A 288358-nucleotide genomic window follows, 5' to 3' on the forward strand; every position below is an offset into this window, starting at 1 on the left:
GTTAGCAGTGTAAATGGAAAAAAGTTTCATTTTATTCCAAAAGAGAAAGTAAGCCATTGAAGGGTTTCAGAGGGACACCACATACAGAGGGAGACTCACCTTGTCGAAGTGTCCCCAGTACTGTAGGAAAGTGGATTGTCAGAAAGCACCAGCCAATCAGAGTGAACAATAAACAGGTCTCAGTGGGTGTGAGAACTGGAGGTGATTGGATTGGGTGAATTCTAGAAATATCTTGTAGGTTTAACTGATAAGACTTGATGATGAACTTGAGGGAGGAAGTAAAAGAAAGAGATGGATGGAGACGCATGGAAGAAGGGCAAGGAAACTAGGAGAAGCTTCATTCAGGGCTTGCTAAATCTGGGGATGCTTCTAATTCATGTGGGTAGGCACTTGTATAAATAAATCTGGAGCCTGGTAGAAGAATATAAGCTAATGAAATCCATTTGGAATTTAGTGTTTAGTATCCTAGATATGGAGAGACACAGCTGCCGAAGCCAGTCAGACTAAGAACTGCTAGATTTAGAGACTGAGTCATGGGGAGGGGGGGTGAGCCCTCAAAGTAGGCTAAGAAGGAGTTGTGGGGGAGAAGGCAGAAAAACCAGGAGGGAGATGACTTGTGCATGCCAAGAATCAGAGTGTTACAGGGAGGTGTCAATAGGCTGAGTAAAGTTTGTCCTGGCAGTGGCGGCGTGAGGCTAGAGGTGGTTTTGATGTTGTTACTGTTTCTCCCTGTCATACCTTCTTTCCCGAAACAGTCCCTAGCCTTCTTCTAGCTGCATTTCTGGAAACACCCTATGCTTTCTTCCCTCAAGGGAAGAAACCAATGCTGGTTTCAAGGCTGTAAGTGTGTGAAGTGATATAACACAGCAGTGAGGATCACTGTCGGGAGATAACTTGGCCACACTCGAATTCTGGCTCTTGCCTGTTTATGTGATCTTACACATGTCCCTTTTCTCTGCCCTATTCCCTCATTTGGGAAATGGGAACATTAAGTGCACCTTCCCTCACAGAAATCCCCGAAGAAGGGGTCATACTCATAAGAATGGGAATTACAGCAATGCAGGAGTGTTCCCTTTTCCCCATACCCTCGCCAGCATAAGTTGTCATCAGTGTTTTTGATCTTGGCCATTCTTACAGGTGTAAGATGGAATCTCAGAGTTGTTTTGATTTGCACTTCTCTGATGACTAAGGATGTTGAGCATTTCCTTAAGTATCTTTCAGCCATTTTAGATTCTTCTGTTGAGAGTTCTCTGTTTAGGTCTGTATTCCATTTTTTTTATTGGATTATTTGTTCTTTTGATGACCAGTTGAGTTCTTTGTATATTTTAGAGATAAGACTCTGTCTGATGTGGCTTGGTGAAGACCTTTGCCCATTCTGTAGGCTGTCCTTTTGTCTTGTTGGCCGTATCCTTTGCTTTACAGAAGCTTGTCAGTTTCAGGAGGTCCCATCTATTAATTATTTCTCTCATCGTCTGTGCAAGCTATTACAGTCCCTTTAGATATCAGTGTGGCAATCTCTCAGAATATTAAGAAGCAACCTTCCTCAATACCCAGCAATACCACTTTTGGGTATATACCCAAAGGATGCTCAATTGTGCCACAAGGACGTGTGCTCAACTATGTTCAAAGCATCATTGTTTGTCATAGCCAGAACCTGGAAACAACTTAAATTGCCCCTTGATCAAAGAATGGATAAGGAAAATGTGGCACATTTACACAATAGAGTACTACACAGCAGAAAAAAATAACGATATCTTGAAATTTGCAGGCAAATGGATGAAGCTAGAAAACATCATTTTTGAGTGAGATAATCCAGACCCAGAAAGACAATTATCATATGTACTCACTCATAAGTGATTTTTAAACATAAAACAAAGAAAACCAGCCTACTAATCACAATCCCAGAGAACCTAGACAACAATGAGAACTCTAAGAGAGACATATATGAATGTAATCTACACGGGAAGCAGAAAAATATAAGATCTCCTGAGTAAATTGGGAGCATGGGGACCTTGGGAGAGGGTTGAAGGGGAGGGGAGAGACAGGGAGGGGAGCAGAGAAAAATGTAGAGTTCAATATATATATATATATATATATATATATATAGAGAGAGAGAGAGAGAGAGAGAGAGAGAGAGAAAGAGAGAGAGAGAGAGAGAGAGAGAGAGAGAGAGAGAGAGAGAATACAATGGGAATTACAGGATACCAGAAAATAATAATTGACAGTACAGAATACAAAGGAGGATTTATGGATAATCCAGGATTTATAAGGCGTGTTATATTGTTTTGCAATACTAATTTGGTTTGAAATAACAAATAATAATTTTAGTGTATTGATTTCATCTCCCCAATTAAATTCTAGACAAAGCAAAGAAGACTTAGTTATGATTACAGGTCCAAATATGAATGCCATTTTTATGGACTGAATGTTTGTGTTCCCCTCAAATTCACATATGGAAAATTTAAATCAAAATGTGGTGGTGTTTGGAGGTGGAGCTTCCCGGAAACAATTAGCTCATGAGGGTGGAGTCTTCACGAATGTGAGTGTTGCCTTTACTGAATACTCCCTGCCCTCTGGAGACACAAACATCTGTACATTACAGTTTGGAAAAATACCCTCCTTAAGAGAAGACCATATGGCAGTGAGATCTCAAAACTCCCAGGTTTCAGAATTGTGAGAAGGAAATTCCTCTTGTTTGTCATCCAGTCTTTTGTCATAGCAGCCTGAACTAAGATGGAAATCAGTCTTGATTCCCCAGAAGTTCAAGTTTAGATTATCGATGGTATGATGGCGAATAAAACTGATGTCAATACAAGCTCATCACCATTCTTATCCAACAAAATAAGGAATGAAAACGTGACGTTGTGTTCTGATCCTGTCCTCCAAGTTTCATATGTTGGAGACATAAGCTCTTTGTCATGGAACATACTTTTAATCTCAACACTCTAGAGGCAGGGACAAGTGGATCTCCGTGAGTTTGAGGCCAGTCTGGTCTACAGAGTGAGTTTCAGACTAGCCAGGGTTATATAATGATATTCTGTCTCAACAAAGCAAGAAAAAGAACAGAAATGTAGTCCCTAACACAGCAATTTGGAAGGCAGAGCCCTTTGAAGGTACTTAGATGATGTAGGTTCTACCTTAATGAATAGTTAATGCCACTCTTAAGGGCTGATGGGAGTGGGTTGCCTGTCTTTTGTACCTCAGTCTTCCTCTCTGGAGAATGCACCAAGACACAGACCTTGAGCCTCAGGTTAACTCAATAGTACATCCATCCTTGGTTTCTCAGTCTCCAGAACTGTGAGAAATGAAAGTTTGTTTCGTATAAATCATCCAACATGTGGCATTCTGTTGCAGCAACATAAAATGAACTGGGCAGGATGTAGAAATCTAGCATCCATCAAGTAGATATGCAAGTCATGGAAGAAAACTTCAACTTTAGTAAACAGGAAGGAGACTGATAAATTGTACTGGAAAACTAACAATGAGAATTTAGTCTTGCGAAGATGAAGTGGGAGGTGGGACAAAGGTGCCTCTAAGAGTGGCACCCAAGAGTATGTTGCAGAACTGGTCCAGAAAAAAACTCCTGGTGCTGTCTTCTGAGCACTAGAGGAAAGGGTTTCTGCTTCCCAACTGATTATTCTTCTGTGCCAGGACCACATCTGACCACACGAGGCAATTTCTCCACCCACTTTCACCCACATACCTGCTCAAATGCAGCTCACAGTAGCCTGGTCCTTCCCTTCATGTTATCACCTATTGATGAGATTTGAGTAGGTGAATCTGATTGCCAGAAACTAGGTCACATAACTATATTGTGGTTGCAAGGAAAGTGAGACTTGGAGTGTACCACTCATATTGGCAAAGAATTACTGATGGCATTAGTTTCTTTCCCAAATATGCTATTAAAATGTGACAAGTGCTTGTACATTGTTAGAAAAATATTGAGAACATAAAATTATAAAATGATTTAAAGACAAACATTATATGCTGTGGGGTAATGCTCTTGTACATGGTAAAGATGTGTCACTCATATTTGTTTAATAAAATGCTGATTCTCCAGTAGCCAGGCAGGAAGTGTAGGTGGGACAACTAGACTAGGAGAATTCTGGGAAGAGAAAAGGCAGAGAGTCAGTCACCACCCAGACTCAGAGGAAACAAGATGAGAATGCCTTACTGAGAAAAGGTACCAAACCATGTGGCTAAACATAGACAAGATTTTTGGGATAATTTAAGTTGTAAGAGCTAGTTAACAATAAGTCTAAGCAATAGGCCAAACAGTTTAAAATTAATATAAGCCTCTGTGAGTTTCTTTGGAACTGAATGGCTTCGGGATCAGGCGGGACAGAAACTTCCTTCTGCAAAATATTACTTACTGCTACCATTTTCTTAATATCTTGAGTTCAATTCATCAGAATTTTTCTTGTCTTTTGACCTCCCTTCACAGATGGTTGTTGCGTTTTGCTGCCTGCACATTGCCTCTTCATTTGCTCTTTGGCTTCCTTCTTTCTTCTTCCAGGTTGATCATCTCTGTAGTAAGCCATTCTATTGGTGTTACCCTTTTTGCATAACCAAGCATCTCCTTTAAAGCCTCCTGTATAGCTCTTTTGATTTTATCCCATTTGCTTTCTATATTTGTAAAGGGTTGTTTAATGGTTTCTTTCGTCTTTTTTTTCAGAGGTTCTCTTATACTCTCTCCACAAAGCTCGGTTCATCAGTTGTTTACAATTGATCTTATGGTTCATCTTGCCTGGCGTGCCTCTCCTAAGTTTCAGTTGGATGTTGGCCATAAGTTGGTGTTCTGACCCTAAGTCAGCACTAGGAAACAATTGGCTGTCTTGAATGCTAGGTAAAAGTTTCCTGTTGACCAGAATGCAGTTAATTTGGTTGTATGTGCATTTGTCAGCAAATTCCCACATGCAGCATCTTGATAGCTTGGCTTGCTTGAATTTTGTGTTGGATATGTACAAATCACGTGCATAGCAGAAATCAAGCTGTCATTCTTCTCTATTGTTTCTTTGTCTGAATCCATATTCAGACATTCCCGTGATACTATAGTTCATTCTTCCTCCAGATCCCACTCTTGCATTGAAATCACCCATAACAATGAGTATACCATTCATATGCACCCTGCTGACCTCGTTCTGTAGATCTGTGATGAAACTGTTGATGACATCCTCTTCTGTTTCTGCTGTTGGCATGTATACTTGTATGATAGTTACTGGATGTGTCATTGTTTGAAATCTAGCTGATATAATTCTGTCATTTATAGGTCTGTATCCAACTATGCATTTTTGAGTCAAACTGGATAGCACTAAAGCTCTGCCTTCTGTGTGTTTTCCCTTTCTACCTGACTTTATAATCTAGCATCCATTTACTAAGTTGCATTCCTGTCCAATGTGTTTCTGCCAATCCAATGACATCCCACCTAAAGTGACTGAGCTCATGCATGAACAAGCTGGTCCCCCTGACTGTGTTTAGTGTTCTCACATTTCAGTCCCTTTTGGGGTGACTGTCTTTGGCATGAGGAAATGCTTTCCTGCTCATTTCTATCAACCCCCCTCCCCACTTTTCCTTTAAGAGAGAAGCATCATCTGTCCTGTGCTTAGGACATGGAGGTACTGGGGCACTGTCAGATTCTGGGACTTTTACCCAAGTCTTTCTGTTGAACTTGTTCACATTGGTCTTCTGGTTACTGTCCCCTTGATAACAAGACTTGAAACTATCAGCTAGGTGCTCTGGAAACTTGGGGAAATAGTATGTTGGTGGGAAGAAGTCCAGATGGTCAACTAAAGGGTCACATACAAAGAGGAAGAGACCTGGTCAATCGTCCTCATCAACTCAGACCCACCTATTGTAGTTATCCCTAAATTATGTCAATAGCTTCCTGGGGCTGCATTGCCCCACTATAGCCCACCTATCGAAGTTATCCTTAAATTACAGCAATAGCTTCCCAGGTGATCTTGCTGCTTAATTCATTGTCCAAGTAGCAGAAGAGTTAAACTCAACAGCTAGAGTGCCTCTCAAGCTGTAGGAAAAATCCTGTCATGTCTCCATGCAGAACCAGGCCTACACCTCACAGATGACTCAGAATAAAGCTGAAGGCCTTCCAAGAGTCTTACTGATCTACTATCACTCTGCTCTGTGACCTCATTTTTTCCTTCTCCTCCTCTTATCCATTGTTCTTCCTGTGGCCTCTTGTTTATCATATACGGGCATCAGATTCCTAAACTCCTGTGTTCATTCCTTAGCAGTAGTTGATTGTCTTGGAGAATACACACTTTCCCCAAGTGCCTGCATAGCCAACTCTATCATATCTTCAAGACTCCTTGCTCTACACTTCTATGCCCAATATTACCTACTTTGTATTTTCCTATGGTTCTAATCATCATATAACTGCTATATGTAGGATTATAGATAATTCACTTAATTATGCTGTCTATTTTATCTTAACTGAGATAAAAGTTTTGGCTATCATTAGAACTCAGTAGGGGAACTGGAGAGATGATTTAGCAGTTAAGAGTACTGTCTGCTCTTCCAGAGGACTCAGGTTCAGTTCCTAACCCCAACATGGTGGCTCACAACTGTCTGTAACTCTAGTTCCAGGAGACCCAACACCCTTCCACAGGCAAAACAGAACACCAATGCACATTAAAAATAAATAATTAACTAAAAAAGAACTCAGTGACAGCAGAGTGTTTGCTAAGCATGCTTGAAGGCCTGTACTTGACCCTCACAACTACAAAGTAGGGGCAGTGCTTTTATGCCTTTTGTTAGTTGATATATGTGGCTATGTAGAAAAGCCTGGAATGGGAAAATAAACAGTTATTGACTGTGTGGCTGGATGCATAAAGTATTGATATAAAAATATTTAGAGAGCATAGATTAGAGTTATTTTACCTAGATCTTTGCTTATTGAAAAAGATGGCAAATAGAACTTACAATTGATCAAGAATTACCATCTGATTCTTCCAGAAAGACTGAAACCAGAAGCATCTAAAAATGGCTATCTCTGTAAAATGGGGATGAAAAAGAAGAGGGACAGATGATGGTCAGCTTTCATTTTAAGTGTGTGTGTGTGTGTGTGTGTGTGTGTGTGTGTGTGTGAGAGAGAGAGAGAGAGAGAGAGAGAGAGAGAGAGAGAGAGAGAGATTTGGTTATCTATTTCCTATTGTTATTGGTAGGAAGTTGAATTTGTAATGAAAACTGGAAATCATGAATGATCATAATAATAGAATTAAAATAGTATTAATATGGTTGAGCAAAATTTCTTATTAACTTTATTTTACAATGATAAATCGACTGAAGAGTAGGCGTCAATGAGCAAACCTCTTAGCTTTACCACGTTTCCACATTGCACTAGTTTTTAGGTCGCTAGCCTTTTGACTGATGTGCTTTGTAAACACAGACTTAGCTGAACCAGGGGATAAGGGTTTTGCTTTTGCAGTATCGGCAGATGACTCTACAGTTTCTTAAAATCCATGAGCACGCTGCTAGACATTACACACAGAATAATATAGAATTCAAAAAGGTAAAATAAGATCAGAATGGCATCCCCACACATTTTTTTCGGTAATAAAGCATATGAGTTGGTCTCCTGGGTCCTGGGAAGACCAGCTAGCCCTGTTGCAGTGCTGAGGAGTTCTACCCAGAGAGGTGAGTGGGTGCTCGCCTGGGCAGCCGGCCTGTCCGGGAAGAGAGCACAGCCCCTCCCCCCTCAGCTTCTGTGGCAGGGTCTTCGGTGGTCCACGGGACCCTTCCCTACCTCCACTGCTGCCACCCTTTTGTCTCCTGGGTCCTGGGAAGACCAGCTAGCCCTGTTGCAGTGCTGAGGAGTTCTACCCAGAGAGTGCTGAGAAGTCCTACCCAGAGAGTGTTGAGGAGTTCTATCCAGAAAGTGCTGAGGAGTTTCATCCAAAGAGGAGGAGATGGGCAGGCGCCAATGCAAGAATTCCTCCAACAACCTGAAAGGCAACATGACATCTCCAGAATACAGGGAGCACGAAACTAGAAGAATTGAACACCCTACTCCAGAAGAAATAGAAGAAATCAACTCTAAGCGGATCTTTATGAAAATAATAGAGGAACTTAAACAGGAGGTGAAAACCTGCCATAAAGAAATGGAAGATAAGTATAACAAAAAGATTGAGGAAATGAGTAAAGACATGGAAGAGAACTATACCAAAAAGTTTGAAGAAATGAGTAAATCTGTAAATGAAATTCTGGGAAACCAAGAAAAAACAATCAAAGAGGTAATGGAAACAGTTCAAGATTTGAAAACTGAAATGGAGTCAATGAAGAAATCACAAACCGAGGGCCGTCTGGCTATGGAAAATCTAGGTAAACAAACTGAGACTTCAGAAACAAGCATAACCAACAGAATACAAGAGATAGAAGTAAGAATCTCAGACTCTGAGGACACCATAGAGAAATTAAACGCTCTGACCAAAGAAAACAGCAAATCCAACAAATTCTCATCACAAAACATTCAGGAACTGTGGGACACAATAAAAAAAACCAAATCTAAGTATAATAGGAATTGAAGAAGGAGAAGAATTTCAGATTAAGGGTCCAGAAAACATATTCAACAAAATTATAGAAGAAAACTTCCCCAACCTAAAGAACGATATCCCTATGAAGGTTCAAGAAGCATACAGAACTCCGAATAGACTGGATCAAAAAAAAAAAAAAACATCACCTCACCATATAATAATCAAAACACAAAACAGTCAAATTAAAGAAAGAATATTAAGAGCTGCAAAGGATAAAGATCAAGTAACTTATAAAGGTAAACCTATCAGACTTACACTAGACTTCTCTATGAAAACCATGAAAGCCAGAAGGTCCTGGATAGAGGTACTGCAGAAACTAAGAGACCATGGATGCAAGCCCAGACTACTATACCCAGCCAAGCTATCGTTCACTATCAATGGAGAAAACAAAATATTCCAGGATTAAAACAAATTTAAGCAATACGTAGCTACAAATCCAGCCTTACAGAAAGTATTAGAAGGCAAATCACAACCCAAGGAATCCAACATTCCCAACACTGCCTACAATAACTCAGACATCTAGCGACCCTTCACAAGCAAAACTCAAAGAAGGGAAACAAACACACTCTACTACCCCACCCCCCAAAAAAGAAAGAAAATAACCGGAGTCAACAACCACTGGTCATTATTATCACTTAATATCAATGGACTCAATTCACCTATAAAAAGGCATAGACTTAGAGATTGGATACGAAAACAGGATCCAACATTCTGTTGTTTACAAGAAACACACCTCAACCACAAAGACAGACATCTGCTCAGAGTAAAGGATTGGGAAAAGGTTTTCCAAGCAAACGGTCCTAAGAAACAAGCGGGTGTGGCCATTCTAATATCTAACAAAATTGACTTCAAACTAAATTCAATCAGAAGAGATGGAGATGGACATTTCATGCTCGTGAACAATTCATCAGGAAGGAGTCTTAATCCTGAATATCTATGCCCCTAATATAAAGGCACCCACATATGTAAAAGAAAAACTTCTAGAACTCAAGGCAGTCATCAAACCACACACACTAACAGTAGGAGACTTCAACACATCTCTCTCACCAATGGACAGGGCAATCAGACAGAAACCTAACACAGAAATACGAGAATTATTGGAGGTATTGAATCAAATGGACTTAACAGACATCTATAGAACACTCCACCCAAATAGGAAAGAATATACCTTCTTCTCTACAGCTCATGGAACCTCGAAAATTGGTCACATACTCGGTAACAAAGCAAACTTCCACAGATACAAAAAAATATTAGTAACCACCTGTATCTTGTCAGACCACCATGGATTAAAGTTAGAATTCAACAACAATGCTACCCCCAGGAAGCCAACAACCTCATGGAAGTTGAACAGTCAACTACTAAATCATCCCTGGGTCAAGGAAGAAATAAAGAAAGAAATTAAAGTCTTCCTGGAATTTAATGAAAATAAAGACACAACATACTCAAACCTATGGGACACTATGAAAGCAGTGTTAAGAGGAAAGTTCATAGCACTAAGTGCCCAAATAAAGAAAAAGGAGAAAGCACACATTGGAGACTTAACAGCACACTTGAAAGCTCTCGAAAAAAAAGAAGCTGATTCACCCAGGAGGAGTAGAAGACTGGAAATAATCAAACTGAGGGCTGAAATCAACAAAATAGAAACACAGAAAACAATCCAAAGAATCAATGAAACAAAAAGCTGGTTCTTGGAGAAAATCAACAAGATCGACAAACCCCTATCCAAATTAATCAAAAGGCAGAGAGAGAACAGGCAAATTAATAAGATCAGAAATGAAAAGGGGGACATAACCACAGTCACAGAGGAAATTCAGAGAATCATCAGATCTTACTACGAAAGCTTATATGCCACAAAGTTGGAAAATGTAAAAGAAATGGACATTTTTTTTAGATAAGTACCATATACCAAAGTTGAACCAAGAACAGGTGAACAATCTAAATAGACCTGTTAGTCGTGAAGAATTAGAAGCTGTTATCAAAAATCTCCCTACCAAAAAAAGCCCAGGACCAGACGGTTTCAATGCAGAATTCTACCAGAACTTCCAGGAAGAGCTAATACCTATACTCCTTAATGTATTCCACAATATAGAAACAGAAGAGTCATTGCCAAAATCCTTTTATGAAGCTACAGTTACCCTGATACCAAAACCACACAAAGACACAACCAAGAAAGAGAATTACAGGCCAATCTCACTCATGAACATCGACGCAATAATTCTCAATAAAATACTGGCAAACCGAATCCAAGACCACATTAGAAAAATTATCCATTATGATCAAGTAGGCTTCATCCCAGAGATGCAGGGCTGGTTCAACATATGCAAATCTATCAATGTAATCCATCATATAAATAAACTGAAAGAAAAAAACCATATGATCATTTCATTGAATGCTGAAAATGCATTTGACAAAATTCAACACCCATTTATGATAAAGGTGTTGGAGAGACTGGGGATACAAGGATCATACCTAAATATAATAAAAGCAATATACAGCAAGCCGACAGCTAACATCAAATTGAATGGAGAGAAACTCAAAGCCTTTCCACTAAAATCAGGAACACAACAAGGCTGTCCACTCTCTCCATACCTCTTCAATATAGTGCTTGAAGTTCTAGCAGTAGCAATAAGACAACATAAGGAGATCAAGGGGATTCGAATTGGAAAGGATGACAATAAACTTTCGTTATTTGCTGACGATATGATAGTGTACATAAGCGACCCCAAAAACTCTACCAAAGAACTCCTACAGCTGATAAACACCTTTAGTAATGTGACAGGATACAAGATCAACTCCAAAAAATCAGTGGCCCTCCTATACACAAAGGATAAAGAAGCAGAGAGGGAAATCAGAGAAACATCACCTTTCACGATAGCCACAAATAGCATAAAATATCTTGGGGTTACTCTAACCAAGGATGTGAAAGACCTATTTGACAAGAACTTTAAGTCTTTGAAGAAAGAAATTGAGGAGGATACCAGAAAATAGAAAGACCTCCCCTGCTCTTGGATTGGGAGAATCAACATAGTAAAAATGGCAATTCTACCAAAAGCAATCTTTACATTCAATGCAATCCCCATCAAAATCCCATCAAACTTCTTCACAGACCTCGAGAGAACAATAATCAAGTTTATATGGCAAAACAAAAAACCCAGGATAGCCAAAACAATCTTATACAATAAAGGAACTTCTGGAGGCATTACCATCCCTGACTTCAAACTCTATTACAGAGCTACAGTATTGAAAACAGCTTGGTATTGGCATAACAACAGAGAAGTCGACCTATGGAATCGAATAGAAGACCCGGATATTAAACCTATGAACACCTAATTTTCGACAAGGGAGCTAAAGGTATACAATGGAAGAAGGAAAGCATCTTTAACAAATGGTGCTGGCATAACTGGATGTCAACCTGTAGAAGAATGAAAGTAGATCCATATCTATCACCATGCACAAAACTCAAGTCCAAATGGATTAAAGACATCAATATTAATCTGTCCACTTTGCACCTGATAGAAGAGAAAGTGGGAAGTAGTCTACAAGATATAGGCACAGGAGGCCACTTCCTAAGTAGAACCCCAGTAGCACAGACAATAAGAGAAACAATGAATAAATGGGACCTACTGAAACTGAGAAGCTTCTGTAAAGCAAAGGACACTGTCAGTAAGACAAAAAGGCTACCTTCGGACTGGGAAAAGATCTTCACAAACCCCTCATCAGACAAAGGTCTGATCTCCAAAATATACAAAGAACTCAAGAAACTAGACACTAAAACTCTAATTAACCCAATTAAAAAATGGGGGGTACTGAACTGAACAGAGAATTCACAAGAGATGAACTTCGAATGGCCAGAAGACACTTAAGGACATGCTCAACCTCCTTAGCGATCAGGGAAATGCGAATCAAAACCACTTTGAGATACCATCTTACACCTGTCAGAATAGCTAAACTCAAAAACACCAATGATAGCCTATGCTGGAGAGGATGTGGAGTGAGGGGGAACACTCATCCATTGTTGGTGGGAATGCAATCTTGCACAGCCGCTGTGGAAATCAGTGTGGCGGTTTCTCAGGAAACTGGGAGTCAACCTCCCCCAGGATCCAGCAATTCCACTCTTGGGTATATACCCAAGAGATGCCCTATCATACTACAAAAGTATTTGTTCAACTATGTTCATAGCTGCACTATTTGTAATAGCCAGAACATGGAAACAACCTAGGTGCCCCTCAATAGAAGAATGGCTAAAAAAGGTGTGGAACATATATACATTAGAGTTCTACTCAGCGGTAAAAAACAATGACATCTTGAATTTTGCATGCAAATGGATGGAAATAGAAAACGCTTTACTGAGTGAGGTAACCCAGACCCAAAAAGAGGAATATGGTATGTACTCACTCATAAGTGGATTCTAGCCATAGTTAAAGGTGTGTGAGTCTATAATTTGTGATCCTAGAGAAGCTAAAAAAGTAGGTGAACCTGAAGAAAATCATATAGTTATCCTCCTGGATATTAGAACTAGGCAAGATTGCCAGGCAAACTCGGGTGCATGGGGGGTGGGGGGTGGAAGTAGGGGAAGATGGTTAGGGAGAGGGGAGAGGGGGAGGATTGGGGATGGCTTGGGGAAATGGGAGGGAGGAGGGAGGAAGGATGGTTCTGGGAGCAGGGAAATTTATATCTCAACTAAGGGAGCCATTTTAGGGTTTGCAAGAGACTTGATTCTGGAGGGGTTCCCAGGCCCAAGGAGAGGTCCCCAGATTGTACTCTGGGCAGCAGAGGAGAGGGTGCCTGAACTAGCCTTGGCCCATAACCATACTGACGAATATTTTGCATGTCACCACAGAACCTTCATATGGCGATGGATGGAGATAGAGACAGAGACACATATTGGAACACTGGACTTAACTCCCTAGGTCCAAATGAGAAGCAGAGGGAGGGAGATCGTGAGCAAAGAAAGCAAAATCAGAGGGGGCCTTCATCCGACGATGGGTGGAGATAGAGACGGAGACCCACATTGGAGCATTGGAAGTCAGGACCGCGAAGGATGCGTTCACCCACTGATACAAGGGGACTGATCGAATGAGAGCTCACCAAGGCCAGCTGGACTGGGACTGAACGAGCATTTGATCAAACCGGATTCTCTGAATGTGGCTGACATGGGGGCTGACTGAGCCCACGAGGTCCAAATGAAGACTGAGAAGCAATTGACAATGGCACTGGGTCTTGTTTCGTCTGCATGGACTGGCTTTTGGGACCCTGCCTGTTTGGATGCTCACCTTCCTGGACCCGGAGGGAGGGGGGAGGAACTTGGATTCCCCACAGGACAGGAAACCCTGACTGCTCTTGGGAATGGTGAGGGAGGAGGAGAGGTAGTGGGGGGAGCGGGAGGGTATTGGGAGGAGGGGAGGAAGTGGAAAGAGTGTTTTCGGATACTTGAATAAACAAAACAAAACAAAACAAAAGCATATGAGTTAATTATAATTTTCCAGCACCTGAAACATATGTATGGAGCGTATGACATTTATAGCTATGGAAGAATAAGTTCTGAACATTACTCCGTGAAGATGTTAATATTTTCATGTGTAAGTGAAACCCGATTTATGACTCCAGGACCTATTTGTTAGGAATCTAAAGGTACTTTGAGGAATAGATCTCAGTTGTTTCCTTCACATTTTGCAAGCTCATCTAGTCTATGATGTAGAATGCCATTTCGGCTATAAATGTGTACTAATGGTATTTCCACTCTGCCATCCTGAAGCACGTTGCTCCAAATTACTCTCTGATGACTTGTAAAGCTTGTCTCTGACCAGGTTATAATCTGTGACTCAGTGACAAGGGTGAACGCCAGATGACTGGCTTGTGGATCACCTTTGAAGATGTGCTGTTTCCCCAGTTAATGAACTGTAATACCACCTGCCTCATGGGAGCCAGTGTGATCAGCTCTCCTAGCCCTCATGATGCTGTCAGGGGGATGAATGTATTTAGGGCAAAGAAACCTGCATTAGTTTAAAACAGAAAGGATCACAGCCAGTTTTGACAAGAACTAAACCGGCAGTTGCAACCTTGACCATTTTGACTAATTCTAATTCTCAAAACCATGAAAAGGAAAACCTTACTAGGTTAACTACTTATGTATTGTATTTTCTAGTATATGCTCTTAGCGAGGCTGTGTGGTTTTCAAGGTGTCAGTCAAACACAGAATTTACATGAACATAAAAAGCATGCACTATTCATAGTAGGCCCTAGACTCTGGGAATTAATATTTTTGGCTTCAAATTTTATTAAAGTTATATAAGAACAAACAATTTTCTAGAAAATGAAGATGCTAATCTTCTTTTGAAGGGATGCTTAATTCTTAGTAAATAGGTTAACATGACCCTTAAACGTTTTTTCTATTTTTATTTTATTTAAAGAAAAACAAAACAAACTATCTTTTTTCATTTTACATACTAATCTCAGTCCCCACTCCCTCCCCTCCTTCCATTCCCCTCACCTTCCCACTCCTCCCTATCCACTCCTCAGAGAGGGTAAGGCTTGCCATGGCATGTCAGCAAAGTCAAGCACATTGCTTTGAGGAAGGATCAAGGCCCTCCCTACTTTATCTAGGCTGAACAAGGTGTCCATCCAAAGAGAATCAGTTTGAAAAAGCCAGTACAAGCACTAGGGATAAATGCTAGTCCATCTGCTAGTGGCCCTGCAGTCTGCACCAGCCATACAACTGTCACCCACATCCGAGAGCCTAGTTTTGTCCTATGCTGGTTCCTTCACTGTCTAGTCAAAGTTGGTGAGCTACCATTAGCTCAGTTAAGCTGTTTCAGTGGGTGTCCCCATCATGGGCTGGACTTCTTTGCCTGTATTCTCACTCCTCCCATTTTTTGACTGGACTTTGGGAGCTCAGCCCAATGCTCCCCTGTGGCTCTCTGCTTCTAATTAGACCAGTTACTAGATGAAGGTTCTATGGTGACATTTTAGATAGTCATTAATCTGACTATAGAGCAAGGTCAGTTCGGGTGCACTCTCCACTGTTGCTTAGGTCTAGTACCAGGTTTCTGGCTAGCCCCATAGTGGCTCCCTCAAACAAGACATCTCTTTCCTTGTTCTCTGTCTCTGTCCTTCCCCCATCTTGACTCTCCCATTCCCTTAAGTTCTCCTCTGCCTTCTTCTTCTTCCCTCCTCCTCCTCTTCTGCCCTCCCTTCTTCCCCCACCACCATGTTCCCAATTTTTCTCAGAAGATCTTGTCTATTTTCCCCTTCCCAGGGTGATTTATACATGTTATTCTTAGGGTTCTCCTATTTACTTAGCTTCTCCAAGGTTGTGGACTATAAGCTCCTTATCCTTTGCTTTATAGCTAGTATCCACTTATGAGTGAGTACATACCATGTTCTTCTTTCTGGGTCTGAGTTACCTCACTCGGGAAGTTTTTTCTAGTTCCATTCATTTGCATGCAAATTTCAAGATGTCATTGTTTGTTACTGCTGAGTAGTACTCCATTGTGTAAATGCACCACATTTTCTTCAGCCATTCTTCAGTTGAGGGGCATCTAGGTTGTTTCCAAGTTCTGGCTATTACAAATAATGCTGCTATGAACATAGTTGAACAAATGTCCTTGTAGTATAATTGAGCTTGCTTTGGGTATATGCTCAAGAGTGGTATTGTTGTGTCCTGAGGTAATTTGATTTCTAATTTTTGGAGAAATGTTCATACTAATTTCCAAAGTGCCTGTATAAGTTTGCATTCCCACCAGCAATGAATGAGTGTCCCTCTCATTCCTCATCTTCTCCAGCAGATGCTATCACTGGTGTTTTTGATCTTCGCCATTCTGACAGGTATAAGAAAATATCTCAAAGTTGTTTTCTTCTGCATTTCCTTGAGGGTTAAGGATGTTGAACATTTCCTTAAGTGTCTTTTGGCCATTCGAGATTCTTCTATTGAGAATTCTCTGTTTAGATCTGGACCCCATTTTTAAATTGGATTATTTGGTATTTTAATGTCTAATTTCTTGAGTTCTTCATGTATTTTGGAGATCAGTCCTCTATCTGATGTGGGGTTGGTAAAGATCTTTTCTCATTCAGTAGGCTCTCTTTTTGTTTTATTAACTGTGTCCTTTGCTTTACAAAAGCTTCTCAGTTTCAGGAGGTCCTATTTATTTATTTATTGTTTTTCTCAGTGTCTGTGCTACTGGTGTTATATTTTGGAAGTGGTCTACTGTGGCAATGCTTTGAAGGCTACTTTCCACTTTCTCTTCTATCAGGTTCAGTTTGATCGAATTTATATTGAGTTCTTTAATCAATTTGTACTTGAGTTATGTGCATGGGGATAGATATGAATCTTTTTGCATTCTTCTGTATGTTCACATCCAGTTATGCCAGCACTATTTGTTGAAGATACTTTCGTTTTTCCATTGTATAATTTTAGCTTCTTTGTAAAAAATCAGGAGTTTATAGGTGTGCGGATTAATATCTGGGTCTTTAATTTGATTCCATTGGTCAACTTCTCTGTTTTTATGACAATACCAGGCTGTTTTCATTACTGTAACTCTATAATAGAGCTTGATGTCAGGGATGGTGATACCTCCAAACGTTCCTTTATTGTACATGACTGTTTTGACTATCCTGAAATTTTGTTTTTCCATATGTAGTTGAGCATTGTTCTTTCAAGGTCTGTGAAGAATTGTGCTGGGGATTGCATTGAATCTATGGATTGTTTTTGGTAGAATTGCCATTTTTATTATCTTGAGCCTACCTATCCAAGAGCATGGGAGATCTTTCCATTTTCTGGTATCTTCTTCAATTTCTTTCTTCAAAGACTTAAAGTTCTTGTTGAACAGGTCTTTCGCTTCTTTGGTTAGTGTTACCCCAAGATATTTTATGTTATTTGTGGTTATTGTGAAAGTTGATGTTTCTCTGATTTCTCTCTCAGCTTCTTTATTATTTGTATATAGGAGGGCTACTGGTTTTTTTGAGTTGATCTTGTACATTGTCACATTACTGAAGGTATTTACCAGTTTTAGGAGTTCTCTGGTAGAGTTATGGGGTCACTTATATATACTATCACATCATCTGCAAATAGCGAAAGTTTGATTTCTTCCTTTCCAATTTGTATCCCCTTGATTTCCTTTTGTTGTCTTATTGCTCTAGAACTATATTGAATAGCTATGGAAAGAGTGGACAACCTTGTCTTGTTCCTGATTTTAGTGGAATTGCTCAGTGTTTCTCTCCATTTAATTTGATGTTGACTGTTAACTGCTTTTATTATGTTTAGATATGTTCCTTGTATCCCTGACTTCTCCAAGATCTTTATCATGAAAAGATGTTGAATTTTGTCAAATTCTTTTGCAGCATCTAATGAGATGATCATAAGAATTTTTTCTTTCAGTTTATTTATATGGTGAATTATATTGATAAAATTTCATATGTTGAACCATCACTGCATCTCTGGGATGAAGCCGACTTGAAGATGATGGATATTTTTGATGTGTTCCTGGATTCAGTTTGCCAGTATTTGAGTATTTTTGCAACAATGTCCATGAGGGAGATTGGTCTGTTTCTCTTTCTAATTCTCTTTCTTGGTTGAGTCTTTGTGTGGTATGAGTATCAGGGTAACTGTAGCCTCATAAAAAGAGTTTGACAATGTTTTTTTTTTCTGTTTCTATTATATGGAACAATTTGAAGAGTATAGATGTTAACTCTTCTCTGAAGTTCTGATTGAATTCTGTGCTTAAACAAACTGGCCCTGGGCTTTTTTAAGTTGGCAAGCTTTTGATGACTGTTTCTATTTCCTTGCAGGTTATAGGTCTATTTAAATTGTTCACCTGATCTTGATTTAATTTTGGTATTTCATAACTATCCAGAAAATTGTTCATTTCTTTTATATTTTCCAATTTTGTCGAGTACAGGTTTTTGTAGTATGACCCAATTATTCTCTGAGTTTCTTCCTTGTCTGTTGTAATGTCTCCCTTTTCTTTTCTGATTTTGTTAATCTTATTGTTCTCTTTCTGTCTTTTGATTAGTTTCGACAAGGGTTCGTCTATCTTGTTGATTTTCTCAAAAAACCAGCTCTTTGTTTCATTCTTTGCATTGTTTTCTTTGTTTCCACTTTATTGATTTCAGCCCTCAATCTGATTGTTTCCTACTATCTACTCCTCCTGGGTGAGTTTGCATCTTTTTTTTCTAGAGCTTTCATGTGTGCTGTTAAGTCACTAGTGTGAGATTTCTTTACTTTGTTATGTAGGCACGTAGTTCTATGAACTTCCCTCTTAGTACTGTTTTCATAGTGTCCCATAGGTTTGGGTACGTTGTGGCTTCATTTTTGTTGGTTTCTAGTATAAGTTTAATTTCTTTATTTCTTCCTTGACCCAGTGTGATTCAATTGAGCATTGTTCAATTTCCATGAGTTTCTAGGCTTTCTGCAATTTCTGTTGAATTCTAACTTTAAACCATGGTGATCCGATAAAATACAGGGGGTTATTCCATTTTGTGTGTGTGTGTGTGTGTGTGTGTGTGTGTGTGTGTGTGTGTATTGAGGTTTGCTTTGTTACCGAGTATGTGGTCAATTTCAGAGACATTCCATGAGGTGTGTTTGGGTGAAATGTTCTGTAGACATCTGTTAAGTCCATTTGAATCATGACATTTGTTAATTTTCTTATTTCTCTGTTTAGTATCTGTCTAGTTGACCTATCCATTTTTGAGAGTGGGATGTTGAAGTCTCCTACTATTACTGGGTGGGGTTTGATGTGCAATTTAAGCTTTAGTAATGTTTCTTTTACATATGTGGGTGCTCTTGTATTTGTAGTATAGGTGTTCAGGATTGAGACTTCATCTTGATGGATTTTACTGTGATGAGTATGAAGTGTTCTCCATCTCTTCTGTTGGTTTTAGTTTGAAGTCTCTCTTGTTAGATATTAGTATAACTATACCCACTTGTTTCTTAAATTCATTTGATAGGAAAATCTTTTCCCAACTCTTTACTGTGAGGTAATGTCTGTCTTTGAAGTTGAGGTGTGTTTCTTATATACAGCAGAAAAGTGGATCTTGCTTTTATGTCTTTTTATAGGCGAATTGAGTCCATTGATATTAGGAGATTATAATGATCAGTGATTGTTAATTCCTGTTTGTTTCGGTGGTAATGGCTGTGTGTTTCCCTTCTTTGGGGTTTGTTCATTGCCTGTGGTTTTTGTGGGTGTAGTTAGCTTCCTTGGGTTGGAGTTTTCTTTCTAGTACTTGCTGTAGGGTTCGATTTGCTGATAGGTATAGTTTAAATCTGGTTTTGTCATGGAATATCTTGTTTTCTCTATCGATGTGACTGAAATCTTTGTTGGGTATAGTAATCTTAGTTTGTATCCATGGTCTCTTAGTGTGTTCAACACATCTGTCCAGGATGTTATGGCTCTCATAGTTTTCGTTGAGAAGTTGGGTGTAATCCTGATAGGTCTGCCTTTATATGTTACTTGGCCTTTCCCTTTGCAGTTCTTAATATTTTTTCTTTATTCTGTATGTTTTGCATTTTGATTATTCTATAGTGGAGGGGACTTTTTTTGGCCCAGTCTATTTGGTGTTCTGTAAGCTTCTTGTACCTTCATAGGGATATCCTTCTTTAGGTTGGGAAAGTTTTGTTATTTGATTTTGTTGAATATGTTTTCTTTGAGCCGGAGTTCCTTTTTTTCTTCAATCTCTTTTATTCTTAGGTTTGGTCTTTTCATGGTGTCCCAGATTTCCTGAATGTTTTGTGGTAAGAATTTTTTGAATTTTACATTCTTTTTGACCGATGAATATAATTACTCTGTACTATCTTCAACACTTGAGGTCTTCTCTTCCATCTCTTGGATTCTGTTGGTGATGCTTATATCTGTAGCTCCCGTTCATTTACCCAGATTTTCCATTTCCAAAATTCCCTTGGTTTGTGTCTTCTCTATTGCCTCTATTTCAATTTTCATGACTTGAACTGTTTGAATTGCTTGCTTCACCTGTTTGATTGCTTTTTCTTGGGTTTCTTTAAAAGATTTATTGATTTCTTCCCATTTTTGTTTGTCTTTCTCTCTATTTCTTTAAGATAATTTGTCATTTCCTCTTTAAAGGTCTCCATCATCCTCATAATGTTATGTTTAAAATTGATTCCTTTTGCTTCTTCTGGATTAGGATGTTCAAGTCTTCCTGTCATGTGACCACTTGGGGACACACATCACCAGGGGCTGCAGAACTTGCAGCAAGGACTTTGACACATTGAAAGGCCCCAATATTTTGATCCACCTTTGGCATGAACTGAATGGGATATATTGTCTCTGGCTGTGGGGTAAAATACAAAATGCTTATCTCAGTAACCACTTTTAGAAGTTTCTCGTGCTAGGTTTTTGTTAGTTTACTGAGGCGCTTGTCTCACACTGAGAGAAAGAAAGAAAGAAAGAAAGAAAGAAAGAAAGAAAGAAAGAAAGAAAGAAAGAAAGAAAGAAAGGAAAGGAAAGGAAAGGAAACACCTGCTGGAGTGCTCCCACCAGCATTGGTCTCGTGGCATGAAAGCTGATTCTGCAGTTTAAGATGGACTTCCTTGCTTCTCAGGGTTAGTGGGATCATTCTAAAAGATGAACTGCCATTAGAGGAAAATGGTCCTGTTGGTGGGCTTTTCCTCCCTTCATTCAGATTTGCTAAATATAGGCTTGCGATATGTCAAAAATGCTAATTTCCATGATTTGGTTATTCCTTGATGCATGCACATATTAAAACATCACACTTACTTCACTATACATACTGTTATTACTTCTTAATTTAAATTGAAAATACTGAGTTGTTTTGATTAATTCTTTGATCAACTGAACTGGTAGATGAAGTCTTTGGATTTTTTTGTTTGTTTGTTGCTATTGTTCTCTGAAGTCTTCTATTAGGAATTACTAGAATTTGATACTCTGTCTAAAGTCATTGCGGTGGCTGTTTTAAACACTGTACTACAGCCGGGAAGTTTTCTTGAATTTTTGATGTCTGTCTAATTTTAAAAGTAGAAAACAATAAGGTGGCAATGTTGTGTTGATATTTATTTGGTCGATAACATTTGAAAGCATGTTACAAAAAGGTAGATCTTATATACACTCTGTTCATTTTGTGGAAAGTCTGTCTGTGTGGGGAAATACAAAACATACATGGGGGGACATTGTGTGCCATTCATCAGTGCATGTGCCTGGATACTTTGTAATAAGCAGGGAATATTTCATAATCATTTATTAGATGAATAAATTTAAATCAGGACAAAACATACTCAGGTATCTAAAATCTCAGATCACTTAGAATAGCTCACCAGTTCCTAGGTGAGCTCCAAGGTGGTGTGCTGCACACAACATAGCAGAAAAGATTTCCAACTGTTTCAGTTCATCTTGGGTTTAGCATCTTAGTAATTTTTAATAGAAGCCGTCAGAAATCAATAACAACAAACAAAGTAAGAACTTCATCCTCTAGTTCATTTCATCAAGTAATTAGATCTGAGCAACTAAGTGTTCGAATTTTAAACTCATAAACAATAATTATGACTGTAATGATGTAAATGTGGTATTTTCATACATGTCTATATGGTGGAATGATCAACAGGATAATTACCACATTATCGCCTTCACACATATATTTTAGCAATTTATTTTAGCAATGAGTTATTATCAATGATAGTTAACATGCTGGGCAGTAGATCAGCAGAATTTGTTTCTTTAAAGAAACTTTGTAACCTTTGACCAACATCTTTCTCTTTAGGAGTTTTTATCTGTGAGTTCATCCAAATTTCTCATTCCGAATGGCATGGATCAGGTTTGTGTCCATTAACATAGTGCCCTCCGGCTTTATCCACACTTTTACAGATAGAAGGACTCCATTCCCCTTTAAGGCAAATAATTCACCGAAAAAAAAATCCATGTTTTGTTACATTCCATAGTGGACAGGCGCTTAGCCTCATGTTGTCATGCTTTGTCTGCTGAGAGCAGTATCACATGAAACAAATAACTTCTCCACTATCTAATGGTGCTGGAAAGCTACCTAGAATCAGGATTGCTAGGTCGTATGGTAGTTCTATTTTCAGTTTTATTTCTTTCTTTTGAAGTTCAAGGACAATTTTATTAGAGTTTCAGAGAAAACTTCTGACAGGCAAGCTGTGTGCCATAGCACCTACCAGGAGGAGTATGGAGAGGGAAACTAAGCCAGGTTGTTTAAATCAAGCTAGCATGGGGGCCAGCCACATGGTGACAGGCAGCTTCGTGGTGGGGAGCAGAGGATGAGGGAAAGAGTTTAGAACAAACAAGAAAATAAAACGGAAACATGTGCACTTTTCTGGGTAATTCAGAGAAGTAGGCTGATTTGTAAAATTGCATACCTATGGCCCTGTGAGCTACTTGGGTAAGGATCAAAAATTCTGGGAAATAAAAGAACATTATTGTTGTAGAATATAAATTGAAGATGTGTTGCATTCGTTTATGCTGTGGAACATTTGTTTAATGATGCATAGATGCATTGCATTCTTTTATGTTGCCTTTGATCAATTCTGTGAAGCTGTGATTTCTTTTTTTTAATGCCTACCTAAAACACCTGATTGGCCTAATAAAGAACCGAATGGCCAATATCTAGACAGAAGAAATGATAGGCAGGGCTGTCAGACAGACAGAATAAATAGGTGGAGAAATCTGGGAGGAGAATTTCGAGGAACGAGAGAAGGAGAAGGAGAGGAGACTATCAAAAGCCAGCTACCCAGTCACAGGGTAAACAGTAAAGAAAGGCAAATAGAGTAGATAAAAATAAAAATTTAGAGGTAAAAGGTAGACAGGATATTTTAAGTTAAGAAAAGCTGGCTAGAAACAAGCCAAGCTAAGTCCAGGCATTCATAAATAAGAATAAGTGTCTGTATCTTTATTTAGGAGCTGGATAGCAAAGAGCCAAAAGGGAAAAACAACCATTATTGCATTGAAGAGATAATTATCCTGTCCATCTCCTTCGCATGGCTTAAAGTGACCTCATTTTCTTAGGGGTGGTCCTGCTTTCTTGAGCGGTGGTCCCTTATTCAAGTCATTGACCCTGCCCTATCAGAGTGTGCAATCCTGCTCAGAGTGTGCAATCCTGCTCAGAGTGTGCAATCCTGCTCAGGAATTCTATTCTCTTGACCAGAAAGAGCTAGTTTTCCCTTAGTGGGCTTTTCCTATCATGTCATTTTTCTCTATAAAGAGGTAGCCCTAAAATAATTGATGAGATGGGCTGAAAGATATATTTATAGTGTATTTGTTATTATTATGTATTATATTCATATATTATAAATTCATAAATATTTCCTATATTTATCTATGAAATTATAAATAAATAAATATCCCATTTCCACCCAATTTAGAGATCATTTCCGTCAGAAGGCATCAGGGACCGGAGCTCTAGTTTCTCCCTTCACTTACAACCTTTAGATGATGTATTCAATGAGTTCCCTTTCGGCATTGCTGTCCAGGGAGCCAAGAATGTTTCTAGAATTGCTGTTGGGGGGGGGCGGTCCCTGCCCTGAGCTACCAGAAAATATTTCCACTTCCTGTTCTCATCATTCTCCCTTAGAGGATGTAACCCAAACCAACAGTAGAGAACTGGGGCGTTGACCTTTCTGGCTTTTTTCAGGCCAAATGAGCTGTCAGATGTGGCAGTTGGGGTTATGCCTTCAGGTGATCTATCCAAAAAATACAAAGTTGCATCTGTGGTTTATTCCCATAGCTCACATGGAGGAAGGAAATGATGTGCCTGATAAAAGATGTGAGGGAGTAAAGGCAAGGGTTATCAGCATTATGCATCGTGTTTTCTTTCTTTTTGAAAGCTTAAGACCATTTTCCGAAAGATTGCATTATATGCATTCCTGATAATCGTACACATAGACACCCTTTTCAACATCCCTCACCAACACTTATGGGGTTTCACGTTTTAGATTTTAAAGTTAATTTATTCTAATGTCAGGTAATAATTTCAATTGCAATTTGCATTTGCCTGTTAGTAGTAACCTTTTTTTTATATCTATGAGATAACAACATAACACAGCTCAACAGTTTAAAAGTGTGTGTGTTTGTGTGTGTGTGTATGTTATTTGTGCGTGCGTTTGTTTGTGTATGTGTACAATTTGTAAAAAACAAGATTTTGTTGTTTTTAAAACTCAGTGAGGCAATTCTTTCTTTTTTTAAAAAAACGTTTTATATATTACTCTTTCACTTTTTGAGATTATAATTACAATTACATTATTTCCTCCTTACTGTTCCTTTCTTCAATCTACCCATAAACCTTGCTCTTTTTTAAATTCATGACCTTTTTTCATTCATTGCTGCTGCATAGGTGAATATGAATATATATTCATATATATTTTCTTACCTACTCAAGTACAACCTACTCAGTCTGTAAAATGTTACTGTGTGTGTGTTTTCAGAGCGGATCAGCTGGTATCAGAAAACCAGCTAGTGTGCTTTTCCCTGGAGAAGACAATTTCTCTCACTCTTGGCATTCCTCAATTGCTTGTAGTTTTTTGTTCTTGTTTGTCTCATGTTTGTGTGGTCATGTTGGTGATACTTTATGGGTATAGCTTCCTGGGAGTAAGTTTCACAGCCAACTCCCAATTCATTTGGCTACTACACGCTTTCCTCCTCCTCTTCTCCAGTGATTCCTGAGGCTTAGGCGCAGGGATTGTGTTGTAGGTGTATCAGTTGGACTGGGATCCATAACTCTTTATTTTGATTAGTTGTGGGTTTAGTGTGGTAATTCTATCTGTTGCAAAGAGAAGTTTCCTTGAAGAGGGGTGAGGACTAGTTATTTGTGGGTTTAAAGACAAATATTTATACTGTAGTTAGGAACTGTGCTGCTTTAGCAAAGTGGAAGTTATAGGTTCTCATCCAAGGTTCATCACTTCACCAGCCATAAGTAGTTGACTGTTTCCAGTACCAGGAATGTTTTCCCTTTTGTTGAACAGATCTAAAGTCAATTACACAGCTGCTATTTATTGTCACTAACTATATGTGCCACTATTACCACCCTTACAGATATTGTGCCTTAAGGTCGCTGTTGTGGTTCATTGGCATCATAGCTGGGTAGGATTGTAATTTGGTTCTCTCCTTTGGAAATTTTCATGGTAACTTGTGGTATCATAAAAGCTAGTCCCCAGGGAGGGGCATTCAGGTCAATTCCATATTGGTGTAGGAGGTCCTTCTGTATTTGTATTACTTTCATTGGTTAGTCAATAAAGAAACTGCCTGGTCTGCTAGGGCAGAACTTAGATAGGCGGAGAAGACAGAACTGTATTCTGGGAGGAAGAAGGCAGCAGATAGAGCCAAGCCGCCATGAAGCTGCCAGGTCAGACATGCTGAATCTTTCCCGGAAAGCCATGATCTCGTGGTGACATACAGATTATTAGAAATGGGTTAAATCAAGATGTGAAAGTTACCAATAAGAGGCTAGAGATTATGGGCCAAGCAGTAATTTAATAAATATAATTTCTGTGTGGTTATTTTGGGGGTTAAGCTAGCCTGCTCCTCCACGCTACACCATATTAGAAGCCTCTGGCCCTGTGTCTGAAGTTCTTGGTATTCTCAACATAAAGACTTACTTTCTACCTTTGAAAGTCAACTAAGGCCAATGACAATAGCCTGTCATGTTTTGGTTGTCTCTTAGACATCCCTGACCAACTGTCCAAAATAGAGTTTCTCACGCCTGGTTTTGTTAGATGGTCTTTGATTCTTGGAGGCAACATCATCAGCCTAGATATGGTTCTATGTCATTGATTTGGGAATCTTCTCCCGCATCCATGGCCATAATTAGAAGCTTTAGTCATGTCATGGTGTTTCTACATTTCCTGTATGTTCCTTTCAGTGATTTAAAATTTCTTCCATAATCCTCCACAAGATGATGCTTTTTTGTGAAATGTGGTCCAAAATTCAAACCAGTATAGCAAGCAAGTTTGAGAAAGATGACTTTTCTTTGTTTAGCCCTAAAGTAGGTGGCAACTGTGTCTCAACCCATTGGCAGGACCTCAGATTCACAATCTGGTGAGGTTGACTCATCCTCACAAAGGGGAAGCTAAGAGTTCAGGAAGTATGAGTGTTTGCTCATAAACTACTTTTAACAGAAAGAAAGAAAAACTCCCTTTAATAGCAAATTCTTTCCATAATTCCTGCCTTTTTATTATACATTTTTTCAATCTTAGCCAACATGTATTAATTGTGAAATCTCAATTAACAGCAAATTATTGCTATGATAAGTAATGGCTGAAGTTTGATTAAGTTCACCTTTTTAGCAGTGGTTCTTTGACCAAGCAAGGGACCTGATCTAACCGTAATGTGATGGCTACATCCTGACCAAAAGTTCTATTCTCCTGGTCAGAAGAGTTTTGTTCTAAGAGGCCTTAAGAGGTACATTATTATTCTCTGCTCTGAAATGGTAACCCTAGAAAGATTTGGAAATCAGATCAGAGATCTTTCCTGCCCCCAAACACTTTTGGCATGCTTGGTCTTTAGCAAGGATGAGGCTGCCAAGAAGCCCAGGGACATATTTTGGCTTTTATACAAGAAATAAAATAAGATATTTTCTCTGAATAGCTCTGGCTGTCTTGGAACTCTCATTCTGTAGATCAGGTGTCCTTGAACTCAGAGATCCATCTCCCTTTGCCTCCCGAGTTCTGAGATGAAAGACCTGGGCCACCACTGCCTAGCTTTGCTTCCCCCTCCCTTTAGGATTATTTAACCCTGAGCTGCCTCGCCAATTTCTTCCTCCTGTTCTTAATACCCTCCTTCCCCTCTGAATATGAAACATTATCTACCTTTATGGGACTGGAGTGACAGCTGATCTGGCTTTTCCTACTGGATGGGCTCATCAGGCCCCACAGTCAATCACCCCTCCAGTGGGCCTGTGTAAAAGATGCCAACAGTGCATCAGCAGTTTAATTTGCATAACAGCCAGGTATATGGAGAAAGGAAATCCTTGACTGGTGTCTAGAAAGTGATGATATGAGGAAGAAGTAAAGGCATAGACATTGTTAGCATCTGGTAGAAGTGTAAGACCATAAAGATGGTCAAAATTAATCAACCAACCAACCTTCCTTCCTTCCTTCCTTCCTTCCTTCCTTCCTTCCTTTCTTCCTTCTCATTTGGAGCTGTGTGAACATTTAGAACTCTCTCTGGCTGTGGGTCTCTGCATCTGTTCCCTGCATCTGTGGGTCTGCTGCAGGAGGAAGATTCTCTCATGATGATGACTAAATGAGACTCTGGTCTGGGAGTATAACTGAGTATCATTAGGAGCTATTTTATTGATATTTTTTAGACCAGTACTGTTGGGTTTTACCCCAGGTCTCTGGGCTACCCAGTATCTGGTTCTTGGTTACACAAACAGTGTTGAGTGTGTGTTCCTTCTCATGGAGTGATCCTTAAGTCAAATCAGACATTCGTTGGCTACTCCAACAAGTTCTGTGTCACCATGGCCCTAACATACATATCTTTCAGGGAGGACAGATTGAAGGTTTTGTGGCTGAGTTGGTGTTTACACTTCTATTCCAGTAGCCTCTTGAGTACCTTCCTGCACCAAAGATGCTAGAATGTAGGGATGAAGGCCCCATGGAGGCACAAGCTCAGATTCTTCATGTTCAATGAGCTGTGTGGGTGTTGTCATCATCAAAGGAGTCCCATTGCCAATTTACAGAGAACAACCCATTGTCTTAGTAACAGTGTGGGTTGTTTGAAGATTTCCATAGGATCTGCTTTGCCAACAACTCAATTGAATGCCATGCAGTCCTGGCACTGGAAGCTTTGGTGACAAAAGATGGCCAGTTGGGACATCATCTCCCTGATTATTAGTAGACCTTATTTGAATTGCCTTCATGCATTTTAGGGAGTTTTCTCTGCACTAGGTTTTCATACCATCCCTCGAATGTACCTCAATTCCAGCTGTCTTTCCTTGTATTCCCTTCTCCAACCTTATCTCTCCTCCCCCTCCCTACCTGACCCTCCCAGTTATGCCCTCATTTACAACCTCCATTTGTCCCCAGTCCACTCACAAAATCTATTCTATTTCCCTCTTTTAGGGAGATTCATGTGTCCCTCCCAAGTCCCTTCTTCAATACCTAACCTCTCTAGGTCTATAGATTGTAGCTTGATTATCATTTATTTGATGGCTAATATTGACATATAAGTATATATTTATTTCCCCAGATCTGAGTTCCCTCACTCAAGATTTTTTTTCTAGTTCATTCATTTGCGTGACTATTTCACAATGTCATTTTTTTTATCAACTGGGTAATATTCCATTGTGTAAATGTACCAAATTTTCTTTACCCACTCTTCTATGAGGGGCATCTAGGTTGTTTCCAATGTCTGGATATTATGAATGGAGCAGCAATGAGTTTGGTTGAACAAGTATCCTTGTGGTTAGATGAAACATTTTTTGCATATATGCCCAAGAGTGATATAGCTGGATGTTGAGTTAGATTAATTACCAGCTCTCTGAGGAAATGGCATCTTCATTTTCACAGTGGCTGTACAAGTTTTCACTCCCACAGCAATGGAGGAGTGACCCTCTTGCTCCACATGCTCACCAGCATGAGTTCTTACTTATGTTGTTGATCTTAGCCTTTCTGACAGGTGTAAGATGGAATCTCCAAGTAATTTTCAGACTCTGATGGATATCCATTGCTCTGGAGCAGTCCCCAGCAACTGGCCAACAGGTGAGAGACCTGAGGACAGACTGCACCAACATCCCCCTCAACACCCACTGGACTCTATAAAACCTCTGTGACCTACTCCACCACCCAAACCCGCCAACCCCATCACACAAGAGCTGACAAAAGAAAAAGTGGGAAGTAACCCTGAATGCATGGGCCCAGGAGACTACTCTATCGATCAGCAGCAGAGACAGGGATCAACAATTAATAAATGAGACCTCCTGAAATTGAAAAGCTGTAAGGTAGAGGACATGGTCAATAAGACAAAACGGCAGTCTACAGAATGGGAAAAGATCTTCACCAACACCACATCTGACACAGGGCTGATCTTCAAAACATATAAAAAACTCAGGAGACTAGACATCAAAATACCAAATAATCCAATTAAAAAGTGAAGTGCTGTTCTAAACAGAATTCTCAACAGAAGAATCTCAAAAGATTAAAAAGTATTTAAGGAATTGCTCAACATCTTTAGTCATCAGGGAAATGCAAATCAAAACGACACCATCTTATACCTGTCAGAATGGTTAAGATAAAAAACATTGATAACAGCTTACTTTGGAGAAGATGTGGTGTAAGGGGAACACTCCTCCTCTGCTGGAGGGAGTGCAAACTTGTACAGACACTTTGTAAATAAGTATGGTGGTTTCTCAGAAAACTGGGAATCAATGTACTTCAAGACCCACCTATACAAATCTTGGACATATATCCAAAGGATACTCAAGCATACCACAAGGACACTTGCTCAACCATGTTCATAGTAGCATTATTCATGATAGTCAGAATCTGGAAACAACCTGGATGCCCCTCAAACAAAGAATGGATAAGAAAGATATGGTACCTTTACACAACGGAGTATTACTCAGCTGTAAAAATGGCCGCATGAAATTTGCAGGCAAATGGATTAAACTAGAAAAAATTCTTCTCAGTGAGGTAACCCAGACCCAAGAAGACAAACATGGTATGTACTCACTCATAAGTGGATATTAGGAGTAATGTATAGGGTAGACAACCTACAATCCACAGCCTCAGAGAGACTGGATAACGAAGAGGACCTGGAGCGGGAACACATGAATTTATCTGGAAGGGGGAAATAGTGGGGATCTTCTGAGTGAACTGGGGGCAGAGAAGCGGGGGATGGATCAATGAGAACTGCAGAGAGTGGGTTAGGTGGGCTGGGTGAGGGTGTGGGCTGGCGGCAGGATGGGGATGACTGGAAGGGGAAACTGCAGTCAGATTTAAAATCAATGAAGATAGTTGTTTAAATAAAATAAGAAAAAAAGGAAAAAAGAATTACATGTTAAAAAAATAATTCCTAATGGCTAAGGATGTTGAACATTTCTTTAAGTGTTTCTCTGCAATTTGAGTTTCCTGTATAAAAAATTCTCTTGTACCCCAATTTTAAATTGGATTATTTGATTTTTTTTGGTATTGTATTTCTTGAGTTCTTTATATATTTTGGATATTAGTCCTCTATCAAATGTGCACTTAATAATATTTTTGTTGAAGGGTGGCCACTTGTTTCATTCCAGCTGCTTAGCCCCAAAATAATCACATAGAAACTGCATTAATTAAATTACTGCTTGGCCCATTAGCTCTAGCTTCTTATTTGCTAACTCGTACATCTTAATTTAACCTATCTCCATTAATCTATGTATCGCCACTCGGCAGTGGCTTACCTGGTCAAGTTCCCAGCGTCTGTCTCTGGTGGCGGCTCCGTGACTTCTCTCTGTCTTTGCCCTTCTTTCTCCTAGCATACAGTTTTGTTTTCCCCTCCTAGTTCTGTTCCCCTAGAGCTCTGCTATAGGCCCAAAGCAGTTTCTTTATTAGCCAATGATATTCACAACATACAGAGGGGAATCCCACATATTTTCCCATTTTTCAGGCTGCCACGTTGACAGTGTCCTTTGCCTTCCAGAAACTTTACAGTTTCATGAAGTCCATTTATTATCAGTCTTATTGCCTACACTGTTGGTGTTCTATTCAGAAAGTCTTCTGTGACAATGTGATGAAGGTTATTCCACACTTTCTCTTCTATCAGGTTCAGTGTATCTAGTTTTATTTTGAGGTCTTTGATCCACTTGGACTTGAGTTTTGTGTAGGGTGATAAGAATGAATCTCTTTGCATTCTTTCACATGCTGATATCCAGTTAGACCAGCACTCTTTGTTGAAGATGCTTTTTTTAAAAAAAAAAAATCACTGTATAGTTCTGTCTGCTTTATCAAAAATCAGGTGTTCATGTGTGTGTGGATTTATGTCTGGGTCTTCAATCCAATTAATTGATCAACCTATCTGTTTTTCTGCCTATACCATGTGGTTTTTATTACTATACCTCTGTAGTGCAACTTGAGATCAGGAATGGTGATACTTATGGCATTTCTTTTATTGTTCAGTATTGTTCACTATCCAAGGGATTTTTGTTATTCTGTTTGAAGTTATGAATTGTCTTTTCAATGCCTGTGAAGAATTGTGTTAGAATTTTGATGGGGATTGCACTGAATTTGTTGATTTGTTTTGGCAGAATTGTCATGTTTACTATGTTAATCCTACTTATCCATGAGCATGGAAAATCTTTCTGTCTTCTGATATTTTCTTCAATTTCTTTCTTCAAACACTTGAAGTTTTTGGTCTATAAGTCTTTCACTGACTTTGATAGTCAGTGAAATATTTATATTTTATATTATTTTATATAATAATATAAAAATATTTTATATTATTTGAGGATATTGTGGAATGGAGTTGTTTCCCTGATATTTAGTCTGTTGGTTGCTTTATGTAGCAGGAATACTGATTTTTTTTAAGTTAATCTTATATGTGGCTACTTTTCTGTAAATGTTTATCTGTTTTTGGAGTAGCCTGGTGGAATTTTAGGGTCACTTATGTATGCTATTATACCATCTGTAAATAAAGACACATTGACTTCTTCTTTTCCAATTTGTATTGACCCCTTGGGCCTTTTCAGTTGTCTTATTGCTCTAGCTAAAACTTCAAGCATTGTATTGAATCGGTATAGAGTGTGTGGACAGTCTTGTCTTGTTCCTAGCTTTGTTGGGATTGCTTTGAGTTTCCCTCCATTTAACTTGAGATTGGTTATAGGCTTGCTATAAATTTCATTTATTACATTGAGGTAAATCCCTTGTTTTCTAATTTCCACAGGACTTTTATCATGGAGGGGTATTAGATTTTGTTTAAGGATTTTTCTATATCTCATGAGATTATTTTTTTAAGTTTGGTATATGGTGTCTTTCATTTATTGATTTTTTGTTTATTGCACCATCTCTGTATCTCTGAGATGAAGCCTACTCGATCATTGTTTATGATTTTTCATATATCATCCTTGGATTCAGTTTATTGAGTATAGTTACATCCTTTTTTATAAGGGAAATTGGAATGTAATTCTCTTTCTTTGTTAGGTCTTATGTGCTTGAGTAATCAGGGTATCTATGGCCTTCTTCTGATTCTATTTTGTGTAGTAATTTTTAGGAATATTGGTCTTATCTCTTCTTTGCAAGTCTGATAAAATTCTGTGCCAAAACTGTCTGACCCTGGGTTTGTTTGTTTGTTTGGTTAGGTGACTTTTAATGGCTGCTTCTATTTTACTAGGGATTATAAATCTATTCAAATTGCTTATCTGACCCTGATTTAACTTTAGTAAGTGATATCTATCAGGAAAATTATCTATTTCTTTTAGATTTTCCAATTTTGTAAGTTACATGTTTTTAAAGTATCCTTACAGTTCTTATGCATTTCTTCGGTGAGTTATGTTCTCCTTTTTGTTTGTGATTTTGTTAATCTGAATAGGCTCTCTTCATCTCTTAGTTAGTTTAGAAAGGGGTTTGTCTATTTCATTCATTTTCTTTAAAAAAAAACCAACTCTTTGTTTCACTGAGTATTCTTCTCTATGTTTGTATTTTATTGATTTCAGTCCAGAATTTGATTTTCTTTGCCTTCTCCTTCTCTTGGGTGCAATTGCTTATTTTTGTTCTAGAGCTTTCAGGTGGGGTGTTAATTTGCTAGTATCACTCCAGTTTTTTTTTTTATTGTGGGTGTTTGGTGCCATGAACTTTCCTCTTAGATCTGCTTTCCTTGTGTCCTATAATTTTGGATATGCTGTGTATTCATTTTCATTGAATTCTAGAAGGTCTGTACTTTATTTCTGACTGGATCCATTTTTTCATTCAGTAGAGAGTTGTTCAGTTACCATAAGTTTGTAAGTTTTCTGGTTTTTTCTATTGTTGATATTCAGCTTTAATCCATGGTGGTCTGACAGGATGCAAAGACTTCTTTCAATTTTCTTGTATCTGTTGAGACTTGGTTTGTGTTTGAGGAATATGTGGTCAGTTTTGGAGAAAATTCCATGAGGTGCAGAAAAGAAGACATATTTTTTTGTGTTTGGGTGAAGTGGTCGGTATCTAATATCTGTTAGGTCCATTTTGTTCATAACAGCAGTTAGCACCAGCATTTCTCTGTTTACTTCATGTCTGGATGACCTGTCTATTGGTGAAAGTGTGATATTGAAATCTCCCGCTGTCAATGTGTGAAGGTCAATAAGTGATTTAAGCAGCAGTAGTGTTTCTTTTACAAACTTGGTTGCCATTGTATTTGGGTCATAGGTGTTAAGAATTAAAATGTCATCTTGTTGGATTTTTTTTATTTGATCAGTATGTATTCTTTTGATTGGTTTTGATTTGAAGTCTATTTTGTTAGATATTAAAAATAGCTATACCAGGTTGGCATTTATTGGAATATAGCTATTCCAAGCAAATGGACCAAAGATGATTTTTGCAAGAAATATGTTTATTTCAATAAATAAAAAAGAAATATATAAAACACTACAAAGAATCAATGAAACAAAGATTGATTCTTGAGAAATCATCTGGGGTCTGTTTCCTTGGAATATCTTTCCCCAAACTTTTACCTGTTGATATTGAGATGGTATTTCTTGACTACAACAGAAGGATGGAACCTGTTTCTTTCCACTCATTCTTTTTTTTTTAAGATTTATTTATTACATATACAGAGTTCTGCCTGCATGTATGCCTGCAAGCCAGAAGAGGGCACCACATCTCATTACAGATGGTTGTGAGCTACCATGTGGTTGACAGGAATTGAACTCAGGACCTTTGGAAAAACATGCAATGCTCTTAATTGCAGAGCCATCTCTCCATCCCTGCACCCATTCTTTTAGTCTATGTCTTTTTATTGAGGAATTGAGACCATTGATATTCAGAGATATCAATGACCCATGGTTGTTTATTTCTTTTATCTTTTATTTGCTGTATTGGTAAATGTTACACACACACACACACACACACACACACACACACACACACACAGAGAGAGAGAGAGAGAGAGAGAGAGAGAGAGAGAGAGAGAGAGAGAGAGAGAATATGCCTGCTTCCCTTCTTTTGATTTTGCTGGTGTGAGATTATTCATTCCCTGTGTTTTCTTGGGTGTAGTTAACATTCTTAGGTTGGAGTTTTCCTTTTACCACCTTCAACAGGGCTGGATTTGTAAATAGATACTGTTTAAACTTGACTTTATCATGTGGTATCTTGTTTTCTCCATCTATGGCATTGAAATTTTGCTGGGTATATTAGTCTGGGCTGGCAACTATGATCTTTTAGAGTCTGTAGAACATTTGTCCATGACCTTCTGGCTTTTAGAGTCTCCATTAAGATGTCAAGTGTATTTCTAATAGGTCTATTTTTATATATTACTTGGTCTTTTCTTCTTGAATCTTTTAATATTCTTTCTTTATTCTGTATATTTAGTGTTTTGATTATTATGTGCTGAGGGGACTTTCTTTTCTGGTCCAATCAATTTGGTGTTCTGTAAGCTTCTTGAACCTGTATCGGCATCTCCTTCTTTAGATTGGAAATTTTTTCTTCTATGATTTTGTTGAAAACATTTTCTGGGCCTTTCAGTTGGGTTTCTGCTCCTTCCTATATTTCTATTCTTCTTAGGTTTTGTTTTTTCTTACTGTACCATATATTCTGGTTGTTTTCATTTTTCTATCATGTTATCAATGCCTTTGATTTTTTCTTTCATCTCTTATATTCTTTTGGTTTGCCTATGTAGTTCTGTTCTAACTCCAAAATTTTTCATTCCAGAATTATCTTTATTTGGGTTTTATTTATTGATTCTATTTCCAATTTCAGGTCTTGAATAGTTGTATTCATTTCCTTCCACTAGTTGCTTGTGTTTTCATAGATTTTTTAAGGGATTTATTCATTTTACCTTTAAAGACTTTATCATATTCATAAAGGCTATTTTAAGGTCTTTTTCTTGTGCTTCTTCTGTGCTGGAATATCCAGGACCTGCCATGATAGGATAGCTGGGCTATACTGAAGACATATTGTCTTGGCTGTTATTGATTGTATTTTCACATTGGCATCTAGGTATTTGGGATGGAGATCATTATATGTCTAAGTGCTGATTTCTGGATATTTCTTCACTGGGTGGGTGTTTTGTTCCTTGGTTTCTATTTCCTCTCTGGATTTCTGGACAATGTGATTCCTGTTGCTGCCTGGTAGGAAATTTTCTTTGAATATGATAATATGGCCACTGGGAGTTCTAGATAAGATGTATTTCTGGGTATTTGGAGCTAGTTATTTGGAGGAATCAGGATAGGATAGGGGGTCTTAAGGATTCACAGAAGGGAGGAGAGCAGAGTGTTTCTTCAGGATTTTCTTATCATCTCCTTGGACTGGAGGGAGACAGTAAGAGGAGTCATCATTAAAGATCTGCCATAGTCCTGGGAATGGGACTGAGGGTTGGATCTAGAAGGGCGGAAGGGAAAGGGCAGATTTACAGATAGCCTATCTGCTTTCTTGGCAAGAATGGTCAGTGGGTTAGTGGGGAGTGCCCGCTGGGTTTGAGAATGGTATAAAGCTACAAGTTGGGATAAGGAGGCTAGGAAGGGAAGGTCTGTGAGATCCACTGAAGATGTGAGCAGAGGGGTGAAGGAAGACTGAAGCAGGTATTCTGTTCCAGAGATGGGTATAAGACTTGGGGACAGGATTGGCTCAGAGGAAAGAGTGGTGAAGGTCTTCAGTTAGCTTACCTGTTCCTCTGGCCTGCTCAGCTGGTGTGTCCATGTGGAATGCCTGCTAGTACTGGAGGCTGAGATACTGGGATGAATTGAGGGAACGAAGATTGCAGGAGGTCTTTGTGATGTATGATTATGGCATCAGAGAGGAAAAGGAGACCACAGCAGATTTCCTGATACTGAGTTGGGGATGAGACTGGCGAGATTGGCTCTGATGAGCAGGAGGTGAGGTGTGGGTCTGCCATCAGCCTACTTGTTGCCTTGGGAGGGGCAGCTCTGGGATTGGTAGGGTGTGCCTACTGGGGCTGGGGGCCGAAACAAAGAGATGAGTGAGGGAAAGGAGGTTAAAGGGGGACTGTGGTAGTTTGGATGTAATTGGTCCCTATAAGCTCATAGGGGATGACAGTCCTTGGAGATTTGGATTTGTCAAAGTAGGTAAGGCCTTGTTGGAGGAAGTGTGTTACTGTGCAGGTGGGTTTTGAGGTTTCCTGTGCTCAAGATTACCACCCAGTGTCTCAGTTTACTTCCTGTTGCCTGTGGATCAACAGGAAGCAGCTCCTTCCCCAGCACCATGTCTGCTTGCATGCCACCATGCTCCGCTCCATGACAGAAATGAACTAAACCTCTGAAGTTGTTAGCCACCTCCTCAGTGAAATGTTTTCCTTTAAGAGTTGCCATGGTCATGGTGTCTCTTCACAGCAATAGAAACCCAAGCCAAGACAGGGAAGATCTGTGGGTTCCACAGAGAGGAACAGGGAGACAGGGAAATCTTGCCACAGGTGTTCTGCTACAGAGCAGTGGCTGAGACTGGACAATGGATCAGGGAGGACCAGGGAGAAGAGAAGGTCTGCAGGCAGCCTATGGTTTAGCAGGGGTCACAGGGAGGGAGGTTAGAAGGGGAAGATTCATGGGATCCGTAGGAGATGGGAACTGCGAGGTAGGGAAGGCAGCTGGAGATGTTGTGTAAGAGCTGGGGATGAGACCGAGCTATTTTGAAAGTTTTGATGACTCCCGATATTAATGTCTATAATTGTGGTACTAGTTTGCAGCCCCATCCGTGTGAATAATAGTCTCTCTTTCCCCATATCCTCCCCAGCATTTGATGTTGTGTTTGTTGATATGACCAATTCTAACTGAGGTGAGGTAGACATCTCAAAGTATATTTATTTTGCATTTTCCTGATGCAGTAGATGTTAAATACTCACTTACTGGCCAATTGGGTTTCTTCTTTGGAGAATGGCCATTTTAGTAGCTCATTGGTTGATTGATACCTTTACATTTTAATCTTTAATTTTTGTTGTTCTTAACTGGCAAAGGATTTTGCCAATTCTGTAATCTTTCTGTGCTGCTGAAAATTTCTTTTGCTTTAGAATTAGTATGGTTTGTCATTTTTCCATTTTTTTAAAAATGCTAGACATTGAACTCAGGGCCTTATAGATCTACCACTTATGTATCTTATATATCTACCACTGCATACATACACACACCTGGAAATTATGATTTAATATAATTTTTTAATCACAGGAAAAGTTTATATATACACACACATATATATATATGTGTATGTGTAAATTTCAATATTTTTGGTATGCTATCCCCTCTTCTTCATGTCATACAGGAGGACACTCTTCTCAAAAGGAAAAGATAGTAATCTTGATAGTGGTTTTGAAGTGTTTTAAGCATTAGAATTCTGGGGATGGTTATTAAGACCTTCATATGCCTATATTCACTATATCCACCATTTGAAATTCTGTAGTTCTGGATTAGAGCTATGATATTTTCAAAAATTCCATCCAAGAGTTTGTTATAGATTGTCTGTTGAGAAACCATAGTAGAATACACTGCTTGTCTTATACAATTAAACAAATAGTTAATAAAATGTGTATTTATTCTTTACAAGACTTACCCAATGTGCTGTTTATACATCTGTGCATGGACCAAGAAGGTTTGGATGTATTTTTCTATTACTTACAGATAATAGAGATAATAGTAATCATATTATTGTCTGTGCTTCACTGTATTCTTCCTTAGATCCCTAGAGTATTTAACATTACAACTCCAAACCCTTTTCTCTTCTAAAGTACTTTATGCAGGGATTTAGCAACGGTCGGAACACATTTTTTTTGCATAATTAAACAGATATTCTATTTCACAACACTGTATGGTACTTTAAATGGGAAGATTTGGAATGCATAGCAATAATCTATGTGAGAGAAATTATCTGGATTGAAGGGACTTGGCTGAAGGAACTTCTGGCTAAGAAAGGAAAATATCTGGATTAAATATATATATATATATATATATATATCAGCTGTTGGTCTGCAAAATTAATATTTGTGTTCTTTATTGCTTATGATCTTTTTAGTATAAGACTGTTAAAAGAAACATTATATGAATTAGGTAATAACTATTTTTAAGACAAATTAAAAATCCACAAGATTTTTATTTGGGAAAATCAAGTACAACTGTTTTCTATTTAATTATAGTTTTGATCAGATAATTTTTGTATGCTTTATCTCATCTAACACTTACAGTAATGATGTGCTAAATATCACTAAATTAGTTTTTGTTACTGTGACAAAGGTCTCAGAGAAGCATCAGGAAGGAGGAGGATAGTTTCAACTCTTTGTTTCTGAGGTTCTACTCTGTAGCTAGCTCCTTCATTGAGTTTAGGTGAATGATAGTTCAAGACCACGAGGAAGGGCACAACAGAGGAAAGTTGTTCACATCGTGGCTGCCAATAAGCAAGGACAGGAAACAGGAGGCAGCCATAACCAGACAGACTCCACAGAGATACAGTGCCAGGGACCCAGTTTTTCTAAATAGTCCCTACTCTCCATGTTAAGAGCTTTACCCCACCAGTGGATTAAACCAGGGCCCTCAACAGCCAATCGTTTCTGGAAGAAGCCTATAGATCATAGTCAGAACTGCGTTTTCTTCATCTTCTAGGCATTTCTCAGTCTTGTCAAATTGTTAGTCAAAATTAACCAGAACAACCATTAAGCTCATTCTAGACCTAAAGATACTAAGACATGGACTGTGTCCCAGCTGGCTATAGTTGGGCTGGAAAGAAAAAGAGCAGCATCCTGATCCAGTGTTCACAGTGTGCAATGGCAGAGACAAGTGGTAACTACCGCCCCATACAGAAGTCCTTAGACACGCTATGGAAGTCCAGTCTTTCTGCCTGGGTTTACTCTCCATGATCAATGTGAGCTATTACTGGAGGGGGTGTAGGGTTCCCTGTGGCCATGTTTGGGAAGATTTAGGAAATCATGATCTTAGCCGTCCAGGTCATATTAGGGTTTAGGGATGAGTCCAAGCACATAATACTGTTGTGTTTCTACAGGAAGAACAGTCTCTCTGATTCTTCTAGATCAGTGATTCTCAACCTTCCTAATGCTGTGACCCTTTAAAACAATTCCTTGTGTCGTGGTAATCCTCAACCATAAAACTACCTCCATTGCTACTTCATAACTGTAATTTTGCTAATATTATGAATAGTAATGTAAATATCTTTTTTTTCCTTTCTCCCCCTGCCTTTCCTTTTAATATATTCTTCTCTCATACAATATATCCCCACTGTTCCCCCCACTCCAGATCCACTGCTGCTTCCTCCATTTCCCTTCAGAAAAGAGCACGCCTCCCTGGGATACCAACTGAACAGGATAAGACTAGGCACAAATCCTCATATCAAAGCTGGAGGAGGCAACTAAGTAGGAGGAGAAAGGTCCCAGAAGCAAGTAAAAGAGTTAGAGACATCATCACTCCTATGAGTCCCATAAGAACCCCAAACAAATACAACATATTTGCAGAGGACCCCTAGTTCAGACCCATGCATGCTCTGAGGAGAGGTCGCCTGTGCATCCTCCCACCCGACCCCCACCCCTGATCTGTCACCTTTCTGTTTCCTCTTTGTCCTCAAAGGAAGGAGATACTCACGGCCAGATGTCAGTTTGCTCCGGATGGATATGGCATGTAACATAAAACTGGTTAGGGCTCCTGTCCTTGCAGGCACGGACATCTTAATCAAGCTGCCCGGATGAAATTGAGAGCCAGTGGATCCTCTCTCCTAACTGGGAAGGCTGATTGCTAGTGCGGCTGAATTAAGGCAAGACGTTTGACTTCCTTGCCCTCGCTGCAGTCCTCTCGTGAGCATCAGCTTTGTCACTTGGCTGACTTCCCCCGCCTTGAGCTGAGAAACGCCGCAGAGCACTGGCATCAGACTCTATTGCTCTCATTTATTCCATTAGAAGTCAACTCCACTAAGCGAGCATGGATCACAGTTGTTGGTGAGAGTCACCTTGTTGGAATGTTGGCTCTTCCTTCCCACTTCCTCTGTAGGAAGTGGAAATTAGGGTCAGCTCCCCCTTACTTTTGATCATCTGAAGAACACTGTTCTTTTCCTCTTTTGGGAATCTTTCTCTTTTCTACGCCCTTTTCTCCACAATTAAGATCAAAAATCCCATGATGATGACAGGTACTGTATTGACAATGATCCAATCTGTCACTAGACACTCTTTTAAATAAGATTTAGTCTAAGTTACTTTTTTCATTATTGATTTTTCATTATTCTATAATTGAAGAGAATCATTGCAGCAATGGAAGCTTTCACAGATCATCAGAGTCAATCCTCTGCCTCCTTTTCAATCCAATGAAAATTTTAGTCCCTGAATGTTGTGTTTTGATTAAAATATTGAAGCATCTGTCTGTCTGTCTCTCTCTCTCTCTCTGCACATGACACAATGCCCATGTGCAGTTCAAAGGACAAATCTGTGGAGTCAGCATTGTCCTCCCGCCATGTGGGGTCCAGGGATAGCACTCATGCCCTCAGATTTGGCAGTAAGTAGCTTTAACCATTAGGCAATCTTTTCATTCCTTAAAAAGACATTTTGTTTCTTTTACAATAAAGATTGTATCACTCTTTGCTTATTTTAAGGTGGTATAGGAGATGTATTTGAAGCTCATACATGTTCATGTTGAATAACACAAGACACATCATTGACAAACTCAGTAGAGTTTAGAAGAACTCTATAAAAAAAATTCAAAAAAGATATAAAGAAGGTGGGAGGTTGGGGCAAAAGGAAGGGAGGAAGAAAAGAGGAAAGAAACAAGGGAGCGAGGAGAGAGGAAAGAAGAAAGGCTGAGAGGGAGGGAAATAAAGTTGGTATATTGTGAGGGAAAAAAGGAATGGAACGTACTAGAGAGTTTTGAGGTCTAGTTATGATTTCTTCCCAACACACACACAATTTTAAAGTTTTCTGGGAGGGAAACATCTCCAAATTAGATTCTCACAGAGTGCTATAGTCAGATCTCAAACTCCCCTGAAGTTCACTATATTAGACCTAACACCTAGTTTGTGGTATTGGAGGCAGTGAAAACATTCAGAGATCATGTCAAGTGAGAGCTCTTTAGATAATTGGGGGATGCCCTGGAAGTGGTGAAGGGACCCCACTGTCTTCCACCTTTCCCCCTACCTGGCTAAGAGGTGAACTGGCATCTTCTGCCCTGTGCACAGACCATGGTGCCCTGTGCAACGACAGGCCTCAGGCAATGAGAGCAACTGGGCATGGACTGAAACCTTCCATACTGTGAGTCATATGAGCCCTTCTTTTTTCTTTTTTTTAAGTTGCCTAATCACTGGTATTTATTACAGCAATGGAAAGCTATCACATGTATGACAATTTACTAGGCTACTAGTGGCCTAACTGCTTCTGAATTAACCAAAACAAAGATACTACATTCCTAGGTCCACGGGCTCCTGCCTGCTTTCATCCCAAGTGGGAGGAAGGGTAACCATGTTGTCTTTGGCCTGCAGTGCGGGGTGTGCATGTTGACAGCTCCTTCCCTGCCATCACAGCCTACTTTAGGTAACACTTGCAGAGAGAAGCCTGGACCACTTCATCTAAAGCACCTCCCCTGTTGATGCTCCCTTTGGAGCGGCTTATCCTCTGCTCTTTCAGGCTGTCTACTTATCCCCAGAGGGTGCTCATTAAGTTGGTTTAACATGTAGCTCATTTCCAGAAGTGTATCCATGGTGCTAGAGATAGCAAAGATCAAAAAACGTTTAAGGACCAAAGAAACGAAAGCCTGAATATTAATTAGAAGTTTCAGTTTGAAAATAAACATGGTGGGAGTTATTAACTTTAAAATAAGAAGGCTCAAAATGTATAGCTAATACATGAAGGTAAATGAGAGCAGAGCTATGCCTGCCTCCCCAACCCCTTCCCCCTACCTGTGGGGGAGGATAAACTGACTGAGTTGAACATTTCCCCAGTGCTATACTGCAAACATGCCAATATATAAATCCACGATGGGACAAGTTTTGCTTCTAGGCAGGTTACATTTAAACCAGGCCAATGACAGGAAGTGCATTTCATTTTAATATTTCACGAGAACAGAATGTTTGATTATTTGCCCTGAATGTTTACATAGTTTAGAGTCAATTGTAGACCATATTTTTAAAAATTATTTTTAATTTTTGAGAGTATAGTGTAATTATAACTGTCCTTTCCCTTGCCTTATCTTTTTGGACATTGTTCTTGCTTCTCTGTTTTTAGGGTGGAGAATGGTGAGCCTTTTGTGCGTAGTATATAGTCTTGCTGCCTTTGTGCATGCAGGCTGGAAGAACTGCAAGTGGTTTGTTACAAATCCTTGGCATGCCCATCCTCCACCTAGGTCCTGCCTTTTGTTTTTTTAACTTTAGCATCTGATCTCAATCTGTCATCCTTGAAGGAGCCTCAGAAGCACTTTCTTCTAAAATTCTACCCCAAACCCCTGTTGTCCATAAAACTCACAGTGGCTATCTTATCCTATGTGTGAAATCCTTCTGATGATCCCACCACATGCCTAGAAACAGGCAGATTGTTAGCACTCACTTTGGTATTGTTTAAGGCCACACAATCTTGAGGAATCATAAATCAGGAAATCCACAAAAGAGGAGAGCCCAGGATCCCGAGAGTGTCTGTTAGCAATGGAGTTTCTGATTCAGAACAGCAGCACAAAATCAGGTGGGGTCATTCAACTTAATACAATCCCCTTACATATTTAGATTTTCACATCATTATAATAAATGTATCCATCCCTTATTAGCAATAATAAAGATTTAGTTGTACATAAAGAGTAGAAATATATGTTTAAATTTTATATTAAAATTAAATCTAATTTATGATAAGATTCATTTTCTTGTTTTTTTCCCCCTCTCCTCTTATTGTCTTTATTTTTATTTCCACAAAGTTCTGTTGTAAACAGAGAAACACATTTTAGTGCTTAGATAGGAGTCATGGATATAGTACTGCAGCTCTACTAATTTTATTTCATTTAAAAATGAGGAACTAATGTTTTCATTATTTATATCTTCAGAAAGACATCAGTTTTGACTTTTAATTTGAGTGAGGAAAGGGTAAATTAAAACAAGATTTAAGTTGCTATATCTTTTTGTGGTTCAAACTAATTTACTAAAAATATATAAAATTAGATTTAGAAACTCATTCCTTTGGAAGATAACAGAATACACGAAGTTTGGTAACAAAATAGGGGAGGGCTAGCTGACAGGAAGGGACTAGTCAGAGGGTGAAAAGGAGTATATGAGAAAAATTATAATAGCACCTATGTATGAAAATACCATAATAAATGCATTGTTATATGCTATCCTGAAACATCAATGAAAATTATTGATCCACATGGTTAATAATTAAAAAATTCTATAGGTCAAATAAACCTTCTAGTTTTACACAGAAGGACAAAAATAATAACTCTATCCAAGTAGGGTTATCTTGAGGAACACTCTGCTCTTTGTCTTCTACGCCGTTAGAGAGCAGATCATACCATAAGGTTGATGGGTATGTACAGGCTGGCCGCACTACCACTTGAAGGGTATATGCAGTGTCAAATTCTCAAGCCTTGGAAATGACACTACTCTGTAAGTCTCCTTCTCTGCGCTCCTTACTCTACACAACACTGATTTTTGCATGAACACAGCAATAGTTCAGTGAATAAAGAAAGCATCCCCATAAATGGAACGTCAGCCAGTGCTGAATTCGGTGGCAGGCTCACAAAGGCTGCTGAGGCTGCTTATGATTGACTAGGCCCTGTGTTCTACTGCACATAGAGACTGCTGTCAGTAATACCTTTGGGTTCAGTGGGGCACTAGTCCACATCTGATTTTACTCACACCCTGGGCTTTCTAGCAGCTTGAACATTAGCACCCAATTGAACTGCTGAAAAAAATTACTGAAGTATTTCATACTTCTGTCATGAAGTAGAGAACTGAAGAAAATGCACATTGTAAGCAGTCAATACTTGCGGATGAACAAAGAGGGCTGGAAGGAGGAAAACAGTATCGGCTTTCACTCTTCTCAGGGAATGTGTGAGGAGCAGGCTTTGGAAATGTGACCCGAGGCAAGGCTCTTGATGCAAGTATGAGGAAATGGGAAAGCGAAATAGAAGCACTTATTGTCTGGCTCCCAACCCTGTTAGGACGCAGACCACTGCTCCTATTGTCCACACCTGAGTGGATCTGGCCCTTTCTAAAGCTGGAGTGAGGCACACAGAACAACAGAGAAGAGGTGAGTGGAGACGGGCCAGGAAAATTAAGCCCAATTCTCAGAACCCTTTCCATCTAGCTGCGTAAAATGATGGGGTGTTTATAACATCTTATTTCCAAGTAAACACGAAAGCATATGCTGACGCGACAAAGAAACCCGCAACTCAAAACTACCTTTGCCATTCGATTACTTCATTGGCCTGGATTTCTGACAATACAGAAAACTGAGGGGTGCCCACAAACTGTGGTGATGGTTGGAGGTGCCACAGCTCCTGAGGAAATTGCGCTTGTGAAATGACTTCATAGTTGGCTCCAAGGGATAGGGTGTAACTTCTTAATATATTTCCCACATTGTTCTTTGTGCCCATTGCGTATTGGTTCTTTGACTTTTGTAGAAGGAGAGAAACCTAAATTCAGTACAACTCTGTTGAGCAAAGGAATTTGTGATATAAATACAAGCTGCTGTTTGGATCGATTGCTTTCTATTTTGCACAAGCGTATCTCAGTGTTTTATATATAAAACGTATCTCAAAACATCACTTCGGTTTCAAAACTACTGCAAAAATAGCCACGGAAAAGCCACAGTCAGCATGCCAGTATTTTAAACCAAGAACTATATCCCCAAGCTACCATAACTCAATGACTGCAACCTAGCAGTGCTGCATCTCTGCGACTGAATTCTAGGGATTTGTGTGAGGAGATATGTAGATGAATTTGGCTGTCTTTATTTGAAGCTCATCTGCTAACAGCCCACTAACAATTGCAAGGGGCCGTTAACTGTGGAAAGGAAAACTTGCTAATATTTTTTGGGGGTGTTTTCAAGGCATCGTATTTACTTTCTGACACTGTACAGTGACCACATGCCAAGGCCGGAGAAAAGTGATCTCCCATGGGCTGTCTGCAGTCTGTTCTCTGACTTCCTCCTCTTGGCCCAGTTCAGTCCAGACATTTCAGCAGCTTGACTAAGCCTCATCACCATTTAGCTGCCAAGCTTAGTGGCTGCCAGTCTCGCTAGTAGCTTTTTAAGTGCACCTGTTACCAGTACTAGGTTTCTATGTTTGAATCAAGAAGACTAGACCTTTCCGGTCTCCCCCAGTGGCCAGGCTCTCTCTCAAGGGAGAATTATTTTTAATAATACGTCATCATTCCTCTTCAGGGAAAATTTTTTTCCCTTCTAATTTTTTTTCCTTATGGAGAAATTACATTTATGCCAAAACTGGTATGTGACATCTGTTTCGGGTTAGTTTACAGAGAAATGGTTTTGAGAATAAATACTGTGGATAATTTTTTTTTCTTACATGGGGTCTGCAGATCTATATGAAGAAAACCCAGAGATTTGGTTAAAAACTGAGAGGTTTTAAGTATACCACCTAAACTCCATTTATAATGAAGTTAATCTGATATATAATACATGTGTTGCATGGTAACTATGTATAAATAGTGGGTCATTCATACAAAGGACTATAATTAGTGCATATCATGGAGCTAAAGCAGCGTTTTGGGATCAAGCTCAGAGGAGAAATGAATGGAAAAACAGTTAGAGCTGCTTTTTGCTCTTTAGGGTCCTGGACCGGAGCAGCCTCTGTGGGCAGTCTCCTCTGCTTTTCCATTAGCGTTTGCTCCAGGCCAGGGGCCTGGTGCCGGCGGCTGGGAATAACCTTGCCTACCCACAACAAAGGCGATATGAATTTAGAAAGAAAAAGTATAATGTCTTCTCTTTTGACCCTCTTCCAAGTCCTGAAACACTGAATACTATTTATCTGTAGCTACGAAGCCTTTTCAAGTGGAAAAAACAGGGCATGGTAAATTATTTTAATTCTTTAGGTATCACACAACACCAAAGGGAGTCTCTTTAGACAAAATTTTTGCAGCCGCTAAGAATGCTTGTGCTAATATTTGCCCAATTTGACCATCACTCAGTGTTCAGTAAGTATAGTATTTGCTCATCAGCGGACTGTTTAGTCTGTAGATAAATCGGTGGCATGATTAAGTTCGCTATTGTATAAGCCACCTATCAACCTACATTTTCTAAAATGCTAACATCAAACATAGTAAGAGCAAGCTCTAAACCATGCATCTGTCCTGATGTGGAATTTTACCTTGAAGGTGTCAATTTTCCTTCAAGCTTGGGCAACTCAAGTGACATTGTTCCTGTGACGAATTTGGTGTGACAGGCCCATATGATACGGTTTAAATGCCAACACACTGGTCTCATCCTGTCCCCCCCTCACACACCGCATTCAATACACCAGCAAATCTTGTTGGCCCGTTCATGGAGATATACCCGAGGTCCGCTAGCACCCCGCTTTAACCAAGCCCGATTGACGTATTTTTCAGGGACCATTGTTACCTTTTCTCAACCACTAGTTCCTCCATTCTGCAGTGTATTGGCCACAAAAATATACACTTTCCCCTGCAAAGGCTTTCCATTTCATTCAACACCTATCCATTTTCTGGCCTCTCACCCCCTCCTATATCTCACCAGCTACTCCCCCTTGCTCATTGAATTCTGCAGGCATTGACTTCCTGGCTGTTTCTCCAACATAACAAACCCACTTTCACACACGGTCACTCTGCATTTTCTCTGTCAATCCTTCTATCTCCTGACAGCCACATGACTTCTTACTTCTACAGGCCTGTGCTCAATTGCCTAGTGGCTTTCCCAGATAAACATATTTAAAGTGGCACCCTCCCCCCACACACACACCAAGTTTATTCCTCTATGACTTGCCATCCCATATGAAAGACATTGGGTATTTTTTGACTTTCTCACTGACGTTCTATGAACATAGGCCTCTTGCATGTAGGTGTAACACTGAGCCCTCATTTAAGAACTCCACCTGACAGGCACATTTGTGCCATTTAAGCCACTTGCACCAACGTCTCCTCTTGGAATCTTAATTTTCTATCTAAAATTAAAGTTCGCAAAATCTTTTTTACTCTGCACTTTTACTCTGCCACACTGCAGTGTCTGTCAGAAAACAACTTTTGGGAAGTCAGTTCTCTGCCATCATACGAATCCTGGGAATCAAATTCAGGTCGTCAGTCTTGGTAGAAAACGCCTTTACCTCTTGAACCATCTGGCTGGCATAAACTTTCTAAATCCTAATTCTTCGTTTAAACATATTTGAGCTATAATCCCGTTTTTGGTCCTACTTTCTTTGGCAGGGGAATGAAACCAGAGAAAGACCTAGGTGATACCGGATGTCTAGCTAGGTTCTGTGCTCAAAAACACTCTAAGTACAGGCATTACTACTGGCCGGCCTCTCAGAGACCAGAATCCAGGCATGACAGACTCTACACTGCCTCCTAGCCGGCTGCCCCAGTAGTTGAAGTTCACTTAGTGAAATAAGAATCAGAATTGCTTTTCCAGCAGCTCCACGTGCTAGAGCTAGACCCGTCTTGCAAACATATGACACGTATAATATATTTATGTAATGTAATATTTCCGTACTTTGACTTTGTAAGTATGACCGTATCTCAAAGATCCTATATATCGTACCAGGTAGTTCAACTTTTGGAAGCGTCCCGAAAGGCATTCCCAATGCTGGGACGTTCAAGTCAAGGCTTGCTTAGCCAGACTCCGGGAAAATTCTCGTTTCCCTGCACTGACACGGTATAGAGGCAGCATAAACGACTTGGTCCAAGAGAATGGGATCCAAAGACGGTGATCTGAAGGCAGGGGCCGACCGCCATAAGCGAGGCACACCCCAGTTCTCTGGAAAGCGGCGGCGTGGGTTCCGGAGTAGGGTGCGGGCGCGGGGAGGGGCCTGCGGCGGCCCGCCCTCTCCTCGGGGATGCCGGGATGTTTACCCTCCTGACAGCCGCGACCGCGGGAGGAGGAGCGGAGTCGGGAGGATGGGCCGCCGCTAGGCTCGCAGTGGTAAGCGCCGGCCGAGCGGGGTGGGAGCCGGCGCCTGCAGTGGCGCGGGCAGAGGCGATCGGCCCGGGATCCCGCAGCCCGCAGCCCTGCAGCCCGCGTGGACCGAGCTGTCCCGGCGTCCCGGTGAGTCTGCACGGTCCGGCCGGGTGGGGCCGGTGCTGGGAGCGGGTGGGCCGCGTGGAGTCTCGGGCTCGCGAGCCTCTAAGGTCGGGCCGGGTCGCCTGCAGCTGGCGGAGGGCGGTGCAGGCCGCTGGTGGCGGGAGATCGGCTCCCAGGCGCCGCGACCCCCGGGAAGCTCCGCTGTGGTGGTGGCGGCGGCAACAGGTCTCCCAGCTCAGACAGGAGGAACTCCAGCGAAGACCCGCCTCCGGGCCGAGCTCATTGGTCACCGTGGCTATTTACCGCTCGCGGATTGGTTCAACCGATTCGGCTGCAGCGCAGTTTAGAAAAGTGAAGTTCATCGACCTGTGAGTCGGGGTGGCCCGATAGCAGGATCGGGAGCGGATCGGGACCAGTCCCGGACTGGGATGCAGCAAAGTATGAGCTAAGTCACAAAGTGGGCTTTGGTGAAGTTAGAGGGCAGTTGGGGTATTGCTGAGCAATGCTGGCTGCCTCCGCCTAGTGCTGGAGGCCCTGGAAGTCCCACAGCAGATGCTTTTATGGACTCATATTGTACTCTCGTAGCCTTTGCCCTAGCTAAATGCTAAGAATATATTTACTTTAGAGTAAGATATGCTTGTGCCTTTACAATCCTGGTGATGGAACTGAATATAGAAAAAAACAGTATAGAGATGAAATGACTTTTTTTTTCTCTTTGAGATTGCTGGTCTTAAAAGTTGTAATTAAAGACAATTAGAGGCCCTAGTTCGTAGAGTACTGGTAAGACCACTATTTAGTCTCTCCTTCAAGGAATCTGCAGTTTCCAGTGGGCACCGTTCATGACGGTGCGCTTTGATAGGTTGCTTTACAGAAATGTGTGTATTATGAGTCTGTTCTCTTCTGGACGATGGGATGTTGATGTGATCCAAGAGAGGTTTAGTACCCACACTCAAACATTTGTAATATGTTTGAGACAACAGGATAAACTCTGAAAACGGTGAATTAAAATGCAGTTATGCCTCCATTACTTTGTAGCGTTTCTTGTTGGTATTCATGGTCTCAGTCTTTGGTGACGGCCTGTGCACTTGAGTCGGTTGGCATGCAACCTAAGTAGTTATTTAACTTTACAACTATTTAACTTCACACTTGGAGAGATCCCGTCCATAATTTGTTTTACATCCCAAACCGTTGCATCCTCTGCTTTGGCTGGGGCGGAGGTGGGGGGATGTTGGACGTTTGGAAAAACTTTACTTCTTACAGGGGCGATAAAGAGGATGGGGGTGGAATGTGTGTGTGTGTGTGTGTTGGTGGGGGGGATGAGAGGCGGTCCTGTGGAGAAAGTAAAAGGGACTCGGGTGGAGTGGAGGGGAATCCGGGACCCAGTGACCACGCAGTCCTCAGATTCCGCTCTAAGGTGGAAGACCCCGCCCTTCAGAGCACTGACAGCCACCACAGCCAATGGACGGCGAGGACACCCGGCCCTAGCCCAGGAGGGCGGGTACTTCCTATGGCTGCCCTGGGCTGGGGGAGGAGGCCAAGCTTCTGAGGATGTGGGCCTGTGGAAAGAAGGGCCGAGGCTCAGTCCTGTGAAATCAGGGCATAAAAATAGTGGGAGGGGGCTCTGGTTTCCTTTGCGCCTTTTGTTAACTTTCGGACTCAGCTTGAAGTCAGCGCTTCCACCGAAACCATAGTAGATAAGAAACGAACCTGGTCAGCAAATTAAATATAGTCGGTGACTGCCTGGGGCTTTACCCCGAGATCATATGAAACTGAAAACCGAGAACTGCCAGAAGAAAACTCGTAGACCCTCTCATGGCAGGGCAGGGTGGCAGTCTTGCTACCGTTAAGACAATCATGAGTTTAAAAAGTCAAGACTGCATTTCCAGACAAACAGACCCATTTTGTAATCTGAACTCAAGTCATTTTATCTGGCTAATACCTGTCTCACGTCACTCCTTTCCCACAAACACGCTTTCTTGGCTGGACACCTGGAAGATTTCTCTCCAGTAGTGAAACAGAAGGAAGACGTCCCTGGTAGGATGGCCGCACAGTAGCGGAGGAGGAGAGCAGAGGCTGCAGGGCTGGCATGCCTTTCCTTACTAAATGAAAAACCAGTTTCGAATAAGCTGAAGTGCAGAGCACTTACACTCTGTAAAGATAAGTACTGCCAGGACTTTCTCCCACTTCTGGGCTTCTGGTGATTGCTGTGGAAGCCTTTTAGCCCTGCCTAACTACAAACATTAAGTAAGCAGCATTTACCAAAAACAAAAAAAACAAAAAAAAAAAAACCAAAAAAAAACAAAAAAAAACAAAAAAACCAAAAAAACCCCAAAAACCAAAAAACAAAACCCCCAAAACAAAACAAAAAAAAAACTCAAACCAAAAAAAAACTGTTTTTTTTTTTAAAAAAATATAGTTTATTATTGTAAAAATGGGCAAGGTCGCTGTTCCCACTTTCACCTAAGTGTCTTTTCAGATATTTGAGTAGTGTGTGGGCAGATACTTTCCTTCATTATCTGAACTGGAAACTTAACTGTAGTTCTGAAGATGCATGAATGACATGGGTGGGTACTATTTACTCTGAATTGATTTTTATCTGCATTTCTACAAACAGAGCAACATTTTCTAAGAAACATTTCTTTATACTTTTGAACTTGTTTCAGTTTAATTCTCCCTCTTGCAATTTTTTTTAATCCATGGAGATTATAGGTGGAATAACATTTGGTTATATGGTTATAACCAAGCATATGCATTTGTGGAATATAAAGGAGTTGACAATTTAATTGTTTCCTCCTTGATATAGGGTCTCACTTTGTATCCTTTGCTGGCCTGGAACTTACTATGTAACCAGCCCAGGGTGGCCTCAAACTCATGACATACTCCTGCCTCAGCGTCCCAAGGGTTGAGGTTATAGGCATGAGATACTATTCTTGGTTTAGAGTTTTTAAATTTGCACAACTTGTGAGCTGTAAAGCTTGTAAACTGCAACTTTGTCGTTTGTCGGTCCATAGTGTGATTGTCCCTAAGGTGTTGCCTATTTCTCAAAACGCTTTCTTCTTCTAAAGAAAACAACTGACAGTTCATGGTTTTGGTGAGCGGTGGGAATGAGGACAGATCATTAGCAGCATCCTTTCCTCTTTTGAGCAGGATAAATGGTTTTTTAAAAACCTTTATTTAAAAACCACCGTATCATGCTGTGTCTATACCCTAATAGGCTGAGCTGTACTGGAGTTAATAACTAGCTACAGTATTATGCAGGCAGTGTACAAATGAGAAAAATGCACTGGTTTGTAAAAACCTACAGACGTGTGTTTTCTCTGATTTAGTGGAACCAGTCCTTTTTGTACATTGCCACAGCTCCTGGGTGGGCAGTAGTTAAGGACTGCTTTTAAACCCCAGCTGCATTTGTACAGGCGGCGATTCACAAACTCTAAACAGTCCGGTAATAAGTATTTTTGGTTTTGTGGAATGTATTGTCTGCGGGAGCTCCTGCCTTTCCAGCCACAGACAATACCCATATACGTGGTCATAGCTGTGTTCCAATAAAACTTTATTTATGTGGAAGATAACATCAAAGGCCTACACATGAGTTCTAAGCCATTGAGTTTCTGACAACAGTGCCCTGTCAACGTTTTCGTTCTTTGAACCTGTGTGACAATTCTAATGAATTCCCTAAGATAATAGCCATCGTGCATTCCCAAATTTTGCTTGTTGGTGTTCATAAACAAAGCAGAAGAGCCACTAAGGTTAGTGTCCTGCTGGAAAGGATAAGGGCACTGGGGTAAAAGTGTTTACTATTCCCGAGCAGATATAGATGAGATTTGAGAAAGAAAATAATCTGCAGGAGGAGACTGAGATACAGGGGCCACAGAAAGAGAAGCCTGGAGAGGGAAGGGGGGTCTGTCTCTACAGTTAGGTTCACGTAGCCTTTGCCTCTGGGCGACCCCAGGCCCATCCTGTGATGTAGGAGCGTGTGAGTGTGTGCTGTTTCCTGCTTTCTCTTTAGCAAACGAAGGCAGGAGCCGATGCCATTCATTTGTTTCTGTGTTTAACTAGTGACATTGCTAATGGGCGCGAATTGATGCATTTCATCTATTAGTTTTTATTTTAGCCTACTGGATTGCCTGCTCCCATTAGAGGGAATCTGAGGCATATGTGATTTAGTAAGCTTCTTTTTTTTCTCCTCCTTTTTAAAGTGGAAAAATTGAGAATAGTACCACAGGTCGGTAAGTTGAGACAGAGTGTTGGGAGTTCTAATGCAGCTTGGATGGCACAGTATCTCAACAACAACATCTGCCACTGCAGAAAACAAAACAGACAGTGCCCCCCCCCCCAAAAAAAAGGAGAGCCAAGTGGACTTAGTCTTCCTAGTGAAAAAGGAAAACTAACTGAGGGCTTGTTGTCAAGGAGCGAGCGACCACGGGGACGAGTAAGGCCTCCTCCTGCTCACAGAATGAGTTTTAGGCCGGCTGGGGTGCAGCCCCCGAGAAGCAGTGGAATGTGGTGGAAAATGAAACACCTTACAAATCACACGGTAGAACTTCCTCATCCTAGCCAGGAGTGGACCTCACTTCTATGGGGATTTGACTCTGTAAGCCCTCAGGGAGGCCGGGTGGAAATGGGGGCATTTCAGAGCTTGTGGCCAGTTGCCTTCAACTACAGGTAACGTCTTTATTTGCCCTTCTCGCATGTGTATTCTCTTTTGCTGTGTTTGCAAGGACGTGAAGAATCCAGGTACAACGCCCTGGTTTGTCACCTTGTCACTGTTGAAAGATTTTAGTTTGTCCCGACTGTAGCTTTTCCAGCTCTCATCAGCTTGCTTTGAATAGCAAATGAAACATCTTTGTAAGTGCAGAGTAGTAGGGTCACTGAGTGGGGGTTTCGTTTCATTCGTTTCTCTCTTCATGGAGCTTCCAGGGGAGGGAAACAGTGGGCGGATTCTTGTGATGACAGGTTCTATCATCTATTCGACGATGGCTCAGCCCTGTCGGAAATGGGTGATTCACTGTTCAACACTTACGGCTTTCTCTGCTGAATGCTTCCCTTTGCTCTGTTATTTCCATATTTATAATTTAAAGTTTTGACATTTGAGATAGCATTTTAATGAGTTTTTGTTAGTGGAGCTGCAATAAGGAGGAAGTTGTACTCTGGGTGCCCCAGACCCATACACTCCCCATTCCCTTCCCAGAAGTGGAATCAACTGTGAGTTTCTTAGGGCTTCTGTACACACTACTAGCTGGCATCATTAAACAACCTGGGCTGATGATCAAGTTTCTCTTTGACGGCTCGGCAAAGTGTGCACTGTGTCTATTTTTTTTATCTTTCCAGTATTGTTGGCAGACTTTTTCTTTACTTGATTAACAAAATATCACTCTAATCTGCCTCTGTCACATGGTAATGTTGCTTTTATGTCTATAACTGTGTCTTGTCATATAAAGACATCTTAATGGTCCTATCTTTACATCCAATTACTTTTTTTTACGCTCGAGAGGTTTATTTTGGCTCCCAGTCGCAGAGGGTACAGCCCTTTATGTCAGAGGAGTCACGGTGATGGGAGACTTGGCTCTGGTGGCAGGAGTGTGTGATACAGCTTGTTCGTAGCTTGGTGGTGTAGGAAACAGATGTGGGCCCAGCAGCAGGGCCAGACTTTAACTCTGAAGGTACCCTTCCTCTCCAAGTGACATTCTTCTGCTCGGTACACTCGATGTCACGAGGATCCAGTCTCCCCAACTAGCAAGACCGACTGGAGAGGAAGTGTTCAGACACACTAGCGTGATGGACGTTTCACATTCAAGCTGTAACGTTCTGCTCTGACGTCCCTAGGTGAATGGCTGTCTCACAATACAAAATGAATGTATTCAGTCTAACTGAGTCTAACAGGTGCAACATTGTTTAAAAGCCCAGCGTTTTAGCTATGAGCGCCTGTAAAATAAAAAACATCCAAGTCGTACACCTTCAATATACAGCAGCACAAAGTCACCATCATTCAAAATGGGAGGCATGGGGCAGAGCAAGGAGAGGCTCCAAGAGAAACCTAGAGAACAGACAGCAGATTCCACGCTCCTTAGCCAGCACCCGGGCCCTTGGTGGCAGCTCCTCAGCACACACACACACACACACACACACACACACACACACGGGCTGAGATAGACCCTCTTTCTTGTCTGGCTCTGCCCTTTTTTAATACCTGTGATTTATCTGGGCTTGAATCTACATGCTGCCTTCAGCTTTCCTCTGTAGACATTGTTATATTCCTGGCATTTCCAACATCCTGGGCTCTCCACTGTGACTTAGACGTCACTCTTACAGCTTTGTGCTTTGTCCTCTCAGGGTCTCTTCAGAGGACCTCAGCCTGGGACACAAACTCTAGGTTGTGCGCTTAAAACTATGTGACCGGATCTGTACTCCTCAGGAGAGTCTTTGCTGTATGAAGAGTTCCGAAATTTCTGATGTTTTTGTCCGTAATGGCAGATTTTAAGCTTGTGGAAGGGCTGCATCTTAGAGATAAAGATGGGCATTGTTTTATACATTTATAATAGGAATGACATTCTTCTGAAACAGTAAAATGAATGTTCCAGAACCAAGCTTTCCATTTCCCATTATTATCTTATTGTTTCCCCAAGGGGACTACAAATGTCTAACTCACTAAATCATGTATTTTCAGAAGTAGCAGGAGGCTGACAAAGTCTGAATTAGACTTCGCATTGAATGTGGGAATCAGCTAGAACCCAGAGATACAGGCTCGCTCATCTATGTCCCACTGGATCCCTTGTCTCCTGATAGACAACTCAGGCTTTCGTTTATTCTGTGTTTTCTCATAGTGCTGAAGCCTGTGTAAGTTTCACAGCTTCTGACGATATGCACTGTGTGCTTTTCACTTCCCTTGAATGACCAAACATGTTTTGTTTTGTTGGTGGCTCTTAAGATTTGCCGATAGACAGGGAACACTGCCCCTTTTCCAGCACCCACGTTAAAACTTTGAACACTTCATTCCGTCAGCAGAATGCTAAGGTGTGACCTTGTGAAGTATTTCTGTTGCAGCAAAAAAGAGAAACATTAAAGCTTGGTGTTTCGTCTTTACCTTGAGTAGGATTAAAGGAGAAGAAATGGCTGGGATGGAGGCTTGTCCTAGGTGGGTGTCCTTACTTACAGTAGTGGGTAGGACAGGAAAACTTAGTGTTCCCGGGTAGTCATGAATTGTCGTCCTTCCCACACAGATCTCATACCTTTTGTAGTAAACTTCAGGCATTACTATTTACTGTATTGAAAGTTTAATATATCCACTGATACTTTTTACCTTCCGTTGCCTTTTCTTCTTCTGTGATTCAGACACCAAGTGGTGCCTCAGTTACCTTTAAATCACTACCTCTTGAGTAGTGATTTGCTCTTAGAAATTGACTTGGGTTTAGGGTTTATTCATTGTCTGTGTTCCCTGTGTGGTAAAAGTTCTTGCTGAGTCGAAATGGATCAGACCAACACTAGGGGATTTTAAAGGTGATTCCTTTAAATAGTTTTATCCATTCGTACACCTAAAATGATGTATACATTGAAAAAATTCTATGGCTTTTCAAGATTGTTTTCTGAAGCTTCCATCCTGAGTGCCTGTGTAAGAAATTCTGATTTGATGGTCATGAGTTTTGGCACTGGAAGGGCTACTCTGTGCTGGAAACGTGTGCTGTCAATGCATCATGTCCGTGACTCTCAAGCAGGGGTCCCTCAGGCCACCCCAGAGAGTGCTCTGTTGTAGTGGTTTTTTTTTTTCTGCTTTACTGTGTGTGTGTGTCTAGAGAGACTTTCCTGTTGTAGATATCATTTCCAGCAGGGGTATGCAGTATCTCAGCGTAGTTTTCTTTTAGCAACCAGACTCTCTGAGCCTATGTAAACAACATCTCAGCTCAGAATATGGATACGTGTTTTGAAATCCCTTTTAGGAACTAACTATAATCACTAAATAAGGAAGATCACTATTTCTAAGTGACAGCAGAGAGAAGCAGAGAAACGTTCTGTTTCAGATAAGGTGAAAGAAGCTAGCCAGCACGTTAACCCTGGCCGCATGTTACCTAACCCCCTGCTAGCATGCTGCTTATGCTGTGTGTGGCTCTGCCTTTCTGTGGCATTGTTCCAGTGTCGGAGTGCACTGTGGAAGCTTAACCACTTTCCTTGCTCTCAGGTTGCCTTGTTCTCTTTTCTTTTTTGCATAAGAGCAAACTTCCTTTGCTTTGCCATGCAGGGCTTTTGCCTCTAGCTCCCTGGGCTGGATCCCTACCTGCGTTTTCTCACCTCCTTACACAGGGGTTTTCTGTCTTGACTCCCTGACCGTACTGGAGAGCGTTCAGGAACATTAGGATGCGTTGCTCAGGCCTTCTCCCCTTTTTCCATGACCGCTGTATTTCCATTTGGTGCTCTGATAACATGTGACTGGTACTTGTGTTTCTTCAGACTTCCTCCCTGTCTGTAGACATGAGACTTTGCATACAAACGATTCTTTGTCTGAGAACGCCCGTCTGGTCATTTGAAAGCCGCTCAGTGATTTCTGTTTTAAGTAGGTACTTTATGATACTATAGCTCTTTTTTTTTTCTTTTTTGTTTACGACTCTAGCCCCATCCCCTTGCCCTGAAGCTCTATGATAAGTCCAGGTTCAATTTCATATCTTCAAATGCCAAATGCAGAGTTTGACAATATAAGCTAACTGAATAGCCGTGGAGTTCAGTTCTCTGTCTATCCTCGGGGAGAGCATTGATAGAATGGGCGCAGGCTGAGGTATACATGAAGAAACTGAGCTAAACAGTGCTGTAGTGAGTTCAGTACAGGGAGCCAGTTGCGGAGTGCCGGCCCTTGTGTGTCCTGGACTATGATCTTTCACTGTGCAAGCCCTCATTCTGGGGCTCTCCACGAGGTCGGTGATCATGCTCAGGGTGTTAGAAGTTCTGCATTTTCTTTCTTGAAAACGGTGCAGGGTGTTTTGCATACATATTTTGAGAACATTCTGAAGATGAGCCACTTGGTTGCAGAGTTTGCTGCTAAAGTCAGTTTCACATCGGGGGGAGCTTTTCTGAAGCCCCACTTGCCAGGAACAGACCATGTGGCCTTTGGAGCCTCCCAGTGTCTTTCAGATGGTTCTGTAGTGACATTGCCTTTGTTTCTGATTTTTTTCCCCCTTTTCTTCTTCTTCTTCCATTCCTAGAGAAATTTAGAGCTCATAGGTGTATATCTGAGCGTGAACGGAACTGATGACATTTAAGGGAAAGGCCTTAACCGAAAGGAGAAAGAGAATCCCAGGCAGTGGCATTGGGGAGGGATGGGTGCAGAAACAGAACGATTGGTGTAAGCTAGGGAAGAAAAGAGACCATGCACAGGGAGGGAATGGTTCAAAAAATATGAGAAAGCAAGATAGGTGAGTACCTTATCTGCTGTTTAGCCAGCCCGATTATTGTGTATTAGTCTGAAACTGTAGGCCTGGAGTGTGTGTCCTAGTTGGTTAGCGTTCCTCTCTTTGGAATTATGGTGGCAGACAAAACATTTAGATTTACACGTGCTTGATTATTAATTGTAGATATAAAAGCTGCTAGGCAGTACCTGCTTCTGCTGATCGTTTTATTGAAGGATGGAAGAATTTAGTTAATGCCTGGCCAAAAGAGCCTGCTCCTGCTCTACCCGGAGGCGCTAAGCTTCTTTGCCAGCTCTCACGATGGGACTTTGCTTGGCGTCCCCTCCGTCATATCTAGACTGCACACTGATTCTGTAGGAGTAGGCTCCAGATTGAAGCAAATTCCCAGCTTTCTACTTATACTTCAGCTTTATGTATAGAAAATGAGAGTAAATTAACCATTAACATTGAATAATATTGCCTGACTCACCTGTTTTCAATGGGGTGTCTGATTCTGCCTATGCTGACCTATCTTGTTGGTTTTATTTCTGTACTCCCCTGTCTTAACCATGCCTGACAACTTAGACTTTGTTGTTTGAATTGATTCATGCTTCTCTTCCTCATGGCTCGGTCTTTCTGCTCTCATGTTTTCATGCCTCTTTCCACACCTAAGCTACTCTCAGTTGTCAAAGCCATCTTCGTCTTTGAAAGCCCTTTTCCATATTATGTAGGATATTATGAAGAAGTAATTGTTTCTTTGCCTCTCAGCCTCTCACGCTTTCTCTCTCATCGTTGATAAGCTGTGCCGCTGTGTTCCTGGAATATCGGTTTCCGGAAGGTGTGAATCATGCCCTGTGCATATTTGTGTTTCCTCCAGAGCCCAGTACCCTTCTTGTCAGAACTGGCCGTTCAGGGAATGGCAGATGCCTGCTTTCCAGAGACTGGAAGGAGCAGGGGACTTGGGCAAGTTCTAGCAGCGAGAGACCAAATGTCCAGAATAATTGAGCAGCTGGTTTCAGGGAAGGTTAGGGTGGTGCCAGGCACAGGTTTCTGCATGTTCAAGGGGGTGGGGGAGGGTGTACCGTGTTCTCCCTCCTCTCTTATTCTATACTGTCTTTCCAGAACATTTTCATTCTACAGTCAGAATAATGGATTTCCAGAGATTCATAAAGTTCAGATGATAATTTAGTTGGATATCAATTATGTAATTTCATTCTGATTGTTTGAAAATATCAACAGAACCCCCTGGTCAGTTATCTAATCCCATGTATTCAGCCCTAAGCATATACATACATAAGCAACACCACTAATGGACTCAGCAGGCTGTATTTATGTGTGTGTGTGTGTGTGTGTGTGTGTAACAACAATAAAAGTAAAGGTTATAAATTTGAGAGGGTGTGGGGGCCACAGAATAGTTGGAAGGGTGGAAATGATGTAAATATAGTACTAGTGTATGAAATTGTAAAAGAAATTAATATTAAAAAATTAAAAATTGTAATCAACTGCAACAAGATTTTCAGGCTTTGGTTTGATTCCTTTCAACTTTCTAATGTAATAGTGGAGACCACTTTCATCAAAGGACATTGTTTGTTATTCCTAATATAACTTTAAAGTTGTAATGCTTATTGAATAATGTCTTTATGCAATCAGGGTTTCACAACATATATTTTCTGGAGAAAATGTCTTTTACATCTGGATGCTTATGTGTGTTAAAAGGACACACTCACAATTTGGCATTGTTTTTTGGTTTTTGCTCAGAGCAAGAAGACAATTGCAAGGTGATGAAAATAATTTGGCAGAGTTTGCAAAGGAGGCAGATTTAGGAGCTCCCAAGTGAGCTTTGGACCATTTACTCAGGGAGTAGTTCAGTTCTGAGGTATAAAGAATGATATGAGAAAAATTGAATTTATTTTCTCAGAAACTAAATTTTAAAATGTACTGCATGGCCATGGCTGTCTTTATAAATACATCAACAGCTCTTGCTGTGAGGCCAGAGAGATGCTCAGAGGTTCAGAGTGTTTTACAGGATGGGATTTTGGACTGCCTGTAACCCTAGGTCCAAGGGATCTGATGCCCTCTTCTGGTCTCCGAGGAACACACACACACACACACACACACACACACACACACACACACACATCCTGATTTAAAATCAATTTTGAAAATGTTGATAGTTAAAGGCTAGTTTGTGGAATCAGGACTCTCAGTGTCTTTTATCTCCTTGTATTTTTCCTGATTTGCTATTTTCTTAGACACCACCTGTGCCTGTCACTTGAGTACTGATACCCTGCATCTTTTAATCTGTTTTGCTTTGGGATCAGGCTTAGTTTTTTTTTTTAAATAACAAACAACAAGCCATAATGATTATACCTCTTTAAAAATGTTTGTGTGTTGTAAAATAGGTAAAGAAAGCTGGAAGTTTGGTAGAAGGAAAGTAACAAACTGGCCTTTTGTTTGGTTCAATTTTGATTATGCCCTACTAACCTAATTATTCATTAAACAGACTGTTGCTGTGACTCAGGTCCTAAGAATGCAGTCAGGGCCTGAGCCAGGGTTAATGAAAGTGCTCGCTGGAGAGAGCCACAGCAGCCCTGGATTGTAGCTTTCCTTCTTAGCTGGGCCTGTTTCTTCGTCTAGATCATAGGAGCATCTGATGAGTTGACGAGAAGGTTTTACAGCCACTTTGGGCATTGTAGTAAACTGTAGTATGTAAAGAATAAAGAATTGTGGAGCATCAGCAGGAAAGCAAAGAATGTCAAATTAATAATTATGGGCAGTTAAGCATCTTACAAGCATAAAGTGTGACATTTGTTAATTCAGAAGTGTTGCCATCCTTATTTTATTTGGATGGATGTTGTTTTCTTCCTTCTTGATGACTTTTCTATTAGTGAGTGCTTGTTACAGACCAAAGCCTGTTGGAAACAAATGGCCCTATAATAAATAATTCATATGGATTCAAGTATTTCTAAGTTGTTTGCCTTTATTCCAAGGAGCCTTGTCAACTTTATTGTGAGAGAAGTCACTACTATGAATTATTTAGTACAATAAATTCAGCAGATTTGTAATAGAGAGATTTGGAGATGGGTCCAAGTTATTCATTATGGATTTTTTTTTTTTGGTCTACTTGGCATAAACCAGAATCACCTGAGAAGAGCCCCTCAATTAAGAACACGCCTCCACTAGATTGCCCTCTGACAGTTTGTCTCTGGGGCACAGTCTTAATTAATGATTGATGTTGAAGGGTCCGGTCCACTATGGGCGGTGCTACTGTAGGCAGGTGGTCCTGAGTTGCAAAAGAAAGGTGGCCGGGGAAGCAGGGGTGGGGTGTACCCTGCTTCAGGTCCTAGCTCCAAGTTCCTACCTTAAGTTCCTACCCTGGATTCCTTTGAAGCCTGTAAGTCATACAAACGCTTTCCTGCCTTGCTTTTGGTCATGGTGTTTATTGTAGCTGTACAAAGCAAGCTGGCACATTGATGCTGATCCTTTACACCAGTCTATTTGCTGTGGTGTTTAACAGCCATACCCAACTGTAGTTGTTTGTGAGCAAATGATTGGCATAGGAGTCACATGAATGGCCTCTACCTACAGTTAACCTACACAAAGGAAGTTTCTCAGGAGCTAGCTTTCTTTCTTTTTTTCTTTTTTCCTTTCTTTTTTCCTTTCTTTCTTTCTTTCTTTCTTTCTTTCTTTCTTTCTTTCTTTCTTTCTTTCTTTCTTTCTTTCTTTCTTTTTGTCAAACTTCTTCAAAAATCAACCAGGGATCTTGTCTTTCCCATTCTCAGGGAGAAATTCTGACAACAAGCAGAAGAAACAGTACTCTCTTGCCCCTGTATCCTTTCACTCTTGGGAGAATCATCCCTAAAACTTAGTCCTTAGCCTTTTGCATGGCACGTAGCCAGATTTGTTGCTTCCAGGATAAAGATTTGGGATCTTGCTGTGTCTTTGCACCTGGACGTCGCACACTTTCTTTGCACCTGGACATCGCACACTTTCCTTTAATGAGGCACAACTGAGGAAGAAGACAGCGCTCTTGTTCGTAATCACCTCAAGTTAGATACCCATGTGAATTTGCATTCGATTTCCTGACCGCTAGGTCAGTACTCTTTATAATCACGTTTTCCTTCTGACTTTGTTTTTTCAAATATTTATTGAAGTTTGTGTACTGGAGGCATACAAATGAGGAATAAACATCCAGTTTCTAAGTGGTTCTTGCCTCATCTGTTTAGTAGATGGACTGGAGCACAGATGGGCAGATAACTACTTCATTAAACCATATGGCGACAAGGAGTGTGCTGGTTTTGAGACAGGGATGCACACTGGAGTCATCTGGAAAGAGGAAACCTCAGTTGAGAAAATAACTCCAGAAGACTGGCCTATGGGCATTTTCTTGATTAATAATTAATATAGGAGGGCCAAGCCCAATGTGGGCAGTGCCGCCTCTGGGCTGGTGGTCCTGGGTTGTATGAAACAAAACAAGCTATGAAACAAGCTAATGTAGTCGTTAGGAGCAAGCCAAAGAGCAGTTTCCCTCCGGTCTCTGCTTCTGTTCCTGCCTCCAGATTCCTGCCTTGGCTTCCCTTGGTGGACTATAACTAAGTCAAATTAATCCTTTCCTTCCCAAGTTGCTTTTGCTTAGTGCTCTATTCCAGTGCCACAGATGCAAACTAGCACAAAGGCTTACCTGGGAAAGAATAAGGCTGACGATGACAGCGACTCAGGAAGGCTTCTTCAATAAGATGGTACAACTTGTGTCAGAGAAATGTAGGTTTGAAATAACCTGGCATTTGGAGGAATATAAACGGTATATTAAGGCCAGAATATTTCTGATGATGAGAAAAGATCAAGGCTCAGAAAATTATGCTTCATTCTTTAAAGGGGTTGTAAGCATGGGAAGGACAGTCATTTGATTTTCATCTCTGATATATCATTATATATTTTGTATACATTTAATGGGCACACAGAGTAGAAATTATTACTGAAACCAGAATGGGTAATAAGCAGGTTGTAGTACTGGCAAGAATTACGAGGTCTGGGCTGAGCAGAGAGAGAGATTTGGGAGATAGAATTAGTAAGAAAGGAGGACTTCTATGACGGCAAGGGAGTAAGGAAGTGATAGGATTGCTATAATCTAGAGACTTAGATAGGTTGCCAAGGCAGAAATACAGTCACAGGAAAGGGACTACAGGATTGAATGGGCTTAGATTGTTAAGACTACAGGCATCTTGTACCTGGGCTGTTGCAAATGGCACACAGAGCTACTCTACAGTGTAAAACTCATCAGTATGTAGCAGGCAGGTTCTGTGCCACTGAAAACGCATGGCTATTGATTTAAATAATCAAGAGATTTACTATTAAAGGAAACCCGGGCCAAAGAATCAGCAGCCTTGTTTATTGATCATGGAGCAAAAGGTTCATTTTGTATAGAAATGATAAAATAGATAAAATAATTTCCTCACCATGCCCTTCATCTTAGTTTCTCCTGGCTCATCTGCTTCCTTGCCCGTGAGTGCAGAGTGGTAACAGTTACACACAGAGTATTCTAAACGAGTGCTTAATGAAACCCAGTTGCCAGAACCAGACTCGTCTTCAGGAACTTGGAAGGGATCAGAGATTTATCGCGAAATGTCGAGCACAATGCAACAGCTGCTTTCATAATCTGAAGAAAACCGGGCAGTGGCTAAAAAAATTTATGTGTACAATCAAATTATTTTTTTGTTTGTATTTAGATCTCAGTGGAGCGATATGTTTACATCTTCAGGGTTTAGAGAGATGTATGTTGCCCGTGAACTTTTAGAAATTACTTGTAAGTTACTATTAGAGAATTAGAATTTCCCAGAGTTAATTGGTAACTGGGGGGGTCTTTGAACAGAAGCTCTGGGGATGACAGGGAACAAATGTAAAGCAGAAGACTAAGCTGGTGTTCTGCGGGACTGGAAATTCTTCACAATGCCGGAAGCAGTTAGAGAGATAGGCTGTGGTTTGAAAGCCCTTAATCTAAGAACTAAATATTAAGGAACAGGGACTAGGCTTCAGGGTCAGTTCCTAAGCCAGTGTGGGGCCATATAGCACACCTCAAATGAGCAAGAATGTTGTTGAAGGAGGGCTTTGAACAGCTTGGCTTCGCCATTGGTAGAATATCAAATGAGGGAGGCAGGACTGTGTACTTGTTTTTTTCAGCTTGATACGATCAAAGCAAGAAAACACAGTCCCTATGGTAGGAGATTAAAAATAGTGTATGTAAGGGGTGATGCCTAAGACACAGTGTAAATAAAATATTTATTGCAGTGTGGTAACGGATTTGTTAAAGATTTAAATTAACAGTCTTCAACTGTGTATACTTAGGAGATACCATCTCGGAACCAATCAAGCGAGGGAAGTTAAAAATAAAAAAATAGGCCAAGACCTTTCAGGAACAGACAACAGAAAAGATAGAGAGGTAGCAAAGTGAACTCTAGTGTACAGTTAATGAGGATAATCATTAGACAGGGCTGAAGAATTGCCTAGTGTCCTGAGATGTAGTTCTAATAACCGGAATCGCAAAAGCAATACTCCAATAATCGGAGTAACAGAAGGAACGTGAGTTGCCTGCACAATTATACTTCTAAATTTAGTTCTTAAATTTGTGCTTTAAATCTTTATATTAACTGAATAGGGAGCTTTTAATCCATCCTATCCTGACAGAATTAGGACCAAAAGAAAGCATTTTGATCATCTATTCACCAAGCCATGTCCAGTAGATTACCAGGGATTTTCCAAGATCATAATTCAGATTTAATAGAAATTTATAGCTAGAGCAGTTTGGGAAAAAACCTGCATAAGGCATCTTTGGGCATAGCACAGTGCGCCTTCGCATGCTAGGAAGCCTGTAGCTCAGGGCCTTGTAGACTCATTTGACATGAATGCTGCCCTTTTGTGTTTTGGTCATGAAGGACCAGTTAACAAGTCATAGGAGGCTGGTCTTTTAAAAAGCAGGCTTTGAAAAACAGGAATGTAAATGTAAAAATATATAGTAAAATTAGAACAATAAAGCTTGTAGTTGGAGCCTGTGAGAGATGGCTCATAGTTTCAAGCACGCGGTGCCAAGGCTGAGGACCTGAGTTCCATCCACAAGACCCACAGGCTCAGAGGTGGGGAGAGAGTCTTCTGAAAAAATTTCCCCAGGATCCTCCCTCACTCCTTGTGTCATGTTGTGACCCCTCACAGTAAAGCAATATAGGTGATGAAAAAATTTGATAAAGATGTGGTTTGTGTAACTATTTCAGCATATTATATAGTAATCTATATGGTTAACATACAGTCTTTATATTGTACATATTATATAGTAATATGAGTGCTTAACATACATTCCCTATATCGTACATATTTGTATGATTAACACACATTATCTGTATTGTACTTTATGAGATAGCTTCTATAGATGTATGTAAGTTTTCCCTAAAATCAAAATGAAATGATATGCTTACCAATAATGATGATCAGAAGTTATTTGATCATAAATAAAGATGACTTTCTTGAAAATAGTTGAATTGTTCATTGACTCCTCTAGTTCAGTAAGAGTCGTACGCTAAGCTTAGAGGAGGGGACAGTGTTTGTTGTCATCTGACACTGGCTCCTCTTTAGTTAAGAAACCAAAAGTTCTCTTTCAAAACAGGGATTATTGTTTGACATTGGATATGGTCAGTTTAATATTCTAATTTTGTATACGTCTGCCCTTTCTTCCTTCCTCCCTCCCTCCTTTCCTTCCTTCTCTTTCTTTTTTTCTTTCTCTCTTTCTATCCCCTCCACCCAACTGTGTAGTCCTGACTAGCCTGCACCTTGCTCTGTGGCCCAAGCTGGCCTCACACTCAGATATCTGCCTGTCTCTGCCTCCTGAGTGTTAGGATTAAAGGCTTGTACAACTTCACCCATCAAGTCTGTGCTCTGAACTGGTGTAGTTTAAATTCTTTGACAGGCAAAATATGTGAACCTTAAGATTTTTCTTACTCATTCTAATAAAGAGCCGTCCTAGGGCTTCATGGGTCCAGCTATTTAAGTGAAAGTATTATTTGTAATATAGCCTTGTATAATTTTAAGATTAAAATAGGCATTAGGAGAAAATCTATTATGTTTTTTCCATTTCTTTTTAAATTGTGAAACATGGCTTTTCAGAATTGAAATTGATAGTCTTTAGGACAGGTTTTTATGTTTGGTTAATTTGTGCGTCAAGTCTTGAATTCTTAAGATGAGCTAATTCTGGTCTAATCATTAAGTGGCTAGGTAGGCATAAAGATTCTTGAGCACTGAAGTGTGACTCTCAGCATAGAGGATGCCCAAAGAGAGGTGGTTGTACAGGAATTTGGGGACCTGAAGCTGGACTGGAATTTTCCAGGATGCGGTTGACTTTTGAACTAAACACAAATTTCTGTGGTCTTGGCCATGTCGTCTGTATAGTTCTTGAATATATAGCGTTGACCTGTGGCTTTTGAAGAGTCTGAGAAAATCTTGTTCATATGGAGATTTCTGCACTTATTCCTGTCGGGGAGGAGTTTCCAGTACACCCAGCTCCCTGTGTCCCTGTGCGTGAGGGTGTGCGCATGCGCACAGCACTCATGACTTTGGCTTCTCATTTTATATTTCTTATCTGTAGTCTGTGATTATTTACTATTCGCTCTGTGGTAATATTTCCAAACACTGCCTGTGGAAAAATTCTACAAACTATAAAACTGTATTTTTGCTGGAAGAATACATGCTAACAGAATTTGTAAACCTTACAATTCAAGGCAAAAGAACAACTTGAAGATCCTTTTTTGTCTCTCTTTTTTATGAGTTTCGAGTCTTTACATCACAGTTGTGCCGTAATTTGTAATCTTGACGTTGTAATTGTTATTCGTATTTGTTCCGAATGGGCACCGAGACCTGTTTTTAGTGTAGGTTGATGAAAAACTTGAACGCAGTTGGGTGAACTTTCCTTTTCCTAACAGTTTGCCCCAGGATTGGGCAGGGTTTCTCTCTCTTCCTGCAGAGGAGGGATGGGAAAGGCAGTGAGACAGGCCCAGGGTCTGCCCAAGTCTGCTTGGCTTAGGAGTGCTAGGGTCAAGGCCAGAGGTTATAATTTTTGTTGCTATTCCTTAGCATGTTTCTCCCTTTTTGGATACATTTTCTTGCTGATAATTATGACTTTGTAATCCTTTTTAATTATTATAATGGAAGGGAAGTAGTCAGATGATAATGTTTATTGAAAAATAACAATGAGAATACATATGGAGTATTTTCAAGAAGAAGTGATTATTAATTTTTAGCTTAGAGGAAACAAATTCACAGCTGTAGTAAGGGAATTCCTTTCATATAGTTATTTACTAAAAGTTAAGGTGTGAATTAGTCAATAGGCTTAGGGCTCAGACGTTTTCAATGTTGACTTGCAATGGGGAACTGTGGAATACTGTATACATTGCTAGTGATTGATTTCATTTTAATGTAAGAAAGCTATGGGGAAGTGTGTGTAGGGGGACAAGTTCCTGCCCTGAGGCTGCCCACTTTTCTACTGTGCTCATTTACTTTAACTAAATGCTATTGCCCAGGTTTGCTGAGATAACCCATTGTAACTTGAAATCTTAGAGCTTTGTGTTGTCTTTACATCATTGGGAAAAAAATAACAAATGAAATTAAAACAACATTAACTTTTTGTTTGTTTTGTTTTTGTTGAGGTCATCCATGTTTGGTATGCCATTCTAAGCAAATAAAAAAACTTTATTCTTCATGATATCTTACCATTAATTCCTCAATATTTTTCTTTTCCACAGAAAGTATTAACTGAGGGGATACCTTTGGAATTAGTCACGTCACTTCCGAGGTTTTTCTGTGGGTGGTAACTAAACCACAGCACTCCTACATTGCCATCTGACTCAGAATGTCAGTAAACTCTGAATTTGTATAACATGAGTTATTATTTATGAAGAAATTAGAATTGGGTGGACTTTAGAGACTAGAAAGGACTGGAGGCCTCGTCATAGCTTTGGTTGATGCCGAGGTAACTGAGGTTCGGCGAGGTTGGTCAGATGCCTCAGAGAAAGTCCTTGGTAGAGTTGGATGAGTCTGGGTCAAGATCTTCTCTCCTGTGACTGTTCCTCTGTGAGACCTTCCCGGGTATCGTCCAGGCTGCCAAGGAGTGGAATAGCCGCAAAGGTGAAGCTAGAAACTCCCAGGTTTGTAGGACTCTTAGCTCTACTGCTTTGCATGAGAAACAATCACTTAACAATGTATTTTGCCCATGGACTAACCCATAATTACATTTGAAATATAATTTACTAACATTTAAAAGTCAGCTTTTCTGACTCATATTCTTTCTGCAGGCCTGAGGCATTTGCTTTCAGTGTGTATTATAAATAATTAACTAAGTTATGGTAAAGCAAACACTTCTTTAAAACGACAAATTAAAGGGTAAGTGGTTGAAGTAGAAAACTCATTAAACTTTGTCAATTAATCAAATAATGTTATATTTTAGCATTATTGGTTTTCTCTTCTAATATAAAAGTGATAAACACGCATTTAAAGTGACATTGTATGTTTAATATGTTGAATAAATTATAGGTGGGTATTCTCTCTTCTCATGGAAATAGACTGAAAGAATCAAAAGACAAACAAGTGGGAAAGGCTGGGGCGAGTATCAGAATAATCACCTTCTAGAAAGTTTTACATAACGAATAGTTTTCACTGGAAGACTGTAAGTCCCAGAAGAATGAGAGGTGCCTTTAAATGATATCTCTCAGTTGGGAACTTACTTGTCGATTTACTAATTTCACTAATCCATGTGTTGCTGATAGTTAGAGTTCTTCTAGTTTGTTCCACTCTTGCATTGAGTAATGAGTAGCCCTGCTTTAGCCTGTATGTCTAGACAGAAAAAGCTGCTTCAATCTTTAAGGCTGTGAAGTCGTCCGTCAGCACGGACGTGCATCTGTGATCAAAGGGAGAAATGAAGAGAGACATTATTTCGTATGTCTGCTTTCTCATCGTAGGGCAATTCCGTGGTTTATAAATCAAAACCTGAAATTGTTTTTCTGGCTCTTTCTTTCTAACAGATCTGGGCGTTTGATTTTAGTACGAATTACCAATAATTAAGTAATTTGAAAGTAGGCATTGCAGGGATTTAAGTTGATGCTTTGAACGTTCTTCTGTTTTCCAGACTGTAGAACCGTTAACGGTGTTCTGTCTCATACTGAATGTTTACAGCATTCAGAGATGAGCTGAATAAAAGGGAACACAGTTGGTAACCCACAGTAGCTTATTGTGTTCCAGGAAGGCTAATTGTGGAAAAAGAACTGTGCCAGGCCTTATGGGAGAGTCAGAGAGCTCTGCTGCAGACTTTGCTGGTAAGGCCTTCGTAATCCCTCTTGGTAGTGCCTTTAGCGCTATGAAAAAGGCCTTAGTGCTGAAAGTCTATCAGGGCATGGGGCTAGCAAAGGGTATTAGAGCCAGGTGGGGGTCATTGTCTAAAGCCCTCGTGGGACTATGCAGATTTGTCCCTTGCGAGACTGATTTGTTCTCTCTACAAAGGCCCAAGTGGTATATCTGTAGAATAAACACCCCACCCTCTACCTGAGACCCAGTCCTAAGGGCCACACTGGGTAGCCTCAGACTTGGTTGATATTCCTTGCCTATCTCCGAGGTGGAAGTGTCTGCAAACTGCTCTGCGAGGCTCTGAGTCTCAGTAGAAGGGCCTTTGCTGTTTATCTTGTCATTAGCGTCTGCTGGTTCACAGAAGGAGCTGAGAAAATTTCCCCTGCCCTAATAAGGGCCCATGATGCATGTCCTCTCGGTGTTACACTTTGAGTGACAGTAAAGTTAGTGATGTCCTATACCTGTGGTAGTCTCTCCAAAGATTTCAGTCTGTGCTTTTCTTGTTTGAATGCAAGGTACCATTTACAGGTGGCCTTTACCAATACTTTTCAGGTCTACTGAGACAGAGCTGGAGTTTGTAGGCTGCGTGTTTCCATGTGCTCAGCAAACATTTGCATATCTACAGCGTACCTACAGTGATAGCGGTGGCACCATGGCGTCAGCATGACAAACTCCAGGCGTTTTAATGGTCTACAGTCATTCAGAACCCTAAAAGTGGTTCACCAATTATGAAAAAAGGCTTTCCCCCCTTTATCCCATTTTATCTTAAACAATGTCACAAGTGGACATCACAACATCCTAACAACATCACAAGTGGAATGTAGAGACCCACCTTGGACATTATGCATAGTGGAAGGACCTAGGCTGTTTAAAAGTTCGATGCCTACTTAACGATAGCTTTCTTTGAGCTGGTTTTATATTGAGGATACATATATATTAGAGTTTAGAGTTAAAAGTGTATTATTACTGCTACTTAATATTCATTAATTTTTGACAATATTCAAAGTAGCATGGAAGATGTAGGTTTATTGGCCAGTCATAAGTGATTGAACCTAATGTTTCATTGATCCACACAGTAGAAATTATTCATAGTGTGACTTTGGTTATGACTTTGAATGAGCATCTTCTTTCGAAATAAGATAATTCATGATTTTTCTTTCTCTTCAGTTAATTGGCTTGTATTGCATCTGTAAAGGAGAGACAACTTTTGCCTGGCCATTTTTGGATAATTTGGAATAGTTTTCCATTTAAAACGATCGTACTACTTCTGTATCTTCATTGACCTGACCTGTTTCTTGTTCTCCTAGATCTTTTAAAGAACCACAAGGCATGTAATTAATGGTTAACTTAAGATTTCTAAATGTAGTTTGATTTGTATTGAAAGCCATTTTACCAACATTAAAGTGTGTAGCACACACAGCAGAACCACCATGGTGATAAGGGAAGCAGCTTATCTTTAACAACGCTAAGGGGTTCTTAGTGCAGTGCTGGGAAAGCGCCTTCACTTGCTGGTTATCACTGCATCAAGTTTACTAAGGTGAGAGCTAAGTTTATTCTGTCTGTCTGTCTGTCTATCTATCTATCTATCTAATTTATCTATATTTTATTTTATTGAATAGAGATTTATTTTTATATAATATATCCTGATTATGGTTTTCTGTCTCTACTCCTCCCAGTTCCTCCCCATCTCCCCTCTTGTCCAGATTCACCTCCTTTGTCTTTCTCATTAAAAAACAAACTAGCTTCTAAGGGAGAATAATAAAATGCAGTACAATAAGAGAAACTAAAAATAAACACACTAGAATAGGACAAAACTAACAGAAGAAAAAGAGCCCAAGAAAAGGTACAAGAAACAGATAGAGATGCACTTGTTCCCACTCTCAGGCGTCCCATAAAAACAGGAAACTGAAGCGACACATAAATCAAAGGAACTGTAGGGAAAAAGCCCTGGCATGGCACAATGAGACAAGGAACCTCCAAAGATGCCACTGAGATTGCATTCTTTGGCCATCCACTGCTGGGCATTCAGCCTACCCTTGAGAGTTGTTTGTTGCCCTAGTTGACTCCCTCAGAGCAAACCACATTTTCATCTACATGTGGTTATCAATTGGAGACAGCTACTGGGTTAGGGACTGAGGCATGTGTCCCCTTCTTTCGGCTCTAGGACCGCATCTGGTGCAGACCCAGGCCGGTCCTGTACATGCTACCTCAGTCTCTGTGCGTTCATAATGTGCCTGTCTTGCTACATTTTAAGGGCCTTGTTTCCTTGATCAAGTCTTCCATCCGCTTTGGCTCTTCACTCTTTCTCCTCTTCCACAAGACTCTCTGAGCCCTGAGGTGGGAGGGGTTTGATGGAGGGTTTGTAGGGCTGAGTCTTCTGTGGTCTCTCACCCTGCATATTATCTGGCAGTGGGCCTCTATTTGTTTCCAGCTGCTGCAGAAGGAAGCCTATCTGATTGTGACTGAGCAAGCGCTGATTATAAGTATGGCAGGATATCAGTAGGAGTCATTTTATTGCCCCCCACCCCACCCTAGTAGTATTTTGCTCTAGGTCCCTGGTCTCTTTAGTATCAGGTTCTTGGTCAGTCAAGCAGGACAGGTGAGGGTTTCATCTCACGGAGTCAAATCAGATATTGGTCGGTCAGTCTCAAATGCTTTGTTCTGCCATTGCGTTAGCGTATCTTGCTGGCAGGACACCATTGTAGACTGAAGGGTTTTTAGGACAGCTAAGTTCTCTTAACAGCTTATTTATACTTAAAGCCTGAATTTTCCATGCCTTCCGATCAGATTCTCAAGCTAACATCACAGCTGCTTTTGTTTCTTGGAAAATCTCCTGCTGCGGATGGAAGCCTCACTGGTTGCTGCCTTCTACAGTATCGGCTCTGCCGCCCACTGAGCCTGCTGCTGTACACAGAAAAGGAGCGAAACTCAAAGAGATTTCCCCTTTTGTTTTCCTCATTTGGCTTTTCTTAATTATGCCCAAACCGATTTGAGCATTAAAAATATTCTAAAGACTTTCTCACGCTAATGAAAGCGTGTCAAAGACAGAGCATGCCTGCAAGCCCCACACTGTGAAGGCTAAATTAATTCTTGTGTGTGTTTTTCTTGTACTTTTGAAAATGGAGACCACACAGATATGCTGTGATGTCACCTACAAGAAACAGCCTTAGAAAGCTGTAAATTGTTGAGTTTGACGAGAAAGCAAACACTGTTCACCTAGTATGAATTACGGTATTTTTTTTTGCGCATTGTATGGTAGATATTTAAATATTAACTACAAGGTATGGTAGATGTTTAAGTATTAACTTCACGATGTTGAAGGAATAATGTTGGAAAAAAGGGACCAAGTAGAAAGGCAGTCTTGTTATTAGTGTCAGTAAACCAGAATACACCAAAAAGGAAACATGTTTGTATTTGTGTGTGTGTGTGTATATGTATGCATGTTTTATCATAACGGAAGGACTCATTCATGTAGATAGGTGACTGATTGCTGATGTCTTCCCGATGAGTTGCCACTTCCATTTCTCGAAGCTGTACCAGTAGACACATAGTGAACAGGGCAGTTGACCAACCACAGCCTAGTGTATGTGGAAAGGTCAGAGGCCACCTTTGGGAGTCAGCTCTTACATTCCACCGGGTGCACAGCGTGGAAGGGATCAGACTCCGTTATCCAGCTTGGCAGCAAGCGCCTTCACTTGCCTAGCCATCTTGCAGCCCTTTCATTTTTCTCTGTGAAAGTCGATAGACTGCAGGGGCTTTAGACAATGACTTGTGCTGTGCCTCCCCTCCCCCCACTGCCTGGGCCATCTGTGTTATTATATTTTCTTTCCAATGATCATTCTCCTTAAATTGGTATTAGGACACATTGAGTACCTGGAATGTTTGACAACACAGAATTAAATCTTGCAAAGTAAATACGCAGGATTGTTGACCTTGGTTTTACTGTGGTAACTTCCTTTAAAGCCTTGTAACTCCTGGAGACTGTGTCCAGAACCTCTTGTGTTTCTGTGGTGTTTGGGAGTTACTGGACCCGGAAGGAGTAGTAATACGTTCAGAAACCAACAGAGCAAACAGGCGGACTGGAGGGAGATGTGGGACCAGAACAAGATACTAGCAGGAGTATCACCACGCTTCTCGGGCCCTCCAGTCCCACCAGCAGAGGAGATATGCCTGGCCTGGATAAGTGGGTACGGCAAGCGAGTTGGTCACAGCTGAAGAACCCGAGCTTGAGAGCTCGATGCCTGTTAGAGGTGATGTTAGTTGGTCATGCCAGCAGCAGGTTTCTCACAGTAGAAACCAAGTTTCTGTGGCCCACATTTACATATTGGTATTGAGTTACAGAAACGGCTCAGCAGTGGGTACCGGAGAGGTTGGCAGTCTTGGTGATGATGTACGAGGACATTTGGGATGGGGGACCATGACAGCTTTTGCCAATGGTCTATTCTTTACCTGTGCTTATTTCCCTACGAATATACTACCCTGTTCATAGCTTAGACTAGGTGTACTGTCAGGCTGAGATCAAATTCTTTTAATATACCGCATAGAGCACACAGCGAAGCCTATTATCAATAAAAAGAGGTCAGATGGCAGTGCCAAGTCAGCCATGTTCCTTAGGATTCTGGATTTAGCAAACCAAAGTTCCTGAGAGCACAGCCCCTTCCCTTTCTTACGTGCTGTGTGAATTATTTCATCTGACCGGTGCTCTTATTTGAACCTCTTCCGTTAAGCCAGGATGTAGCTTAAGGCTAGTTATTACCCATGTAACGTGAGGGAGTGGGTTTAGATCCTCCAAGGTGAGGACCAGTTTCTCACCGTTTGCTCTGGGGCGTGACCTCCTTTGCCACAGAATACTTTCAGTTCTGTCGGAAACAAAAGCCTTGTTTCCTCTAATAATATGGCCTGTTTTTAGTGCCCCATAGTTCATCTCAATGTAAGGTTGCTGTTTAGGAGGTAGGAACTGGGAGGTAATTTTTCCTTATTGTTTCAGGAAAACTGAAAGAATTTGACTTGGATAGGTTATCATTAGAACTTGTCCGGATTAATGAGCTACCCTTGGGCTATCACGTGACCTGTTCTTTGCCTCTAGGGATGCACATGTTGTCCTTGATGTACTGCATCCAAGGCACTCCTGAGGAGAATTATCTCCTATCTCAGAATCTGGGCATCCAGCAGAAGTCAGGTATCCCTGTGGCTAGACAGGGTGCCCTGTCCTGGAAACTGCAGCCCCTTGAAGAGAACCGACCTTGATCTTCTGGTTCCCAAGGGACTGAGAAATGGCTACTAGAAATATTCAGGATGGCACAGTGGGTGGTTCTAGTTGGTACGGTTGCTTCGTTTACTCTCCAGTATTTGAAGCAGCATGAGCGCCAAGGGCAAGAACAGAATTGGGTTGGTGCGCATCCACTGCAGGCTGCCAGTGCCTTGAATTTCCTTGCTCCTGCAGTGGCTCCAGTCAAACGCCGCATCTCTGTATTTCTCACTGTGTGCGAGCCCTAAGCCGTGGGTGTGTTTTGTCTGTTGGAGTCCTGAGCTGTTCTTAATGTTTCACTTGGAGAGGAGATCTGTATGCTTCCACCATTGCCTTTCTACAAGTATTTTTTTTCCAAATCCATAAACCACTCTGTGGATTAGTAAGTGTTCATGGTACACACATGTCAGACTTTCCACACTATGTTCACACTCAGAAGTAGAAGCAGCAACAGCAGCACAAGGTAAGGGTTTGGGTGACCCCATTTGTATCTTTTCCAGTAACCTCTGTCCTTTTCGTTCATTCCCAAGTCCTGACAATCGAATGTGTGGCCTTTTCCATCTAAGAAAAACTGGGAAGATAACCCAGTGAGAATCGGGATTCAGAAGAGTCCTACAGTCTGGCTGTGCCCTCTCTGCCCTTTCTTCCTGCAGCCTGTGGTCCTGGTCTTGGGCTCCTTTCTCTTTGGGGCGGTAGTTCTCAACCAGTGTGTCGCGACTCCCTTTGGAGATGGACACATTCACAGGGGTCCCTTAAGATGATTGGAAAATAAAGATATTTGCATTATGATTCATAACAGCAGCAAAATTACAGTTATGAAGTAACAACAAAATAATTTTATGGTTGGGGGTCACCACAGCATAAGGAACTGTATTAAAGGGTCGCAGCATTAGGAGAATTGAGAACCACTCTTTAAAAGGCTAGCACATCCGGGAACAAAGGCCAGAGTTAGGTAGTGAAGGTACCTAGCGTGAATTTTAAAAGTGCCGCACTTACTTCGTTCATTCATAGAGACAGTTGCCTCCCAATCCCCAGTTCTCTAGAGGCGCGTTTGGTTTCCACTGCTCGGCTTTGGTTTAGGCCAGCTGCTTGCTTTGAGGCTTCCATCGTTCAGTTCCGTGATGACATTTCTTTAGTGGCCATCACCCTCATCTTTCTTGGGAACTCATGTTTAAAAACCATATCCACATTGCCTCTGGTTGGGCCTCTTGGAAGATATTCCAATTAAGTCATTGTTTATCTTAGTGTATGGCCTGGTGCTCCTCCCTCCCCCACCAGGGAAGAACGCAGCCTTCACACGGAACGCAGCGAGTAACAGGATTCAAGAGGAAATGTCTGTGTAGCACAACGGTTTGCCACGCTTTCACAGGTGACAGAAGTTGCGGGGCAGATCATGGTCGCAGATGAAAGCACAGCAGGCAGCTGGAGACCTGGCCTCCTACGTGCTCTTACCCACAAGGGCTTGCCTGGTAGCTGTGCTTGAAGTGAGTTGGGTTACAGCTGAGGAATACAGAGCTCAGCACTTGCCCCGACTTGTAGAAAGCACCAAGCAAACCCGCCTCCCCCGAGTCTTGGAGTAAGTATTGCAGTGATGCTCTTCCGTAGTCCCTGGCTGCATCAGTAGTTATCAGAAAGGGCCCAGAGGGAGAGGGAGTTAGACTTTGGAGTTTGGCAAACTCCATGAGGCCTTTACCAGGGCATTTGGCTCTCCTGATTCTATTAATATTGTAAACACCTAAAATATACTAGACATTTTTTTTTCAAACAATGAACAGGAAGCAGTATGGTGCTATCATACTGCATTTGAGTTCTGCTCTTAGTGGTAATAAAGCATTCCACAGTGTACGTCCCTAATCACTGAGTGCTTGCTGAAATGGGTCAGGACTTCATGTCGTCCTCTGTTTTGCAGAGAAGGAATGTGGCGCAGGTTCAACCTAGAAGTGATGGGGCAGACCTTGTACTGTTTGCTTCAAGTACGAGAACCAAATGTAGGCCTGAGTAGGAGAGGTTATGAGTAACATTTGTATGATATTAAGAATTACAGTATAAGCCAGGCACTGGCACATGCCTTTAATTTCAGAACTCAGAAGGCCAAGGCAGGTGAATCTGTGAATTTGAGGCCGTCCTGGACTACAGAGCTAGTTAAGATTTTACTGTTCTTAGTGTCAAATGGGAAAAGAGAGTGGGAAATGAGTTAAAATGGCTCTTGGACTGCTGTTGGGTTTTGCTGTGAAAAGCCTAGTTTTATGTGCTGATGCCCTAGCTTGACAGTTACGCTCAGAACAACACTAAAATAGGAAGTGGACATTTGTAACTTCCAGGTTGAAAGGACTAAGGATCGTCCTATCTCTGTGTGAGCAGCAAGTCCGGGACATCACAGCAGTCAGGCTACTGTTAGCTCGAACTCTCCCTAATTAATCTTTCTTTCAGTATTTATAACTTCGGGTTGAAAATTCTTTCCAGGGTACAATTTGCACACAGTTTCTCAGCCTTAGAACAAACATCTCATGATCCACATACATGCCTCTTTAGACATTCTGACTTTTGAGATGTGGGAGGTTTGCTTTCTGAAATATGAGTTATTTGGGCCTAGTAACTTAAAGCAATTTCATTTCTCTATAGCAGTGTTATTTTTTGTATTATACTCCAAAAGCTATTATAACCTCAGATGATAAACTTTAAAAAATGTGTAAGCTGTAACTATTATAAACTAAAACAGCATAATTACCTTCAAGAAATGCTTAGACTTCAGTATTGACTTAGAAGTGGTTAAATTACTTACCTTGTATTCCTATGTAAACAAATGCTTATTTAAGATGAAACACTTTGAAAACACTTTCCTATAAGTAATTTTGTAATTAATTTCCCCTCATGTTTATATTTTATTTAAAAATGAATGAGATGAAAATGTTAGTTTATCTTTCTGTGTCTGGGTTACCTCACTCAGGATATTTTTTTTTTCTAGTTCCATCCATTTGCCTGCAAATTTCAAGATGTCATTGTTTTTTACCACTAAGCGGCACTTCTTGTGTAAATGTAGCACATTTTTTTTTTTATCCATTCTTTGATTAAGGGGCATCCAGGTTGTTTCCAGGTTCTGGCTTTAAACCAAGCTTCTAGAATACAGCCATAGAGAGGGAGAAACAATAATATTAGCAATGGGGTCAAGACCATGATGGGGAAACCCACAGAAAGAGCTGACCTTAGCTAGTGGGAGCTCACTGACTCCTGACTGACAGTGGGACAGTGGGGGAACCTGCATAGAACCGAACTAGGCCCTCTGAAAGTGGAGGACAGTTGTGTGGCTTGGGCAGTTTGTGGGGCCTCTATCAGTGGAACCAATATTTATCCCTAGTGCATGAACTGGTTTTTTTGAAGTTAATTCCCTATGGAGGGATACCTTGCTCAGCCTAGATACAGGGAAGAGGGCCTTGGTCCTGCCTTAAGTGATTTGACAGACTTGACTAACTCCCCATAGGAGGTCTCATCTTCTCAGAAGTGGATGGGGGGTATGGTGTTGGAAGGTGGGAGGGGGAGTGGGAGGAGGAGAGGGAAGAGAGAACTGGGATTGGTATGTAAAATAATGTAAAATAAGATTTTTAAAAATGTTTTGTGTTCCTGGAGATATGTAAAAAATACTTAAACATTTTTCTTGGCTCCTAACACAATCCTAAGATTATATATTATATATGTGTATATAAATTATGTTTATATAAATTCTGTCATACGTCCTAATCAGAGTTGGCATGAAAAAGTGTGAAAACCTGTCCCGTTTTTTTAGTATCCAAGTTGTAGCAAATACATTGGCCTCCTAGAGAGTTCTCTGAATGTCAGTGTGCACATTCTTAACTCCATGCCCTTGCATGTGAGATTTTAGTCAGGGAGAAGATTGGAAGGTTGAGAACGGTGAACACTGAATGGAGTCATTCTTGAGGGCAGAGGTGTCCAGTTCAGCACGGACAGGCAGTCCAGTGTGGTGGGGAGACAGCTCTGGACCACAGAGGCGCATGCTCAGTCAATGTGGCCTGTGTCGAGTCTGGAGGTCGGGGAGTGGTACACAGGTAACTCAGGCTCCATGGCAGGGGTCCCTTCCTTTGGTTCTTCTATATGATTTAGAGGAACAGGCTCTAACAGGTCTCTGAAAACCTGGATTTAATTTGCTTTTGAAGTTGAACTTGAATAAGAGGTAGTGTTTCTTTTGTTTGAGAAAAGCGTTTAACTAATCTAACATATTTAAGTAAGGAAGATTTCCCATAATATGGCGTATTTCCTTGAATAAAAGCATTATCTGGATAGTTCTCAGTTATTGCTCCTGTCGGCAGAAGGCACTTTTCTCATATTTTGGCCTTGATAAGATGAAGGCAAAGTTTTTATCTTACTCTTGGAAATGTCCTCCATCCCTGTTCTTGGAAAACTATATTTTCGTGTTTGTGGATTCTAAGGCCAAATGCTTCCGAGGAGCTTTCAGGAGTATCCTTGACAAACACCTAACTGCTCTCTGCCAAGGTCAGGGAAGGGTGGGCACAGACTTGTTTAGTGCAGTACCCGAGCGTGGGCAGCAAGAGAAAGAAGAGGCCCTGCCTGCACGGTTTGTCTCCTTGTTTTCCTATGGATCATCCTCATCGTCTGGTTTCAGCATAAGCACGTAAGTGGATGCTGTGTATTAATAATATGGAATAAACTTACTTAATGGAAAAGTTACCCAAACTTCTAATCTTGGTTTCCCATACACCAGCTGTGTGACATCTGTTCAGAGCATGTTTGCCATCGGATAGCATCAGTGGCTAGCTACAGAATGTGTATTTTTTTACATAACTAGAAATCTGGAGTCAGTAGCTGCTGAGTATCTTTCTCATTTTCAGTGACGGCATTCACTAAGGTCAGAAGTGGCAGCAGGGAGATTCCTTGCCTTTTTTTTTTTCTCTAAGCATCCCATCAGTACTGTGTGGGAGAGGTAAGGCTTTAATTAGGATGAGAGTTTTGCTTATGTCTCGACAGTTGTAGACTAAATGGTCCATTGTAGCTGTAGCAGACAGTGGACAACAAGGGATTTTTCATTGTCTGCGGTGTAGACACCAAAGGGAGAGGCTGTGGAGGATGCAGGTTGGTCTAGAGATAGCATGTGCCACAGTGACCATGGGTCCTGTGGGAAACTTGAGCAAGCCTCTTTCTTTTTGGGGTAGTAGATGAACCCTTGGGCCTAGGAGAGTATATTAACTTTGTTTTTCTCATTTCTGCTGGATATCCTTTAGTACCCAAGACAATTTCTGAGTTGCATTTGGTCAATGAAAAAAATGCATGAAGATTGTTATGAGAGTTACGTGATTAATACAGAAGGTACTTAGCCCAGTCATGTGCCCATACTAATTTATAAAGATAATAGTTTGACTTTACTTTTGATTTATGGAGTGATTAAATATACTGATGTGCTAGGCAGGTGTTAAGGAGGTTGTGTAGCTGAGTTCATTATTCATCTTGGTCTCTCCTAGTTAATATTTTTAATAAAGGATAATTATTAGGCTAATTGGCCAGATAGTTACATCGACAAATACCAATATGATAGTATGTCTTAGAAGTTTCTTTATAAAGCCCTTTTTCTTTGGAAACATTAATTAAATATAATTGCTTTTAAAACGGTTATTGAAGGGGTCTAGAGAGATGACTCAGCCATTAAGAGCACTGGCTGTTCTTTCAGAGGACCTACTTGATTCCCTGCGATGTGGTTCACATCTGTCCATAACTCCAATCCCAGGGGACCTGAGCTCTCGTCTGACTTCCATGGGCACCAGGCATGTATGAGGTGCACATACATATATGGAAGCAAAATACCTATACATACAAAATAAGGTTAAGTTATTGAAGTATTAACATACAAAATATTCCAGTGATTTTAAGTGTCCAACACAATAAATTTAAGTAAAGCAAGCATACGCATGTAACTACCAAGCTGATGAGTGTGTAGATCATTGCCAGTTTGTCTTTGTGCCTCCTTGTGGTCAGGTCCTCCTTCCTTTGAAACTAGTTATTGGTCTGATAGCCTGGAAGGTTGGGAAAGTCCTGTGGTGCAGAAGCTTGGTGTCACCGTCAGTGGATGGAGGAGGAGCCTCTTCTGCATCTCCAAGGGTTTTAAATGATTTAGTTTCAGGATTTTTCAAGCTTCCTGATGCATGCATTCCCAAGACTCTTGATTATTCCTAATTGGAATCTTGACCATGTGAGGTGTGATAATTAGTGGTAATTTTGTGATACAACCACGGATCACCTGGTAGACCAGTCTCTAGCCAAATATCACTGGAGGGTTATCTTGGTAACACTACTTGAGGTAGAAAGTCTTGCCCACTGTGGATGGCACCATTCCCTAGGCAGGAGATCCTGGACTGGAAAAGCATAGCAAATGCGCTCAAACAGTAGTGTGTATGCATTCATTGTCTGCTTTTGACTTCAGATGTAAAATACTCTGCTGCATCGAGCTCCTGACACCTTGATTCTGTTGTGATGGAACTTGAAACTGAGCCAAATAAACCCCATCCCTTAAGTTGCCCCTGACAAAGTGTTTTTATCAAAGCAATGGAGAAAAAAGACAATAGTGTGTGTGTTGAGGTTTTTTTTTTTTTTCTAACTCCTTGTTCATTTACTGCCCTAAAAATTTAAGTTCTGGACCTGATCCCAGGCTCTTCCTGATTTCTAACAATATAAGATGAGTCCCTCTTCTGTGTTCTTCAGAAGTCCCATTTTCTTTTGTGTAATTCCTCAAATTGTTTTCTGTTTTCTATAAGAAAAAAAAAACCCAGAAAGCTCCCCGTAGTTTATGAATTTCCGCATCGATAGTTGCTAGGCTCTGTAGTTACCGCTTCTCAGGCTCTTTCAGCGCCCAGTAGACGTCTGTTTCAGGTTTACCTGTGTCTTAGTTCGGTTCTTGTTACTGTAATAACATATCCTACCCAAACCAGTTTAGGAAAGAAAGGGCTCATTTTAGCTCACAATTGCTAGCGTCATGTCAGGAAGTCATGACAGCAGTAATGCACAATTAATAAAGACCCAGAGACAGAAGTTGGGGTTCAACCTGAAGGTCAGAATAGCAAAACCCAGACACTGACTCTTATCTCGACCTCAGTCCAAAAATGGTCATCCTACCTCCAGGAAACCTCAGAGTGAGACAGAGCGGGAGCTGTCTCCTCCTGTTTTATAATTCTCTCCAGTTCTGGGATTAAGGGTGTGCACCATTACCATCTGATTTCTTTGACAAGCTAGTGTGGCTACTGGGATTAAAGGTGTGTGTCATTGCTGCCTGGTGTGTAAGGCTGGCCAGTGTGGCTGTTTTACTTTTCTGATCATCAGGCAAGCTTTATTTATTAAAATACAAATGAAATGCCACTACACAGCAGGAACTTGGAGCAGAGTTACATCCAAAGTCCAGAAGAGAGGGCAGTGAATGAATGAATGCTTGTGATCGGCGTTCTTTCTCTAATCTTGAACAGTCCAGGATTCTATGCCCAGGTAATGCTCTTCTCATCTCTATTAACACAATCAAGGTAATCCCCAAAAGACATGCCCACAGGCCAACCTGATCTAATAATCCCTCTCTAAGACTCTTCCCAGAGACTCTAGATTATGCCAACAAAATGATTACACTGTGCTACTCATTACACTGTGCTGCCCATATCTTGATTGCCATCAGTGATGGGGTCGCTGACACCAACCAGTAGTTTAGCCGCAAACTCCCATCTTTGAGTCTGTAGTTTCGGCCACTTTAGCAGCAACTGAAGTAGGCTGCATTTCCCTAGTAACCCATTCTGAAACGGAGATTTCCATTCCCGGTGCTCATTGCACAATGCTTTTGGGAAGGAAGAAAGCAGGGTGAGGCAGAAGAACCTGAACTGCAGTGTGGTTGCAACAGAGGTTTCAGCCAGCCTGTGGGGGCCTTCTGGAGCTAGATGAGCTCTTCAAGATCAGCTCAGGTTGATGCAAGCAGCCAGGACCCATGGACACTTGCGGGGAAACAGTCACTGGATGCAGCTGCCTCGACAGGGACTCAGGTGTCTTCCCCTGCACGGTGGGAAGTGAGTTTCTCACTCTGCTGCTTAGAGGCTGACTCTCAGACTTCAGTGCTGTTAGGTAGGTCCTTTGATGGGGTTACTGGTATTTGATTTTGATGCTTTCTTCGTTTTCTTATTATTGCTGATATTTTAGCACCCCAACTCAGTCCAGCTCTTAATTGTAGAATTGTCTTTCTTTTTAGTTTTTAGTTTGTTTTGCTCTATATATTCTTGCTATATTACTCATGTGTAGAATTGTGGTATATTTTCAAGGTATCCTTTTTACTTTTATGAGCTATTTTTCTTTGTTTTTAGTTTTCTCTTACAAGTCCTAGCGGTACTTTTGTCTATGAAATTACATTAGTTTTCCCTTGGCCAGTGTCCACATTGTGTTTCTCTTTAATTTTTAGAGTTTTTGGGGTTTTAATATGTAAGACTTGTTTTACCAACTAGAATTTTAAAAATGTATTATCATTTCTTTGTTGCTGGAACTTTTCGATCACTACATTTTATGCCATTGGTGATCCATTTGACATAAATCTGTATTTGTTTTTCTCTTCTGTTGTTTCAACTGTTCTCCATTCTTTATTATTCCTTATACTTTTAAAATTAATCCATTTTTGTGTTTTCCCCCATTTATAGCATGCTGGTTGTATGTCTGTTCTTGTTCTGTTAGCAGACAGCCTAGAGATTTCAATACATTTTTGTCCATTTAGAGCCAGTGTTAAATTTGAACTTTTTATTATTTTGTGGGCTGTAACCATGTTCTTTTTTAAAATAAATATATTTTTTAATTTTTTGAGATTATTATTCATTTTCTCCTTCCCTTTCCTTCTTTTAAGCTCTTCTGTGTACTGCCCCTCCCACTTTCTTTCCAAATTCAAGACCTCTCTTTAATTATTGTTACATACATGTTAGTGTGTGTGTTCCTAAGACCTAAGTACAACATCTTCCATCCAGTTGATGTGCTCCTCTCTGGGGAAACCGTTGATTCCTCTCAACATTCCTTAGTTGCCTGTAGTTCTTTGTCTGGAATTGAGGCCTCTTTTCCTCTCGACATTTCATTCAGTTTATAGAACCTATTACCCTGCAATTTAAGTTCTTTTTATTATAAAATCTAATTTATTTGTTGAACTATTCCCTTCTTCCCATACATCTCATTTCCCTGTCAGACTTTTTTTTTCCTTCTTCTTTTTTATCCCAGGCTTTAAACATGAAAACATATGGAGGCTCTAGATAGTGTCTCCACTTAAAAGTCAGTTTTTTGCTCTGGTGGAGGTACCATTTTTCACTTTGACCAAAAGACCGAAAAAGGGTTGGTTGGCCTCTGGGATCTTCAGTGAGCAGCTACAGTATTTACCGAGACCAGCATATTGGTGCCAAGAGTACCTTCTAATTCTGCTTTCCAGACCAGGAGCCTGTGACGGTGTCTGTTTCAGTTGCATAGACAGTGTTCTCGCGGGCGGTTGGATTGCCTGGGATAGCAGGCTTGACCATGCCTTTTCTCTGGAGAAGTTTTGTTGATTCACACCGGTTTGTTGAGTTCCAGGGAATTTTGGGTAGAAAGAAATTCTTGTAGTGTATAAGACATGAAATACTGTTCTTAATTCCCTTATTGGTGGACTTCTTAAAGTTACATTTCTGTGTGTTGGGTGAAGAAGAGACAACCAGCGTAAACAAGAAGTCCTACCAGAGGATTTTATTTCATAGTTCGTACTTAATCCCTACAGTCGCTAGATGACCACAACACAGTGCAGCTTTGTACACTGAGTAGGTATGTGTTCTGTTCTTGCAGGCTTGCTTTGATGAATTTCATTTTAACTCTAGGAGTATAGAGTGAAGCCATTCTTTATTTCTGTCACTGTTCCTTTAAATGGCACTCCCTTTCCCTTTAATGTCGTCAATGACTGCTTTACCACGGTGGAGCTGAGCAGTTGCAAAGAGACCATGTTATACCCTTGAAGCTTAAAATGTTTACTACATGGAAAACCTTGCTTCTCTCTGTTTTGGATCACCAAAGAAGAGTGATTTATATATTTTTCATGCGATTCATTATTAATATTCCAAGGGCCTGGTTATAGCGTGATAAATTTATCTTCTCTCCTTCTCGCCTTCATGTCTTAAGAAATGGCTTGTTTGCTCTCATTTCCGTCCCGCTCCGGAAACTGATCCTGTTGATAGTCTGATGTTGCAGCTGACATAGAGACACAGTCAGGATTTCTGCTCTGAAGGTTTAAGTGTAGATAAAGGGTACAAGCGAAGAGGTGTGTCTGCTCACACAGTGCTGTTTAAGAGAGACTCTGGGTCACGATGAAACTACAATATGGTTGAAGCTAGTGTGTGATATCAACCCCGATTGAAAGCTGTCTCATTGGGGGAGCCCTTTGTGCAGCAGATGCCACAAGCGGGTGGCCGTCAGAGCACTGTAGGTTGGATTTAGCACCAGGCTAAAGTTTCATGTCTGAGGACAGTTTATTACAATCATTTATCTTAGGGCATCTAGTCCGTTGCCTCTTTTTGGCTGGACCTAAAAAGTCAGAGGTGCTTTGCCACGTCTGTTTCCAAACCAGAAATAACTCAGACGTAGGCTCAGCCTCGCTAGAGTTCCACTGGCTTAGGATTTGAATGCTCACAGGCGTCATTCATCATATTAAAGTTTTAATGCTGTTGTAGGTGTTGTCAGGAATCCGAAAAAAAAAAAATCAGTGTGACCCAGTCTTTGTTCAGGAGGAGGACTGGCGAGGTCTGGTTTGGCCCTCTCATCACTTCAGCCGTCCCTTGTCAATCACCAAGGGACTTGCCTGAGATCCAGTGTGGAAACTCATTACTGTGGAAGGTGTTATTTTTGGGTTGGAAGCAGATGACGGTAGCACCTATGTAATGCTGTGTGCGCAGCTTCCCTGGCAGGTGGTGTTCGGCTTCTAGGCGCTCCTCCTTGTTCTGTTGCCCTCGTGCCAGAAGCCACGACAATGGCCAAGCTCACAGGGCTCTTTCTGGAATCCCTGTAGACAGGGAGACCAAGTAAGCAGTGCTATCTTGAGAGAAGGCCTTGTTGACACTTCTTTTTTAGAAGCTGGATTTGACGTCTGAATTACAGATTCTTCAGAGTGAAGTCAAATCCTTAGTAAGTTTTCCTGAATTCTCACATGGCATTTGTAATGATTCTTCTCAGTTGCCAGTAATTCCTGAAGTCTGTTAGCCTTTGTGATGGATTGTGTCAGTAGAGATGATAGGAGACTGAGAGAGATGATATCCAAACACCTTTTCGCTTCTGAAATTCTGTGGTTCACCTCTTTATGACAGGTATTTTTGCTGAAGTTGCTCTCCCAAGCCTGTTCCTCCCAAATGTCTTCCATGGCGAGTCTTCAGCAACCCTGCAGGTTTTCGTTGTACTTGTTTATTTGCTTTTAGAAAATCATGTTGTACAATGGAAAAAATGAAATCACTGAGGGAAATCACTATAGTCCTTGCTGTGTAAGCTTTCCAACCTGAGTTTGAACATCAGTAAAACAAACAAGGGGCTGGAGAGATGGCTCAGAGGTTAAGAGCACTGGCTGCTCTTCCAGAGGTCCTGAGTCCAATTCCCAGCAATAAAATGGTAGCTCACAACCATCTATAATAAGATCTAATGCCCTCTTCTGGTGTGCAGGTGTACATGCAGGCAGAACTCCATGTACATAATAAATACATCTTTACAAACGAACAACAAAATTATGATACAGACACAGTTGTAATCTGAGCAGCTCACTGTGTCTAATTGATTAGCCCAAGGCCAAGGAGAGACCCAGGCTCTAAGAAAAGTCCCCACACCAAGTTGCATGGGATCTAAGGGTGATACCTGACCTAGTCTTGCCTCATCTACATCAGTGCATTAGTGTACACACATGCACACACACACACTCAAGAAGTTGCATGGATTGTTTACAGTGTAAACCCTTGAAGTTGCTGCTCCAGGTTTCAGGAATGGGCTTTATCTTTGTTACTCTCAGAAAAACTTGAGTATCAGTCCATTGTAAAAATACTGAAGAGTTCAACTACATTGTGAAAATACTTGTGCTCTCAGGTCTAGGGGAAATAATGATGTGGGTCTTCTGGGCCGTTGTTACCTTGATCAAAGAGAATGGGATTCCCTGCGGACACAATGCTACTTAAGGATCTTTGTGGCTCACACCTGTATGTTGGATAGGGATTGTGAGGACTAAGTAATGTCACATACACTTATGATATTAAGTGTACACTCTTTAACCAGGAAGAAGTAGGATAAGAAGCATAAGACACAGCTCACAGAAATAATAGTAGAAAAATCTAGTCAAAACAGGGGCTTCCTCATATTTGGAGTTCAGAAAGAGGCATCGAATTGACCTGTTGTAGAGAAGGTCAGATGCTGACGTCATTGGACTTTATTTGATTGCCTTCAACATTCCTATTTTCTCTTGTGAGGTCCTATTCTGGAAAGCAGTATTTGGATTTTAGTGACATGAGGGATCTCTCTAAGCATGGGAACATGAACAATACTGTCTTTTGCTGAACTTTGATCCTGTTTACGTATCACATCCCTTAGCTGGCAAACGCTGGGAGTGCTTGATTTTGTTTTTAAAAAGTTCTTTAAAAGTCAAATCCAGATCCAGACATCTCATTTATAGACAGGATTGAAAACGACAAGTCCAAATATTGTACTTTGGGAAATAAATCAGATTTTATATGGATTTGAACTAATGGTTGATTTTCACTATCATAAAAGAGAGTGAAGAGTACAAGAGGCATTTATGTACATGTGAAAGATATGTTTGCCTTTCTTCCCAAGTTTCCCTCTTTTAAAATAAAACAGCAAATGTTAACAACAACAAAAATATGCCGAGGACCGCCCAGGCTCCGGCCTGCCTCTGGCCTGTGTTCCTATCCCGAGGACCGCCCAGGCTCTGGCCTGCCTCTGGCCTATGATCCTCTGGCCTCCCCTCCGCTACATCAGCCAGCCGTGTCTGTTGCTTATTTTCATGTGGATCCAAGTTAGGCTGAGAAAGGTCCTGGGCATGAGCTGCCACTCTCATGTTCCTGGCTTGCATCTGAAACAGCTTTATTAGTGGGGCCAAACACAAGGGGCAGTTTCAGCAGCCACTGCCAAGTACCCATCAGCTGTGATACCGCGTCTGGACACAAAGGGCCCAGCTGAAAATAGACCCAACTGTGACCTACTACGTTAACATACTGTGTCGATCTTGAACCTGGCGCCTTCTGATCACGTGTCTTTTTCTATGTTCATTCTAAAATAGAGAAATGTTCCACTGATGGACCAACATGATCTATTAGAAAAAAGAAAATAAAAACAAACAGAAAAGCTTCTATAGGTGATTCTAAAAGCGAGTGAGCTTTAGCTCCCCCGATAGAGCATGTACTCAGTATGAGTACATTTCATTTATGTGAGAAGCAGACTATAGTTAATAAGTGAAGGGCACATATTTACTTATGCCATGGTTGCATATTTATGTATTTAACTCTGCTTCCTCTTAGACATCCTTAGGTCCAAAGGTCTAACCTTACACATGAGTTAATCGTTTCTCTGATCTTGTGCAGCTTACTCACTTGGGTTTGTGAAGCTAGGGAAAGGCAGTGAAAGGCAGTTCAAGGCAGCTACTGTAGCTCCCCTAGAAAGCTATTGTTTAAAATAACAGCGTTTTTGCCATCTATATTTGGAATATGGACTAGAAACCTCTAGAAAGATGACAGTGCACTTCCTTCCCTCCTATGTTTTAATATGTTGAGACTGGAAAGTTGAGAGTAAAACTTGGGGGGCATAGTAGGACCCCAGGATCTTCACATCTTCCACAGCTTATTACTATAGGAGGGCTTCGTAGGACCACAGCATCGTTTTTCAGAGATTACTACTTACTATATGATATGTAATTTACTAAAACACATGTTAAAAAGTTGCATTGTATAATATTTTAAGACACCCAACTTTTCCTTTAAACTTTTACTTTAGTTCTGTTTGTATAGCATCCCGACTTTTACAGTTTAAATTTAAAAATGTAACGTTTGTTTCAGAATCACGTCTCATAGTTAAATGAGACACTCGACCTGGAAAGTAGTGAGTTTGTATGTGAGCACGGGGAAGAGAGCGGTGGACACCACTGTTACATGTTTCAGTAAAAGCCAGCGGGCCTGGGGCGTGAGTGGTAGATTGATGTGATCACGCTAGTGTTTGGGTCAGTGGATCCTTAATTAATCAGCCTAAGAGCTGCTGTGCTAGAAGCTGTTTATGTAAGTCTCTCAAAATTCCGACATGTATTAAGAAGAAGATACAGTTGAACCCGCAGGTGTCAGCAAGAAACATAAAGCCGCCAGTCTCATCAGTATCATAATTTGATTTTATTTCTCTGATGTTTCAGCCCAGAACAGCCTTACAGTGGTGTTTTCCTGGATCCCTCGCTGGCATTTAATGCAGAATCCTTCCCAGTAGCTAACTGCTGCGTAGTGAATGGTGCTGCTGGGAAGCATTCTGAAGTAGGACAGTCACTCTCGAAAGAGCTAGCTTGAAGGAGAGATGTTTGCCAAGCATGGGAAGGTCTTCCGTCTTTCACTGTGTTGAAAAAATTACACATATAAATGATTCTGTGTCCGAAAACCTTATGTCTCACTGTTTAAATATTTTCCTGGTGTGCTGTGTTCCTCACTTTCAAGTATTTGTTAATTACCGATTAGTTAATAGCCACATGCAATTTGTCAGACTGTAAGAATTCATAATCTTGTGGTGAGCTTAATTTTATAATGGAAATATATTATTTATATCCTACAAATTGCCACTTTATTTTGTCATTCTAGCTTAATAAATGGCCATTCTAATTATTATATAGTGGGAGAAAGGCTAGTGTCTACTTTTCTGTAAAATTGAAAGGCTTAGAATTCCTATCCTTTCTTTACTTTCTTCTTCATTTGATGGAGAGGCCAGAATATATCCTAGCCACAGATGTATTACCCAAATTTTTGGTATGATCTTGAAGAATTAAAAGAATGAATGAGAAGAATTGCTGAGGCCACAGAAGGCATGTGATAAGACAGGGCAAGTGGAAGTATTTTTATTTTTTGTTCTATTTCTTAGAAAAAAGTTGCTTGTTTTCTCTATATCATTACCAAATCTAGTACTAGTCTCATTCCTAGTCTTGTGTACATACCCAAGTGGATTGAAATTGTCCTATATATGAATGGTTATAGTAACTTCCTTCATGGTTCTCCAAAACTGGAAATGATGCAGATGCTCTTCATTTGAGGACTAGGTAAACACTGTAGCACTGTACAATTAGAATGAATAACCTCTTTGCAGTGGGGACAAGAGCCGCATCATGCTAAGTGGAGGGACCATCTTAACGAGACTACATTAGTACGATATTCTAGAAAAGACGAAACTACAGAGGGAAAATAAAGAGGTGCAGTAGCCAGGGACCAGAGAGGCCTTGAATGTGGAAGGAGATGCGATGCCAATGGCTCTTTGGTGCTTTGGTATTGCTGTGTGCTGTGTCTGTCAAGATGTGTAGACAGCAAAACATTAAAAAATGAAATAAATATGCTGATTTTTGCCTTTGGTTTTTACATACATTTTAATAGGAAACCTAGAACACTGCTCCATTTACCTTCTGTTTATAAATTGATTATTTTTGTACATTTTAGGTACATTTTAAATTCTATAATCATTATATCCTATTATTTTCAGATGGGAAGCATTTAATTCAAATTCCCTCATCACTTGCTTTGTTGGCTTGGTTTTTTGTTTGTTTGTTTTTTGTTTTTTTGGTTTTTTTTGGCAACTTGAAACAAACCAGAGTCGCCTGGGAAGGACCATCAGGTGAAAGACCGCCTCCATCAGACTGGCCTGTGAGCATGTCTGTAGGGCCTTTTCCTTTGCTAATTGTTGTAGTAGGGCCCAGCCCACCTTTGGGCATTGCCTCCGCTGGGCAGGTGGACCTGGGCTGTATTAGGAACACAGTTGAGCAAGCAGAGAACAAGCCAATAAGTAGAGTTCCTCCATGGTGTCAGCTTCTGTTCCTGCCTTGGCTTCCCTTAATGGACTGTTAGCTGTCAACTGAATTAAACCCTTTCCTCCCCAAGTTGCTTCTGGTCAGCGTTTATCACAGCAACAGAAGGACAACTAGACCATACACTGTTTAGCTTCCTGGCTTTGCTTTCCATTTGAGAACATTTTCATTTCTGTTGGTTCCGTCTTTTGGTTTTGTTCATGAGTTCTTAATTACTTCAGTGTGTGGTTATGTCTGATCATGTGCTGGCTATTACATGTGGGAAATCATTCATAGAGATACAAGGGAGCCTTGGATGTTCCTGCTCTGGCGAGTGTTCTCATTTGTTTCTGCCAGGTGTCTGAGGGCAGTGGTTCCCAGGGACCGCTCAGTCTAGATCTGAACTGCTAAGAATTGAATGCTAAGAATTCTGTTAGAGTTAAGGCTTTCCGGGTCCGCATCCAAGTGCTGGGGCATGTGCTCACTACAGCCTTCTGTTCCCAAAGAGAAGCTATGCCTCCTCTTGGTGCGTCAGCTGTCTCCGGACTGTCAACACCACACTCAATGGAAAACATGCTTAGGTGCTGGGCTTGCTTTTCTTGGTTCCTTGTCATCCCCTAAGCCTTGTCCTCTGATGTATTTCTGTGTCATGTTGCATTCACGTTCATAAACAGTCCAGCTCATTGTCCTCAGAGGTTGAGTCTGATTGTTTTTGTCAATATGGAAATAAAATATTCCTGTACTTGTGCACACAAATGAGACAATGTTTCAGGAATTAGCTGCTAACAGGGCGTGGAACCAGCCCAAGAGAGAGAAGTGTATTTCAGTCAACATGACTGAAAGTGTTGTTATACATGAGTGCAAATGGTAGTTTTAATTTAATATGGTTACATGTTATTGTACATTTCGGTCTATTTAATATATTCACTTTAGGTACATTAACAAATACTAATTTGCAACATTTAGCCCTGTGCCAAGCACTGTGGGTAAAGAGGTATGTAAAACACAATATCCCAACCTTATTTGGCCTGTATTTTGGCAAGGTAGGATATGTAATTTCCTGCTCCTATATGGCTTATATATTGGCCGGGGAAATAGTATAAACTGTCCAATTAAGTAATTGACTGAAGTCTGGTATACATAGTATCCGTCAAGTGTACATATAATTAAATTTTTTCTTGAGTTTGATATATCACTTCATAGTATTCTGGTTACATTGTAAAGTCACTCAGGGTGTAAAGAAACATTTTTAGTCTAGCTTTAAAGTTTTGTATTTATTCACTTTTAAAATTATTTATTTAAAAATTGTGTGGTATGTATGTGCTCTGTGTGTGTGTGTGTGTGTGTGTGTGTGTGTGTGTGAGATGTGGAGGTCAGAGGTTCACTTTTGGAACTTGGTCCTCCTCTACCGTGTAGGTCCTGGGACCGTAGCTCAGGCTGCCGAGCTTGACTGAAAGAGTCTCCAGCTAAGCCATCTTGGGAGACCCTTCGTTCCCAGTTTTAGTCAACCTTCATGTTGTTCCTACCAGTTTTTCTTTATTATAAATACTTTTGTCATATGTATTCTTGTATGTAATTTGAAATTCAGTTGCTGATTTATTATTTTTAGAGCAGAATTGAGGGATTAATAAGTATTCAGTAGTACACAAAATTTTAAAAATAGCCTTACTTTCTTTTAGAAAGGCGATACACTGATGTATATCTATATTCTGTGATTTTTGTAACATAGCAATTTGTATCAACATACCAGTGTATTTTCATCATTACTTAAATTTGTATTTTCTTTAGAGATAGTATATTTTATGTTCATATCTTATCTTTCTATAGATAGATTGTTAGATATTTGTGTCACTTAGGTTGAAACAAATTAGAATGACATACTGTTTTATGAAAAAAAATCATGGGTTTAGAGTTCAACAAAAGTCACATGTTTTGAAATTCATGGCATTCCTGGTACCGTGATATTATTGTCTTACACTTGGATTGACATGTCTAACTCAGTCCCCTGCTGAGTGTGTGCAACAGAAGGCTTCTGCAGTGACTAGCAGAAGATCCCAGAGTCAGTATTGGAGAACAATGGTTGTTTTCACTGTGAATCAGAATGAGAGTGACTGTCCAGTCACAGACCTCCTGCCCAACAGTTATGTTCACTTACACTGCAGTTTTAAACCTTCCTGTTCGGGGCTGTTCTAAGTAGACATTCTGGTTTGTGGTGTGTGTGTGCACATATGCCTTCTTTTCAAGCGGCTTCCTTAGTAGAGGGCTCTGTAGCATCCAGACTTGTGGAAATAGCGTTTTTAGGAGGTGAATTTACTATGAGGTGCAAAGTGAACTAGAAATAGCAAGGTCATTGAAATAGTTGTGATCCCACAGCCTTAAATGCAGCACATTTATTAAAGGTACCTGTTCCTATTAAAACAGTGTTTCTAGCTAAAGGAGATGCACTCTGGAGGAACAGAGCCCAGTTCCTTGCTGACCCTCATTTGTTCTACACTAGCCAGTGGTTTTTAAATCCCATCATTACTTTGATGGCAGTCTGTTGTCAAGAATGGCCTTTGCTTCTCCACTGTTTGTATGTCCTTATGGACCCCAGTTCTTGTTCTACTAAATAGACCCCAGTGTGCTCCTAAAATGTCCGAATGTGGTCAGGGGGATCCGTCCACTTCCCTTCAAGCTGACTTCCATTTCTTTTGATGTGTCCCCATTGTTCTTTGAACACAGCTTTGTTTTCTGGTACACGGTGTTTCAGGCTCAGCTTGTACTTTCCCAGCCCGAACTCTGGAACCTCCTACTTTTTCCATAGAGCACCAGTTCCTTTAAAGGGAGAATGGCTGTGTGAGCCAAGTTTGTTGATAAATTATTGTTCTTAACTATAAATCTTGAGACTGGGATGCCTTAGAAACATCCATCATTCTCTTCAAAAGCCCAGTAATCATCCTTGTATCTCCTCAAGACTTACTCATTACAACGCAGCCATGTGTGAATGGATTACTGACTCTGAGCCCTTACTCTCTTCGCCTTGGCTGAAGTCGATGCGTCACTTGCTTCATTATGGGAAATACTGGATGACTCATGCACTTAAATGGAGACAGGAGGGTGAGGTTAGGAATATTCCTGTTGAATGGTGACTCGGGGCCAAGAAAAATATTTAGATCTGGATTTAAGTATTCGGATTCTGCCAAGGATCAGTCACCTTAAACTTTCCATTATGTCCCTTGACATCTATGTGCACGTGTGCATGTATGTGTGTGCGCTTGTGTGTGTGTGTGCCTGTGTGTGTGTGTGTGTGTGTGTGTGTGTGTGTGCACTTATATAGCTAGATCAATAATTGTCCTGTGGGTGGGGGAAGCATGCTTCTATTTTTTAGCATAGCTGTTCCCCTTTTTGTTCTGTATTTCATTTTTCTTAAGTAAGAGTTGTCTTGTTTAATAAAATGACTTTTTAATGTTCTTATAGAATATTTGGGTATGTAAGCATAGTGGACATTGTAAAGGGATACTAAACAACCTCAAAGGTCGAAGGGACAGATTCATTTCAGAAAAGGAAACTAAAGTTTGGATCATGTCCTTCCCATGTAAAGCCCATTAGAATTCTGAAAAATCAAAAAAGTGAAAACAGCCTGTAAATTGCTTATCTGAAACCTCTCTTTGTATCCCCGTTCATTTCCTCTACAAACAGTTTACATTGTGTTGGGAAACCATGGGTATGTGATAGAATCAGGAAAAGCTATCTTTGAAAATAGACTCCATAGGTAATTATTAAAACTGATTTACTTTCAATTTGAATGAAAGAGAAGATGAATTAGAACAACTTTGAGATTGACTATTTTAATATGTTTTTATGGTGATAAGTAATGAAGGAAATAAGACCATTTAGCTGAACACTGTTAGTGTTAAAGAGTCAAAATCCCCTTTAACAAAATTTCTATAACTTAATCTTTAAATTTGTATTTTGTAATTGGTTAAGTATTGTTAAGAAGGTTTGAAACATGTATTGATTTATTTTTTGTATAATGCAGACTTTTAAAATGTAATATTCACTTTGGATTTTGTAGGTGTGTATGTGTATATATTATATATACGTACACACACATACACACACACATACACACACACAGTCCTTAATAATTCCGCTAAAGTGGGTAGTGACTCCGGTCGTCCAATAGAGATTTAGTTTGCTAATAATGGTCTCACGATTTTAGTTTGTATACCTTTGATAAATTGGTTAAATATGGGAGCAAGGAAATATTTTATTTAAGGAATGATATTAATATATTTTAGTATCGACAAAAAGGTGGTTACATTGCCAATGAAGTAAACTGCATTGCTTTACAATGTATTATGTTTTATTTAATAATTTTATGAAGATCATATTTAAAGTCATCTCACTGGCAGACTTGAGTTCTTTATCACCCCCCCCCCCCCCCGTGACTGATGAGTGACCATTGGCCTGGAATGTGAATTCAAGTTGCCCTGGATGATATGTATTATGGTGAAAATGGTTGCGTGCACTCTATAGTCACAGAATAATGACAGTCATAAATCAGCCGTAGATCAGTGCATTTGCTGCTGGTGCACTGGTGGAGACAGGTGGTAGGCAGATTGAAACAAAGCTGGAGAAACTCTTACCCGTTTCCTCTACTAACTCCTCACAGTTAGCTTTTGGCTTGGTGGAAGGTGTTGGTTTGCTACGAACACATTTCAAAGGTTTTACCACATAGACAAAAGACATGTTAGCTTAGAGACAGACGTGAATTGAATGGCTCTCACTGGCAGCAACATTCCATCCCTGGGCAATCAGGAACTTCTCATCAGACTAATCTTCGGCATAGGTATGGCTTTTTCAGAGAGCCTCGGTTCACAGAAAAGGGATGCTTTCAACCGCATAAAAAGGTCTTAGCTAATAATAAATAGCAATGCTTTGAAAATTGCAAGACAATATATTGGCCTCTACATCTCCAAGGCCTTTTATGCACACTCTAATAGTTCACAGTAAGGTCTTTCTGTACTGTTCCCGCCCTCTCCTCTACTCTTCTGACACCCACCCCGCTTCCACTTCCCATCTGTTACTTGGTTGGTGGTACCACCATATGCTGGTTCCTCCTAGGAAAAATCTTGCAATCAGTTATAATTTTCCCTTTCTACTCCCAGACAAATCTAATCATTCACAAGCCCCAAATATATAACGATAAGCTAAGAAGCAAGACCATTCAGCTTCATTCAATCACTAGATGCTGCCATGCTCACTTGATATCAAGTAATGGCTGAGAAATAAAGTAAGGAACAGAATGGCCGAGCTCCTGCCCTTGAGTTGTTTGCAGTATAATAGCAGTGATCAACAGTAAAAAACAAATGAACAAAAATCCCAAGAAACATAGCAATATGATTACAAATTTGAGCCAGCTATTGGGGGATTCTGAACCTAGAGGGTAGCAAGCGGCAGGTTCTGATGCCAGAAAGTGCTTAGCAGGTTTCAGGGACAGGAAGTGGGAGTTCAGTGTTCATGGGAAGTAGCAAGAAGGATGGGGTTAAGCTATTGTGAGAGAGGCTGTCAGAGATGCATCTCAGAGATAAAACATCAATCTTAGATAGCTTCAGGACAGGGAGGAGCAGGAAAGATAACGAGAGAAATAACTGGATAGATTTCAGATTTTAAAATAGCATCGTGTGCGTGTGCACAGTACGTGCCCTCATGGGTGGGTGCTTTCGCATGTGCATAGAGGTCAGGAAAGGGTATCTGTTGTCCTCCTCTCTATCTTTCCACCTCTTTCTTTCAGGCAGGATCTCTATCTGAATGTAGAGCTGGCATTTCCTCAACTCGGATGGAAACTAGCAAACCCCAGAGATTCTTTTGTCTTCTTCTGCCTTGAAACTAGAATTCAGGCAGGCAGGAGACACTGGGCTTGGGTGGGTACTGGAATTCGAAATTTGGTTCTCATGATTGTGTAACCTGAGCCATCTTTCCAGCCTTAGAGTTTAGATTTTTTTGGCCAAAGTGGATCTTGTTAAAGTGTTGAGGGCACAGTCTGTGGACAGAAGAATAAGAGATATGGTCAGGTCCTTAATCCTCTTAAGTGGTTGTCATGATCAGATGTTTTTATGTTTATTACAAAGACACTGTCAGCACAGTGGCAAAATGTACTGCTCTCTGTGTCCTTCACCTACTACATAGCTGTAAGTTTTATTTTTTAAATGTGAGCTTTACTTAAAAATGCTCTTGATTTTGGCTGGTGACACATGTCTCACTAGGGGAGCACTTGCTTATCAGACATGAGCCCACTCCTCTAAACTGAAGAAAAAATGAAATTAAAAGGAAGGACATGACAGCCCCTAGGTAAGGTGGAGGAAGAGGTTTATTGTAGATGTGAGGGAGAACAAGCCCCGGGCAGAGACATCTGGAAGAGTCCAGAGTCAGAGTCTGAGCCACGTAGAAACAGAGGGGAGAGAAGGGGAGAGCCAGGACAATGAACGGTGCATAAGAAAGAGCAGGCTAACCAAAATGATTGGATTATATAGGGAAGGGCAACTTGGGGGGGGGCGCCCAGCATCTGGGCTGGAGAGTTCAGGGTAGGGTGCAGGGTATGTATGTCCCCCATACGAGGTAACTAGCAGGGACTGAGGGATGCTGGGAGAACCTTTGCCAGGTCAGTTTTGATATGCTAAATAGGCACCTCAGTCATTGAGACTTAACAAAAATTACCCAACACGAATTGACGGAGATGAAGTGAAAATGAGTATATTATCAGATCTCCAGCTGTGATGACATGTCTTTGAATATGATGTGTCATGACGAGATGAGGCATAGCTTTAGAATGCTACTTGGGTAAATTACAGCCACCTCCAAGAAATCAGTCACCTCCAGGCAGAGTGCTCTTGCAGGTGTTTGAAGAAGTGGGACAGCTGCTTGATTTGGAGCACCATTTTAATGTTAAGATGATTGACAGCTTGTGGTTGTTCTGAGACATTTTTGTAGCTATTTCTTGAAAGTTATTATGAAGGCAAACTACTAACATAATTTGTGCCAATAATAAAATTCAAACTTAAAATTTAGTTACTTTTGAAGCAGGGTCTGTCTACCTACATAGGTCTCTGACTGTCCTAGAATTCTCTTTGTAGATCAGGCTGACCTGGAACTCACAGAAATCCGCCTGCCTCCGCATCCCCAGTGTTGGAATTAAAGGCATGCGCCTGTAGCCCAGTTGGCTACAGGCATTTGTAGCTCAGAGCTTAGGAAAGACACACATTTGGCAGGGATCATATTTGAGTAGTATTCAGAGTTCACAGATTTACTGAGATCTTCCAAACTGCGACCGTTTCTTATGCTTTATTAAATAAACAAGCAAAACCAAAGCCATAGACTGATACGACAAGAAAGTGTAGTTGTTTGTAAGAGAAGTTTCCAGTTTTGGAATAATCCAGTGTTTGGTAGAGAGTAATGGTAGCTGTGAAAAAGTTCATAGGAAAGAGGAGAGATGGTTTAAGATCAACTAAAGGCCCAGTGGAGTCCACACTGCTTTCGTCAGTAGTGTGGAATGCCATCGAGGCTAGTGAGGGTCTCGTCTTACTGAAGCTCATCTTCCCCTCTATATGGGTTTGCAGTAGTTGTAAACTGAACTTTTTACTTGTTATATTATCTTTGAAACATAATGAACTCTATTTATTTTTTGGCTGATTTGGAACTCACTATGTAGAACAGGCTGAAGGTCTTCCTGCCTCTGTCTCCAGAGTGCTGAGATTAAAGACCTGTACTTCCCCATACTGGCTGGATAGTGAAGTTCTTTCTCCTCTCAGCAATCCTTTGCTCTGACAGTAATCCTCCATCACCCACCAACCTTAATTTGAAATTATGTAAAAGATGTGCTGCTTATTTTGCATTTTGATGTGTTATTTTCCTTCTCTGGCTCCCATTTAAACCTTGTTAATTTTTCCTGCTCATCATTTAAAATGTAACTCAATGAGCATCTTCTAATTTTCTTTTGGGCTTAAAGATTAACTACAAATTAGTTGAATTTGGCAATTTTTTTCATTATTGACTTTATACTTAGTATCAATAATCACTTCATGTCATTGTGACAAGCTCATATGTATTCCTTTTTTAAATATCCGCTCAGCTTCCTACTTATGCCAGACATTGAACCAAGCAATAGAAATGCAGTAGACAATATAGGCACCTGAAATCTAGCCTTTGTAACCTAGAAGTTCAAATATGTGTTAAATATATTTCACGTATTAATATGTGTTTTACTTCAGTTATGCTGCTGAAATATATAATAAAAATACACAATAGCCAGAGAGCTGACTAAGTGAATAAGGTACCTGTCACACATGCATGGAGACCTGCATTCAGATCCCCAGAGTTCAGATAATCCCAGAGATCTCACAGCAAGGGGTGGGAGGCAGGAAAAAGCTCTGGCTAACTAACTTGACAAACACCTTGTCTCAAACAAGATAGACAGGGGTCTCACACCCAAGGTTGTCCTCTGATCTCCACAGACTTAATGTGGTCCACACAGACCCGTGCTCATAGACAAGAACATGCATGTACATGCACAGTGAGCACAATGACAAAGCACCCAGTGAACCCACTAAACCATGTTAGACCTGAGGAAAGAGTATGTCACTTTTTGTTTCTTTTGCTTGGGTGCTGAAGCTTATGCATATCATAGGGATTTTTATTTTCAGGTGGTCGGTTGTTTGTCGGCAGGTTATTTGATTAGGTGACCTTAGGTTTTTCAGTTCTGAGGTTTTTTTTTTTTTGTCTTTTTCTCCTACTTGCGTTTACTTAGTTGCTGTCACTTACCAGTGTGTATGGTAAGAACACTTTAGTGTAGCGTAGTAGGATTTTTCAGTGTTTTCCTGGATCGGTCAAGCTGTGGGATAATAAAAGTATTACATTAATAATACTTTTCAGTATTAAATAATCTCAAATTTAAAAAAGATACTGTTTGGGCTTTCTGGTTTGCTAATATTTACTCTGACTCTCAGACAGAATTTAATATAACAAAATGTATAGCCCAGTCTGGCCGGGAACGCATAGTGATCCTCCTGCCTCAGCTTCCCAAGTGCTAGGCATCACCATGCCTGACTCTCGAGATTTTGTAGTCAGCTGGGTATGATGGCACACACCTTTGAACCCAGCAGTCTAGAGGCAGAGGCAGGTAGGTCTCTTTGAGTTTTAGACCAGCTTGGTCTGCATATTAAGTTCAAGAACTGCTGTCAGGGTTTCTGTCCTGCCCGATTCCCGCAATCGTTAAGTTCCAAAGAAATTACACAGAGGTCTACATTAGTTATAAACTGATTGGCCCATTAGCTCAGACTTCTTATTAACTCTTATAACTTGTATTAGCCCATTATTCTTATCTGTGTTAGCCATGTGGCTCGATACCTTATTCGGCTGGGCAGTCATATCTTGCTTCTTCTGTGACTGGGCCAGGACTGCAGAGGAATGGGCTTCCTTCTTCCCAGAATTTTCCTGTTCCCATTGACCCACCTCTACTTCCTGTCTGGTTGTCCTGCCTATACTTCCTGCCTAGCTACTGACCAATCAGCGTTTATTTAAAATACAATTGAAAGAATACAGACCATTGTCCCACAGCACAGAACAACCAAGGCTAGTAGAGAGACCTTGTCTCAGACCCCCAAATTATTTTATAATAAAGCCCTGTTAGTTAATACTATAGTTTTGCATTTTGTATGGCAGTAGCTATGCACATTGAACACCCCAGTGTAGGTAAGTCAGGTACTCAGTGACAGGAGGGTTAAGCATAGAGAAATGAGTCAACAGAAACAGATGCTCAGCTGAAGTAGACAATTCGGGATTCTCTGCTTTGCAGAGGATGTGATGGTGATCTGATAAACCCTATATAAATTAGGGCATATGTATTTCAAGCCATTTATATAGCTTCGTATAACCTACACATAATCCTCTCTTATACTCTCAGTCATTCTGACAGCTCTCACATCTAATGAACTTTCTGCAAAGAGCTGTTTAAGAGGTAACGCCAGCCAAGAAGTATCTATATGTGCTCTGAACAGATATCGCCCTATGAATAGAGTGCTGATTGTGTACTGAGTCACTTGACACAACACAGGATGAGAGAGCCGCAGTGCGGGTGGTGAAGGGCACTCTTTAAAAAGACTACAATTGGGTGTCCATAAGGAAAAACATTTTTTTTTTTTACATAACATAATCCCAGACATTTAGCCGTCTAAATGCACCTGACATTTGAAAATACCGTCAAGGGAACTTAAAGGAGGGAACCGATTCATGAGTAGTTTATAAGACATTTATCAGGGAGAAGACAGAAAGGAAGAAGGCCTCTCAAGCGTGGGATTCTGTCCACCTACATGGAAATGGTGAGACAGTGTATGTACATGGACAAACAGAGTTTGGACTTAGCAAGTGTCAGAAATGGAAGCGGAGGGTGTCCTCCTTGCTCTGCAGCACCCTGCGGGTCTGTCCTCTATGGGTGCATGTGTCAGGCCTCTGGAAGGGGCATGAATTGGTAATGACTGCAGGATTTAAGTGTCAACTTTCCATTTTGCAGGATTCTGAAGTCCCGGTTGAGTCAGACAATGGATGAACAACCACAAGGAATGCAAGGGCCGCCTGTTCCTCAGTTCCAGCCACAGGTAAGTTAATTAAAGTGGGATACGTTTATCTATCTCTCTGTTACAGGTATGAGAAGATTTACAGCTGCAGTCAAGTAGCTGCAAAATGCTCATCTCCAATTTCCAAGTTGTAGTCAGAATTACTGGCTTCCGGGTGTTTTATACTGCTTAGCTTTCATAGGACATGCTGGGAGGCCAGTTCTTGCTGCCGATTTCATCTTGGTGACTTGACTCTGCTGGTTACTACTAGACTTAGGAAGAGAGGAAAAGGCAAGTTTGGGGGTGTCTCTGCATTTTTGTGCCCACTTCTACTTTGGCTCACTGCTCTTGACTTCCCTTAACCCCCAGTCTCTCTGGTAATGTTTCTTTTGTTATGTTATTCCCTATTTTTTGTAATGTAAAATGAAGTAGCTAGCATGTCAGGTAAAACAATGTGTCCATACTATTGAAATTCAAGGCGGAGTTTCGCCTCCCTTGTTGTTAAGGCGTCCTGCAGAGCCCAAGCTGCGTGAGCTGCTTAAAATAATAGCGGCACTTTTGGAGGCAGCCCCTCGTCATCATTATTATTTCTCACACAGGCTGTGGTATTCGAGAGGTCTTCTCCAGCAGGCCTCACACATGGTCTGCTGGCATTCCCTCAGTTTGGCTCGGAGGTTATTCTCAGCTCTGAGTACTTGGTAGGAGTTCCTCAAGTGAGATTGTAGTGGAGTGGGTTTGGGCTAGTGATAAGGAGAAGCCAGTGGCATTGTCTCCTCCGACTTCTCTATGCAGTGTTCACTGAATATCAAAGCTAGTACGTGTGGTGCCCACATTGGTCGCCAAACTTGCTGAATCTGTAGTTTCCTGTTCTAATGCATCTGTTGCCTCCTCCCAGGAGCAGGGCTCAGAAATACCACCTACAGAAGACTGCCATCGTGACTCTGTGAAGTCACTCCTTTTTGACCCCCCCCTTCTGCTTTCTCGTTTTTAAAAACGGGTTCATCCTTCCAGAACCATTTAAAGTGTGGCACCACCATACGGCTGTCAGATCTCCTGGTCTGCTTCTGGAAACTTGATTGTCGTTCTCGGTCTTTCTTCCATGTCTGCTGCATCTTAGTTATGTTTGTTAACTTTTCTCATAGAGGGATTTTCCTTCTCTCTCCTTATTAAGCTAAGATCTCGTGGGAAAAGATACATCACTTTGGATACTCTGTGGAACTCTATGTTTTACATGTGGCAGAACTGGCTCAGCTAGATACAGAGTTGAAACCCAGCAGGATGTCCTTTAAAGGACTATTTGAATTAGTTCTTAATATACTTTTACATGGCATTGTTTTGGTTGGTGTTCTTGAATTTTCTGTGTTAAGAAAAGCCATGTAGAGGAAGGACACATTTGCTTTCAGGATTGGCTTTATCCAGTCCACTTTGTAACGGTCTTAAGCTCCACGATCCAGCTTGTTGTAAGTAAACTAGTAGGTACACCCAGCTCTATGCCATCTCAAACCTCTGGTGAGGCACCATTGTTTTGTATTACTCCGTTCCTCGCAAAAATAATAAAAGAACACCTCTAAAAATTAGGCAGTTCATGTTGTGATTTTGAAGTTCACAGTTTTGACTGTTGGCTGTGCTTCAAAGAAAAAAAAAATCACTTTTTTTTCCTTTGCCTCCCACTGACTCACCAAGCAGGAAAGGTCGGGGTGGCAGTAGGAGGCAAAAATGAAAGTAAGAGTTTCTTATGAGGCACTGGGCTGCCACACAGTCTAAATTTCAAAATCATAGAAACGGTTCTGCATCTCTTTTCACACTGTTCCTTTCGTTTCTGCCTCCTGCTGCTGCCCCTGTGTGGTTGGACCGCTTTCCCTGTTGGAAATAGGCAAGTGTCATGCCAGGCTCTGGCTGCCTTGTGGCATGTGGGGGAGGGGAGAGCTTTCCATTTCCCTCTTCCCTGCCTCAGACTGGCGGTGTGAGACGGTGAAAGAAAGGTTGCCTGACAAGAGCTTATAGGCGCTATTGCTTATTAAGTCTTTGGGAAATGTTCCCGCTCTCGGTGGCATTTTAAAAGTCTGGGAAGGGCAGCCTCAGCCCAGGGTTGACAACCCTCTTTGTTTTGTTCCACACCATTGGCCTGAATAATGGGGGTGATGTGGCAACATATGGTTAGCCGGCGACTCCTTTACTTTTGTAATGCTAATGGAGTGTGGCCATAAACCACAACCTAAAGAAGTCAGACACCAATTCTGATGGCATGATAAACAGCCTGTCTTCTTAGCACGGCTTTCCTTTCCCTTGTTGAGATGAGCTCGTAAACCCATACTGAGCCTATAACCTGTGCTCTCACTTCAGTACAGTATGAATCCCTCTGTGGTTAAGGTTTAGAATGTGGGATTTATTCCATTATTGCCGCTCTCATGAAGTTAGGGCAAATGTTTTCATTAGCGTTCCTGCTCTTTTCTATCTCCCCTGATACCATGCACTCCCACCCAGAGAGCAGTGAGAACATTTGACTCAATGCTCCCGTATTTCAGCCCTCAAGTCTCTCCTTGTCCTTTTCCTCCTTTAATTCATACTGCATAGGTAATGGGGGCGGTGCAAGTAAGATAGCCCAGGACGATTAATTTTAAAGTGGAAATTTATAGTTCCTTTTTAGTAGAGGTTCATGACAATGTGTGACTATTTTTGTTTTTAGTTTTTAAGTGAGGAGGGTTATGATGCATATCTACTTGATAACCTAAAATTAATTCTGTAACAGCTATCAGTGTTAATTAATCTAAGAATTTCTAAGATTAATTAGATACTGATCAGAGGTTTGAGTTCTGGGGCTTTCTGCTTTTATTTTTTACAATTTGAAATATTATAATATTTGGGCTGTTTGTGATTGAGAACATTTACCAGAGTTGCATGTAGAAAACAGCCCATACTTTTACAGGTTGCAGAGTATGAGGACACTATGTTAGAGCTGACTTCTTCAACTTCAACTTCAACAATGTGAGGTCGTCATTTTTTTTTTTTTCAGTTTCCTGCCAGCACAAAGTAGTGTTCACTTAGGAATTGGTCAAGCGCTCCTTGCTGAGTGTTCAGGGTATGACAAGTATGATTGTGTGGGCAGGAGGAAGGTAGTGCCCCCTGATGTCTCACAGCATAAGGGTGTGGTCTTGATCTGTATTGCCTTCTCTGTCTCTGTCTCTCTCTCTCTCTTTGTCTCTCTGTCTGTTTGTCTCTCTCTCTCTCTCTTTCCTTCCCTCCCTCCCTCCCCCCCTCCTTTTTCTTCCCTGAGCAGTAAGTCTCATTTTGCTTGTGTGGATGAATTGGGGCTGTGAAGGTGTTTGCTGTAGGGCATATTCTTTGGGAAGTCTTCCTAGCAGTTTAGGTGGTGTAGTCTCATCACAAGCGTTCAGTTCGTGGAGATTTTATAGCTGTAAGCACAAGGTGGTAAACTGCAACAGCAGCTTTGAGGAAAGACAATCTAGATGTGACTGAGCATCACAGCCCGATCCTTCAGTAAGGCTTCTTCGTGGTCACACCCCGAGTCTCCAGGCTTCTCACTGTCCCCCAAGCTCTCCCACCTTCTAGATCCTCTCCCCTCCCCACTGTCCTCCCAAGCTCTCCCACCTCCTAGATCCTCTCCCCTCCCACTGTTACCCCAAGCTTTCCTGCCTTCTAGATCCTCTCCCCTCCCCACTGTCCCCCCAAGCTCTCCTGCCTTCTAGATCCTCTCCCCTCCCCACTGTCCCCCCAAGCTCTCCTGCCTTCTAGATCCTCTCCCCTCCCCACTGTCCCCCCAAGCTCTCCCACCTCCTAGATCCTCTCCCCTCCCACTGTTACCCCAAGCTTTCCTGCCTTCTAGATCCTCTCCCCTCCCACTGTTCCCCCAAGCTCTCCTGCCTTCTAGATCCTGTCCCCTCCCACTGTTCCCCAAGTTCTCCTGCCTTCTCGTTCTTTCCTTCCACTGTCTCCCCAAGTACCCCTAACTTCTGGTTCTTTACTCCTATTCCCTCCCAAGCTCTCCTGCCTTTAGCCTTCTAGCTCTTCTCCCCTCCAACTTCAAACTGTCATCGCTGACCTCACTCTCAGCTGATACGTCCTGAGGGTCACACATTTCCAGCTGGAATCTGTGCTCAGGTGTTCTGCCTCCAGTTACAGGCTGGAACTACCGCGCTGCCCTCACTTGCCAAAATTCTCAGTAGAGCCAGATCCTATACTATCACCTCCTTATTTTAGACTTTTCTAGAAAGTGATGTTTATATTCAAGTATCTATTTCTTCTTTTTCTTAAATTTACCCCGTATAAGCTCCACCCCTTCTCGCCATCTAAGCTACTCAGGCCTCATCTTACCAACTGTATTGGAAAATAATTGAAAATACACCGTCCCTTGAAGTCCTCCCTTCTCCTGACTTCCAGCTATCTTTTTTCCTCTCTTGTTTTACAGGCCTCCCTTTGCCCTATGTGTCCTTCCCTCCAGAACATCTTAATACTGAACTCCCCTCAGGCCGGGTTCTTACATCTCTTTTTTTCTGTTTGTATTCTTTCCCTGGGCTGTCTTCCAGTCTTGCAATTCCATGTGTGTGACTCCCAGAGTCATCGCAACCTAGAATTCTGCTTCTTCCCAACTCATGTACCCAACAGCCCTCCCGATCCCACTGTATTTGCCTCCTACCTATCCTACCCCTCACCTCCTGTGTCCCAGCTACTGGCCAGTTCATCTTTCTTGCAACTGATGCTGGAATGTCCTTGCCATCCTCCTTTTCCTCTTATTATGTTTGACTTATCAGCACCACTAGCTCTAAACATTTTTAGAACTGGGAGATTTCTTACTTCTTCCTTTCCCTTCACCAGGTCCGTCTTCTGCTGTGTTATAATAACCTCATTGACCTTGCTGCGGCCTTCCCTTCTCCCCTTCCATCTCTGTTGTACAATGGCAGTCAAGCTGTGCTTGTGTAGGACTTTTGTGTGATTTCTCATGTGCTTACTCATCATTTTCAAGTGTATATTTATATATACTTGAAGTGTGTGTGTGTGTGTGTGTGTGTGTGTGTGAGAGAGAGAGAGAGAGAGAGAGAGAGAGAGAGAGAGAGAGAGACCTTTTAGCACTAAGGGAAAACTGAGCCTCCCTAACCATATAATACACCTTCATTGGCATATTTTTCCATGAAATCTTGGCTAACTTTGTTAATTAACTTTGTTAATCTTTGTTAACTCTGTTCATTGTTTTTCTTGTTTTAGATGGTAAGCCATGTCACTAGTTTGATTTATACTCAGTAGCCATTCAATTAGTAGTTTTGAATAAATACATAGTTTCAAATCAGTCCATCTTTTAATTTTTTTTTAAAAAGGAAACAATCTTTTTTCATTATACATACCAATCTAAGTTCCCACTCCCTCCCCTCCTCCCATTTCCTCCACTTACCACCCCCCACCATCCACTCCTCAGAGAAGGTAAGACACATTGCTTTGGGAAAGGTCAAGGCCCTTCCTATTATATCTAGGCTGAGCAAGGTATCCATCCAAAGAGAATAGGTTCCCAAAAAGCCAGTACATGCAGTAGGGATAAATCCGGTGCCACAGCTAGTGGCCCCTCAGTCTGCCCCAGCCATGCAACTATCAACCGCATTCAGAGGGACTAGTTTGGACCTATGCTTGTTCCTTTCCTGTCCAGCTGGAGTTAGTGAGTGTTTTAGTGGGTGTACCCGTCATGGTCTTGACCTCTTTGTTCATATTCTCACTCCTCCCACTCTTCAACTGGACTTTGGGAGCTCAATCCAGTGCTCCGATATGGGTCTCTGCCTCTGTTTCCATCAGTCGCTGGATGAAGGTTCTGTGGTGATATTTAAGATATTCATCAGTCTGACTACAGGGCAAGGCCAGTGTGGGCACCCTCTCCCCTACAGCTTAGGGTCTTAGCTGGGGTCATTTTTGTGAATTACTGGAAATTTCTCCAGAGCCAGGATAATCAGCTCGTCTTTTTTCTTTGCAAATATCAACTTTTAAATAAAATTTTAAATAACCATCTTCAGAACTTCCCACATTATATATGCAACTTCTCACATTCTCCATTTTTATTTTCTTTCTGTCTCTCTTCCTTCCTTCTGTCTTTCCTTCCTTCCTTCTTTCTTTCTTTTCTTCCCTTCTTTCTTCCTCCCCTCCTTCCTTCCTTTATTTATTTGTTACTACTATGACCGAGATTGTAGTCACTTCATAATTTCAGGTTGCTTCTTTCCATTGCAGTAAGAATCAGTTTTTAAAACTGCACACTGTGTTTTATTCCTTTTCTTATTTCTTCTGACGTTAGTGGTTTGGAGTGAGTTCTACATTTGTTTATGACATTAAAGATCTGCACCATCTGGTCTTCTTTTGCTTCTCCAGTGCATCTCCAACATCAACTTCTCCGACATGGACTCAGATTCAGCCATATCTTGAAACCCACATGTTTTCATCTGTCTTCAGTGTAAGGGCTCTGGTGGTTGTCAAGAATATGTGGTCACTGATGGGACCTAGTGAGCTTTGCTCTTCACGTTTTATATTACTGTGAATTTTGGTTTTAATGATCGAGGCTCTAAGGGAAATATTATAATAGAGGAAGTAGATAATTCAGAAGACAGTAAAAAGATCATTCTGTGAATAATAATGATTATGGGTGACTCCTTATACTCATAAATTTGATATAAACACACTGACAGACAGACACATACATGCATATTTTATATAGTTCTTCTTTCTTCCTGTTTCTAAAACCCCACCCCTGTATTGGGGATTGGAAAGGACCTGCACACACTGGGCAAACATTGTATTACTGTATTACAGGTTCAGTCCTTCATGCATTTTTTTTTTTTCATAGACAGGCATCCATTAACTGGCCCAGGCTGGCCTTTCCCTCACTCTTCAGTATATGCATGTCTTGAATTTGAAAAATCTCCTGCCTCCTCCTGCCACATAGCTGGAATTACAGGCTTGGTAAGGCGTGGATTGTTCTCATTTATGTATTATTTTTATATTAATGAATTGATGATTGATAATAAACAAATGCTTATTGAGCGAGTAATTATCTGTAATGGAAAGTTTCATTTTTAACCTCTTCAGTTCAATATGGAACAAAGTGTATTATGTTGTTTTATGGGAATTTCAGTTGCTTAGAGTTATTTTATTGTTATTCAATAACAAGAAGATTGTCAAATGAGAAGAGGTTTCAACATATTTAAAATATGATTGAGTTCTCTTTGATTTTAGATTGATAATTCATGTTTACATGCTTTGGAGCAAACATCCCTCATATTTCAAAGGACTTGTGGAGGGTCTTTAAAGGCTAGGATTCTCTTTTCTGCCCTCTTGGAGTTTGAAGTCATTCAGACAGATGCGGGTAAGGATGAAGCCTGTAGTCATCAGACTGGCTTTGAAGCTGAGTTCAAAAACATGACTTTAGGAATCACAATCATGAAATATCTATACTTTTGAGGATGACTTTAATAATTGAAAATATCTTGGAATTATTTAGAGCTATGTATTTATTTAAACAGTAAAGTTTTTTTTCCAACAAAATAAGATACAGCTTTACTTAAGACCTATAATTTTCATGTGGTTCACTAATTAGTGCCTCACAGTGCTCAAGTTGGACTTCAGATTTCTCTTCAATACTTAAAGCTTTTCTGGAATAAGACTAATCCCCATGTTGTAGACATTTAATGTGTAGGTTAGTTTGCTAGAAGTCAGTAGTGCAGGACTTGTTGGTACATGCATATATAATCCCAAGAGGCCGAAGCTGAACTTGACCTCTCGATCCATAGTGAATTTAATGGCAGCTAGAGTTCCAGAGAAGGATTCCTTTTCAAACAATCAAGGATAAAAGATCCCAGGGTTGATCTCTCTGTATATTCCCCGGATATCAGCAGTGTGATTTTGTATTTAGAAACTGGAAGGAAATGGAAACTGTTCACTGTGGGTGTGTAGCGTGAGCTCTGATGTGAAATTGTCTGGGATTAGGTTTTGGTGCTATCACTTTCTATAGAGGGCAAGATATTTTTCTGTCTACCATCCTCAGTTTTCCCATCAATACATTAGAATAGTGTTTGCCCCATAGAGTCGATATGCCGCTTTCTTGTTGTATATTGCTTGGCAGTAGTTCACCCTTGTTAAACGCTAGCATTGATGAAGATGGCGGTGGCAGTATGGTGTCAATACTTGTCTTCTTGGGGCTGGAGAGATGACTCCAGCCCACTCCTGCAGAGGACCCAGTTCAGTTCTCAGTACCCACATGGTGGCTCTCAACTAACTGTTATGCCAATTCTAGGGAATCCAGTGTCCTCTTTAGGCCTCCATGGACACCAGACAGTCACGCAGTGCCTGTCCATGCCTGCAGGCAAAACTCTCATGTGTCTAGCAGAAGTAAGAATACATCTTTAGTAACATTGTCCTCTTGTTTGCTTATTAAGGCAGTGTCTCATGTATCCCAGGTGATCCTCAAGCTTGCTATGTGTAGCTGAGGCTGATCACCTTGCTGCCACTGTTACGTTACTGTCCACATCCTGGGGTAATAGGCCTGTGCCCCCACACTTAATGCTAGTAACTGTCTCGGCCCACAGGCTTCTATCATTTGCTTGTTTGTTTTGCTAGATCAAACATTTTGCTTTATTGCATTTTTGTTGTTTATCTTCTTTACAAACTTTCTCACTTAGTCTAGTTTGTCTCACTAAACGAGATTACTGCCCATATTGTGCTCAAGCCCAAAGTCAGTAATGCTTGCTGGATCTTTGCTTCTCCATCCCCATCTGCATTGGCAGATCTCTTGGCCCCTCCTGATTTCACCTATTCTTCCTGTTGCTGTAGCTCCCAGGCACAGCCCATGCCTTTCTGCCTATACTCCACTCATCCTGCTTCCCAGGCCCTTTCCCGCATGGCATCCTTAGGGGTCTGCACAATGTGTCCCAGAAAACAGAATGATGCTTCCATGATTAGATTCCAAACCCCTCAGTCTTGTCAGACAACTCAAGGGGATTTCATCAGCGGTTATCTGTTTAACCTTAGTTCTTAACACAGTCGCCCAAATATGCTCTGGTATCCCTTTTCCTGTCTCTTGAATACATCAAACTTAGTCCTTTTGTTCTGTTCTGTTTTGTTTTTGTTTTCTATTGATGAGGATCAAACCCAGGTCCAGGCACATGCTAAAGCAGTACTCTGACACTGAATTCTACCTCTAGATTGTCTTTTAGTCTCAGTATAAAGGTTTCATGTTCAGCAAGATCATCCCTCCATCGTGTAATCTAAAACTGTGACTCCTTGAACCTAGGTTCGTTTCTCTGCATAGTTTGTAAGTTTGCAGAGTAAACACCAAATACTGCCATGTAGGTGTTATCTTTTTATTGTCACAGTATTAAATGGTTCTTCTTTGTTTAACTCCCCACATCAGTATTGGTGGGATAAATGATCAGTCTGAAAGACAATCTGTTTTGCTCCGAATTTGCTTATTACAAGCTTTTTCTTCTACACTATGTTTTTTATCAGATGTAGCTGGTAAAGTGAGGAAGATGGAAGTGCATTTGGCTTTAATTATCTTGCTCATGATAACTTAAGAGAGATGCAATATTTTTCATTCAGTCATTTTATTTAGGTGTAGTAATTATTATAGTGGGTAATACAACTGATGGTGTTCAAATACCACAAATACCAGATCTCATAATATTAGGTTGTATATTTGCATATGTTTGTCACGCATTTTCCTCTCCTATGGTCAGTTTCCTCTTTTGAATTAATAAATCTATTTCGAGTGAGAAATAACATATTTCTTTTAGAAACAGATGTTGTCTACTGTTCTTAGAGGACTTTAGGGATGGGTGGCTTTTGAAATAAATAAATTTTAGGAAGATACTTTTTCAAATGAAGAAGCCCGGGTAGTTAGACATTCATGCTCTGCATGCCATTGTGTTTTTCTCTTCTGGTTTCCAGTGAGATCTGAAGGAGATATATGTTAGAATTATGTTAGATACGTCAGAAGAGGGGTTCTTGTGTGATTTGGAGATTAGCCGTGTGCTTCAGATAACAAGTGATCACAATATAATATTACCGCAAAAGGAACATAGATGAACGTTAGTGTCTTGTCAGTTTTCGGTTTTGGAGATATTCGACAACATTAATAGAATGTATAAACCAATTCATTGCTTAAATTAAGTAGTAAAGTGGAAAACAATAGGGGAGTTTGCAATAACGATTAAAAACCTTATTAATGATGTTAAATATTGCACTTAATACTGGCGTCTGTAGTGCATCATTGCAATACCTCAAGGAATATGAGGACATAGTTTTCTCTCCAGGGAGTTTCTGCTGTAACTCTTCTAATTCCTCCACAGAGAATTATCATTAGAATGCTTGCCCCAATCATCTATTGCTCAGTACACGTCCTTGCCTTCAAACTTTAAAGCAAATTATATATGCTTTATTATTATTAATGATTTAAATAAGAGCCAGTGTCATACAGAATGTATTTTATTTTAAAACTGAAAGGTGTTCATGTGGAGGAAACACAGCTCCAGTAGAGAAGATCACCATGATTGCTGTAGTTCATAAGATTATTACGTGAGTCCTCCGGGTCAGTGAGACGTGCCAGCGACACAGCTCAGAACATTAACATAATAAAAGCTTCGGTTACTTGAGAGTCTAATTTCTTTGTTGCCATGTATGATTTTGAATATGACGTTTTGGAAATCTAAGAATTCTTTTAGAGGATTGCCTTTGAGTACACACACACACACACACACACACACACAGAGTCTAAAATAAATAATTTACAATGAAAATAATATTAAGTACTTCCAAAAATCAGGTTTCATTTTGTTCATTAACTAAGGAGCTGTGGATGTTGACTAGACAGGAAATGAATGGAAATCACTTTACACAGCCATTCATTTCTTACTCAGTTAGTTGTATTTTAAGGTTTCTTCCAAAAATAAGTGATTGCAAATATTCCATGTGGCCTGAAGTCTTTTTTAAAGACCCTATGTGCTGAACTTCTGAGATCTTCTCCATGTCATTTGTAGTGAAGAACATAGAGTGGTACACCCAACAAATGGGTCATGACCGGAATTCTTTTGTTGAGCCTGTGATTTCTAACTGTTGTAAGCATGTTCCAACCATATAAACTAAGCGCCGCCAAAGATGCTATAAATTTCATACAGTTTTATCAAGTGTTCAAAGAATTTGGGTAGAAAGGCTACAGTTCCATGTGCTGTGCTGCCCCAGGTGGTCTTCTCCCCAAGGGGGTTGACTGTTTTCATGCATTAGTTGGGAGGATGATCCACGTGGTGAAGAATATCCCAGTTGTAAGACCCAGCTCTGAACCGGGAGATGGTCGGAACACCTTTTGAATATGCCACCACATAGGCGGAGCACGGGACCGTCTAGACAGTCTCTTCTGGTGACCTAGATAAAGAAGGATCGAGCGGAAAGCCATGGCGATGGAAGAGACAGTGCTTGAGGGTCTGTGAACACAGCCAGGAGAGGGAAGTGCTGCAGCCTTCTCTCTGATCACTGTCCTGGGGAAGGGAGGGTCTCAAGGGACACCGAGTCCTTGTGGGATGCTCGCTTCTGTCCAAGATGCTCATGTTCATCACTCGCCCACATGCAGTTCTCTGAGGTAGGCTCCCTTGCTATTTTATACGAAATACAAAATGGACCCGGATGGCTTGTTGTCTTACTCCCTTTTGTGGTGAAATGATTAAAGTACTCTGACAAAAGGAATGTAAGTGACATTGGGATTGTTTAGTTCATAGTTCCAGCTTCCCAGCCTAGGATGACAGGAACTTGAAGGGATAGTCCCATGGCTCCCACAGGTGAGAAGCGGAGACAGATCGTCTTGTTGATCTCCCTCTCACCTTCTTCATTCATTCCAGGGCCCAGCCCGTGAAATGGTGCAGCCCACATTCAGAGTGGAAATCCCACCTCAGTTTACCAAATGAAGCCCTGCCGGCATGCCCACAGCGCAGTATACTGTAGACGTTTCTCACTGAGACATCCTTCCCTGATGAATATAGACCAGGGAAGTTAGCAGTGGAAATGAACACACGCCCAGCTCTGAATGAAACTGGAAACTAGGCTTTGAACTTAGCCCAGCTGAATACCACCAGAACCTTTTCCAGTGAGTGCCGTGAAAACACGGGAGACTTTTATAAGTCTGTGGTTAGCCAGGTTTTCCATCAAGGTTGATTTGAAGTGTAGTGTTCAGTGCTTTTCCACCCCAACAAGGACCACAATTTATTACTAAAGTGTCTATTAATAGGTGGGATGGAGGAAAGTTCTTGAACTCACCTATTGGAAGGCTCTGAGAGGCAGAGTCTTGCAACTGTGGTATTCCTTTTCATTACGTGGTCTCTACTAGGCAGTAACTAGAACCTGTCTTAATTCACTGCCATGCCTTGTGCCTGACACTTTACATTCACTCAGAGTGTTCCCATATATTCTCTTAGTATACATTTTTCTTCTTCCTGGCCTCTGCTTACAAACTAAGAATTTGGTCTTGGCATTTGCATTTGAAAAATCATTGTACATGCAAACAGCCAAAAGCAAGTATGAGCTAGAACAGAGGTGCTCACTCTTCCTAATGCTGCGGCCCTTTAATGCAGTTCCTCATGTTATGCCGACCTCCAGGCTTAAAAGTATTTTGTTGCTAATTCATAACTGTAATGTGGCTACGGTTAGGAATCATAATGTGGATATCTGATATGCAGGATATCTGATATGCGGCACCTGTGAGGGTCACGACCCGGGGGTTGAGAACCACTGATCTAGACTCTAGCATGGGGCCTGAGTTTGTAGAACACTTTATTGAACTGAATGGCTACTGTCACGATGGCTGCTTCAATTGCTCGAGAGCCACTAAGGCAGGACCCCAGAAATAAAGCTGCTTGAAAGAGCTGAAGATGGTTGTTTTATAGGGGCTAATGATGGAATTAAGTTGCAGAGACAGCTGTGGTTTGCCACATGCCAGGAAGTTAATCCAGAAGATGTGGGAACAGGCAAGTGCAAAGTTTCCGGGAGGGCAACAAAGCTTGTGGCACAGCTGTGGCTGGGCCCTTGGCCAGGATACACAGGTGACTTTAGAGGCCCCTCCCACATAAGGTATCTAGCAGTTTGCAGTGATAGGAAACAAAGTAAGGTTTTACTCTGATGGAAGTCAAAGACCCTATAAGTGGTACCTTTTGTGCACCTCGGAAGATAGTGAGATCCCTTTTTCACCCTAAGCCTAGAGCAGCAAAGTCAGTGTAAGTGATTTCACCTGGCTTCTAATTCATACTGGCCTAAATCTTGTTATTCCTAGTACAATTCAACATGCTAAACTAATAAGTATGTACATATGCACATATAATGTATATAGATGTAAGGAGACGGGCAATTGGACGACATTTAAAGATACCACAACTCCTAAAAATAGTTCTTTATTGGAACTCACTTGATATCCTTTTTTAAAGCAATAATATAATTCTATCAACAGATCAAAATAAAGCATGGCATTGAATCCAGTGTCAAATGATCAGACCAGAGAATAGTGCTGACCTGTCTGGGGTCTCCTAAAGGAGCCCTCATCTCACACACGCTTATTTTTGTACAAATTGCAGTGAGATAGTGAGACCCATGGGTAGCTGGCGATGTGCAGCTATGTTCCTTCTCATGTCAGCTCTCCACATCCTCACTCCATGACAGGACATGGGAGCAGATGAGACAAGCTGTCACTCACCCACGCTGCCCTTTGAAGAAAGGCCATGGGGGGAGAAAGGTGCCGCAAATGGGCTGTGAAGTTTACATACACTGCCCACTGTTAAACAGATTACGTCTAATGAAGTGTCTAATGCTCAGGCCATATCAACCTAATCCTTGGTGGCAGCTCATCCCTCAACTGCCAAAAAACACCGCCCTCTGGCCCTCTCTCGCCACTCTGACCGCCAAGCACAGGGAGGTGCCCAGTCTTAATAAACCAAGACAGTGTGTGATCTGACATGCAAATGTAGGTCATTGCATATGTAAATGTGTGATTACAAACCTGCATGCCAAAACACATTAGTGAGACTTTGCTCTCAGCATGTGGTTGTCACACCGCCTTAGCAATTCATGCTAATATTTGTCAAGTTACTGTGCAGACAGAAGATAGGATTCCCAGTCAGACTGAAAGTCCATGGATTAGATGGCGGTGTTGCTGTTGCTGGTAATGAAGCTGTATGTTGCTGTTGAGACTGATGAGATTTCATCAAGAGGATGAATGGCTTCTATGTGTAGGGAAGATCCATTTTTTTGGATGCTGCAGACTGTCACGTGTGTGTGTGCATACTTATCTGTGCTTACACATGCACATGTGCATACACACACACACACACACACACACACACACACACGCATTAATAGGTCTTTAACTTTCAGTTCATTACAGGGTGCTCTATGAGACCCTACTCCAATGTCTTCTTTACTTGAAGTTAGCTTATAGAGCAAGTATTCAGGGTATCAAGAGGACAGCGAAAGGCTTGGAAGATTTTCTTCTTGATTAATTAAAAAAAGTCTATATCAGGAAAAAAATGACAATTAAAAATTCCTCTTTCAGTGAGGCATCTTGAAAGAATAGACATTTTTTAAATATCGCTACCCATTGAATGTTTCGGAAAATGATATTTTTATGTATTTCCATTGTTAAATATGTACCATGTTGTCTTAATTAACATTGTAAATTCAGAGATAACAAAAAAATTTTATAAACGAGCAGCCTGACAGTTTCCTGGCTTTGCCTTTTCTTTGTGTGTATGGCTGTTTTTTCTTATAGTAGACTTCTAAAATTTTACTGTTAACAATTTCAATAAACTTAAAATTGAAAATACCTTGAATCATTGAGTCAAATTGTGGAGTGTGGTGTCTCGTTGTAGGGGACTTTCTTGATCCCCATGGCAGCAGACCACAAGTTGCAGATTTGGGAATCGCAGGTTTGATTGAATAAGAACTAAAGTTGGTTGGCACGAGAACTGAGTTAGATGTGGTATGAACCCTAATGAGTAGGGACTGTTAAGCAGTAAGCACTATGGTCTTTGATAAAATGAGTTTGTAACTTTTTTATGTTTTGGTTATTTTATATTTCAAAAGAAGAATGATTTCCTTAAAATATTTTTATTACATTTAATATTTATTTTATATGTGTGATTGTTCATGTCACAGTGTGTGTGTAGAGGTTAGAGGACAACTTGAAGACGTCTTTCCTTCCACCATATGGGTCCCTTACATCAAGCCCAGATAGACTCTGTGGCAAGTGTCCTTAGTGAGCCATATCACCAGCTCAAAAATGGTATTTTTTTTTAAAAAAAGAATAGTTTGGTTTTCTGTAAAAGCAATGCACAATTAGCCAATTATCCCCTCCCCTATCTTGAGGAAGAATAGGGTAAAGCCATGGAATTTTATAGTAGAATTTTATAGTTTCCCTCAGTATAATAAATGAGATGCAATTAGCAAGATAAAGTGTAGAAGGCTAGGAGTTAATGTACTGCTTATAAATCAACAGCGACTCTCGGATAAGTCCAGGACATGGCATTATCAGCCTCACCCAAAGTTCATTTGAAGGCCTAAGAGTTCAAGTTGCATATAATTTGTTTGCGAATGGATGCCGTCTTTGGATGCATTAATAGGCCTTTACTGTTCCGTTCATTAAAGGATGCATGAGGCAGGCCCACTGGAATGCTGTGTTTATGAGACCTTAGCTCATAGTTACAAGTACTAAGGCTGAGAGATGGGCGCAAGCATGTGCTCAACACTAATTCAGGAATCTTATAAAGACACCGAAAATATTATGAAGCTCTCCTGCTCCCCGGAAGGGCATATGATTGCTAAACAGACCATTTTATTATGTTATATATATTTAGAGTTACTAAGGTGATGAACAGGAACATTCCATGGGTAGGGTAATAACCCCTACAGACGACAGCATCTGAGGGCATTGGGTGTTCCACTAATGCTTAGTTTTGTTGTTAACTGATTGCTCAAATGACTGACTGGTCCATGAATTAGTTATATTAGTACTGTGGTAGAGTTAAACAACCCAACAAAAGAATTTGTAAGTAGAGTTTTTCTTAAGCCTTGTCACTGTGTATCTCCCTGATACCATGATTGCGTCACTCATGGTCCAATGTGGAACTCTTCTATGTGTTTTGGGAAGCTGTGGGAAAGCAGAAAATGTTTCTGATTCATCTGGGTTTTGACTGATTAGCAGTAGTAGAAGACATATTAGTTATGAATGAAATTACCTTCCCTCTACTCAAGAAGCTATTAATGACTGTTAGGAGAGGGACAATCTGTTTTCTTCAGTGGAATGAATGACACTCAGTGTACCAACCGCACTCCAGGGAAGGCCCCATGCTCAGAAGTCGTTGACCAACACAAAATGGACTCCATGGTTATTTTGTGTGTGCTTTGTTGTTGTTGCTATGGCTCAGTGGTCTTTTGTCTTTGGGGATTTGGTTTTGTTTTCTTTTTTATTGTTTTTATGCGAGCAAGAAAGTGAGAGAAGGCCATGTTGGGTGAGTGAACAGAGGGACTGGGAGGGCTGGAGGGAAAGGGAAGACTATGGTCAAAATGCATTGTCTAACAAATTTAAAAGGGATTTCCAATTAAAAAAGAATGAAGTGATCTCTTCATTCACAAAGACAATAAAATATTATTTAAAAATATAATAATATAATGGCATACTTCTTGCCATTGGCAATATTTCTTTATTCATTCATTTATTTACTTATTCAGCTAGTTTATTAGTTTTTCAGAAACTAAAAAACTTTCAGGAATTTAAAACTTGTTGCGTGTATTAGTGGACAGTTTAGAATAAGTGATTACATGTGTAGTGTGTGTTGGGAGACCTTGCTGGCTAGTGGAGATCACAGTCTCCTCCTAGCCTAGCTGCTTCTTATCTCAAAAGCTCCCTCCCTGCAAAGATTCCTCCCTTCTACCCAGTGTGATCTGAAGGATGTCTCCAGGCCCCGGATGCCTGAGTTATCTCAGGGATGACTCTTGACACAGTCCCCTGCAAAGGCTCTTCCCCTGATGACCCACATGGTAATTAGGCAAGTGTTCTACTCTTTTTGATAGGCTGACTGCCACATACAAAGCCTTGTGACAGGAGCCTACCACTTAATGCTAATCAGAGTTTGTCCCCAGGCTCCCCAATCCTATATATTCCTTATACTCTGGAATAAGGTTGAGCTGATTCACCGAAGTCTGTCTACCTCCCGGAGGGCTGTTTCCATTTGTATCCAGTCATCCGAACCCTGCTTGCTTCTGTTCCCTCCACCTTTGTGGTCCAGTGCAGCCAACTTTCCCAAGTAAGAAACAGAACCCCCTGTGTGTCTGGCGGGCAAGTCTAGGGGGAGTGGTGTGTGTTTCAGTTCCAAGAATCTTCGAGAAGGAGAATAAGCACTACACAAATAGAATGTTTGAGACTGGCTTATGGCAGCGGACTAAAGATGAGTGACAGGAAATTCTTCCCTAAGATTTCAAACCTTTCTCCTCCTCTGTTATCTGTTTCCTTTGATTTGCTATGTTTACAGCCTTCTCCTTCTTTTGTTTGTTTTGTTTATTGAGCTCTGGCTGTCCTGGAAACTCTGTAGACCAAGCTGGCCTTGGACTCAGAGATCCACCTGCCTCTGCCTTCCCAGTGCCTAGATGAAAGGGGTGTGACACTTCACCTGATAACCTTCCCATTCTTAAATGCTGTGTCTATTTCAGCTTATTACCCCCAACACACACACACACAAACCCCCTATAGTGTGAGTTCCTCCAGGGCAGAAGTTGTGTCTTCAGTATTGTTGGCGTGAGTTATTCACAACTTTACTCTAGGTAGTATGTTATGTATACCATACCTTTAAGTCACGTCTTTGTGTGTATTGTGTAACTGAAACTTTTTTTTGTACTGTTTTTAATTGCAGAAGGCACTACGACCGGATATGGGCTATAATACCTTAGCCAACTTTCGAATAGAAAAGAAAATTGGCCGTGGACAATTTAGTGAAGTTTATAGAGCATCCTGTCTCTTGGATGGAGTACCAGTAGCTTTAAAAAAAGTACAGGTAAGATGATTTTAACTATATAAATCCATGTGAATTTATGGTATCTAAAAACTAGGTAGGAAACAATTTCTGGAAAGATTTGGGTCATGAAGCTATAGTTTGAGCATCCTAAGAAAGAACATTGTATTTTAATAGTGTATTTTGAAGGTAATAATGGGTAGAAATTAACTTTATCATCCCATCTTTGCACAAGGCCCATGCTAAACCTGTCTTGTTATACTTTCATTACATGTGCCTCTAATAAACAGAAATTAATGTTTACTTTTAACAGTATTTCCAGGCTTTACAATGTTGACAACTGTTTCCCCCATAACCCACAGTGACAGGAAGTGATGGCAGAACTCAAGCGGTAGAACTGAGCTGTCACCGTCCCTTCTAACTAGACGTTTAAATAGAATGCCTCAGCTGATCTGTATCTATTCGCTATAAAAAGAAGTAATTGCTTCATAAACCATATTGCGTGACGTGAGCGCGTGGCAGGTGGCTCTGATTTACCCGGGAGACACGATGTAGAGGAAATGAGAGGCTCGACCTCTGACCTACAGTCTCCGTGTTGGGTCAGTGCCATTGCAGAGTCAGCTTTGTGGCCCAGTTTGGTTCTTTTTGAATTTATTGAGGATTCTTCAGCTTCTCTCCCAAGCCTGGCCCTAAGCCTGGTATTCTAGTCTCTGTGACCATGGATAATCCACAGGCACGCCCACTTTCCAGAGCCCTGCCAAGTTCCATTTGTCCTAGAGGGGTCCTCAGCCTGGAAAGCACTTAGCCTTTGTGTTAAAATCTGAATGTCATCGCACAGGTTTACTTGCCTTTTTGGTGAATGAGTTGCTGGTTCCTGCCGTCCAGGTCCCATTTTGCTGTGGTCACTTGCTCTGAGACCCTATTTATTTCTCTAGAAACCTCTGAAACCTAAATGTCTTCCTTTGACTTTTTTTTTTTTACTTTTCACATGATCAATATGCTTGTAGTAGCCATTACAGAAACAAGGTTTCCATTCATATTTCAAAAATAAAATATTAGGGTTGGGTATAGATAGCTTAGAGGGAGAGTGCTTACCTAGCATGTATGAGCCAGTATGGTTGATCACCAGCACTAGAAAAACATATTGAATGAAAGATCCATATGCCATATGTTTAGGTTATAAGCATTAGTGGTGGTGTCCTTATACCCAATACTCAGCTTAAGAATTAACATTAAAATATTTTTATTTGTGCCTTTTACTCATTCCTCAAAGGGATCTGTATTATAAATTTAGTGGCTGCTAAGATCTCAGAAAAGTGTTGGCTGGTCAAACAACACTTGCATGATATTGTTATATGCTTTTATTAGTATGCTCATGCAAGAAATTTTTTTTAGTTTGTGCCTGATGTATAAAAGGTAGTCTGTTGAGCATGCTTGTATACCACAAGTTAATTCTTGGTTGTTTTCCCAAGTTGGACCAGTTTACTTTTTCCTGGCAGCAGAAGGCTGAGGCAAGAGGGTGATTTTGAGTTTGAGGCCAGACTGGGTTATATAGCGAGACCAATATAGGATACAGATGTCAATGTTTAAGAAACCCATGCCTTGGGGTAATATTACTCCTTTACTAAAGACTCTTTAATTTGTATTGAAACTTTATTAAGTTCCGATTTAGTAGTCTGACTATCAGGACCAAGAGTTTGCTTAAAACAATTGCATGTTAAACCCTGTGGTATGGACTCTTGATTTCAGTAAGACTTTACAGAATAGAGATGCCAGTTTGAACTGTTGGGAGCATAAGCCAGGCTATAAATGGGAGGAGTTGGAGCTAGGAAGAGGAATTTGAGCAGTAGTAGACAAAGGATTCTCTACAGATCCATCCTTAGGTAGAGCCATCTTCAGATTCCAATAGTCTCTAAATGAAATTACAAATTCCTCACTCAGTTTCTCATGGAGAGGAAACCTTACCTTTTGCCAAAGGTGGTGGAGGGGGCCACCAGATAAAATTCAGGGGCTTTCTTGGCCCCCGTCTTGGTTTCCACTGACTGTAAGGGTGGGAAAGAGACAGGGCTCTATCTCTCTGCTATGATGAGTTTTTAGTGGCAGAACCAGGAAGAAGGAGGGAGTGGGGTTTGGCTCCTGGGGAGGAACGTCAGTACTTCTTAGATTCTCACAGTAGCATCTGGACTTTGTCTCCTTGCCTGTGTTTTGCCCGTTGTAGTTTGGAAGGCTGACAAGGATGTATTAGTTTGTACAGCTGCATTTCTGTTCAGCGTCCAGCGTCCTCTTTGGTTCTGGCTGCCTCCCTTTGGTGCTTCGGGTGCTGTGGGAAGTTGTCAGTTTGCTTTGGGTTTTGTCCTTTCTCTTCAAGCGTTGATGCTGTGGTGTCTCCCGGTTTAAACCTAACTTTGAACGGGAGAGACAGATGATACTATAAAGCTGTACCCAGCTTGTTTGATTAGGGAACGGCATTTTAAGGCTTTGTGAGGAGAAATGTATTTGCATCGCAGACATATTGATTTCTGCGATGTATTACACTGGTGCTGAACAAGGGAAACCACTGTCTTTCATTTTCAAAAATGGTAATCGGCTCTCCTTACAGTGAAAGAGCATTGCTAACCAGGTGATGTTCTGCTGTGACTACTTCCAAGCAAATATTCAGACAATTCCTGAAGACCCAAATACTGAATTTTAAGCCTACATCATTAGTCTCAGAACTGTGTTACTGTTCCCAAGCCTTGTGAAAATTGTTCCAGAATGTTTTGGCTGTGCAGATGCTAGCGTATTGCTTCTATAATTTTTTCCTTGTTTGCAAATCTTTAGTGGAATATTTATAACTTCACCATCTGATCTCTGAGCTTAACAGTGAGAGCCCTTAAGGACTCTGTCCTATATTGTGCATTTCGCTTCCATAGGGGCTTTAAGAACCAATGTGCCAAGTTCTAGCTCCCTGCCTGCAGCTTTGCCTGTGTCTGTACCAAGCTTGTTGCTCCCTTGAAATTATAATGAGATCTGAAAGCCTCAAGCTCTCGAAAACAGAAAACTATCTTTTAAAAACCTGCGTCCTTCATTTGCCGAGTGAGGTGGTTTATTACCTGATGGATCCATTCCGAACCTCTACGTGCTAATTTTCCCATTTTTAGTTTTTTCATACACAGCTTTCCTTTCTGCTGATTATGCAGTTAGTTCCACCTGCATTCTTTAATAATTTAGTGTCATTGGCCAGTGAATAAGACTTTGAGACCAAAATATTTGTGCTGGAACTTATGGATAGATTCTTACGGTAGCGGGTGACCGAACAAAGGCATTTCTAAAATCCTGGCATACAGCTTGAGGGGTGCAGCCTAAGGGAGCCCAGGTTGGGGGAGGGTATTTCACAGTCTGTGTATAGGTCAGGTGATTCTCAAGCTTCTGCAGTTCATATAGTAAGGTTGTTGAGGAAAGTTCTTGGATCTGGTGCCCACAGTCGCTGTCTGCTATTGTTAGCTCCTTGGCTAGAGCAGTATGACTGGAGTGAAGACACTGACCTCACCAGGGGAGAAGTGGGAATTTGGGGTTACTGTACCTCAAGTTCTTTGGCTATTATAACTGTAAGTTTTCAATACTGCCAAGTAATTTGATCCATAGTTCACTAAAGTTTCATTTCCCTTTGCTTCCTAGGCTTTATGTACACTTGACACTATTTTAAAAACATACTTCATGCATACTTATAAAATTCCATTTTGAACATTTTGTTTAAATTAATCTTTGTGATCTTATGAAACTTCTGAAAATGTATTCTTAGTTGTTTAACAGTTTACTCAGTTTTAGTTATTTTAAAGCATTTATTAATATAATTTTAAAAATTGTTAAATTTTTAAATTTTGCACACACTAGTTTTAAGTTCTGGATCTCTATCTATCTATATATGTAGTTAGATTCCATATGTATGCATGTAATTTTGTGTGTATGCATGCAGTTCGGTGTGCATTAGAATTTTGTGCACATGATGGCTTCCTCCACAGTGCACCGTTTGATGTCGATGTCTTCACAGCGTCTCTAGCCTGTGCTGCAGAGTTGGCTGTGACCACTGAACTTGCCTTGTAGTTTTTATGAAATTTCATTGTTTCATTCTGTAGACTTCTTGCAAACCTGCAGTTAATGAAATGCTGAAAAATAAGGAAGATGTGTAAGGGACACACAGTCAGCATTTTCTTGAGTGGAGAACACTTGAGGCGGTGGAGGTGAGGTTCCCTTGGAAAGGCAAATTAGCATTAAAGTAAATTAGTAAATTAGTCTCAATTAGTAAAGTAGTCTGAAAAGTTAAAGTTTATTGGGCCAGTAAGATGGCTCAGTGGGCAATGGTGTTGGCCGTGCAAGCCTGGTGACTTGATTTTAGCACCCGGATCCCATGGATGGAACGAAAGTCCGCTCTCAAGAGTTTCCTCTGACCTCTTCTTGTGCACCATGATAGGTATACCCACATTTGTATACACAACACACAGGTACACACAGCACAATTAATCATACAGATTTAGAAGCCAAGGCTTTCTAGTGCTTACAGTCTTCTTTGAAATCACTATAGGCATAACAAGTAGTACCTGTGTAGTCTTTTTGAGTGGTTCCCAGTGCTGTGAGCGGATAACGAAGGACCACATTTAGCATAAACGGGTGACTAGTGTTAAAATGTATTCTACGTGAAACTATGGGATTTTCTGATGTTTAGTACCCGGAGATAAATACAGTGAAAGTCACTTTTTATTTGTACTGTGGAAGGTTTTTATGATATTTATTAATATTTGTTGAAGCTCTCCTGTATGGCAGATAATATTGTATGCTAGACTTGGTAAATGAATTCATTGTGAGGAACAGATAATAAATCAAGTAAGTACAGACCAAAAGCAAGTGAGCATGCTATACTAGAGTCAAACATGGTAGAGGGGCCTAGCTTTCTGGATTGTGTGGGGCAGGGCAGAATCTCCCCTGATGGGAAACAAAGCTGAGGTGGAGGAGAGTCATCTGTCATCTAGATGGCGGGAGTAAGGAAGTTCCCTGAACAGAGCAGGCCCAGGCTGCAGAGAACAGGAGAGTTTCAGAATTGACTAAGGGCTGCTCACTGTGTTGGGTTCCAGAGCTAGAAGGTAGCTTAGACATTAGAAGCTACTTTCATAGACTGTAGAGAGAAGTCCTTTTATGTGTTGCTATAAGAGCAAGGAAACCATTGAAGGGGTTTGCATGGGGTGAGGAATAAAGGCTAGACTATTTTTAAAGATTAAACAGACAACTATGCAAAAGTGGATTTATCATTTTTGCTACATAATATAATCTACAAACTGCTTCTTGAGAAGTATTCAGGTATTACATAATTATTACTTCAAAATGAATGAGATAAAAGCATGCAATTTTAACCATTTTGCAAATATTAATTAGAGTACAGCAAATTCATCGAGGTGCGGTTTCCAGATTGGAGGTAGTTTTGAAGGGCAATACCGTGGTCCTTTGTTCTGACCTTGTTGTTTCAGTGAGTCCAGCCCAGTTAGCATTCCCACCTCCTCACAGCCCATTCCCACATAAGGCCTTCCCTTACTGAGGCACAGCGTAGTCACTTGCAGTGTGGCTTGATTTTCATGGCCATATCACGTTGTGTTGCAGTAATCTCGTCCTTCCCTGTGTGGAAGACAGTGCCCTGCTTCTTTGTCTGTTAGTACTTTCTTTTGTTTTGTTTTTAAGTGTACTTTCTCTCTCTCTCTCTCCCTTTTTATTTACTCTTTGGCACGCTTGACGTGCATGTTCTTGATCTTTCTGAAGCTAGGCTCCTGGTGTCTGTTCTGTCTCCAAGTCTCACAGTCCTCTTCTAACCACTCTCATCTCTTCCAGTTCCTCTTTCAAACCACTCAGCTGTTTACCTCATCTGACCTTCAAGGCCATTCATTATTATTTGGACTTCATACTTGGTATTTATCACTTGATTTGATCCTGCTCGGGTATTTTAATCAATTCTAGGATATTTGCTATCGCTTCACAACCCCTCTTTGTCTTTCTAATCCTCGGTCCTCGCATGTCTCCAGTGTTCAAGTCTTTGTTTGCTTGTTCACAGTCATTTTTCCACGTCTCTCAGCATAGGAAACTCAGGTTATTTCTGAAGAATTTGCCGCTTTCTTTTGGCAGTACAGTCTTTATATTTCTAATGAATATATTCTAGCCCCTGTATCAGAAGCCCCTCACATCAAAGGGTTAGGCTCCCCATTTAGCCACAGCCCCTGTGCGGTCATGCCAGACAGCTCATCTCTTCTCCAGCGTGCTTTACGATCATTGCGAACTGTCTGACCTTCCCTAACTCTTCAAGTACATTGGATACATCTGGTTTTTTTTTTCCTTCTTCTTCATCCCCTCTCCCCTGCAAGTGGCTGCATTTCTTCCTCATGAGTCTCCTTTCCCTACAGACATTCCCAGTTTGCTTTTTTCCTGGTGTCTTTAGAGAAACTGTTGCTCCCGTTCCCTGAGCTTCCTAATGCTCCCCTAGTCACACCCTAGGGCTTCCTTGCCTCTCCTCCCTTTATTTCCTTCCAAAGGCTTTTTTCTTTCCCTACTCCATTTAGGAACAATTCTCAGTTAAAAAATGAGGTTTTATTGTTTCTCCTGCACTGCTTTCTCACGGCAGCTTCCAGTTGCATAGCTCTACACGGTTGCGTTCCCTACGCAGTCATGTACCCTACACTGTCGCGTACCCCTGCATGGTTGTGTACCTCTGTATGGTGGCGTCCTAAAGAGTAGCCTTTACAGTCCATAGAGCTTGCTGTCTTTATAGATTTCATAAATTATTAATAAAACATGAATTTTAAAATATTTTCTTCAGTTTTGTAATTCAAAAGAAACCAGAACCAAGTGGTGGTGGTGCATACCTTTAAAACCAGCGCTTGGGAGGTAGAGGCAGGTGAATCTTCGAGTTCGAGGCCAGCCTGGTCTATGGAGTGAGTTCTAGGACAGCCAGGGTCACACAGAAAAACCTTATGTTGGAAACAAACAAACATCAACAAATCCCCAAAGAATACAAGCAAGCAAGCAAGCAAGCAAGCAGTCCAAATAGCGCTCACATTAGTGCTGGAAGTTAGACTACTCTGTATTGATAAGTTTGCTGAGTTATAGGGCATGCCCCTGGGGACAGTTCAATAGTCATGGAATAATTGGACACAAACAGGTGTCTAGGTCCTGTCCATCATGTGGCAGGTCCTTGTGGAATGCAGGAGAAGGACATAGAACTCTGCCCATTAACCTCTGGTCTGAGTGTGTTGTTGTGGAGAGAAGCAGGCTGAGAAAGTAGGAACTGGGACTTAGAGAGAATGTGACTTCCAGCATTGGAGGGGAGCGTGTCCCAGCCTCATTGTGCTCAGTACCTTTCACTCACCACGGCTACACTTGGTAGCAAGCTTTTGTAGAGGGGGCCGATTGAGGTTCTCCTTTTGTCTCCTACCCAGTAAAGGCTTGGGGTTCTGGCTGCCCACTTGGTAGCTTGAATAGAGGGATGGAAGCCTTCTGACGTTGGGGTTAAGAGGGGCAAAATATGGGGAAAACTGAGGCGTATTTAAGAGTGAGGGCTGAAGGAGGAATGAGGCTCTGTCACATGGAAGACAAGGCCGTTCAGTGTAGAAACAAGCTGCTCGATTTGTTTATTCGGATCCCTACTGTGGGCAAGAGATGATTTCCATGTGGGAAGTTTAAAGTGGGATATTTACACTCTTTGTATATGGATGCACATGTGTATATTTTACACTCAGTGTGTGTGTGTGTGTGTGTGTGTGTGTATGTATGTATGTATGTCTGTGTTTGTGTTTGCTACATGTCATAATAGTTTAATGCATTCTTTTTAAAGAGATTTCTTTTAAGTTACATGAATGATTCTCTTTGAAGATAAACTGATGTTAACTTTTGAGCTTTGTAAGTTATGAGTAATTTGGGTAAAATTTGAAGATGACAGAGAAATTTTTTAAAAAATGATTCAGAGACTATCAAGAATTTATCAGCCATTACTTACATAACAACAACTAATAACTGGTTCTAACCAACAACAGAAGAAATTTTGAAGCCCAAAGAAAATTTGGTTTGAAAATAATACCTCTTTGAAGCCTTCCTTGTACACATGTGTTATGTAAAAAGTCGTTTTTGTTTTACAAAACTCAATATTTTTTTTCCTTCTGTCTTTCCTTGCTCATTAAATCACCAGGCGGCTTTGAATCTGTGGTGGGGATGCCTTATTCCAGAGACTCAGCCTTTCCTTTTGTCTTGACATGTTGACTAAAGAAAGATAAGATATGCATTTCCAGTTAAATGCGTTTGTAAATGTATTTGGTTCAGAGAGTGCTGTCACAGTAAGTGCGCCAGCGCAGAGGGTTTCCCCCAGGATGTAAAGAGCAACCTTTGATGCTGATACAGTCAGTCAAAAATAAAGCTCAGCTCACAATTCTAAATTGGCTGAAATAGTATATGAGCGAAGTAAACAGGCCTTCCGTATAGCGTGCACGTGTATGTGTGTGCATATGTGTGTGCATGATTTTCTAAAGGCCTTGTGCTTTGCACTCTCAGGCTCTTGTTTCTCAAATTTTCTCCCATCTAAGAGGCGTTGATTATTGAGATTGTTTCTATGCGTCTCTGGGTTTGTGGATTTAGGTCTTTCTCATCACTGAGGCCACTCTTCTCCTTGCTCTTCCTCTTGGGCAGTTTTGCCATAGGCATCCCATGATTGTCCCACATGCCAACTTCTCTAAGTAGGTTCAGTTATCTCAGGTCCTAAGGCCAGTGGTTCTGAGCATGGGATCAGCCTTCATGATTAGGCGAGAATTTATGATTTCTATTGGTGCTCATTTGTGTGTGTGTGTGTGTGTGTGTGTGTGTGTGTGTGTGTGCGTAATTTTATAGACAAGGTCTTTTGTATCCCAGACTGGCTAAAATCTTTAGTTGAGGATTACTTGGAACTTAACTTAGTGCCTAATGTTCCTCTTCCCTTCAATAAGGGTGACATGGGATATATTTTAATATTAGTTGTTTTGTTTTTATTCCTGATTTTGATGCCCATTTATATCCAACCTATTTCATCTCTCTACCAAAACCTCATATAGAGAGCAGCTTGGCAACTGGCAAAACCCCTTCTGTCCTCTACTGAACTCTTTCTCCTCTGCCCTCTGCCTCTCTCAGCTCCTGTTTTTACTATAGAAACTACACGAATCACTACAGGGTATGGCTCGGGCTGAGCTTCACTTATTTAGTCCAGAGGTTTATAGATGTTATGTTTGTCTTAAAGTTTTAAATTAATATCCTCATTTGATTTTTTTACCGTTTTTAACTGAGGCATAATTGTATATCTTTATGGCATACACTAATAATTTACTACATGTGAATAATATGTGCTGATCAGAGCAATTCCTGTCATTTCTCACCATTGGGGAGCTACAAGCACCCCTCTTCTAGTTTCTCCTTAAAAGAAAATATGTAGTGAGTTAATATTTATAGTCTTCATCCTGTGGTGTGCACTCTAGAACATGCAGAACCCCCACTTGTTATATAACTGTACCTTGTTACCCATTATCCAACTCCACTCTCTTCTTAACCTTAGTGACTACTGTTCTGTTATATTGGTTTTGTTTAAATATGAGAAAATTAGAGCCCTGTGCAGCTTTAAATATTCAGAAGGATATCTATTAAAAGTTGCCTCTTAATATAAACTGGAATTATGTGCCTTTATCAGAAAGTCATATCTATGAGTCAGATGTCTTTAATTCTGGCTGGTAGAAGCTTCTATTTTTTTTTCTACTTTTAATATTATCCCTTCCCCACATAGGGGTTCCCTTTATAGGTTTCCAACATTGCACTTTACACAGACATTATTCATAGATAATTACTTGGTAATGAGTGTTAGACTTTAGACCAGGCCAGGCCAGTGTGAGAAGTCACTGGCTGTGGAGCTAGAGAAAGACCCAGGCTTCCAGTCTCCCTGTGTGACTGTAATCCTGTCACTGCAAGCTCCATGCCTCCATCCTTGTCTCATCCTGCAGCCAGCTATTCCTAGGTAAGGTTGTAGTAAAAAGGGCAACACCTACTGGGAGGTGTCAGGATTCTTTCCCAAGTTAAAAAGATTTGCATATGGGTGATGGTGGCACACGTCTTTAGTCCAAGCACTTGGGAGACAGAGGCAGGTAGAACTCTGTGAATTCTAGACCAGCCTGGTCTCCAGAGCGAATTCTAGGACAGCCAAGGCTACACAGAAAGACCCTGCCTTAAAACTCAAAAATCAAAACAAAATGAAAACTTTTTTTTTTTGATTGCCATCACTACTTCAAGATACACACGAACCTGGACTTAAATCAAGTTGTTGACTAAAAATATCATTAATTTAAAAAATGTTAAACAAATAAGGTTTAATCCACTTGTAGTTAATAGCTAAGATTTGAAAAACATTTTTTATATACCAGGGACCTTAAATTTCTTATTTTCAAAGATACAGGAACATCCTTTTGATTATTTGTTTGTGTTTTTCTTCCCCCTTTCCTTTATTACAACTTCCCAAGGAGCCTTTTAAAACTTTCATTTCCTAATATCTTTTCATGAAAATTTAATACCAAAGACATAGTGTACCCAATCGTATATTTTTGTGTACCTGTACTTGATATATAAAATAATGAAATTTGCCACTCATGCCTTCAAAGGCTGTCATCATCCCTTTGCTATACTGTCTCTGTCATGAATACAGGTCAAACCCGTTAGAAACCATCTGTAAGCCAGAGTGATGGTTTGGAACTAGGCTGATAGTGGGCTAACGGCAAATGCCTCCTGCCTCACAGAGGAGCTATGTTGCCCCTGTAGCAGCCTCTGATGCTGTGAAGAATCCTTTTCTTCACCTAGAGGATGGGGATGCTATTATCTTTGCAGTGGTCACTTGAGGATCGGATGGAATGGTTCGTGACATACACTCAATATGTGTTAACTGTTTAATGCACATTGATCGTGATTGCATTATCCTATTGATCATCACCTCCATCGTGGTCATTTGAACTGCAGATGTGAATGCCAGTATATAACCAGCTGTTTGCGTTTGGAGGAAAGGCATCTAAGGTTTTGGTTGTTGTTTTACATTACCATAAGATAAAGTTCTTATGGACCTTCACAGTAAATAACTGCAAATAAAAGTTTTATCTCTGTGTGTATTCATATATAGTATGTATGTGTGTATGTATATGTGTGTGTGTATATATATATATATAGACAGAGTTTGCGTTATTATGAATTTATATGTTAGTCTAAAGTATAGGTCACTATTTTATTAAATGATTTTAAACTTTATTTTTAGATATTTGATTTAATGGATGCCAAAGCTCGTGCTGATTGTATCAAAGAAATAGATCTCCTTAAGGTAAGTAATGACCTGTGGTCTGTTTATTACAGTTCTTAGCGTGTTGATAAAATGACTTTTCAAAATGTCATATTTCACAGTAGAACAATCTTTATGGCTTGCTTGATGACACACTGGCTTTAAATAACACTGCACAAATTAAGAGTATGTATGTTTTGGAGACTATAATTTTGATTTATAATAAAATAATTAAATCAAAATATTAGGTAGAGTCCACTTTTTCAAAGCAGAAAAGGTCCGTGGTCATAAACACTGGACAAGTGTGTTTTTGTAGAACATTCTATGTAAGCCTATCCTACTGGTTAAGTACTATAAGTGCATAGTGGTGTCACGTCACGGTGTGTCTTGCACATACATGAGGCTGGACGGACCCAGCCGCTTCACGTTTATAAACACTTTGAAAAGCCTCAGTTCTATGGACTTAGGCAAAGTGAACAGAGAGTGTGCCAGGAATCAACATTCAGTTCCCCGTCCACCCGAGATGACGAGGTTCCAGGACCCGGAACAGTGTTTCGTTGTTGGTGCTCTTTTGCTGAATGGCCTTTGCTGTATTTTTTAGCTGTTTTCAGTCAGGTGTGATGGCCCGTACTTGTGATCCCAGCACCTGGGAGGCCAAGACAGGCAGAACCTGAGCTCCAGGCCGGCCTGGGCTAGGAAGCAAGAGCTTCTCGTTAAAGAAAAGGAAAAGCGTGGGATTTTGTGCATCTGCGCTTGTTCTTAACATGTCAGTTTTAACCAAAGTATTTCAAAACTACTTTTCTACTCTTCACATTTGAAATGACTGCTTTACATGCGCGCGCGTGCACACACACACACACACACACACACACACACACACTTTTTAAAAATAGGAATAGTATCGCTGTGAACAGCACAGAGTAAAAACTTGAATATAAAGAATTTTTTGAGAATTTTTCTTTGAGAAATTATGTCTCGTGTTAAACTTGTTTAAAGTTTGAACAGAAAAGTTGTTAATGTGGGTGAATTGCTGTGTATATTTTTACAAGGGGAGATCTCTTTCTTAGGGATGATCTCAGACAACTCACATAGACAGGTTCCAGGTGCTTTTATTTCTTGCTGCAGAAACAGTATTTAGTTACTCTGTAGTCAGTGTTCATTGTGGTATTGAGCAGTAGAGCTGTCTAGGAACGGCTCTGATTTTAAAAGAAGAAGCACAAAGAGACACTTTTACAGCTGAATGTCCTTGTATGACAGTTCTCATTTTGAAGGATATAATTTTGAACAATTAATGATTCAGTTCTAGATTTCATTTACTGCATTTATTATATGCCTACTAGTCATAGTAGTACTTAAAGTCTTGAGTACATCATTTATTATATCTAATAAAATATTAAAATAAGTTTATTCATATCTAGTTTAACTTTGAATAATTATGTGTTTTAAAATTGACTATAATAAAAATATGCTGTCAAGATATTTGCAATTTGAGAATGAATTGCCGTAGCTAAATTAAAATTATTGAAAACTATACTACAGTTTAAAATAAAACTTTTTGATTTCTGCTGTTTTTCCTTAGCAACTCAATCATCCAAATGTAATTAAATATTATGCATCATTCATCGAAGATAATGAGCTGAACATAGTTTTGGAATTAGCAGATGCTGGTGACCTCTCCAGAATGATAAAAGTAAGTTTGTTCGTTTGTTCTTGTTTTTCTGTTCTGACAAAGTTGTCTGTGGAGTGTATACCGAGGTAGCTACTTTCAAGACCTCGCTGTAACAGTTGGCGTGTGGCGGGTGGGAAGGATGGAAGTGGTGATGAAGTTGACTTACTTTGCGAACTTCACCTTAATTACCTTACATTTCTAAATGCACCTGAATCACTTGGAAATAGCAACTTGTTTTCTGAAGTTGGAGTGTTTCAGCTTGTGACTCAGGAGCAGACTATGCTTGATCCTTTGTTTTCGGGCCTAAGGGAAAGGGGGAAGAAAGAAATCCCACGTTAGAGAAATAGCTTAATCATTAAAGTGCATGCCACCCAAGGATGAGCAGCTGAGAGCCTATCTCCAGAACTCATGTAAAAGGCCAGGTGCGGTATTAGGTGCCTGTTATGGGAACTCTCAGCAGCGGAGACAGAGGGGTCCCTGGAACTCCCTGGCCTGCCAGTAGAGCTGGGTTGGTGAGCTCTAGGTTCAGTGAGAGACCTTGTCTCAAAATAGAAGATAGGGAATGTGTAGTGAGTAGCTGTGGGCAGACCTGCTTTTCATCCCGCCCAGTTCCCCCGCACAGCTAGCTTAGCCCCAGAAATAACAACACGCAAATTGTATTCATTTAAACACTGCCTGGCCCATTATCTCTACAGAGTTAGTTACTGGCTAACTCTCACATCTTGATTAACCCATTTCTAATAATCTGTGTCGCACCACGAGGTGGTGACTTACCGGAAAAGATTCAGCATGTCTGACCTGGTGGCTGGCTTCATGGCATCTGCCCCATTGCCCTCTTCCCAGCATTCTGTTCTGTTTACTCCACCTACCTAATTTTCTGTCCTTTCAAAGGGCCAAGGCAGTCTCTTTATTGACCAATGAAAATAACACAATAGACAGATAACCCTCCTCCATCAGGAATGGTTGAGGAAGACATTAGCCTCCAACTTTTACAAGTACATACATACCCCTGCTCACGTAGCTACATGTAAACACACAATCCATGTGTTTGTGCATACACACACACAAAGACACACACACACAGACACAAACACACACATAAAGTAAAGAAATCTAAGAGCAGCTTAAAAGCTGAGCTGAGAGGCCTCCTCAGAGAAGAATTTGGATGTCAGTCTGCCTGAAAAGCTGTTTCGCGTTCTTTCTTAAAAGCGTATTAATTGGGTTGATGTTGAGTTTCTGAGTAAGGTAAGAAACTGCTTATGCTTGTACATGTTAGTCCTCTGCACCAACTTTCTCAAAAATATAATTCACAAGGACATTGCAGTGATTAAATCCTTTTATATTCACCCAGATCTTAAAATTGTGTTTCACATTCAGCTTCAGTCCCATGATAGACTATAGTCTCACAGACATATTTCTCTATAAGATGTTGCTTGCCTCCCGCTACCATACCCTGGGGGATAGGGGAAAAATGGTGCCGAGTCAATGGCACAGACTCTGGGAGGCACAATTTCTGGGAGTCAGGGAAGTGACAGAGCAGACTCATTTATTGAGGACTTTAGGTAAACTTTTATACCCCTTCCCAGGACCCAGGGGTCAGTGTCACCTGGAACCTGTGTTATCTCTCTTTTATTGGCTCCAGCCATCTGATGTCAAGGTGTCCTCAGTCTCTGGCACTGAGCCGGCTCCCAGTTGGCTCAAGGGAAGTTACCAATGAGCATACTTGACTGGCCCCAGGGGGTTTTCTCCCAGGGCAGTCACAGCCAGTTTTAGCTGGCTGTTGGCCTCCTCTTACAACAAGACAGGCTGCATGCATAGCCTATATTTAAATGGCAGTGCCAGCTAAGCCTCTATTATTGTGGAAGACAAATTGGACAGTGTGAGAACAAATCAAACCAACCAAAGAAGAAAAACAAAGGTGTTTTGGTTACTTAGATCCTTCTAAAGTCAAGGAACCACCCACTGTTGCCTCCACTTTGGTTGAGACTTAAGGCTTGAAGGGGAGTAACAGCATTGCAGAGGTAAAGGGACTTAGAAGTTAGGGATGCCCTGGGGAAAAGCCTTTAGCATAACCTGGCTGTAGGTGGACTTGAAGTTCTGGTTTCCTGGCAGGTTTCCACAGTGATTTCAAGTTCTGTTTCGGGGGTGGGGAGTATTGTCAGCTTGTGCACTGAGTCTTTAGATTAGTAGAATCTGGTAAATCGCTAATAATCTGTTGCTGGTTATTGAAAAGAGAGTGCCAGACATGCTCCTTTAATCCGCACCGGGATCCTGGGAAGTAAATGCAGCACTTTAAAAGCATAAGCAAGTCCCATTGCTAGCACATAGCAGGGCTAGGACTTCTGAAATTACGTCTGTTTAGTACACTAATGCACATGTCTTCCTTTGATAGCCCTTAAAGATTCCTGTGTGGCAGGATTCCTTTGATTATCATGTGCAAGCACTTGACCATCCACTCAAAAGAATGGTGTCATGACTTCCATCTCATTTCTAGATTTTCTGATCAAGGTGTCCAGTAGTTAAGGACTCTTCTCCTGAGCGGGGCTTCTGGATAGACCACGGTAACTTGTGTCACTCAGATTCTGTAAGTTGAGGACACTTGGCTAGTGTTTTCTAGTTACAGCCCTCACTGTGTAAGCTGAAGGAAGAAGGGCTGGGGAGTAGACGAGTGATAGAGTACTTGCCTAGCCCATTCAATTCCCAGCACAGCAAGGGGGAAAAAGAGTAATGTTATTACTTTGGGGGAGCTGCCTAAGCACGGCATTTAAAGTGAATCGCTTCCAACCAGTTATCTGATGTTCTGGTTCAGGGACTTCCCACCAGTTATTTAAGCTGCCACCTGCCAAAGTATTTCTTTGCAAGTTAAGGAGTAATAAAACTTTATAGTGATAGCTTTAAAAAGAAATTAGGATGTCTTCTATGCCCACTTCTAGTGGACCACCTAGCCTTCCAATAGCTTGAACATGCAAAAGAAAGCTGTCTTTACAAATGACTACAACTTACATAAAACTATTTGAACTTTTAGGTGTGAGGTTTCTTTCCTTTTTTCTGTAATCACTGACCTGGTGATGCTGTGGTAAAGAGTAAGTTTTCTCTCGAAGGTGGATCCAGAACACCAGAAGTCTATGTGGAATGAGTAGAACTCCTATAGACAGATGCAGCCATCCTTGCTGTACACCTGAGGCTTCTGACTAAAGTGTGCAGATGTGTATGACGTAGTGAACTTTTTACAGGGGGTATTTTTTTAGAGGTATCACTTTTTTCCTCATAAATTGTGAGCATGGCAATTTAATGTACTTCAGTAAATCCTAGACTTTCTGTCCTCCTCTCTCATGTATGTTAGCATGTAAGCTTTTGGATGATAACTTGCTTTCTGGTGGGTTCTGGCACTGTTTGTGCAGTCTAGGTATAAGACCTTCTGAGGGTTTCAGGTCCTTTAGATCTCAGATCTAAAAGCATGAGAGTCATATTGTCAAACCTGCAGATTTCAGCAAAACAGCTGTGACTGTTAAGTTGAAATCGCTAAAGGTCACTTCCCGGTGGATCACTTTGGATCCCAGGTATATTTGTGTATGTGTTTTTTTCAGTATGCTGTTTCAGACTTGACCAAATCTCCGTGATGCGTTCAGAGGAATAATGTAATAGATTTGAATGATCTGCCTCAAAGGTCTCTTCTGGTTCCTTCTGAGTAGAATTTTATTATGACTTATGTTACACATACAGTTATATTTGTTCCCCTCTATATGGTTTAAGCTTTGTGCTTATCCACTGTCTTAAATACAAAAGGCCTGCTTGTCTTGAATTTGTTTTCTCTAGTTAACATTTTCCAGAGGTAACCTCCAACTTTATGTGAACAAAATCTCCCCCACTTTGTTCTGTATCTGGACATAGATTCAGTATTAATTAAATCACTGCTTGGCCCATTAGCTCTAACTTCTAATAGGCTAACTCTTACATTTTAATTTAACCCATCTCCACTAATCTGTGTATTGCCACGAGGCTGTAGCTTACCGGGTAAAGTTCCAGCGTCTATCTCTGGTGGGGCTACATGGCTTCTCCTTGACTCTGCCTTCTTTCTCCCAGCATTTAGTTTAGTTTTTCCCACCTACCTATGTTCTGCCCTGCCCTGCTATAGGCTCAAAACAGTTTTCTTATTAACCACTGGCGTTCACAGCATACAGAGGAAATTCCACATCAATTACAGAAGATAGTATTCATAGAAAATTAGTAACTTCTGCTGCAGTAATGTGTATAAAGAAGATAGGGGCTTCATCAGGACATTTGGGAGGAGAATGGAAACTTTTGATGGCGGTAAAAGGCTTTGAGGCAATGGGTGCTAGATGACCTTGACTTACTTTCTCTTAAGTGATTGAGTCACAGCTGCCATACTTAAATTAGTTTATAATACCTGTGTCTTAATGTTATTATGAGGGCCAACTCACACCCCCCCCACCCACACACACTACATATGTGTTATCTGTTTACTTATTTTTAGACCTTTACAAATAAATGAACACACATTGTCTGGGCAATCTGAATTTTTGATTCAATAAGTGCTCAAGTTTTTTTATTCCCTTTAGGCCTCTGAGTGGTACTCTACCTAACCCACCCCTTCGATCATCCAGTTTAGCCTCTCATTTCCGAGGGACTAGACTGTCTGTGTGGGAGGGTTGCACCTTTACTTTCCCATCGGTCTGCCCTGGTGACTTGTGTGTGGCATTGTGCTTTCCTGTTCTCTTCCGTTGACATACTGTTATGCAGGATGGATTGCTGTACCTCCCTCCACCTGGGTCTCTACCCTCTCATTGCTTTCTCAGTTCAACCCTTGTCTTTCCTGGTTGTTTAGCTGTAACCTGCCTCTCCTGGGTTTTATCTATTATCCTTTAAATATCTTTGTTTCATTGTTCTTTTATGTGACTACATATATACACACATACAGACATATGCACATGTTCTTTATTAATTCACTCATTCGAGAAATTTATGTTGTGGTGGGGAAGGCAAAGAAAGAAAATGATAAGCAAGTGTGTGGTTTGCCAGATGCTGGTTAATATAGTTCTAAAAAGCAAAAGCGGAGTTAGGAGGAAGGGTAAGCCATCCCCTGAGAAAACCTGAGAGGGTCGTAGTGATCAGGTCTTACCAGCACCGCCTCTGCCTGCTTTGCCATTCAGCCACTGTCGAAGCTCCATGAAAGGCTTCTGTGGTGACCTCTGTCAGAAATTCCAGTGGCCTCCAGTCCTCTTTCTTCTTGATTGGTCGGCAGCATTTGAATCTCCTCTTCAGTTGTTTCTTAGAATACTCCAGTTGGCTCACCAAGTATCAAAGTGATGTTGTTTATTGCTAACCTCTTCTTAGGGAATTGTCTTACTCTTGACTATTAAAGGTAAGGTCTCATGTAGTCCAGGCTGACCCCAAACTCACTATGTGGCAGTCTGGTCTTGAACTACTAATCTCTCTGGTTCCTCCCTAGTGCCGGGTTTGTAGCTGTGAGTTTCATGCCCCGCCATTTTACTCCTGCAGTTTTAAAACCAAACCCAGTCTTTTGTTTGTCTTTTGACCCATTATGGTTGATGGTATCTATGCCTCTGAATTCAGTTATTCTCTGTCTGGGGCCTGTAAGCAAACTCACGATCTTATAGACTGCCCCTGTGTTTCTAAGTGGAGGCTCAGTGAGTGCGTGCTGGAGATCAGAGCTCCTCTCTGATACTTTGCGCTCTCTCTCTCTCTCTCTCTCTCTCTCTCTCTCTCTCTCTCTCTCTCTCTGACATATTTCAATTTCTTGCAAAGTTCTGGTCATTTTTTAAATTCTATACATTTTTCAGATTTCTCCTTTGTTTAGTTCCCTTGCTCCCTTTCCTTCTGGAGTTTGAAATTAACCATCACTCTTCAGAGTGAGAGCCCTTCAATTCACTTACCAGGATCCATTCTACACGTCTGTAATTTTTCTTCAGTTTTGGGGTGTCATGGAAGAATAAGAAAGCCCCCTGCTTGCAGTCAGATCCTTCGAGGATTTCTTAATGGTGGTAAACACTGGATTGTGTGGCAGCCTGTGTTCCCAGGAAAGACTCTCAGCCCATGTGTCCACCTTCCATGTCCCTGGAAGAGTGCTTGGCCCGGGGTGGTCATTTAAACGTCTCCTGCAGAATCCAGCTCCTGCTTTTCCCATAGTCTCTGCGGAAGTCAGTTCCTCAACTGTTGTCTTAGTGTTTCATCCTCTTCTGTCATGTATGCGGTTCCGTGTGCAAAGAGCACCCCTCTTCATTCCTGGTCAACTTTCTATCTGTATATCCTTGAGCCCTTCATGCAGATACCAGTTCCTCAAGCCTTTCCCTTTGATATGTTTAACACATATGTATAAATGTATTTGGAGATATGCATTTATTCCTCTGGAAACCAGTCTTCCCCCAGCATTTAGTAATGCAATTCCATAGGGACTTTGCATGCATCATTATTTTATTGATATTTTCATTTGCCCGTGACTTATTGTTTCCTTGAACACTGTGTCCTCTCAGCGAGGCTGTCCGCTGTTAGGGAGGTGCCTGGAGCTCCACATCCTATATAGCCAGTGGTACTATTAGCTTGGCTCCACTATCCTGTTCCCAGGGCCAGTACGCGACATGGGTGGCAGTTTGCTCCTACTTTATACCTTGGTCTCTTCTGACTTTTTAGTGAGTGACGTACTGGTGTGACAGAAGAGGCTTCTGCTGCAGCACTTGCACAAAGGGGCATGGGTGGAGGCTCCTAAAATTCCGCAGTTGTTTTCTAAACTCCCAGTTTTATAGGCACTATGAAAGGATAATGGCACAGGGTCTTCTTTCAGGCAAGACCATGACAGTGGCTCAACCTTAACACTTCACAAAGGACAGCAGCGAAGGCTTGCATTGTGTTTGGAGTGTCGTAAAATCACCATGCAGTACCACAGTGTTTCACTCTCTCCCAAGTCTTCAGCCTAATTGGGTTAGAAACGGATGTATAGCTCCTGGTCTTTATTCCAGAGATGAACCTCTGGATAGCATCGCATCAAAGATTCTCGCAAGTAAATAATTAATTGGTTTAGAGCAGACTGACAAATATAATTAAGCAATTTATAGTTGAAATATTCAGTCTTTCTCTAATTAGTGACAAAGGAATTACCTGAGGCTGTGGTCAGATGAAATACTTCCCAGTTGAGTTTGAGGATAAAAGGAAGTCTGGGTTTTTTTTTTTTCATCATAGATTTATTCATTAGCTGTGATCACAACTCTAAAAGAAAATGGTCTTAGGAAAGATTTGAGTTCAGTTAAGCATTGCTGTTGGTATATATTTTAGGTTTTGGACAGAATGGAACTCTTGTGTACTCCATCGTGTGATGAGCCCTGCGTGCTTATTTCACTGTTGAAATGATAGGAAATATGTCCATTCAGACTCAAATGTAAAGGAATGAAACTAATTAAATATCTGAACAAGAGTTTTGTTTATGCTTGTCAATGGTATCATTACAATACTTTTTAAATTTTTATAACCGCTTTTGCAAAATATACTTCGTTCATTGAACTGATGTAAGTATAAATAAAAATTTATAGTGTATGTTTGAAAGTCAACTCAATAGAAAAAAGTAAATATATATTTATATTTTTTAAAACCTGTGTTTTGTTGCCCTTTTAGTACAAAATAATCGTATGTAATTAATTCTCTTTAGGGGACCCTTAGAAGTCTAGTTGTCTTACCACAACACTATGTCCAAGGATGAGAAAAATATTATTTTCAAAAAATATTTTCAGGAAAGTTTACAATACATATAATTCAAATGAATATTTATATATTTAGACTGGAGGTTGTCATTATTCCAACCAATTAATTAAGGCCCTTTTCTTATTTCTAATGCATTTAGTCACAGCTTGTCATTTCCTCTGTACTGTTTCTGTCTGTGGGCCTTCCCTCTGCATGTGTGTGTCTCGCATGCTCCCTGACTATCAGAGAATTTAAATCCTTGTAGCCATATGACTAAAGTCACTAGTGCCACCATGCAGCCATCCTCAGTTGCATGGGCCCCTGCTTTCCTCTGTCACATGGTCCTTTCACAGACTAGGCCAGGAGAGTCTTTCTGGTTGAGTCTCTCTCTCTGACTTTTTTGAAGGGCTCACCTGATTATGTGAAGCCAGTTCAGAATAATATTCCTTTGGGTTAACTCAAAGTCAGCTGGCTGGGAAGCTTAACTATATCTGTACAAAGTAATCTGTCACATAATAATAATGATGATGATGATGATGGTAATCTGGAAGCAATATTTTGTTTCTTTCTTTTCTTTGTTTATTTAATTTTTTTAAAATACTAGTTTTATTTATTATTTGAGGATTGTATACACATACACAGTATAATTTTAGCTAGTCTACCTCCTATTCCATCCTTTCAGCTCTCCCCATCATACCCACCAAACTATATTCCTAATTCACCTCCTCTTTTATTATTATTTGTATTCAAACCCCTAGTTGCAATTAGTGTTGACTTTGTGCAGGTGAGTGTGGGCTGTTCATTGCAACACGGACAACCTATCAGCGACCACAGCATCTCACTAACTAACCCAAGCTCACTTTGAACTTTCTAGCCTGCCCCCACTTCCTCAATCCTGGGATTACAGGTACCACCACACCCAGCTTAGAAATAAATGTCAAGGGGAAAAGATTATATACAGGGCATTGGGAAATTTCAGGAGTGAGATAAATCTTATAATTCACCTTATCACAAAATGATAAATTAACTAGACCATCAGCCATGTTTTATGGTAATTGTTATCTTCACAGAATAAAAGTTAGAAAATGCATTTACTCGCTTTGTTAAGTTACTGTTTTACACTAATTCACGTTTTTGTTTTACTTATCTAAATGTAAAGGTTGTACTGGAAGTGTCTTTTATACTCTTGACCTTTGCGTACCTAAAACAATGAGGTCCTCCCAGTAGCATCTCTCTCTGACAGGGCTGATTTACTGTGCATACCAGGATATCCACATTTCCCATTTCAGCCTGTTGCTGCAGTTGCAGCGCCTATCAGACATCCAGCCCTTGCCAGTGATGCCAAATGCAGTCTTGCAATAGTTGTAAACACCTGTGCATATATATATCTTAGAAATTAGCTTAGTGTATATAGTATGCCATGCGGTGTTTTTACAGAGCAGGGTAACCTGTGAAATATTCCGTGTATTTTCTTTTAATTGTCTAGTTTGCTAGCAAAATAGTGCAGAACTTAAGAATTTCCTGACGCTGAAAATGATACGCGATCAAAACTGTTACGTAGTCTGTGGCATAACTCGAAGGTTACGTGTAAATTCTTCACTGTGTGTTTTTGGGAAAATGAGCAGGTGCTTTTCCAAGTCCATAGTTCCTAACGTTGGAAGGCACAATGGCAGTGGCCCAGAGGCACTTGGGCAATCTACCTAGCACATTCTTGCAGGAACTCTGGGAAGAGATGGGCTCTTCGGTGTTAAGCTCCTCGCTTACCATCTTGTGGCTCTGGTGTGTTTTCTTTATTTATATAAAAATTAAAGCCACATCTTATCTCACTCTTGTCTAGTCTAATATAACAGAGCCAAATATGTATATTTTGGGATGTCCATGTCTTTCTGAAGATTAGGGTTTTTTTCTTTTTCCTTTTTTTTTTTTTAAAAAAAAAGAATTATAATTTATCTAGAGATAGGTTTTCTGTGACTTATTCTGGTCCCAAACTTGCTTTGTGACTGGAGAATGTTCTTGAATTCCTGCTCCTCCTGGCTGTACATCCCAACTGCTAGCATCCCAGGCGTGTGCCACCAGGCCTGAGTTCTGCTTTTTGCAGGTCTGACTTTACGCAGAGCACTCTGTGTATAAAGTGAAACTTTGGTACAGCATGGAAGCGTGCTTTAGCTGCTGTCGGGCTCTTCTCATCAGAGTTCCTCACTGCAATGTAGGAGTCCATCCCTTGTGTTATTATGGTTTTAAATGCTTTACTGATTTTTCTTTTTTAAAAATATCCTGAAAATTTTCCTGATGCTGATACACCTGTGTTTAGAAGACAACCTGTAGGTGAAAGAACATCGTGACCTGGTTGGAAAATATTCTGTCAAAGGAAGTAAAGTGAGATGCCAGCAGGGTGTGTTCAGTGAATGCCTGGTGGCCAGGCCCGTTATGCTGTGCATCTTCGAAATCCATCTGAAGTCCCCGAGCCTCTTCTTGACCATCAAGAGGTGTAATACTTGGTGCAATACTGAAATTAGTGTAGTACTGAAATGCCAGTTGATAGGTAGTTTACCCACGGCATTCTCCCACATCTGTGTATAGCAAGTAGTTGTATATCTGAGTCTGCAGTTTCTCATTACGTGTTCAGAAGGAACATTTCCTTAAAACAATATATATATATGTACATATATATATATATATACATATATTCATACAATCAAAATTGCACAGAACAGGCCAGTTACACATTTAAAAGCAATTTGTCTTTTCCGTAGCCAGTCTCTGCCTTCAATTCTTCGCAACAATAACCAACCACAAAATGTCATTTTATAAAAAGAAATGCATTGTAATTACAAAGGTGTTTGGAGATATAACATCCCTGCTGATGGTAAATATTTGACCTAATTACAAGGTCCTTGTAGAGGAATCTACCTGCCATCGCCTCACATGAGAGCATGTGTATAGTAAGTGAATCTTGTTAGGATCTCTGGCCCCGTTTGTTGCTTTATTACTAACAGAAATTTGAGAGGTATGACAGACCTGTAAACTTACTGTTTTTAAGTGTGAAAATGTGCCAAATGGATTGTAACTTATGTGTTACTTGCTACTGAAATTGTTGACCCACAGACAGTATTTAGAGGTGGCAGGGACTTTGTTGATCATGTCCAAATTCAGTTTAATGCATCAAGGAAAGAGACCAACATTATCGAGTGGCTTGCTTAAGGTCACATGATTAATTGTTGTCAAACCTCATAGTCACTTTTGTTGTCAAACAGGTGTGTATTGTTAGAGGCCCATTTAAATATTTGACAGTAGTTCCAAGTAGGAAATGCTTCTTTATATTTAACATAAATCACTTCCTGCTGTTGATTTTACTATTTAACCAGAATAATACATTCCTAAAGTTGCTTTATGTAGATTCCAGTCAGCAGCTACATAATTGTGGGGCCCATTATCAAAAATAAAAAGACTTTTTGAGGTGACAATCAAGTGGCTGATTTCTGACCAAAACAGCCTCACGCCCACGACACTACCGCTGAGAATCCCAGATGTTTCCCTAGGAAAATTTTCTTAGTAAAGATTAGGATATGTAACTACCGGCTTAAATATTTTTATATGTCGTGGATATTAATGCCTGTTACAAGTCAGGATAATTTTTTCTCTGTCAGTGAATGTATGCTGAGGAATTTCACTGAAGCTTTTCCAGAAATTTCTTAAGGATCCTAGAGATGCACCCTGAGAAATGAACAGTGTACTTGGGGCTCCAGTGTCTAGCGTGCAGGAGCCAAGGTTGCTCTGAGTTCAAAGAATAGTACAACTACTCAGGGCCTACTTTGTTCGTGGATCTGGTGTTAAGCATTCAATTTGTAGGATACTTTACAATTAAAAACAGAGGTGTCTACTAAGGTATATTTTCTTAGAATTCAAATGGAGGCAGCTTGTATTGCTTGTCTTTCATAGCGATAAAAATCACTTCGGTGGCAATGTCGATGTGCTGTGGCAGGTAAATTGAGGTGTGAGTAAACTTTTCTATACTCAAACTATAACGTGATATCATGTTTGTGTTTAAATTCATAACTTGCATCTAGTATTTTTGTTGAATTACAATCCAGTGTGTATATGAGTGCTGTTGATCGTGGTAGAATATAGATGCAGTATTTCAAGGCAAGCCTTCTTTATAAAAATACTAAACCCAAACGAAAGTTATGTCCAAGTGATCCATTAAACCTACAGGGCAACTTTTGTTCACAGACTTTATTTTGGGTTTAAAGTCATTTTATAGCATAGTGTGAACATGGTAAAAATGGCACAAACATAACCTTTCATGTAAATATTTTCATTGATATTAATCTTTAGAAACTTCCCTCGTGTTCATTGTTGTCTATGCACACTTAATTTTAAGTCTTCTATGTTTGCATTAGATGCTTTATAATATGAAATAAAGTGTTATTACAGGGATGGCCAGCTTTAGAAAGCAGGGGCTCTGGAAGTGATGCCATCCTGCTAGAGAACTCCCCTTTGAAAGAGGAATGTGCATTTGAGTACCTTCCAGTGTGAAAAGTCAGTCCCCGGTTCCCTGCTTTGCTCCTCCCCCTCTTTTAGGAGGCAGACAACAGTGCCACCATGAGAACAGACAGGTCTTCAACATTCTAGCTGTTGGCTTCCTCAACTCACAAAAGCCCTGCATTTAAAGAATATTTGACAAGCCCAAGCCTTTAAGTAGACATTTCAGAATTGAGCAATACCTGTAGTATAATCAGACTTTATATTCTGATAGTCAAATTCAGGTTATTCTGTAGTTGTGAGATACCTGAGCCTTGCCAGGTCATTGTGTACGGGTCACGTGAGATGAACTTCAGCTCATTTGTTAGAAGGAACAGTGTCAGAGAAGAATATAAAAACAGGGAAACAGGTCTTCTCAACCTGTGCGCATGTTTCCGAACGTGCATTTTGTGGCCAGTGTTTTCCAGTGCCTTTTATATTTTGTCTTTTTATTATGAGACTAAAAATAAACACACACACACCAACAACAACAACAACTAAAAAAAGAGGTTATGAATTTGAAAGAAACCAAGGGGCATGGGGAGTACATGGGAGGGTTTGGAGAGAGGAAAGGGAATGCGGAAATGATGTAATTCTGTTATAATCTCAATTTTAATTATTTAAAATAATAATCTGGTAATTTGATTACAGTTGAAATGTATTCAGACTCTGTTAAAACATTAAGTTTTTTTTAACATGTTCTGATGCCTACATGTTACAGTATATTTATTTTTGAATGAAAAGAGACCCAGTACCCATCTTTCTGTTGGCATCAAACAGTCCTCTGATATGTTAATGTGGCATTGGGGGAGCACAGGCACAGGCTTTATTTGGATGCATTCCAAGTCTCAAGGAAAATTATGTGTGAGGAACTGAATTTTCAGCATTGTCCCCTTCCAGCGAAAACTGATATTGACACAGTCTGCCAGAAAAGAAACCCTGCATATTGGAGCACAATATGAGCATCTCTCAACGTTTACCAGGAAAGACTGTGACGCATCTTTACTATTTCCTGGTCATTTAGAATATAAGGGTACTGATTCAGTTGCTAATGAAATTGCAGAATAGTTGATTTTCAAATGTGTTATTTGGGAAAGAGTAACATTTTTTTTAAAGACTTTTATCTGCTATAGCAAAAGGGCACAGCGGGGGCAGGCATCATTTGTTGCTTTTGGAGAAGGGCACCAGGGGTTTTCTTGTAGCTTTGCCTTTTCATCCAGACTGCACCTGGCCACAGGTGTAAAAACCATAAGGGCTAGGATTTTTTCTTCACTTCTTCAAATGTAGTTCCTTTGTATTCAATATCAAAAATTAATTGGTCAAACTTTTCCGAATGTGGTTTTCAAATACAGTAAAGGACAGGTTTAAACTCTGACTTGTTAGTAAGTACACAAACTTCACACAGATAAAATTGTCTGAAAGCTTTGTGAAAAAAGCCATTGAAAGCCACTGTTTCTACATGTGAGTAATTTATAAAAATCATCCAATAAGCAACCCACTGCACTCCTGTTATGAAAAAATGTTGTTTATATACAGACTATCCAGTGGGGCTGAGAGCTTGGTTCTTGGTGTGCTGCAATACTAGTCTCTGACAGGTTTAATAGAGGAAAATGGACAGAGCTCTGTAGCCATGGCTTGTGGTTGTTCTAGCAATTTCTCTGCCAGTCTATGGCCCACTGTCTCCTACACTGCCTGCTGGTAGTCACTGCTGTTTGTTTCAGCTCTCCTCTAAAAATCTGACTCTCCGGAGTGTTTTCCTTCATTCAAGGGACAGGTTTAGCTTTTAATGTGCAGTGGATTTACTCATGGAAACATTGTAGAGAAATACCTTCACTTAATTTTTAATAAATTACAGTATTTCAGGTTGCCAGTATAGCTCCGTATTTAAGGATTCTGGAGTAAAGACATCTGCCTGAAGCAGAACTGTCCTTTGTTTTCCCAATTTTTCTTGTGATTTCAAAGACAAAGTCTTATGTGCCAGGCAGGCTTCAAACTCTGTCTGGCTGAGGGTGACCTTGCACTTCTGCTCTCAGGCACCCACCTCCCAAGTGCTGGGTTTGCACTTTTCCTCCCCCTGCTTCTGCCTCACAAGTGCTGGGATTATAGGCGTGCAACAGCATGCTTACTTTTGTGTCACTGGGCATGGGACCTGGGGCTTCTTGCACGCTAAACACATACTTTAGCAGCTGAGCTGCATACCCAATAGGAATTGTCTTTTAATGAGTCTCATTGCATTAATATTTCTTCATTTCTCAATACTGTAGCTTTTCTTGAACTTTGAGATAAATCATTTTATATAGGTGTATTTTTTTAAGTAGTTGGATATGACAGAGATGTAGTGTTCCATGGCTTTTGCTACCATAAGTAGGAAAAAATGTAAACCATTATGTCAAATGAAATTCCTGGAGTCATTTCTTATAGGAAGTCATGCTTTTTCAAAATTAGTAATGGGGAGATAAAAGTTGATATTTTTCAGACTTACCGATTTGGAATGCTGGAATTCATAAGAAATCTGAATTCTCATAGTCATTATTCTTTTAATATTTTTAAACAGCATTTTAAGAAACAAAAGAGGCTAATCCCTGAAAGAACCGTATGGAAATACTTCGTTCAGCTCTGCAGCGCACTGGAGCACATGCATTCTCGAAGAGTCATGCATAGAGGTAAGAAGCACACTAGGAAACGGTGGCATTGTTTTAAATAATGTAAGCCATCAGGCAGTTCAAAATAGCCTCCGTTTAATCCGCTGCAGTACCCTTCTTTGGATACTTTATGTCCAAATTATAGTTTATTAAGATTACAAGTCTATAAGTAAAGTCCTACTTGGTTATAAATAAGAATGAAAATTATGGTTTTGCTTGGCTTCTCTGAATATCTTGCTTGTCCTATCGGTAAAGCAAGTTAAGCTGCGGAAAAGCAGTTGGATGTGTACGAGGAAGAGGGTTTGCTTCTCCTTTAGATGAAAAGTGTACTCTGGCTACACAGATTGCTTTAGTCTCCAGCCTTACTCCTTACGTATTCTTCATTGTCATTCCTGTTGTTGGGCAGGGACAGTCACTAAGTGACTGATGCACTGGTTTTGGAGTACAAAAAATTGGGAAGCAATTTATTTCAGGAATTATGATTTCTAAAACTGTCTAATTTTAAATACAGCACGCACAATGCTGCTAAGCTACGGTGTTATAACTGATATGAATATATGAATTAATCTTCAGTAGCATGTTATTTACACTTGTTGTAAGTGGGGCATGCATTTATTTTGCGTATTAAATTTTGATAAATATTCTTTGGAAATGGAAGACAAAAGTATTTGACATGGATATTAGCAGTCTTCATCGAGGTGTATCGAGGATTCTCGTAGGACTGGGAAATTTGAAATATATGAAAAGCATTCAAAGTAGAGTGAGTATTTCACAGTTCAGACTTTCATATTTAATATACATTTTGATTTCTCCTAATTATAAATATCTATTCTCCAAGTATAAAATTTCCTTCCAAATGCTCAGAGTTACATCATCTTTCACCCGATGCCTTCATTTCTTCACAGATATAAAACCAGCTAATGTGTTCATTACAGCCACTGGGGTGGTAAAGCTCGGAGATCTTGGACTGGGTCGGTTCTTCAGTTCCAAAACCACGGCTGCACATTCTTTAGGTAAGAGACACAATACCATTTCAACTAGTTACTGTGTGTGTGTGTGTGTGTGTTGGTCGTGGTTCAAAACAGGGGTGCCAGCTATGCAGCATTGATTGCATTCGTTATAAAACTGCTCTAGAAACCAGCCGCTCCTGACAGGTGCCCACGGTTCCCTGTTACCTTGTACACGGTGTTTCCATACTCTTGTTTATTTGACCTCATGCAGGCCCCGAGGTTTTTGTTGTTTGTAGTGTTTTTTTTTTTTAAAGTAATACTGATAAGCCTGACTTTTCCTGTTGCCATGGAGAGCGCCTTGTATCTTATTTGTAATGATTGCGAGATAACTTAATGAAGAATCTCTAGTTTGGAAGAAGACTTCACTGAACATTTTTAAATGCCAGAGGTAATAATAATTCATATATATTTATTTATCCAAAGGACGTGCGACTGTGATAACTAGGAAAGAAAACCTAAAGATGACCCCTAACAAATAAGAAGGAAAAAAAATTCTCCCTTTAGCGTAAAAGAAATCCCCCTCAGTGGTCATATTAGAGTTAACATTACCTTGATGTCCTTTGTACCTAAAATAGAATTGGTGTAACTGAAACCTTGTATTAGCAATGCCAAGAAAATTGTTTGGAAATTCCTGGAAGAAATGCTCTTGAAATGAAGTTTTAAGCAGGGCGTCTCAAGGGGCCTTAGGCCCCAGTTTTCTCCCTGTGTGTGTAAGACACGGAAAATGGAGAATTCTGAAAGAAGAACTGAAGCAAAAGTCAATTAGCTTTAATTTAATTGTGTCTGTCTTTGCTCTCATGATTTCCTTGGAAGCCACTAATTCCTTCACAGCAATATTTAGATGTGAAATGAGGAGCTTTTAAATGGGCCAGCGAGGAACAATGAGTTAAACTCAATAACCAGTTAAACAAGCATCCAGATAACCACTGGTTAGAGACTTTTAAAGGCTTTTATTTCTGACTTTTCCCCCAAGATTCTGTGTGCCTTTGAATCCATCGTCTAGCATTTATTAACAGTTTGTGGCACACACAGAGTTTGGCTTGGTGTAAAGTGTGGTGGAATTGCTGACATGTTCCCCCAATTTCACCCTTATTAGTTATGGGGAGCATAAGATTCCACACCAGTCTGTAACATTTCCCCCTTTGCTTCACACTTAGGTCACAGAACTTTATTACCTTTTCTAGGCATCAAAGAATTGGTATGAAATTTTATAATAAATCAATAAATTTGCTTAATCCTTTGATAAAGTTTCATTTGAGAAGTTTCAGTTCTTGCAGTCAATGTGGTAGACGATGTCTAGGAAGAAGCCTTATCAACAGTAAAGACACTACCACTCTGTACTGCTCACCTGATTGGCATGTCATAACAATACCCTGCCATTAATTCACTTGAAGCACTAGTTTATAGCTGCATGTATACACACACATGTTGCACATGCCTGTGCACACGTGCATTGTTTAATGCTATCTTGCAGCCATTCTTGAGTAGGCTATAGTTATCCATCCAGCCTTACCGACCTCGTACATCTAACTTGACATCCAATTTTGAACATTTTGAAATGGACTCAGCCTGTAGCTTACTGCTTTTTGCAAAGGTCCCACATAGGAGTGACAGGCATATGTGCATCTCCAGACTGGGGTGATGTGTCAGTCTAGTGTTTGATATGGAGAATAATGTGAATTTCAGTAGATTTAAGAATTCAGTAAGGATTTGTCAGATCGTCTCAAATCAGTTATGTCCATACACTCTGCTGCCATCATTACTGACGCTGAAACACTTCTCAAACTGTAGCCAGCGAGGAGGAAAAACAAGGCTCTTTGGTGGTAAATCCATAATGAATGAATTTCTTCAGTAATTTTGTTTTTAATTCTGAGAAAAAAAATGCTCTTTTAAACTCTTTCATTCTTGCTGGCCTTTCGTGCACAATGAAGATCCTGATGGCATGGATGTTTCCTAAACGAAGTGCACTGAGTAATGTGTTCAAGTTTGCTCTGTAGCTTGCCAATGCTTGTTGGACCAAATGAAAATGTCTCTGCTAACAATGTATATCTATAGTGTAGCAGGAGTAGAGATGCTGACACACTTTGTGTTGTTGTCAAGTTGGTCCCAGGTTTTTTACTTCTAGAGAATTATTACTCTGCTATTTCACATATTTATAGAAGCAGATTTGTTTTTGCCTCTAATAGTTGAGGATGGAAAGTAATTGAAAACATGGCCACCCATACAAATTTATTTTTCTTATAAGAATATAGTAGAACAACCTTATTTATTGTATATTGTTGCAGTTTCTGGTTTTACTGATAGCAAAGTCTGGGACATGGTTCCTGCTTACACTAGACCTAAATTATACTGAAATAGTAAATAAGATATTTAATGCAGTTCATAATGACAAATCAACAGCAACAACGAAAGGGCGGCCCTAGGATGTAATTAGTTGGCAGAGTGCTTGTCCAGTGTATACTCTGAATTCTGTCCCCAGCACCACATAAACTGTGTATGGTACATGCTTGTAGTCCTAGTGAAGGCAGGAGGACCAGACATTAAGTTCTAACTTCCCACACTTATTATCAACTCTCCTTTCTTCCTTACTAAGCGCACCTCACCACCCCTCCTTTGTTCTGAGTGTGAGAAATAGCGTATCATCTTAGCCAGTCCTAGATTTGTGTGGTCACAGCCCTGAAGCACCTCTGTCGCAGCCCTTTGCTCACTCTTCTGGGCTCATGTTCTAGATTTACAGCTCAAGGGTCCAGAACCAAGGCTACAGCAGCCCTCAGGTTACAAGGGGTGACCACATGGATGGGACCAGTTGTGTAGCTTGGGCACCTGGAACCAAAGTTGCCGGGTGTCGTGTGCTTGCTCACTGGGCTCAGGGACTGCCAGAAACACCTTGGTTTCATTACTGGTCTGATTTTTAATTGACTTTTGGTTGTACTTTCAGAAAATGTTTAATGTTGCCCAAGTTTCCTTGGTCCCGACATTTGATCATGTGACCCCTTATAGAGCTGCAACCCTATATGAGAGAACTGGACAAGTCTTGGTCTTTAGGTCTCCTATCCAAAGCACAGACAGCAACAAGATAATTTGGTGTGCTGAGAAGAAGGTGGGGGAGATTTAACAAGTGTGCAGTGGGGTGAGCCTGTCAGGGGTGGTAACCTGGCCGTCTAAGGATCAGGAACAGGCTCCTGTAAGAGAAGCGGGGCAGGGACTTCTCAGACCCACAAGCAGCTACAAGATGAGCTCCAGGTTCCCTGGGCAGGGTAAAGGAGAGGTCGAGGCAGGTTTAGGAAGCATTCATATTGTATTCCTACTGAACTGCCCAGGCACAGCCGTGAGTGTCCTTCATCTGCTTCAGGTCAAGCATGTCTGCAGTTGTGTACTCAGCTGACTCCGGTTCGTCCCTCTGTCAGCAATGCTCCCCTTTCCCTTCCTGAGGATCTGTGGACTAAGAAGGCTGTTGTCCGCTTCTGTGGGCTGCAATGTGGACTGTTCCCTGGGTTCTGTCTCCTTTCACCTCCCCTCTGCTTCATACGTGAATTTAGGATTTCCATTTTGTGCTTTGCTATGGATATGGATAGGGCTGTGTATCTAGGGAGACTGGATATAGGATATTATACTTTCCCTGTGAAGTTTACCTTGTTTTCTTTTATATCGTCAACTTTACGGATATAACAGACGTTGGGAAACCTGTTACTTATCACATCTTTAAAATTTTATGGTAAAGACACAGCTCTCTCTTGATCCAGCTTTCTGATCGACTAGGTCAATGGTTTCCAGATTTCATAAGGGCAACCCCCAACAAAATTGTGACCCCATGGGACCATAATCATGTATGCTGAAGCAGAGGTTGCGTGGAGCCACGTTTTCTATTACGAAGAGCAGGGTGTTTCAGTCTTGCTCCATTTTATTTCCGTTAAAACGTTGCTGAGTGCAAACTGTTGAGCTCATGAGTTACGTGGCCTGTGATTCAAAAACCATGAGTCCAGATCTGCAGGGCTGTCACATCAGTTCTGGTTTTCCCTCTCAGAGACAGTCTGACAGAGTCTGCTCAGTTCAGTTGGTCAAACCTAAGTTAGCCCAGCATGGTGCTAGTGCTGCCGCCACTGGGCACCAACACACACGGGGCTTCTCTCCAGCCTGCCAGTCATTTAACTTACGGCTGCATCTCTCCTGGTGCTGAGGAAAGTGCAGAGGGGTGGCTCTTTGCTTCTTAGTTTGGAATTATTCTCAGAGATTTAGTTTCCCACTATAACAGTACTTAGTGGCATTTTTCTGGCTTTCTGTCCTATCTGGAATTTCCTAATCTGCTGTTCATTGCCTGTGAGGCGGCTAGGAAACATAGCCTGCCCTCTCTTGTCCTGGAGTACTTTTGCTGCTTCCAGACTTAGGGAGAATTAAAGCAAATCCAGCATCTGGGGCTGTGGGCCATGTGAACTCATGGCTGTTTTCTCCACTATCAAATTCAGCTGTAGAGACCTGAGGAATGGGTGCTAAAGGAATGAGACACATAGACTGGTTTTGCATAACAGGCTGAGTTGAATGAAATGTGTTAGCATGGGTGAGATTATGTTGAAGAATGAAATATATTTTTGCATCAGAGCATTTTGTGTCTCTTGTCACCCAGAGTCCTTTGCAGCCTGCACTTAGCCTTCAGTGTACTGCCCACCCTCCTCACGGTAACAGGATTTCAGGCAGCCTCTGTCCTATATTGTCTTCAGTTGAACATTTGGTTTTGATTGCATAAGGGAGAGAGAGCATGAAGATCTCTCGCTGACTCCTAACTAAAGCCTCCTGCTTGACTATGATACCAAACCCTTCCACTCACATCTCGTCATCCGGGACAAGCGTCTTATCTTAACAGACTGGGCAAGCCGCTCTCTGTGTTCAGGAAGGGAGAGCCCAGGAATAATGCACAGAGATGAAGCAAAAATGCTTCATCTGGTCTACTGGTACCATATATATTTATGTGGCATGGCTAAAGCCACCCCAAACAACCGATAATGAATTCGTTTAATGGAAATAGTGCAAATGAAACATGTGGCTATAAGGAATTTTTAGTTCATCTGTAGTGTTCCTGGAGGCGGTGGTACACCGTCTATTTCTGGTCTCCTCAAGTTCCTGGCGCAGAATTCAGTTTTTTGGTGCTGCTAACACTGTGGCTCCTGTTTGCTAACCACCTGTTGGCCCAAGGCCACTCTTATGGTCTAGTAAGTGCTTCCATTTCTTGGCCATGGCATGAGCCTCCCTCATACTCGGGTCTTCTGCTCTCTTGTGGTGTCTCTTGTGATCATCTAGGATGATCTGTGTTCTAACAGGTGTCACCGTACTTGTAGAGTCCCCTTTGGCAGGTTTCATAATACAAACAAGTGTAGCACAGAGTAGGAAGATCACAGGGCCAGCCTGTTGCCCATCACACCATTGTGTAAACCAGGGTGGGGGTGGGGGTGAATGGTAGAGTGGTTTAATTTCGTTTTCACAATAAAACGGTTTCCTTTTTGTTGGGGGTGGAGGTTATGGTATTTTAAATTATTCCCAAAGGTTTCTTCTGGCTGAAGTGGCTTCTCACTTCTCTCGCAGACATGCTTCTCAGTGGCTTCCCTTGCATGGCCTGGGATGTAGGCAAGGAGAATAGAGCAACAGGAGGAAAGCTTGCTTAGGAAAATTAATCCGAGATACAAATACCACCACACAGCATGCTCCTGTTCACACAGTTGAGGTGGTACGGACTTACCGACGCCAAACCCTGAGCTCCTGTCTGCTGCCGTGACGGCACCGATGGGAAGAGGTGCACTGGCGTGTGGATGCGGCTGTGCATGCTTTCAGAAGGTCCCCCTGAAAAGAGAAGGTGGGGAGGATTTTTCTGTGTGCACATGTGTGAAGTTAGTTGTTGCATGTGTTTGTTCTATAACCTAAAATGAAACAGATTTCTATATCTAACTAGAAGGTACCAACATTGGTGTCTGGAGTAGACAAATACTTGAAACCCCTGGGGAGAAATTGTGCTGCCGCCGTATCATAGGACAGCCTGAACTCCTGTTTATCTTTCAAATGGAGACAAACATCTCTCTGGTCCTGTGATGTTGTCAGTAGAGTAAACGCATGCCCACCGTCCAGGCCAGATACCAGAATTTCACACTGGAATCTCTTGAGTGTACGATGCGTGTTTCCCACACTGTTTCCAAGTGTGATGCATCCTCTACTTCCAGCTCAGAAAATGAGTGTTTCTGAAGCAGGCGGTGAGACAGCTTCCTGTCTGGTGCCAGGTGCCACCTGCGGTCATGCACTTGTTTTCTCCACACCTTTCCTGGCTGCTCTCCACGAGTCCATCTTTGCTGCGCTCCTCGCATTGTTCAGGGCGGTGTGGATGGTAGAGACAGCATATGTTCAGACAGTCCTGGAGGCCGCTTCCGCTGGTTTATTTTTAACTTTCTGTCCTTTCCCGACTTAAGTAATTGCTCTGGGAAGAAGCTATTATCTGTTTTAAACTGTGCACATTTAACCTCCCAGCCACCATAACAAGTGTTTATTTAAAACAACCACAGTAGCGTAGCATAGTGTAATTTTCACGTGCAGCCCACTGAATTCCTAGCTGTTCGTGCTAGCCCTCCTCTTCCTTGGTTTGGGGAGGCATAAACATTTTCAGTTACATTGCACGGTCGTCAGTTTAATGAAGTAACTGTCTGCTAAATGGGCTTAAATTCTAGGTTGCCCTGGGCAAGTCTTCAGTCTTTGGCAACTTGCCTGACCTGGCATACCTCATTACTGTTTAGGAGTACAGTGTCTCAGACAGCGCCTCAGAACAAGGCCTGTGTGGCTCTGCTGTGGTCCCCACAGCGTTCAGGAGCTGCCCTGTTTATTCCTGTCTCTCCAGGACCTAGAACAGCGTGTACCACAGGTAGCACCTGAGACATTGGTTAAGTCAGTCACCTAACACACAGTGACTGCGGTGCCCGGAATAGGGGAGTGAAGAACTCCACTGAGCCAGAAATTCCTTCTGCTGGGTCACACGTGTTATTAAGTGTGCCTCGCAGATGACAGATAGTTTCTAAGTGTCTTTTGCAGAAGAAATACTGATCTAGCACTCAGACATCCCACAGTGACCTCAGATTATACTCATAATAATGAAATAAATTTGATCTCTTTCCATTCGGTCTGCCAACAGCATTTCTGGCTGGCTCATAAGTACAAAGGAGAAATGGAAATTAATGCTTCGTCTCTTGGTTGTGTATTTGAATCAAACTATGGTTAAGATGACTTGGGCCTTTTCAGTTTTCCCAGCGAGGAATGCTCAAGGCGTTTTCTTCTGCAGTTCGTCCTGATTCTGAGAAAAAGCGGTCTGAATTGACTTGTTTCTCCTTGAACATTCTCGTATGGCTGACCTAAAGAAGAGCTCTAAAAAAAGAGTGTATCTTGTTTTTACCATATAATTTTCCATATGGATTTTTAAAGATTTTTTTTTAACAAATGCTGTAGAATTGAAGTGTGAAACATGTCTCAGAGATACTTCGTTTTGCATACTATCTCATTTTACACACGATCCCTTCTTGTAGTTAAGGAAACAGAATAAAAGTAGGCCTAGTAAACGAGGAAGACTGTCTCAGTGGATAAGTGTGCTTGCGACTGAGCCTGAAAATCTGACTTTAATCCCAAGGCTCACATGGTGGAGGGAGAGAATCAACCCCTGCAAGTTGTCCTCTGACCTCCACGTGTGCACTGTGGCACACACACATGTGCTTGCAGGCACACACATGCACACACTAAATAAATAAATGAAAAGAGGAGGAGGGTATAGCTAGAGGCAAAGGATGAGACACAGATCCAGCTTTTGGCCAGTACTTTGTTGCCTCGTTGAATAAAAGCAGAAAGATAGAATCCAACATCCAATCGTATGACCAGCATTCTCTCCTTGTGCTGGTTTTCCTTTATCCAAGTCTTTGCAGAGATTGAAGTGCTAAATTTTCGGTCAGGCCACTGAAAATGTTCTGTGTGTCGCTGATTCTAATGAAGTGACTCACCACGTCAGCCATAGCTTCTGGGAGCGCATCCTGAGATGTGCTGGCTCTCTTAAGCTCATGGGGGGACTCCTAAAAACCAGGCCCTTTATTCAGAACAGATTTAAGGAGTGTTTACATTCCATGCAGGATATGCCATGGGAAGCACTTCTCATACAGCTAGGTCAGCTAATGTCAGGAAAGTGCTTTGTTTTCACAGTTGAAACATTCTCATAGTACAGTATTAGTGCTGATTAAAGGAAGGTCGGATAACATTGTCAGCTTTTCTGAAGCCAGCTGCCTTTTCATTTAAAAAAAATCAATTTTTTTTTTACCCACTGTTACTCATGTCGAGAGGTTAAAATGGCGTAAGTATCTAGTTTTGCGAAATGTATTCTCATCTTACCCATAACCATAAATTCTTGAAAGCTAAAGTAGAGTTATGCATCATGCTGCCTTGAGTGCCTCCATATGTAACAATTTGCATGATTGTTTCAATGTCTCGGCCTCTGGCCCTGCAGTTCTCTTCCCTTGTACAGCTGTTTCAAAAGTCACAGCATTCCTCAGGCCGCAGTCACCATGCAAACAGCAGCTGGGGAGTTTAAGGGAAGGGTTTTAGAAAATAATTGTGTCTTCATTAAGTTGAAATGTTGAAAACATAGCACTGCATCTAAGCGCACTGCAAATTTTCCTAAGTGCTTAAAACCCCGTAAGTCTCTCTGTTCAAAAGACAGGAGACAGGATGATTCAGTCTGCCATGGGATGGAGCCGAACACCTTTGCTCAGGTCGCTCAGCAGAAGAGGTGGGTCCAGAGCCAAGGGGCACATTAGGGAGCGTGTCAGGGAGGCTGTGGAAGCGCCTTCTTGGGCATCCGGTCGACAGTAATTATGAATTTGCCTAGTTGGGAGCAGTGCAGAATGCAAACCTGCTTCTCTGTGGTTATCGGAAATGTGCTGTGAAGGAGGGGGGCAGCACTCTTGGTTTTCTCTTATAATATATTCTCAGGCAGCCTTTGAGATAAAACATGCAGGAACAGTCGGAGGATGCTCATTGTTTAGGAGATGGAGAATCAGTGTTTAAGTTTAAAACCCTAGTGCTCAGTCTGTAACTCATGCTGACCCCCAGCAACAGTGCTACAGAGGGCGTTCCTCTACACTAGACTGTGGCCTCTTAAAGCAGTTTGAACCTCCTCGTCCTCCTTTTTCTCTCCCTTCACTTGTGGGTCGGCTGTGAGCTGGATTGGTGTTTTCATTAAGGTGTTATGCTGGGCTGAGGCTAATCTCTGTAAAGTGTTAGCATTTGTTCTTCCTCTCCGCTGTCATCAATCCTTCACACTCATACCAAACCCCTAATGTATCAGCAGGCTTCCCAGAGTGCCTGGTTCAAATTACCTTCGCTTTTGGTAAACTCTGAACCTTCAAGCTTGGTGTTTTCAACTGCCCCCTGTGGATCCCGAGAAGCCTCTCTCTGCACCCCGCCCTGCCAGTCTCTCACTTTATGTCCTGTAACCAGAAGCCTGTGAGGAGCTTGCTCATTATCCCAACTGCGCCCACCATCCTTCTGTCAGCAGAGGAAGTGTGTGTGTGTGTGTGTGTGTGTGTGTGTGTGTGTGCGCGCGCGCGCGCGCGCGTGTGTGCACGTGCGCATCTGGCCGGTAACATGTGCAAACTATGAGAAAGGGGTCCGAGCTCGGAAGCTGTAGGCTTGTGTTGCTTTTCTACAATGATGACACTGTGAAGCTAGTTTTTGTTGTTGTTGGTTGTTGTTGGTTTTTTTTTTCTGAACACTCCTTATTCTGACACTACTGAAATAAGCACACCTGCCTTCAAGGTACATGCTACAATTAACTGATTTCTTCAAGTTTTTCTCCCTTGTTTTCATATCAGAGTAGTTCAGATTTCCTTTAGAGTTTTGATCTTCTCGCACCGCATTTATTCTCGCTCACTTCTGTAAGTGCCTGCCTTAGATCCGCGGTGGTAAGGGCTGTCCATTTTTACGGAAAATGGATTCCGTTCTAGGCAGACCCGTGACGCTGTCACACTAGCACCGTTGAGTTGCCACACACGGATGTGAGACTGAAACTTTATTTTGCTTGAAAACTGACTTTTGCTCGCAAGGATGGTGCTCCCATTGATGGTTGTTCATGTGACTCCTAATAGTGTTTCTGACTAACGTCCCCGTTACAGTGTTGTGAATCATCTTTCTAAGCGTTATAGCAAACACCTGCGGGATTTTTTGAAAAGTAATGGAAAAACTAGAAAATGTCCTTTTCTTCAGAAGAAGTGGCCTACCGTTAGTCCAGGTTGCCTCTGCTAAATAAGACTCGTGAATACCTACTGCAAACCTTGATTTTCTGTTTGGCAAAGAGCCTTAGGCTAATGATGGTGAACTGATACTGGAGATACTTGAAATTAAAGATACTCACTTTGAAAGTCACTTAAACTGTTCTTATTTTTCAGAGCGTAATAGACACGCTTTCATTTTCTTAAAAACCATGTCAGCATTTCGAAAAAATAGCCACAAAAGAGAAAAAAGGCATCTGTGCATCTTAAGTCTCTGTAGCAGCAGGAACTCGGGTTCTTTTGCATAGGTGCTGGCGACCTGCCCTTGGGTCATCCCAGCGTCTGACCTGCCACAGACAGTCCCGGTATTCCCTCTACTGAGAACTAAGCACAGCCTGAGCACCCGCATTGTTCATGTATGGAGCCAGGACTGTGTTCTCAGAGATGCTTTGTGAAAGGTAGTTAAGCACATTGTATTTATAGATTATGCCTCACGGGTTTCTAATCTAATACTATGAAATTTAAAATATTATCATGCTCTGTTATTTGAAATAAAGAAGCCATATTGAAAACAGCAAAATCCCATGTGAATCACCTGTATAACTTTTCTGAAAAAAAGATGTTTTTCCTTAGTTACCCTCCTTAAATTCTCCTTGGATTGATCAAAGGAGACCATAATGAACTTAGGCCACCACACTCTGTTTTATTGTAGTATAGATTAAAATGTACTTTTTTGAATAGTAAAGATGCTAACAAATTTTTGCTGTTTTCAGTACTTTATTTCTAAGATTAATATACAATTACCAATTGTATTATTTTTCCCTTTCCGTGCCTCCCTAGAACTCCTCCTAAGTGCCACACCATCTCCTGTCCTACTCTCTCCCCTTTGAAATCAGTGTTTAATTTCCTATAGTACCGACATCTCTGTTGTTATGGTGCTAGTTTGGTTTGGTTTGTCTTTTCAGTGGGTACACCTTACTACATGTCTCCAGAGAGAATACATGAAAACGGATACAACTTCAAGTCTGACATCTGGTCTCTTGGCTGTCTGCTCTATGAGGTAGGCACTGTTGATAATTCTGTACATTGATACAGTTTCACTTACGTTATATATCCAGTATTACAGTTTACAATTTTTTTTTCTGGATGATATTTTGTAGTCAGCTTTCATTGTGCTAACTTAATTCATTAGGCAATGACTAATTATACTGTCCACATGTTAATTTTGTGTAATATATCTTCATTTTTTGACAAAGACTTTATACTAATTTTACTATAATGCTGCTCTCACCATGTGTGTGGAGAGATAAACATGTGTGAAACTTTTCAGTGCCTTGCAGGAGACTAATGCCATGGATTTGAGACATGAAAATATTTATCCTTATCAGTATTTTGTTTCCTATTTACTCAGGCAAAATGCATCTTTAAGGACGGCTTGCTAATAGTTAAGCCTTGCCAGTTGTCACTTAAGCTTGAGAAGTCTGTTCTTAGCACAGGAGGATGGAGTCCCATAGTATGGTTCTCTGTATATTATACAGTGATGTAGTCTTGTAGCTGCAGAAAAGGGCACCTAAGTAACACAGTCTCCATCATCCTCCGGAGCAACGACATTGACAGTATCCCAAGGTAGGGACTCCTAAGGCAGAATTTTAATTATTTGACAGGAAAATGCAGAGTCAAAGATGCGAATTAAAAATCAGTCAGCATCTGAGTAAGTTTTATTGAATTGAGAAACACAATCCATGGAATTATTTTTTGCGTGTTTCAAGAAAGAAGTCTAAAGTTTGTGTCTGTCTGTTGGGCTTTGCTGACTGGTTACAGATTCCTCAACTTAGGGCAAGAGACTCTTCTGGTTTTATGCTTTCTCTGATGACTGACGACGACTCGAAGAGTTTAACGTACTCTGTGCACTCACCAGTTTGGATTCTGAAATACTATGAGTCAGTGAAGTGGCCAAACATGTTCAGTTGTGTATCTGTGGGACAGTGAGGGATCCATGCTGCTTGTGTGTCTTTATTTGTGCTTGGGGTGTCAAGAAGTTTGGCTTACTCTGAATTCTGATGATGCTTTTTGGGGGGCAGTGTTGATAAGAATTGACTTGATAGTATTACTGCTGTAATATTTAAAAGTTAACCACTTCATATGTTTAAAAAAAAAATGTTTTAACCAGGCGCGTCAGCGTTAGAGTCGTTCAGGTTTTATCAAAGAAATGTTTTTCCTTTAAACAACCTAAAAGTAGATAGGAAATGAGTTTCTAATAATGAGATTAAAGTTAGCCATGGCAGCAGAAAAGCTGAGTTGACATAGTGTTAGAAGAAGAAGTTTACTCAATTCTTGCAACCTTGTGTCAAAGTTGAAGCAGTCATCCACATTGTACAGTTGCATTTGAGAGGCAGGATCTGTTTTTATGTATGCTTCACATGGCCACCAAGATGCGAGCTCTGTCTGAACATTTCCATGCGCTCAAGGCTTACATGTTGTGCTAATTTCAAGTGTTTACCATGTTCATGGTGGGATCCCTTTCAGTGCATTTTCTCAAATCCTTAATGCAGGAGTTGAGAACTTTTAAAAAGATTGGATCTAGCATTATTTTTGGTAGATTATGATGGAAAAAAAACCTCTATTGGGTGCTACAATTTCAAAAAACTAAATTACACTAAAAAGTAATGGAGAAAATATTGAATATGAAGATAGATTTAGTGCAATTTAGTTTTTCAAAATTGTCTCTAGCACCCAATAGAGGGTTTTTCCCCCCTATCATAATCCAACAAGAAATTACTCTTAACAATGAAGGAGTAGGAAGCCCTTTTTTAGAACGTATTTGAAACTCGGGAAATTAGACTTTCAAATATTCCCGAAACCTTTGAAAAAACTCGGAGTGCAGTTTTAATTGATATGCAACAAAGTAGACTTTACTAATTAAAATCAAGATGCTGAGCTTTGCTACATGGACCTTTACATGGAAAAGTGGGTTTTACACATTTCCTTTATTGTTCAGTGCGGCAATCGCATCCTTACAGGGTTGTAGGTTGGTGGCTTACAGTTCAAAAAAAAAGAGAGCTGCCACCAGCCCCGAAGACAGACAGTGGGCTTTCGTCCCTCAGACACCCCCAGAATACTAATGAGGAAAGTCAGACCCTGGAGGTCAGGGAGCGAGTCAATCATCCTAGCGATCGTCTCAGTGTGGAGGATCAAATTAGCCTGAAAAATTCAGCTGCTGGGAGGAGAGGGCGAGCAGCTGTCAGGGGCAGCGCCGAGATGCACTAATGAACCAGATGAATAGTGCAAAAGCTTGAAAATAAAAACAGGACAGTTGACATTTTTCATCTGTCAAAGCAGGAGATGCATGAAAATATACTATTCCTGTTTAACTCCTTAGGGGACATTCAGATTTTTTTTTTTTTTAACACTCTGCAGTATTGAGACAAAAGTAGTATAATGAACTCCTAGCATCTGATAGAGAATGAGTGTACATTTACTTAAGGCCTTACAAAGGTGGGGAGACAGTAGCTTATATCTACGATCTATTTTTAAGGTGGCATACTTAACATTTGATTTTTTTATCATATAGTGTCCTTGCATTTTAAATTTAAACATTGTTTATGATGGTGAATCCTCCATTAGAAATTCCTGCTCGGTGTTGTGTATTTAGGGCATTCAGGTTGTTATTTACCTCATGTTGTCATGGGGAGCTATTCCCAAGGTTGCTCTGTGTGGGTGTGTGTAGGTTTTATATGAAGCATACACTAGGTAAAACTGTATGTAGCTGCTTTCTAGGTGGGGTTTCCAGCCCTGTCCCTGCCCGGCTGAGGCGCTGAAGGAGTTAACACCCTGTCTGGAGCCCAGTAGACAGATGAGAGCCATTTTCAGCTTGTCCTGTCCCCACTGACGCTCCCTGAGTAGCACAGCATGGACCAGCGTGTTTCACACACACTCTGCCTGTCTGGGGAATGTACACATTGTCCTTCCAAAATCAAACTTATTAGCACATGTAGAAAAGGGTGACTGACTTTGGGGCAGCTTGGCACTCCATGTTGTATTCTTGCGGCTGCGGCTCAGAGATTTAGAAGGTTTTGAACAGGATGCGAACATTTGAAATTGAATTTTTAGTTTGTAACCTTGCTTTCCAAGTAGTTGCTTGCGCTTTTAAATGTCAAGTTAGGACCTTGTCGTAAAATGCATTTCAATTCAGTAATGTCTCTTTTAGAGTGGTCTGTCCTCTCAGTTATGTTTTTCTGCATAAAAGTTACCTTTGGATACCTTGAATTGCATCGTGGAGTTGTGGATATTTTTAAAGCACATTTAATGTTTCTTGAGACATTGTCAAAAGAAAGTTATGATTTAAACTATTTAAGGATCACTTACAATATTTAAAAAGTCTCTTCTCTGTTAAGATAATCTTTTCCCTAAATATATTATCCTATGAATGATGAATGGCATGCATTCTAGTCTCTAAGTCCTTGCTAAATTTAATGTAAGTTTTAATGTCAGTTTTTTTGTTATATTGGACCATTGCATAGTTGGGCCATACCATATGATATCTGTTTTGTCATGAGATATGCTAGTTGTTTTTAATAACTATGAACACATACATACACACACACACACAAATATCTTCCATTTCTTAGTATTTTATGTTGTATGAGACATATCAGCTATTTCTCTTTAGGAATTTTAAATGTTACAAAAATAAAATTGTTTCAAAAATAAAATTAATATTTTTAGCATTTGATAATAGAAAATGATAATCATCAAAATCAAAATGCTTTAATAACTTTATTCAAAGTAATTATAATTATTTTCTACCCCAGTGTCCTATACCTGAAGAAGTCACCTTTAAAGTTACTTTGTAAGTACATCAGTTTCACTGTGAGTGTTTTACAGATGGCTGCATTGCAGAGTCCTTTCTATGGTGACAAAATGAATTTATACTCTCTGTGTAAGAAGATAGAGCAGTGTGACTACCCGCCTCTCCCGTCAGATCACTACTCAGAGGAGGTAAGTGATCTTCAGCCCATAGGCTCGTTCATTTTGTTAACTAAGGAATCTTACCTCCTTCAGAATACAGATGAACGGTACAGGTGGCCGGAAGAGCACTTTTCATTTGTTTCCGTTCTCTCAGAGGCTTGCCGTGTGATTAATATAACAACTCGTGTGATTCCCAATGCGGAATGGAGCACAACACAGCGTGTTCAAGAGCCATAGGTACTTGGCACTCCTCATGTGGAGTCAAGCCATCGAAGGGAAGAAGGGCTGTTCTGAGTTGTGGCAGGCTGAGTCCTCAGTCCCGACCTCTCAGACATGAAAGCTGACTGAGGTAGAACTTCCTTCCTCGCGCTTGCTCTCCCAAATCTGCGCTGTGTACCTCACAGCCACGTGCTCTGAACTTTTCCTTTCTTACTTCTTCTCCTTGGACAATACCTGTGCTATCACCCCCATCCCTGCTTCCGCCAGATTCTTCTGGGTAAGGATTTTCAGGTTACCATTGTAGACATGTTTATAAAATACATTGGATAGGACTGGCAATTTTCAAAGACTTTGAGATCTGAATTCTTGCTTGCCTTGCTAATGCACTGGAATGAGTTGTTCTGGCACTTACCCAACATCCAGCTTTTCATTAGACAGGATCTTCCATTTTTATCCTAATACATCATGATTATTTGAGGGGGTCGCGTAGGACGAGCAAACAAAGGCTCTTTGGGGATTCTCATCTGGGACCTGCCCGGAGAAGCAGTAAAGCCTTGGACATCTCATCTCACGAGCAACAGATATTTTTGCCCCAGGAAAATGGAAAGGAGCAAAGGAAAGATATAGAACAGTTATGGTGTTCACTTATTAAGTAATCTTGGCATACTTTCTATTGTGAAATGAATAGCCTCTGGTCTTAGTATTGTACAATGAAATTTAAGTCCACATAGCTTGAATAATAAACATCTAAAGATTTTGTTAACTATATGTGGGTCATGTGTGTCCCTAGAATATAATCAGTACCTACTCCTCTAATAGTTTTGCTACTGATAATGAATGACGCCTCCATTTTTGCCTCGTGACATTGTATTTAGATAATTAGAACCTGCTCTTCGGAGGCAGTGATGATAATGCTCTTATGTTAGCCATCTTTAATTACTATTTTGGGTATGGAATATAAATACGGCATTTCACAAACCCAACTTCAGAACTATAGGCCTGGAAATACAGTAGAGTGTGAACAATAATGCAAAACGATAGCAAGAATGTCAGGGGCCTTCCTTTGTTGTGTCATTCCTGCTGTCTGCTGCTTTCCGTGAAGCACATGAATATTTCACATATCTGCATCCTCATCCCCTATTCTTCTTGACTAATTTTCAGACTGTCTGCATTTGCATTTCACATGGTAGCTGATTAGGAGATGCCGAGTGCAGCAGTGAAGCCTCAGCAGGCGGTTACCATGGTGACCTTCAGCAGGATTTTAATGATGATACCACTAGTGGTTCGTTGAAGTCGGCCTGCCTGCAGGGCTACTTCACTGCAGCTAAGTGTGAAGTTGGATATGCGGCTTCTCAGCCAAGGGGCAAATATCAAAGTCTGGCCCAGATAGAAGGTCTTCAAGTTGGGAAAGAAAAATAGATTCCACTTTTTACTTCACTCTGTAGAGTTACCATTTCCAAAAAGGGGTATAAAGCAAAACATGCTATATTGTGTGTCTTCCCAAAGAGACACTGCGGTTTCTGGTGTTGGCGAAGTCTCTTGTTAGGCCCTGATGAAACAAGAGGCTGTAGTGCCTTGGTAAACATGGAAAATAATTCTTAAGAAACAAATCTGAAAAACATGCAGTCTGTTTAATGAATGTTGCTTTATTCTGATGAAAAATGACAAGTTCTACAAGACTTTGAAATGCTGATGGTGTTAATAAATATTTGCCCTCCTTAATTAGGAACTCAGTTTGTATATAAACAAATTATTCCATTTCTTTGGTAGCAACGGAGTCCCAAACAAATTGAGTGCTGCCATAATGATATTACTGATGTCTCCAGTGCTTATTATCAAAACTCTTCAATAGTTTAAAAACCCCAAATTGGTATTCGCTAAGTTAGCAGAGAACAGAGACCAATGTGAAGGTAGATGCCAACTTTAGCACTGAATTTGTATGAAAGACTACATCACCGTGTCTTTTAATAGTTAAAACAGTAGATTTCTGTAAGTGAAAAATAAAATAATAATAATAGCCTTCTGAGTATGTTCCCAGCTTTCTAGATTTACTTAGGTACTGATATTTTTTTAAGCGTCCTGCCCACAGAAGATTTAAAAAGGGACACTTCATAGCATGTTATTTGCCAGCCTACCTCAGCAATTGGAGTTGTAAAGAAAATAACCAGATTTCTAAATCCAATCATCCCTTTTAAATTAAAAAAAAATACTCAAGAGCTTTAAAAAGAATGGGAATTTCCCCCATGATAATCTCCTACAAGAAAGTTACAGTTTAACATTAAAAACCAAACCAATATGCTTTGGAAACCTTAGTATGTACATCATATCTTTTCTTTTAAAATATGGTATCTATACATATAATGTAGGTTCTAGACTGAAATATTTCAGCTATACATGGAAGCTCTTAGAAAATGTATATTATAGCCTTTGTTTCTGATGACTTTGTTTTGTATATATTTGATATTCCTTAGTCCTTTCTTTTTCCTGTATCAACCTTATCCGTGTGTGAATAGAGAATTACAGCACTTGAAACTGGGGCTGAAAACAGCCGCCTTCCCTTCAGTAACTCTCTGTGTAGGTTGTCTAGTGGGTGGTGACAAAGCAAGGCCTTCTTGGGGATTTGCTGTTTGTCAGGAATCCTAAACCAAGCGCCTGCGCAATCTGCCTGCCCTTAGAACTTAATGGTCCTGGACGCATCTTCTTTCCCTTCACTGTGAGAGTGCGTACTGCTAGAAGGCCCATGAATTTTCATGTTTTTAAAGATGCTGCTTCCCCTTTTCCAACTGGCCCCTCTTCTATATTGTTTTCCCTAATTCTTCTCTCCCTACACCTTCGCCTCAGCGGTCATATCTCATGATAGCTGCTGCTTGGTGTATGCTCCTCCCCTTCTACAATGCCAAGCATCTCCAGCAACTCTGCTCTTGCCTACATTTCTAAGGCCTGATGGATTTTAAACCGTGGGTGATGGAGTGATTGAGGAAGTAAACGTGGGTGATGGAGTGATTGATGAAGTAAAGGAGTTGGTATTAAAAAGAGGAAATTTAAAAACAACAACAACAAAACAAAACGAATGGCCTAGTCAGTGGTGACTGAACCAGAGAAACTTCTCAGAAGAATTGCCTAGTGAGGCACGAGATCAGCCAAAGGCATGCCGGGAGATGTGGTAGCTCCCTGTCACTGAAACTTCCCGTGCGGGCTTTCTCCTCATTCTTTTGTACGAGCATTATGAACTTTGAAACATCTGGGTCATTGACTAGGAAATGACATACACTTGGTCCCGATACTTAATTTTTTGAAGAGACGCCAGAATGGTCATCAAAATTATATATTTGTTCTGTCAATCATCTCTTTAGACTCAACAGAAAAAAAAATGGCTAAACATCCAGATATGAGAGATCTAAAAAGTCAAAGAAAGGGCTTGCAGACGAAATGAGGGTGGGGTAATTTTTGTTCTAGAAAATAGCAAAGCAATAGTAGATTGAAGATTTGAAAACAGTGCTTTGAGAAGGAAATAAAAAGCACCTATAGACCCTTCGAAAGATGGTTAATATTCTTTTTATAATGTTGACTGTGTTATTAGAACAGTAAAGCTGAATCGATTGCTATGTCAGTTGTTGCCTAGTCATTTGGTTTGGGGTAACACCAGGCATTGAGCTCAGGGCCCTGTGCCTGTGAGGCAAGCGCTCTGTTGAGGTAAAGAATCTCACTAAGTTATGTGGGCTGAGTTTAAAATTATACCATAACCCTGGGTACCTTTGACCTGGTGATTCTCCTAACTTAAACCCTCAAGTAGCTGAGATTATAGGCCTGGGCCACCAGGCTCAGGTCAGTAATTTTAAATGTATCATGTATAAATAAAATAGAAAATATATTTTCTAGTTATAGTTTGGAAAACTCACTAGCTTCTTAAATAGTCCCTGTCATTTTATGTTAGTCAGTTTTATAGTTCTCAGTTTGCTGTATCAAAAGCAGTCTATTGGAACCACATCTCACAAAATTATCCTTTGAGATGCGGGCCTGAGGATCGATTCCGCTCAAAGCTGGTGGAAAGTGAGCTAGAAGCTCTTACCTCAGCTATGGCCTGCTTTGCTCTCACCCTGGCCTGTTATCTTCACCGTCATAGCAGGGTAGTGTGCCCTTCCTTGCGCTTGTTCTTTTCTGGCAAGTGAGAGAAATGATTGCAGGAGAGCAGGACTCTATGTGTTTGCTCCGTCCTTCCTCTCTGGCCGTCCTGGGTTTTCACAGCACTGCGGTCTGATGCTTTGCTCACAAGTTAAGGACTGGCAGGAAAGACCTCTTTTTATTCTTCTTGGGACATCCACACACAAAAAGAAATAGAAGTGACAAAAGATAATCTCTTTTGTTCTTGGAACACTGTGTGTGCATGCACGCACACATGAACACACACACCAAAACAGTCATTTTTCAGAGTTTCTAAAATACAAGAGTTATAAAGAGTACTTATTCTTCCTATGATTCATAATCAACTGTCATAATATTTTAATTAAATGAAACTGATTTCATGGATTTTATACGTTGTTGGAGAACATGATACGTTGATATGGCTTTGATAAAACTAAGGTTGCATTTTCAACTTACAGAATCACCCTTTTCCCAATATTTTGTTAAAGAAACTAAGGCACAGGCTTTGTCCCAGCTTACATACGATCAGGTAGACTTGGTGTGTTGAGAGCAGCGGTGGACTTGAGTTGGGTCGGGGAGGCTCCCTACCTCCCCTGCTTGTGCTGCAGTGAGCTCACAGCCCCAGAAACTGCTCGGGTGTCCACCACAGGCAGCTCCTGAGCTCTGTAGACTTCTCAGTTTTCTACACTCTCACTTGCCACCCGCTCCGAACGTCCCTGACTGTACCATGTCAGAGAGCACGCGTGCCCATCTGGCTTATGACCCTGCCGCAGAGGAATGGAGGAGGTAGGGTGCTCTGTGGACAGTAGCAATCATCCGAGTCTGAAAATGTTCCTACACCAGTGACCAGCTGGGTTACTTCCTCTGTGCCGCTCCGTCTGCTTCCCACTTGCGCACAAAGGAAAGATCATAAATACAAATCTTAGACATAAGGGATTTATAAGTTAACATTTACAAAGAATTCTTAGTTTTCAAGACTTGCTTTTTGTAACTAAGAAAAAAAGATGGAAGTGTCAGGTAGGCTGTTTCTAGACTTTTGAAGTTAATTGATGTTTATAAGTGATATAAAACATATATTTTCTTTAGTTTCTCGTTTACAAATGATATAAAACATTTATTTTCTTTAGTTTCTAATTTTCAAACGCTAATAGGATTTTTTTAAAGGAATTTCTTAGGCTTGTTACTGAAAACAAGTCAGAGTTATTTAAATTGTTGCTGGGAAATTTTTTTCCTAATATTTTCTTACAACAACACTGAAATGAGTGGCTTTAAACTATGTGGTACACACACTGTTTTAAGGAACATTTATTCAAGTGTTTTCACAACCTGTAGAATTATCTAGTCATATTCTAAACAAGATAAAAATATTTACTATAGAGTGTATAGACGTTGGATGTGAATATCAGAGTTATGTAATTATTTAAATTGCCATCCAGTGTTATCTCAGAGACTGGGAGCATTTGATTTTCCTTCTTAAACATTGTTTTAGTAAATTGCGTATTCTCGTCACTGTACTGTTTAGCCGCTGCACTCAGGTTGCTGTGGAAGAGGAGCTCTTTAAGCTTTGAGTACTCCATTTTTGATTAAACATGTAGATCTATTTAAGCAGGCCCTTTGTTCACCTGTGCTACTGAAGTGACACTGGAGAATTGTTCCTTGCAGACACGGATCCAAAACGGCGCCCTATATTTCACATACCCTGTGGGATCCTATAAAGCCATGTAACTTTCTGTAAGACTTTCAGTTTCTAAAGACACTGAGTGGTATCTGATTGCGACATACAGACATTACTTCTGTGTAAGATGGCTTTCCTTTTTCTCCACCCCTAAGTCAATCATTAGTGACACTTTGGTGTCCATGCTGGATATGCCTAATCATTTTGTATAAATACCTAAAGCTCCAAATATAGTGGCTTTAATGTATTACAGCAACATTGGGGTGCTAAAATGTGTCCTTGGATAGATGGAAATTGGGCATATCTAGGAGGCTGATATAGCGTAATTGGTCTCAGAGGGATTAAGATAGGGCTGATAAAGAAACAGTAGCAATAGAATTAGTCTTTATTATCCTATTGAGAATAGTGGTGGTGACCTACAGCCATAATACACAAAGAGCCTGACTGTTATTACCCCTACGAGGCTGAACTTGAACTGTAATTGGGTTAGCACCCTGAGGACAATGACTTTTGACACTCCCTTTAATATTTCTGGTTTTAGGCTGCATGCTTTGATATTTCTTTGAAAATACATAGATCAAAATATATTAATGGTTTATCTACTATATTTGAAAACTATGTTAATTTTATAATTCTTTACAAATATATCGAAATCACTTCATTAGCTTTTAGTATCTCTGAAGCATATGAAAAGGCTCTTAAGTGGTCACACCTTTTTGGCATTTTATATTAAAAGCTATAACATACAGATCTTTTTAAAAAGGTATAAAACATGAGAAAAAACTATGATTTAAAAAAAGAATATCTTCTGGTTCACATTAGCTGTCCTTGCTGTTGCCAGTGTTATACTTTAGATACTGATAGGTGAAAACTCGATAGCTCTCTGATTCAGCAAACATATTTTTATGAAAATCCGTACCTAGTGGTAGAAACTAAAACTTAACATAAAACAATAAAGATAGCAAACTTGACTTTGTCTTGACATTTTCCTTTAGCATGGTTACAAATATAGTAGCTACTGTCATTGCAAAATATTGGCTAGTTGTTAAAAAGAATTTCAAAATAACTTGCTTGCTTTCAGAGGGCTAGAGAGACATTTTAAAAAAGGTAATGCTAAGGGAGCCAGCCTGTAGTCCCAGGACTCAGGTGGCAGAGGTAGGAAAATTGCTGCAAGCTAGTGGACAGTCAGAACTATGTAGGAAAATCTTTTCTATACACACACACACACACACACACACACACACACACACACACCTAACATTGAGTGAAAGTCTTGAATATAATCATCTTATTTTGGTGTTGATGTTTCATGTCTGACTTTATCTGACATTGTCTAAGGACTTCACACCCCTTTCACTGGAGACTTTATTTCTAATGAAGCCCTTATATGCGGGGTTTCATCCCAGTTTCCCCAGTACTGACAATCAAAGGTCTTATACCTGTTAGGCAAGTGCTCTCCAGCCCACTGTGTTTAAATTTAGAATCTAATGATAAAATTGCTCTGAATTGAAATCACGTTCCTTTTGAGAGGGAGTTACTGCTAGTTTCATGGATGGGTTGTTTATTTAAAAAAAAAAAGCACTGAAATTGTAATTCAAGCTGTCATGCTAGACCATAATATTCAACTGAACATGTTTGTGTCAACACTTAAGATTGTCTTCAGGATAAAGTGGCTCTGATTTTTTCATGCCTTCTACAAAATGCTGACAAAATGGATCAGTTTCTGTTTTGATTCAAATTGTCCTTATGAACTGTGAATGCAGGGGGCCATTAATCTTAGAGCCTCATTGTGCTGCCTAGTTTTGTATCAACTTGATACAAGATGATTGAGTCATCTGAAGGAGGGAGCCTCAATAGAGAAAATGCCTCCCATAAGATCTGGCTGTAGGGCACTTTCTTAACTAGTGATTGATGAGGGAAGACCCAGTCCATGTGGGCTGGGTCATCCCTGGGCTGATGGTCTTGGGTTCTATAAGAAAGCAGGCTGAGCAAGCCATGAGGAGCAAACCAGTAAGCAGCACCCCTCCATGGCCTCTGCTCCATCACCTTCTACCACCAAGATCCTGCACTATTTGATTTCCTGGCCGGGCTTCCTTCAGTCAAGGGCTACAATGTGGAAGTGTAAGCCAAATGAATCCTTTCTTCCCCAACTTGCTTTGGTCAGAGGGTTTCCTTGCTGTGATGAAAGACCAACTTGTAATCGCTGTTCTTGCTAACTGTCCTTTGAGAACAGCCGACAGTCTACCCGTCACCATCTGAAAGGCCATCCCACCCTTGCTCAGAGGTAGTCATGGAGAAACTGGGAGACCAAGTTAGCATTTTTCTATGACAGCAAGAGTTCTTAAAAGCCTGTGCCTGAAATGAGAGTGTTTCAATTCAAATCTGCATCCTGCCTTTATGACTTTGGACCATTGCTGCTTTGCAAAATGGTACCACATTGGTAGTAGTGCTGTAGCATTGTTAGAAAGATTTGAGTATATTAAATCATACAAAAATACATAGCAAAATAAACTTATAACATTTCATTCATATGTATATTGATGCCTGAGAATTCCATATTTTACATATCTGTCAGTGACAATTCTGTCAGTGATTCCACTGGTCCCCCCCCCAAAAAAAAAACAAAAAACAACAACAACAAAAAACCTTTATGACACTTTTTTTAATTGGTGGAGACTGAACATACAAAAGGGGAGGGAAAAGCAAACACTGCTTGTTCTGCATTGTCTTCATCTACGGTGGCTTCTGGAGTCCCCCAAGCTGTCCCTGTATGGCTGTCATCTGGACAGTGGGCTGCTCAGCGGCCACCCCCTGCTCCCACCTCTCTTTCTCCCTGTTGCTACTCCTTGCTCCTCTGGAGTGCTCCGGTAAGCGCCGTCACCTTCAGCTGTGCTTGTGTTCTGGTCTTCCTCTAATTTTGGCTGATTTCTCTTCGTGGTGTAAGGCTGGCCATTTATTGTTAATTGGTTATAAAGTGCACCCTGTTCTGAACTTCTCTGCCAGACAGGTGGTTTCTGAGCTAGCTTGTACAGCGTGGCAGTGTTAGAAAGTAAATATTTATTCTGCCAACTGATATTTTGGTTGAATATGATGAGTTTTTGTAACTTAGTTACCATTTCCTGTCACCTTTTCTGTTTCCTTTCTCATTCTTATTTTTTGACAGCTTGGTAACAGTATAGGACACGCTGTCTTTTTTTAACATGAGAATCATCATCTAAGGGCTTTCCCTGCACTTTCTGCATTGTACATAACTGGGTACATTTGACTTTAACTGGTAACGTACTAGCCTTTCTTTTATTAAATTAACATAATAAAATGCCTTAAATGTTGCCAAATTATTTAATCACTTTTAATACCACTTTTAAAAGGAATATAAGTTGATATTGTCACATCTTTTCAAGGGATATAATAAATCCACATCCAGCATTGTGGTTTCCAAATATGGCTGAAGCTAAACCATTGTAGTTTCTTCTGATAGCATTGGTTGATTATGGACTGGAAATGGGACAACATTTCTGATGATCAGCTCTAATCTCACTCTTTCATAGCTAGAGAAATAAACTTGCAGAGGCAGAGTACATGGGTGCAAGGTTTCTTCATCAGGGCTGCTTGCCGTCTCCCTCCCTTGTCTGCTTCATGTTACCTGACCCCACATCTGCCAGTTCCTAAGTTCCTACCCAGCCAGTCTCCTCACAGCATTTCCCTGGCTTTAGCCTTCTCTTAACAGTACCAAGTTCGGCCCACAGAGCTTATTGGTATCTCTGCCTTGAAGGACATGAAGAAAGTCAAGGATGTAATAGCTCACTAAGTGCTTGCTAATGTGCCTACCAGAAAGTTTTCGACATATCTAAATTATTCCTAACGACAACAGGTACAGGGCAAAAGGTCTGAGTATGAAGATGCTGTATGCTATGACTGAGTAAGAAGATGTTGTATGCTATGACTGAATAAGAAGATGTTGTATGTTATGACTGAGTAAGAAGATGTTGTATGTTATGACTGAGTACGAAGATGTTGTATGCTATGACTGAGTACGAAGATGTTGTATGTTATGACTGAGTAAGAAGATGCTGTATGCTATGACTGAGTAAGAAGATGCTGTATGCTATGACTGAGTACGAAGATGCTGTATGCTGTTACAAGTAGACACCTAATTTGCCAAAGGTCATTGGAATTGAATAAAATCCAATATTCTAATTAATATGTCTGGAAAGGAAGGTATCTTAACCTATGGGGATTTTTCCCCCTGGTATATAGACAGATCTCAAGCCTCTTCTTTATAAAGTGGGAACATTTAAGTACTACTTCAAAGAGTTCAGAATTGGAGTCATATTTATACATTACCTTGCTGATAATTTATATAATAGAAAATAAACTAAGACTGCTAAAGTACACATTTTATACAAAATAATTCATTATAAATGTATCTAACACACACGTATTCTCATCTCCTTTTATGAAACCGTAGGCTTGCTGAAACTAATACACTAACACTTAGATCATGTGCTTGTGTACATATCCACAGTTAACTTAGAAGCCCTCTAGAGAACTATTCAGAATTGCTTTGTTCAAAATTAGGCGGCTGATTTTAAGTTTTGTTTTGTCTCTTCAGCTACGACAGCTAGTTAATATCTGCATCAACCCAGACCCGGAGAAGCGACCAGACATCACCTACGTGTATGACGTAGCAAAGAGGATGCATGCATGTACCGCGAGCAGCTAGACTGCAGAATCATGAAGAAGGCAACCAGAATAACTTAAAAGTATTTTTGTGCAAATCATACCTCCCTGTTTTTGTCTGGGTGTTACGATTAATATGTCAGAGCTCATGTGCTTTCAATCCTTAACCAGTTTTCAGATAAGCTTCCTTTTCTACCAGGCTCGATCTCCTCGCAAATCCACAAGACTTTGGGATGCTCAGATTTCATTCAGAGAGCAAGTACAACAAGAGTTTTTAAATGACTTAAGGTTTGACGTTTTCTGCTGAGAAATTGTGTTTGTAGATCACTAGTGCCAAATGGTGATAAACTTGTTGGCACACATCAGGAAGGCAGGGCCTGAGGAAAAGACCCGGGCGTTGACTTGTTTGCCTTAAGTCGCTATGGACATTGCAGTGGACACAATTGTGAACTTACATGATTTTTTTTTTAAGTTTGAAGTATGTGCTTTAGTTGTTAGCATTAGAGTTTTAAAATATAATTATGATAAATGCAGACAAACTATTTGAGAAACATAAAATTCTTAGTTTATACATTAAAATGCAACTATTAAATGTGAAAAGGTAGGGATAAAATGTGAGTCAGACACTGAAAGTTTTGTGTTTTAATACGTTTGAAAGCCTCTGCATTTAAATGCTATAAATAAATCCATTTTAAAAGTGGTTAAGGATTTGTTTGGCTGGTGTGAGAGTCATTTTTAAAGTTGCACATTGCCCAAGGCTTTGTGTGTTTTTATTGTACATTTGAAGAATATTCTTGGAATAATCGTGCAGTAACTATAATTCAATTTCTTTATAAATCTAAGTACATTTAACTCATAACTATACACTGTAATGTAAACATATGTTCTTATTCATAGATTGTATTGAAGTTTTGATCAATTCCCTCCAGAATTTTTTTATTCTTTGAGTTATTTATATTGTGTGTGCATTTTATCCATTAATGTTTCAGATTTTCTGAGAACATAATTAATTTCCTTTTTAAAAGCTATTTGGTATGCCAACACTTTTCTTAGATTTAAACTTTTTTTTTTTTATAAACTTTTGGGCCACTCTGTTTGCATGTGCTTTTATCTTGTTAGGAAGAACGATGTGTGTTACAATGTGCCTATGAATGTCGACAGTTCTGAGTCATTGGACAAGAATAGAATTTTAGAATATGTTTAAGGACATGAAGACTGGCCCTTACTGCAGACAGAACTGCTATGAGAGTAACATTTCAGTGGAGAGGCTTTGGAGCCAAGTACTGTATTTGTGCATAAGGATGACGGACGTGGAGAAGCTTCTTTTAGCTGAGGAAATGAAGAGTTGTGTAGGAAACCCTGTTGGAGAGGTTAGGAAACCCTGCTGCGGAGGCTCGTTTCCCTGAATGTCTTCATCCTAGTACCAACCAGTTTCCTCAGAGAACATGAGCGTTAGTGGCTGTGGCAGAGCGCTGTGTGCTGTGTGTGCGGTGCTAGAACCTCGGGAAGGGGTAGCCTGCCAGTATGGCAGCCCCTGTCAAGGAGCACGTATGTTGACAGAACGTTTTTTGGTCTTGTTTTCTCACATAGTATTGTTCCTATTGTTATTTTCAAGTGAATAATGTCTGTTTTCTCATTTTAATTGGCTAGGTACTCTATCTTCAGGGTAACTTCATCTTGAGTTTGACAAAGGAAATTTGGATGGTCTCTGTAATGAAGCCTGAACTGGGTGCATCCCAGATCATAGTGGCTCATCGCATTTACACTGGGCTTCGAGTAGAAATGTCCCCAGATGTGTGAGGAAGGCTACTTATGCTGGCCGTTGTAATGTTACAGGAGGGAGTGAGATGAGACATCCCCTGCCGACAACAGTGGTTCTCTTAACAGTCCTTCAAAGTACAAGGCTCAAAACTCATTGGCTTCACCCCTTGTAGTGACTTTGCTTTTTGAATTTGTCTCCTAAAAAGAGCTGGAGAGTCTAATTGTCAGGGATGCCCATTATAGTTTTTTACAAGGGGAAACTTTCTTTCAAATACTTTTTTAAAAAAATCCAAGTGTTCATATTTCCCCCCAAAGAAACCATTGTGTAAAGCCAAATTCAGTGGGATATTTGCAAACAGTTGTGGAATTGATTAGATGTTCTAATTTTTACAATCACCTGTAAAATACTCTCTTTCTGTTTAGGAGTAAATTTTATATTAAGTTAAATATTGGAATTGATTTGAGTAACAGGTCGAATAAAAGGTACAGCTGATGCTAAACCTCACTGGTACCAGTTCCCAGGAGAGAGTGTGCGGTAACTTTGGTTGGTGTGCTGAGGTGTGGGGTGAATGAAGGGCACCCCCATCTGCAGTGCTCAGCAGTGTGCAATGATTATTAATTTAGCAAGATGCTCCCGAGGCATGAGTGCTTGACTGTTCTCTAGAGTGTCCATTACAAAACACCTTTCTTGTATCCGTATACTTCAGGTGTTGCTCTTAAATTTTCCTCTATTTATTATAACCAAGATGCTATTATTCACATGAAATGTTTGTTCTTTAAATTGAATGTATTGTTCATAACCCACAAATGCTCATATTCTTTGCCTCCTATCTCCATAGTACTGTAATATGAACTTCTTTTGTGAAATACTTTTTATTTTGTTACGCTTTAAATACACATGCAAAAGGGTTCTGTTATTAGCTTCAAAAGTGTACAATATCTTAATATAAATATACAAAAATAAAAGATGAGTACTGTAAATCCGAGTATCTGTAATTTCCTCTCTCTTACCTCCCCAAATCTTTCAAGTTTTACATGGTGCTGAACCTACAGAAACAGCTCTTACGTATTTCCAGAACTTTGCCGTTTTGAAGACGCTTAAAACCTGAGACTCAAGAGTCTCACCACTCTGGAGGCTTGGATTTTATGGTTTGATTTTGAACATGCATTATATTACAAAAAATAATTCACTGATGTCTTCAGTATCTCTCCTTCTGTCATTAAATAAAAGGTATATTAACCTTAAGGAAAGGATATTCACTTTCCTGGTTCGAAACTTTAGAATTTAAGGCGGTGGATTCCATTACCAGTTACTACAGTGGGCTGCTAAGAAAATCACTGATAATTGATACATTTAATGTTCTTTTAGGTGAGGGTCACTGCCAGCAAGGGGTTAGAATATCTTAGGAGGGGGAATGTATTTCATCAGACATTTGTTAATAGGTTCATTTTATAACCCTTGGCCTGTACTAAAGAAACTTTGATTTGATTATGTGAGTGTGGGTGTTCATAATTGTAAAATAATAGTCAGCTAACCACATTATAATATTTAGTGCTAGTTGTAAATTTTATTTCCAATGTCTGTGGATTCATTGGAAGAGACAGTACAAGCATAAATATTTCAAAGTCTAACAAGTCCAGCTGAGGTACCACATGTTCATGTGGCTCATTTTTTAAATCAAAGTAGGTAATAATTTCAAAAGTCCCTCAAATTATCAAGTGAACTTGGGGATGTTCTTTAAACTGATTTACTTGACTTTCTTTTGAGACCATGAAAGCCTGTACCATACCATTTATTTTTGAGCGGCTTACTCATGGGAAATTTCTTCCTAGTTACATTACACACTGACTTTAACATCCACACCAGTACTGACGCCTTTGTTCATTTCAATGCCCAGATCAAATTGTGCATCTTAAGAGGCAAAGGAAAAGGAATATTTTACAGATAGGGTTTGTAGCTCAGGACTTTGACCAGATTATTTTTCATGTCATGGTTATAACCCATAGGAAAGCATTCTTGTCCTAGGCAAAATTCCTCATTTTTCTAACCGTTACTGTCTGTGTAAAATTGAGATTGAAATTCCTAACTGGGTGGACTCACTTTGTCAGGACCCTGTGTAGTATTGCGTGTCACCTGAGTGCTTGATAAATGTGGCCATTATCACATGGGTGAGGAAGGAATGCATGAGCCTCTTGCTAACTGTGGCCATTATCACATGGGTGAGAAAGAAATGTGTGAGCATCTTCTTGGGCCTTAGCAGCATCCTCTGTTCCCTTTTCTCTTTCCCGGCCCCACTGCTTCACTTTTAAATGACCCAATCTTTTCTTTTCAGGAGAATGTCTAATGAGTCCGTTTTCACTATAAAAAGTTGCAAAAAAAAACAAAAAACAAAAAAAAACCTTCTTATGGTGACTTAAGTGTTCTTTTTCAGGAGTACCCAGATGACATGCAGTGTTTTTACTGTCTATCGTAACAGTGGCCAAATGACTCCGCGTGGTACTCACTCTTCCTGGGTGGATCTCAATGTTAGTAAAACAAATCCTTCCTGTTGTCTTAGCGATGTTACTCTTAACACGATGCCTCCTTCATCCTGGTCACTGCAGAATTAATAATTGAGCATTGTGATGCTGAAAATGCAACTGAGCTCTTCCTTGGGACTGCAGCTAAAAGCAGAACAGGCAAGGACCTGGAAAGGAGGCAAGGACTTGAAAAGAATGACAGACAAACTAAACCAGAAGGTTTCACAATGGGTTTCTAGTGTGAAGAGACAAGGCTGGCCTGGAACTCAGTAGCCTCTGTCTACCCCAGGTGCTGGTATTAAAGATATGGGTCACCATGCCTGGCCCTAAGCTTTTCTTTAATTCATTTTCACAAGTTGAAACCTTAGCTGAATGAGGTCACCACTCCCTTTATTTCCTTCTAGCATCAGGTATTTCTTTAATCAGTAATCTCCTTATCTTCTTGAACACAGGATTTAGCCCTGTTATACCTCCTGGTGCTCCCTTTCTCATTAAATTGTATGTTTTTTATTTTTTATGTTTTCATTTTTTTCTTGTTTAACTTGGTCTTTTTCATTATAGATCTACATAAGATAAGACTGGCCAATAATAACCAAATAGTCAATACTAGGCTGTTTTTAGATCTCTTCTGCCAACACTGTTAATCTAAAACTCTTCAATTTAGCATCAGCAGATTTTTCTTGGGGAAAGGACACAGAAAACAGTCATATTCCTCACCAAAATATTACAAGAATGATCTCTAGGTCACTTACTAATATTCTTCTCCTCTGAAACCTCTCGAGCCTCTTCATAATCTACATTGCACTCAGTACCATTGTCTTCCCTGGTCTTACTAGTATGGCCCATTAAATCCTACTTAAAGTATCCAGTTGCTTTTCTTGTCCAAAATCCCAGACTGTGCCACATTCCTTCAAACAAAAACATGGTCAGGCTTATCACAGCAATATCCTAGCTTTTATTTTAGGATTTCTGTTGCTGTGAAGAGAAACCTTGATCGTGGCAACTCTCATAAAACTCTCCTATTGGCACTGCTTAAAGAAAGGTTCAGAAGTTTAGTCCATTGACATCATGGCAGGAAGCAAAACAGCATGCAGGCAGACATGGTGCTGGTGAATGAGCTAAGATATATATATGTGTATATATATATATATATATATATGGATCAGTAGGCACAAGGAAGAGAGAGCAACACTAGATCTTTTATATGTTAAAATCCCCTCGTCCCAGGAGAGCCCCTTGCAGCGGTCCCGCCATGCAAAGCAGGTGCAGGCAGGCAGAGACAGGGATAGACACAACATGTAGAGTGAGATTGAAATATTTATTCAGGGGGTTATGGAGGGAAAGGGGGGAGAGAGAGAGAGAGAGAGAGAGAAGAGAAAGAGGGAAAATGGGGAGACACACGCAACCCCAAGAGAGGACAGTAGGAGAGCGATCCAAGATGGCGGGAGAGGTCAGGGGTTGCCAGGAGTGGGCGTGGCTTGCCCCTTAAAGGGCCAAAAGCATAACAAGACCTAGCTTGGGCATTTGAAATTTCGAAGTCCATTCCCGAGACAAACTTCCAACAAGACCATACCTACTCTAACCAGGCCATACCTACTAACAGTGTCAATCCCTGGTGACCAAGTATTTAAGTCTATGAGCCCATGGAGGTCATTCCTATTTAAAGCCACAGAGGGAAAAGATTCCTAACATCTAAATTTCTTTAAATGCTTAGAAATATTAATTGTATAAATGGTATGAAGAAAATTATAAAATCTTGGAAGATGCAATGCAAATCCAGAGGAGAGATAGGTATTGTTCTTGGATGGGAGACTACTCCACAATATTACTAATGTGCTGTCAAATCCGTATCTTTAAAAACAATACATTTTTTATCATTTCCCTTCCTTCAACTGCCAAATTCTCACACATCATGGAGTCGATTTTGTGTTGGCAACTACTGGCAGCACGGGCCTAGTTCAAAGTATGGTATTGTGTCAACTTGACACAAGCTGGAGTCAGAGAGGAAGGAGCCTCGGTTAAGAAAATACCTCCATGAGATTCAGCTGTAAGGCATTTTTCAAGGGCCCAGCCCACTGTGGTGGTCCTGGCTTCTATAAGAAAGCAGGATGAGCAAGCGATGGGAAGCAAGCCAGTCTATAACACTGTTCTATTTCCCTTTCCTTGGATAATTCTGTCCTCCTTCTTGGTCCCTTACTAGCTACCTAACTTCTCCACATCTATATCTTTTTATACAGGTAGAATAGAGACTACATTCTTCTGGACAAGTACAAAAGACTAACCTAGAAAATTAAAACAGCAAAAGATTGACCTTGACCTTTCAAGCTTGAGAAGTCACTGTACTAGCTCCTTAGGAGGACGTGGACCAAGAAAGGGTGAATAGTGTTGACACAAAATTAAAAAGCTATACATATACCTAATATCATAGGAACTTCGTATATAATATAGATGGCTTCTATTTGTGGGAAAACCTTTTCTTCATGGTCTGCTAAATAAAAGGTCCTGGTATAACTGACTGCCCACAATATGAAAACAAATGGATTCTTAACTCACCTTAAATGTAAACAGTTGGGGTGATGATGAACATTTAAAATAAGAATAATAAAGGAAAAATATTAGACAATTTAGGAAATGGATAGCTTTGCAAACGAGTAACACATAAGTGACTTTAGGGGACTAAATACAGATAGGGCTAAATACAGTTGCCCATCACTCACATCCACAGAAAAGGACCACAGTAACAGCTGGGGAGCCACATTTTCAGGTGGGTAGCCATGGATGACACAGAAAATGAACAAGAGGCAGACAGGGAACCCTGGAAGATTCAGAGACCCAAGGCCACATCATAGTAAGGAAAAAGTATTCTGTCATCTACCATCTTGTCTCCAGAGAGAGAAAGAGGCAGTCTCCCCTCTGCCAGGGCAACCACGAAGGAAGGAGGCCCATCATACCAGTCCTCACAAACCGGCAGCCCTTCTAGATTAGAAGCCTAAAACCTGCACAGTAGCATGACTTGGGGAAAGGGTCTCACATGATCTCCCAGGAACCCAGGAGTCATCAGAACAAAGTGGTTACTCTAGCAGAATAGCAGCCCTATCCTCCCAACTTCCCAAGTCAAACCCCCCACATATTCTGCTCCAGTGACCCTCTGGGCAGTTTCTAGATAAATCCCACATGAACAAGTGTAGTGACAGACTCAAACCCACCAATTGCTCAGCAGTAGAGGGGATAAATGTTGTAACACAGAGATGGTGGACATCTCACAGAAAGGAAATTGGGAGCTTGCTCTCTGAGACCAATGGTAAGACTAGCAGCGTGTGTTTTTGAGCTGGAGTCAGAACTCCAGGGTTTAGGGTGGTTTGCATAGGAATGCTCCTCACAGACTCATAGAATTGAATGCTTAGTCACCAGGGAGTAGCACTATTAGGTGGTATGTCCTTGCTGGATGAAGTGTGTCACTGGTGGTGGACTTTGAGGTTTCAAGTTTCAAATGTTTAAACCAGCCCCAGTCTCTTTCCCTCTCCCTCCCTCCCTCCCCCACCTCTTCCTGGTGCCTGCTGATCCAGATTAAGAACTTTCAGCTCCTCTAGAACCTTGTCTGCCTTTATGCCACCATGTTTTCCCCAATGATGATAATGGACTAAACCTCTGAACCTGCAAGCCAGACTCAAATGTTCTCCTGTATAAGAATTGCTGTGGTCATGATGTCCATTCACAGCCATAGAAACCCTAATTAAGACAAAAGTTGGTACTCGGAACTGGGGTACTGCTGTGATAGGCTAGAATGTGCTTTTATTTGGAGGAATGTGGACATTGGGACTTTGGATTAAGAAACCAGTGGAATTCTTTAAGCAGGGTTTTAATGGGCCGTGCAAGTAGGAGCTTCGAGGACAGTGGTTGTGAGGGTGATATGAGCTGTGGTGGTCCAGATCAGGACTTTTCAGAGGAGAAGAGTGTTAGTATGTGGGGAAGATTCTTGTGATATTTGGGGGAAGAATGTGAAATGTGACTGCTTTCTGCCTTTGTCCAAAAAGATCTGCCCAAGGCTAAATAGAAGAACTGTTGATCAATAAATAGCCTTAGTAGAATTCCAGACAAGCTAGTTAGTGTTGACTGTGCTGTTTGGTTATCAGTCAAACTTTTCTAGTCTTTTCTTCTTTTTTTATTGGTCTTATTACACTATACATTTTTGTCCACTTTCAGTAACTAGTCTTATGCAGGTCTGTAATGACAAGGAGAAAGCTGAACAAGGAAAATATAAAACGTGCTGTTTGAGAAGAAAAGGAGCACCAGGAAGTGTGATAGAGTCAAGTTCTGTGCTCAAAGAGATAAAAAGTTTCAAGACAAACCTGATGATAAATGAATAAAAGGGTGTGGTGACTTCAGGGCAAGATGTCACCCAGCTAAGCTTCCAACTTGTGAAAATGAATTAACAGAAAAGTTTAGGACCAGATGTAGTGGTGCACATCTTTAATCCCAGCACTTGGGGAAGGCAGAGGCAGGTGATCTCTGAGTTTGAAGCCAGCCTGGTCTACAGATTGAGTTCCAGGACAGCTATGCTTAGGCAGTAAAGGAAGCTATCAAAAGAAGAAAGCTTGTGAAAATGTATTTGAGCAAGGGGACCATGTTTCAACCCCTGAAAGCAGCAGAACTTAGCAGCCTTAGCCACGTGGTTTGGCTTTAGAGACAAGAATACAAGAAAGGGATTATAGAGGTCAGACATGTGTCAGGGATGTCCCTTCCTGGAGGGGCCATTGTGTGAAGTTCTGAAGGTGAAGCCTGAATTGTCCAGGAGACCCCAAGATGTTAGAGATGTCAGAGTTGTCAGCTGCCTGCTAAGGAGAGCTGCTCACAGGGAGTGGAACCAGTCCAAGAGAAAGAACTGTGTGGCAATCAAGCTGGGAGGAGTTGGAGATCTGAAGAACACTTTGAAATCAGACGTGGAGATGCTTGGAGTTTGCCCATCTGAGTTTTGATCTTGCTTTGGCTCAGTATTTTCTCACTGTGCTCCATTCCCTATGTTTTGACATGGAAATGTATACCCTGGGCCACTGCATGTTGGAAGTGTTTGGTCTGCTTTTCAAAAATTTTAATTTTACAGGGAGCTATAGTGAAGAGATTGACATGAGTCTCAAAGAGACCTTCGACTTTTGACTTTTAAACTGTGTTGAGACTGTTGTAGACTATGGGAACTTTTAGAGTTGGACTGAATGCATTTCTGCATTATGATATGACTAGAAACATATGAGGGCCAGGAAGTAGAATGTGGCGGTTTGAATAGGAATGGCCCTACAGACTCATAGATTTGAATACTTGGTCACCACGGGGTGGCACTCTTAGGAGGCATGGCCTTATAGTAGGTGTGACCTTTTTAGAGGAAATGTGTCACTGGGAGTGGGCTTTGATCTTCCAAATGCTCAAGCCAGGCCCAGTGTCTCTTCCTGCTGCCTGCTGATCCAGACTAGAGCTCTCAGCTGCTCTCCAGCACCATGGCTGCCTGTATGTTACCACGCTCCCTGCTGTGATGACAACAAACTATAACTCTGAACTGTAAGTAAGACCCAATTAAATGCTTTTCTTTTTAAGAGTTGTCATGGTGTCTCTTCACAGCATTGTCTAAAACAGGGGTTCATATCTTTCCAGATGTTGTTTCCTGCACCATGCACAAGTGCTATCAACACACTGAGGGAGGGAGCACCATTGTTCTGCTCCTCCTCTGCACCAGGGGATTCTTAGCAAGAATTCTTAAGCAAGGCTCCAGCTCTAGAGCTTCAGCTACCGCTGGGCCCGGATGCACACTTCACAGAAGACCTTGAAAAGCTCTGCCTGACTTTGGCTGTGTGCTGTTTCCACCCACACGCAGGCAGTGTGCTATTCCTTGTGTGCATGACAGAGAGGGCCAAAGTCCTCTTAGATGATTGATGTCATAGTTGCAACAGAGACGTTACAGTTCCTGCTACCTGACCACTGATAGCTTCCCAAGGCATGACTCCTCTGAACACACTCTGATTGCTAGGTGGGCATGCTGCAGTGTTCACCACTGCTTCTCCCTGTGAAGCATATCTAGGCCCATTTCACTGTCTGGCTTCACACCCTGTACCAATATTGGCACTCTCACAAACCCATCCTAATAATAGCCAAAATGATTAGCACCCGAAGATCCTACATAGATGACTCAGGCCACAAAGTGAGCACATCAACTCCACTGCTGGCCATTCCACACATGAAAGGATCATGAAGAATGCCCCAATCTTGTACAGTCCACAAAGACAGTGGATTTCTCTCTCTTGTACATGCTACTGTCATCCACAGAAGTAATTGGAAAGTTGGATCACAGTGACTAGCTAAAAAGCCACAATTGCCGAACTAACATGTCAAAACATGTCATTAAGACAAAGTCACTTTCTGAAAAACCCACCACTTAAAAGTGTTAGAGATGCCTGATTCATGGGAAGTACAAATCTCAGGGTAGGAGCACAAGAAATATGAAGGAAAATAAAAATGATAGCATATACCATCAAAAGTAATTTTCCTATGGAGTCAATGGAATCACAAATGAATCTAGTTACTAAAAAGCTTAATGAGATCCAAGTGAATATAGAGGAGACTTGGAATACCATATAAATTAATACAAAATTAAATTTGAAAACAATCAGTCAGAGTATTGAAAACAGGATGATTCAATTAGTCAGATTTAAGAGCTAGTTGAAAGCCTCAACAAAAAACGAGATAAGACTGGAGAGCAGAGCAGTTAAGAGCACTAACTAATCTTTCAGAGGTCCTGAGTTCAATTCCCAGCACCCATCCATGATGAGATCTGGTGCCCTCTTCTGGCATGAAGGCAGACACGCAGGCAGAATACCGTATACACAATAAATGAATAAACATTTAAAAAAATAAGCAAATGTAAATTTTTAAAAAGACTAGATCAAATAGAAGATTTTATGAAATAGAAAACAGGTCTGGGCTAGAGAGGTGGCTCAATAGGTAAAGAGCAATCAATGCTAAGCCTGACATCCTGGGTTTAATCCCCAGAACCCACATTCTAGAGATCTGACTCAAAATTATCCTCTCACCTTCACTCACGTGCTGTGGCACACATGCATGCACAAACATATACACAGGCATGTATACACACAAAAAAATGTAGAAAAAATGGGTCTTTTGAAATTAAAAAAAGAGGAAAGGAAGAGAGAAAAGAACAGGAAGAAAGAGAGAAGAAATTTAAAAGAAGAATTCATTCAAAATCTTTGGGACACTGTTGCAGTCTGAATATGAAATGTCTCCAATAGACTCCTATGTTTAAACACATGGACCTTAGCAACTAGTACTGTTTGGGAAAGTTGTAGAACATTTAGGAGGTGGGGCCTTGCTGGTAGAAGTGGGTCCCTGAGGGTGGGCCTTGTGGTTTTATACCTCAGCCTTATTTCCTGTTCTCTCTGTGCTTCTGGGCTACAGATGGGATGTGGTCAGTCATCTTCTGTTCATGCCACTATAACCTCTCCACTAGGGTGTAAGCAAAATAAACTCTCCTTTCTTCCTTCTCAGGTATTTGGTCACAGGATGGCATGCTATTAAACAAGCAATATCCTCAACTTGGAAATACCAAAGGCAAGGATGCAAAGGTTAAGAGCACAGAAAACCTACTTAGTAATATAATAGGAAACTTCTCAACTCTTGGAAAAGACTTAGGTATCCAGACAGAGGAAGCTTATGAACCACAAAACAGACATAACTAGGAAAATTAATTCACTGTAAGAAGGATAAGACAAAGTAGAATCTGTAAATTTGTCACATTTGAGAGCATCTTTTCTGACGAGCAAAGAAGTTTCTCAGTAAAACCCTATAGACCTGGAGAGAATGAAATGATGTTTTCCACATCCTGAAGGAAAGAACTGGTAACCAAGTTTGCTAAACACAACACGGCTAACCTTCAAACATGGAGGAGAAATAGATACAAGGTCAACAAAAGCTGAGGGCGTTCATGATCCCAACCTTAGATTTATAAGACAGTTTTAAGGGGCTTTTACATTCAGATGTGAAATGAGAGCACATTCCACTAGCAAAATAGATAGATACAGAAAAGCAAAATAGAAAATAGTCAAACATGACAATATTAAACAACAAAGATGAACAATACAACAAAGAACAGGATTGTTCAAAATAACCAGAAAACAAATTACAGTGGTGGCTTTATCTGTCAATAATAACCCCAAGGGCTCAGAATACAGCTTTGCTGTAAAGTAATTGTCTAGCATCCAATCTCCAGCACCACTAAAAATGTTGTTGTTGTTGTTGTTGTTGTTGATGATGATGATGTTGATGATGATGATGATGATTGAAGAGAATACTTTGAATGTAAATGTACTAAATTCTCCCAATTTAAAGGTATAAATTTGGTATCTGAAATTTAAAACGATGAACAAAAATCCAACACCCAACAATATGCTGCCTACCAGAAATTCACTTTATAAGTCAAAATTGATTCAATTTGGTATTCTCATCAAATAAAACCTAAATTATGCGGGAGTAGCTATATTTTATCTGACAAAATCAACTCTAAAAAACATGCTACAATAAAAAACAAATAAGGCTGCTATGGAATGACCAAGCAATGGAAAGAAGATATAACTGTAAGACTGCATGCAACTAATGTCAGAAAGTCAAATATAACAAAATAAACACTATTGGATCTAAAGGGAGATATGGGCTCCAGTGTCATAGTCATAGGGTAAAGGACGTTCAGTACCCAGCTCTCATCAATGGACAGATCATGCAGACATGGATAACATGCATGGGAACTGTTAAATTATCTTATGTGCCTAGTAGACATCTACTGAAGATTATATGCAGAACATGTAAAATACAAATTATTTTCAATGGAGTATAAAATGTTTTTGTAAGCCACGTATCAGACCACAAGTGTTAAAAATTAAAAAATTCTGAGACCATGACCGGCCTGTCTCTTATCTAAGCACACGTAATAAAACAAGAAATCATTAACAAAGAAAAGATGAGAAATGACACAAATGTGTGGAGACTGAATGACACAATATTGAATGAATAGTGTCACTGAAGAAGGCAAAGATAATTTTTAAAAATTGTAAAACAAATGACAACATCAAAGTAACAAGCCAAAATGTGGGATTTAACAAAATTCCTCTAAGAGTAATATTTATAATTAACTTGTGCCAACCTCTTCAAAATGCATTGAATTACAATTAAAAACTATTATTTCTCAGTACTTAAAAATAAGGTATAGCTAAAGAGATGGCTCAGTTGATAAAGCACTTAGTACAAAAGGTTGAGGAGTCTGGACGTCCAGAATCCATGTAAAAGACAGATGGAGCAGAGTGCATCTGTAACCCCAGCAAGGCTACTGTATGTGGAAGAAGAGCATCCCCTTGACTGGCAGGCCACCCAATGTGAAGCTATGACCATGCAACCTTGCCTCAAGCCTTGTGCAAGGTAAATGCTGACACAGAGGTTGTCCTTTGACTTCTACCATGGCACACACACAGTATAAATACACACATGCACTCGCATGCACACACACACACATGGGTGGGGGGTGGTAAACTATAAACTAAATGCAAAAGTCGATAAAGGAAGAAAAGAAAAAGCAAGCATCAGAGGGAAAATAAATGAAATTTGGATAACAGAAACAATAAGGGGAAAGGTTGGTTATTTGAAAATTATCATATTTTGGCCAGGGAGACAACATAGAAAGTAAAGGGCGTGCCACCAAACATGATGACCTGAGTTTAATCTCTAGGACCACAGTGTTTCTTCTGACTGCTTACCATATACTGTTGCATCTGTGCACCTACCCACTCTTTCCAGTCCACAAAATAAGTAAATGTAATAAAAATTTATAGCTACAAAATCTTTATCAAAGATTTTTATAAAATAGAAGTCAATGATAAATTCATGTTGAAAACAGAGATTGAATTCTGTATCACAGAAATACAAAGAAAAACTAAGGAATGTTATAAAGAACAAACTGATAAACTGAATAAAATGTCAATTATTAAAAAAAATGGCCCAGACGTAAGAGTATACAATCCAATTAACAAGACTCAGACAGCATCAAAACATCTGTAAAAATTCAGGAATGAGTAACTTCATCCTGAATTTTTCCAATATTGCAACATAAGCCAGTATCACGTGTTCTCAAAACAGACTTAGAGGGATGAGAAGTCTTCAAAATGTATTCATTACTGCAGCAGCACCTGGTTACTATCCAGCAATATGGCAAGATTTAGAATCAACTTGCACATAGCAATTTTTTAAAACATCAACAACAGACAGAGAAAGAGGTTATGGACACACTTTCATAGCTTCAAAGAAAAACAAAATATTTAGGAATAAACCTGATCTAAAGTAAGTGAAGGAGCTCTAGAATGAAAAATTTAAATCTCTGAATAAAGAGACAGGAATACTAAACAATGGAAATAGATTCCATGCTCTGGATTAGTAGATTGACACTGAAAATGGCCATTTTACCAAAGTCTATTTGCATACTCAATGTAATCCAATAAAAATCTCCATCTCATTTTTTGTAGAAATAAAGAAAAAAACTATCTTAAAATTCATATGGAAGCACAAAGACCCTGGATAGTCAAAGCCATTGTGAATGAAAAGAATAATGCTGGAAGGAATTAACATATATTACAGAACTATAATAATAAAATCAATATGGTACTGGCACAAAACAGACATTTAGACCAATGGGATAAAATTAAAGATCCAAACATGAGCACATGTAATTTCTGCCACTTAATATTTGACAAAGATGCCAAAAACTCCTAACCTGGAGAAAAGGGGTATCTTCAACAGATGGGTCTGGGACACTGGATGTCTACATGCAGAAGAATGGACTTAGACTCATTATCTATCAGCTTGCAAAAAAAAAAAAAAAAAAAAAAACCCAACTAACTCTAAATATATCAAACACCTAAACCTGAAACACTGAAACTCCTAAAAGAAGACACAGATAGTAATCTACATCTTTTAGGTGTAGGACTTTTTTGCACAAAAATTACAGCCAACAATTGACAAGTGAGACTTCATGAAACTAAAAACCTACACAGGCAAAGAAATGACAGGGTGGAGAAGCAGCAGTCCATAAAATGGGAGAGAATCATTGCTAACCATACTTCTGATAGATTATTAAAACCCGTAAGATTAAAACCCATAACTCAAAAACAAAGAGTTTTTTTTAAAGAAAGAAAGGAAAGAAGGAAGGAAGAAAAGAAAGAAAGAGAGAGAGAGAAAAAAATGACCCATTTGAAAAATGGGCCTGTGACCTGAATAGAAAGTCCTCAAGAGAAGGAAAAAATATCTAAGAAAAAGCTCAAAAAAGTTTTATCATTCAATTAGGGAATAAAAACAAACAAACAAACAGAAACCAACCAACCAACAAACAACAATAACAAAACCCCTTGAGATTTCCCCTAACCATAGCCAGAATGACAAAGATCAGTGGAACAATTGACAGAAGTTCAAGAGGGGACCTGAAAAAAGGACTCCATTCACTATTGATGGGCTTACAAGCTAATGCAGCCACTATGGAAATCAATGCGGAGAAGTCTCAAAAAGCTAAAAGTCAATCTATCATATGACCTATGTATGTTCTTGGCATATGTCCAAAGAACTCAACATTCTACCCATGGACCCTTGCTCAGCCATGTTCATTGCTGCTCTATTCACAATAACTAAGAATTAGAAACAATGCAAATATCCTACAGCCAATGACTGGATAATGAAAATGTTACTGTAAGGAAAACTGAAATCATGAGCACGGTAGGTAAACGGATAGAACTAGAAAAGACCATGTTGAATGAGATAATCCAAACACAGACCAAAAAGATGTAGCATGTTCTATTGGAGGTTCCTAGTTCCAGATCTTCATTCGTGAATAAACAACTTGTAATAACTACAGAAACCAGGAAAGTAAAATGGAACTATTGTGAGGGTGGTGGATTGAGGAGCAAGAGAAAGGGGATTATCAAGGGACACATTATCTGATCAGGAAAATGGGGAAAGGGGTGGCTCCTTAGGGAGGGGGATAGAGGGGAATACCCAAGAAGGGGGAGGAAGGTAATGGTGACTAGAAGGACACAGGTGATCTGATGGGGAAGACAGAGAATGCAGATCTCTTTAGGGAAGGGGAGGGAGGACAATACAGTGAGAGGAGGATGGTGAATTGAAATAATAATGATGTCTGAAAAAGTCACAAGTATGATTATCATTAATCATACTATTAATGATTTACTTTTTAAGGTTTTTAAAAAACCTTGTAATTCGTGCAGCTTCATATATATTCCTGCTCCTATGGAGGACCTGAGCTCAGTTCCCAGAACCCATTATCAGGCAACTCACAACCAACTGCAGCTCCATCTCCAGGGCATCTAACATGTCCACAGGCATCTGCACTCACATCCACACACCCCGCCACACAAACATAATTAAAGATAAAGCCAGGTGGTGGTGCACTCCTTTAATCCCAGCACTAGGGAGGTAGAGATAGATGGATCTCTGTGAGTTCAAGGTCAGCCTGGTTTACAAAGTGTGTTCCAGGATGTCCAGGGCTACACAGAGAGACTGTCTCAAAAACAAGAACAAAAACGAAAGAACCCCACAACAAACATAAGATAAAATAAATCTTTAAAGTTAGCATCGCTACTATGGAAAACAGGAAAAGAGGATTCTCAAACATTTAATTACAAATCTCAGTTGGTACTTAAAAAAAAACCCTGAAGTTTAGTAATCTCAGAAAAGATGGATAACATCATTCTGAAATCAAATATGTGAAACCCAAAGCTGTAATAAGAAGCCTTGTCATACAGGTGGAATGTCTTATCTGAATAAAGAATTCTAAAGGACCCATACTCTGGAGAAGATAGGAAGAAAAAATACAAGTATACACTGTTGGCAATCTGAGTTAGTCCAGTTTCTACAGAGAGTTCCCGCTGAAGGAGACTCCCAAGCAGTAAGGGCTTCCTCCAGGATCCAAGATTAGGCACAGACCACACCCAAACACCTGTTTTCACAGAGAGATCCTTTATTAAATTGGGAAGTGTAGGCAGAAGCTGCTTGTTTGTTTCCCAACTGCTCAGACCCAAATTAACCACACAGAAACTATATGAATTGTAATACTGTTTGGCCAATAGCTTAAGTGTACTTCTGGCTAACTCTTATATCTTAAATTAACCCATTTCTATTATTTTATATTTTACCACAAGGCTTGTGGTTTACCAGCAAGGTTCCGATGTGTCTGTCTCCTGCAGTGGCTACATGGTATCTCACTGACTCCGCCTACTTTCTCCCAGCGTCCAGTTTAGTTTTTCCACCTAGCTCTATTCTGCCCTATCACAGGCCAAGGCAGCTTCTTTATTCATTAAGCAATAAAAGTAACACATATACAGAAGGGTTTCCCACACCAGGGAAGAAAAGTTTAAGTGGATATTTTCTGCCTCAGGTAGAAAACAGCAGGAAATGACCTTGCAAGTGTAGTTTTTAAGAGGAGGAAAAGGGGAAGTCTGTGTTAGAATGAATGGACTAGGATGGTGGTAAAGGGGATAGAGGACTAGGGAGAAGGGAAAGGGAACAAGGGAAAAGTAACCGGGTATCTGTCTTAGAGTGATACCTCTGGATAGAGAGGAGACTGACCTGGCTCATAGGTAAACAGGTTTATACAGGCAAAGGGAGAATCCCCGTGTTATAGGATGAAGTACTTAATTTTAATTGGGCATGTTAATTAGGTGAACCAAATGGGGCTTTTTGATTGCTGGATTTTGGTGGTCGGCTTCAGGAGGAGGAAGTGGCCAAGTAAGGAAACAGACCTTGACCTTGGTGGCTAACTTTAGGAATGCAATCTAATGTTTTTTTTCCTTTTTTCCTTTTTTTCTTTTTCTTTTTCTTTTTTTTTTTCAAGGCAGAGGTACTAGAGAGAAGGGCAAGCCTGTCAGAACCATGCTTACCATGCTCAAGATGGCCAGAGTCACTTCACACCCAAATTTAGAAGGATGTTTGTCACACACTATTAAAATATCCTATATCTGGGTGTATCTCTAAAAGAAATGAGATCATCAAATCCAAACCAAAGACATATCTTTCTTTGGGCAGACATCATCTGCCCACTTTTCCCATCACCATTCACAAACGTAAATAAATTACAAGGTCCCATGAATAGAAAAGTAAAATTTGGTGTAGATTCACAATGGAGTAGGATTTAGGCCTAGAAAGAATGCTTTCTTGTTATTGATAGCAAAATAGATGGCTTTTATTTAAGTGAAATTAGCAGACATGTAGAATTGAGTATTATATGCTCTTTTGGTTTTTGCAACTAAAAAAAGGAATGACCTGATAGCAGATCAGTAATTATTGAGTTTTACAATGTATGAGGAAGAAAGACAATGAAAAAGTCTATGGTCCCTGTATGTGACTCTAGGCTTTTCTTCTATATGGAAACACCACTATGAATTTCATTGATATTTACAAATAAACAAAAGTAAAGTATATCAAGAAGAAAAGGAGACGTTATATATACTATCACAGAAATTTAAAGTAAAATTAGGAATTCTTCTGTAAACTATATGCTAAAGAATTAGAAAATCCACATTAATTAAAAATTACAGGCCACATCTAATTACTGATTTTAACCAAGCAGACATAAAATAACTGAAAAGACCAGTAATTATAAATGAGATTAATCAATATAAAATATACTTCATATATCATTCACACAACATGAATTCACTGTTGAGTTTCTGCAAACTTGACACAGCAATATCAAATCCCAGGTGATGTTTCAAAACAAAAGAAAAAAAATTATGTTGTGAAATTATGACGAACCTCTTACCCAAACCTGACAAGGAAAAAACAGAAGAAAACTCTACCAGGTGTCTCACTCATGGCCAAGAACCCATCCATGTAGCCCAACACAAAATCCATAAAGTTCCTTGAAACATGAGTTTTTTTTTTTTTTTTTTTTTGAGACAGAGTTTCTCTGCAAACAGTACTAGCTGTCTTGGAATTCACTTTGTAGACCAGGTTGGCCTTGAACTCCTACCTGTACCTCCCAAGTGCTGGGATTAAAAGCATGTGTCCCCACCACCCGACTGATACATGAGTTATTTTTATAACTCAGTTGCATGACTCTTGACCATGAATTTCGTATACCACTGCATCATTTTGCTGTACTGAAATGCTGGACATGCATTTGAGTCTAGCTTAGTACCTTCCATAAACACACATGCAAACATCCTCAGGAAAATATCAGCACATTAATTTCAAATTTCGATAGCCTATCAAAATAATCATATACCAGGATCAAGTTGGTTTAACAACAAAGATTCATACATGACTCAAAGAAGACTAATGAATATATCATTTCCCATTAACAATCTGAAAGATAAATATCTTAAAATTGCCTTAGCAGACATATAATTATATGATGAATTTTCATATGCCTTTAGTAAAAAGCTATGAATGATTTAGGTACAGAAGATTACACCTCAGAATCTTAGAGCTGCTTAAGATAAAGAACAGCCAACATGTACTAAATGAGGCATAACAGGAAAATAATACCTTTCCTGTGGCACCATGAACAAATCAAGGGGCAACTACTCTCATGACTCTTAAGCAACAGAATAGTAAAAGTTTTAGTTGGAGCAATTCATCAGGAAAAAAGATCAGAGAAAAGAGGCATATAGACAGTAGGATATAATTCTGTACACAGAAATGCTTAAAAACCACACCAAAAGGGAATCAAAATGTCAGCAAATTTTGTGAAGTGGAAGGATGTAACATGTAAAAATAGCAACACTTGTATATACCACCATCAAATTTCTTAAGAAGTTATGCAAGTTTTTCCCAGATTAAGAAATCACCAGAGGGTAAAGCACTTCCACAAGAAAAAATTACACAAGGTTTCTTAAATAAAATGAAAAAGTCACCCAAAACAACAACAAAAGACCTGTTGTTTTAGTTTTATTTATCTTGCTGTGCAGAAAAAGCATCCTCACAAAAACAGCTCAGGGAAAGGCTTGTTTCTGCACACTGTTCCAGGTTTGTTCATCACTGCAAGAAGTTAAGACCTCAAGTACTTGAAGAAGTTGGTCACATCACATCTTTACTCCAGAGCAGAAAGAAATAAATGCATGTGTGCCTGGTCCTCAGCTAGCTTTTCCTATTCTTATACAGCCCACGGCCCCAAATCCAGGACTAGTGTCACCCACTTTCAAGCCGGGTCTTTCCACACCAATTTAGGAAACCAAGAAAAGTTCGCCAGAACTCAGACATATCCACAGGCCAATTTGATAAATATAATCCCTCATTGAAACTCTTCTCAGGTGCATCTAGGTAGTATCAAGTTAGCAATTAAACTGTCATACCTACAAATTTATAAATTAAAAGAATAGGTCTTAAAATGCCCCTACTACCCACAGTGATATAATTCCTATTAAAATACCAATGACATTCTTTAGTAGAACTCGGAGGAAATCTTGAAATTCATGTAGAAACGTGTGCGCACGCGCGCGCGCGCGCGCACACACACACACACACACACACACACACACACACAGCTACACAGACAAAGTGGTCTTAAACAAAAATATTGGCTGGGGGCTAGAGAGACAGCTTAGTGTTGAAAAGCATTTGATGCTCTCCCAGAAGACCACGGTTAGATTCTCAAGCATCTACAGTGCCACTTACAATTGCCTGGATCTTCGGATGCAAGGCATTCAAAACCCTCCTCTGGCCTTGGTGACTAGGGAAACATGTCGTGCACTACAGGATACAGTTCTGTACACAGAAACACTTAAAGGGTCCACCAAAACACCCATACACACGCTAAAAAACAGACTGGACACTCTGAAGATCTGACTTCAAGACATTCCATATAAACAAAGAAAATAAAATACCAACAGGAAAACACACATAGACCAACAGGCTAGAATAGACAGCTAAGACAAAATCTACACATCCAGGCCAAATGACTCTTGAGAGGGAAAAGTTCAGTAAATAATGTTGAAAAAACTGAAATTTAAAATCAGAACATGGAAAATTGACTACCATTTATTGTGTTGTAGGAGAATTGACTTAAAATCAGTCAATGACTTTAATGTGAGACGAACCAGCTAGAAGAAGATGGTAGGAACAATTGAAGACAATTGTAGAGGAACTTCCAAACTATAAGACACAAATAAAACTATATAGGTGGAATGAAATTAAGCTAAAAAAACAAAACAAAACAAAAAGCCTATATAGTAAGGCAAGGTGTCAAAGAAATGAAAAGATAAAATTCAGAATGCAAAACGCTTGGCATCTATACCCTCAAAAGTCTAATATTACATATATGAAGAGCTAAAAATAGAAACAAAGCACAAGTAATCCTCGTTTTAAATTATACATGATCTGAATCAATACATTTTCAAAAGAAATAGATATTGACAACAAATAAATAAAAACATGCTCAATGTTATTAATCATTTAGTTAAATGTGAATTAGAACTACAAGTCACTAGCCTATCACCATAGTTGGGTGCTAAGGAGAAAGGGAAAGGGGCAATTGATTATGATCAATACACAAAACATACATTTGTGAAAATATACAGTAGCCTCAGTAATGCATATAATTAATATGCTTTAATGAAAGATACAAGCAAAAATAAAATTAGTGGTGAAAAGGAGACAAGCATTGGCAGAGACATTTATGAATTAGTTTGGGAAAACTGTTTAATTAATGGGAAGATGTACATGAAATGGAGAATTTTCTGGACCTGCAAGCTATGATCATTGAGTGAAGAGGACCAAGAGCTTTGATAGACCAGTAAGGCTATGTGGGACTGAATCAGTTAGTGTTCGCTGATAAAGAAGAGCTAGGAGTGGCCCATATGCTTCTTCTCATCTATTCACCTGGAGCTAGAATGTTCATTAACAGGGACTGTGAGTGCGTGTGCGGGATTGGTATGGGCAATAATTGTTGTATGTGTGGCTCCTTTCCCTCTACTTCCTCTTCAGAACAACAACAACAACAACAACACCCTGTCTGTGGCAGAATGAGTCATCATTGTGGTGCTGATTTGTATTTCCTTAAGTGGTTAATGACATGAGCATATTTTCATATATTTTTTGAAATAGCTAGCTGTACCCTATTTATATATAATTGATGTGTAAATGACAAAAGTTTGACAACTTCAAAATAACAATGCTAGCTAGAATTCAAGTCAAAGTCATATCTGACTAGACAAATGATCATATGTACCCTATATTAACGTGTAACCACCAATTCAATTAAAATACAAACTGTTGTGTGCAGAGACTGCACGTTCATTTCCTGGACACCTATATCTGAATAATCACACAGAAACTATATTAATTGCAACATTGTTTGGCCAATAGCTTAAGCATATTCCTACCTAGCTCTTAAATTAACCCATTTCTATTAATCAATGTATCACCACGAGGCTGTGGCCTACCAGTAAGGTTCCCGGTGTCTTTCTCCTTTGCTAGCTACATGTTGTCTTCTTGACTCCGCCTTTTTCTCCCTGCATTCAGTGTAGTTTTCCCCACTTAGCTTTATTCTGCCCTGCCATCTGCTGAAGCAGCTTCTTTATTAACCGATGGAAATAAAACATATTCATAGCATACAGAGGGGAGTCCCACATCAAATTGCAAACTAGGAGCCATTCACAGGTGGATAACCTCACAACAATGAGCAAAAATATTAGCAAATAGAAGAAAAGGAAGCACAAAATAAAATGACAGTTTCTAACAATAGACATTCACTTCCTTGTCAGCAGTGGAGAGGAGCAAACTTAAAAAGTGTTGATGTCCATAATGACAATGTAGAAAAGCTCTTTTCTGTTTACTGCTGGTAGGTATATGAGCTGTTCTTAAGTTAACAACAGAAGCCTGCAATGTACATCTAGAAGATAGGGTTTTTTAAATTCTTCTCTCATATATTACATACCAAGCACAGTTTCCCTTCCCTCCCCTCCCCCCAGTCTCCCCACCACCACCTTCCCTTTCCCCTAGATCTTCCCTCCCCTCATAAAAGAGCCAGTCTCCCAGGGACATCAACCAAACTCGGTATAGCATGTTACTTTAAGACCAAACACATATCATCACATCAAGGCTGGAGGAAGCAGCCCAGTAGAAGGGTCCCAAGAGCAGGCAAAGGTGTCAGAGACAGCCCCCACTCCCTCTGTCAGGAATCCCATAAGAACACCTCTGTACAACCATAGCTTATATGCGGAGAACCTAGATCAGACCCCTACGGGCTCTCTGATCTCTGTGAGTTCCCATGAGTCCTGGCCAGCTGATTCTGTGGGCCCTGTTCCCTCTAATTCCTCTGATCCTTCCTCCCGCTCCTCTGAAGGACTCTCGAAGCTCCACCTAATGTTTGGCCGTGGGATTAAAGCTTTCTCCACAAAGAAAAGATGATTCTTGGAGAGGATAGATACATTTAACCCAATTTAAACTGCACAATGTATATGTGTGTGGGATATCATGCTAAAACATTAAGGTGGCTATTTCTTGTGATTGAGCATGTTAATCTGGAACTCCAGGGTCTAGTCTACATAGACAACCCAACCACACATAAGAACGCTCTGTAATGGTTCCATGAAGTAGTGGAGTAGAGAACTGGTGAGGAACCCCATAGGAGATGTCCATGTTTATATTTTACAGTCATTCTGATATTAATAAAAATGCTGTCGATTTTCAGTCTATCCTGAGTCCACAATACTTCTTTCCCCCAGTCCCACGTTCGTAGTGGGATGGTTCTGTGTTAGAAAGTGAAGTGTGGGGGAAATGTATGTTTAATACTTTTGTCTGAACTTGGAGGAAGGTGAGGACAAGGGTAAAATATGCTGTTAACTCCTCAGGCCAGGTGGCAAAGAGGGAGGTCTGTACATTATTCCTGCACTATTTTACTCAGGATTGGTATAACATTTGGTATAATGTTGACACTGTTTTACTCAGGATTCATATACCACATTTGGTAATGCATTGTTTCATCTAAGTATTTATTCCTAGACCAACTTGGAGTGCATGGTACCCATGATGCTTAGTAACCCCATTTAATGTTTCTTTGCTAAAAGACAGAGGGTCCCTCTTACCTACCCACAGAACCATAATTAGTAAATCAGCCTCAACTCAGTAAAAACCTACTTCAAAAACAATATTCTAATTCCATTTCTTAGTTCAGATTTGGACTAGGAATCGGGTGTATTCAATCGTCATATCTCCTTACTTGTTTCAGTCTGAATGGGTCCCTTGGCATATTCTCTATCGTTCATGACCCTGACAGTTTTGAAAAGTACAAACCAGTTATTTTGTGCGATGCCCTTCAACTTGGGATAGTTTGGCATTTCCTCGTGATTACTTTCAGGCGGTTACATCACAGAAGGGATGCTGAGCTTATCTCAGGGCAACATGTCATGGAGGGAGACTGTCAATTTGGATCAGCCAGGGCAGTAGCTGACCTTAACTACCAAGTTATTTCCCCTTAGTAATTAATGGTAGATAGTGGATACAATGAGAGTAGATAAATACTGGGTTTTCTAGAAAACGTTTTAGCATTCATTCCTCATGTTTTCTTGTTTCAAATGGGACTGTGATTGTAAACAATGACTTTTCACTTCCATCTTTTTTTTTTTTACATTTAATAGTTGGCATTCTGCTCAAAGGAATGATATTCCATTTTCATCATTTTTTTGTTCAATAGGTTTTACTTTTCTTTTATTTAATTATGTGCAGGTATTTGAGTACGGGTGCTTCAGGGGCCAAAAGCACTAGAATCTCTGGATCTGGAGCTACAGGCGTTGTGAATTGTTGGTGTGGATGCTGGGAACAGAACTTGGGTCTACAGCAAGAGCAGCATAATCATTCAACCCCCAAGTCGTTTCTCCAAGTTTAGTGGGTTTTAATTTGTTACTATCAGCTTTAATTGTATGCATACATTTTCCTTTAGTTAGTAGGGGAAGCACAGGCTGACTCCAACTGGCTTTCAGTAAATCCCTACAGGTTTTGGGCATTTCATTACTGTCTGGTAGAAAGAAGCTATACGTCCACAGTATACTTTCCCTTTCCCGTTCCTAAATGGGTATAATAATTCAACTCCTAGCCACTTGTTTTTTTTTCATTTATCTATTTATTTTGTGTATGAGTATACTCACACACATATTTGTGTCCCTGCATAAATACAGAACTCAGAGGTAAACTATAGGATTCAGTTGTCTGCCTCTTTGTGGGTTCTGGAAACTAAATTCAAGTCATAAGGCCTGGCACAAGGATCTTCACAGGGAAGTAAAATATAGAAACTATTCAAAACAACTAGAGGAAAATCCAGGGTTGGGAATGCCTTTACCTAGCAATAATAATCCTGTATGTGAATAGGATAGATTATTCAACTGAAAGATATAGACAGAGGAACCAGAGATGTGGCTCAAGTGGTAGTATGCTTTCCTAGCATGCACGAAGCTTTGGATTTAATCCCAGCCCTTGAGAGGTGGAGGCAGGAAGATCATAAATTTAAGGTCATCCTGGATAGTAAATTGGAGGCTAGTCTAGGCTGCCTAAAACCTTTCACCAAAACAAAAGAAATTAAAAACAAGGCACAAAGAAGCAAACTCTAAAAGACACAATACAAATGGATTTCATAAACAAACCCATAAGGCCTGGAAGTTTGCTGCCTCCAAGAAATGCGCTCCGGTAGGAAAGGTGCAGTGAGTGTGAAGGGAGGCAAATGGATGCTTGGATGCTTCCAGCCAAGGCCAATGTAAATCAGAGAGCTGTTGTTCTCTCTGACAGCACAACACTCACTGCATGATGACCGTGATATCAAAAATATCCAGGGACTTTGATTTGCAAGTATTTGTATTTTACAACACTTTATCACAATGTAGTAAAACAACAGCAAAATTAAACTTAGAAATTAAACCTAAAAATGCATGGACACTAAAGACACACACAACTGAGTGAGTGACAGAATATTCAAGAAATCAGAAACTAAATTCAAACTTTTCTCAGAACAAATTGACATGGAAATGTGTTAGACTTGAGGGGTAAAACCAAACCAGTTTGAAGAGGAACATTTATAGCAACGTGTCTGTATTTTTTTTTAAGAATTCAAGTGAATAATCTATGATGCCTCTTAAAGAGTAAGTACAGGAAGTCTAAAAATTACAATGCAAGAAATAACAAATATCAGAATAGAAATATATGAGATACATGTAAAACACACAAAAAAACCCACAAAGTGTAGGCCAAGCAGTGGTGGCATACGCCATTGATCCCAGCACTTGGGAGGCAGAGGCCAGTCTGGTCTACAGAGTGAGTTCCAGGATAGATTCCAAAGCCACACAGAGAAACACATCTCAAATGCTCCCTAAAGAAACACAAAATATAGTTGAAAACCTTTGCTGTATGGTACTTACCAAATATAAAAAAAAGTTACTCACAAGAAACAACAAGTATGAAAAAGGAGACACTACAACTCATAAATCAGAAGTATAATGATTCTTAGAAAGTATTTTGGAAAAGTATGTGATATCAAGATGAAAAGTCTAGAAAACAAGGACATGTTTATGAAGATACTGTTAAGCCAAGAGGATGTACATATGAACGGACTAAGGACAAACTGTGTAGTTAAATCAGCAAGAAAGTCTTCCAACAAAGAAAAATCCAGACCAAATGACTTTGGATTTTTTTAGTCTACATTTTTGAAGAATTAATGCCATTTTTCCCTCAAAGCAGTTCCATAGATCTGAAAGGGAAGAAACTCTTTCAAACTTGTTATATCAAGTTAGGATTTCCCTGCTAGTAAAACTGTACAAGACCATATTAAAAAGAAGGAAAACAAAGAAGAGAAAGGCAGCTCAGGAGAAAGAGAAGGAGGAGGATGAGATCAGGCAGGATAAGAAGAAGGAACACTATTGAGCATCATCTTATAAACTATAAGATTATAAACTGTAAACATCACTATAAACCAGCACACCAAATTTAACAGTCCAGCAAAAGGATCCTACACCATGTTCAAGTTGGTCTCACGTCAGGGCAGAATGAAGATGAATGTCATCTCAACAGATGCAAAGTATTTTAAATAAATCAACATACTCTGTGATTGAAAAAGAAACTGGCAACTTAGGTACAAAATGATTCCTCTTCACTAGTATGCATATTAAGTAAGGACAACTACACAAAACCATCATGACCCAAGACAGAACTGAAAGTGATTTCTTTGTGTTCCAAAATGGCATGAGGGTATCCACTGTTACTAGAATGTCAACTAAGCACTAGAAGCTTTAGTCAAGGTAATTAAACTACATGAAAAATAAGGAAAAAGCCAAGTCATTCCTGTTGGCAAATGAATTCATAAACAGGAACACCTAAATTAAAAAAAAGAAACAAAACTCTTAGCAGTGATTAATTCATTAAAGTAACAGAATACAAAGTCAACATACAGTAACCAGTACCATTTTTTATATATTAGCAACATGTTTTAGGACAGTGGGCCTCATCCTTCTTAATGTTGAGACCCTTTACTACAGTTCCTCATGTTGTGGTGACTCCCAGTCATAAAATTAGTTTTGTTGCTACTTCATAATTGTAATTTTTCTACTATTAAAATCATAATGTAAATATTTAATATACAGAATATCTGATATATGTCCCCTGTGAAAGGATCATTTGACTTCCAGATTGAGAACCACTGTTATAGGAAAAAAGAATCATTTACATAAATCCCATCTACAATAGCATAAAACAAAACTTAAGAAATTTTTCTGGACATAAATTTAACTTAGGAAGTTAAAGACCCCTACAATGAAACACTGATGAGAGAGACTAAAACACCAAAGTTAGAAATACCTACAATATCCTGTGTTATGATAATAAATGTTGTTAAAATGTCTATGCCATCTACAGTAAGGCATACAATCAATTCCATCTCCATCAAAATCCCAAACATATCCTTTCTAGAACCAGACAAAATACACTGAAATTCAAATGTAAGTAGAAATGACTCCAAATGGTCAAAGTGTAATGATGAATGCCTGACAGAGACATGAAAATAAAGCATTGTGACAGGCACCCAAAGAAATGAAGAGCCCAAAGCAGGCTTGCACCCCTATTCTGAGATGCTTCTTGATATTCCTCCCAAAATGCAATGGAAATCATGCTCTCATCAGTAAACAGCGCTGGGGAAAACTGAATATCCCCATGTGGAGGACTCAATCTTGAGTGCGATCTTTTGATCACCTACAAAATCAACTCCAAGCCAACCAAACACTTCAATGCAAGACCTGTAAATCTGTTGTGTGAACCCATAAAACCAGTAGGAAGCATGTGGGGGGGGATCTTAAGGTGTTAATACAGGTGATCACTTTCTGAACAGGACACCCAAACTCAGGAAACAGAAGCAAAAACTGATCAATGGGATGACATCAAGGTGAAGACTGCAGAGCCAGGGAAGTTACCAGCAGTGTGAAGGGACAATACCCAGAGCGGGGAAAATGTTTGCAAACTCTTCACCCCAAGTGGTTAATATCTAGAACATGTAAAGAGCTCAAAGGAGTCAATGACAATAATATCTCCCACACCTGATGCAATTTGAAAATGATCAAATAGACACCTCGAAAGAAGAAACATTAGCAATGGCCAAACAAATACAGAAAAATACCCATGAATATCATTGGCTATCAGGGAAATACAAATCAAAACTACAAAGGGATACCATGTCACCACAGTTAGAATGACATAACAAAATAACATCCCGAAGATGATTCCTTTGGGAGAGATAATTAGAATGGCAATGGAACTAAACCAAGCATAAAACTAAAGCACCAAGCACATGACCCAGCATCTCGCTCCTTCCTCATCAACACTCCAAGGAAATGAACCGGCACAATGAAGAGATCATGACCATGCACGCCCGTGTTCATTGTGGCTCCATTCATAATAGCTATGATAAGGACAGGAGTGAATGCTCAACCCCTGAATGGATAGGGAAAATAGAGTATGGGCGCAGTAGCCTATCATTCAACTATGAACATGGAGAACACAGCCATTTCCATAGAATGAATGGAACTCAGATAATAAAAGGAAGTGATCCAGAAAGGCATGTGGTGTGTGTTCTCGCCCATTTATCAAAGCGGAAAATGCTTGGCCCGAACGTAGAATAACAGCTGCTGCTGTTGGGTGGGTGCATAGACAGGGTGACTTAGACCGAATCTAAACCTGCGGGCAGGCATGAGCATTCTGCACACTTACAGAAAGCACACTAAAACCCAGTCATAGGAACAAGAGCTTCGAATAACCGAAAAGAGGAAAAAGAAATGTTTAAAAGATGTAGATGTCCTCCCTCGTTCTACTGAGATGGCAATGCAGGAAGCTAGATCCCTCCCCGTCCTCCTCCCTCCTTCTGTGTGTGCCCATGCATGCAGATGTACTCACATCCGTTTCTGTATATGTGCATCTATATTTTTAAAAAGTTACCAGGTTCTATGAAAGCCTCTATCTCTAATCAACTACCAGAGGTTTCCGTTTTCATTCTTCTCAGATTTGAACTTCTCTGTCAGTGGTTGTATCAATACTTGTTTAATCCCTTTGTACCTTAGCAGTACTTTCCTCCTACCTCTGATGTTATAAAAGATCTCCTCCACACCTGGCTTACTGTTCCTCCATCTCCTCTGCCCCAGCTCTGGAAGCTAGACCCAGGTCTACCCTCCTTTCTCACTTCTCTCAGGGTGCAGGTTCTGCAGATCACACCAGCCTCGTTTGTCTAAAAGAAAGAGAAATGTTTAAGAGAAAGACAAGGAATGGGAAAGAGAGAAAATATTTGAAAACAAAATTTAAATAAAAATATGTGTGCTACCCAACCATACAAAGATATGCATAAATATGATGCCAGGTTGGTAAGTTTCCCAGGCGGGATCCTGCAAATGGCTTCTCTCTCATGAGCTTTCAAATATGCAGCTAGATGCCTTGCCAGCAAATATTGTCCTTTAACTTGGTTAAGTATGTCTCCACTTAACAGTCTGTTAATGTGCAGCAAATATCTATGAACGTTGTCCCAGTTTGCCGCATTAGAATTTCTCAGGGAATTTTATTATTTCATCCTTCTCTATAAAAGGAGAGAATTTTACTTCTATGCTAATATTTATCTACTAAAATACATATTTATTGCTCAATGTGCCTTAAATATAAAACTTAAGTCCTTTAAAAATAGCACATTAAGTATATGCTTCAGATACCAGCTGGTACCATCTTCACAGTCAAACCTAGATGCCCCTCATCCAGTCCTCAGGGTACCAGCTCTGATTCCAGGGTCAAAGTCTGCCAGGGTGTAGATGCTGTAGCTTCCTTGTCTTCCCCATTTGCAGCTCTCCAAGTCCAAGTGACTGTCACCTGTCAACTCAATCTCTCAGTGTCATACTTGCCACCATCCTTAACTTCCTACAGTGTTCCATGCAGCAGGCACTATGATCTAGTCATAATAAACAGCACAGGATTTCACCTTTTCTCCTTAAAATCCCGATAGTTCCTTAACCATCTACAAAATCCAAGCTACCGCGTCATGAAAAGGCTGAGAACAAGCTGGCATTGGCTTATTCTTCCTTTCTCTGTGCTCCGCTGCACTAATGCTCCGTTTCCAGAAGACACTTCCCTAAGATGCTATGGGGACCTTGCGTTTACTCCTCTGCCCTAAGGTTTAAGCTTCTTCCCCATAGACTCTCCATAGCTAGTTCTTATCTCTCACTGATACAACTAGTTTAAGGGCTCCCTCTTCAATAGGCCTTCCTAGTCCATCCAGTCTAAGCAATGCCACCATGCCCTCCTGTGCTGGCATCCCTGACATCATTTGGCTGTCATTACCTCTTTAAAGTATGCATCATGATTTCTAGTCTCAGGGCACTTACTTCCCCACATGCCATGTACACATGACTATCAGGCTGACTTTCAATAGTGTCCTCTGTTCTTGCTGCAGAGAAGGCCTGCGCAGTCGATGAGAAGCAAGTCTGGAGCAGAGGTCAGAAGTGAGGATTTCACTTGGGTGAAGCTGGTGATCTCCGCAGTGTCAGCAATGACAGGTAGCAGGAGGCCATGAGGCCAGCACAAGAGCAGCCCATTCTGAAGGCTCACGTGGTACTTTGTCCCTCCTGTCATCTACTACCTAAAAATAAGTCAGCAGTGAAAACATGGATTGTTTCAATGTGAAAAGACGCTTGACTAAATGGAAGTTCTCAATGAAAGGCAACTGGAGGGCCTGTGTCCCAGAGGAAGTGCATGGCCCAGGGCAGAGAAAGAGTTGGGAGAAAAGTGTAATCCACGTAACCTTTCAATTTTTTCAAGATGAGTTGGAGATTACTTAGATGTCTGGAAGACTGACAGTTATGTGTCTCAGTGGATAGATGGATAGATGAAGGAGACATTGAAAGCTGGAAATCAAATGTCTTAATAACTCATTTAACTTCAGAAGATTGAAAACAGTATTTGAATACTCAACCACAAGAAGGAAATGCAAGCTTTCATCACACCCAAGAGCACCTGTGCATACATTTGGAACACTGGGCTATTTTCTAATAACGCCTCTTAGAGTGGAAATGGAGTGAAGTCAATGGGCAGGAGACATGTCTCTATGTTACGTCTTATGAGTTCTAGATCTAGAAAAACAAAATTTGTTTCTGTATTCCTCGGACTTACCAAGTATCTCAAACAAGACTGACCGTGTTCTCTTAGTGAACTTGTCCATTGTTGACATTCATAACCGCTGCAATGGACTCATTCTGTGTGCAGCGTGCCTCCCCTAAGGCATGGCTCTCTTGGAACCTAACAGCCTGCCATTATTCACTGCTTCCATAGAAACCCACAGCTCACCACTAGCAGAGACAGCCTTCCTGTCCCAATTCTATCTTCAGGCTCTGTAGATGATCTGAAGTATCCGAAGTGAGCTCTTGTTGATTGGATGTTTACACTCTAACTCCCTTATCTGTGCCTTTCACTTTTTTTTTAACCAGAATACTGGCATTACCCCCTCAGCATTTAGCAGCTGAGTTCCCAAGGATCTAGGAGAAAAGGGTTCCCCCTGATGGCTGAAAATGTCAGGGGCTATTTTAGTTCCTCTGGTCCACATCTCACACTTCGTTATCTGTTATCTATAAGGCACCTGGGAATAGTCTGAATTACCTTTAAGAAGCAAAATGCAAGGACAGACAAAGTGACTGAGTAACTAAAGCTACCTGCCTCAAAGCCAGAATTTCAGTTCCATTCCTGGAACCAATATGGTAGAAGGAGAGATCAGACTCCAAGTAATCCTCCAACAGCCACATGTATGCTGTGGCCTATGCCACCCCCACGTACAAATGTAATGTTTGACTTGATATTTCCTCCCTCTCATTGGAAGTGTTTTGACAGAGGCATCTAGTAAAAAAATAAAGGTGAACAAGCCAGCCTGGGGGTTGGTGGGTGAAAAGATCTTGATCCATGACTGGCCCAGAGAAGGAGAAATGGTGGCTAAATGGCAGGGTAATAGGAGAGCATTAGAAGAAAGTTAAGCAAAAACGCCTTTAGCATCATGCAGTCCTCTCTAGTGTGCCCAAGAAGATAGAAAAAAAGGGAGTGTATTTCAAAGTATTGAACTTGTTTCCGCTAGACCATCCGACCTGCCAGGCATGATGCTTAGGCACAGTCCCGATATCCATCTTTCCCAAATCGCCCAAATTATTTCAAGTAGTTGTGAATATTCTCAAAATTCCTAACTCGGTTCGATAGAGGAGCTCAAGGCATTGACAGACAGGCTCAATGACACACAGTCTGATAATAGTGAGTCAATATGACATCCTATCCAGTCAACAATCAAAATAAGCACTTCAGAGACAAATCAGTGGACGAAAAAAAAAAGTAGGAAAAAGGAGGTTTTTTTTTTTAAAAAAAAAAAAAACATATGGAACTGTCGAGAAAAGAATGTTTCCTTAAAAAGAAAGTTGGAGGGCTGGGATGAATCTCGGTGATAGAAATTGTTTAGCATGTGTAAGCCCCTGGGCTCAGTCCCCATCACTATAAACAATCACATCAAAATGAGAGGTGAGTAGCTAGAAATTGCTGTCTGGCCTCCAGGCTCCTGACTACAACTTGGGCAAGCATCTGTTGGAACCCACACTCTTTCCACGCAGGCTGCAGGACAAGTGAATTTCTCTGCTACTTCAGTCTTGCACCAGGTCCTCTTTGAAGCTAATCCAATCTGCATTAATAAGCCTCCCGATGTCTAGGGAGACACTGACTTATTCTAGTGTCCAGAAGCAAGCACAATGCATTCTACCTGGTCCAGACTTGAGGCAGTCAGTGCTGGCGAACTCTGAAGATATTCACCAAGCCTCTAGGTAGCATGAGAGTTCCTTGTTTTTAGGCTGCACTGTCTCGATGTCTTAGAGAAATCGGACATTAATTTTAGCCTTCAAAACATGCCTTGAAAAAGAACCAACTGCCTCGTGATTTTGCTTGCCAGAACAAAGGCCAGCAAGGAAGTCCAAGGACATTTAAACAAGGTGTGGATACTGAGTTAGGCCTGTCACTTCCGTTTCCTTTATGATTCTCAATATAGGCCAGATACAGCCACTTGGGAGGGGAGCTCTGCTGAGTCACCCCCATAATAATGAGGCAATAAGGAGACAAATTAGTTGTAAACCACATCTGTAGGGTTTGCTCCCCTGCTTCTGTTGATTTGTCAAAACACTTTATCATGGAGAAAGCAGAAATGAAAACAACTTTTTCCTCTGTGTAACCAAGACAGCACGCTTCCGGGGGTGCGGTGCTGGCCCACACAGCCAGTGATCCCCCTACCGAAAAGCCCCCGTTAGCATTTCTCCTGGAGCTTTGCAGGGTCTGGTTCTTGCCCCATCCCTGTCATGTATCACCCTGTTCCTGTGTGATGCTCTCTTCCAGTCAAGGATTTAAAGCTTGCTCTCATGTACACAAAAAATCAGATTTATATCTTTGTGCCACAAAATGAAGCAATTATTTTGTCTTCCAATAGATTCTACTTCCTCTACACTGGGCCCCCGCACTGCCCACTGTTGTCAGCGAGGCAGTGACACCGGGCTAAGCTTCATTAAGTAGAGCCCTGCTGGTACTGACCATTGATCCAGCCGCTAGCTCAGGTGCATTAGGACACAGCAATTTCTCCCTCTTCGCTTTGCTTCTCTCCAGGGATAACCAATCAGTAGAAACAACCCTTATGCCTAACATTTTGAGAGGAAGAGAGCAGTTTGATTTCAATTGTCAACCTGTCCACTGGCTTGGTAAATCAGATTTCAGCCTCCTACAGGGAAAAAGAGCATGCAACCTTCCTAGGTACCCCTGAGCATGTTTGTAAGCATAGGAGTGTCTGAGATCAGCTCTTCCCACACATTTGACGACCTAGATCATTATGGGAACTTAAAACTATGCAATTCAAATTTATGCACCTTCTAAAAGAAGGGAAATTTTAAACGTTAAACATACCGTGTTTCCTGAAATGTTTTGTACCGCAATCAGCTAAGTAAATTGACCAGGATTAAATGTGATCCACATTAAGAGAAACCGTGCCCTCTTTCTATTTAGTGGAAAATATGGGAAAGTATAATATTTAAAAGGTTGATCTCTGCTTAGTCTTAAACATATGATGCTGATTTCTTTAAAATATAAAAACTTCCCATTAAAAAAAGCATCTTCTTCAGCTAATGCCAACTACAAAGCACCACTGGGAACAGATCAGAATGCTAACCCTCTCGCCAACACCCTTGCTCATGCAGGGGTGGAATGGGTTTGCTTGGCCAGCTTTCCACATACTACCCATTCTCTAAGTGTATCCACCTACCCAAAGAGCCATGGGGTTTCCTTCTCAGCATTCCAAGGACACAACAGTTTAACTCCAGAGATCTAACAAGTCTGCCTTTTCTGTGCTTCCACTTACACTACATGTCTTTAGAGATTTAAACTAGTTTTGAATTTTATATGATGGCATTTTTATTTTCAGGTATTGCTACTTGACTTAAAAAAAACTCCAGAGATTTAAAGATTTCTTTTAAAATATCAAACACAAGGCACTATTCAAAATCACTACCCTTATGTGTTACAAGTAAGTCACTTTGGTTACAGAAATAAAAGTGATCTATAACGCAGCAGGTTGTCGTTAGAATTACCCCTTTCTTCTCCTCCAACAGTTCCCTCTATTGGAATTAAACATTTTCCAAGAAAATTTATAAATGTTAATGTGGAATGTCATTTATTTTCAAAATCTTACACCCCAGGAATTTAATCATCACCACTATCTCATGTTGGGTAGCTAAGTTTCCCATCTAAGTCTGTCAGATACTACTGTATTGTGAAATTTTCCACTCTTAGTACTGATGATGCACTAAAGTCATTCCAGACTTTCTGTTAGATTTGTCTGCCTTTATTCACACATGACTGGCCTTTGGTTTCATTACATTGCAGTCTAAGGAATTAGTTGGAGAGTTCGTTGGGGAATATTTTAATATTATATATGTTTTTCTAGAAATGACAAGTGCTTTTAGTTTTTAATTTGAATTCTAGCTATGAAAATGAAAGTGGTTGGTTATTACGATGAGAATTTTGTGTTTAGCACATTGCAGTCAGTAGGTCACACAACACCTGGGAACAGATTACCATGCGCTGCACACGGAAGCTTTCGACTCTGCCACGTCAGTAGTAGCAGCAGAAACTTCATATCTCCAAAGGTAGATATTGTTTTATGATTTTAATGAACATGAATCACTAGTCATTTAAGCCAACAATTTTCAAATGATAAGGTTCTACAACCCTCCCACCACTATTGCCAATGTCTGATTGGCAAAATTAGAGACAGGGCAAGTTGTAGGAGACCCAAAGGGGTGGGCAGGGAGGATGCCAAAGGGGACTCCAAGAAAGGCTATCCAGCCCTCCAAATGGTGTAGAAATTAAGAAGTCTTCTTGGACAATAGAGAGGCATAATATTGAGAACTAAGTTAACTTCAAACATGAAAACAGTGTCTAAGGAGATGATCAGAGTGAAGGCTATACATTATATACTAAGAACTGTATTTATGTCTGTCCTTGAGAGGATATTCCCTGTTGGGGGCTGTGGACCCCCAGACCCTGAATTTCCTCTAAACAACTTGTTTTCTCCTGCTCTGAGCTGCAGCTGAGAGATCCCGAGAGCTGGGGCGTGGCCAGAGCACTATTTAAGCTGCCCCTGAACACAATAAAGTTGGCATTCTTGTATCAAGAGTGACCCGTGTCCGTGCCTCTCTCTGTCTGTCTCTGTGTGTCTGTATGTGTTGAACTCTCCAGGCCCCTTTCCCAGCTTGTGAACGCAGACCGTACCTAGCACGTAGAGTGCAGAACAGGCCTAGTGTGGACACTACAATTCCCCTGTCCTAGAGTCACGTAGAAGGGTGATACTTTAAGTCAGCTACCTAGAAGGACATTTGTGGACTTCTTAACTTACTTTAACATAAATTAGGACAAATTTCTACAAGGAAACAGAGTATGGTTGGGAAATGTTTCACCAGAAAGCCAGATCAATTACTAAAAATAAACCATCATTTCTGCTACATTTCAACCATCCCACTAGTGACACCTTACGGACATAGAATTTTATGTCCTATGAAACGACTGCCACCATAGTGTTTTGTATAAATTCCAAATATAAATTGAACCTTTGAATGCAGTCCATGAACGCACATGCTCCATTTCTTAAGTCTTGTGACCTAAGATTCCATGCATTGATTTGTGTTTCTGTGTTCACAAAAAACCAATTTTCCAAACTGTCATTCTTCCAAATTTAATCCCTTGCATTGTTTACTTCTATTATCTTTCCCTAGTGTGTTTTTTATCTCACACTTTCCCTTTGGAAATTCTCCCTAAGCAGTGTGGCAGGAACTTAACCTTCCAAATCGATGTCTTGAGTGCTAGTCTACTTCAGTAGTAAAAGGCTCTGAAGTTCCATAAAGCGCATTCTATTTTTGCTCAAGGTATGCATATTAGCTACCAAAACTGTCTACCTTGGTGCTCCAGAAGAAGGTAAGTGTCTTGGCAAGAGGCTCAGTTTGGAATTGAGCTCATGCCTAAGACAGCTTTCACTAGCTCAGGAACCTCTAATTCCTAGATTGCTCACCTCAGTAGGATATGAACTAGGTCTACAGAATGCACTGTGGTAACCATAGCCCTAGCCCAGTGCTGCTGCAGGATGATTCACTGTACTCCTCTCCATTGTCTCTTGCTGCTGGTGTAAATGAAATACATGAAGGTATTACCTTGATGTTTCAAGCCCAGAATTTCCGCAGGAATCTCACGGGGTAAGCCTGTACGTGTGCCCTTGGGAAGCTGTGCAGGAGGACGTTGTGTTTCCTTGTTTAGTGGCTTCCTATGACTCCTCCGTTCCTTCCTCCATTTTGAAAGCCAGAGAAAGGAGGAGGAGTCCAGTTCTCCCTGCGGTTTCTCTGACCCACTCCAGCTGCGGAAGGGTCTTTGCTTTTACAGGCTCCTGTGTTTTTATAGTGGGCACACCTGGATAATCCAGGCCACTTCTCCCCAGCCCAAGGTCCTCAATCTTAATTCCACTGGCAAGTACGGTAATATTCATAGTATAAAAAGATTTGGAAATGGGCATCGTGAGGAATTATTAAATATTAGTTAAGTTAAAAAGATCTTGGGAAACGTTTCACGATTTTTTTTTTTTACAAAGAGTTTATTTGTATCATTTTAAATTATGGTATCTGTATTTTGAAGTGTGCATGTCAGTGCAGGCACCCTTGGAAACAAAGGCATTGGATCCCCTGGAACTTGAGTTACAAGACCATTGTGAGTCTCCTGGTATAGGTTCTGGGGACTGAACTCTGAATGAAAAGTCCTCTGAAACAGCAGCAAGTACTCTTAACCCCTGAGCTATCTCTCCAGTCCCATGTTTTGTTAATTTTAATCAGCGAACCTAGTCAGCTACTTCTAAATACACGTTGAGCTCCACTGGCATCTCCAAAGGCATGATAGCCATTTTCCCAGAATCCCTTGTTTTGTTGGACATATTTCGACTTCTGTTCATTGTCACTCCACCACGTCTTTGGCCTGCGGGTAGGAAGCACTGTCACTAATGAATGAGAACGGATGGGCTCGTATGTCAGTCTCAGGCTCTGAAACAACAGAACTTAAAGGTTAATGTCTTCTGAACCATTTCCAAAGTTGACTGGTTTTTCTGAAAAAAGACAAAAAGTACTTCCCAGGTATAACCTAGAGTTCTTATTTCTCCCAGCTTCTGCCTTATTAATTCACCGTGCTAGCATATGACCCTGAGAAATATGAATTTACTATGTAGCCTGTAGATAGACTTGAGAATGGTGCTTTCTCACTTATACTAATCAGAACAGCGCCTTTATTTTGGCTTTCACTAGAGTAACAAATCAGAGAATTTTCCAGTGAAGTTATTAAAAGCCACAACCCCTTTTTTTCTATGATAACTAAAACTCTCTTGTAAACATTTATGCTAATTTTACACTTTAATACCTATAATTCACTAATAACCAAACTCTTAAGAATTTCAATGAGAGTGAGATAGTTGTCTAAGAAGGAGGAGGAGGAGGAGGAGAAAGAAGAAGAAGAAGAAGAAGAAGAAGAAGAAGAAGAAGAAGAAGAAGAAGAAGAAGAAGAAGAAGAAGAAGAAGAAGAAATAGAAGAAGGAAAAGAAGAAGAAGAAGAAGAAGAAGAAGAAGAAGAAGAAGAAGAAGAAGAAGAAGAAGAAGAAGAAGAAGAAGAAGAAGAAGAAGAAGAAGAAATAGAAGAAGAAGCAGAAGCAGAAAACAGCAGCAACCAACAGCAGCAGCAGCAGCCAGGGGGCCAATCACCAAGAAATGTGTCTGGCTTGGAAGAAAGCTTGCATGGAGTTGTTTTCTATCTGTGTCAGCAAGCCACTCTCTAACCTTTGTAAATCTAGTGCAATTAATAGAGAGGCTATGCAATAACAGGTCTGGAATCAACCCAGACTATCTGCACAATGACCTGAAGCTAGATCCCTATGCCTTGTCCTATGAGAAGGGAAAGCTCAGAATTAACTCTCCCCAGATTCAGGGGCTTCCTGTGATATGCGGCATCCCAAGAGCTCTGAGCCTGAGACTTGTTGGGAAGGTAAGCAGCTGAAACATCTCCTCTAGACATCTGGGACCACTGACAAGGCACCCCCTTGAACTTACCTTACGAAAGGAAATTTAGGAGGGTACCATCTCATCACAGGCAGATAGACCTTCACGGACAGAGTGAGGGATGATGGTGAAACATATATCTCCTCTTCTTTTGCTGGCTTTAGTTTTAGAGTCTTTCTTCCCCCGCAAATCATCTTCCTCCCTTATCATACAAGTATGGACTTTATTCTATACTCTGGAGACTAAACTTATACCACCTCACATGAATATAAATTAGATAAATCTGTAACTTTCTACTACTGGGCTACTTAATATCTGGGGGATACTCAATCTCTTGAGGATCAACTTCCCCATCCATAAAGATGTCAAGGTTCATCTTTCATGGCATGTGCTGAGGAGTTAGATATGAGTAAAGAACCTGCCAGAAAGCTTTGCACAGAAGTACCCCATAAAAAGATACCATATGGCTATTGCGACAATGGCAAAGGAGAATGGAAGGGGACGATAAAACCCTCCTTAGGGTTAAGTTGCACAATGTATTGTAGGTGATTTCTGTTTCTGCTGTAGGTCCCAGAAGCCACCGGGAAGAAGACAGAGCAGCAGCGACAGAAGCTGGGGACTGGCACAGACAGCACGCATTTCTCTCCCTGGATGTGAAGACGGAAGTGTGGAGACACGGTGTCAGAGCACGCTCTCCCTACTTTGTTATTGTTGTCCCTGATACTCGTGTTATTTGCATGCCATAAAATTACACAGGTTCATTGTCCCGTTTGACTCTCTTGATGATGGATGTATATTTGTGTCTTCAGGCAGCCAACCAGTTAATTCTGTTTTTCCCCTTTACTAATCCTGATATGTTTTGTCTTATAGTGACACTGAGAGCTATTTTCTCTTCTCGTCCTTCCTCTTTGGATTTACTTTTTGTGCGGGCAAAATGAAGATACTCTTAGCCCAGTGGACCCACAGCACTGAGTTTGTTAGCTTGAAACCTAGGACAGAGCACAGAGGACTCTGCTGTGTCTCCGGGCCCCACCTTGGACAGAGTTAAACTATATTCCTAGTCAGGAACAAAAGCAACTATAATTTTCCCAAAGAGTCATGTGTTCTAGAACAGTATGATTCTCAGTTTAAAATAGGACAAGAATAATAAGTAAGTCATTGTTGAAAGGTGTATATTAGCTGCCAACCCTGAATGTAGCAACAGATGTCTTTTGTGCCATGCCTTCTTCTTTGTTCAGATTTTCTAGGGCAGAGAAATTGGTGCCTTGTTTTTATATATGTACTGAAACTATGTTTAGCTCAGTCAATTATTCAGAGGTCCAGCTTTAATATTTCTTGTTAAAATCCGAAATGAGACTTTAAGTTAGAGCATAATCCATCAGAGCAAGTTGGTCAGTTTTATAAGCACACTGCTTTGGTGGGTGGCTTTATTCCTAGGAAAGCTTCCGACAACTTCAACCACAGTCAAAAATGATGGTTTATTTGTTTGACGAACCTGACAACACATGAACAACACTGCTAGGATTGTTATCTGTAAATTTAAAGAGCCAAAGATTTGCTGGCAAACAAGTCTAGGTGTTGAGATTCCCGTCTGCCTTCTCTCCAGCATGATCAGCAATCATGGTGATTCTGGCCCTCGCTTCATCCCAGGCAGGCAATGTCAGAGCCCATCATGACATCCCTCTGACTGTGCTGTGTTGCTAAATCATCCTGTACGCAGCCACAGGGACTAGGGGAGACATAATGAAGCTCCCAGAGAAAGAAATGCTTTTCTACCTGTCTGCCCTCCCTCAGCTGTTACTGCCAGCGTGGAGGGGATTTGAAGGGGCTATATGCCAAGTAACAGTAAGGAAACAGAAGAAACGGTATTGATTTCCTTATTCTTTGAAGGACCAAGAAGCCGTATAGGAAATTGTGCAGCAGCAATATTGCAGAGCTCAATAGGATGTTCTCAGAGCAGATCCAGATAGACAGGGAATTTACGGATCACCTGCTGCCCAGAGACCACTGAGCTCTGTCTGTGTAATTCTGAGCACAGAGCAGTTGAGTATGCATTGCTAGGCAGGAAGCTGAACTGGTCCTGATTTCTTCTTTGATTCTTTCACCCATTTACATCTGAAGTACCATGCTGGCTGCTGGCATTCTAAAGAACTACCCGTGAGCCAAAGTCAACCTCACCTTATTGATAATTACATTATTTTCAGCATTGGTATCTCTAAAGAATCCTTTCATTTCAAGAGGAGATCAAGGGATTTGCAAAATGTTCCGCTAAAGATTATACTCCTTCCCACTGCACAGAGGATTTCACACTCAAGAAGCTCATTGTTATAAATTCTTTGGTTCACAAACACAATCTGATTGCTTGAGACATCATCAGAAGGTGACAGGATGTGGCATATAATCCACTGCAGGAAGCCAAGTCATGCATTTAAAAATTGTTAATAAAAATTAATGGAGCCTTAGAATGGAGGTATCATAAATTTAACTCCACAGATCTCTCAATTACTGTCCTCGTTTCTTCTCCAAAGCCTATGAAGTTGAGATGCAATATTTCATTTCTGACACGTAATCAATGAGGGTGTCTTTGGAGATCTATTATGCCTTTAAAGTAATTTAGGTGCATTCTATAACGAATGTGAAATGCTAAAGGTGCTATCCAAACAGTCTGAACTTTATATACTGGTTCAGTTGGAAAGTCAGAGAAAAACTTTTATGGTTCAGAGTCACTGTAGGACTTCAAATAATCAGAATGGCAAGTTTTTAATTTGTGATGATATATTTTTTTCTGACAACACCTCTTGACTCCAAAGAGACTGAATTTTCTCAGGATTTCATAGCCAAGTTAAAAATATGCCCCGAGATAATTTAAAACTGTGTACTTAACTTGCTACTCTACTGGGCACTTAGCCTTAAGTTTAACCTCCATTAAGAGAATGACGTAACCAACCTTATTCTCCTTTGGTTTACATGTGTAGTGAGTTTTTACAACCCAAGCTAAGTGCAACAATTACTCTTTCATGCCCTTGACCCAGAATAATGTATATGTGTGTTTTGGTAGCCATTTGCTTAAGGCAGCCAACATGTTGAAATCAACCTTGAACAAAATAAATGCCCACCCCAGATGTTGCCTGCGACATACTGATACATGCTGATGGCTTCTGTTTGTGGGTTTTAGTGTTATTCTGGGTCAGTAAAGGAACTTCTTCCATTGTAAAACTCTATTAAATATGTCTGTAAAGAATCCATTGTTTCCTTCCCTGTGCATGTTTTCTGTACTGTTCATGAAATGCAGTCAAAAGCCCTTTGTTAGGCACAGGAGTAGAAGAGACACAGTCATAACAGGCAATAGGGACAGACAAGTCAGACACATACAACAGACACACCATAGGCAGCCTAGTGATCACAGGCCCACACAGAAAACATGGAGAAATGGAGAATTTGAATTTGGGCTAGTCCTTGCTCAAACTAATCCAACAGGAAGTTGCACTGACACATTTTTGTGCCTTCTCTGAGGTAATCTTTGATGTATTAACCAACACACTAATTCAAGCGGTTAATAGCACCCTCAGAATATTGTTGGATGCTATGGTGAGCTGTGAAGTCAGCAGAAGCATGTACACCAACAGAAAGATGGTTTCTATTTCACTCTTTGCTGTCTCGAAGCTACTGTACTGTGTCATCTCTCGACGCCTTTGGCTGTTTCTTAGAGAGGAATAAAAATATTTCAGTTTGGTTTAGAGGGCAAAATATGGCTCAGTCATTGTATCAGCTATTTGACTGACAAAGTTAGAAACAAGCCAGCTTTAAAAAGGTTGTATAAGCTGGGCAAAGACGGTGCATGACTTTAATCCCCACACCTGGGAGGCAGGGGCAGGCAGATCTCTGAGTTTGAGGTCAGCCTGGTCTATAAAGTGAGTTCCAGGACAGCCAGGGCGGCACAGAGAAACCTTGTCTCGAAAACCAGAAAAAGGTCATGTAAGTACGAGCCACCTGTTTACTGTCTTAGACTCTTCACCATGTGACATTAGATTTATGAAAGATCTAAGATAACAATATGTAACTCTGGGGAGTCAGTATGAACATAATTCTGGCTATACAGAAAGACTCTTAACCTGAAGTTACACCATGGTAATCTTATCTCTCAAGGTGTTCTTATCTGCCTCTTGGTAGTAATCTCAGAAGATAAACACGAGAATACCTGGAATATGTGGGAGGCACAACAAACAAGAGGATGAATAATGGTTGCATCAAGGGGAAGATAATATTGCCACGTGGGTGTTTTGAGATCCCAATACCTGTAACAAACTGGCAAAATGTCTCTTTAGTGAAGTGGAGACTCATTTTAGAACACAGTAATAGCATATTTTATTTTTTTTTAGCAAGTACAATGCATTAATCAGGATTCTCTAGAGGAATAGGAAAGATAGGATGAATTTATAAATATATATTGAATATAATATAATACATACAAGTATATAATTAAAAAATCTTACTTGATTGACTTATGCAATAAGGGATGAGTAGTCCAACAGTGGCTGTCTGCACATTGGAGAAGCTGAGAAGTTGATAATTGTTAAAGCCCCAAGTCTTGATGCCTCCACAGTCCTGACACTGAAGACCTGGGGGATCCCTAAGAGCTATTGGCCTTCAGTCCACATTGGAATGCTGAAGAAACTGAGTTACAATCGCAGTGAAGGATGGCAGAAGTATCACCTAAGTAGATGCTCTCCCCAGCAAGCAGCAAAGGTACTCTGAGGGAAGGTATTCCCTCCTGATCTGGTCCAGTCCAAAAAATACTTTCTCAGAATCACCCAGAGGCATGTCTGTGGGTTGATATCAGATACAATCAAGCTAACAAACAGGACTAGCCATCTAGACTTTCAGCCCACTTAATGCTGGCTACTCCAATTCTTAGTGCCCAGAAAATAAATTGCAAATAATATTAGGTTTAATTAAATTATATGATATGTAATATGGGATAAAACAGCTGATTCTTATTTGTTTGAACAATTAGAATTTGAGATAGATTTGAACTTAAGGTTTGAAATGGTATCAACAATTAATCTACTGTATTTTGCTATAAAGAATAATCTCTTAATTAATCCTTACTGATTTGTGTAGATTAATGAGCAACTCTGCCTTTACATATATCATTCTTTGTCTCAGTCCATGTTCCCTAACAATTACTTGTATCATACAGGGCAAGGGTATTGTCATAGTTAGTTTTAAAGTCCAGATTGCTGACAAGACATTTCTTTTGGACTCGTTTGTGACAATGTTTCTGTGAGAACTGGCATCTAAACTAAGACAGTCTATCTTCCCTAATTCAGACAGCATCAACCAGTTCACCAAAGACCTGACTAGAATTAAGAGATAGGGGAAGATGGGATTCCCTTTCCTGGTTTGAGCTGTAGGAATGCAGTTTCCTGTCCTCAGAGATCAGAGCTCAGTAATAAAGATGGTATCTTATCTGATTTTCTAGCTTGTGGATGACACGCCATGGTGCTTCTTAGCCTTCACAAGTGAGTGAGAAGATCCTCTCCCATTTCTCTCTCTCTCTCTCTCTCTCTCTCTCTCTCTGTCTCCGTCTCTCTCTCTCTCTGTGTGTGTGTGTCTCACTCTGTCTCTGTCTCTCTCTGTCTATGTCTCTCTGTCTCACTCTGTCTCTGTCTGTCTCTGTCTCTCTCTCTCTCTGTACATGTGTGCATGTTCCTGCCTCCCACTTCTCTTTCACGGGAGAATGTTGATCAATATAGTTAAAATACAAAGGTTTTATAGAACCTTTAAGTCAGCATCCCTTGACTTAATTTTCAGGGAGAAAACTTCTTGGCTATAACAAATTTCTTAAGCTACAGAGGTGTTAGAGTTATATTCTGGCAAAAATAAGAAAAGAACAGACACTGAACAGAACACCAGGATAGAACCTTGGTGGAGCTGACGTGAATTTCCAGATGAATAGAGATAAAAAAATGATTTTTTAGGCTATGTCTGTAATTTGAGATTGTACGTTCATTTCCCAGCTACCCAGACTTAAACTATATTAATTACAACACTGTTTGGCAAAAGGCTTAGGCATATTCCTAGCTAGCTCTTACATCTTAAATTAACCCATTTCTATTAATTTAAGTACCACCATGAGGCTGTAGCCTACCAGTAAGGTTCCAGCCTCTTTCTCCTTGGGGAGCTACATGGCGTCTCCCTGACTCAGCTTTATTTTCTCCTTTTTCTCTGCTTGGATTTCCTGCCTTGCTTTATTCTGCCTTGCCATAGGCCAAAGCAGCTTCTTTAGTAACCAATGGTAATAAAACATATTCACAGCATATAGAGGGGAATCTCCAATCATTGTCAAAGCATCACACCCTACTTTAGGAATTAAATAAATGTTATGTATTCATACAATCTTTTCCTGCCCTTCACATAGATGAATGTGACTGAATTTCCAATTATTCACAAGACCAGAGTAGTTCCTTTGTCAGTTCCCTGCCAATGTACTGTGGGATCTGGGTTAGGTTTGTAACAACTGCCCAAATGACTGCTCTCTTCCCTTCTAAGGGGGATGGACAAAGGTGTGCTCAAACCACAGAACTAACCACTCAGACGAATCCTCAAAGACTCCCATAGGACTTCCATGCCTCAGCAAGTCTAGCTGGTATCTGTGAGACCTGATACCTACAGCTCCATATGGCCATTTCATTATTAGTTTTTAGGCATGAATTATTGAGGTTCATGATAAAAAACAAAGATTAATCATGGGAAGAACTCATGATACAGACAAGCTGGGAAAGCTCATCAGTGAAAATAAGCTGGAATGAAAGAAACTCCCATGTGTAGCCTCCTGCCCAGTGCATACTCTGTCTTTCTCTGTGTGGCCCCAAAAGGGCTGACATTCTTACTGTCTTCATAGCTAGCAATGTCTGGAACCTCAAATCACCTCTTCTCTGAACCCTTCTCTCCATTTCATTCATGTGATTTGAATATTTCCTCAGAAATCTCACCCACAGCTTTCTAATTCAGCTGTTCCATTAATGTGGGTGATGGCCTAATTAATTGCAAAGGAAAACCTTATAATTTGTTAGACCCGATCAAGGGTCAGTCTGGAGACAGCAAAGATGTAAAGGAGGTAAGATATGCAGATGCTTTCTGTCCTGTCCCCACACCTATTCCTTAGAGTAGAAAAAGGGGGAACTGATAGATGCATCCTTCTTAGAAAACCTGACCTTCTGGATGTGTGACTCTGGGAAGCAGCATCAATGTATTCAGTGACTCATGGTGCTGACCTTCCTGGGGGTTATTTATGTCTCCTCTACAATAATCAACCACCACCAAGGCCTTTACAAGACATGCAAGTGGCATTCACACAGCAACAACCTGAAACAATTTGGAATAATTTCTTTAAGGAAATGAAAAATTAGGTAAGAAAGTAAATACTCATTCAAAATAGAAATCACAAATTATAATATAATATAAAAAGATGGTAAAGGCTAGGTATGGAGTCATCAGCCTGCAATTTCATTATTTAGGAGGCCAAAGTAGAAGGATGTCCAGTTTAAGATCATCTTGGGTTCCAGTGAGTTAAATAACACGCGCGCACACACACACACACACACACACACACACACACACACACACACTCACAAACAAAGCAGACCATTCTGACAAATACCCAATGTGAAGTAGGGTTAGAAGACATTAGAAAAACAGTTACACTGACACATGTTTAGAAACCGCTCTCCCTATATATTTGCCTTCTTATTTTTTTTATTATAGAAAACAAGTTCTCTTTTTATTTTTGGCCGTACAGAAAAACTTTCTTGAGTTTTAGAACTTACTTTTAATAATATCGATTAAATTTTAGGCTACTATTTATTTTCTTCAAATATAGGCTATATTGGGGTGGACGTTACAGGTTCCAAACATTTAAAAGTTTGTTTCTCTCATATTACTTAGGTGTGTCCATGAGGAGGGTATTGAACTCATTTAAATGGTGATATACTCTTCAGCCTTTATGCCACAGCATTGATGGAATCCATAAACTGGGTGTCATGAATATCCAGAAAATTATCCCCTCTATTCCGGGCCAGAAACCAAAGAACTGAGGGTATGACTGAGACTCACCTAAATACACCCAATTCACCCCAAACTTAATATATCTCCATGTCCATTTTTTCTTATCCAGATCCTAGCATACCCCTAATTGGAGGAAATGTGACAGAAAAAATTGAAGTAGACAGAATGGAGCCAGAGAGATGAGGTGGCAAAGGAAGGTACGGCCACGAATTTGCTCCCCAGAACCCGCCCAGGGGAAGGTGGGAACCTAATTTTTCAAGTTGTCCTCTGACCTCCACTGGCCTGTGCACATGTACAAGTGTGTGTGTGTGTGTGTGTGTGTGTGTGTGTGTGTGTGTGAAATAAATAGATAAATAAACATATATAAACAAACAAGACAAAAATGTGATCTTCAGGGATTATGGTTACAATAGCTGAGGTGTAAGTTTGGGCTGCTATAACAAACATCATACCTGGGTAATAAAACATTTTTTTCATTTATTTTTCATCCTTCGGGGACTGCAATATCTAAGCAGCACTGGTATATGAAGTGTGTGGGAAAAGCTCACTTCTAATTACGTCTTCAGATGTTTGAAAGAAAGGAGGTAATGATTTAGTCACGTTATCTTCTTATAGACACTGAGAGAGCCTCAGGACCTAATTACCTCCAACAGCCCCACCTCCTAATCACAGTTGTAGTCAGAATTAGGCTGCCACTTATGAACGCTGCAGGGACCCAGATCTGGACTTTATAGCAATATTCTACTTTATACAATTCAAAAACAAAAACAAACAGTGTAAGCCAAAGTATTATTTAGCCTCCTCAGAGCTTGAAGGTGTAAGTTTCGGTGGGCTTTATGGAAAATATGTCTCTGGGGACAAGCATTCAGATATGGGCTCTCTTTAGGGTCCCTAGAGAAGCAAGCTGACTGCATGTTTCACTATGTTGAAGAGTTGACTCCGGCTTCATCTCTGCCATTCTGTACTCTCTATCAATAGTCCTCTGTTGATGGAGAAAGGGTCCTTTTGTTTGTCCTGGCTGCCCGGCTAGCTTACACCCAAAATAACCACACAGAAACTGTATTAATTAAATTAGCTCTAATTTCTTATTGGCTAACTCTTACATCTTAATTTAAGCCATTTCTATTAATCTGTGTATCGTCACATGACTGTGGCTTACTGGCAAGATTCTAACCAGACTCCGTCTCAGGCAGGAGATCCATGGCTTCTGTCACTCTGCCCTTCTTTTCAGCATTCAGTTCTGTCTTCTCTACCTACCTAAGTTCTGCCCTATCAGGCCAAGCTGTTTCTTTATTGATTAACCAATGAAAGCAACAGATAAACAGAAGGACCTCCTCCATCAGTCCTCTACTGAAGAGACCTCTTTGAAGCTTTCTCTGGTGGACTTCTTGCAAGGCCACGAAGCCCTTTCTACTCTTCGCCTGGCTCACCTAATGAAGCAGTGTATTCCACGCAACTGACTTCTTTCTCTCCTCCAAGGACTTCCTCTTTCTCTCACCTTTTTTTTTTCTTCTTTGTACAAACAGACAAGTGTAGGAAGTTAAAGCCTACTAGGTCAGGTTGAGAAACAAGCCAACCTGGGGTCTGCTTGGTGCTGCCAGAAGTCCTGATTATACCTACCAATGCGGGATAATCACGTGATGTTGCCCGAAGGCCTACCAACAGGCACTGTCAGAGGTCCTGATCGTGTCTAGGCAGTGAGGGGTGACCATACGATGTCAATGAATCCAAATGGGGGCTGGGAGGGTATATAAGGTTCTCCCCATTGCTAAATAAATGAGTCTGTTACTTCCCTTTCACTTGACTCCCAGGGTCTATGTCACTGATGCTGCGCTTTCTCCCTCCCCTTCGCAGGGAGCCATTAGGACCTGGCTACATCTGGTGGATGAAATAGGGACTTCTCTAGCATAGGTGTTGAGCTTTCCTTGGCAGAGTCCTTTTTTTTCCCCATTGTACCTGTAATTTTTGGGTTTTGCCTGGAGCGGGTTCTAGTTGTCTTCCTCTCTTCACTGGCTGAGCTGGGCAGTACCCCCAAGATGGTGTATGTGGTTGAGAAGACCCCCATGTTGTTTGTTCTCAGTCCCTTTGGCAGGTAAACATTGGGATCCACATCATTTCCTTCTTTTGTGCTGTCTGCTTGTCCAATTATGAAGGCACATTTTTTTTTTCTGTTTCAGTTCACCTGGTCTCTAAGCATAGAGCAGGAAGGTCTGGCACAATTTCTCATTCCTGTTGACTGCTGTCTCCTCTCGTGGCTGTTGCTTGTCTGCTGTCTCCCTCTATAAAATGAACGCCTCCTTCACCTCCACCGTTTCCATGTAATAAATCAAAATGGATGGATATGTAGGAAGTTAAGGCCTACCAGGCCAAGAGACAAGCCAACTTGGGGTCTGCCTAGAAACATCAGAGGTCCTGATCGTTCCTAACCAATGAGGAATTGCTATCAATGAGGAATTGATAGCATGTGATATCAATGGATCAGAACACCTGTGTGCTGGGAGGGTATATAAAGTGCTCCCCATTGCTAAATAAATGAGTCTGCGATTTCCCTGTCACCGAACTCCAGTGTCTATGTTTTGATGCTGGGCTTTCTGACCCCTCGCGTGAGGAAGCTGTTAGGATCCAGCTACAGACAAGGAAACGGAGTAATAAAATAATTACAAAAGAGATGACCAAGCAGGAAAGCAGATATTTATATTCTATATTTATAGTCTCTTAGGCTCCATCAGTCAGTTTCTTGGTCTTCCCCTGTGTTTTGAGGAGAAAATAAGCACTCGTCTGTTCCACATTCTGCTAGGTGGAGAGAGCCCACAGCTCAGATGCTCTCTTCATTCTTCAAGCATCTGCTTATGAACATAAGAGTCCTGGGTAGAGGAGCAGGCAGGATTGATTGTGTGGCCTTACTCTCTGCATATCCTCAAAGTCCTGCCTGTCTCCAGTTGCTGAAATATACTTTAGAGTATTTTCGTTAGTTGGGGGGGGGGCGTCTCAGTTGCCACTGCAGTACAATAAAAGAAGACGGGGCAGCTGATGTGACTCAGCAGTAAAGGCACATGCTTCCAGACTTGGTGACCTGGTTTCCATCTTCTGATCACACAGCTGGGGGAGAGAAACAACTCTTCAGAGCTGTCCTCACACACAAACATGCATGGCATGGCAGAGCATGTAAACATAAGCTCTCCTCCTCCCCAAATAAAATGTTTTTGAAAAAATGGAAATATTTTTTTTAAGGAAGATAAATGATAAGTTGGTTTTGTTTATACAAGCAATGCAGCAGATGGGTCAGTAATTTCTAGCTATCTGATTATTCAGGTCTCCTCTTAGCCTCATAATTTATTCCATTTCAGCCTAAATTGCAGATCTCTCCCACTTCCTCTCCTCTGCTCTCCTCCCCTTCTTTGTACATTTCCCTTGTGTTCTGGCTCCTTCCTTTAGGTTAGGTCATATTGCAGTGCATGTAGTTTCCTGGAAGCAAAGGAACTTGAAATGTCACCTGGTCTTGAAGATGAATACCTTTGAAAGATCCCTTTTCCGACCTACGCTCTGCAAAGTAACTGCTTGGTTTTAATCCTTTCTTATTGGCTTTTAACAAGCAGCCCCTCATTAAATCACTTTCCCTTCACTCCAAAGGGTCGTTTTCTTTAATATCTTCATTTTCTCCTTTTATCTTTGGCAGTTCTCTGTCTCCTGGCTCACAGCAATGGCCCCAGCATTTATATTTCGAATGGCACTGTCCTTTAGTTGTTGAATGTTCATGAACTAAGACTTTCTAAGGCACATGTGCATTGAATAGCCTTTTATTTGTGAGGAAATGTGGTAAACACGTTAATGGAAAGGCAGGATTAATCACAACCATAAACCCAGCCTGATTCGCTAAACTTTCACTTGCTTCAGATCAAACCCTGAGACAAATCAGCCCTCTCTAAAACAAAGCTATGTTGCTCACTGAAGAACTAAATGAAACAAAGCATGCTTTATGTTTATTTTATGTGGAATAGAATAACAAAACAGGAAGGGAGGGAGGGAGGAAACAAGGAAGGAAGGGTCTATTTACTGACAGTCTGGACCAATGAAAGATACGTTGTTTTGTTTATATCACAAATACTCCATAAATAAGAACAGTTGCTGTTAATTAAAACTTAAATTACTAAAAAAGAGGGTGTACATGGGCAAAAGTTACTTAAAAACTGAAAGTTTTTCAGCCAAAATAAAAATTAATTACAAGTGGCTCGATTGCACTTTTTTTTTTTCAAAATTTAAGACTTAATAAGATGGCTTAAGGAGGTTTTCCCAGGCCCACATCTTAAAGTATATTGCAGTGATTTTCAGTTGGATCCATCACATATTATGTGCCAGCAGGAGGTTTGCCAGCTATGTGGGCATTTTACACAGTTAAAACAATGGAGCCATTTCAGTCCTCAAATTAAATAACGACTGACCTGGCTCATCTGCTCAAGGAAACTTAGGTAGGCTTGATGTCTAAGCCATGTAGATTTGTCAGTTGGCAAGCTCACAGGGTTACAAAACTTTCATCAATTCTATCATTTTTTAGTGTCAACTTTTTATATATCCAAAGCATTCCATCAGGACAGAAGTCTCACATAAACTCTCTATACACAACAGAAAAAGAACCCCTGTCTCCAAAACACTCATTTTCTTCTTTCAGAAAACATATGATTACCAACTGATTTAGAACATAATGCTTTATGCCAGTTTTGGGAAAAAAATTCATAATTGATATGCTAATCAATGATTGCAAAAAACAATGATGGTGGACCTTGAGCTCAGCCCCGAGTAAGCAAAATTTGTAGGCTTTTTATTTCAATTTTAATAAAGCTTAAAATAATTTATAGAAACTTACCAATAAAGATATTTGCTTAATTTATGTGTGTATGTACATGTACCTGCTTTGTGTGTGTGTGTGTTTCTGGGTCTGGGTCTAGCAAAGAACATTTGCTATTGGAGGAATTCCATTATGGCTAGGAGTCTTAAAATTTTTTTATTGCATTAGGATAAAAAACAACCTAAGTCTCAGTCTAATATGTAAGTACTGGTATAAACAATATTTAATATTAAATATAAATTGATATTAAAACAAATTTATTTTTTAAGGTACAAATCCAGTCTCTGTGTGTTTTATCTATATAAGCTATATTCTAGTTGATTGAATCTGAAGCTAATTTTGGAAATTTTTAAAAGAAATTTATGAGAAATGTCTAGCATTGAATATGTATTAAAAGCAAAATATAAAAATACAAACTGAAGTTTTTTAAGTATGTGACAGATACCACACATATCTCAAAACATGAAGAAATTATTTTTCACATTCTTAGTTTGATTCAAATGAGAAAAGTTATAGTTCTAATAAAAAAATGGATAATTGTCTCGTTTTACAAAAAATACACTTAAAAATGAACTTTTCGTGTATTTCTCACAAAATAAAACATTTATCAGACCTTCTCGGTTGTGTGTGTTTTGTTAACAAATAGAAAATTTTTGAGCTGACTTCTCTACTTGCACATATGTATGTATTTAATGACTGTAAGAAATTTCCAAAGGTTGGTCTTTCCTTTTGCATATTTTATGGAGTTCTTTGTTTGACAAGTAGACAGTGAGACTTGGAAGCTATTCCTGCATAAGAATGACTGGTTCTAAGTCCAATATGCATGGAAGTCACTGACAAAGCACACAAACTTATCTCAGTATTCCACAAAACACCACCCAGTTGGCTACACTGACATTATATAGGCTGGTTCCTATGAGTAGCAAGTAGTGAAGGTATAGAATATCCTAGTAGAACTCCTGTGAAGGATGGGATAGAGTTCTATAGACATTTTGGGACCTGCTGCCTTAGCTGGTTTTCTCAGAGTTAAAGTTTGAAACTACTGAGATGTCTTCTTCAAAGGGGAAGAAAGTTTTCTGTCTCTTGCACCTAAAGAGTCTTGTTTTGGACTTTTTGATGGGTGGGGTAGACAGGAGTTCTCTGTAGCTTTGGAGACTGTTTTGGAACTAACTCTTGTAGACCAGGCTGGCCTTAAACTCATAGAGATCTGCTTGCCTCTGCCTCTCGAGTGCTGGGATTAAAGGCGCGTACTACTACCGTCTGGCATCTTGTTTTGGATTTTTATAATGTATTGATTATTATCTGATACAATATGTCTTTCTGTATATTTGTTGCTTTATTGGTTGATGAATAAAACTGTTTTGGTGAATGACTTAACAGAGTAAAGCCAGGCAGGAAATCTGAACAGAGATCTATAGAAAGAGTAGGCGGAGTCAAAGAGACACCATGTAGCTGCCGAAGGAAGCAGTTGCTGGAAACTTACCAATAAGCCTTGTGGTGATATACAGAATAATAGAAATGGGTTCATTTAAGATATAAGATTTGGTTAATAAGTTTGGCCTGAGGTAGGAGGCCAAACAGTGTTGCAATTAACATAGTTCTGTGTGATTATTTGGGTCTGGGCAACCAGGAAACGTCTGAGGCAAGGATTCACATAAGACCTAAAAATGCTTTTTTAAAAAAGGGCTTCAAGACCTACAAAAATGAGAGGCAAATGCAGCTTCTTGGTAGCAGCTTTTTTTTTTCCCCAGGTAGGCTCTGTTTGCTTGGGGATCCTTGAAGAGAAGGCTTCCTGACTCAGCAGGAGCAACAGAAACTGCACAGCTTAGAGAGACAGCTTCCTGGTTTGTGCTGGCATCATGGACATTTCTGACTCTTTCAAGAGGTAGAGCAATTAAATGGGGCTTGTGAGCAGTATGCTACTAGTTGCTTACTGGTGACTTAGACCTGCTGAATCCCTGGAACTGGGGCAGTGAGTAAGGCATGATGGTGATGGCCACACCTCCGCCGTGCTGTACAGGACAGAGCCAACAGACAGGGCTTCAGAGTTTTTCATAGCTATGCTCACATAACATTTAAAAATAAAAGTACTCCTAGTCAGAAAAATGATTACAGATACACAATAAAGACAGATTCACACAAAAAAGACCTCTAAATGTGTCACAGTTTTGGACAAATGTATATGGGCTTATGAGAGAGAAGAAAGTACAGAAAATCGTAGATTAGATGAGTAAAGGTAATAAAATATTAAAAAGTAATAAAAATAAGGCATATAGAGATGGAATATATACAGAGAGTCTGGATTGTATATATTATTCTGTTTTCTTTGAATTTTTTGACTGTAGAGAGATGTTTAATTATGGAGGCTGATAAACTAAACCAACATTTATGTTTTAAAGGTGTCTTGTCTTCAAAATTTGGGTCTAAGGACATTTTACTTTGGAAAAGAAGTTCTGCTATTGTTTCCACAGAAGATGAGAACCTGTGGATTCCTTCGAGGCTAATGTGGTTTGAAGGACCAAGATCACTCTGATTGGTCTCCATAAACCCTAATAAAACTTTGGCCAACCAACAGCAGGAAGCAGTTTGGTGAAAACTATGCCCAAATTCCCAAAATGATTGTTTATAAATATTTATTTTCATTTTAAAAGGGTTGATTATAAGTGTTTAATAGTCACAGTCAATTGCTTAAAATAAAAAGCTGGGGGACTGGAGAGATGGCTCAGAGGTTAAGAGCACTGACTGCTCTTCTAGAGGTCCTGCGTTCAATTTCCAGCAACCACATGGTGGCTCACAGCCATCTACAAGGAGATCTGGTGCCCTCTTCTGCATGCAAGCATACATGGAAGGAATATTGTATACATAATAAATAAATAAATCTTTAAAAAGTGGGGGATATTATATAGAAATAAATACTGAACATTGGTATGTACTTTGGTCAATTGATACAAAATTAAGTTCTATTTTGAGTATATGTATTTCTGCTCTTGTTTTAGGTATTATGTTTATACAGCCCATTTTAATATGTAATAAATAATTAAAAATTACAGATTAATAGTCATCTGTACTAGTCAAACTTGTAGTCATGTTAGTTAAGTAATCTAGATATACAGAGATATATTCCAGATAGATAACCTTCAACACCTCAAAGACCTATAGAATATGATATTAAAATGTTCTAAGAACTTAGACTTTTCTCAACAGTGAGACATATCTGCTTCTGACAGCACTAATTAATCTAGAGAGGTTGATGGGCATCGAAGAAACTTGTTACGAAATTTGCCTGCAATGTGACAAGGCTAGCTGTTTGGACAAGAATCTGCTCTTGCCTGGACTGCTTGATGATATGCTGCATGAACTGGACATGCAGGACTCACAAAAAAATGACTACTGAACTTGCTTAAAGAAGGTGAGTCAATTCTTCCGCATTCCTACTTCATGAAAGAGTCTACCAGACATTCTGCAGGACACAGAAGAAAGTGACTGACAAACTGCCAATATAGGCTAAACATTCTTTCAAATTTCCTGCTTCATGGAAAAGTCTGCCAGATATTATGGACCGATAGGCTGAAGACAGATGCTCTAATGTTACAGAAGAACTTTGAGTGACTGTCCAGGTAGTAAGATGCCTCTGTCAATTCTAGAGTTTTGGAAGTTGCTTACAATGCACTTCCTGCTTACTTAGGTAATTTTATATCCTTCTGGGGTTTTTGATAGAGTTGAAGACAGATAGTTATAGTTTTCCTTACTTATGATAAATGATAAATTAGATATGAAACTTTCCAGATACCAGTAGACTACATATTGCAACTGTAATTCTTGCTTGATACTTATTTTGTTATACATAATTTTAATATATTAAAGTTTAAACCTTTCTTTTTATTTAGACAGAAAAAAGGAGGTGATGTGAGATGTCTTTCTGTCTATGTGCTGCTTTATTGGTTGATGTTTTGGTTAATGTTTTGGCTAATGACTTAGCAGAGTAAAGTCAGGTTGAAAATCTGAACAGAGGTATATAGAGTATACCAGAGTCAAAGAGACACCATGTAGCTGCCAAAGGAAACAAACACCAGAATTTTCTGGTAGGCCACAGTCTTGTTATGATACACAGGAAAATTGAAATGGGTTAATTTAAGATGTAGGAGTTAGTTAATAAAAAGCCTGAGTTAATAGGCCAAACAATGTTGCAATTATTATAGTTTTGTGTGATTTGGGTCTGGGCAGATGAGAAACAAATGAGCAGTCTGAACTTACAATCATCATCATCATCATCATCATTATTATTTTGTGTGTGTGTGTGTGCGTGTATGTATGTATGTATGTATGTATGTATGTAACTACGCACCAATGTAAAAGTCAGAGGGCAGCTTGTAGAAATTAGCTCTTTCCTTCTATGTGATTTCCAGGAATAAAACTCAGGTTGTTAGGCTTGACAAATAAGAGTTTTTACCTGCTGAATCATTCATTTTAGTAGGCCCCCTTTGTGAGCTTTGAAGACAGCAAATTCTATACTGGATGAACTATTCCACACTATGTAAAAAGTTCCTCATGAAGTTTCCATTTGTTGGCGAGAAGATGAGGATACACTCTAGTTGTGTTGGTTTAGTTTGTGGCCTTCAAGTTGGAATGTTTCCATCAGGAGATACATCAATTATCTCAAGGAGTTAGCAAGTGACCACCTGAACTTTTGGAGAGCTTAGCACTCCAAGTGCTAATGGAAAACCACAATAATCACCACAAAGCTTGAAAAGGAAGGAGTGACACTTTGTAATGGTTTGAATCACTGCATCAGGCAAGGACTCCAGGTCAGCTGACTTTTACTGGAGAAAAGGGGAAGAGTGGAACAGACTTTAAAGAAAGAAGCTATAGAAAGCAACCAAACACTCAGGGCCAGTTATAAGCACAAACTAGTTTCTAGACTTTCTTTCCTGATACATCTGCTACTTGCATTTCTTTGCAACTTTTCTCTTCTTTCCTACATATTTTCATTTTATGTAAAAAATGGCATACTGGTTCCATAATTTAGTCTACAGGCATTAGAATTTTCAGTGTGATTGTCAATAAACACGGGGAACAATTACTAAAAGTAGTGATGCTACAATGACTACGTTGTATTTCTCATTTTTGGGAAGAATGAAGCATTGTACATACAAGACGGTCATCTCTTTTAAGATAGAAATATGAAGTCATTTTGTCGACAAACTGTAAGTTGAATGTGCATGCAAACACAGATGTGTGAAGAAGCTGAGCAAGGGAACTGACTGTGCCAGTTCTGAAGTTATCATTTCTTGGCTGTAAATTCATTGCTTGTTCTTCCTGAAAGAATCACAGTCAGTTCGGTTATTCTTTTACCAGCTGCTACATCAGACTTTGAGAGCAGAAGACACTGGTAAGACATGGCAGGAAGAAGGGGTTTTGCTTCCTGCTTCCTGTGTTGATAAAGTATATGGCTACCTGCCCTCTGTGCTGACATATTATAAGCCCATGCGCTGAGGCTCTGCCAACTTTTCCAACACCAAATAAACATTCCAGTTGGGTGGCCTCATAAGGGAGTGTATTTCTAAGGTGTGTTCTTGTGACAACGTTCCTTGGCTTCCTACAGAATTAATTGCTTGTACGTTCTACCGAAAGGACACCTTGGCGACTTCTCTGTCATTTAGAAAACCATGAGGATGCCTCCTCCAGCTGAATCTGAATCTTAACCTTAGGGGATTCTTCCTTAGACACAGGTCTGTGCCTAAATGTTCATGGTCCTTCTGTGTAGCCTCCATTCCTGTATTTTTCCAGAGAGACACATCCTCCAGTCTTAGCTTGAGACAAGATCTTATACTGGAGCTTAAGCTTGACTGCAACTCATTGCATTCCAGGTTGGCCTTGAAGCAATGGCCATCCTCCTGTTTCCGCCTCCCCACCACTCCTGGCTTTCTAGCTGGGCTAGTTCAGAGTACTTTTTTTTTTAATTAGTCAATTCCTTAATACCCCAATCTATCTGTGGAGGAATTATTATTTTAAAAAATTCCCTCCATATGTTGTGGTGTGATTTGTTCCAGATTGATGGTACTTCAAATTAAATGTAACTCCAGGTCAATTCTCCTCAGCTGCAGCATGCACACACACACACACACACACACACACACACACACACACACACACGTGTGCGTGGGTGCATGTGTACGTGTGTGTGTGTGTGTGTGTGTGTATATATACATACGCAACCACCTCATAATACCAGAATATAGGCAAAAGGCCAAAGAAGCAAAATTCAGGTTGAAGAAGACCTTAATCATAATGGGATCCCATGATCTTCACCAACCCCACATCAGACAAGGTCTGATCTCCAAAATATATAAAGAACTCAAGAAACTAGACATTAAAATTCTAAATAACCCAGTTTAAAAATGGGGTACTGAACTGAACAGAGAATTCTCAACAGAAGAATTTCAAATGGCCAAAAGATACTTAAGGTCATGTTCATCTTCCTTAGCTATCAAGGAAACGCAAATCAAAACAACGTTGAAATACCATCTTACACCTTTCAGAATGACTAAAATCAAAAACACTAATGATAGCCTATGCTGGAGAGGATGTAGAGTAAGGGGAACACTCACCCATTGCTGGTGGGAATGCAAACTTGTGCAATCACTTTGGAAATCAGTGTGGCAGTTTCTCAGAAAATTGGGAGTCAACCTACCTCAGGATCTAGCAATATCACTCTTGGGAATGATAGGTCCAATCATACTACAAAAGTATTTGTTCAACTATATTCATAGTAGCATTATTTGTAATAGCCAGAACCTGAAAACAACTTAGATGTTATTCAACCAAGGAATGGATAAAGAAAATGTGGCACATTTACACATTAGAGTACTACTCAGTGGTAAAAAACAATGACATCTTGAATTTTGCAGGCAAATGGATGGAAATAGAAAACACTATCTTGAGTGAGATAACCCAGACCCAAAAACATGAATATGGTATGTACTCACTCATTAGTGAATTCTAGGTATAAATAAATGACATTGAGCCTATAATTCACGATCCTAGAGAAGCTAAGTAATAAGGTGAACCCAAAGAAAAATATATATAGATCCTCCTGGAAATTGGAAGCAGACAAGATCTCCAGGCAAAAGTTGGGAGCATGGGGGTGGGGGTGGAGGAGAGGTGGGGCGAAGAGAAAAAGGGGAGAAAGAAGGGAGAAGGGGAGGGTTGGGGAGAGCTTGGGGCAGTAGGATGGTTAAGATGGAGGAAGGACGGATATGGGAGCAGGGAAGGAGATATCTTAATTGAGGGAGCCATTTTGGAATTGGTGAGAAGTTTGGTTCTAGAGGGGTCCCCAGAAGTCCACAGGGATGTCCCCAGCTAGGACCCTGGGCAGTGGAGGAGAGGGTACCTGAACTGGCCTTGTCCCGTAGTCAGACTGACTTGAATATCACCATAGAACCTTCGTCTGGCGACAGATGGAAAGAGAGACAGAGACCCACATTGGAACACTGGACTGAGCTCCCAAGGTCCAGTTGAAGAGCTGAAGGAGGGAGAATACGAGCAAGGAAGTCAGGACCACAAGGGGTTGGTCCACCCCCTGAGACAGTGTTCCTGATCTAATGGGAGCTCGCCAAATCCAGCTGACCTGGGACTGAACAAGCATGGGATCAAACTGGACCCTCTTAATGTGGCTGACAATTGGGGCAGACTGAGAAGCCAATCAAAATGATACAGGAGTTTGTCTCTACTGCATGTACTGGCTTTTGGGATCCTATTCTATTTGGATGCTTACCTTGCGGGGGGGGGGGGGGGGTCTTGGACTTCCCACAGGGCAGGTACCCTGCCCTCTCTTAGGACTGAAGGGAAGGAAGGGAGAGTGAGTGGGAGCAGGAGGGAAGCGGGAGGAGGGGAGGAAGTGGAAATAAAAATATAAAGTGTTTAAAAGTTACTATAAAAAAACAGTTAATTTTTCAAACTTCTAAAAGTTACAGCCTCATAAGAAGATTTTTTTTGGTTACTTCCTGTTACGATTTGCATCTGAATTGTTCCTGAAAGAACGTGCATTAAATGCTTGGTGGTCAAACTGTGTTGCAATTAGGAGGTGCCACAATTCTTAGGAAATGAGGCTGAGTTGGAAGCAGGCCATTGGTGGGCGTTCATTTGAAGTCCTTTGGGACTCTGCTCTCTTCCCCATGCTCCAGCTTCCTTCCCTCTGTGCTCTGTCTTTCTGTCTCTTGTCTCTCTTTGCTTCCTAGAATGCCACAAGGTGAGAGGCTTTCCTTTGCAGGTCCCTTCTAAACACACGGTGTTGCATTAGCAGAGTCCCAGAAACGTGGAGCCAAATGACCATGAATAAAACCCCGGAAACTGTGCAACAAATGAAGCCCTTCCTCCTGCGGAGCTATTTTAATGTCAGATGTTTTGTCACAGACCATGAAAGCTGACTAATACACCAGCCCAAATTCAGAGGGTCCCCACAAGCTACGAGTCCTTCAGCTAAAACTTCCCGGTAAATACAACCCTGGGTGTACTTTTATTCTTTAATAGCTAATCATCTCCCTGGAAAACATGTATTTCCATTTTTTTCATCTTAAAAAAAAACATGTCTATCTCATTCCATCTCTCTGATTTTCTTTTTTTATTATTTGAATTATGTTTTTTTTTTGCCATCTTTTCCATCAAGCTACCATGAAGCTGGTAGCTTGGTGGAAGATGTTGTTTCATATCCTGCTAATAGCAACTGGTGCTGCCATTGTAGAACATCCTGGGAGCTGATGTTATCTTACCAAATCTCATCAAAAAGTAAAAACTCTCTTGCATGGTCCACTCTGACCTGGCTCCCATCTATTTCTTTCTTTCATTAAAAAACAAACAAACAAACAAACAAAAAAACCAACAATCCCCAAAACAACAAAAAAACCTATTCTCGTGAAGAAATAATATTTTTTTACTTTTACTTTCGTATTAAATATAAATAACCCAGTTTTTATTTGTTCCAACCTCCGCCAATAAAAACCTATGTTTTATTCTTTAGGTTTATGTGCCTTAGGGAGAGTCTTGCAGGGTGACAGAAAGCCACAGAATGTGAGTGAGCAGCCTCCATTGAATTGAAAGCACACCACTTACTTAATTAAACTTGGAGCACCACTAATGGCTTGCATCTTTTCTCAGGTAAACTAGGGAAACCATTATCATCAAGTAGCAAGCACTTCCATTTGGATGGGACTCTATTGGTAAAGCTCACATCATGTTTGATAGTAGAGAATTTATTGGCAAAATCCAGTGTTTAGTGGGAATTGTTAGAAGCTCTCCCTTCTCTTTGGGCTTTCCATTTCTTCTTTTCCCCAGCTAAAACTGCTACTTTGAACACTTCCTTGTCAGTGAATGGCCCAGGACACATACTCCCAGACTTCATAGACTTGGGCCTAAATTCAGTAGTTTTTCCTTTCCACTCACTGGAGAAGGTTCGATGGCCTTTTGGGTTTTTTTGTTTTGTTTTGTTTTTGTTTTGCTCTGATTTTATTCTGTAACCTGAAAGAAACAGGAAACAAAACAACAACAAAAAATAAGTTTCTTTTGGTACCATTTCTCAGCTATTCAGTTACTGCAGGGAACTAATGCTGGCATAGGAAAAGCCACCTTCACCCTCAGCTACAGGCATGTGATCACAGGCTGTGAACATTGGAGTCCAGGAAAATGCAAAGTGCATCCTACAAAGTATCTTGACACGTTTTGTGCTTACTTTAAAGGCAATGCAGGCTCTCTGTTTTCTGTTCTTGTGCTTTGTTGTATAAGCCATATATCTTTAAATGATAACTCTAAAATGAGCAGCTTGGAAAATGGAGGTGTGCTTAGTTTGGCTACATAAATATTTTCCCAGTCTTCACTCTCCTTCTAATTTCAAAAGACTCTACTGTTAAAAATTCAGAAGCCCAGGGCAAAACAGAATAGAAAACAAGAAATGCCACTCCTTTAAATGATGATGTCATGAAACAGAAGAGGAGAAAATGCTTATTTTATTACCTAAGGTTTGGGGTCTGGCTTTTGTTACCTTGCAGTTTGGGGAAAACTACATCTATTTGTCTGAAGAAAATTTGTCAGTGGCCACTTAAGAGAGTGCTGAGGCGGATGGACGCTGAGTCAGTAGTGAAACTGTGTAATTCTATGCCGCAACACCAGACGCTTGAAAGGATCAGTGCCACTTGAATGCATAGAAATGACCAGAAGGTTGTTCATCGGGGAACAAAATTCCACTGTGCTTAAACTTGTAAGTTTGTACAAACTTTAATAAATCTCACCCCACCTTTACCTTTGAGTAAATCAAAGTCAAGCAATCTAGATGGGAGTAAAGAAGATAATGATTAGCTATTTCACGATTACATTTAATCCTGGACTACTTTACCCAGAAATGTTAGGACACCCCTTTTTTTCCGTGTCTAGCAGGGTCGCTTCCAGGTTTGGGGGAGGGGTAGGTCACCTGACACAGTGCAAGACCAACAAATGAGTGTGGTTACAATGTCAGATAAGAGGAAAGTTGTAGAAAGGAGAAAAGTTTGGACAATCTTAGAGCAAAGAAAATATCACATGAGTTTTGCATCTGCATGCAATAGCCATTTCTGAACACAAGAGAAAAGGGAAAGGCTTTCACTGCATGCCAAGTGCTGTATCCAGAGGGACACAACTCCTGGAGCTAGTTTGTTTCCTGATGTGCCATCAAACGGCTTGACCCAAGACACTTGAGAAGAAAGGGTGTGTTTCAGCCTACAGCTCTCAGGTCAGGGTCCATCATCTAGGAACTCAAGCCGGAACCTGGAAGCAGGAACTGGAGCAGAGACGATGGAGGGATCTGCTCAGGTGGCTTTCTCTTCATGGCTTGCTTAGCTTGCTTTCTCCTACTTACCAGGTGCCTTGTGGCACCACCCACAGTAAGCTAGGTCCTCCTACACTTATCATTAATCAAGAACACGCTCCAGGGGCTCACCTACAGGCAGACTGGTGGAGGCAATCATCTGTTAAGCTTTCCTCTTCCCAGAATACTCTTGTCTCCTAAGAAATTAGCAAAAACAAAACAGCACCTATAAAATCCAGCACAAGTAGGATTCATAACTCAGAAGAAACTGGATTATGTGTCACTGTGACTTCCATAGGAACAAAAAGTTTCTGACAGTGGATTGGTTAGGTCAGGGGACCCTCATTTTCTGCAGGAAACTGTGTTTGTGCTTGAATGTTTCTGGGAAGTACTGGCATCTTTGAAAGGGATTTTGGTATGCATTATCTGGTGGACCCGAACTTTGCTTTTGTGGGACTCCTTCATCTCTGGATCGTTTGTCACATTGGTGGGATGATTTTATCTGGGAAATCGGGGCAGGAGGTAGAAGTGGAAAGAATATCCCGGCCACAGGTCAGTGATTGTTTTCTTCTTTGCAGCCAAATGTGGTGCTGCGTGGTGGGACTAAGAAGGGCTGGGAAGTGAAGGACTAGAAGTTTTTAGACAGCTCACCTTTTATTTTTTGAAACAGAGTCTCTCCATATAGCTCTGGATCTAAATATGTCACCCTTCAAGACCCGTAGCTCACTATGAGGACCGGGCTAGTCTTGAACTCACAGTTGTCTGCCTGCCCCCACCTCCAGGAGTGCTGGAAAAAAAGGCATGAGCCATCACACTGGGCTAGAAAGTACCCTTTAATGAGAGGTTGCTACTTTTCATTAGGAGGCAAGCATGTGTCATGGAATGAGCAGAACAGTTGGCTCTGTGTTGGAAATGAGTTCGAATCCACAGTCATATCATAGCTGCAATCTCAGGCAAACTTGTCAGTATTTCTAGCATTAGTTTCAGTAGCATAGCAAAGGAGGAGACAGGGTCTACCTGTGAGGAGTGTAAGTGTGTAAAATAGATGCATGGAATTCCCATGTATTAAAAAGTGTATTCTAGAAATCATTTAGCTCCAGGAGACACACATATGTATTCTAACAGTTGAAGTCTCAGTGGCCAAGTAAAGGGTGAAAAGGCCACTTTGCTAAATCTCCTTGGAGAGGTGCAAAATGTATGCTGGAAACAATATTAGTAGCTCTGAAAAATTTTGCAATCAAAAAAAAAAAAAGGAAGCCTGGTCAACAGCTAAATGTACCAGCTTACTTGTTTGTCAAGGTCTTTTTTTTTTTTTTTTGGCGTTTCTAATTACAGTGCTCAGAACATTTTTATATCATCACAGTTGGAAACCTTGGACTTGTGTACAGTATGGAATGTGATAGATTTCAATACATGATAGCTATTATCAGTGGACTTATAAGTATGGAGCACGAGGATAAATAAGGATAGACAGGATTTTCTGTAGTCCAATGAAAAGCTAATAATTAAGATGGAAAGTTTCTGCAGGGAACAAAGTAACATAATTAGGTCATGGTTAATCCATGTGGTTATTTTCTTTGCTTCTGTTTATAGTGATATAAATCAATATTGAAAATGCAGGAGTCTGAATATGTATTTTGGAGTCAAATTAATGGTCTTTGAAAAATTAAACACACACCAACATTCCTTTTGAGTTAAGGACACTATAAGATGTTGTCTCTGTGTTGATTAATTTAAAAAATCAACTTTGTTCGGAACTCATTTGATGTTTATCATTAGCCAGTTCCCACAGTGCTTTAATGATGAGATTTCCTTCCTGTGTTCAGGGGAGCTGTTCGAAGGGTTCTAATTAAGAAGAGGCCTTCTGGAGCCAGATGGCCCAGGTCACGGCTCAGAGCCACAGTGTATCAGCGACCTGACCTTGGGGGAGTGATTTCATTTTTCTAACCTCAGTTTTCTCACCTGGTATGCACCACCAAAATTTATTGAAAGTATTAAACCATTCCGGGAAAGGAATTTATTTTATCGCTTGGCATATGGTAGCCAGCCAAATATGTTTCAATTATCATCTATAATACAAACATTTTCACTTAAATATGTAACTAAAAAGACTTACTGAAAAAGCTAATCTGAGCAGAGTAATGCTCTAAGTGAGTTCCAAATCAGGGCACTTTTGCAGGTTGGGCAGCGCACTCAGAGGGGCACATCTGCCGAAGGCAGGACTGCAGCAGGAGACTTCCTATTTTGTGTGACACAGAATTACTGAGGTAACAATACAGGTGGGACAGCTCAGTGGATAGTGTTTGCCTTGCAATCGGTGGACCTGACGTTAATTCCCAGAAACCACAGCCAGACCCCTGAGGCATGAATAAGTATATAAAACAGACACATAAATGAACCACATGCTAAAATGTACTAGAAACTACTTACATCCGGAGGCAGAAATATATGTTCTCACAATGGAAGCTATTCCATATTAGCCAGCCTGGCAAATACGGCAAGCTATGGGATAGTGAGAAATTGTCTTTAAGACAAAAAAATAGTAGGGAGGGGGCATTGATTGAAGAAGAATACCTAAGGTGGTCCTCTGGGCTCCATGTGTGCATGCAGCATCAAACACACACACACACACACACACACACACACACACACGTACGCACATACACACTCACACATACACATACTAGGAGCACAGGATTGCCTTAATTTTCCAGAATAAAATAAAAAGTTTTTAGACCTTTCTCTCTGCCCGGGACTTGAAAAACAAAATACTTTCTCTCTTATGTTGTAGAATTGGTGAGTGAAGTTTCATTCCTCTTGATGTGACGTGGAAGGCATTTGTCACCACCAGTTTCTGGGTTTGAGAAAGCTTTAGGCTCAAGCCATATTACTGTTTCATTATGGCATTCGGAAGGAGAATAAAACTTCCCTCATTCTTTGCCTTAGAGACACAGTCTTGAAGTGAATATTTCACTCTTGCTACTACTGTCTTCTGCATTTCCAGGCATAACTGTGCATTTTCAAGTTTTCGTTCTATTTAAAATGCATCTTTGCTGGTGTTGCATAAAATTGTGGCAATGCACACATATTATTGATGGGAAAATTCAGCTACGTTTTCATAAAAATAAACCTAGTTTTTTGTTTGTTTTTTTTTTGCAGACATCTTAGTTGTTCTAGTTTTATAGAGCCTTAGAGAAAAGATTTTTGGAAGTTCATCTTCGACACAGAAGGTATCCTCTTATTGCCCAGAGAAGTCTGCCATGAGCCCTGTATACTTTTCTTTAGAGTAGGGAGAATTGTGGTAAGCTATCTCCTGTCTTAGCTCCCGTTTCCTTCTAGAATTGTGACGCTTCAATAGCACACGACACAAAGAACACGGAGAATACACAAGACACATAGTATGTTCAAGCAATGTGAGAAACTTTGTTTATTAATAGCAGTGACATGAAAACTGCTCTCTGATGGTCCTCAGTTTCTTGCGGGAACTAGAGGAAACACGCTGGTGATAGGGGCATCACTCGCTCTCCTATTCAAGACTTGAATAGTTTCTGTTTGAAAAGATGCCATTTCTTTTCTTTGTTTGTCTTAACCTGTAAGTTTTTCTATAGCATAGCAGACGAGTCAGGTCTAGCTGCTCCTTTACACTCACAACACTTAGTGGGTCTGACCTCCTTATCCTCAGAGAAGTAAGCGCTGCTTTGATGTCTTTGATAAATAATTTATTTGTATACAGAGGCTTCTGAAACCCAAGGAGACTATTTTTTTATATTATATACCCATGCTCAAATATTAGCTTATTTTGTGTTTGTATGCCTAGCATCTTTTTGCTCAAAATCTGTAAGAAGGCTAAAACTTGTGTGTGTGTGTGTGTTGTGAATAGGTTATATATTTCTTATTATGTATGTACATATGTACATTTGAGTACACATGCAGGTGCGTGTGTGTGTGTGTGTGTGTGTGTGTGTGTTCACAAGTTCACATCGGGTGTCTTTCTTCAACTCCTTTTCACTTTTATTTTTGAGACAGGTTTTATTAGTGATCCTGAAGAATCAGTTGGCCTAGGCTGGCTGACCCATTTCAGTAATGACTGGCTCAAATTCCTCACCGTTAAAGTCAAGAGTATTTCTCACTGTCCCCAGCTCCCCCCTCACCCCCACCTCCCACCCAATGTGGGTTCTGGGGATTTGAACTCAGGTCCACTTTCATAGCTGGCACTTTAACTACTGCACCATCATCCTATCCCAGGATGTTGATATTTTAAGTGTCCTATCGCTTGAAACTTCATCCGGTGCCACCTACAGGAACAATTATTTACTGAACTTCAGTGGATGCTAATTGCTTTCCATAATTTTTCTGGTCTTCACATCTTCATTGCCCAGTTCTACAAATAAGAAAACAAAGAGCTGTGAATTCAGGGGACGAGTAAATCCACTTGTAAGTGCCAGAATGAGAAGATAAATCAAGGTTGCCACACCCCAAACTGGACTTCCTGCACCACGCTGCTGGGTGCCCAGCTCTGCTTCCTCGAAGCATTTCTGCTCCTCAGGACGTTGACTGATCCCTGGGAGTGAGCCTGACTCGATGGCCCTACTTAGGTTTCATTTTCCATATTAAAAGCTTACTGATAATATTGACTTTGATTGCCCTTGAATATCACATAGTAATAAAAACTAGCGTTGTTTGAAAATTAAGTCAATGAGCGATAAATGCGGTTCATTAAAAGATAGATGCCACTGATTGAATAAGAGCGCAAAGCAATTCCAGAAAAGTAGCAGTGCCCATAAAGGCTTTCAACAACCAAAACATTAAAACAGCAGATTTCATTCTCTGCACTAACACAGTGAAGGGAATATTTATACTCCATTCTTTGCCATTAACTTCTCCCTAAATTAATTCCGAGAGAAATTACAAGCAAATAGCACCTTCCCTGCGGTGACTTTTCTAGGCTATAAGATAAGGATTAAGAAACCCTGTGGCCCAGTAAGAAACCTATTTTGTAGTCTCTTTGTACTGATAAAATTTCTCCTGGCACGGAACCTCCCACTGTCAAAAATACTATAACATTTTACTAGTTTGCAAAAGATGAAAATGTTACCAGATGTGAAACGCACAGAGCAGGCTAACAACTTGGTTTTAGACGAAGAGTTTCAACCTTAGAAAGAAATTTTTAAAAAAGGAAACAGATTCTTACCAGCTCTAGTATTAAAAAAAAAAAATTAAAAAAAAATTGCCGAGTCATTTTGGATGTGAATTTTACAATTATTTAGTCTCACGGAAGTAAGCTTTAGAATAACGGGCTATGTGTTAATTACCTTAATTCCCACTAGGCTTTGTAAATATCTTCTTTTGAACCAAAAAGGCTAGGGCTTCCAGAACAAAGTAATTAAATAACTTTCACCCAGTGACATTCTGGCTGCAGATAGCACACGCCGTAATGCGGGAAATCTCATCATTATTCGTGGGTAATGTACCTTCAGCTCTTCCGTGAGGATGCCTCTCACACACTGGCCTGGCTCCTTAGCATAAAAGACTTATTGAAATGAAAGCCTTTCAGGGGCCATTTTCTCACCTGACTCATTAATCAGGCCCTGGCAGTTTTCCTTAGTCCAGCTATCCTCGGAGTGAGGAAGACCGGCGACCACACGGAAAATGCAGGAAAATAATAGGAGAAATGAATACGCAGAGCCAAGTGAGTGTGGGCCTGTGTTTTCATTAGTCTTTTGATGGATAGCACCGGATACGTGGCAGAAACACATGCGGCATTTTCCATCTGCCTCCCAGAAGGATTTTTTCAATGTTTCACCTTAGGTTGTTCAAAGAATAGTTCTTTGATTCAGTAATAGCTATAGAAACCTTTGCCTTTGATATCCGAAGGTGGTGCAGAACTCGTCTTTTGATTAAGAAATGCTCCGGCAATTGAAGACCGTCACAATAGATGAAATAGGGACAGACTATGTCAGTCATCTTCCGTTAATAGTCAGGTCCCTGTTAAAGACAAATTGTGTTAAGTGTTAAATTACATTTGACGCTGCATATTAAAGCATACGGTGACTTTAAAAAAAAAAAGCTCATCTTGTTATTTTTCTCCTTTTCCATTTCTTTCGGTAATATTCTAGATACCAGTAATTTTATTTCCCCCCCAAAACAGCTCATGTTAATATCCAAATTATTAGGGATCATCTTAGTATTCCTTGTCGAGTTCACAAATGAACAGTGACTGCTTGAATGTAGTGCGCATGCTTTTGCTCTAAGTTCGAAACCTTCAATTCCAGCAAATTGTTTCTCCATCTTTTGACCTGTGTGCAGTTTTTGGAATGCTTGTGTTTTATCCCATGAAATGGCACACCACAAATATGCTATTTGAGATGTTATAGTGCTCTCTCTCGGAATCCAAGTAAGGAACTATTAGTTTGATATTAAGCTTTGGGATGCTCCAAAATAAACAGAAATTAGCACTTCAATTACAGATGCAACCTTAGACAGTGACAATGCAGTTGTATAGTCACCAGAAACAGATATAAGCTCATGCCAAAATGAGCTTTTTTTACCTTTTGATCAAGAAGCAATTTATTGATAGAAAAACCTCTATGTTGCCATGGAAGGGTTAAAGCTGTAGTTAAAAAATACTGCCGTTTCTGTAATTTGCTCTTGATTCTATTTGCAGAGCTATACACATCTCTGCTGAACTGGAGACCCTCTTAGTTTCCCTCCCTCCCTCCCTCCCTCTGTCTTTTCCTTCCTTCTTTCCTTCCTTCCTTCCTTCCTTCCTTCCTTCCTTCCTTCCTTCCTTCCTTCCTTCCTTCCTTCCTTCCCCCTCCCTGTCTCTTATTCCCACTCTATTCCCTTTTCTCTTCTTCCCATCTTTAAATAAAAATGTAGTCTGTGCCAAAAATTATGTCATAGACTATAACACAATGCACCAAGGCCCATAGAATCTAAAAATAAAATTATACATAGTTTTGTAAGTGTATTTGTAGGTAAGGGGTAAGCAACACACAAAGTTTTCTAATAGAAATCTTGCCTCTCATCTTCCTTGTCTCTGGTTCATATTACCATCAATCAAGTCACACAACTCATCAAAGCTAAGCATTCTAGACTCTTCTCCTGCACAGCCAACTTCTAAGCTAGTTAGTTAATTCTGGCCAATGTGTGTTGGAACAATTATATCTCACTAATTGTGAATCTACTCTCTCTTTTCTCATCATCTTTCCTACAGTGCATATGTCACTTTCATGTCCCATTGTCAAGTAGACACTGAACACTCATAAGTGACAGGGGCTATGTTAGAATCCTTCCTAACACAAGTGTGGTATCTGCTCTCTTCTCCAAACTAACAGTTCTTTCTTTTCTTTTTTATTTTTTTCCTCTACCTCTCTTCTTGTTCATTGGTCTTCACCACAATTTTTCAATGATAGCCCCAGCTAACCTGGAACTCATTATATAATCCAGGTTACCCTCACCCTAATGGCAACAGTTCTGCCTTTGCCTTCCAGATACTGCTGGCATATCTACTAGGCCTAACCTTAAGTTCTAGTCTCTGTGATTCTTGTTTGCTCTCCTTTTGCTAGCTCTGTTTATCCTTGTTAACCTAGCTCATTCTTCCATCTGCATGGAAACTAATGTGGATTGATTTCTTTTATGTCTTTATTTTTCTGCACCGTGTTCTCCTTACACATTTTCTGCTTATATTGGACATCAGACTCATGGAGAGACCACACACTCTCTTAGTTATTCGTGTGTTCATGTGTCTATCTTATCACTAGAACCCACTATTGGCCCAACAAACACCAAGTACATGGCTGAATGATATAACGAACAGACCGTCTGTTTATCAGTTAACTGCTAAGTGTTTTATTCTCACCATCAACACTTAAGTGGTAAAAATTATTTTTTAAATAACTATGATCTGAAAATGGACATGCAGAATAAAATGTGTCACCCATAACCACGGATTATGAAATTTGATCCAGAAAGACTGTTTGTTGTTCCTGTCTTGGTAGAGCAGGTTAAATAACCTAACTGTATAGTCTGTGCCCGGATTGGCGCTACTAAGACCTCTTATTTCCACTGTATCATTTGAACCTGGCAGCTCTGCTTCCTTGTTGTGGTATGTGTGTGTGTGTGTGTGTGTGTGTGTGTGTGTGTGTGTGTGTGTTAGTGTGCAAGTATGCATGTGTGTATGACCAGATGTCAGCAGCTTTGAGTGTTCTTCCTCGAGTCACCCACCTTGGCTTGTTTCTTCCTGAATTATATTTAATTCATGCCACAAAACACTTACTATTTTACACACATATTCATAGATGTTTGCTCTTCGTTAATAAGAAGGGCAGTTAGGAAGTTTTTCACTGTGATTTTGAGTTCATCAATTAGAATAATCTGGATGACCAGTGAGCTCCACAGTTCTCCCTGTCCCTTCCCCCACCTCGCCCTACTTCCATAGCCTTGGGACTATAAGAGGATGCTGCCATACCTAGACTTTAACATAGATGTTGGGGATCCTACTTAGGTCTTCATAAATGCGTGACACACCCTTTACATACTAAGCTATCTCCTCAGTCCTTAAAGATGTTTTCCGTTGCTCTAGCTTCAGTGCATTGTTACTTGGCAGCTGAAAATTACAGTTATTTACTGTTTTCTAGAATGAAGAACGTAATTAGATTTCCCAAAAAAAGTACGTGTGAAGATTGCAGGATTATAGTATTATTGCACAGACCTATTCTGTATAGCTTGGCTGGGGCATTGCATGTATCTTTTCCTCTCAAGGCCAGGTGATTGGCAAGAGTCAGGATAAATCCATGGCTGAGGCACACATACTGAGAGTGGGAACAATCTGTCTATCCTGGAGGATTGCTCTCTAAGGTCAATACTGCATTTGAAATCAGCGTTGCTTTGAATATGACAGATAGGTTACACGGAGGACCACAGGGAATCAGTTGGTTCCTGGAATAAGTAATAGGAATAGAAGCAGTAATCTTTTCCTCAAGTGCAAATTTGACAACTGAGCTATGTCTGACTAATATCGAACATCCATATCGAGCTGTTGAGGTCAATAGTTGGTCTTAGTTATGTACTCTATTGACCGCTCACATTTTCCAAATGAGAAAGAAATGGCCAAATGGGAAAATTCTGTTACATCTGGAGATAACAGTTACTTTAAAAAAAAAGTTGAATTTAATTTCATATGGTAAGTGAGGACTGTGTTTTGAAAATTTGGTCTTTGTTTTATCTGGATCACATGAATTAATCGTACAGAAATCAATGTGGCATTAGAAGAATCAGGATGAAACACTTATTTTCATGCAACTGTAAAACTTGGCCCAAATTATTTTTATAAACCAAGAGGCAGAGCTTCACAGTGGTGACAAGTCTACAACATAGGCAAACCTAGGGCACGGGGAATGGTTACCAGGCCCTGGCTCTTTTGCTGGAGATGACATCTTTGGATAAGTGTTTTAGGCTATTTGGTTCTCATTTTTTGGCTAATAGAGAAATGTCCAGTCTCCGGGGCTGGGCTGGAAGGATGGCTCAGTGGCACAAAACTCTTCTTTTTCTTGCAATGGACTTTAGCTCAGTTTCCAGCACCTACACTGTAGCTCACAACCACCTGTAACCCTAGCTCCAGAGGATCCAACACCTTCTTTCAATCTCCAGAGACACCTGCAATCTCATCTGCATGTGCACACACACACACAAACACATAAACACATACACAAATATACATACAAGTAATATGAAATAAATCTTTTGTTTGAAAAATAACAGTAAATTACTACAATCAAGGCTAATTGTTAAGAAGACAATAATTTAAGTGAGAACTGCAAAAAGGACAGCACACAATTCAAATTTTAATATTTCCCTACAATGTCTAATAGTATGACCAGCCAGTGAACTTCCAATGCAAGGTCCATGCCAATTCCCTGTACAGGATTTGGGGACTAGCATGAAATAACTTCATAAGTCAAAACTTTAGTATGGTTCATAGACGTCTAGTTTTTATTTATTTAAATGGAAATAAAGAGTTTTGCAAAAGTAACTCGATATGATGACCTTTAAGATTTTGACAAATGGTGTCATTTTTGTATTTGTGACAGCTACACCTAATTTAATAATAATTTATCTTAGCAACTAGCTTTTTAAAAAACACCTTTCTAGAAAGGGCAGATCCATTTTCTTCTCATATTTGACTACTTACGCTACCTGTGTAATGCTAATAACAAGTACAATGGGCAATAAGGACCCTGTGGACAACAGGAGTCGACCATCACTGAGCATGCTCACAGCTGCTGGCCACAGGTGCCTCTCTAGAACACTGTTACTTTTAGCTGGCCAATGTGAGCGACGAAAGGAATTTCACTATTCTGTATTAAGAGAAAAGTAGAAAGGTAAGGTTCATTTTAATATATTCAACTCACATATCATTTAAACATGTAACATAAAAAATTGAAGCGTTTACATTTTTTCTAGAGGTGAAGATTCAAAGTCCGACTTGTGTTTTACGCCTGTGATCCAGTTCACTCTGACCTACACATGCATAACAAGTATTCAATGGTCACATATGCCCAGTGTCTTCCATACTGTGAGTGGTAGCCTAATTCACCCCCACTGCAGTATTTAGAAATGGTACTGATCATATTCAGAGCCATATGAGACTGGGAGAGGCTGAGTGGATGCCAGAGCCATTTGAGATTACGGTTTCTTCTCGTTCTAAACAGGCTGGTGATTCTCAATGACTGTAGTGATTTAGTATGCTCAGCCTGTGGTCCGTGAATTCTCCACCTGGCCCATGCCGTCTTCAGTGACCCAAGTCAACTGTTGCTGTACTCTACAGGCACAGAGTTCAGGGAACTTTACATGTTTGATAAGTGGAACGTGCTTCTGCTCTTGGAATCTCTGCTAATTGTTCCCTGGCCCAGAAGGCTTGGTGCTATTTCCTCAAGTCTTTCCTGAACTGATCGTTTCCTGATTTCTGCCTCCCCATATTACCACAAGCTTACTGGCTTCTACCAACATGGATCTATCCTCTTAGACTCCTGTAGTCTGCAAACCTGCGGAAGTTAAATGCAGCTAAATCAAGGTGTTGGCAAGGCTGCTCCCCGGGAAGAGACATCAGAGGAGCATCTGTCTCCTTTAGCATCTGGGGACCACTGTGGTTCCTTGGCTTGTGGTCACACAGCTGTAACTTCTGGTTGCTTTGTTATAGCTTTTTTTCCTCTTTGGTCTGTAAGCAAATGTCTGTCTTTCTTCTTTTATAGTAAGATTTAAGTCCCAGATTACAGTTAGTTCCCATCCAGTTATTTCTGGGCAATGGTCCCGTCTCAAAGCCTGTAACTTAACTAACAGTTCACATGGCATAGTCACAACAAGCATGGTGCTTCCTGGACATGAACTCCAGGAAAATGAATGGGTTTTCCATGTACTAATACTTGGTATCATTTTTGTAAGATAATGAAAATGAAGCTCTTCTGAAAGTTATTTGGCAATTAAAACATTGTTCTTGTATACTAGCTCCCTCACACAAAGTTCTAATATTGGGTACACTCTGAAAGAAAATATTTCTATGAGGAATAAGACCACCTAAATGTGGGAACATGTACAAATTTGGGCTTTAGGATTGATTTCAGGAGATGATTACAGTTAGAATATTGGCAACTGTGGTGCTGAATTGCTCACATGAATTCGGTTTAAAGTCTCCCCACTATCTTCCCATCAGGTAACCAGTGAGTCTCCAGACCTCCCTGATCCCCCATCCTATGAGCACTCTGCTATGGCATGTTTGGATTGATCCATTGTAAGCTACTGGGTTTCTGGTCCACCCGTGTTCACCTCATAATAATGGTGTTTTTTTCAGAGTTGGAGCGGGTCATTGTGGATGTTCTGAGCCGTGAAGTTGGTGGTACTAACTTTATGACAGTCACAATCTAATGAAATCAGTATCTATCCAAAAGGTGCTGTGTTGACAGGGCATGGTGTACTTACTAAACACGACCCTGTTGACCCTCATCCTCTCTACAAGCACATGAAGCAGGTACTTTTCGAGTCCCAGGTTCACAGTGTTGAAACTGGAGCATGGGGGCATTAAATGACTCCCAGAAAAATCTCCTAACCTGGAATTGAACCATAGTGCTCTTGCTGTCAGTGTCTACATGACAATAGTTTCTCCTTTGGTGAACGTGACAATCTTGTGACACAGACCTCAGCACTGGACTGAAAAGGAAGGGAAGGGGTTGGGGAAATGGTCAGCATTTTGTACATGGGAAGTCCCAAAGTCTTTTGTTTTTATGAGCTTTGGTTCTTTTGTTATTGTATGGTGGGGTATCCAGGGAATATACATATCCTAGGCAAGCACTCTGTCCCTGAGCTACATTATAGCTCCAAATGTCATATGTTTAGGTCTGTACATAGTAGGAAGCAATAGTAGAGAAGATCCAGTGGAATCTGTCAGAGTTCTGACCACAGTTCTAAGAGGGCCAAAATAGTGGTGTGTGTGTGTGTGTGTGTGTGTGTGTGTGTGTGTGTGTGTGTGTATACATCCAAAGAAAACATAAATATCAAGGGACTGATAACAGCTAGTCAAAGCCAAGAGTGATGGGAAGAGAGAGATTGAGAGATCAAGCAATTGAAACAGTGATACACCAAGGCTAAAGAATCTGCTTATTTGGAGAAGAATCTAGGGTTTGGAGTAGAGAGGTAGCCATAATTAGAGAAGAAAAATGAAAAGGATGAAGTAACAGTGATCATAAGATTTGATACTTTTAACCCAAGAGCACAGAATAACCATAAGCAACCATTTCATTCACCAGTAAGCCACTCTACATTAAATAGAATACACAAGCCGTAGTATTTTTGTTGTTGATGTTTGGATTTTTATTCAAATTTCTGAAAGTATGGACAATGAGACAACATGGGGTCATAGGTGAACTGGTCCATGCCTGTAACTGCGCTTGGTTATGCAGTGTTAGCATAGTTAGTGTAAGCATCACCTACACAGTGAGTGTGACACCAGGCTGTGCTGCATGAGATCCTGTCTCAAACAAACATACAGCAGCAACAGCAAAACAAACGTCACCCCCCCACACACACACAAATCTTGGGAGGCTACTTCCAATGCAGCAATGCCCCTGGTCCCTCAGACAGCAGCCTGGGACGTTGCAGTGTCTCAGACTTATCGTGATAATGGATTTTCAGTGGGCTGAGACATGTGTAGGTATGGTTCTCAGTTCCTTGTCCTCCTTAACGAAGATTCCTGGCTGGTAGAATCTTGGGTGACAGTTCATTGTTTTCCTTTGTCTCGAATACTAGTTTCTGTTTAATATCTACATTCTGAACTAACTCATAACCAAGGACTGAAAATCAAGTTCTATATGCAAACCAGTAAGTAGATGGGAAAGCTAAGAAATGCTCCAGGCCTTTTCAGGCATAGCAGTAGAGGGTTTTGTTGGTTCTCAGGGGATAGTGGATTGAGTTTGTGAAAGCTGACTTTTACCATTTTCCTTGAAGAGCCTTAGAGATGTGACGGAATTCAGAAAACAATGATTCTCTCCTAAAGAGCACACCAAGCATAAAATAAGATAAAATCAAAGGGCAGAGAAGGAAAAGAAGTCATAATAAAAGGCTCCTACTTTGAAGACTGCCATTTGGGCTTAGGGAATGGAGCATAAATGGATAGACATGGTATAGGAAAAATACAGAAGACCGCATAAAGCAGAAACAGAGCCTGGCGTCTGAGAGAGTTGGGAACTGTTGGCCCGTAAAGTGGCTTGATGTTCTCGTTTAGGACAGATGAGATCTTAACCAATTCTTCCTATGGTGTTAGTGCATCTAGGTTTTGTCATAGTTCCGAACCTCTTTCTCTACCTGTCTGCAAACGAGGCTTGGCCTTAAGCAGTAGTTTTGAAGATCGCATGTGAATGTGGCCTTCAGCTCAGATCTTAGTGCTGAGTTGACAAGAGTCTCTGGAATGGTAGACAGGTACCCTGTGTAACTCCATCACCTTTCCTCTATTTCAGTTCACTTCTTCTCTGGGAAATAGGACTTGCCTCCATGCATGGATTTAAAATGAGATTTAAGAGAAATAGAGGAATATTTGTAAGTATTTTGTAAATGGAGACAGGGAAACAACTCTGCCTTTATTTCTGCAAAAGCTCTGAAGGAGTGTTGCAATGTATACACTAATGAAAAACAATTAAATCATACACGCCTCAACACCCCAGCATAGGAAACAAAGACAAAATAATTGAGAGAGTAAAGGCAAAGGCTGTTTCTCCTCTTTGTGTTGTTTCAGCATAATTTATAAATTTCTACAAAGGTAATAGAATAAAATAACTTGATCTTCCATGGTGTCTTCCTGCTCCCGTTGATGGAATTGTCCCTGTCTGGATTTGTGAACTCCTTCAGAGGGCAGAGTTCTTGCACTTACCCTTGTGTGAGAGGCAACCTGGGAAAGAGGATGCCCTTTGGGGAAGGTTGGAGGGGCAAGTTCATCCATCGCTGTGACTTCCATCTATTCAGTTCCATAGCCAGCCACCAGTTTTGTTGCATAAAAATATGCTTCTTAAAGGTCTTCTCTAAAAATGGGAATCGCCATTATATTGACAATGTAGCAAGTCGCTTCACTCTTCGTGTGAAGGAATTCTTCAGACATTCTGGCAATTCTGCCCTTTGTGTTTCCACTGTAGGCCATTTGCCTAGGCTATTTCGGTCACTACCTAACTCAGGCTCCTGCCTCTAACATTTCCACTTTCCAATTCACTGCATAGGACAAATTTTCTTTCTAACTGAGTTCACAATTAATTTGGTAGAACATAACATCTTAGAAATAAATCAGAATATTATGAATTAAGTGGAGTAGAAAATATTCTGTTACAAATGAAAAGGGTCATTTTGGTATGTGAAACTTGTAATTAGTATATGTGAATTTGAACTGAGTTGCACGAATTAAGTTTTTCAACTTATGCATTGTTATTGAAATATGAAAAGACAGTGGACTAAAAGCCTCACTGTGTGTTAAGGTTTGAATTTGGAATGGTTCCTCGGGCTCATGTGTGGAAAGCTTGCTTCTTAGATGGTGGTGTTCCATGGAAGGGTGGGAACTGGGGGAGGGGCTGCAGAGGGAAAGTCATGGAAACTTTTGAAGGTGGGACCTAGCTGAAGGAAGTAGGTTACTAGGGCATGTCTTGAGGGCTGTATCTTTCTCTGCCTTTTCTGGCCTTTTTCTTTTGCTTCCTGGCTGCCATAAGGCAAGAAGCTCTATATGAGCACATCCTTCAACTGTGATGCTCTCCTTCCCTGCAGACTCCCAAGCAACAGAGCTGCCCAGATGGGCTGAAGCCTTCCTCCTTTACCCTGTTATGCTAGGGATTGTGTCAGATGGACTAGCTGAACTGAACACTGTGTGGTCTGTAGGGCTTTTTCTAAGTGGCCTGTTCTCTGCTCTCTCAGCCTTGTCTTCCCTGCTTCTCAGCCCCTTGGTGCTGTTGGTAATTAACTGGCCTAGGCTCCACACAGCTCCCTGAACACATTTTATGTCTTAGTTCCATTGTTCGTACCTCCATCCCTTTCATTTGTGGATGAACATCCAAGTCTCAAATTGGAAGGAGGTAGTGTTTTGGTAGTATCTTCACGGAAATTTTATTTACCCCATTATATTTTCTACATTTCCTCTCTGCAGTTAGGAACTGTGCACAGAACAGCCTTCTGTGGCACTTGATTTCCACTGGGGAAATGAAAGAGAAATTACAAATGGGAGGCTGGAAAGATGGCTCGTGGAAAAAGAACTCTTAGCTGCATAAACATAAGGATTTGAATTTAGGTCCCAGGCACATATGTAAAGATTGAACATAATGGTGTGTCCACATAACCCCAGTTCTAGGCCTGAGGGTTGAGGGTGGAAAGCAGGAGGACTCCTGGAGCTCCCCTCAGTCAGTGTAGACAATTGGGAATCTCTAGGATCAGGGAGAGACCTTGCCTCTAAAGATAAGATAGAAAGTAATCCAGGAAGACTTGATTTTTGACTTCTGATCTCCACATGCATACATGCAATATCTGTTCTCGTTCCCACACACTCATCCACTATAGAATATATCCACTATATACATACACCCAAAATGCAAATGAACATCTTTTGAAGGGATCAGAACATTACTGTCAGAGCTAGAATTGTAAAGAAATGAGGATCACAGTAGGTTGAGAGAGAGACCCAGTTAATAGCAATTCAGAACTTTTTGATGGAGTGAGGATGTCAAGCAGATAAATCGTAGACTCTTTAGGATAAACTTATGGAAACTCTTCACTGAGAAAATAGTTGAAGATTTTTTTAATCATTTTTAAACATTTCCAAAGAGCAGTCAAATGGTTGTGGCATAATTGGTAGTAATTACTACTATCAATTATAATCTGAGGAAAGACTACCCAATGAATCCAAATACGTCACATATTCTGGTCACTTCTTCCTCAATCAGTTTACTGATTTTCATTTTTTTTTCTTCAAGTTACATGTAAATTTTTATTTTTCAAGTCTTCTCTTCTTAGGCATGATACTTTCAATTTTATTTCAGAAATATGATTTTTTTTTCTTTAAAAAATGTCACAGCTAATTTCTCATGAGAGAAGAATCTCTTAACAGAGGGTTAGCCAGTAGTCACTGCTGTACATGACAGGTTTACTACAAATTGGAAACTTCGGTTCACATGTACACTGCCTTCATGTTCATTAATGTAACTCACTGGAGACTTACATGAGATGTGCAAGGGGCTTTCGCTTTCACCAAGAAAAAAAAAAAACCCGTTATTATTTCTATTTCTTGCACATTGGCAATCATCAGTACTGTAGCTTACCTAATTTGAGTTTAAATGGAGTCAAACTATATTGAGCCCAATGAGAATTAGAATGGATAAGAGCACAGACCTCCTCTTCAAATTTTATTTTAATAAAACTATGGCATAAATTAGAAAGCAAGGAAGCGAAGCTCTTCAGTCAAACCACTTTTCGGGAAAAATAAACAACTTTGGGTTGTTAGTAGAGAAATTATTCTTTCTCTTTCTTGTATAAAATGTAGCTTCTCTTTTACCTCTAATTCCCTTCTCGTTGGCTTCTTCTTCACTTCATTTGTGGAAGCAGCTATTAAGCCGTTATTTCTTATTCTTGCTGTTTGTTTATTTCTCGGTCCCCTCCCTCTTCCCCATCCTGCTCTTCTGTTCCCCTTCTTCGTTCCTCTCCTCCTACCTTGCAGTGTTGTTTAAGCATGCTGTAAACTCACTCGGTCCCCAAAGGCCAAGGCAGCTATTTGGGCAACACTTTGTCAGCATAATCCATTTACAGAATGCATATTTATGAACCTTTGAGCTTTTATTGTTCCAGAGGGCAAATAAAAAACATGAAAAGTAGCAATATAGTGCTCCAAAGGTCCCTCAAGGAAAACAAAAGTAGCTGGAAATAAATTTAGAGAAAGTCTTTTCTGAAAAAAACAGAGCCTTGAGTTTGCTTGTATGGAAGGTTGACCAGTAGACGCTGGCCCTGCTCTTCCTCCTAAGCTAAGAACTTAGGAAATATTAAAGTTTTTAATAGGTCTAGCCTCTTAAAGTCTGGAAAACAATAATTTTAAAAGAGGATTGCACATAAATGTTTATAATCCACAGAATCTTAAAACAGCATGCTGCATTTGGCTGTAATAAAAAAAACAGGGAGGAGGGAGACCTAAATTGAAAACGCGATCTTATTTCCAAACTACAAGTTTGGCTTCCAGCATGGAGTCTCATACTAAATTGGCCATATTAAAGAGCTTGGTAGAAAAAACAAAAGTCTTATAAACTGACTTTACTCTGATAGTCTTATTTTAATTGACCACAGGACAAATAATTAAACTCTCATTGTATTTTCCAACTTTTTGAGACGAATGGACTTGCAATGTTTAATGCATGCCAAGGATGTGTGGCAAAAGTGGGCTTGATAAGAATCTTTTAGGTGACAGTTTTGAGGAATTCTGAGATGGACTCACCAGCTGTCATTCCTTTCTTATGGAAGACCAGAGAGATGTCTTTTTCAGTGTCAATTCTGCCCTTCAACAGATCCCAGGTATTGACTGACAATGTCAGGTTTTCAGCAAACAAAATGGCACATTCTTAAAATCTGTCTCATGACTTCATCACAGTGGCTCTTCTGGCTTTGGAGTCCTGCAGTTTGTGTAGTTAACATTGGGAGATTCTCTGTGTTACCATTATATAGAATTCAGTCCTCAACCAACAGGCCATTGTCCTTAGCAATGTCATCTACCTAAATCAGCGACCATGGCCTAAGTAAAAAACAGACTTAAACTAGATTCTAAATCCTACCTATGGTAGAAAGAACTATGTATGTCTTGGCCTGTGACTTTCAACAGTAGCTTTTTGTTGAGGAGTGTGAGAGAGAGGCTGGTGGGCTACTGATAACATTTTCATCATTGACTTATACTCTCCATGAAAATCCCCATAGCAACATTATTCATAGGGAAATCCACTTTCAGAAGTACAGAACTTTCATCCACAGTTCATTCCGTACCCGACTCCAACAATACAATTTTTCTGACTCCAATTGCTAGCTTCAGGCATTATGCTGGCCTGCCCTTGGGGACCTGGCAGAATACATCACCAACCACAACTACTCCTTACGCACATGTTCTTGTAGCTTCCTGGACTCTGTGTGGATCCGCTAAGCCCCCTTTAAAAGCAAGTACCACCCATTCTCCACTTCTCCTTCAGAAGCAGGCGTCTAAGATCTCCTTCTCTCCCCTACCCTTCCAAGAAACCTCTAATGTGAATTTCTGATATGGTGTGATTCAACACCTACTTCCATCCAATCAAGCTAGTGTCTTCTATTCCAGAGAAAGACAATGTAAGAATCCTGACTGTCACTTAGCCAAGACACAGTGAAGGTGGAACTTTTGATTGATTCTGAGATTCTCCACGAAGAGCCCCACCCCAGATCTAACACATCATTCATATGGAGATACACTTTTAATAATGACGAGAGGAGGGTTGCATCAGATAGCAAGTTTCAGAAGAAGGGTAATCAGAAACAAATCAATCTCATTGATCGCTAAATATCTAGTGTCTACTAATGTGCCCAGGAGGGAGCCAACAAACATGGCTTACTTAATTAGTGAAAATAGAAATTCTGAGCTGTGCATTGCTCTCCTGATAACCCGTCATCTACTTGTCTTGCAAGCTTTCTTCAGCTGGGTTAGCTAAATCACTGTCTCTTTATTTCATTAGGAAGAAATAAGGAATTTGATTGTCATGCTTTCTACATTTTCTTCTCTTTATTTTGTCTCCTAACTTTTCTATCTCAACTTTACTGATTTTTGTTCTGTGTAGGACATTGATGGTATACACTCTCATGAATAGAATACACTCTCCTGACAGCTAACACTAAGGGCCATTTGAAAAGTCATATAAAAACTTCCTGGACTGTAAAAGTTTCTTAAAATATATACATGTCTGAAATAAATTTAAATGGAATAATCAAATAAATGGGGAGACAAAGCTTCAACTATGCATCTTTCACCACCATGAAAAACCTCCAAAGCCAAGAATACATGAAATCTAATTAAGTTGTTGGCCCAAGAGTTCCCATGGGAACCCCTCCTTATAAAAAAAAAATCTCTCAGGATATTGCCAAGACTATTGGTTGCTCTTTATAAATTGTTAGCGAGGGGATATTCCTGAAGACAACACTTACATATCTCATTGAACACATAGTCCATCTGGTGCCTAACTTGAACTTTCATCCCTACTGAGTAGTGTTCATGGTACTGGAAGGTACTCTGCATGCCACCAGAGGAGAGAGGTAAAAACAACCCATCTACAAACCCTTTGATCCACAATGCAGTCCTGCCTGCATGATGTGCTGATGCGACACTGCCTGCATGATGTGCTGATGCAACACTGCAATACTACCTGCATGATGTGCTGATACAACATTGCCTGCATGATATGCTGATGCAACACTGCAATACTATCTGCATGATGTGCTGATGTGACACTGCCTGCATGCTATGCTGATACAACACTGCCTGCATGATGTGCTGATGCAGCCCTGGCACAAAGCTGTGAAAATAACCAACCACTATCTGATTGGATTTAAGGCCAATCTATAAGATGGAACCCATGCCTGACACTGAAAAAGTGGCCAGGAATCTGAGACTAGATAGACCATGGACCCGGGAGAAAACCAAATACTACTGTTCTACTAACATAGCAATAAAATAATTCCTGACAACATTCTGCTGTACCTATAGATAAGTGCTTTGCTCAGCCACCATCAGAGAATCATCCTCTTGCACTATATGGGAACTAACACAGAGATCCACACTGGCCAATGTGCAGATCATGAGAGACCTTGGAACACTGATTTCTAAATGGGATGATTTCATCAAATACCTCCCCTCAAGGATCAGGGAACCCTGTGGAAGAGGAGACAGAAAGATTGTAAGAGCCAGACAGGATGGATGACACCAAGGAAACAGCGTCTTCCAGACACAACTGGACCGATGCACATATGAACTCACAGAGACTGTGGCAGCATGCACAGGCCCACATAGCTTCAAATCACATGGGGTTCCTGTGCAGAAAGTGTGGAGTGGATCTGCACTCCTATTCTCAGACAAGAAGATACCTTTAATTGACAACTGCTTGCAAAGGAAAAATTAGTTTTCTTCAATGTAGTTATACTGGGCATGCAAACCATACTTAAAAGCAGGCCCCATGCTCAGAAGAAGATGGCCAACACAATGAACTCAGTGGTATTTTCAGAGGATCTTTGTGGAGATGAAGAAGAGGAAACCACAACTAGAATATATTATGAGAAAAACATTCTATGTATTATGTCCTCTCTCAAATGTTGGAAGAAGGTCACTTGTTGGTTCCTGGCCACTTAGCCCTGAAATAATCACACAGAAACTATATTATTTAAACCCCTGTTTGGTTAATTAGCTCTAGCTTCTTATTTGTTAACTCTTACATCTTAATTTAACCCATCTCCATTAATTTGTGCATCACCACGAGGTCATGGCCTACCAGCAAAGTTTCAGCATGTCTGTCTCCAGCAGCAGCTCCATGGCTTCTCCCCACTCTGCTCTTCTTTCTTTCAGCGTTCACCTTAGTTTTCCCTGCCCGGCTCTTTCTGCCCTGCTCTGCTATAGGCTCAAAGCAGTCTTTTAATAACCAATGATATTCACAGCGTACAGAGGGGAATCCCACATCACTAGGTTCATGCATGAAAATCTACTTGCCTCTAGTGTTATTATTCATTTATTTTCTACAGATGACATTTTCTCTGTTCATGATTAATCACCATATCCCCCCCCCCCCCCCGAGCATCCCTATTGCTCCTAGCAATATGTTCTGTGCACTCCTATCCCAAGCATGCCTCATGTTCTCTCTTAGAATCCACTCTAACACCTTCAACCCCAGAAGATCGGAGCCTGTTGATCTGTGGGGCCTTACTCTTCGTGCTTCTGTTGTAAGTACAGGACTGTCGCTTTCCTGGAGGAAACTACTGGCTCTTCATGTTTGTATCATCACTTGGGTCAAATGGTTTCTGTTGATGTGAAAGATACTTAATCTCTGTGTGTTGATGGTAGAATTAATTTAATGATTGACTAAGAACCCATACTCCTAGGGTATGAGATTATAATCTAATAAATGATGATGACAAATATACAAGATAAGCAAATTAGAAATGACTATGAAGGTATATCTTCCAGCATATTTGATGGATGTATTTTTCTTAGGTCTCTCACACTCTGTCACCACCTTTCTGTGTGACATGTCTATTCCTTTTGCTCACAGATGTCACTAGACTAAGTCCTGAGATGGGAGCCAGCATTTCAGCGTGTATTTACCCCTAAGATTAACATTTCCACAGTGTAGTGGCGTTTCAATGCTATTTTAATAAATAAAGACTGCCTGAAGATCCGAGAGTAAAACAGTCCCACTCGTTAGTTTTACACACCAAATTATGGTAACACACACCTTTCATCTCAGTAGTCACACTAATTGCCATAGAAACTGGGTGGTGCGTATCTTTAATGATGGTGGTGCATGCCTTTAATCCCTATCCTAGAGAGGCCTATAAAATGGGTGAAAACAGTTCTCAGTCACACAGTCTCCTTCTCAGATTCCAAGAGGCAGGATCTCCATTTCAGACCGAAGTCAAGGTAATATTCAGTGGCTGGCTGTTTTTGCTTTTTAGATCTTCAGGTTGAACCTCAATTTCTGACCCTGAGCTTTTATTAATCGTGCATCACCATGGGATGACAAAGTACACTTGTTCCTTTAGGATATCACATGATGTCTGGTATGGCAGTGCACACCTGTAATTCCAGCATTCAGGAGGCTGAAACAGTGGGGTGGCAAGTTCTGTGCCATCCTAGGCCATAAAATAAACATCTACCTAGAAAGTTTAAACACCCCCCCCCACACACAAATATTAAACCATCATGCTAAATTCAAGAGAACAACAGTTTTCTTAAACTTTTCTCATCTGGTGTTTCCCCTGCCTCTTCTTTTTTTTTTTTTTTTTTTTTTTTTTTTTTTTTTTTTTTTTTTTTTTTTTTTTTTTTTTAATCAGTGCTGTGTCTTAGACTTGCACTATTAAGGAATGTGGTGACAAGGAGGGTATCTAGACCCTGGAGTCCTGGAGCTCCTGGTTATACATCCTTAGAATCCTAAGCACCTCTGTAGAGGGCACCACGTGCCATACTTGAGAGACTGCACGACCATATCCAGAGAGAGGCAGCAGCATGTTCCAGATCTCCAGACATCCTAGCTAAGGTGACTGACTTGTAAATGAAGCCATCTTGAATTTCTAGCCACAGTCCATGGTCCCAGAAGACTGAAGCCAACTAGATGACATCAGAAGCATCTCTCTTAGCTCGTCTAGATTTGCTGAATTATGATAAGATAAATCATTGTAGTCCTAAATGACTGAGCTTTAAGACGGTATACTCTACATCTAAAGTAGAACACACAAGAGTCACCTGGGAACTATTTAAGTTAGCATTGCAATGATAACTAGAATGATTTTCCCTTAACTGTGAGTCCAGTAATGTGTTGTGCATGTAAAATATTCATTGCAATTGGCTTTCACACCTTGCTCTCACCTGTGTTTGGATGTGGTCTTTGTTTTCTCACTGCTCAACAGCGTTTTTAAACCCATGTCAATACTCCACAAACGAGCTCTTCCTGGAATTTATAACTTAGCTGGAAGACTTCGACCTGGGGTGCACCTTGGCATCTAAAGTGTCAGAGGGGGGCATTTTTATCTTTATCCTGTTATGGACTCAGAGAAGTGCATCCAGACCTTATATCTTTGTCAATGTGCTCCCTCTCAGGAGAACAGCTTTTAGAGTCTTGGGGTATGCGGAAACATTTGAGTTTTATAGAATCACACATCAATTTGTCATTCAACTCTTTCATCATAGCTGAGGTCATTGGGTCAGGTATACCAAGTGATAAACACTGCACAAATAATTTATCAGTGGGATGACTTTCCAAAGTGAGTATACACTGTCTTTGCAGGAACTGGCTTAAAAACGGTCTCCCAATCCTTGGCCCATGCCACGTCCAGCGGAAGGAAAAGATTTTGATTGCTGAAGAGAGAGCTAGTTCAAAGGGAAACTTGCGGTGAGGTGCACTGACGAAGAGGAGGACAGCAGATCTTTGCTTCTACACATGCAGTTTAATGTTGGAAGGCCTAATTGGGACTCGTGGCTAATAGTGGTTATGTTCTCTGGAGTCATGGGCCTTGGTTTTGGCTCAGGGGAAGAGCCTTTGACTACCAGAGAGTGTGCACACGGAAACATCCACAGCAAATTCAATATGAGAGAGTATCAGAGAAACTACGGAAGACTCTTTGTCTGGTCCATATCAGTTTAAAGAATCTTTTCTAGCTACAGAATAATTTTATGGAGTAATGGGATATCGTGTGGCGTTTCTGAGCATTGATATGGTCAAAGCATGGTACTTAGCCTACCAATTACCCAAATCATTTGGCATTTCATATACTGGGAGCATAGAAAATTCTTTTTTTCTAGCATTCTTTTTTTTTTTTTTTTTTTTTTTTGCTGTTTCAAAAGGCTTTATTTTCACTTGGTCCAAGACTTGAGAGGGGCTCCAGGGCGTTGCAAAGCTGCCTAGTGGCTTCTTGAGAGGTTCGGGTGAAGGTCCTGAGGCTGGCTGGTGCAGAGCAGAGGTGGGAGCCCCTCGGAAGGAGAGGCCCCCTAGTCATGCTTCAGAGTGAGCCGCTCAAAGAGGTACTCACCCAGAGATGCCTGGGGCCCAGAAGTCAACCTGCGGAGGTTGGTCAGGTGGTTGCCCATCTTCTTGATGACCTTGACCTCCTCATCCAGGAAATGGTTTTCAAGGAAGTCACAGAGATGAGGATCTGTGCGAGCAGAGCCCAGGGAATGAAGATCCAAGAGGGCCTGGTTCAAGTTCTTCTCCAAGGCCAGGGCAGCTTCCATGGCCTCCTGGGTTTTACCCCACTCATCTTGAGATGGCTTCTGCACATCCTGAAAGAGCGCACGACCTCCGCGATCGTTCTGCAACTTGAGTAGACCAGCCCTCGGAGATCCCGTGGATCTGTGTCTTGCTTCAACAGTGTTTGGACGGAACAGACCCGGGGCCTCCCTTTGTTAGCTTCCACCGCTCCTCATCTGCAGTCGCAGCCTCCGGGACCATCTCCTCGCCGCCTTCAGCTCCCAGGACCAGCCAGTACCATCTTTTTGCGGGTAGCTCCAGACTGCGTCTCAGCCATGACTTCCCAGGTTCGTCAGAATTATTCCACCGAAGTGGAGGCTGCCGTGAACCGCCTGGTCAACCTGCACCTGCGGGCCTCCTACACCTACCTCTCGCTGGGCTACTATTTTGATCGGGATGACGTGGCTCTGGAGGGTGTAGGCCACTTCTTCCGTGAATTGGCCAAGGAGAAGCGCGAGGGCGCCGAGCGTCTCCTCTAGCATTCTTGAAAATACAGTAAATTACTGTAAGCTATAGTCACACTATCATGGTATAGAATGTTAGAACTTACTCCTCTTGCGTAATTCTTTATCTATTAACCACCCTGTCCTTTCTCTGTCCACGAGGGAAGGGTTCAAGCTATGGGGCCCTCCGAAGGGAGAATGGTGGGCAGGGAGTGAGAACGAGTGAATTTCAGGAGAGTCAGTCAAGGCGTCTCTCTGCATTCTGCATCCATGGTGCCTGTCTGGACCTCTAGGAGACTTGGAGAGGACGCCAACTTTGACAACTCCAGCCAGAGGGTGCAAAGCTCTTTCTAGCAGCCCTGTCAGGTCAGAGCGTTGACTACTTTACTTCCTTCCATTTTTTTTCTGCTTTTGGTTGAGATTAAAGCAGGTGCCAGTGAATATGAAGCAAGAAGAAAGAAACTGCTTCTCCTCCTCATTGCCCAAACAAAAGTTTCGCTGCAGGTCCAAGTTCAAGAGAGGACAGGTGTCCTTCCAATCCAAATGAAGTTCTGTTTAATGGGAGGACCCAAGTGCTTTCATGTTATTTGAGAGCACAGTTTTCAATTTACAGTGACTATAGGATGCCCTGCTACCTAGGACAAACTTGACAAGTCGTAGGAGTGAAGCAATCAAGGAAAGAGTACTTCTACTTAGCACGTTCTAAAGGGGAGGAGCTAAAAAATAAAATGGCATTGTGAGCAGACACATTGCAATGCAACATAGCGTTTGCATCATCAGTTGGGGTCTTTTTATGAATGGCTCAAGCATTCCACGTCTGAGAAAACAACTTTCTTTCAGAGCAGTGCAACTTCATGTATTCCTTACATTTCAAAAATTATAAGACATACAAGCATTTTGGAATTACTTGGGCAGTAAATTTATTTTAAAAAACCCAAGATTTATTAACATGAAATAATGTATTATAATAAATAATGTATTATAATACATGAAATAATGTATAAAGGCTACCATTTTCTTATTTTTAATTCTTGGTGGTTTGTTGGTTTATTGCAATTAGTGTTGAGTTCTGCCTGTTTTTCTTCATCTTATGCCATAAAGTGGCAAATAACATGCAGATCACATACACAATGGGAACATTATATTTTCAGAATATTCATAGGATCCATCTACTCATTTTGTACTTGAATGTGATTATACCATAATGATAATAATCCATAAATTCATTATCTATATACATATTAATAATATAACCAACAAGGATACTGCATGAAAAATCATTTTACTTTTTCTGTGATATTGTAAATACTAGAGTTTAACAATAACTTTTCTCTGCACACTTCTCTATTCTTGCACAGGACATTTTTCTTTTATTTACAGGAAATTGAAGAGAGTTCCATCAGGGTTAATTGACTTGCCCAAGGTTAGATACCAAATCAATGAAAGGCAATGCAGAAATCCCACCTAAAAGCATTAAGTCACCAGACTAATTATAAGGTCTGGGTACGACAAGAAAGATGAACACAGATTTAATGGAAAATGGGAAGGAGGGTATGGACCACAGGGGCAAACTTCTAGACCTTTACACTTCCTAGTTTTCAGCTTATTTTGTCTTTGTGGAGCTCTAGAAATAGATATATCTGATATATACATCTAATAACACAATCCTTGGATAAATGTTTTGTCTTGCTTACATTGTCTATATTGAGGGAGCAAATCCTATCATGAATTTTGCCAACAGAGGCAGAAGACAAAACTTTATTAGTAGTAGAATGTATAAGCTGTCCCCATGATGGGATGTCTTAGAGGAAAAGGGATGCAGAAATGCAGAATAGGCTGCAGGGGATAGTATTTAACACATCCTTAGAATTATCTGTAAGACAATAAGTAAAACAGTAAGATTAACACTCAGAACCTGATCTTGATACATGTACCACTGTGGCTGAGTAGCAAATACAGTGAAAATTTAGTTGTTTGGTAAAATTTTGATTCCATGGTCTCTGCCAATCAAGAATTCCTCTATTTCTTAAGCTGAGCTTTGGATCTCATGGTGTTTCACAAAGTCATAAGCAAATTGATGACCAGGCCTATGTTCTCCGCTGAGGACCTGCTTATGGATCTCTCTCCAGACTCATTTGTGTGCTTTAGCAAGGTTCAGTTCCCGGAACTGTTGAAGTGGAGGCCTTAGCTCCTCCTGGTTGCTGGGAAAAGTCTTCTCAGGTCCTCTGCTCATAGATCTTTCTAGAGAGACCTCCTGACTCAATAACAGGCTTCCATAAAAGTCAAGTGAGAGAAGATGAGAGAGTGAACAAGAGAGAATGAATAGGGCAGAAGTCGGATCTCTTCATAGCCTATTTCAATATTGACATTGATCGTTTTTACAATGCTTTCTTAGATGTGAGGTCTTAGGTCTCGGTCACTGGGAGAAGACTGAAGGACATGAACACCAGAAGGCAGGAGGAATTGTTACATGTTTAGCTCTGCAAACTGGCGAGCTGGGGGTTGGGTAAGTCACATGAAAGAAATTTTAGCTTCTGAGGGATTTGGGAAAAATTTCTAAATTAATTTCTAAATTTCCATTCTGTTGTGATTTTTGATAAAGAATTTAAATGAACAACTGCATGTTGAATTCATGACAGGTGTGTACTGGTTCCTTTAGAAGAGCTATTGTTGTGATCCTTGTGGCCCTTAGCGCCACATGACATTACAACCCACCTTACAGTGACTAAGACTCTCATAACAACCAAAGGCTTGAAGTTAAATAGCAGCACATTTAACTTATTCAGCACATGTCCTGATATGTAGGAATAGAAATACTTTGCTGAAGAAGTCTGAATTAGAGTTTATAGCTAATAATACTGATATCTGCTATACCTGGGATGACGTCAACCTCCCTTTGAAAATCCTTTTACTCAACGGTTCTTCTGTTATTCTTTTATAGAGAATATTGACAAAATATTCTCTTAAAAGTCCTTGTGACATTGTGACCATTACCATGCTGCACAGAGTCTTCTTTGTGAAGTTCCAAAGAAGAATTTTTTTCTCAGAACTTAGAAAATATGTCCTTTTAAGAGGCCAGATCCTTTTGGAGGAAGCCTGGAAGTTCTGAGTTCAAGTCACAGCATTGTACTGAAAGTCTATGGAACCCCCACGCACATAACATTTCATTTCACTTTATTCTTCTAGGCTTATTGGCTCTGCATTCAACTTTTTAAATTATTTAATTTTTTGCCTGATTGCATTTTAAAATAGATATTTCATATCCTATTTGGAAAAAAAGTAAATCAATTCGTGAGAATTCTTGAACATTTAAGTTTTTAGAACAACCCATAATTTAATAATATATAAAATTTGAAGTGCTATATTTATTATCTGTACTCCTAATGATATTTTTACTGTAGAAAAATATAGTTTCCCATAGCAATAGAGAGGAAAGCCATACAGATTATCCCAAATTGCAAGATGCCCGTAAATAATTCATTTGTATTTGGCTAGAAACAAAATTTGACATTTACTTAGGAAAATGAGTTCATCTGGGCTCTCTTTCAACTTTTTCCAGAAAATAACCTTTAAGTAAATATGCTTTCCTGACCTAGGAAAACCTGAAGAATTATTCCCCAAATTTCTGTGGCCCACTTCTCATTTATTCATATTTTCTACAAATAAGGGATATGGCCCATTATTTCAATCTGGAAAGCAACCTGAACAAGATGTTTTCTCTCTCTCCCTCCCTCCCTCCCTCTTTCTCCCTTGATGTTTTTTAAATCTTTTTCTGATTTTGCACAGAACATAATGACTGTAGTTCTTGCTGAACTGCAAATTGTTTCTAATAGTCACCGTTAAAAATGAAAAATAACAACAAAACAATCCCAAGTCAATTACATCAATGAAAACTTAGAAACATCAAGTTCATTTTCAAATGCACATGAACACATGAAATTAATTTTCAAGTACGGTTGTGTTCTATTTGACATGTGTGCATGCTTATAGCTATGCGCTGTTAACATACATTAAGGATAATCTAAAATGGAATTAGAATAAAATATCATGGTGTATGAGCAATAAATTGTATACACAGCGTGTTCTCTCTCGATTTTTAAATTGCTTTAATATATTTACCTCTTTCACCAAGAGTTCATGTATTATAAATCACAAGGATGTTTCAGGGCATGACAGACCCCATTCCTGAACAGAATGGGCTCTCATGCATAACTTTCTTTGATCAACAATGCAAGCCAAATGAATTTAGGGTGGAAAGAACACAGAATGCATTTAATCAAAGGAAGGCCAAAGCATATGAACTGTGGTCCAGTATGAGACACAGCTACTGTTAACAGGGTGCCTTGGTTTTACTTCTTATGAAAACACATAGGAGGACCTAGCTAATGGATTTTTTAAGTTACATTTTTTTGTGATGAATATATTCATTGTTATTTATATTTTTATTTTTAATTGGGCTATATATTTTTCTCCACTCTCTTCCCTTCTTCCCCATTCCTCTTCTACCCTCTCCGTGATCCCCACGCTCCCAGTTTACTCAGGAGAACTTGTCTTTCTCTACTTCCTCTGTAGATTATTAGATTTAAGTTACATTTTTATTTATTTATTTTGTCTGCGTGTCTGTCAGTGTGGGGACGCCACAGGGCGCATGGAGAGGCCAGAGGACAACTCATGGGAGTCAACTATCTCCCTCCACTGTGTGATGCTCTGGAAGGGAACTCTGGTCTTCAGACTGGGATTCAGTCACTTTTGACTGCTGAGCCGTCTCACCAGCCCTTGTAGTATCTATTAAAGCTGGTGAGACTTGGACATTCTTCTAGTGACTTATACAATTAAAGTTTTAGTGTGATTCTCAAAACAGTAAGTGTAAAGACTGAATTGTTTTTTTTTTTTCTTTTGACACAGTTTCTAACTCCTCCAAGGTTTGTTTTTGAAAGGGACATCTTTGGTAGCCTAAGTGAATCTTAATCTGCAAAGTAATGCTTGCTTGGAGGAGCCATGAACTTTCACATAACTATGATGGGTTTGTAGGGGGAAATAATAGGCATGGGGCGGAGTGAATACTGTTTTTTAGCTAAACTGACATAGCATCAAGCTGCTCTCTAAATATTTGTGTTTATACCCAGAGATAAATGCTACTTTCTGCCTTGAACAGGGAAGCCCCCATGTTCAGGAAATGATGGTAGGGATCATGACTGCGCAGTCATTGCTTAAGCCTGGGCAAGTCATTTATTTATCCTTTCTAAGACTCAGGAAACATGGTAGAAGAGGGAGCAGGAAGAATGTGCGAGCAGGAAAATAAGGAGCAGGGCAGTGAAATAGCATCTTCTGTACCACACAAGGCTGCTGTAGTCACCAACTCGGCAGCTGCAGATAACTGCACTGGGTCTGAACCAGAATGGGCCTATTAACATTCTATTAGCAATCGGATGCATAAGCCACACAGGAGACCCTACCCTCAGGCTTGACTGCTTGCTGCTAATAGATTCACACAGAGGAGAAACCGTTGTCTCAGTCCTGTGTCCACATCCCCACCAGGCTCCAGTGTACAGTTCCAATCTAATCATCATGCAAAGTGGCCCTGATAAAAATTAAATGGGTCAGGAAACAAAAGTAGAAAGTCTTGCGTCTGGGTGAGGAACTCACTGATAAGAGAGGCGGGGTTGGGAGAGTAGTCAGCAAGCACTGCATGCTTATATGAAATTGTCAATGGAATCAAATAAAAATATGAATAATCCACAATTTTGTGCTTGGAATGAATTGCACGGTGTTAGTTTAGGATTAAAAATGATTTGATACCTTTCATGTTAGGTTGCAGCCCTGACTCAGAGCTCACTATAAAATAAATTCAGTGTTTTAGTTTGATTTGGTGTTTTGAAAAGAGATTGATTTCTACTTAATGACTGACCTAATCTATTTGACTTATCCGATATTGAGTCTTTGAGTTGGTGAAGTTAGTTGATGTAATGTTTACCAAGTTCCCCTCAGACCAAGCCTAAATGTCACCTCTTGTGCCTTTTCAGTACTTTGTATGAGCTTTGCCCAGAGTTTTATGGACATGTCCGCAGTTTGGTTATATATTGGCATGATAAACAGACATTTTCTGTTTGAGTACACGATCCTCATTTAAAGAAACTGCCTAATTATTCAATGTGAGAGAGTTTTGGAATAGTTCCAATTCCGCAGGTAAATAATCTAGCGTACATGTGAAGCAAGGGTGGAGAAGCTAATTGCAGAGTTGTTGGAAAGGCAATGCTTTATTTACAGTTAATATGCTTGGCACCTAGGAAAATATTTTTGGTAAATAAGCCTTAAGAGTTGAAAAAGAAGATAAATCTTAACTTGAAATATAAGTAACAAATCCATGTTGTATCATGTTGGAACACTAAGGTTAATTGCTTAATCGTTTAAATAGTCCTTTTAACCTCATTTATAGATGATGTAGAAATATTTTCAATACTTTATTGTGAGGAAACTAGTTTTTCAGTTTTCGTTATGAATTTTACCTCAGAACAAATAATTTCACCATAATTTTAACAAATATTTTATTTAAAAACAAATTTTAATTAATATATGAAAATCATGTTATGTTCAATTTTTTTAAAAAAATGTATGTGGTTATACAAGCAAGATTTTTTTTTAATAAGCTCATCAGTTTGAGATAAATTTTTATCCCATGTGGGTTTAAGTGCATTTTCTTTTCTTTTCTTTTTTTTTTAACATAACTTCTTTATTGACTCTGGGTATTTCACATCATGCACCCCAATTCCACTCATTTTCCAGTTCTTCCACATCTGCCCTTCACCCCTGCGGCATCCTCTCCCTCAAAAGAAAATTAAAAATAAAAAAATAAAACCAAAGCAAAGCAAACCAACCAAACAAGCACTTTATTCCTCTGTCTTTCCCACTTTTCCAGCACTTCTCCATTTGTTTTGGTGGCATTAGAAGCCACAGTGTGCCATGAAGTAGACCATTTTATCCAATCAGCTTTCCTTGCAAACGTTTGTGGCAATGAGTCACTGGTCTCATCCAAGGCCTCTGGTTTCTGGCACACTGTGGCCTGCAGTCCTGAGTCATGGAGATTCTGCAAGCATTGTTCCACAAGGCCAGTCCCTTCACACTTTCCAGCAGGTCATAGATGGGAAAGTTGTTAGAGTGGGCCAACCCAAGGCCCTTGATGTGCAGTTGTGCTGTTCAGATCTAACCACTGGGCTACCTGCCTCAGGCACAGGTCATAGCCAACTCTCCTAAGTGGGCTTCATCAGGGATAGCTCTCCTATGCCTAAGGTAAGGGGTGGAGCCATCTCTCCAGAGTACAGGGGCCTGTTGTCCTGCACCTGGGCCATTGGAGTCAGTTCTCCCTTGAGGGTTTATGGCCAGTTTTCTTGCTGTAGTGTCCAGCAAGAGGAAGTGCCAGTTTTCCCATGGCCAGCAAGGCCAGCTCAGCCTGGTCCTTGATTGCATCATACATGGTTCTTATGGCCCACTGTGGTAATACAGGTCACGGACATCAACACAGACCCCAGCCATAGCAAGAACACCCAGACATAACCCTTGGCAGCAGCTCGGCCAGGACATCATCATGGTCCCTGTGGCAGCTGAGGTCACCCAGATTCTGAACAACAACATGATTTCCGGTAGCTGACCAGACCCCAGGTGTCTGCATGGCCCCTGGTGGGAGCAGACCTTGGATGCCATAGGTACAGGGACCCAGACATGGTCCATGGCAGCAGCTAGGGCCTGGATGACAGTGTGACCCTAAGTGACAGCACAGATCAGTCAGATCAGCATGACTCCAGCAGGGGCATGGCCTTCTGAGAGCAATAGGACCACGGGTTGGGACCCAGACCTCTGGTATCTATGTGACCTTTGGTGGCAATACAGGCCATGAGCTTCAACACAGACCCTGGCTGTGGTAGGATCACAGACCCAAAGATGGTTTTGGGCTGCTACCTTGGATGTCAACATGGCTCCAGGTGGCAGCATTGGCCACCCAGATAAGCATGACCCCGTGGCAGCAGGGTCCTCGAACACCAACATGGCCATTGGTGGCATCCCAGACCTAGACATCCATGCAGTCTTTGGTGGCAATATGGGCCATGGACCTTAACACAGACCCCGCAAGTAAGATTTGTTTTTTATTACTAGTGACTCATTTAAGTATTAGTTAGTTCTGAATGTCCTTGTGCATATACTTCCATCAAAATACTTTTAGCTTGTTAGCTAATTTTTAATTATGGAGATATTGATTGTATAAATTAGGAATTATTCAGATCCTTTGTCCTATTTAGTCATCTCTATTGATGGCTGCTCCATAGCTATCTTAGCTATGTACATCTGATCATTCATTCTGCCGGATTTACAGTATCCTTGTATGCTAGAAACTATACCTGTGGGTGTGTTGTACTCAAGGAAGAAATAGTTCTTCTCCTGTGATTCTGGTGCGGGAGAATTGTCTGTATTCTGTCAACCATATTTTAATAAAACGCTGATTGGCCAGGCAGGCAGTATAGGCGGGAAAGTCAGACAGGAAGTAGGGGTGGAGCAAAGAGACTGGGAGTATTCTAGAAGCAGAAGCTCCCTCTGCCACTCTTGCGCAGACCACCGAAGAGGCAGCATGTAACTTGCCCAGCTGAGAAAGGTACGGAGCCGTGTGGCTAATGTAGATAAGGATAATGGGGTAACATAAGTTATAAGAGCTAATAAGTAGCCTGACCTAATGGGCCAATCAGCTTTATAACTTATAGAGATCTCTGTGTGATTGATTTTCTCTGGGACTTGCTGGTTGTGGGGTACCGGGCGGGAACAGAAACCCCAACAAGCTGGCCCCGTCATGTTACATGATTCTTTACCTAGAAAAGTAAATTAAATAAGCAATTATAGCACACTGTTTCAATCACAATAAGATAACTGGGGAGCAGTGGAGAGGAAATATTGAAAGGGAGAGTAGGTCATGTTGAGGGGATGGAGGAGAGGAGACAGAGTGGCAGAGAAAAGACAAGGTTAGACCTGACATCTGTAGAACAGAAACGGCAAAGAATCTACAGAATGTGTTTTTGGAAAAGGGAAGAAAAGCATCCAGGTCCAGAAGTTGAAAGAATTTGAACGTGATGCTCAAACTATGGAGCTAGCCAGAGACAAAGAGCTCCAGGTGCTCACAGCATCTGCTGGGGAGATAGGGAAGCAGTGATTCAGGATATAGTTGGCTGTACTTCTCACAGCAGCACTTCTGAAAGGTTGGGAGAACAGGCAAGGAAGGAAATGATAGGGGCATACTAATCCCCTCATAAATGCTCAGATTGTTTTTTATGTTTTTGTTCTGTCCTCCTCTGCCAGTGGGATTTCAGCACCCCCAGTCTAATTCACACTTCCATTCACTCTGTGTGTGTGTGTGTGTGTGTGTGTGTGTGTGTGTGTGTGTGTGTGAATGTCTTTGTTAGTGAGAAAGTTCAAAGAACAGGTTGGCTCTAAGTGGTCAGTCTGATAAACGCTTGCAAATGCGCCATGGTTGTCGTGCATGCCGCTATGTTTGCCCCCATCTTCTCCCTCCTTTCAGTGCCTAGGCCTCTGAGGTCACCCAGCTGTAGGGTCTGCATTGGGCTTCTCCATGTCTCCTCCTCTCCCATATATGAGGATGTGATATTTTAAGAGCCTATATTCCCAAGAGATTACTAGTGGCTTAAAATATTTACCAACTAATGTCTACTTCCAGGACACACATCCCACATGGTGGTTGGATGAATAAAATATACTCATGGTAATATTGTTGGGTACATATTTTTATAGCACAACTTTTTAGTGGAAGTTGCAAACAAAAGAAGTTTCCACTGATGTAAAACTGAGCACATTTAATGAATATTTTCTCATACTGCGACTGGATAACATTTGTGAAAATATTTGTGATCCACAGGCATGGTCCTCAGAGCTCTGAGCTGAGGTTCAGGTTATCAGTGGCACCGCCATATTTTTAAATTTTGCTTTATAAAATTTTCCAGTATTCAAAAAGGGCAGGATGGTAGCATTGAATTCAACAGGCCCTGGTACTCAGTCTGTAGCAAAAAATGAACCGCTATTGTCTCATCCTTTGGCCCTTGGAAACCGGGAAGATTCAGCTGTTAAACCAACCCACAGATTGCTTGTTAGTTCCCTCAACCAAACATGGTTTTCCACCCATACACCCTAGGGTGGCTTTGGTTTTTTTTTTTTTTTAATAAGCTTGTGTATTCTTCTAGGACCAGTGTGTCCTGAAACGGTTCCAAGGTTCCAGATGAGAGGTGGGTGGTATCTGCCTTGGATTTGGTTCTGCTGTGAGGTGTGTGTGTGTGTGTGTGTGTGTGTGTGTGTGTGTGTGTGTTGGGGTGTATGTGCCCTAATTTTTACAGTTACAGAAGGTGGCTTTCTTTAGTACGCAGCAAGAACATGCTCTTCCCTCAGTGTGATGCGTGCTGCCTTTGGTTCCTCTCCTGTCTTCAAGGCACCTTTGTTGCTCTGTTTATATATTTGTGGAAGTCACACCCCAGGCGCCACATTTAGAGAGGAGGTGGTATTCTTCCCCTCAAGTCCCCATGCCCTCATCATGAAAGACTCCATATTTATGCTTTAGAAATTTCTTACATGTCTGGATGTGCACAGCTGAGTATCACTCTAGGATGATTGACATTGAATATTCTCATTTTTTTTTTTAAATGAAGGGAACCCAAATTCTATTTGGTCCACTTTTGCTGGCACAGATGCACACAGCTTCATCCCTGGTTCTTTATTACTACCCACAGGCTAAATCTCAGGCAGTAAAGCAAAGCTTGATCCGTAATTAAAGAAGGACCTTGCTGCAGTCCCAGATTCGCAGAGGCTGTGCCGGGCTGGCCCACCAGCTGCGGATCTGCTCACCCGGTGCGCGACTGTGATGCTGCGGCCCCGAATTTCTCCCAGTCATTCCCATCTTATTAATGCTCCAGTGTAGCATAAAGCTTCATTCATTATTCATAATAATCCAGTCAGAGGGCACTTGGAGACCTGATAAATTCTCACCTAAGTGACAACGGCTGACAGGGCCTAGGGTTTTATAGCCCTTCCCCTGCCATAGCAAGGAGCTGTGGGCAAAGGTCCAGAATGATCCTCCACTAATGACCAGTGTGATATACGGGCAGCTGCTGGTTTTCTGACACAGAGCTCCTCGGCTGAGGCTCCCACCTGCAAGCCGAGAGCTGGAGATGAATATCTGTCAGACTGTAAAGTGCGGGAACCTGACCACATATTCTCGGGCATTAACAGGTTAACTCGGAGAACACAAGCAGTAAGTCGGAGAAGAAAAGAAGAAAAACCACCCGCCCCAAGCCCACAGCAGAATGAGTGTAAATTTGCGATTGTGTCAATGGACCAATTGATGGGGGTTCTTGATTCTACACCCTCTACTTTGGGGTGTCCACAGGGGGGTGGATGTTCATGATGCTTTAAAATCTGGTAAACTGATTCATAAAAAAAAATCAATGATTAGGTTTTTAAAGAGTACTAATTGCAATTTTCATAAAAGCTAGAAACCTTTGAATGTCCTGTCAGCATTTCAGGAAGCCGTTGCTCTCAGGTGATGTGGGCAGGACCTGTTTTCCTTGGGACACCCTGGCCCCACCCTTAAAGGGGCACATGACCGCCTTTCCTTGTTTCAAACTGCAGAACCACTGCAGTCAGCATTTCCCTCTCATTTGACATAAAGGCCCTGGCCACTTTGAAAATGTTTTTAATTCAATTTAAAAAAAATAATTTTCATATGCTTGTTTGGCTCCAGTTCTGGATTTTAAACACTAACAAAATTTCCTTGGCTTAGGAAAATAGTGGGGGGACAAAGTGCCCCCCAGAGAGTAGGAGCATGACTAAGCACCTGTTACACAATTTTGTCTTCTCTCTCTCTCTCTCTCTCTCTCTCTCTCTCTCTCTCTTTCTCCCTCTCTCTCTTTCTCTCTCTCTCTCTCTTTCTCTCTCTCTCTCTCTTATACAGCATGTATATTTGCATGTAAAGTCCTATATGTGCATGTGTATATTTTTGCATACATCTCCATCTGCTTTCTGTGTGAAGTCTTTTTCTCAATATTCTTACCCTTTGCTCTGCCTATGCTTCCCCCGCCTTTTCCCTAGGAAAGGACTGAGTTTATTAGCATATGTGAAAGAGGAGAGCAGGCATATTTTCTGGGCCCTGCATTGCTCAACAGTCAGCTATATGGTCCATTCTTCTATGCAGAAGGTTTTGTAGGCCATGCACCCGAGGAAACCATGAAACTGGGCGTGTACATTGAGTGTTGGAAAGCCTGTGACTGCTGCAGAACTAAGATGTTCATTCTGCCTTAGTGTTTACCCACAATACAGCTTGTTTCATGGAGCTGCTTTAGAATCCATGTGAGGAAGACAGGAGTATTTTGACAATGGAAATTTAGGGAGTGTTGGTGAGATGTAGGGTAGGAGATATGGGGTACTATTCTGCCCACTTAATGGATAGGTGCAGCTTCTTGTGACCTGGCAGATACGCATGCCCAGATTTGATGCTGCTTCTGTTAGGGTAGCTGCTCCTCACCAGGACAGTCACTGAATGTCAAAGGTAAGACAAGAACTGTAACACAGAAATGCATCTTTAGTCCTCTGCCTATTGTTCTGGATTCCAACACATTTTTAGGAGAGTCTGTAATTAGACACAGTTTACACTAGATCCACTTCAGTAGCGAAAACTTATTTCTTGTTATTTTCTACTGTATATTATTTTTAACAAGAGTTGGTATGAAGAACACGCCAAGGGACACGGTGCCAAAAATGGCAAAATGGCGAGCTCTTTGAATTCTATTGCTAAGAGGTAATTTCTTTCCCCCTGTAGCAAGAAAACCTCAGAAATAAATATTGATTTTTGCCTTTAGAGGCCAAGCAAGATACAAGCATATTCAATATCTTTTCATATCTTCTTTTTCTTTGTGATCACGGTAGTCTCAAAATGAATCCCAGCTATTACCAATGTCATTCCTTTTGTAGTCTTTAACAAACGAAGTGGGATCTGCTGCCTCTTTTCTTGAATCTAGGATAGCGTTGTGACTTGTGTCGACCACATAATGTGGCAGAGGGGAAAGGCTGTTCCAGTTCAAGCCTCAGCCTTAAGTAGAGTGACAGCGGCTATTTTCTTTCTTTGAGAAGCTTTTCCTCTAATACAGGGATATCTCAGAGACAAGCAAACCTGTGGGAAAGCTTGGACTAGCACCTGAAGTCACCCACATAGTGAATGGAGCCTTCTTTGATCTCCAACCAAGCCCACTGACTAGACAAAGGCAGATGCATGAGAGGCTCCAGCTAACACTGTGTGGAGCAGAATAACTTGCTAAAGGAGCTTGGCGGACCAACACAGTCACAGGTTATTGTAATAATCATTAAAATTTTATCCTGCTAAGTTATGGGATGAATTTTGAGTAGAAAGAGAGAACTCGGATGGCACCTAACAGGCCTGCTCTGTCTTTAAATCCAACCGCAGTTCCTTCTGCTGTCTAAGAGAGATCTGCTCTGGATCACTGCAGAAGGAAGAATGTCTTGTTCCCTTGAAATGTCATCACACTTGCTGTTAATACGCCTTGTCAGACATTGCTTGATACATAGGTTAGACGCCCTCCCGTGTCGTCAAACCCACTGCATCATCGTCTACTTGTTAAAAGCAAGGCCTATTTGATTTTCTCCTGGGCACACTTTTCAAAGTTTGTGTTTGCATCTTTCAGTTATACAGGCGATACTACTACCAATCACTGACTACTTTCAATCTTTATAATGTTTTCATCCCGAAGGGATCTCATAAATCATCTGACTTAAAATGTGTGTACTGATGAAAATCGTTCAGGCAAGCATATCGTGATGTCATTTGTTCCCCCAGCGCTCCAAGATACTGGTTATTGAAATTCAAATAAGAGTGTCTTAAATATATTCACTTATCAGTGTCAGTATCCTCTTTTCCTTAACCAGTGACAATCTTTGCCTGAGATTTTTAATTCCATTTGCCATTTTTAAGCCAAAATGACATCCAAAAGAAGAAGGGCACAAAACTATAGAGAAAAAGGACTATTGAAGGAATGAGAGAATAGTCTTCTGAGGGGTATTAAACTGCTTTGTCTTTTAAAAAATAATGAGCTGTTTGGTTATCAGTTATGACTTGACTTTAAGGATGAAATTGCTGATTGCTTCATGTGTCTGCCTGTGGCCTGTAACTCTGTAGGTTAGTGTTCTCCATGAAGTCCTGAGGGATGGACAGTCCAGCAGTTGGTGCTCATGTGTCTTCATTGTCTTAGGAACTCCAGCAGTCCCCCCATCCCTGCAGCACCCGTGTGAAAATGTGTACCATGGGTAGCTCTGTTCTTGGTTCTTCCTCCTCCATTTTTATCGAGGCATCTAATTTACTCCTATAAAGGAAACAGCATTGTCTTTCCCCATTCGGACTTCTGCCCTTGTGGTGGGAAGTGTTCCCTGCTCTTCCCCTGAGATTGCTGATGGGTGCAGCCCGCTAGGTCTTTTTCAGAGTGGAATAGAAATGCGTCTTGTGGGAAGATGGTCTACCCCTTCACAGAGAAGAAAACAGGCCTCCCTTGGAAATGATGGCTGAAAATATTTAAGAATTCTCACTGTGAATTTTCTTGGGAGAAGGTGGCATTTGTCTCCCAGTAGCTGAAGTTCAGACAGGAAAACTTTTGAACAGAAATCAAACTTTGGAAGCAGGGTCCATTTTATTTCCCCAGACCTCAAAGTATAATAGGTGTCTGTGAGGACTCCAACAATCAAAAAAGAAAATGCCCATGTGGCAAATGGGTAGCTTTCCTGACACATGGCCATGACTGAAGGCTGTTTGGCGTGGTGGTTCTTTTTGTGAGGGGCCAAAGCACCCATTTGAGCACCACTGTGAACCTCATCCAACTTCATCACATAATATTTCCCATTTTTTTTCTCCTCCTCTCTTTGTCTTGTTTACTGTAGTCTAACTTTCCAAACTCTTCATTGATGGCCACGGATATTCTTTTGTGGGTACTGAGTGGACACAGACTTTCATTTCAAAGATTATAACCCAGAAAGGTAAAAAAAAATTAAGAAATATTTCTCTATGAAAAGTCCTCAGGTCTGCCTCCAGGTACACAGGGTGCTGGCTTCATTTTACTCTATCAAATCCACTGTGATAGCTGCACATAAATCCAGGCGGGAGTCCCTTTCATGGCAGGCCATAAGTACAGTTGTTCACACTTTGTGTTTCAATATGAGGGTCACTTTTCCAGCAACTTCTCATTTTCCCAGTCCTTGCCTTGGGCTAATAGTTAGTTACAAAGCTCCATCTCAAAGATGTCAAATATAATGAAAAGAAAGAGAAATCATAAGAGAGAAAGATGGTTGCAGTTACCACCACGGGCCCCCCCTTACTCAGACTTTGTAGATTCATCACCCAGTTAGAAGGGCAGGCGACTGCTTCCACTGCTCTGGCTACCGTGGCCCCTTAATATCACTGGGGTACTATTTGTCAAAGAACACTTCTGGAAGAACAACATAGCAAAATCTGGCTTCTGAGCAGCAAAAGAAATGGAAGCGTGTTTCCACATCCCCGGGTCTATTCACAGCAGCATTTATATCAATCATGAGTTTTAAAAGCAGAGAACTGTAAATTCGCAGGGCAAAAGGCCTTTCACTTCTTTGCGTCAGAGATGGGAATACCTGGATTTGAAGCCAGCCCAATGCAATAGGATTGAGAGACACATTATAGTACCCTAATTATGACCCAGACTTTCCCTGTTATTTAGCAAAAGGATCCAATGAAGATATGTCTAAAACTTGAAGAAAATCGTCCATATTTGTCTAGAACAAAAGACAGGAGAATGTGAAGGATTCTCTCCCTACCCCGAGCCTTCTTGTCCACATCTTCTGAACCCTTCTTATGGACCAAGCATGATAATACACACTGAGATCTATAAGGGGGAACAACGTAGAGCCTGCCCTGGTTCTCTTGTAGTTTAGTTGGGGAGTCACATTTAAGAACACACAAATGGATTAATAAGAAACTGTTACTCAGGTCAGTGTTGCGAGGAAAGAGAGCACGGTGCAGGGCAAGCATCTGGTAGAGTAGACAGCAGACCTATGTACAGTCTGGAACAATGCTATGGGTCGATTCTTGTAGGTTTCCTAGTGACTTTAGAATCTTGATGTCATGCTTCTTCAGCATGAGATTGGGCAGAGGATGTGTATGTGTTCACTGGAAAAACCCAGAGAGGAACAATGCCTGCTGGGATGTTCTCTCCTCTTCTCTCATAAAACCTGGACTCTCCTGCTCCATATTTGATTTCTAATTTCTTTCTTCTCTGAAGCAAATGAGATTCCTTTACATTTTTTCTCTTGAGACTGTACCTTTCTATGACATAATTAAGAAGGTAGTACTGATTTGCTAAACAAAGTCAGTGGTGTGGAATGGGCATAAATTGTAGACACAATAGAAATCTGGGTGATCTGATTCATTCAGCAAACTTCAACTGAGTTGAAGGGGGCTTGGATTTACTATGGCATTCTGTCTATGTCTCTTGCAAGCGTACACTGTGCTTGGTAGTGTTCACATTGTTTTCCCCATAGGCTCAAAAAGGACAGGTAGAGGCATCCTCAGACCTGCTGGTTTGTGACTTAGTCCTAGGCTATTGTCTTCAGCATTTCTAAGTGCTTACTTGAAAGATGTAATTCCCTCATTGTAGCTTATTTCTAATTATATAATAAATAAGGTCAATAAAAATATAACATGGTAAAGGTTGATGTCAGAGAACAACTTTCCACAAATGCCTTCATGTTTCTGCATAGACACGATTTTCTGGGCAAAAGATATTTGAAACCTGAATTAAAGGGTGATGGGCATGTTTCCCTCAACACAGAGGCTTCTGGGGAGATGGAGCTGCTGACTGTTTCTGCCCTGGAGCTAGCCAGTTGTGTCTTATGAACAACGAAGTCTGCCCAGAGTTACCTGTGGATACCCCAGGGCCAAGATTACTCTCTCTCCAGACACAGCTTGTGCTCCCTAGTTTGTGTGAACCCTGAATCCTGTAGTTTCTGAGTTCTTCATAAATCCCACTAATTAGTGAGGCACAAACTCCTCGTTGTGTGACTCGGTGGGGAGCAAATACGATACCTTATGTATGTAATGGGCTAGAAGTGATTCTTGCAACAACTAGTAATGTCCTAACCGCAGAATTTGTGAATAATATTTTATTTGTCAAAAAAATCAGAGCAAGATACTATACATTTTAAAATGTAATTAAGTTCAAGGTTTCGAGACGAGGTATTATCCTGGATTGTCTAGAGAGTCCACAAATGCAATCTCAAACGCGCTTATGCGAGATAAGGGGGAGCTTTGAGGCAGCCCATGGGAGACAGAGGAGGGTACATGAGAGGCTGAAAGAGGCACAGGATGGATTCTCCCTGCAGTCTCCAAAGGGATGTGGGTAACATTGACTCAGGACTGAAGCGTTGTAAAGCAGAAGCGAAGGAAAACTGCTGCTTTAAAACTACGTTCTGATCATTTATAATGGTCGCCGCTGGCAGCAAGTATAGTGAGTAACTGAATCCAGAGTGTAGCTTTTCTGTTTCTGGGTGTTTGGAGGATTGATTGTATATGTGCACATGCCTTACACTATACATGTATGTAATGACACTTCATCTTCACTGTTGGAATCCGTTATTAGTAAGGAACACAGAAAATAAGAAAAAGTAAAGAAGGACACTGCAGTTGGCAAGATTTGTAATTTTAAGCCTGGTGCTCATGGACCACATTCCTGAAGATGACGGAGAGACTTGACGAGTCTCCGTGGGCTTCTAATGAGGTTGTGATGTCTGATGATCTGGTACCCGAGCATTTCAGTTCCATTCACATCTGAGCTGATACCGGAGACTTATTGTTGCTGGTGACATTTGTCTTCAAACTACGCTACTTCAGTGAAATCCCACTGTTTGGGCTTCATAAGTGGAAGGCAGAGCTGTCCTTCCGCGGCCAGCACACAATCAGCTGTCACCACAGAGCAGCAGGAAAGTTCTGCTTAAGATGTCCTCTCCTCGCCCAGAGCTGATCAGTTTACTTGATATTCCTAAGGGGTGGCATCTGAAACTCTGTCAGTCACAGAATGAAATGACCGATAGAAGTTTTTCAACCTGTCACCAGTGACTCCTTCAGGATTATGATGGGATACAAATTACGACTTAAACATTTTTTGGATAAAGAGAAAAGGGAGAAATGCAGGAGCTTGTCCCCATCAGGGCAGCAGAAACTCAAAAATAGAAACCAGCACCCATTCCTCTGAGGTAGACAAATCACTGTTAACACAAATAAGTTTGAAAAAGGAGCCTTGGTAAAAAGGTTAAGGGTGGTTTTGGTTTGTTCGTTTGTTTTCTGAAGTTATTTTGAGTACAGGTCATCGGAACTTGCTTTGGACTATTGTTTTTTTCCCCATCTAGACTTGTTAGGCATATATAATCTAGTAGAACAACCAGATAGACTAAGTCAGATGGAAACAGAGACAGAGACCCACATTGGAGCACTGAACTGAGCTCCCAAGGTCCAGTTAAAGAGTGGAAGGAGTGAGAATATGAGTAAGGAGGTCAAGCCTATGAGGGGTTCATCCAGTGAGACAGATTGCCCCAGCTACTGGGAGCTCATAAACTCCAATTGGACTGGGAGTGAATGAGCATGGGATCAAACTAGTCCCTGTGAATGTGGTTGACAGTTGGGGCAGACTGAGGGGCCACAGACAGTGGCACTGAGATTTGTCTCTACTGGATATACTGGCTTTTTGGGATCCTATTCTCATTGGATGTATGCCTTGCTCAACCTAGATGTAGTAGGAGGGCCTTGGACTTTCCACAGGGCAGAGTGCCTTGCCTTTTCTTAGGATTCCAGAGGGTGGGAGGGAGGGTGTGTGGGGGGAGTGGGAGGAGTGGGAGGAGTGGAGGGAGTGGGAATTTAGATTGGTATTTTTTTAAGTAATAAAATAATAAAAAATAAATAAATAAAACAAAAACCTCACATCTAATGCTCACCTCTCAAACCCAGCCTTAGGGGGAGGCAGCCTGCGTACACGAACAAAAAGGCTTGATTTAATTAATTTGGCAATGATGATTTGGGTTGATGATTTTTCTCCTCCTGTTTTGGGGATTAATGGCTAACAACTTGCTTTAGATTTCTTTACTAGAATGGAGACACGTGAAGTGAGGCAGTCTCCATATTGTGGAGACTGTTACAATCTCTGTGACAAACCAGAAGAAAAACAAAGGAACTGATAAGTTCTGTATCATCATACAATACAAAAATATGCTGACAGTTAACACTCAAGCATGACCTATTGAAGCACTGATTATATATTCAGTTCTGTGCTACAGGGCGTGTAAAGTGTAGAGACAAAATGAAACATATTCTTTGCTCTGAAGGATGTAGAACCTGGTTAGAAGAGTCATCAAAAGCTGTGTGAAAACATTGCAGACTACACCCTGAAAGTACCTAATGTACATTACAAACACTGCAGATGCAGGGAGACCTAGCCAGCTAACCCTGAAGGTACTTAAGCCAACATCTCAAGATGTAGTGGTGCATCTAGGTACTTTCTAGGATTCAGACCTAACATGCCCATCTTAGAATTCTAAGAGACTATGAGATTCTATATCATATGTAAAAGGAAGCAAATATAAATAAACATTTATAGCAATTTATTTTAAAATGAACAATGAGATAATAAATTGGCAGTAAAATCATTTATCTACCAATGTAGCAAGGGGAGGGCAAGAGATTTTTGTAACTACATTTATAGCTATGAATGGCCACTTAATGTTTTATGGAATTAAAATCAAAACAGATAAAACTTTCCCTAAAATTAAAAATAAATTGAAACAAGCAAATCTAACTTCAAAGCAGTTTTCAAGAATAACTTTATAAGGAACAATCATTCTGTCATTTTAAACAGTGTTTATACTGTACAAGTCTAAGACTAAGGGGAAAAAAACAGGAAATTTAAAACTCTAATGAAGAACTCATTGTTCATAATGTTGGCATTAATTATGATAGAAAATTATAAATTATGATAAAATGATGAGGTATTTATAATATTTTTAAGAATCAGTTTTCAAAGTAAAAAAGAAATTCAAATGAAAAGATAATATTGAGGTAAAATATTTACCATCTTACCATTTGAATACAAAATGTTATCATGAACTCAGGATTTACATTCTTCTTTATGAAAAGCTGCATTTCTTACTTCTACGCATTAAGTTGTAATACACTAATAGCAATAAATATCCACAATGTCAATATTGTAGCCCCTGTCCTGGTTAGTGTTTTCTGTTACTATAATAAACACCATGACCAAAAGAAGACATTCCAAAGATATCATTGATATCAGGGAAAATCAGCAGAAATTTGGTCAAACATAAATACTAGTAGTACAATAATTAGCTGATTCTTAAAAAATATAGATTGAATAAATGAATGTATGAATAAATTAAAGCTGCCTTTATGCACCACATAAAGTCACTATTCATAGCTCTAAAAGTGGTAGGATCTGAGGATAAGGGAGCCTCAAAATGAGGTCAACTAAAGTCTCATGCAATAAACATCATTATTTATTCAGAGCATCAGATAATTTTTACTCTGAGGGTTAAGAAGAATCACATGAGTGATATGGGATTTCCCTCTGTATGCTGTGAACACTGTTGATTAATAAAGAACCTGCCTTGACCTGTTGATAGGGCAGAGTAGAACTAGGCAGAGAAAACAAAACTGAATGCTGGGAGAAAGATGGTGGAGTCAGAAAGAAATCATGTAGCCCTGCCAGAGACAGAAGCTGGAACTTTACCCAGTAAGCCACAGCCTCAGGGCGATACACAGATTAATGGAGATGGGTTAATTTAAGGTAATTTAAGCTATTGGCCAAACAGTATTGAAAATAATATGGTTTCTACATGATTCTTTTGGGACTGTGCAGCCAGGAACAAACAAGAGGCCTCTTACAACACATGAGTAAAATGTATAATCACAAGGACAACCACATTGTCATTTGATACCCGAGTATCATATAAACGAACACATTGTAATAGTAGAACAGCAAAAGCACCAAGACCAAGGATCCAAGCTATGTTCAGTACTATTAGTTAGTACAGCTTGAAAAGAGACTCATCCGATGAGTAGTTCTTGATATAAGGCGATAACTGCCTTTAATTGGATTACAAATGTTATGATGTCCTATGCAAATAAGAAGTAATTTAAATCCCAAGGAAAATTAAACGCAGTCCCCCTTTCAGGTTACAGTCCCAAGGTCCACTCATAAACAGAGTTTTAATAAACATGTCAGGAGCTGGATCCATTCAGTTCACAAATTCAATCAAAGGAGGATGAGGAACATAACATGTTTTCAGAGGCACTCACTGCAGGCTCACAGGTCAAAGCAAGTAGCAGGACCAGAAAGAGATTTTTCAGGTGATAGGCATCTATATATTTCACAGAAAAACATCTCCCTTGGTGCATAGGGCCTTAAGTGGGCCCCGGGTGGGCAGACTTGCCTTCTGATGTTATGGTCACTATCTCAATTTTCCCTTTATCTGGAGGTTTGCTACCTTTCTAATGATGCCTACCATCTCCTCATCCTCTGCTGTTGTCTTTGATAGCCCAAGACAGGAGGCCCCAAAGAGGTATCCATGATGCTTAGGTGGGTCCATAGGCAATCACTGATGCATACCCCTTCCCAGCTTTCTTCTGGAGAGGTGAAAATAGGATAGGTTAATATATCAGCCTGCTTATTTCCTTTTGAATAAAACCAGGAAGGTTAGAGTGTGCATGTAAGCCTATTGCTGGGAATAATCCTACAACATAAGCAGAATCTGAAATGCTTTTTAAGGGTTTATGAATTAACCATAGTAGATGAATGAAGATGACTGGTTCCGTAGTAGATAATCAAACGCTGGCCTGAGGGGAAAAAGGAGTATTAATAGACTGATGAATATTTGGACCATGAATCCCTCCTATACCATTAGATGAGTCATCAATAAAATGAATATCTGCCTGTGGAATAGGAGAAGGTTGGGTGATTTTTGTAATTACAAATACAGTTCATATGAGAAAATCCATAGTTTACCATCTAGATAATGATTTCCTATCCTTCCATAGTAATCTGCAAATGAAATGTGAAAGTTTACAGAGCTCTACAGTGCTCTTTAAAACCCATTGTTAGCTGAGGGTACTAGAATACAGCAAGGATCAAATCCACATAACAGTTGACACCTGGTCCTCCTCTAATTTACTGGATGAGCAAGAAGAGTAAGGTAAGCAGTTCATATTTTATTGTATTTATCATGTAAATAAATTAATTCCAATGGTTTATCCTTTTGTGCTGTTTTACCTATAGTAGACAATTTAGTCAGGAAAATAAGTAAATATCAAGGAAGGAAAATGTCCACATAATAAACAAATGCTTTTTTTAGCCTGGATTTAAGTAGCTGCAGTTTTTCTTGTCCTTTGAGATAATGTGTGAGGACTGTCTAATGGCATCTTTCCTTCTAGAGTTTAAAACAGATTGGTTAGTGCATAATTAGGTATGAATGAATTCCTTTTCCCTGCCATGATTGTCTAGGCTGTAAACTTAGCACTTACATAGGCTCTCTTAAAGTGTCATCAAAATGTGAAGAAAACTCAAAATTTGATTATCACATTCCCCACTCCAGGCTGCAGGGTCATTTTTGGGCAATGGAGAATACTTATCTAACGAGGCTCCAGGAAGGCAGCTGAGGGGCCCATCACCAGCATAATTACAGGTTGTGCTGTTTTTACTTTTATTTTGCCTGAACAAATAAAATCTCCTCTTTTTTTTTGTCTCTCTTACCAATTTTAAGGTTTGATTATCCAGTTTATATTCATATAAGGAATTAGCCCTCTTTCCTCATGATTAATTTCCCCTTATCTTCCTTAAGTATTTAAAGTCCAAATTAAGGCCCAAGTGATCCAAAATGGAATGAAATTTTCTCTCTCTTATTTATATACCTTTTCACTATTCTTTTAGACTCTGTCCCATACTTCTTCATCTCGGGGTCCTTTCGCTTGAAACCAGGGATTATAACAGTACCTGTGCTCCTCTGTTTTTAAAAGCGATACCCAAGTTTGACATAAGGCTGTGCTTTCCCTGGTCTTCCCCCATTAATCTCACTCACTTCCTTCTATGAGGGTCCCCACTCTGTTATCTCACGTTTGACTTTCAGTTCCTGATTTGTGACGCCCCTTGTTTCCTCCCCTTGCTGGCAGTGGGTCCCAGGAGAGCGGATCCTAAAAAGGAGGCAGACTAAAGTCTCGTGTAATAGCCAAAAGTAATAGCTAACTTTACTCAGAGCCTCGGACAATTTATACTGTGAGGAAGTGTACTCTAAGAAGAAACACATAAAATGTATAATCACTAGGACAAGCTGCTTGTGGCCAAACTTGTTTCTCCATAGAGGCAAATAAACAAATGACAATAAGGAGTTGTGAGGAACAATCTGAAATAAACACATTTCTTTTCACTAGACCTAGGAGAGGCACAAAAGCACATTCCAAGAACAATTCTGTTTTGTTGTTGTTGTTGTTGTTGTTGTTGTTGTTTTGTTTTTTTGAGACAGGGTTTCTCTGTAGCTTTGGAGCCTGTCCTGGAACTAGCTCATGTAGACCAGGCTGGCCTCAAACTCACAGAGATCTGCCTGCCTCTGCCTCTGCTGGGATTAAAGGCGTGTGCCACCATTGCCCAGCCAATTTTGTATTTTGAAGAATCAAGGTCACAAGACTCTTGTCTTGTTTTCTTGGGGTCTTTCTCAGAAGCACTCAAAAATCCCCACATAAGACTCCATTCTTTGACTGTGGTTTAACAGTAACTGTGGAATATCTTTAACCTTATTTTTTTAAAGTAACCAAATATGTGTAGTGATATTTTGTTTATGTTTTAACAAATAAAGCTTGCTGATGATCAGATTGCATAGACACTAGAGGTCAGGGAGTGGTGGCACACACCTTTAATCTTCAAGACCCAGGAGACAGAGGAAGAGGGGTTCCTGTGAGTTCAAGGCCACCCTGAGCTACTCGAAATTGATCCAGTCTAAAAGAGACAGAGAGCTCACACAGTGCTGATCCTAGGGCTTGAAAGTTCACTTGCCTTTAATCTGAGCACTAGGGAGGTGGGGACCGGAGTGATTTGGCTGGGCAGAGAGGAATAGAAGGTGGGAGGAGATAGGAGCTCAATGCAGTCTGAGGAGCAGTCTGAGCGGCAGTGAGTCTGAGGTTGCAGTCTAGGAAGTCAGTCTGAGGACAGGATCACCCTTTTGGTCTGAGCATTGGTAGAAGTGAGAACTAGAGTTTTGTAAAAGGAGACTGCTCTTTTGTTTTCCGGCTGCCCAGACCCAAATAGTTCACACAGAAGCTACATCAACTACAACACTGTTCAGCCAATGACTCATGCATATTTTTAACTAGCTCTTACATCTTGAATTAACCCATTTTTATTAATCTGTGTATTGCCATGAGGCTGTGGCTTACCCAAAAGGTTCCAGGTCCTCCTTCTTCAGCAGCTACATATATGTCTCTTTGACTCCATCTACTCTTTCTATATATCTCTTCCAGCCTGGCTATATTCTGCCTTGCCATAGGTCAAAGCAGCTTTATTCATTAACCAATAAAAGCAACACACATGCAGAAGAATATTTCACATCATCTAGTGACTGACTTCTCTACTTCTCTGCTCCTTCAGCTTTCACCTCCAATAGCTGACTCCAAGTTTTTATTAAGAACAATTAGAATACATGCTACAATATGTTTTTCAAGATTAAATTTTAATTGAAAAAGAAATAAATTTGCGGCAAAGAAACTTCACTATATGAAAATTTTCTTTAGGGAAAAATAAAGAAATGTCAATACAATGAATGTTATCTTTTTGTTCTTTTTGCTAAGGGAAAATCAAGAAATAAACAGACATAAAAAGAAAAGGAAAAAAAGAAGGGAAAGAAAGAAAGAAAACTAGGAGGAGGCTTATTTTTACTTATAATTGTTTGGCCTTGGCTTGCCTTATTTCTAGTCAGTTTTTCTTAACTAATTATTCCATCTACCGTTTGCCTCTGGGCTCCTTTTAGCTTCCATATTTCTTTCATTGACTCTTACTCTGTGACCGGCTTTGTGGCTAGTCCCTAGCCGCCCCGTCTCCTTGTTCTCTTGCTCTTTGATCCTCTTTTCTTCTAGACTTTTTCTCCTATTTATTTATTCTCTCTTCCTGCCAGCCCTGCCTATTCTTTCTCCTGCCTAGCTATTGACTCTTCAGCTCTTTATTAGACCAATCAGGTGTTTCAGACAGGCAAAGTAACACAGCTTCACAGAGTTACAGAAATGAAACATGAAACAATGCAACACATCTTTGCATAGTTAAACAGATATTCCAGAACATAAACAAACGTAACACATCTTAAACTAATATTCTACAACAGAGGAGGAAAGGGTTTTTCCCAGTTTGCTGGTTATAGTCCGTGATGGAGGAAAGTTAGCACAGGAAATGATGCCAGAGCTTAAAGCAAAACCAATGGCAGGGACTCTGTTACTGGACTTCTTCCCCTGGCTGTATGCGCTACCTTCTTATACAGAGCAGGCCCACCTACAGAGTAATGGCTCCTTCCACAATGGGCTGTGTTCTCCTATACTAATTGGTAACCATGAAAATGCCACACAGGCAATTTCTTATCTGATGTCCCCTCTTCCCAGGTGACTCTACATTTGTGTCAAGTTGACAGACAAAGAATAAACAGCCACTGTCTGGAAAGACTGCTCAATCGGGCAACACTTGTTCTTGCCAAGGACCCAGGTTCCGTTTCTAGCACCTACATGTCTTCTCACAACCAACTGTAACTCTGGTTCCAGGGAATATGAA

The 288358-nt window shown here is 40.5% G+C and overlaps 1 protein-coding gene across 2 annotated transcripts; it reads left to right on the top strand.

Moving 5' to 3' along the window:
• Positions 1-48680: 48680 nt before the first annotated feature.
• On the top strand, positions 48681-177015 carry Nek7 (NIMA related kinase 7). Of its 2 annotated transcripts, none has more exons than XM_085688164.2 (10): positions 48681-48817; positions 101371-101455; positions 119332-119472; positions 130745-130807; positions 132345-132455; positions 147220-147328; positions 148213-148320; positions 159554-159648; positions 163473-163586; positions 174206-177015. In XM_085688164.2, the coding sequence occupies exons 2-10, from the start codon at positions 101399-101401 to the stop codon at positions 174314-174316; spliced, it is 909 nt and encodes a 302-aa protein (XP_085544290.1). In that variant the 5' UTR covers positions 48681-48817; positions 101371-101398; the 3' UTR covers positions 174317-177015. The 2 variants fall into 2 exon arrangements, with proteins under 2 accessions (XP_085544290.1, XP_085544291.1); XM_085688165.2 differs by lacking the exon at positions 48681-48817 and adding an exon at positions 49102-49231.
• The last annotated feature ends 111343 nt before the right edge of the window (positions 177016-288358 follow it).

Source organism: Myodes glareolus, chromosome 5, assembly GCF_982192425.1.
Source record: "Myodes glareolus chromosome 5, mMyoGla1.1, whole genome shotgun sequence".
Taxonomy (NCBI): Eukaryota; Metazoa; Chordata; class Mammalia; order Rodentia; family Cricetidae; genus Myodes; species Myodes glareolus.

Bases quoted from the DNA above. Each gene is read 5' to 3' on its own strand.
- Nek7 (XM_085688164.2), top strand. From the start codon at position 101,399: ATGGATGAACAACCACAAGGAATGCAAGGGCCGCCTGTTCCTCAGTTC. The intron at 101,456-119,331 runs GTAAGTTAATTA...TTTTAATTGCAG, and splicing joins TTCCTCAGTTCCAGCCACAG to AAGGCACTACGACCGGATAT. The intron at 119,473-130,744 runs GTAAGATGATTT...CTTTATTTTTAG, and splicing joins TAGCTTTAAAAAAAGTACAG to ATATTTGATTTAATGGATGC.